General features: G+C 40.4%; 2 protein-coding genes and 1 long non-coding RNA gene across 12 annotated transcripts; 2 read left to right on the forward strand and 1 right to left on the reverse strand.

Annotated features, from left to right (window-relative positions):
* Positions 1-16,446: 16,446 nt before the first annotated feature.
* KCTD18 (potassium channel tetramerization domain containing 18) lies at positions 16,447-45,800 on the forward strand. 5 transcript variants are annotated; one of them, XM_060152365.1, is made up of 8 exons: positions 16,455-16,586; positions 17,101-17,173; positions 18,947-19,182; positions 20,748-20,959; positions 26,830-27,023; positions 28,119-28,213; positions 34,355-34,457; positions 43,330-45,800. In XM_060152365.1, the coding sequence occupies exons 3-8, from the start codon at positions 19,023-19,025 to the stop codon at positions 43,835-43,837; spliced, it is 1,272 nt and encodes a 423-aa protein (XP_060008348.1). In that variant the 5' UTR covers positions 16,455-16,586; positions 17,101-17,173; positions 18,947-19,022; the 3' UTR covers positions 43,838-45,800. The 5 variants fall into 5 exon arrangements, with proteins under 5 accessions (XP_060008349.1, XP_060008348.1, XP_060008350.1 ...); XM_060152367.1 differs by having other exon boundaries at positions 17,101-17,156; XM_060152366.1 differs by lacking the exon at positions 17,101-17,173 and having other exon boundaries at positions 16,447-16,586.
* Positions 45,801-59,628: 13,828 nt separating this feature from the next.
* On the reverse strand, positions 59,629-227,208 carry SPATS2L (spermatogenesis associated serine rich 2 like). Of its 5 annotated transcripts, XM_060152372.1 has the most exons (14): positions 226,813-226,929; positions 204,891-204,939; positions 151,957-152,014; positions 143,353-143,413; positions 118,710-118,818; positions 115,459-115,508; positions 112,504-112,750; positions 94,581-94,787; positions 93,091-93,226; positions 73,948-74,006; positions 67,577-67,686; positions 64,795-64,897; positions 61,925-62,145; positions 59,629-60,531 (listed from the first exon to the last, which is right to left on the reverse strand). In XM_060152372.1, the coding sequence occupies exons 4-14, from the start codon at positions 143,389-143,391 to the stop codon at positions 60,136-60,138; spliced, it is 1,677 nt and encodes a 558-aa protein (XP_060008355.1). In that variant the 5' UTR covers positions 143,392-143,413; positions 151,957-152,014; positions 204,891-204,939; positions 226,813-226,929; the 3' UTR covers positions 59,629-60,135. The 5 variants fall into 5 exon arrangements, with proteins under 5 accessions (XP_060008355.1, XP_060008354.1, XP_060008353.1 ...); XM_060152371.1 differs by lacking the exons at positions 151,957-152,014; positions 226,813-226,929 and adding an exon at positions 227,140-227,208; XM_060152370.1 differs by lacking the exon at positions 151,957-152,014.
* On the forward strand, positions 225,910-234,792 carry LOC132522187 (uncharacterized). 2 transcript variants are annotated; one of them, XR_009541107.1, is made up of 3 exons: positions 225,910-225,971; positions 230,767-230,876; positions 232,711-234,792. It is a non-coding gene; the product is annotated as an uncharacterized LOC132522187 (long non-coding RNA). The 2 variants fall into 2 exon arrangements; XR_009541106.1 differs by lacking the exon at positions 225,910-225,971 and adding an exon at positions 228,387-228,550.
* The last annotated feature ends 53,566 nt before the right edge of the window (positions 234,793-288,358 follow it).

Here is a 288,358-nt window from a genome sequence, read left to right on the forward strand (position 1 = left end):
CTTGAAAATGTAAGTTCTTATCATACAAAATCATAAACCTAAAAAGTGTAATTGACTGGGCTGAATTTAACCTGACCTCAGCTTGCTTTTAGGTCATTTGCCTCTTGGGTGGAGGCAAATGGATAGAGCCAGAAGCCCTGGGCTAGGAGTGTGAAGATACAGTTAGCTGTATCTTGAACACACATTACCTTTGGGTTCTTTGTTCCAAACTCCTTATCTATAAATTAAATGAGCTCACAGTTGTGTTGGGATACTCTCCTGCACAGGGCACTGATTTTGCTCCTCTCCATCTCCTTAATTTTCGTACTCATTAGTTACCTAATTTTCTCTACCTAGGAGTAGATTCCAGTCAATTAAAATTTGAATGTCCTGACCCACACCCCAAACACACACCAAAAAAGAGGAAGGAGGGCAAGGGAGAAGAGGAAAGCTTCCTGCCAAACAACAATAAGAATGAACAATCCTCTTTACCATCTCAGCACTACTAAAACAAAAATCATCGAAGAAAAACAGTCCCTGAACAGGAGCCATGTAGAAGCACACTGCAAATCAATAAGCCAATAAAACAAAGTAGAAATAGTGTACGTATATTTTATTAAACCATCTGATCTGATAATCCATATCAGTCTGGCAGGTTGAAAATTAGCCCAAGAAAAATTAACCTAATCTGACAGAAGCAGAAAAGGACACTGGGTTATTTAAAGGATTTCTGGAGAGTATAGAGTTACAGGCTTGGAAAACAGGCAGGAACAGGGGCTCTGGCAGCGGACAAGGACCCAGCCACAGTCATAGCCTGTGACGATGCTGCTGATCCTGCACAGCCAGCAGTGGCTTTGAATGCTGCTGTTGGGACCATCACTGCTGCTACCTCTGGGAAAAGTGGGCATACTGTATGTCAGTGCCCTACGCCCCTGCCACTTGGCATCACTAGCTCCTGTTGCTAGGCCTGGGTTGGGTGTGCCTGACTGGTCAAGCCTGGATCACAGGCTACAAACCCTAGCTGCAAGGGAGTCCTGAACATTCAGCCTGTACCTGGCTTTATCAGATTCTTAGTGAGAGGCCATCTCTGCCTCCCACCTAGACTCAGGAAGCGCATTTTGAGCTGGGCAACCAAAAGAATGACAAAGGTTTGTTTCAGTATTTGATGCTACCTTACTACAACCATTATTTCTATTCTCATTAATGAGAAGACTTCCTGCTATGCCCGGTGAGGGACAGGTAATAATTATAATTGCAACAGATAACATTTATCAAGTGCTTACCATTTCCTAAGCCCTGTGTCAGGCCCTTTATATAGCTTTTAAGTTGTCACAATGATCCTATGTGGTAGGTACTATTATTTCCTTTTTATGCCTGAGGAAACTGAGGCACAGAATATTTGAGTAACTTCTGCAAAGTTTAGTAAGCAGCATAGCTGGGATTTAAAACCAGGCAGTCTGGCCTGGGCCTCTTTGAAAGAGGATAAGTGACTTGTCATCTGCCACTTCGGTTTCGAGGCTTGCCAGCCTCCTCTTTTACTTCAGTATACATTTTTGGGGAGTCCCTTTTGGCATTATGCTAGAGGTGAAGATCAATGAGGCTGACAGGCAAACTATCCCTTCCCATACATTTCTATTAAGTAGAGACTGGAGGTGATTTGACACTGTTTCTTTGATTTATGCAAGGACAGGGAAGATGTAACAGGGACATCAAGCATTCTTCTCTCTGCTCTAGGTATATGTATATGTGGAAGGAGGCTTCTCTGGGGAAGGATAAAATAATCAGGGGTCTTGGTCTATCATTTGTCTGGCCGCATAACCTCTAGCAGTAGTTCTCATTGCAGCTGTTTCACCTACACGACACTAGTCCACGTGCTGGACTATATTGAGAGAGAGGGAGGGGGTGGGGGCAGTGTCTATTTCCCAACTTCTACTCTGTGCCTCCACAGGGAATTTCAAAAAGACTTAAGCATTTCTTTCCTCAAGATTTCCAGTGATAAGATTCAAACCATACAAGCTGGGAGCTTGGGGAGGGATTGCAAAGTCAGCTGCTGTGCTCACTAGCTTTACTAACGGGCTTACATTTACATGCACCATCCAACAACGCAAGGCCCTGAAGCCCACATCTCCAGAGTTCTCTCCCAGAGGACATTCCCCTGGCTGTTGGAGAGGGTCCCAAGAGGTCTCCGTCCACACCCTTCCTTATCACATATCCCATCTCCCTTCTACCCCTCACTGCAAATGCGAAGGAATAGCAGCTGTGGATAATAATGAATTCTGCTGTTTTGAAGTCCCTTTGGGATGTGTGGGAGGTAACGTCCAGCAGACACACAGGTATAAAACATGGAGCTCAAAAGAGATGTCTGGACTTGGGAGTCGGCAGTGAACAGTAACAGAAATCAGTGGAATCAATTAAGTTAAGGAGGGAGAGTGTTTAGAAGCACAGGGACAGTAGAAGGTAGAACCCTGGTAAGCATCAGTGCAGGGAGGAAAGATGAAAGGGCAGCAAGAAAGGCAGTGAGAGGGAGGAGGAGACATAGGCTTCACAGAGGCCAATAGAGGAGCTCATTTCAATGAGGAGACAGCCAACTTTGTCTTAAGCAGCTGGAGATGTGAGCACAAACAGCTCCAGGGTCAACAGTTAGGATGCAGCAGAGAGGATGCAAAGATGAGAGAGCAGACAATTCGTTGAAGATCAAAAGAGAAGTGACAATAGCTCCGGGGCATCCAGGTGGAAGGAGGGTTTGTATTCTTTGCATAGGCTGGTGGAAGGGTTGGTAGAAAAGGAGAATGGATGATACAGGATGGTGGAGCAGAGTTCCATGGATGCAGAGGTTGGAACAAGGGCTAAGCCATGGGCTGAAGGGTTGCCTCTTCCTCTGAGGCAGGAAGAAAAGATAAAAGACCAGATGTAGACATAGATGAGTTTAAAAACAAAAGTGCTTTGTAAGCTTTCAAAGTCATACGAATATAAGACTATTACCTATCATTTTATTTAGAACAGTTGCTTCCTTAAAAAGCCATCTCTACATGCTTTAATTTAGTAAAAACTAAGGTCAGGGACATTATTTAGACAAGAACCAAAACTTCCCCATCTCTGTAAACCGTTTCTCTAACAGAATGAAAGGAAATAATTAGTTTGTGCCTAAAACTCTCAGCTGCTATCATATCAATCACTATACAAGGTTAGGACTAACTGGAGATACAGTTAGTCACGGAAAGAAATATAAAAAGCACTGGGTTCAAACTCAGTTGCGTGCTGACTAAAACACTGGAATTTGAGAGGGAAAAGATAAATATGCCAGATTGCAGATTTCTCCCAAAGTAAAAATTTAGACGATGAGTATAAATAAACTCAAACAAATAGGGTCATCAAATCAAACTTTTCTCAGCCAAGGCAGGAGCTTATAAGTAGCTAAATATTTATCGTAACAGTTGGCTGTAGAAAACTTTGCTACATTCACCGTTAAAGCAAATGTGAAGTACTTTTCTCAATTAAAGGACAACTCATAATTTTTTAAACTCACAAAACATCATGTATCTTCTCTATCATCCTAATTTTATTAGGGTTGATGACATAGGTGGTTTTCTTAAGATCGTATTTGCCATTTTAATGTGTAAGTAATGCACTATATAGAGAGTGGTAGAAGTTAGAAAAAAGGATAAACAGCTAATAGGTGCTAGGTCCTATGAGGTTATAATGATGGAAAGTTTGAGCTGTCAAAGAATTTTAGAGACAACCAGATCTGACACATACGATGATAACAACACAAGGTGGTCCAGGTTCATTGCCACGACAGTAGCAAAGGAAAGAATGATTCCTATTTGGTTGTAGATCCAGGAAGCCACACAGGGGACAGTTCATGTGACCTGGGGGTTGTGGTAGGTTGAAAAAATCCCCCCCCAAAGATATATTAACTTCCTAATCCCTGGAACTTGTGAATGTTACCTTATAAGGCAAAATTATGGATGTTACCTTGTTTTGCAAAAGAGTCCTTGAAGATTTAAGGATTTTGAGATGAGGAGATTATCCTGGATTATCAGATGAGCCCTAAATCTCACCACAAGTGTCCTTATGAGAGACAGGCAGAGAGAAATTTGACACACAAACTCACATGCAGAGAAGGATGGAACAGAAAGAGCTGCAGTCACAATCAGCAACGCCAACAGTCACCAGAAGCTGGAAGAGGCAAGAAACAGATTCCCCTAGAGCCTTCAGAGGGAGTGCAGATATGCTGACCCCCTGATTTTGGATTCTTGGCTGCCAGAATTGTGAGAGAATAAATTTCTGTTGCTCTAAGCCACCCCGTTTGTGGGAATCTGTTATAGTAGCCACAGGAAACTAATACGGGGGTCTTGAAGGATGAGGAGGGTTTCACCAGATGAGAACTACAGCGTGTGGAAAGGGGCAGTTTATTTTGAGAGAAGGGTAGGATAAAGGCAATAATATGGATAAAAATGAGTAAATTTTCTAACGAATAGTTCAGCTCAGGTATGATGTAAATATAGAGGGCTAGGTAGGAAAAGAAAGATGGGGCAGTTATTTTGCAATAAGGACACAGGTACATTTTTGAGCAGAAAAAGGACATAATCAGTGCTATGCAGAAGATATACTTCTATCAGCTTGCAGAAAGGTTTCTGGACTTGTTAGAATAATTTACAGACAGTCTATATAACATGGAATTATATTTACATGTTTAACCTTTTATTTTGAAATAAACTTGTATTTTTATTATGATACTTTTTATTCTGACAATTTCACTCTATAGACTCCTTTAATCTGGAAAAGTTACAAATTCTTATTTTGTCTTTCATGACCTTGACATTTTTAAGAGTACAGGCCAACTAAATCATAATGTCATTCTATCTGGGATTGTCTGATATTTCCTCAGGATCAAATTCAGGTTCTTACTGGGCAAAAGTAGCATGGAAGTGATGTTGAGTTCTCAGTATATATCAAGAGCACATAATGTTGGTTTGCAACGTTACCTTGATCACTTGATTTAAGTACTGTCTGCCAGGTTTCTCCACTGTAGACTTGCTATTATTTATGATTAATAAGAATCTGGTAGGGAGACATGTTGAGTGTATATAACTATTCTGCTACTAATCAAAATTTTCACTCACTAGTTTTAACATCTACTGATGTATCTTGCCTGAATCAAGTATTTCTGTGATAGTTGCCAAATGGTGATTTTTCTAATTTTATTATTTCTTTTGCTGATTGGCAAGAGATTTCCTCTCCACCCCTATCTGTCTGTATACCTATCCATCCAACAATATGGGCTCATCTATCAGTATTTATCACCACCTATCAGTATTTATCAGTATGGACTCATGGATTCTTATTTTATTCAATAGATTATAATCTATTACTATCATAATTAATTTTCACAAGCCAATGGTCCCATATTTGGCCAGTAGCCCTTCAAGATGATTCCTGTGTCCCTTTGACAGCCCCCATCATTCACTGAACACTCTTACTTTCTGAAACAGCAGGATATTTCTGCCTCATTTTGTACTTTCTCAGTCCCAGCCTCAGTCAATCAACCATTTCACCAAGAAGCTCTGTTTCCTTTTACTGGAGAATGGGGCAGAATGAGTTTAGAAACCAAAATCTAGGCACTCGATATGCCCATTGCTACTGGAGTGTCATTGGTTCTAGGTTCACTCAGGGGACAGAGCTTGAAAATCTATATACATTTGTACATACATACATGCATGAATATAAACATATCCACATTTCTTTCTTCCTATTTATCTATCCACCTATCCATCATCTATTTGAAAACCCATGCATTCACACCAATACTTTCCATTCCAAATAAAAACCATAGGGTTCATTCTAGCATTTTCCTTTTTAATGTATATAACTACTTTTCTAACGGTGAGAAATATGGTTCCTATTATTTACAATATATTACTTTTTGCTCAGTCCTAGAATACATAGAAAGTAACTTCAGAGTTGCTACCCCATACCTTTGTGAAAACTTAACTAGACTTGAAAATTTATTTACTGTTCTTTTTAAAATCTTAAGTTTAAGGGTATGTCATCAAATACAGTGATCTAAAGTTACTTGGATTCATTAGTTTTCCCCCTCGCTTCAGCGTGACTACGCTATTCATTTGAATTACGGTTAGGTTTACTTAGGTCTACTTGTATATAGTTTTAGAGTTTTTCCCTATCTTTATGTGCACGTATGTTTATTTTCTTATGTTTTAGTATGCGAAACATTAACTAGTTTCAAAAGCCAGAACTTTATAAATAGATGTATTCAAAAGTGTCATTCTCTTCCTTTCTTCTTTCTGTTTCTCACTCCTAATTCCTTACCACCTGTGTTAGTTTCCTATTGCTGCTGTAACAAATTACCACAAACTTAGTAGTTTAAAACAACAGAAATTTATTCTTTGATAGTTCTGGAGGCCAGAAGTTTGAAAGGAGTCTTATGGGGCTAAAATCAAGGTGACAGCAGGAGCAAGCTCCCATGGAAGCTCTAGGGGAGAATCTGTTTCCTTCCCTTTTCCGGTGTCTAGACCTGCATTCCTTACATTCCTCAACTCCATTTTCAGAACCAACAGCATAACAGCTTCTGACTCTGCTTCCCTCTGTTTCCATCATAAGACTTTCTCATCTGCCTGTAGTCAAATCTCCCTCTGCCTGCCTCTTATAAGGATACTTGTGATTACATTTAGGACCTACCTCAATAATCCCAGATAATCTCTCCATCTCAAGATACCTTATTTATTTGTTTATTTATTTATTTTTTGGCCGTGCCACAGGGCATGCGGGACCTTAGTTCCCCTACCAGGGAATGAACCCTTGCACCCTGCAGTGGAAGTGAGGAGCCCTAACCACTGCACTGCCAGGGAATGCCCTCAAGATACCTAATTTAATGATATCTACAAAGACCCTTTTTCCATATAAGGTAACATTCACAGGTTCCAGGGTGGCCATTTTTGGTGGCCACTACTTAGCCAACTACAGGTATCTAATCTTAATAGTATCTTGTTTATGCTTCCTGTGTTTCTATTTGTACAAATGATTAGATACATGTGTGTTTTCTCATTTCCCATTCTTTCTTACACAAAAGGTGACATAGTATAAAAACGCTTGCATTTTGTCTTTTTCACTTAACAAAATATCCTGGAAATCACTCTACGTTAGTTCACAGAAAATGACCTCATTCTTTTTACACCTTCAGAGTACTCTGTTGTATGGATGTACCACAGTTTATTCACACACTCTCCTATGTATAGGGATTTAGGTTTTTTCTGATATTTTGCAATTACAAATAATACTACAGTGACTAACTTTGTGTACAGAATTTTCATACTGTTGGAGTTGTAGCATCGGGGTAGATCTAATTTGCATTTCACTTATAATGAGTGATTTTTTTTTTTTTGCGTTACGCGGGCTTCTCGCTGCTGCGGCCCCTCCCGTCGCAGGGCACAGGCTCCGGACGCGCAGGCTCAGCGGCCACGGCCCACGGGCCCAGCCGCTCTGCGGCACGTGGGATCCTCCCAGACCAGGGCACGAACCCGCGTCCCCTGCATCGGCAGGCAGACTCCCAACCACTGTGCCACCAGGGAAGCCCATAATGAGTGATTTTTGAAGATATTTTCATATTTTTGAGAAATGTGCAAATTGTCTTGTCTGCCTGTTAGTAATGTCTCTTAATATTATTTTTGTTGTTCAAAAGTTTTATTTTTAACATAGTCAAATGTATCAATTTTATTTTTTATTGCATCTGAATTTCAAGTCATAGTTAGAAAGTCTTTTCCTACATCCAGGCTATAGAGAAAATCATACATGGCTTCTTCTAGTACTTACAAGTTTTCATCTTGGACATTTATATCCCTGGTCCATTTGGAGTTTATTTTTGATTATAATGTGAGACTTGGTTCTAATTTTATCTTTCTCCAAATAGCAAACCAGTTGTCCCACCAGTATTTATTAAAATGTCCATCTTTTCCCAAGTGATTTGAGATACCATGTTTGTCACATACTAAATTTCCATATGTATTTGAATCTATTTCTGGGACTTCCTATTTTATTACACTGGTCTATTTGTCAATTTATGCACCAGTACCATGAGTAGATAGACAAACCAGATTTATAGTGTATTTTAACAACTGGTAGGGCTAGTATCCCTCATAAACTTTTCTTTTTCAGTATTTTCCTGGCTATTTTTTCATGCTTATTTTTCCACATAAACTTTAGTAACTTGTCTAACTCCATAAAAATATTATTGGTACTTGTTAAATTTATAAAATAACTTAGATAAAACTGGTATCTTTATGACATTAAGGAATGTCTTTCATTTGTTTCAAGTCTGTTTTTGTATCTTTCAGGAGTGCTTTAAAATTTTTCTCATATAAGATTTGCACATTTCTTGATAACTTAATTCTAAAACATTTTATCTTCTGTTACTACTGTATTCTCTACTTTCTGGGTCCAAAGTAAAAATACCCATAAGATCTACCTTATTAATTATGCTATTTACATCTATATTTCTTTCCCTCACTTATTTTTTGTTTACTTGGTCTGCATGTACTGAAAGTGGCATATTAAAAGTTTCCTGCTACTAACGTATTTCTCTCCATGTTTCTTTGCATGTCCTAAGATTTTTGCTTTGTAAATGTGTTGCTGAGTCATTTGGTGAATAGAATTTATAACTGTTATATATTCATTGTGAATTGGGACATTAAAACATGTCGTTCATTGTCTAATTTAATGCATTTTGGTTTAAATTCTACTTTTTTTTTTTTTTGCGGTACGCGGGCCTCTCACTGCTGTGGCCTCTCCTGTTGCGAAGCACAGGCTGCGGACATGCAGGCTCAGCGGCCACGGCTCACGGGCCCAGCCGCTCTGCGGCACATGGGATCCTCCCGGACCAGGGCACGAACCCGTGTCCCCTGCATCGGCAGGCGGACTCTCAACCACTGCGCCACCAGGGAAGCCCTAAATTCTACTTTGATATCAGGATCATAACCTCCACTTACTTATCATTTCCAGTTGCCTAGTAAACCTTTGCCCATTCTTTTAGTTTTAGACTTTCTGACATTCTGATTTAGGCATGTCTCATTTTCAGCAGCTTTCTTTGTGAATCAAATTGAAAATCTTTTTTCTTTTAATAAGTTAAACCTATCCATATTTATTAATATGGCATATATTTAGTCCCACTGTGATATTATTTTATGTTTAAATTATTTTATCTAATGTTAATGACATTAATATTGTTATAGTTGTTATATTTCTTTCTGTACATAATGCTTTTTCCTTGTTCTTTTGATTTTTAAAGTTTCTTTTTGTATTTAGGAAAGTTTGTAGTGTTATTCTAGTGGTTATCTTTGTCCTCATACCTTTTATAAAGCCCTTAGTTGTCTTTCTGACTTAACCTTTTATTATCTGATTGGTCAATTTTAATATTATCCTTTAACCCCCACCTACTGCTATATCACAATCAATGAACTTATTCTACTTTCCTCTTTCTCTCTCCCTCCTCCCATTTTTACTTGCATTATTTCTGCTATGTTAGAACTGGTTACACATTACATATAACATATTCTTTGAGCTTTGTTCTCACCTGGTTTTAGTTTTAGGTCTACATTAAATATAGTGAATGATTGCCATCACGTCTTTTGATGAAGTTTTGCTACTTGGTTGAATGGAAATCACTTTTTCAAAGATTCTTCAAGAAAGGCTCATGTATACAAAATTCCCTGAACTTTTCATGTTAAAAACTCATTTTGGGGCTCCCCTGGTGGCACAGTGGTTGAGAGTCTGCCTGCCGATGCAGGAGACACGGGTTCGTGCCCCCGTCCGGGAAGATCCCACATGCTGCGGAGCGGCTAGGCCCATGAGCCATGGCCGCGGAGCCTGCGCGTCCGGAGCCTGTGCTACGCAACGGGAAAGGCCACAACAGTGAGAGGCCCGCGTACCGCAAAAAAAACAAAAAACAAAAAACTCATTTTCTATTGCCTTGATACTTGAAGGACAGGTTGACTGAATATCCTTGATTTACACTTTTTTTTCTTCGTGTTTTTATAAAAATGCTATTCCACTGCTGCCTTTCTTGTATGTTATTTTTGAGCAGGCTGGTCCCAGTTTAATTCTCTTGTCCTTGTCATTTCTTATCTTTTTTGTTTCAAGGCTTAGGTATTTTTTCTTTATCTTTGAAGTCCAATAGCTTTACTTGCATATGTTTGCAAGCTGACAATTCTGGTTTAATTTCCCTGTGTAATTTATGGGTATATAGAATTATCAATATATCTTCTTTCACATTCTGAACATTTTTTGGATTTTAAATATAGTTCTGTTTCATCATTTTGTTTAGGCAGTTTAGGGACTGCCATTATTGGTATGTTTTTTCTTCTTTCTCTTTCATTTCAACCACTTCTCTCTGATCCTAATTACTTTTAACTTTGTATCTCATTTTCATTATCTTGGTTATTTTTCTGCCTTTTTCAATTTCCCTTATTAAATTTTCACTTGATCTTATTTTCCCCCAGAATCTTTGCAATTTATTCTTCACTTCTGTGATAATTTTTGTCTTTTACGCCTATTTTCTTTCCTGGATTCAACCTATTCCCTTCTCATTTCTTCCTGTTTCTTTTTTTGTTTGTTTGTTTCTAGTTTTGAATTTTTGAATTTCTGGTTCAAGGTGGTTTTTCATATTCCCAAAGTGGATATTTAATTCACTTTGGAGTTTGTGTTGTAGTTTTTTTTTTTTTTCTGCTTTGGGTTAGTTTTTTGGGGGGGAAGCACTTTTTATCAGCTGAAGTTGTCTTGTTTTCTGTTTTCTTCTTATAATAGCTTTGTGTATATTAACTCTGTTTTCATCTATTCATTTCAAAGATTTTTGAATGGTTTATAAGATTTCAGGTTCAAGGGTATCCTCTTCTGCAGTGAAATACTTTCTTAATGGATGATTCTTATGTGTTTACGTGTATGTATGTATGTGTGTATGTGTGTGTGTGAGTGATATGGGTTAAAGATTGCATATTTTCACAGCTTTGGATCTCGTTTTTCTTACTTGACCCTAAATTTCCTTTTACTTCTTTTCCTCTTCACCAGGTTCCAAAATGTGCCTCTCCATTCCTTTTTTTCCCTTCTATACCAGAAGCAATGGTTTTCACACGCTGTCACCTTGAATTATGTGCAGCTTTAATTTTTAAAAATACACAGTAAGTGCTTTGATCTACGAGGGTTCTTTACCAGTATGTTAGCACAAAAGCAGACTTTCTCTTTTTTGTGGTTATCTTAGATCAATCATAGGTCCACCAAGAGCCTTCTTCTTTTTTTGTGGCAGGAGAATGGGACACAGCTTGCCAAGATTTGGTTTTTATTTTTCTACTTCCAGATAATTTGAAGTTTGGGCATTCTTAGTTATGCAGATGGCATGGGTTTTGTGCAGTTTTATTTGTTATCTATTCTGTATTCAGCTTTTTGGAGAATGATTTGGGAGATTCAGATTTACGCTGTGATGTCTGCTATTATGTTGGCTACCCAGGAATTCCACCCCTAGTGTTATTTTGATGAAAAATAACACTCTGCACAAGGAATTTTTAAAAGAAAAACAATGCAGCTCATCCAGGTTTTGAGAGTAAAGGGGCAACCAGACACCTCATTCTCTTTCCAATACCTTGTTCTGGGTTGGAAGGAGGGGGCTGCTTATGGTTTGGGAATCTTTTCCTAAAGGATGAACATAAAGTTGTTTACTCCTCCTCAATCATGACAAGTCCCTATCTTTCCCATTCCAGGAAGAACCAGAAGAGGAGGGTAGTCTTGAGTCTGATCAGGTCTATGACTCAGGCTCTGATTTATCTGGTGCTTCCTATCTCCCTTCCCCTCAAGCTCCTATGCATCAGAGTTAGGATTTTCTTTTACTTCTGTGAGAGCTGGTGGAGGGAATAGTCACCCAAAGGCTTTCTTAATGCTTGGGTTCCTTATAAGACCTGTACATTCACTCAGTTTACCATAGAATTAGGAGCAGCCAGAGAGTGAGGTGACCCAATACTACTGAGCTAAATACCTGGGTTTTGGCTTCAACTTTGCACTAATAGAACATTAGGACTGTTCTCATCATGGCTTGGATCCCTGTTTACCTTAATCACCCCAATAGTTCCAAACCCTCAAGTTGTCCACTGTTATCTGGGGTCCTAGTCCCATATTGCCAGTATGTCTGCCCCTCTGAGCCAATCCCCCATTCTTCCTATTCCTCTCGAACACTTCCTCTGAGCCCTTTAAAATTCCCTTTTTTAAATGTCCCATCTTTCTTTTAATGCATGTTCTCTGCTCCTAGAGGACCTACTTACTTCCTCTGTAGCCTGTAGCCCTCTCAAGAAGTGACTGCTTTTCCTTCCACTCCCCACATACTTCAGGGCCAGGGTTGGTGTCCTCTCTTCTCCCATCACTGCTAACAAACAATTTTTCCTCCTTCCTTTTTCTAAGCCCTAGCTGATCTGAACTGTAGCCATCTGGACACAGTATCTCTCTTTGTCTCTGCAATGTAGTCTGCTAAGGTTCTTCTAATCATCCATTATTGATGACATTAGCTTCTGTTTCATCATCTTTCTCTCTACACCTGCTCCACTCTTGTGGACATTGCTATTTATGGGGAAACTCATCTAATAATAATCATTCATTAAAATTCTCACCTCCATTAACTTTTCTTCCACCCCATCTCAGCATGGAACCTTGGCATTATGGTCATTGAATGACCTCCAGAATCTTGAATTCAAGTGTGATATTCTTTGACTACTGCCTCCAATTCTTCCAGCTCACTTACTCTTGTACTCTTATTTAAATAATTCCTCAATTTCTCTGAGATCTCCAATCCATTAACTTCACTACTTTTTCACTATCCATCACCACCGTTATATAGTTATTTCCCTCCTTATCCAGCATAGAGTCCATGGTCCTCCATGGGACTCAATCACTTACAAACATCCTCAACTCTCACCCCTCTCTCCTTGTATTGCATCACTTGATTAAATCTCAACATTAGCTGAGTCCAATGATCTACTTCCTCAGCAGCACCTACACTGAAGCTGTTGAGTGTTGCTGGGTAAAAGTCACATCACTGGGATGACTAGTTTGCCATCCATATATAATGATTATAATCTTCAAACAGGCTCTAGTTCTCTCCGAGCAATCCTGTCATGTTTCTATAGAAAGTCTGCCCTTTCAATTTCTCAAGAAAACTAATTCATACATTATCCTCCTTCCTCAAACCTCTTCCACCCCTCATCAGCTTTACTCTTAGCCTCTGACCTTGCTTTAGACTTAATTGAGGAAGTAGAAGCCATTCAATCAGAATTTCCTCATTTTACCACTGTGAAATCTACCACTTTACCTGAACTGAAATCTATCTTGTCTGTTTTACCTCCTATCCCTGCTCTTGTCAAACAGAAATTCCTCCTGCTCTGGCTCCAGGACCCTTTTGCCTTCTCAAGCATTTCATTCCCTCAGTTGTCCCTCCTTCTCCCCTGCGTCACCAATCTCTACCTACCTATTGGATCATTTCCATCAGCATAGCCTGCTCTAGTGACTCTCATCCTAAAACTCCATCCCTTGACTTTGTCTCCCACCTCAACCACAGCCCTATTTCTCTCCTTCTCTTTCTTATCTACAATTATATCCAGTCTGCCATCTCACATTCACGCTTCAACCCACTTTCCTCTGGGCTTGCATCCTTATCAGCGCACTGCAACTGCTCTTGTCAAGGTCACCAAGAACTCCTATATTATCAAATCTGGTGGACTCTTGATCTCCTAGCAGCATTTCACATAAATGACACTTTACTTTCTTGGTTCCTGTAGCTTCATACTCTCCGGCTCTCTGGCTCTTTCTTCTAAGCCTGAAATCTAAGTATTGGAGTCAGTGTTCCATCCTATTTCTTCTTAATTACCTGCCCTTTACGTGGGTGATTTCATCCAGTTCCATGGCTTTAAATGCTGATGCCTTCCAAATTCACACCTTCAGCACCACCGTACTTCACTCCTGTGCTCCAGATTCATTCAATGGCTATTTGATCTCTTTACTTGTATGCCTGTTTAACATCTCAGTCTTAATAGTCTAAAATACAGCTTCTGATCTCTCCCATAATTCACCATTTCAGTAAATGGCACCATCATTCAGCTGTTCAGCCAACAATTTACACATAATCCTGCATTTCCCCTTTCCCTCATATGTGGCAGCCACGAAAACGTACCTCTCAGATGTCTGATTACAGGGAGCATTACTGACTGATGTACTCCACATACTGTGCTCTGAAATCTATCACCGTGTTCTAGGCTGCACTTCCCACTGACTGCTCCCAGCCAGTGACTGAGTATGGCAGGGATACTAAGGCAGGCCTATTCCTAGGAGACATAAGGCTCCTTTGATGAGGGACATTGGCTTGAAAACTCCTCATTGGCTTTCCTGAAACTTTCTTGAACTACATCATATCCACTTTTCCTAATTTGCATCTAGTCTAAAGGCTCTCTCAGTCCCCTTCAGACCCCTCCCTAATTTTTTCCTCACAGGTGTCTCCCCATTAAACTTTTTGCAGGTTTAATCTGATCTTGCTGTCCACTTCACAAAGAACCTGAACTAACACATCATAGCTGATCATCAGCAAATTTAATGTCATTTCTATTTCCTAAATACATTTCTTGCATTCATCCACTTCTATCACCATCACCACTTGAGTAGAAGCTATGCCATTTGTCCCCTGGATTCCTGCAACAGCTGCCTACATTCATTTTATGCCTTTTCAATCCATTCTCATCACAGTAGCCAGAGTGAGTTTTAAAAAATATTAAATTGATCATGCCATTTCACTGCTTAAAACCTTTTAATGGTTTCCCATATGCTTAGAGTAAAATTTAAACTACTTCTGACACAAGATGCTTTAAAAGCTGGTTCCTGCCTCTCTTCTCAGCTTCATCTCTTATCACCTTCCCCCTGGTCCCCAAGCTCACCAATCTCCAGACAAACTAGTGTCCTTTCCCTTCCTACAAACTGTCAAGTCCTTTCCTGCCTCAGGGCCTTTCCACTTGGTCTCCCTTTTTCCTAAAATATGCTTCCTCCATCTCTTCGGAGGATAGGCTCATTCTCATCCTTAGTGCTCAACTTAAATGTCCCCTCATCAGTGAGAACTTCTCCCAAGCCATCATCTCCATCCAACATTATCCTATTTCCTCCCAAGTGGTTATCACTGTCTGTAACTATTTTGCTTAGTGTCTGTTTCTGCCACTTGAACAGGAGTAGGCAAATTATGATCCACGGGTGGCCCACACTCTAAGAATGGTTTTTACATATTTAAGTGTTTGAAATATTTAAGAATATATCATGACACATGAAAATTATATGCAATTCAAATTTCAGTATCCATAAATAAAGTTAGAACGTAGTCACTCTCATTCGTTTATGTATTATCTATGGCTGCTTTAACACTACAACAGCAAAGCTGAGTAGTTATGTATGACCCATAATATTTAAAAATATTTTATATATAGATATATAAAAGCCTAAAATATTTACAGATAAAGTCTTCTGACTGCTGCACTAGAATGGAAATGCCATGGGACATTAGGTCAGGGACATTGATTGTCCTGTTCCGTCCTCCACTCCCAGTGTCTGGTCCATAGCTAGTGCTCAGTAATTGTAGGTTGAACAAACCTTCCTCCTCTCCTGGGTACTATCAATATCTGAGGAGTTTACCTCTCACTGGCTTATTCCCTTCTAAGACACAGTGAGAAAAATTAGGAACCAATTATTATTGAGTCTGGGAGAGTACCTTGAGAATAGGACTGTGTTTTATTCATTTTGAAATACCTAGCAAAGTCTCTTGCACAAGGTAGGCTGCAGCTGGAAACCAAAAGAACTCTTGGGGTTACTGTTAAGAGGAAATTAGTGCACGCAAAGCATTTAGCAGAATCTCAGGGGTACAGAAGTATTCAATAAAGGTTTGCTCCTGCCTCAATTTTCCTTACTGTAACAGGAATAAAAATATAGGGCTGTCACACAGACTAAATAAGACAAGAATGCTCTGTGTGAAACAGCTTTGTAAGCCACAAACACTATCCAAATGCACAAACATTCAAGTGCAATATATGAATGACTCTTGGCATTGAGCAACCCAGTTTGGAGGGAACGGCCCTCCCTCACCTAGAAGTGAAAAGACCTAACTCATCCTAACTCTTACCGCTTATTAACTGACCCTAGACGATCGCAACTTCGGTGCTGTTTTCTTCATGTGTAAGAGCCGCCTCTGAACGGACAAGACCGTCCCTCGGGGATCCAGCCTGCGTCTCTCTGCGTGTCCTTTCCTTTCCCGGCATTGTACCGAGACTGCCAGACCTCGCGCCCTCCCCAAAGCAGGCGGCGGCGGCCGGAGGTGGGGGAACCAGCCCGGGGGCGGGGCCCTGGAGGGGCGTGTCCTGGGCGTGTCCGGGGTGGGGCCTTCGTCTCCCGGCCGTCGCCGCCAGGCTGAGACGCGCTGAGGCGGCACTGGAGCCTCGCTGCTACACGAGTTGCCGAGCAGGCGGGGAGGCGCTCACTTCCGTGTCGGGCCCCGTGGCGTCCGGCGCCCTTGCCAAGGGCCGGGCGGGCCGCAGGTCAGTCGGGGAGGCCGCCTACCCCGCCCATCCCCTGCGGAGGAGCGGAGCGCCGGGTGGGCCGCGGACCCGGGAGGCGGCAGGGCGCCCTGAGGAAGGGCCCGGGCCGCGCTGTAACACGGGCGCCCGGGGCTGCAGGCTCGGGCTTCGGGCCGATTCGGGATCCCAGGACCGCGGGGAGACCCCCGCGGGGCTTTGTGGTGTCCCAGCCCCTCACCTCTCGTCCCGCGTCGTGGGAGTCCCTTGAGCGTTTCTCAAAGTAGTGTCCGCGGGGGGGACTCCCGACCCCACCTAAGACTTTCTGAACCAGAGTCTATGTCGTGGTCCGGGAATCTGCATTTTCAGCAAAGTGTCCCTGATGGTTTTGGTGCAGGTGGTCACGGAACCGCGGGCTGGGCACTGTCGACCCAGCAGGGAGTGCAAGTGGGTGCGTTTGAAGGTGGGGCCCTGTGACTGGCCTTGAAATGGTGATGGTCCTCTGCCTTAGGGGTATCTCTTGAATCCTTGCGCCTAGGGTGCTGCTGTGTTCCTATTGCCGTCCACCGGAGTCTTCAGACGGACAGACGCTTAGTGAGTGAAGTGCCCAGGTCAGGAGCCTTAGGAGTGAAACGGTGCTGAAGGAGTCGGTGTGGGGTGCAGCTGGAAGAACTTGGAGTTGGTCCTGCTGACCTGGATTGGGGCTGACTCCACCACTTATGGCAGGGCAGCCCTAGCCCTGCACACATTACTGTTTCTTTCTCCAGTGTCCTCACCTGTCAGTAGGGACAGTAACTCCTACCCAGTAGGGCTTTTGTGTGAATGAGGTAATGTCTGTCAAGTGTCTCCTACAGTGGCTGGCACATAGCGTTCAGTAAATGGGAATTGTTAGGGGTGATGCAGCTTATAGTCCCCCAAATTAGGGATTAGTCAAGTGGAACAATATGTGGACAGGGGTACAAAGTATATCTGGGACAACCGTGCAAGGATTCTAACTGGGGGTGCTTGGGAAGGTCATGTAAGCAGTGAGGTTTGCCTGCAGCTTTGAAGAATAGATAGGATTCCAGGGAGCTGGTAACAGGGACAGCGTGAACCAGTTCCATTCCAGGCCTCAGAAGTGGTTCTTTCACATGGTTCATTGTTGGGCTGCTCCTTGGATTTTTAGGCAGTGTAGAAAGTCACATTGATAAGTGGGTTCTGAAGGCTGGACTGTTGGCCCATAATAGTTTCTTGTCTACTGTGTTTCACACACATGGTGTTCCTCAGACTCTAATGGTCTCCTTCTCTTATTGGAAATTGGCTAAACTGGAGCATCTATGAAAAGATGCTCAAAGTTGATGGCAAAGTGAATGGCCATGCATGCAGTTGAGCCTATTGGTAGCCATTTTACACTTGCTATGAAATGTGAAGATACATTGGGAGGACACTTTTCCTCAGGGTATTGTTTTAGGTTCTGTAGGAATGCCACAGTCAGCTGTGGTTCATCTATCTCCAGAATGGATTAAGAAATAAAATCCTTAAAATGTCTCTAAAGGTTCAGCTATTTCAGAGGGAAGAAGCCACATGATTGAGAGATGTCATCTGTTGTTCTTCTGGACCAGTTTGGCTTTTGGTATACATGGAATTCTGATCTCAGTTGATAAATTATATATTCCTTAGTTACCTAACTTAAGAATTACAACTACTGTTGTTAATAATTTCTGCTCTTATGTTTCCTTACATCTCCAGAGCCAATATAAGGTCCTTCAGTATATACCCTCTTGTAAATTTTTATATTATTATAGATAATATTTATCATTTATTGAGTACTTACTCTGAGCCAGACACTGTTCTATATGCTTTTTATATTTTCTGTCAATTATTCCTCTGATAGTCCTTTGAGGTAGGCATCATCCTTCCCTCCAATTTAGAGATGGGGAAACAGGCAGAGGAGGATAAGTATTTGCCCAAGGTCCCAGGCTAGTAAGTGGTAGAGCCTAATAGCCTGATTCCATGCTACATGCTGTTCCCCTCTGCAAGTCTACACAGCTCCCTCAGACTTACTGTAGTTTAAAAAGATATGTGAATACTGACGATCATAAGCACGCCTCACCTTTGCTTTATATGTAACAGACAATGCATTATCTCATTTAATTCTTTAAACAGTCATTTCAACAGCTCTGATTTGGTTGGTAATACTTTATTATCATTTACAAATCCTCTGAGCCAGAGTTTTCCAGCTTCTCAGCATATCTCAAACTTCTTTTGTATTACATTAAGTCCTTCGATTCAGTATTGCCGGTGCTGAGGAATTTGTTTTAAACCACTTTAGAATGTATTTATTTTTATTACCTATTTCATGTATTGTTGGAAATGTCAATGGTGATTGTCCTTTGTTTTTACAGAGGGGTACTGTGACCACCATTGTTTTGCAGTTTCTGAAAGTGTTTCGAGGCAAAACTTCAGGCGTCGGAGAGACCAATGGAAGGTCACAAGGCAGAAGAAGAGGTGTTGGATATTCTTCGACTGAACGTGGGTGGCTGTATTTACACAGCCAGGCGGCAGTCCTTGTGCCGCTTTAAGGACTCAATGCTGGCATCCATGTTCAGTGGTCGTTTTCCTCTAAAAACAGATGAATCAGGTAAATATCTAAAGTCTGTAAGCATTATCATGAATGTTCATTAAAATAGGAGTCTAGTTTAAATTCCCTTTAATTTTTCTAATTACAACAGAATGTATTAGCTTACTCTGTTAATTACTGAGATCATTGGGACTGTATGGAGATTCATTAAGTACATGGAGAAATTAAATACCAGTTTCTAGAATCTGTGATGCTGTCGCTAAAAGTTGACAAAAAAGTGAATGTGTGTAAAGGCCAACCATCACCTAATTATGGGGATTAATCATATTTTGAAAGTTGTTCCATTCATACAACTCAATGGGTAAAGGTATTGAGCCTGATTAAATATATTAGCTTCTCTCTGTGTTCTTCAAGTTAAAAAATGTATTTCTCTGGAGAAAGGAGCTGCCCTCATAGCTGACAGGGCAGGTACTGTCAGTGTAGAATTAGTGTTAAACTCACACCTAGTCCAGCTGCAGAGCCTTGTGTGGGCAGATGTGTATGCCTAAGAAAACATCAGTTCAGTGATACCGTCAGTCACCCAGGACTGAAAATTGGTGTTTCAGAAGAAACTGTAAAATACAAGGGTTAGGGTCCTGGGGCCACTCTCTGCTTTGAGTGCTCTGGGATTCACTGAACCTACTACTGGTGGTAAAGAAACTTCAGCAGAGCAAGTAAGGCTTTTTGTACATCTTAGGCATTCTGGGGCTCGTAGAACCCACTCTTGGTCTGTGTTAGAAAAAAGGGATTGAGGAGATCAGAGCATGAGGGGCTGTTAGTAACCCTGGGTCTGGAGAGATTGCTTTGCCAGATGAATGGCAGTTGGAAGAATGGAAAACTCACTGATGTCTGGTGCCCAGGACTGGATGTCCATCTGGACAGAAAGTTTGTTGGTATAAAGGTGGTAAGCAGGGACTGAGTTGTTTCCTCTGCCCCTAAGTTTTTACCTTCTTAATCCCGTCTTAAACTAATCAAGGGAGGAAGGAAATCATTGAGTAACCTCACACAGAAGTGTTTTTTTGTTTTCTTAATTCTGCTGAATTGTCTACAAAAAGTCTTTTATCATAAAGCAGTACCAGTATAGCATTTCTTTTCTACAGTTTCATACAAAGGAACTAACCTAATAAGTCTGAACAAATGGCATGCCCATAGCTAGGAACCCAGGGTTTATTTGTTGGCAACACTGCAGGTCAACTTGTAGGGTCACTGACATACAAATGCTGGACCTCATTATACCCTCATTAGGGAGGAACTCCATACATCTTTCCTGGCCCAGCTGGGTTGAGATTAGTGGTAAGCTTCTGTTTCTACCAGCAGTCTAAGGTCTCCATGGCTTTTGCAGAGGCCATAGTGGGAATATAGTCCTTGATTTCTAATGGAACTCAAAATACGTTTTCCTTGTAGGTGAGAATACAGAGGCTCCCCAAATTTGACTAAACCTATTTGAACACTAGATATTAACTTTCTTTTGAGAAAGAAACATTTCTAATTGTGGAGGTCTTCAGTCTAATTCTAGTTTGACATGTTGAAATTTTACCGTGGTCATTTGTATCTATTCAATCATTTTTGAACTGAATATTTTCTAGGGGCTTGTGTTATTGACCGTGATGGACATCTATTTAAATACCTTTTGGATTATCTTCACGGAGAAGTTCACATTCCCACAGAGGAGCAAACCCGCATTGCTCTGCAGGAAGAGGCTGATTACTTTGGCATCCCTTATCCGTACAGCCTGTCTGACCACTTGGCCAATGAAATGGAGACATATTCTTTAAGGTCAAATATAGAACTTAAAAAGGTCTTGGCATTTTCTTAATTTTACAATATATGTATGAATGTTTATCTAATATTCATTTATTATACATTTATTATGCACAAAGCAGTGTATGTTATTTTGTATAGCCCATGTTGTAACATACCAAAATGAGACCGCTTTACTTCTTACAATATTTTTTTAACTGTATTATATACCTTTATTTGTTTTGTTTTGAATTTTTGAATTTTATTTTATTTTATTTTTTTATACAGCATGTTCTTATTTTTCATTTTATACATATTAGTGTATATATGTCAATCCCAATCTCCCAATTCATCCCACCACCACCACCACCACCCGCCACTTTCCCCCCTTGGTGTCCATACATTTGTTTTCTACATCTGTGTCTCTATTTCTGCCCTGCAGACCGGTTCATCTGTACCATTTTTCTAGGTTCCACATATATGCGTTAATATATGATATTTATTTTTCTCTTTCTGACTTACTTCACTCTGTATGACAGTCTCTAGATCCATCCACATCTCTACAGATGACTCAATTTCGTTCCTTTTTATGGCTGAGTAATATTCCATTGTATATATGTACCACTTCTTCTTTATCCATTCGTCTGTTGATGGGCATTTAGGTTGCTTCCATGTCCTGGCTATTGTAAATAGTGCTGCAATGAACATTGGGGTGCATGTGTCTTTTTGAATTATGATTCTCTCTGGGTATATGCCCAGTAGTGGGATTGCTAGGTCATATGGTAATTCTATTTTTAGTTCTTTAAGGAACCTCCATACTGTTCTCCATAGTGCCTGTATCAATTTACATTCCCACCAACAGTGCAAGAGGGTTCCCTTTTCTCCACACCCTCTTCAGCATTTGTTGTCTGTAGATTTTCTGTTGATGCCCATTCTAACTGGTGTGAGGTGATACCTCATTGTAGTTTTGATTTGCATTTCTCTAATAATTAGTGATGTTGAGCAGCTTTTCATGTGCTTCTTGGCCATCTGTATGTCTTCTCTGGAGAAATGCCTATTTAGGTCTTCTGCCATTTTTGGATTGGGTTGTTTGTTTTTTTAATATTGAGCTGCATGAGCTGTTTATATATTTTGGAGATTAATCCTTTGTCCATTGCTTTGTTTGCAAATACTCTCTCTCATTCTGAGGGTTGTCTTTTCATCTTATTTGTAGTTTCCTTTGCTGTGCAAAAGCTTTTAAGTTTCATTAGGTCCCATTTGTTTATTTTTGTTTTTATTTCCATTACTCTAGGAGGTGGATCAAAAAAGATCTTGCTGTGATTTATTTCAAAGAGTGTTCTTCCTATGTTTTCCTCTAAGAGTTTTATAGTGTCTGGTCTTACATTTAGGTCTCTCATCCATTTTCAGTTTATTTTTGTGTATGGTGTTAGGGAGTGTTCTAATTTCATTCTTTTACATGTAGCTGTCCAGTTTTCCCAGCACCACTTATTGAAGACACTGTCTTTTCTCCATTATATGTCCTTGCCTCCTTTGTCATAGATGAGTTGACCATAGGTGCGTGGGATTATCTATGGGCTTTCTATCCTGTTCCATTGATCTATATTTCTGTTTTTGTGCCAGTACCATATTGTCTTGATGACTGTAGCTTTGTAGTATAGTCTGAAGTCAGGGAGTCTGATTCCTCCACCTCCGTTTTTTTCCCTCAAGACTGCTTTGGCTATTCGGGGTCTTTTGTGTCTCCATACAAATTATAAGATTTTTTGTCCTAGTTCCGTAAAAAATGCCATTGGTAATTTGATAGGGATTGCCTTGAATCTGTAGATTGCTTTGGGTAGTATAGTCATTTCCACAATATTGATTCTTCCAATCCAAGAACATGGTATATCTCTACATCTGTTTATATCATCTTTAATTTCTTTTATCAGTGTCCCATAGTTTTCTGTATACAGGTCTTTTGTCTCCTTAGGTAGGTTTATTCCTAGGTATTTTATTCTTATTGTTTCAGTGGTAAATGGGAGTGTTTCCTTAATTTCTCATTCAGATTTTTCGTCATTAGTGTATAGGAATGCAAGAGATTTCTGTGCATTAATTTCGTGTCCTGCCACTTTACCAAATTCATTGATTAGCTCTAGTAGTTTTCTGGTGGCATCTTTAGGATTCTCTATGTATAGTATCATGTCATCTGCAAACAGTGACAGTTTTACTTCTTCTTTTCCAATTTGTATTCCTTTTATTTCTTTTTCTTCTCTGATTGCTGTGGCTAGGACTTCCAAAATTATGTTGAATGATAGTGGGGAGCGTGGACATCCTTGTCTTGTTCCTGATCTTAGAGGAGATGCTTTCAGTTTTTCACCATTGAGAATGATGTTTGCTGTGGGTTTTTCGTATATGGCCTTTATTATGTTGAGGTAGGTTCCCTCTATGCCCACTTTCTGGAGAGTTTTTATCATAAATGGGTGTTGAATTTTGTCAAAAGCTTTTTCTGTATCTATTGAGATGATCATATGGTTTTTATTCTTCAGTTTGTTAATATGGTGTATCACATTGATTGATTTACGTATATTGAAGAATCCTTGCATCCCTGGGATCAATCCCACTTGATCATGGTGTATGGTCCTTTTAATGTGTTGTTGGATTCTGTTTGCTAGTATTTTGTTGAGGATTTTTGCATCTATATTCGTCAGTGATATTGCTCTGTAGTTTTCTTTTTTTGTCATATCTTTGTCTGGTTTTGATATCAGGGTGATGGTGGCCTCATAGAAAGAGTTTGGGAGAGTTCCTTCCTCTGCAATTTTTTGGAAGAGTTTGAGAAGGATGGATGATAGCTCTTCTCTAAATGTTTGATTGAATTCAACTGTGAAGCCATCTGGTCCTGGACTTTTGTTTGTTGGAAGATTTTTTATTTATTTAATTTATTTTTTTAAATTTTAGTTTTCTTTTTTATAAATTTATTTACTTTATTTTTGGCTGCATTGGGTCTTTGTTGCTGCATGTGGGCTTTCTCTAGTTGCGGTGAGCGGGGGCTACTCTTCATTGCAGTGCACGGGCTTCTCATTGCGGTGGCTTCTCTTGTTGTGGAGCACGGGCTGTAGGTGCGCAGGCTTCAGTAGTTGCAGCATGTGAGCTCAGTAGATGTGGCACATGGGCTGTAGAGCGCAGGCTCAGTAGTTGTGGCGCACGGGCTTAGTTGCTCTGCGGCATGTGGGATCTTCCTAGACTAGCGCTCGAACCCGTGTCCCCTGCATTGGCAGGTGGATTCTTAACCACTGTGCCACCAGGGGAGTCCTGTTGGAAGATTTTTAATCACAGTTTCAATTTTATTACTTGTGATTGGTCTGTTCATATTTTCTATTTCTTCTGGGTTCAGTCTTAGAAGGTTATACCTTTCTAAGAATTTGTCCATTTCTTCCAGGTTATCCATTTTACTGGTATAAAGTTGCTTGTAGTAGTCTCTTAGGATGCTTTGTATTCCTGCAGTATCTGTTGTAACTTCTCCTTTTTCATTTCTAATTTTATTGATTTGAGTCCTCTTCCTCTTTTTCTTGATGAGTCTGGCTAAAGGTTTATCAATTTTGTTTATCTTCTCAAGGAACCAGCTTTTAGTTTTATTGATCTTTGCTATCGTTTTCTTTGTTTCTATTTCATTTATTTCTGCTCTGATCTTTATGATTTCTTTCCTTCTACTACCTTTGGGTTTTGTTTGTTCTTCTTTCTCTCATTCCTTTAGGTGCAAGTTTAGATTGTTTATTTGAGATGTTTGTTATTTCTTGAGGTAGGCTTGTATTGCTGTAAACTTCCCTCTTAGAACTGCTTTTGCTGCATCCCATAGGTTTTGGATCATCGTGTTTTCATTGTCATTTTTCTCTAGGTATTTTCTGATTTCCTCTTTGATTTCTTCAGTGATCTCTTGGTTATTTAGTAACATATTGTTACTTCTCTACAGTTTTTGAAGACATGTTTCTTAATTACCACTACTCATTTTTTAAGACCAAAATTGTATTCTAGGAAAGTGTATTACCATGCCACCCAAAAGTTTATGGAGTTTTTCTTCTTCATTGAATGTTTAACACTTTCTGATGGCTTTTTTAAATAGAACTCTTCTGCTCTTGAAGTTCTTCTTAAATTAAGAGCAGTACTGTAGTATGTGAGGGTATAGTGGGATTAATTCATTTACTGAAATGATATTTTAAAAGGATGGTCATGATAAATAAAAGATTGTATAAAATCCCTTACCTGATTTAGTGAGTGTAGCAGTTTGTTACTAAGCTAAAACATTAGTTTGATTACTTCACCTTGAGATCAGTAAATCTTTTTTTAAGATGCTTCTGTTTTAAATCACATTTGAAATGTCTTTACATGACTTGAACAGCTTCATCTGTTTTGTCTTATTGATAAGTATTATATTTACTATTAATTAGCACCTTGAACATCTAAGAAAAATATTTTTCCTAGATAATTGTTCATAGTGAAAAGTGGGTTGAATTGGTTTGAATTCTTTGAGTTGGATGTCAGTGTTTAGGAGAGCAAGCTGACAGTATGGTTATTAGGAGTGCAGCATGAAGAGAAAGTTGATTTGGTTCCAGATCCCCTTTGGGAATTTGCATGGTTGTATGGGTTCTGCTATTGGAATTATTTATAAACTGAGTTGTCGAACAGTCTTTTGATGCTGTTTGCCATATCTGCAGAGTGGGGCTGAAAAAGCCTAACTGGAAAGTTGGGACAGATTAACATTCACCTTTATAGTCTTTCATTCTTGGTTTGTATGCACAACAGACACAGCATGCAAACATTCATTCTGCCAGCCAACTCCTATTTATTTCAAATGTTTTTGACATATAGGACCCTGTTCTAGGGACTGTGTGGGACACAAAGAAATATGACATGCAGTTTTTGCCCTTGAATGGTTTATAATGTTGTTGGTGATTTTCATAGATGTGCAAGTGAAGATAAAAGCCAATACAGGAGTTAGATGACAATATTAAATGAAAATGCAACACATGTTAGGGTCCTCTTTTCCTTCACTGAGTCAGTAAATATTAAGCATCTCCTTTGTATCAGGTACTTTTCTAGGGACTTGGGATACAAAACAAAACAGAAAAGAGTGCCTGTCCTCAGAGAGCTCACAGCAATAATGCTGTTTCTCCCAGGGAAGGCCTGTACCACTCCACTGGGTGAAGCCCTCTTCCTCTGTGCCCCTTAGCACCTCGTAGGCTTACCTAGTAGCACTTCTTACACTGTGTGCTGATGGCTTATTTAATGTCTGTCTTCTGCATCAGCTGTAAACTCAAGGAGGGACCCTGTCTCCTGCTCACCATTATGTCTCCAAGGCCTTAGACAGTGCTTATTATTCACACATAGGTACTTAGTATTCAAGTGATTGAGTGAATAGGTGGATAAATGCCAAATGAGTTCAGACAGTATATATCGAGTTCATATATTCATATCTTTCAGTGTAAAAGAACAAGTTAATCTGGTAAATCCATGATTGGATTTGGAGTTAAGAATAAGTATCAACTATGGGGCAAGTCAGTAGGAGGTAAAAGGAAGATTGAGTCAAATGGAAAATCGGGGGGAAAAGAAAGGGAAAAGAAAGAATTTTAACTTTTGCTTATTATATGAAGATTTTAAAATGATGTTGGTAGTGAGTCTAAAGGAAGAGGAAGTAAAACATAATTTCCATGTGGAAAAAGATTCTCTAGCTGAGAAGGTTTTGGGTTTTTGGGTGGTAATTTGCCTCACCTCCCCCAATACCCCAAATTCAACAAATGGTTTGGTTTTTAAAGGCATAAACAGTAGGCTGAGATATATAATCTTTTTATTTCCGTTATGACCAGCTGAAATTACAGCTTTACATGAAAGTAATAGAGCAAATTCATTTTGACTTTACTCCAGAATTAAATTCAAATTTTATATATTTTTTTGCCCCAGGCTTTAACAGACTTCTGTGATTCGTATGGTTTAGTTTGCAATAAACCAACAGTTTGGGTTCTCCACTATCTTAACACATCTGGTGCAAGCTGTGAGAGTAGAATTATTGGTGTATATTCCACAAAAACTGATGGAACAGATGCAATTGATAAGCAGCTGGGAGGAAGAATTCACAGTAAATGCGTTTTTAAAAGGTATGTCTGCGTTTAAATATGAAAAGGAACAAAATAAAGTCTTGGTCTCTTCTAAGAGGTGTTATTGAATGGAATATGTGGTTGACTAGGAAAGAAGCCAGTACCTCTCAACAGACAGAGTGAATCTCATAGCTGTCGAGATAGGCCTGTTTCATGAAGAGGTTGTAATTCAGACCATTTCACATCTGTATAAGCAATAGGCCATCTACGTGGTCTAGTACAGTGGTTCTCAACTGGGAGTGGTCATCAGAATCCCCTGAGAGGCATTATAAAAAGAGAAAAGAAAGAAAGGAAAGAAAAGCCACATGCCTGGGTATCTCCCGTCCACTATAGTCCAGGGACAGAAGCCTGGCCTAGAAGTCAGCAGGCCCACTGAGGGACCCAGCACTGGCCTGTGTCTTGATGTCTTGGTTTGAGAAATGCTGAAAGACTTTTCATCTGGTCCCTCCCAACTTTAAAATTCTATGCCTTGAACATGTTAAATTCTTAAGGGTTATTCTGTTAATATTTTCCCTGTAATCTCATTTATACTAGTCAATTCACTTAGCAAAATTTTTTTTTTAATTCTCTGAGAGATTGGATTGGGTCACATGCCAGTGACTAATGCACGACCACATGAGCTTGCTGTTTAGATAATTAATATGTTATCATTTTCTGAATTCTTTACAGGCAGGGATGTTTGTATATGATATATAAGTGCCTGACATAGTGCTAGGAAAGTTTTAGTCAAAGTTGAACCTTTTCTAACTTTACTGGAGTTAGGTGATTTTTTAAGAAAACTTATTTTAAGGATTTGTTGATTTGTCTGCACAGTTTATATTGTGGAATTAACAAATACTTTACCTCAGTAAAGAGACTAAATGTAGGTTAGTACGTAAGTATAGTATATTATACTCATCTAGTATGTCGTATATAGAATATATATATATATACATATATATATATGCTTAAGGATCACAGAAGAACAACTACTCATTACCTACATATTTTTTTTCCTTAGTTAACAAGCACTTATTGAGTGTCTATTAGCTGTATATATGTATACACATTCATACCTAGGTAGTATATTTTCATTACCTTTTGTAATATTTCTAGGGAGGCAGGAAATAATGTTCAGTATATTTGGAGCTATTATTCAGTAGCAGAATTGAAGGAAATGATGGATGCCTTTGATGCCTGGGAAGGAAAAGGTACAGTACAATTCTTTCATTTCATGGCAGAAAGTAGACTTTTCCTTAATAAGACAAAGCAAGTTCAAATACAGCATTTCTTTTTTTGAGAAGATGTTTTTGGTGTGGGTCCAGGTAGTTGTCACCTTATAGTAACACTGAGGCAGTTTACTTACAAATTTTTAAACCCCATGAATTGCTAGGTATTATTAATAATCTACAATACAGTAACCTAAAATATACTTTTGTTAGTTATGCTTATTTAGTTCAATTTAAAAAGAGTTTCTGGGGCTTCCCTGGTGGTGCAGTGGTTAAGAATCCGCCTGCCAATGCAGGGGACACGGGTTCGAGCCCTGGTCCAGAAAGATCCCACATGCCACAGAGCAACTAAGCCCGTGTGCCACAACTACTGAGCCTGCGCTCTAGAGCCCACGAGCCACAACTACTGACGCCCACGCGCCTAGAGCCCGTGCTCCACAACAAGAGAAGCCACTGCAATGAGAAGCCCGCGCACCACAACGAAGAATAGCCCCCGCTTGCTGCAACTAGAGACTGCCCGCACACAGCAACGAAGACCCAACACAGCCAAAAATAAATAAATAAATTTATTACAAAAAAATAATAAAAAGAGTTTCTGTAGCACCTACTGTGTACCTAGCATTGTCCTAGGAAGTATACCTCTAAATTAAGCATAAAATGTGTAATCAAAAAAAAAATAAAGGGAGAGAGAGAAAATGAAAATCATGCTGGGAAGATATCTAAAGAGCCCTTAGAAAACAAATATTCTTTAAATGCACACTTTGAAATTTGACTGTCTTTACCAAGCTGCTTATGTGAGTTGATAATAGTAATGCTGCTTGATATTCATTGTGATATGTAGTTTACATTCAGTATCTCTTAGTCCTAAAACAAGCCTGTATGCTGGTTTACGATTTTATTGATGAGGAAAAGAAGTCTCAGAGAGACATGCCACTTGCTTAAAGATCACAGAGGGTTAACTGTTCTATGCCTAAGTTTTTTTTCTTAATTAACATGTATTGAGTCTCAATTAGGTGCAAGCACTATAATTAAGTCCTAAAATTGTCCAAAGATAAATAAGACACATCTCAGTCCTCAAATGATCTTAAAAGCTGGTAGAGACAGACATTGCAAGTCATGTAAGATTGAATAAGGAAAGGAAGAGGCTTTTTAAAACTATCAGCTGTTCCTCTTTCAGGCAGGATGCTAGTACCAATCCTTTTTTTCCTCAACTTTGCCCCACTCAGTTTTCCTCCTTTTTCTTTTCATATCATGCCCTTCAAACAGATAGGATGAAGTGTGTTGAACAAAATGCTATTCTCTTTAAGCTTATTACTTGAGATTGAATTGACTTTGAGACACTTGGGCTTAAGTTGAAGAACTACCCCCCTGGTGTTCTTGTCTCCTTTTGTGCCGCTGGACTAGCAGGCTGCCTGGGAAGCTTTGGGAGGGCCTGGCTGGGTTTCTTTCTACACTGACTCAGGAAGCTGGAGCAGAGAGCTGGGATCACTGACTTTAACAAAGCGTGTGACTGATTTTAACTTTTTAGAAAGCATGCAATAGAGTATCATTGTTATCTAACAAAGTTCTGGAAGGCCTGTGGAAAGCCATAATACAGGAAACAGAAGTAAGAGAAAGAACTATTGAAAGGAAGAAGACAGTTATTGTTATTTGTGGACAATATGTCTTTGTAGAAAACCCGAAAAGAATCGACTAAAGGTATTTCAAATGATGAGTTTAGTAGACTAAACTAGCTAGATACAATATAAATAAAGATTAGCAGTTTACTTATGGTAAATTAATTAGAAATTATAGGAGAAAATCCCATTCACAATAGCAATAAACAAAAATAACTAGGCTGCGCCACCAAGAAATGCTTGGGTCCTTTACGAAGAAAACTGCTAAAATGTATTTATCTGTCCATCCATCCATCTATCCATCTATAAAAAAAGAAGAGATGAAGATTACTGTGAGACATACCATGATCCTGAATGAGAAATCTGAATATTATAAAGATGTCAGTGTTTCTCAGATTAAATTATAGGTTTAACACAATTCCTACCAAAATATCAATGGACCTCTTTGGGAATCTTGAGGAAATGATCCTAAAATTCCTTTGAAAGAATAAACAGGTGAAATACCCCAAAACATTTTGGGAAGTAGAAGTCATTAGAGGGATGAGTTTAACTCTGTTTGATGGCCAAAATACTATATGTAGCTCTATACTAATAAAACCATGTCTTTCTGGTACAAGAATAGATGCAGAGATCAGGAGTAAAATCCATTAAATTTATAAGAATAAAATCACTATGTGATAAGAAAGCATTAAATACCAATAAAAAAGGATAGATTATTTGGGAGAAAAACAGAACTTTAACCTCACATCATTTATGAAAATAATCCCAGGTAGATTTATGAATGAAAAATGAAACTATTATAGACTATAATGAAATGTAAGCAAATAACTGATTTCTTAATAGGGAAAGAAATTATAAGCTTAAAATAAAACATAAAGACAAAGAAGTTTGATTACATAATATTTAATGTATTAACTTTAAAACATAAAACATTATAAATAAAATTTAGAAACTAATAAAAAACTTGGATAAAAGTGTTGCATTAACTGGACAAAGATTACCCTTATAATAAAGGGTTTATTTAAATTCATTAGAAAACCAGCTCAACCCTACTACAAATAAATGTATAAGGTTCATGGCCATAAAATTCCCAGAAAAGGAAATAAATGTGGCAGAGGTTCAAACTCATTATCAATGAACTATACATTAAATGAGAACTATTTTTTTATATACCAGATTAGTAAAGATCTCATGAATTCTTGGCAGGAATAAAGTTCATATTACTTTTTTTGGAAATAATTTATCAGTATGTATCAATAGCATCAAAATTGTTCATATTCTTTGAGCCAATAATTCTACTTCTAGAAATCTACCTTAAAGACAAAATCAAATGCAGACAAAGGCTTATGAACAGAGATGTTCAACTAAACATTATTCATAATAGGGAAAAAATAAAAGCAATCTAAATGTCTATAATACAGGGTTAAATACACATTGGCACATCCACAGGTTATAGATGGATATAGCTATTAAAATTATTTTGAGGGAATTCCTGGGTGGTCTTTTGGTTAGGACTCCACACATCCACTGCAGGGAATATGGGTTCGATCCCTGGTTGGGGAACTAAGATCCCGCATGCTGCGTGGCTGAAAAAATAATAATGATAAAATAAAATTATTTTGAATAACTTTTTATGTTGATGAGTGCGCATGATAAAGTAAGAAATGGTCAAAAGCAGAAAACAAAATTAAATATAATGTGTTTTCAATTATGTGCATATCATACGAATAGAAAAAAGACTGGAATGAGATACATCAAAATGTCATGAGCCACGATTCCTAGTTTTAGGATTAGAAGTGATTTTTATTTTTTTTTATATATACTTTTCTATATTTTCCAAGTTTTGTACAATGAATGTGAATTATAGGCAGGAAAAAAATGAAAGTCTTAAAAACAAATTGCAGTATATCCTTTTTTTTTTTTTTTTTTGTGGTACGCAGGCCTCTCACTGTTGTGGCCTCTCCCGTTGCAGAGCACAGGCTCCGGACACTCAGGCTCAGCGGCCATGGCTCACAGGCCCAGCCGCTCTGTGGCATGTGGGATCTTCCCGGACCGGGGCACAAACCCGTGTCCCCTGCATTGTCAGGTGGACTCCCAACCACTGCGCCACCAGGGAAGCCTGCAGTATATCCATTTAAAGGAATACTCAGAAATAAAAAGAGATGATTATTGATACATATATCAACATGGATGAATCTTCAAAGCATCATGGTAAAGAAGCCAGACACAAAAGGCTATGTGGTGTATGATTCCATTTATATGATACTTTGGAAAAGGCAAAACTAAGGAATGGAGGACAGGGCATCAACTGTGGAAGGGTAGGAGGGAACTTTTTGGGGATGATAGAAATGTTCTGTATCTTGATTGTGGCCATAGTTACATGACTGTATACATCTGTCAAAACTCAGTGTACTTAAAAAGAGTGAATTTTATTTTATGTAAATTATATCTCAATAAACCTGACTTAAAAATAAAAACTTAATGGATGAGATTTGGTGATGGCTTTGTAGCATAAGTAGGTTTGGGAGTATGATCAAGCAGTTCTAGAAAGTTGTTGTCTTAAAATGAGGTCCATAGACTTCGAGTATTTGGACATGTCTATTATATATAATAACTTATGTGCCCAGCTTGCTAAGTTGTTTGTTATTACTAGCCCTTTAATGATTAAAAAAGAAGACACCAGATTCCTTCTTGGGACTTAAAGGTTACTGTTGTTTTTAATACCAAGCAGTTTTTATTCAGCATCATTCTTTAAGCCTTTTTTAATGTGCCTATGTATAATTTTTATGGTTCTTTTTTTTAAAAATGAGGTGAAATTCACACAGCATAGAATTAATTACAGTATACATTTCAGTGACATTTGCTACATTAACAGTGTGTGTAACCAGCACCTCTATTTAGTTCCAAAACACTTCTGTCACCACAAAAGGAAACCCAGTATCCATTAAGCAGTTACTCTGCATTCCACTCTCCCCTCAGCCCCTGGCAACTACCAGTCAGCTCTCTGTCTCAGTGGATTTGTGTATTCTGGATATTTATATAAATGGAATCATACAATATATAACCTTTTGTGTCTGGCTTCTTTCACTTAGCATAAGGTTTTTAAGCTTCATAAGAATACATTTTCAGGGACTTCCCTGGTGGCGCAGTGGTTAAGCATCCGCCTGCCAATTCAGGGGACACAGGTTCGTTCCCTTGTCCGGGAAGATCCCACATGCCGCGGAGCAGCTAAGCCTGTGCACCACAACTACTGAGCCTGTGCTCTAGAGCCCGCGAGCCACAACTACTGAGCCCACGTGCCACAACTACTGAGCCCACAAGCCACAACTACTGAGCCCGCGTGCCACAGCTACTGCAGCCCGCGCGCCTAGAGCCCATGCTCCACCGCACTGAGAAGCCCGCGCAGCACAACGAAGAGCAGCCCCCGCTTGCTGCAACCACAGAAAGCCCGCGCGCAGCAACGAAGACCCAACACAGCCAAAAATAAATTAAAAAAAAAAAGGAATACATTTTCAGCTTTCAATCAGAAACATATCAAACTATTATATATAGAATGGATAAACAACAAGGTCCTATTGTATAGCACAGGGAACTGTATTCAATATCCTGTGATAAACCATAATGGAAAAGAATATGAAAAAAAAATATATATATATATACACATACACATGTGTATGTATGTATAACTGAATCACTTTGCTGTACAGCAGAAATTAACACAACATTGTAAATCAACTATACTTCAATAGAATAAATTTAAACAAAGAAACGTATCAGATTTAAAAATTAAGTGAATTTGACTGGAATCTTGGCCTGCCACATTAACACAGATCATTCTTGTTTGAAAAGATGCCTATAAGGTATTGATACCTCATATTCATATAGTGGTTGCCTCTTACAGAGTGGTTCACAAAATTTATCTGATTTGATGATTGCAGCAACCTAGTGAGGTAGACAGGGCAAGTGTTAGAACCCCTACTGTCCAATCCTTTCACATTACTACCAACACTGTGACTTATAATAAAGGCACCTAACATCTCTTGAGTGCTAAGTCTGTGCCAGGCCCTGTTCTAGGCATTTTGTTTTTATTTTCTCATTTAATTATCGCAGCAAGGTATGTACTATTATTGTCATCATTTCACAGATGAGAAAATTTTCCCAAGGTGATATGATTAGTGAATAACAGAAATGGGATCCAGACCCAGGCAGTTTTGGCTCCAGTGCCTGTGCCCTTAACCAGCATACACTCAGTTGCCCAAGGTCTGTATAACGACCTCTGGTTATCAGTGGCAGAGCTGGGGCGGCTGGTAGCCAGCTCTTTCTGGACCCGGGTCATGAGCTATGCCACTATTGCCCTGGCTCTTCTTGGGAGCACTTCCTGCTTATACTTCTCTTCATCAAATGGGAGTCATGAACCTTAAACTTTTTCTGGCCGGTCTTATACAAAAGTGTTGCTGAGCCTTTGGCAGTGGACAGTGGTTCTCTAAATTGTCTTTTTATCTTCCAGGTGTTAGCTACTGGCGGGTGCCTCATGAACTGATAGAATGTTGGACTCTGGAAGAGCGGCCTTTACATGGAAGCCTACGTCACATGGCCCCAATTCGAAAGAGGTTATCTGTTCTTTGTTGATTTTTAAAAAATTAATCTATGACCTATATTTTTACTGCCTCTACTGGGGGAGTGAATAATGGTTCTTGACCTCATTGAGCTTATTAATCACCTAGGTGAATATTCTGCCTTACCATCAAAGTATAAATCTTTATTTATTTATTTTTGGCTGCATTGGGTCTTCGTTGCTGAGTGTGGGCTTTCTCTAGTTGCAGTGAGCGGGGGCTACTCTTCGTTGTGGTGCACAGGCTTCTCTGCGGTGGCTTCTCTTGTTGCGGAGCACGGGCTCTAGGCGTGCGGGCTTCAGTAGTTGTGGCACACAGGCTCGGTAGTTGTGGCTCGCGGCCTCTAGAGCGCAGGCTCAGTAGTTGTGGTGGACGGGCCTAGTTGCTCCACGGCATGTGGGATCTTCCCGGACCAGGGCTCGAACCTGTGTCCCCTGCATTGGCAGGTGGATTCTCAACCACTGCATCACCAGGGAAGCCCCAAAATGTAAATCTTGAGGGAATACCCTGGCAGTCAGTGGTTAGGACTCTGTGCTCTCACTGCCGAGGGCCCGGGTTCAATCCCTGGTCAGGGAAATAAAATCCCACAAGCTGTGTGGCGTGGCCAAAATAAAAAAAAAAATCAAATGCAAAGTTACCAGAACTATGTAAAAAGTGGAAGTAATTCTTTAAAACTGAGTTATATGGTATGTTCTTTTTGGGAGACTATGATTTTAAAAATACTACTGGACACAGTGAGAATGCTGTGGTAAGTATTTTTCCCCACTAAAGTGAAATCCCAGATTTTACTGGCAATAGTCAAGAAATTTATTAGACTTAATATTTGAAATTTCCTGTGATTTATTCTGAATCCCTTTCTCCTTCCTGTTACCACAAATAACATTTTTATTTAGTAGTATTATCTTGTGTTCTATGAAATCATTAGCACTGAATTCACTCCACATCTGTGTCTTTCACTGTGGTTTAAGTACATTTAAAATTATATTTCATTTTCATTGTCTGGGTAGTATTCATGACTTTCAGACATTCTGATTTCTTGATCATCTATTCTAGAATTTGACTCGGCCCGTATGAAATTTCAGACTGCTTTCTTACTTTTGCCCTCTGGATCTTTCACAGAGGTGCAGAGAATTTTATTCAGTTTTTAGTAGTAAATCATACGTTAAAACAGATCTTTTTGCTTAAAGGCTCTCATTTTATTATCATTTATTTTGGTGTTCGAACTTATAGTTAGCAAATATTATTTGGGTCTAGAGCAGTAGTTCTCCATTGGGGACAGTTTTGTTCCCCAGGGGATATATTTGGTAACGTTTGGAGACACTGTCAGGTGGGGGATGTTGCTGGCATCCAGAGGGTAGAGGCCAGGGTTGCTTCTAAACATCCTAGAATGCAGGGGGCAGCCCCCCATGACAAAGAATTGTTGAATCCCAAATGGCAATAGTGCTCAGGTGGAGCAACCTTGGACTAGAGTCCAGTGGAAGATGTGTACAAAATATAAAGCAAGCAGAAATGGTTTTATGGAAACTCTCCTCTGTGTTAGTTGTCTTTTTCCTCTGGGATTTTATTAAGTATCATTTTTGATTCATGGACCAGGTAACGATGACTTGGAAGCACTTGTGAGTTCCCAAAGAACCATTTCTCACCTACAAAATTTTAGTTATGTTCAGTAGAGTTTTGAGGTTGAATATATTATATTTCAAATCACTATGCTATTATGATCCCATTTCCAAAAATCAGAGTTCAGTATCTTACATTTGCCTCTGAAAACACAACAGTGCTGAGTCAGAGGAAGAAGACTTGGAGGATTGCCATTACACATGTTCAGAAGGTGATCTTCATGAAGTGAAACTGATGGAAGCAGTGGAAGGAGCAGGCAGGCTTTTGACAGTGGTTGCTTGACAGTTTGACAGTTTTAAGGTCATTTAAAATAATGTTCCATGTGACTTTTTTCCTTCATTTTGTTGGTATAGTGTATCATATTGACTGATTTGTGGATGTTGAACCATCCTTGCATCCCTGGAGTAAATCATCATGTGTGTTCCTTTTAATGTATTGTTGAATTCAGTTTGCTAGTATTTTTTTTTGAGGATTTTTTGCATTTATGTTCATCAGGGATATTGGTGTGTAACTTTCTTATGGCATCCTTGTCTGGTTTTGGTATCAGGGTACTACTGGTCTTAATGAATTTGAGAGTTCCCTCCTCTTTTGTTTTTTGGAAGTGTTTGAGAGGGACTGGTATTAATTCTTTGAAGAATTGGTTGGTAGAATTCACCAGTGAAGCTGTCTGGTCCTGAACTTTTGTTTGTTAGGAGATTTCAATCTCCTTAGTAGTCATTGGTCTGTTCAGATTTTCTATTTCATCATGATTTAGTCTTGGTAGGTTGTATGTTTTTAGGAATTAATTCATTTCTTCTAGGTTGTCCAATTTGTTGGCATATAATTGTTCATAGTAGCCTCTTATTATCCTTTGTATGTCTATGGTATCAGTTTCAACATCTCCTCTTTCATTTCTGATTTTGAGTTCTCTCTTTTTTCTTGGTGAATCTAGCTAAAGGTTTGTCAATTTTGTTTATCTTTTCAGAAAATCAGTTGTTAGTTTTATTGATCTTTCCTATTGTCTTTTTAGTCTCTATTTCATTCATTTCTATTCTAATCTTTGTTATTTCCTTCCTTCTGCTAACTTTTGTTTGATCTTTTTCTAGTTCCTTGAGGTGTAAAGTTAGGTTGTTTATTTGAGATTTATCCTATTTCTTGAGGTAAACATTGCTATGAACTCTCTTAGGACTGCTTTCACTGCATCCCACAAATTTTGGTATGTTACATTTCCATTTTTATTTGTCTCAAGGTATTTTTTGATTTCTCTCTTGATTTCTTCTTTGACCCATTGGTTGTTCAGTAACTTGTTTAATCTCTATGTATTTGTGAATTTTCCAGTTTTCTTTGTGTAATTAATTTCTAGTTTCATACCATTGTGGTCAGAAAAGGAGCTTGATATGATTTCAGTTGTCTTAAACTTACTGAGACTCATATCGTGGCCTAACACATGATCTATCATGGAAAGTGTTCCATGTGCACCTGAGAAGATTGTGTACTATGTTATTTTTGGATGGAATGTTCTGTAAATATCTGTTAAGTCCATCTGGCCTAACATGTCATTTAAGGCCAATGTTTCCTTATTGATTTTCTATCTGTAGGATCTATCCATTGATGTAAGTGGGGTATTGAAGTTTCCCACTATTATTGTATTGCTCTCTGTTTCTTCCTTTAGTTCTGTTAATATTTGCCTTATTTTTTAGGTGCTCCTATTTTGGGTGCATTAATATTTACAAATGTTATATCCTCTTGTTGGATTGACCTTTTTAAGATTATGTAATGCCCTTTTTTGTCTCTTATTACAGTCTTTGTTTTAAAGTCTATTTTATCTTATATAAGTATAGCTACTCCAGCTTTCTTTTGATTTCTTTTGGTTTGCATGGAATATCTTTTCCCATCCCTTCACTTTCAGTGTGTGTGTGTCCTTACACTTAAGTGAGTCTTTTGTGGGCAGCATATAGATGGGTCTTATTTTTTGATCTATTCAGCCACTCTGTGAATTTAATCCATTTGCATTTAAAGTAATTATTGATAGATATGTACTTATTTCCATTTTGTTGATTGTTTTCTGATTGTTTTTATAGTTCGTCTCTGTTCCTTTCTTCTCATGCTCTCTTCCTTTATGGTTTGATGACTTTCTTTAGTGGTATGATTATATTCCTTTCTGTTTATCTTTTGTGTATTTACTATAAGTTTTTGCTTTGTGGTTACCATGAGGCTTACATATAACAACTTATATCTATAACAGTCTGTTTTAAGTTGATAACAACTTAAGTTTGATTCCATTGTAAAGCTCAACATTATACTATCCCCTGCCACGTTTTAGGTTTTGGTGTCATATTTTACATCTTTTTATATTGTGTATTCCATAACTAATTATTGTAATCATAGTTATTTTTATTACTTTTTTCTTTTAACCTTTATACTAACTTTATAGTGATTAATATACTACCTTTACTATATATTTACCTTTCCAGTGAGATTTATTCTTTCATATGTGTTGTTACTAATTAGTGCCCTTTCTTTTCAGCTTAAAGAAGTCCCTTTAACACTTCTTGTAAGGCCAGTTTAATGGTGATGAACTCCTTTAGCTTTTGTTTGTCTGGAAAACTCTTTATTATTCCTTCAATTCTGAATGGTAATTTTGCTGGGTAGAGTATTCTTGGTTGGATTTTTTTCTTTTACTACTTTGAATATATCATGCCACTCCTTTCTGGCTTGCAAAATTTCTGCTGAAAATCTCCTGATGGTCTTATGGGGGTTCCTTTTTATATAACAAGTTATTTTTCTCTTGCTGTTTTTAAGATTTTCTCCTTGTCTTTCACTTTTGACATTTTAATTATAATGTGTCTTAGTGTGGGTCTCTTTGAGTTCATCTTGTTTGGAATTCTCTGGACTTCCTGGATCTGGATGTCTCTTTCCTTTCTCAGCTATATAGTTTTCAGCTATTATTTTTTCAAATAAAATTTCTTCTCCTTTCTCTCTGTCTTCTTCTGGGAACCCTATAATGTGAATGTTAGTCCATTTGATGTTGTCCCGTAAGTCCCTTAAATTATCTTCACTTTTTTTCCATTCTTTTTCTTTATTCCTGCTTTTATTGGGTGAATTCCACTGCCCTGACTGAGTTGACTGATCCTTTCTTCTGCTTCATCTGGTCTGCTGTTGAACCCCTCTAGTGTGTTTATCAGTTCAGTTATTGTATTCTACAGCTGCATGTAAATTTCCCCTTCAGGAGACACTGGCACTTTGGAGTGTGGCAGAAGGTGGGTGCGAAGATAGCACCCACCCTATGAGGTCTCTGGGAAAGATTATAGTCAGCCCCTAGATGTGTGTTTAATTAGAAGTCTGCCTCTCAGGCTGCAGTCATGATGATCAGCTAACAGACCTCCTTCACGGAAAGACTGAGCTTCTGGATCTGTTGCCTCTTGTTGTGTGCTGGGGTGGTAGCTGTTTAAGAACTCTCTCCATTGGTTACAGTCCTGTGGGACCCACAAGCATAAGCCCTACTGGCCACCAGAGCCATGCAACGTAGAGGTGTCTCTTGGCAGCATTTGCAAAAATTGGGGTACCAGACAAGGCTATGAGCTCCTTTCTGGGTTAACACCAATTGTTACAGTCCCATGGGACCAGGAATGCAAGCTCCACTGGCCTCCAGAGCCAGGCAATCAGGAGTTGTCCCCTGGCTAAGAGCCATAAAAAGTGAGGGTTCCAGATGAGTGTAAAAGCTCTCTTCCGGGAAATACTGGTGCTCTGGAGCACAGCAAAGGGAGAGCATGAAGATGGTACCTGCTAGTCTTCATTCCCAGAGAGTGTTCCAGCAGGCTTCTAGATGTGTGTGTTAAATTAGACGCCTGCCCCTCAGGCCAGCACTTTTCTATCAGCAGGTGAGCTACTTTACTGTTTAAGTCTGAGTGCAATTGGCCGCTTTTGAACTGGGCCCTGGGGTGGGTGAATCTGAGCATGTGGACCCTTGAAGAGCTGTTTATCAGATTGCTATAGTCTTGTGGGCCTCGGGACTTGAACCCTGTTGATTTTCAAAGTTAAATGTTTTGGGGGCTCATCTCTCAAGTGCATGTCTTAAAAACTGGGGAGCCCGATATGGGGTTTGAATCTTTCCCTCCTTAGGGAGAAGATGCAGGTTTTGACTTTCTTCCTGGTTGTGGATTACTGCATTGGGGGATGGGTTTATGGCAAGATTGTGTTCCAGCTTCTCCTACCTGCTTCAATGTTGTTTTCTTCTCAGTTGCCCAATATGTAGTTGTCACTCAGCCGGCCTTTAGGTTTTATTTAAGAGGAAATTGTTCCATATATAACTGTAAACTCAGGGTGTCCATTGGAGGTGAGTTCAGTATCTTCCTATGTTGTCATCTTGAACTGGAAACAATCTATCAAATGGTTTTTATATCATATCAAAAATCATATGATCATCTCAATAGACGCAGAAAAGGTATTTGACAAAATTCAGCATCCATTTATGATAAAAATTCTCAGCACAGCAGGTATAGTGAGGATGTACCTCAACATAATAAAGCCTTATATGACAAGCCTACAGCAAACATACTCAGTGGTGAGAAGCTCAAAGCATTTCCTCTAAGATCAGGAACAAGATAAGGACCCCCACTCTCACTGTTTTTACTAAACATAGTATTGGAAGTCCCAGCCAGAGCAATTAGGCAAGAAAAGTAAATTAAAAATATCCATATTGGAAAGGAAGAAGTAAAACTGTCACTGTTTGCAGATGACATGATATTATATATAGAAAACCCTAAATACTCCACCAAAAAACTGTTAGAACTAATAAACAAAATCAATACACAAAAATCTGTTGCATTTCTATATGCTAATAATGAACTATCAGAAAGAGAAATTAAGAAAATCCAGTTTATGGTTGCATCAAGAAGAATAAAATGCCTAGGAATAAATTTAACCAAGGAGAAAATAAAAAACCTGTATGTTGAAAACTGTAAGACGTTAATGAAAGCAATTGAAGAAGACACAAATAAATGGAAAGATAGTCCCTATTCATGAATTGGAAGAATTAATATTATTAAAATGCCTGTATTCCCCAAAGCAATATACAGATTCAGTGCAATCCCTATCAAAATTCCAATGACGTTCACAGAAGTAGGATGAACAATCCTAAAATATGTATGGAACCACAAAAGACCCTAAATAGCCAAAGCAATCTTGAGAAAGAAGAACAAAGCTGAAGGCATCATGCTCCCTGATTTCAAACTATATTCCAATCTATAGTAATTTAAATGGTATGGTATTGGCATAAAAACAGACACACAGATCAGTGGAACAGAAGAGAGAGACCAGAAATAAACCCATATATATAGGCCAACTGATTTACAACAAAGGAGCCAAAAATATACAATGCGGAAAGGTATCTTCAATAAACGGTGTTGGGAAAATTGGATATCCACATGCAAAAGAATGAAACTGGACCACTATCTTACACCATACTACACAAAAATTAACTCAAAATGGATTAAAGACTTGAATGTAAACCATAAAACTCCTAGAAAAAAAAATAGGTGGTAAGCTCCTTGACATAGGTCTTAGTGATGATCTTTTAATCAGACATGAAAAGCAACAGAAGCAAAAATAAACAAGTGGGACTACATCAAACTAAAAAAGCTTCTGCACAGCAAAGGAAACCATCAACAAAATGAAAAGGCAAACTACTGGATGGTAGAAAATATTTGCAAATCATATATCTGATAAGGGGCTAATATCCAAAATATATAAAGAACTCATACAGCTCAATAGCAGAAAAACAAACAATCTGATTCAAAAATAGACAGAAGATCTGAATAAACATTTTTCCAAAGAAGACATATAGATGACCAAAGGGTAATGAAAAGATGCTCAACATCATTAATCATCAGGGAAATGCAAATCAAAACCACAATGAGATATCACCTCATGCTTGTTAGAATGGCTGTCATCAAAAAGACAGGAAATAAATGTTGGCAAGGATGTGGAAAAAAAGGAACCATTGTGCACTGTTAGTGGGAATGTAAATTGGTGCAGCCACTATGGAAAATAATGTGAAAGTTCTTCAAAAAATTCTAAGTAGGACTAACATATGATCCAGCAATTCTACTTCTGGGTGTCTATCCAAAGAAAGCAAAAACACTAACTCATAAAGATATATGTACCCCCATGTTCATTAAAGCATTATTTACAATAGCCAAGATATAAAAACAACCTAAGTGTCCATTGATGGATGATGATATAAAGAAATTGTGGTATGTGTGTATATATATATATATTTGCAACAAATGGACCTTGAGGATATTATGCTAAGTGAAATAAGTCAGACAGAGAAAGACAAATACCATATGAGCTGTCTTTTATGTGGAATCTTAAAAACAGACAAACAACAAACAAACAAACAAAATCCAAAGCAAAAAAACAGGGAAATGATTGGTAGTTGCCAGAGGTGGGGGGGGGCAGTGGGAGAAATGGGTGAACTGTTTTTTGTTTGTTTGTTTTAGTTTAAACAAAATGAATAAAAAATAAATTAAATAAGGTAAAACAGTGTTTCCACTTCAGGCTTTTTATAGTGAATGGCAGCTCAGCTGAGGAATCTTTGAAGGTTTGTCCAATACTTCTCGAATTCAAAAACCGTCTAACTATACCATGAGTTCGACTATTCTAGCAGTTCCCAAAATGTGTTCCATAGCATGATAATTTTACTGGGTGCCAAAGGGTGCATTACAGAATGATTGGGAAATATGGATTCAACAAAGCTAAACAGGTGTCTTTAGTATAGAATCTTTAATTTGTTAATATAGAGTTTAAAGCTTTAGGAGGAGAATAACATATGCAGTAGCATTTCTCAAGTTTATTTGTGAAACCCTTTTTTCCTCAGTAAATCTCTTGAAACTGCTATTCTGGGAAAAACAACTTGAGATACTCCTGGTTATCCTCTGGATCACATCAGAATTTGTGAGAACTGAGTAATGTGCTGTGTAATTCCAGTGTCACGCTCCAAATTTTAACTTGCTGGTATTAACATTATGTGTGAGTTTGAAAGAGTGTATTCCAGTTGAAACAATCTTTTGTAAACTTGTTAATTTACTTATTGACCTTGGTGGGAGATGAGAGATGAGGTAGGTTGATACCTCTTGGCTCAAATTCTTGACGAAAACCTTTTTATTCACCCTGAAGGTAGACTTTGGAGACGTTTTCATTAGTTACATAACCTGTAACTGCTGGTTTACAGGACCAGCTGTTTGACAAGAACCTGCTTCTCTATTTACAGGCGACTGATAGCGCCCAATGAAGAGGAAGAAGGAGGCGTGAACTGTAAGACTGGTCCTAAGCCAGTACGATTTTTGGGGCCTTCCACCAGCACCCAAATTAAAGTCAAGAACTCGGCTTCCGTCAGGGTGCCTCCGGCCAGTGTACCGCAGCCCTGGTCCCGGGCATCCGTGAACCCGGCTGCAGGAGGAAGGGCAGCTCAGCGCTCTGCACCGTTGAAAGCCCCGTCCCCGGTGGGCACAGGCCTGCCCGGGCATCCCCAGGCTGCCCACGAGACCGGGGGTGCTGAGAACGGGGCCATGCACCCACCTCCAGCTAAGGTTCTGCTCTGCGACAAAAAGGCCACCCCGCACCGAGTGATAAAACTGAAGCGGACTCCCTTGTGCGCTACGGGGCTTTCAACGCCCGCCTGCACCGTGGCCAGGCCGGCAGGGCCCCCAGAGCCGAACCCCGACGCCGCCAGCGCCCTGGGCGCGCGGACTGAGAACGGGCAGGGCCAGACCGATTGATGGAAACGGGGACTCAGGGTGTCCCGTTTGCCTCTCCGAGCTTACAACCTGTTTAATACAAATAAGCGGCACTCTTTCCCGATGCAGTCAGGATGAAAACTTGTTTCTTTCTATTTAGGGTGAATTGTGTGAAGTAGGAATGGAGGAGGGAGACTGTAAGTGGTTGGGCCTATTTTTACTTCTCATTTTCCCAACGTTTAAATTATTTGTCTAGGGATGGTTTTAATTTCAGGTTTTTTAATGTGTGTGGGCTTTTTTTTTTAATGTTTAATTGGTATTAAGGCAACAAAACAGTAGAGCAAAATCATCCCTAGCAAGTCCACTTTGTTGCTGAAATAATTATAGATTTTAGGCACTTATTTAATGTTACTCATTGCAGCCCAGGGATAGGAGTGAGATTTGGGCTTAGCTTTCAGTCTGGTGAAATAGAGAGGGTGATATTAGTGCTTCCCAGTGCTATGTCCCAGATGGGGGGAGATTTGAGAGGAAATGTAGATCAAGGTGAACTCCCTGCAGGGCACTCTCAGTCTCAAAAGGTAGCATGAAAAGAAATGAGGGGGAGGGGGAAAAAAAGACAATAATTTGAGATCACACTTTGACTTCCACTTAATGGAACAATTTTCTTTCCTAGATTGGCTTTTCTTACTCTTTTCCTAGCAGATTTAGTTATACCTCGCAAGAAGATTTCTTGGAATAAGAACTATATAACATGTCATGGAATGAACTGTTAAAATATTTTTTCATTTGAGTAGTGAAGTTTTGAAAGTACTTTGAAGAGAAAGTTTAACTTTTTAACTAAAGTTAATATTTTTTTTCAGAAATGACCATTAAAGAGTTATTCTGATGATACAATATGATTTTTTATCATACAGTTTCCACATAACTTGAATTTAATATTTTAAAACAGAGTATTTTGATTAATCTTCTATTTTTTCATAACTATTTAGTTGTATGTGTTTACACGTACATGTTATGTTTTATAATTGGATCACATATTTCTATCTTCAGTGAGCAGTATGCCGTCAGTGTGTTAAAAATAAGTTCATAAAGCAAGGTACTTTTTACTCAGTGCTTATCATTGTACTTTTACTGGTTTAAAAGAGTAAAGTAAATATACTCAAAACATTACTTTTTACAAAATAAAAAAACCCTTTCCGTAAAAAGTGACATTTTTCTGTGACTGTACTTATTTTTAAGCCTTGGAGCCCTTTGGTAGTTTGAAAGCTTGTTCGTTTATATAGGTTATCTATTTCTGCTCACAAAATTGCTTTCTTATCTAGTTAATGTATGAAATCGTTAAACCGATTTTGGATAGCTATCCAAATACCAGCAGCCTTTTTAAAGTAAGTGGTTTATTTGGCTAGAAAAAGTGAATATTTAAAACTAAAGATTCATGAATGATATTCCCCTGGGGAATATATAAAATATTCAGTCACCTTGCAAAATACTATTACATAGAATCCAGGTCTTCTGAAAATTAAAGACCATAGTGAGTTTTGAGAACTTCCGTTTAGGATATTATTGGTATTGTTTGATCTACAACATTTTGAATTGCTGATTCATGTAAGAAAATTTTATACTAATAGACGTGTATTTTACACATAATAAACATTTGTCTGGAAAGGAAACATGTTGAAGGTTAATCATGGTTGATTCAGTCAACAGCCTGCATTTCTTTACATCAAGTAGTTTAAGGGACGTCTATTGAGCACATTTGGCTTTTATAAGAGGAGAGTTTTTGGAATAACTATTGGGCCATGGTTCAGCTGAGGTGGATAGGGACAAACCATCCCTTATGGGTATCAGGAGTCAAAATCAACTTCAGAATGCTCCAGTAACTTGAACATTACTTTATTTGGGTGTGGTTCCCTGGGGATTAGGTTCATTTCGCATGAAGACACGTTTTTCCTAATACCAGACTCTGTAAGCATAAGAGTTGGTAACTCATCATAACCCATTGGTCTTCCTGGAAAATAAAAATTTTTTTAAAGGAAAGCATGTTTTATAAACAGTGATTCAGTGTCATTACTTTGGAAAAGTAAGTTTGTGCAGTTGTTGGATCAGAGGACGCAACAGAAATTCTGAATGGTAAGTAGAGTATTTAGGTACCGCTCATATTAAAAAAGATAATTGACTATGTCCTTCCAGGCAATCTGTGTTGAAATCTGGTTTGCCCTGATTAAAACTGGTTAACTATAAGGTGGAGAGGCTAAGGCTGGCAGTAGGAATCTACTGAAGGATTTGTTTCATTTGTATTTTTAAATAATAAGTTTTTGTTTCAATATTGCTTTATGTTAGTTTATGAAGTATTTTCATATATTTTATTTCACTGTGTTCAGTTTGCTTTTTAGTTTCAGAACAACATAATGAAGGTAGTCTTTTCCAGTCCTTTAGAGATCGAGAAAATGAGGTTCAGTAACATAAAGGCTGTACAGTAATGACCGCCCCTTCACACACACATTTTAGCCACGTAATCTAATTTCACAGAATGCCACAGCAGCACTGATCAAAGGAAAAGCCAGAGGGAGGAAGTAGATGTCAAATTGTGGATTTGTTTAATATTTAAAGCTTTTGAACAGGAAGGTATTATGGTGTTAGGATCACATGTCTGACTTCTACTAGAGAGTGACTGCCACCTCTGTACTTGCAATGCCTGGTACACCGTAGGCCTCGGGTAAATTGCTGACAGGGCAACGCCCCCTCCCACAATTATTTTATAAACTGTACCTGGTAGCGGTCTTTGGGGGCGCAGAAACTGATTTCCGACCTTGCAAAATTTATCCTGTCAGAACAAAGGAGATGCTGGCGGAAATCCCTTAATTTGGTGATTGTTGCTAATGACCACAATTACCGTTAGTAATGATGGTAACAGTTATATAACTTGTCAAGTTGTTTAAAGTAATTCAGAGACATGGCTCGTGAGACCCCAGAGAGGTCAGACAGATACTGCCTGACTTCTGAGAAAGGAAAAAAGCAGTCTGGCCCCTCTCCTCCTGCTTTACTGCCCCTGCTAGACTTGCTGATGCAATTTCTTTTTCATTCACAGACTGAATCCTATTGCTTCCTTAGCGAGTGCTAACATTGAAAAAGTTGTTGATTCACTTCCCAATCTATGGTTAAATACAGTGTAATTATTATCAACTATACTTTGATTTCTAAAGAAGGAATTAATGTACAAGCATATTTGGCTTTTCCTGAGAAATTGTTCATAGGAGAATTTTTATTTAAATAGCATTTTGAATGTGCACAAAAACTTGAGGTAGTAAATTGTTCAGTAAAGGGAAAAATGCTAACAGTTATATGAATATGAGGTACCTTATAAAGGATTGCCTTATTTATACCTGCAATCCCTTTGAACAGCTTTAATCTATGTTTGGTAGGATGTTGGTTAGAAACTAAGTAGAAAATATGAACTTAATAAAATGAAGGGAAAGAGCTTTTACTATAGCAAATGAAAAATATTTTTAAATGATTTACATATGTGTATTCCTAAGTTAACCAGGAACTTTTTAATTATGGGAAATACTGTCATTTTCCCATATGCTGAAACTCTCCCTTGGAAACTGTCAACAAGTTGCTGAATTCCTCAGCCAGTGAGGAGTGGATGAGTGATTCTTTGTTGAGGGCTGCAGTTTTCACTCAGATGAAATCAAATGCAGGATTTCAAGCATGTAGTACAGCCAGAAAAGGAAACATCATGAATAACTAACAGAAAAAAAAGATTGGTTTCCAGCTGTTTTCAGAATTTCATATCCACGGAATTTGGTTGGTAGAGCAGCCAAAGAACCGTTTTCACTTATAGTCCTGTCAGCCTCATGAGCTACACATGGTTTATATTGTTACAGAAAAGCTAATTTTTCTTTGTTCACATGTGTTGCCTCAGACAGCCCATACACATTTCATATTTGCTGGCTAGACACTTCCTGATGTAAGCTGTGGCTAAGACAAACATACTTTCAGAGTAACTGTCAATCAATATTCTGTCCTACTTGTTTATTTAACAACTTTTCATTTTATAATGTTGCTTCTCATACTTTCCTTTCTTTGACCCTAAAACCTTCATTACCTTAGTAAAATTGTGCTCAGCTACAGGAATGAATCTGAGGGTCTGAAGCTTAGAAGAGAAACTTGTTTTAAATAGCACTTTATGGAAAGAAAGAGATTGGAAAAAGTTGGAAAGGTTTGCTAAAGTTGGAAAAAGACAAATATTGCTTCCTTCTGCCAAGATTTCTTAAAAATTTGGACATTCTGCTTCAATAGCAGCTCTTTCAAGAACTTATGCCCTAATTTCTTGGTTTGGAAGATGTGGAAACCCAGCTTCTATGTAGATGACATGAATAGCCCAAGGACATCAGAAATTGTACATTTAGACTCCTGCCGTGGGCCAGACAGTCTGGATTTGATGACATAGGCTGAACCAACCAGGAACCCAGAGTAGCTGGAGGAACAAGGCACAGTGTCTCTGCTCATCCACCGTTTCAGTTTTCTTTCTCCAAAGCCCCTGGACCCTCCAGATCAGGGCTTTTCAACTGTGACACTATTGGCATTTTGGACTGGATAATTCTTTATTGAGGACAACTGTACTGTGCACTGTAGGTTATTGAGCAGCATCCCTGCCCCAGTTGTGACAATCAAAATGTCTGCAGACTTTTCCAAATGTCTCCTGGGGTTGGGGGGTTGACACAAAATCGATTACCCCCAGTTGAGAACGATTGCATTAGCTGGGTGACTTAACCTGTGCAAAATACTGGTAACTATTTCTCCTAATTGCGGGGTGTGGATGAGTAAGAGAATATTAGAGCTGTCAATCACAGGAAAGAGTGGAACCCTGGGAATTGAGGGGGAGAATGATACTGAAGGATGTCTCAAGCCTGCCAATTTAAGAATTCGATCCTGTTAGCTCTCACTTACATTTCTGGTTTTGGTATAATATTAGAAACATTTTTGTTTGCTGTTCTAACCAAGCAACTATCTAATAAAAACTAAGATGTACCCTTCTAAGCCCTTTATTTGTTAACTTATTTAATACAGCAACCCAATAATGTAGGTATATTATTATCCCCATTTTTCAGATGGAGAAACTGAAGCACAGAGGGGTTTGGTAAGCCGCCTTGCATCTAGTATGAAGCAAGGGCAGGATTCACGTGTATGTCATCTTACTCAAGTCCAGGCCTTTAAGCACTATTTTAGACCCCTTCTTATAGGAGCTTGACATTCCTCCCAGAGATGAGCTAGCCAGGACTTAGAAAATTTGTGTGCCTCATAGCTATTTATCAAATACTGTTTATTTGTTTTAGATTTAGTTATCAAATACTGTTCTAGTGCTTTCTAAGGGTATGCCAGGTATCAACTCTTTGCCTCTTGGTTCCAAATCTACTCTTCACTGCCCTGCTGTGATCCTGGAGCTGGACCCCCTAAGCACTTCCCTTTAGCCAGCTGGCTTTGTCACTGGAGGGACACTGCAGCAGGAGGGGGCTTTTTCCTGGTTCCATGAGTGTCCCTGTGTTCTTGCTCCTGCAACGGGTGCTTGGCTGGAATATGGGAACCCCAACGGGTCCAAGTTTCAGCAGCAGCAGCTTCCTGTCCCGTGGGTCTCCTGGCTGGCTCCCCAGATAATTCAACAACACTCCTGCAGGAAGCTTCCTGGCAAGTTTTGCTGGCGCCCCAGCAGGATTCCCAGTGGGTTCCGTGGCACCCCTGCAGGTGGCCCCCTGGTGAGTCGGCCAGCTCCTCCAGGGAAAGCTCCTCGGTTCTCCAGTGCCCTGGGGGGCGGGGCTTCTCCCTTGCCAGTACTTCAGGGGGCTTCTTGGCCTCTACTGGGGCCACAGGGTCACCCTCCCTCACAAGGTCAGAGTCTCAGCCTTGGGGGCAGGGGTGGGTGGGGCAGGGAGTTCTCCCAAACTTGTTCTTTCCTCTGCCTCAAGCTCTAGTAATAGCCATCCCAGTACCTGCTATTCCTGTTTTCTTTAGTAGCTAATCCCCTTACTAATAATTACTTCGTATATACATGCATTTCTCTCTATATAAAGCTTCCCCATATAAATTTATAAAGTGTCTCCAGTCACATTACTCTGTGGATGCTGTCTCCCTACAAAGTACCAGGCATTACTCCAAGTGCTTTGCAAAGATTAATTTATTCAATCCTTGTAACAATCCTTCCAGGTAGGTATGGTTATTTGTCTCAATTACCCATGGAGAAACGGAGGTATTGAGATGTTTAGAAACGTGTTTACACAGCCAGCAGGTGGTGAGGCCCAATGTGAATCCAGGCAGTCTGCACCAGGGTCAGAACTTTTGCTGCTGCTCTCTTCCCACCTTCTCTAGAATTGATGTACTGGATTATTTTGCATGAGCCACTTAGAGTCCAGAATTTTCTAGGAGTATGAGAGAAATACTAGGGGTCATTCTTTCATAGCTGCTCTCTCTTCCTTGTATTTACTGAGTACCTACTGTGTCTCAGGCATTAGCAGAGGGGTAATGACATTATTGGACAGCTTGATGACAATAATTTACAAAAAGTGTGTGTTCTCTCAAAAGGCTGGGAATAAGTAAATCTAACTCAAACTTAAGTTAAAAAAATAGAATAGTTTTCTGTTTTTGACAGGAAGTGCTTTTTTGTTTTTTGAAGCTGAAAAAGAATTTATTATTTTTATTTATATTTTTTTATTGGCAAAACAAATTCTTTTTTTTTATACAGCAGTTTCTTATTAGTTACCTATTTTATACATATTAGTGTATATATGTCAATCCCAATCTCCCAATTCATCACACCACCACCACCCTCCCCCACCACTTTCCCCCCTTGGTGTCCATATGTTTCTTCTCTACATCTGTGTCTCAATTTCTGCCCTGCAAACCGGTTCATCTGTACCATTTTTCTAGGTTCCCCATATATGCGTTAGTATATGATATTTGTTTTTCTCTTTCTGACTTACTTCACTCTGTATGACAGTCTCTAGATCCATCCACTTCTCAACAAATGACCCAATTTCATTCCTTTTTATAGCTGAGTAATATTGCATTGTATGTATGTACCACATCTTCTTTATCCATTCATCTGTCAGTGGACACTTAGGTTGCTTCCATGACGTGGCTATTGTAAATAGTGCTGCAATGAACATTGGGGTGCATGTGTCTTTTTGAATTATGGTTTTCCCTGGGTATATACTCAGTAGTGGGACTGCTGGATCATATGGTAATTCTATTTTTAGTTTTTTAAGGAACCTCCATACTGTTCTCCATAGTGCCTGTATCAATTTACATTCCCACCAACAGTGCAAGAGGGTTCCCTTTTCTCCACACCCTCTTCAGCATTTGTTGTCTGTAGATTTTCTGTTGATGCCCATTCTAACTGGTGTGAGGTGATACCTCATTGTAGTTTTGATTTGCATTTCTCTAATAATTAGTGATGTTGAGCAGCTTTTCATGTGCTTCTTGGCCATCTGTATGTCTTCTCTGGAGAAATGTCTATTTAGGTCTTCTGCCATTTTTGGATTGGGTTGTTTGCTTTTTTAATATTGAGTTGCATGAACTGTTTATATATTTTGGAGACAACGGACAATCCTTTGTCCGTTGATTCGTTTGCAAATACTTTCTCCCATTCTGACGGTTGTCTTTTCATCTTGTTTGTAGTTTCCTTTGCTGTGCAAAAGCTTTTAAGTTTCATTAGGTCCCATTTGTTTATTTTTGTTTTTATTTCCATTACTCTAGGAGGTGAATCAAAAAAGATCTTGCTGTGATTTATTTCAAAGAGAGTTCTTCCTATGTTTTCCTCTAAGAGTTTTATAGTGTCTGGTCTTACATTTAGGTCTCTCATCCATTTTGAGCTTATTTTTGTGTATGGTGTTAGGGGGTGTTCTAATTTCATTCTTTTACATGTAGCTGTCCAGTTTTCCCAGCACCACTTATTGAAGACACTGTCTTTTCTCCATTGTATGTCCTTGCCTCCTTTGTCATAGATGAGTTGACCATAGGAGTGTGGGTTTATCTATGGGCTTTCTATCCTGTTCCATTGATCTATATTTCTGTTTTTGTGCCAGTACCATATTGTCTTGATGACTGTAGCTTTGTAGTATAGTCTGAAGTCAGGGAGTCTGATTCCTCCACCTCCGTTTTTTTCCCTCAAGACTGCTTTGGCTATTCGGGGTCTTTTGTGTCTCCATACAAATTTTAAGATATTTTGTTCTAGTTCTGTAAAAAATGCCATTGGTAATTTGATAGGGATTGCCCTGAATCTGTAGATTGCTTTGGGTAGTATAGTCATTTTTACAATATTTATTCTTCCAATCCAAGAACATGGTATATGTCTCCAACTGTTGGTATCATCATTAATTTCTTTCATCAGTGTCTTATAGTTTTCTGCATACAGGTCTTTTGTCTCCCTAGGTAGGTTTATTCCTAGGTATTTTATTCTTATTGTTTTAGTAGTAAATGGGAGTGTTTCCTTAATTTCTCTTTCAGATTTTTCGTCATTAGTGTGTAGGAATGCAAGAGATTTCTGTGCATTAATTTCATATCCTGCAACTTTACCAAATTCATTGATTAGCTCTAGTAGTTTTCTGGTGACATCTTTAGGATTCTCTATGTATAGTATCATGTCATCTGCAAACAGTGACAATTTTACTTCTTCTTTTCCAATTTGTATTCCTTTTATTTCTTTTTCTTCTCTGATTGCCATGGCTAGGACTTCCAAAACTATGTTGAATAATAGTGGTGAGAGTGGACATCCTTGTCTTTTTCCCGATCTTAGAGGAGATGCTTTCAGTTTTTCACCATTGAGAATGATGTTTATTGTGGGTCTGTCATATATGGCCTTTATTATGTTGAGGTAGGTTCCCTCTATGCCCGCTTTCTGGAGAGTTTTTATCATAAATGGGTGTTGGATTTTGTCAAAAGCTTTTTCTGCATCTATTGAGATGATCATATTGTTTTTATTCTTCAGTTTGTTAATATGGTTTATCACATTGATTGATTTGCATATATTGAAGAATCCTTGCATCCCTGGGATCAATCCCACTTGATCATGGTGTATGATCCTTTTAATGTGTTGTTGGATTCTGTTTGCTAGTATTTTGTTCAGGATTTTTGCATCTATATTCATCAGTGTTATTGGTCTTTAATTTTCTTTTTTTGTCGTATCTTTGTCTGGTTTTGGTATCAGGGTGATGGTGGCCTCATAGAATGAGTTTGGGAGTGTTCCTTCCTCTGCAATTTTTTGGAAGAGTTTGAGAAGGATGGGTGTTAGCTCTTCTCTAAATGTTTGATAGAATTCACCTGTGAAGCCATCTGTTTCTGGACTTTTGTTTGTTGGAAGATTTTTAATCACAGTTTCAATTTCATTACTTGTGATTGGTGTGTTCGTATTTTCTATTTCTTCCTGGTTCAGTCTTGGAAGGTTATACCTTTCTAAGAATTTGTCCATTTCTTCCAGGTTGTCCATTTTATTGGCATAGAGTTGCTTGTAGTAGTCTCTTAGGATGCTCTGTATTTCTGCAGTGTCTGTTGTAACTTCTCCTTTTTCATTTCTAATTTTATTGATTTGAGTCCTCTCCCTCTTTTTCTTGATGAGTCTGGCTAAAGGTTTATCAATTTTGTTTATCTTCTCAAAGAACAATCTTTTAGTTTTATTGATCTTTGCTATTGTTTTCTTTGTTTCTATTTCATTTATTTCTGCTCTGATCTTTATGATTTCTTTCCTTCTACTAACTTTGGGTTTTGTTTGTTCTTCTTTCTCTAGTTCCTTTAGGTATAAGGTTAGATTGTTTATTTGAGATTTTTGTTGTTTCTTGAGGTAGGCTTGTATTGCTGTAAACTTCCCTCTTAGAACTGCTTTTGCTGCATCCCATAGGTTTTAGATCATCGTGTTTTCATTGTCATTTTTCTCTAGGTAGTTTTTGATTTCCTCTTTGATTTTTTCAGTGATCTCTTGGTTATTTAGTAACGTATTGTTTAGCCTCCATGTGTTTGTGTTTTTACATTTTTTTCCCTGTAATTGATTTCTATTCCCATAGAGTTGTGGTCAGAAAAGATGCTTGATATGATTTCAATTTTCTTAAGTTTACTGAGGCTTGATTTGTGACCCAAGATTTTATCTATCCTGGAGAATGTCCCGTAAGCACTTGAGAAGAAAGTGTAACCTGCTCTTTTTGGATGGAATGTCCTATAAATATCAATTAAATCTATCTGTCATTTAAAGCTTGTGTTTCCTTATTAATTTTCTGTCTGGACGATCTGTCCATTGGTGTAAGTGAGGTGTTAAAGTCCCCCACTATTATTGTGTTACTGTCAATTTCCTCTTTTATAGCTGTTAGCAGTTTCCTTATGTATTGAGGTGCTCTTATGTTGGGTGCATATATATTTATAATTGTTATATCTTCTTCTTGGATTGATCTCTTGATCATTATGTAGTGTCCTTCCTTGTATCTTGTAACATTCTTTATTTTAAAGTCTATTTTATCTGATATGAGTATTGCTACTCCAGCTTTCTTTTGATTTCCATTTGCATCGAATATCTTTCTCCATCCCCTCACTTTCAGTCTGTATTTGTCCCTAGGTATGAAGTGGGTCTCTTGTAGACAGCATATATATGGGTCTTGGTTTTGTATCCATTCAGTGAGCCTGTGTCTTTTGGTTGGAGCATTTAATCCATTCACGTTTAAGGTAATTATCCATATATATGTTCCTATTACCATTTTCTTAATTGTTTTGGGTTTGTTTTTGTAGGCCCTTTTCTTCTCTTGTGTTTCCCACTTAGAGAAGGTCCTTTAGCATTTGTTGTAGAGCTGGTTTGGTGGTGCTGAATTCTCTTAGCTTTTGCTTGTCTGTAAAGCTTTTGATATCTCCATAGAATCTGAATGAGATCCTTGCTGGGTAGAGTAATCTTGGTTGTAGGTTCTTCCCTTTCATCACTTTAATTATATCATTCCACTCCCTTCTGGCTTGTAGAGTTTCTGCTGAGAAATCAGCTGTTAACCTTATGGGAGTTCCCTTGTATGTTATTTGTCCTTTTCCCTGGCTGCTTTCAATAATTTTCCTTTGTCTTTAATTTTTGCCAATTTGATTACTATGTGTCTCGGCGTGTTTCTCCTTGAGTTTATCCTGTATGGGACTCTCTGCACTTCCTGGACTTGGGTGGCTACTTCCTTTCCCATGTTAGGGAAGTTTTCGACTATAGTCTCTTCAAATATTTTCTCGGGTCCTTTCTCTCTCTCTTCTCCTTCTGGGACCCCTATAATGCGAATGTTGTTGTGTTTAATGTTGTCCCAGAGGTCTCTTAGGCTGTCTTCCTTTCTTTTCATTCTTTTTTCTTTATTCTGTTCCGTGGCAGTGAATTCCACCATTCTGTCTTCCAGGTCACTTATCCGTTCTTCTGCCTCAGTTATTCTGCTATTGATTCCTTCTAGTGTAGTTTTCATTTCAGTTATTGTATTTTTCATCTCTGTTTGTTTGTTCTTTAATTCTTCTAGGTCTTTGTTAAACATTTCTTACATCTTCTCGATCTTTGCCTCCATCCTTTTTCCGAGGTCCTGGATCATCTTCACTATCATTATTCTGAATTCTTTTTCTGGAAGGTTGCCTATCTCCACTTCATTTAGTTGCTTTTCTGGGATTTTATCCTGTTCCTTCATCTGGTACATAGCCCTCTGCCTTTTCATCTTGTCTATCTTTCTGTGAATGTGGTTTTTGTTCCACAGGCTGCAGGATTGTAGTTCTTGCTTCTGCTGTTTTCCTGGCCCACGGTCCCCAGGGCTGTCGTGGCTTCGGCTGCTGAGGCCCCTCCAGAGCTCCGGGGCAGTTCAGTGACGGCAGAGGGAAGAGTCCCCAAACCAGAAATTCCAGCTCTGCGGAAATGCGGGCTCCGTTCTGGGCGCAGGGGGTGGGACCGCTCCAGGAAGTGCTTTTTTACACTTATTTTCTGTAGAGAGTCTTTGGTCCTGGTTGTAGTCATGGTTCTGAAATACTTTTTTTTTTTTTTGCCAGAATCTACATACTCTCTCAAGCAAATAAATTTGCCATTGAATTTATATATTCTCTAAAAACTGTGTGCAGTAACTTCTCCTGTGTAACTTGAACTTAGTGGTAGCACTGAAAACTCTTCTGAGCTGTAGAGTTCACAAACAAGGGGACTTCTGAAAATCAATCACCAAAAACAATTTGTGAGAAACTTGTGTGTTTCTCAGATAGCATGACTGGGTACAGATGGGAGTTCCTTTGCCTGAGGGGCTGCTGTAATGAGATTAAACTCTGGTTTGGGCTGATCTGCCTCCAAGGCTTGGGGACTTGGTTCTTGGAAACAAAGAACAGACAGAAAACTTCTTTAGGCGTTATAAAGGTTTGTTGGGAAAAGGATGAAAAAAAAATCCTTTTAACAGTTTACAATGAATAGTATTAAAATTGTGCCTCAAATCCTTGAGCTAACAAGGGAAATCCTGGGACCTAGCAACTCTTCATATTTTTTCTCACAAAATTAGATCAGTTAAGATGGCTCAGTACTTTCAGGAAAATTCGAGAGCAATGTATTAATCAGTTGAATAATTATTATTTATTATCTTTTGCTATTTTATGGTTTGTTTAGGAAATTTGGGAGTGACTGTTTCTTTCTCCTTTGCTTCATTTTTTTGGCACCTGGGGGCAATCTGGAACTCTAGCCCACCTGTGCCTGAATTCCAGGTATAGGCTCTGAAGCAAGTGTGGTTAAAAGAAAGGTGCCATTACATATTTTATGGATGCTGCCACCAGAATGTCTGCTGAGAAATGAAAATGTTCCCGTCTCCAGACACAAGAGGGCACTCTAAACGGACAGCGTAGGATACAGCATCAAAAGGGAGGGATGGAGGGAAGGAGGAAGCTTAGTCAAAGGTACTATTGAATTCAGGCATCTCCCTAGCTGTCTCCGTTGTTCCCCCTTCTCCCCGCCCCTCACCTCACCCCACCCCCACCTTGCCCTAGGAAAAGAACTGTCCAGGCCGGATTCCCTCTTCTCATGGTTAAATCGAGATTGAGGCTTTCAGAGTCAGAATTCCCAAATCTCTTACTTCAGTAAAAATCTGCATGTCGCTTTCCTCTGCTAATTTACATCATTAACCTCATTTGATGTTGCTTCCCTAAGAATGTTAAATTAAAATCTCGTTTTCTGATGCCAGCAGAATTGAACTGAGCTCTAAATTGGATATAGTATGGGCTAATTTCTTCCCCACAAACTCTTGTATAGCCTTTATTGAGGGTGAATTTTGCACCAACTTGTGTTTAACCTTCTGAGCCTTGCTGTACTCAGCACCCCTAGAATAGGGTCAACGGCACAGAGCTGGCGTATGTAGAGATTCTCAAACGAAATGTAAATTTGGAATGTAATTGGGAACCCAACAGGGAGGTTTTGCCTTTAACGGATGGAGTCTTGGTGGTACAATGTAGGTGAGTTTTGAAGTTATTCAATCTTCACAGGTATCAAAATGGTTTAATCTCTACTAGAGAAGTGTTTAAGAGAAAAGAATCTATTCTTCTGGCTACTGTGCATTAAGTAGAGAGATTAGAGTGCCCATAGCCCGTGGATTTTTTTTTTGAAGAAGTTTAAAATATCTTAAAAGAATGGCAGAATTCAACCCAGATTTCTAGGATCACACCAATGATTCCACCGGAACAGATGAAGATATGTAATATAGTATTTCAGTGGACTGACACTGGGACTAAAATATTGAAATTACCATTTCAAAGATGCACACTGGTGAATGCTTACATGCCCAGGGTCTACAAGAAAGGCAAAAATCTAGGAAAAAATCATAGACAGGTCTGAATATTTCTTAGCGTTCTTTTTTGTTTCTTTTCAGTGACCCGGAGCGTTTGCTACGTGCTTAGGAATGTGGCTGAGCTTTCTTAACCCTAAGAACAGCATGATGGGTACGTCAAGGTTGAGGGTGGAGGGTCCACCCTGACAAAGGCAGGTGTGCTCCTGACCTGGCAAACCCGTCATTTTCCTGTTGCAATAATCATTTGACTCATCTTTAAAGCTGTTTTTGAACTGACATTTTTCTGTGGTGAGCCAAATCTTGGCACACAAAATTTGTGCAAAGTCCTCCTGTCTTATAAAATATAAATCCAGGGCCTCAGATGGAATAAATGGAGATTGCAGTCCTGAACATTTATCTTTCTTATTTGAACGAACAAACCTTCCTTCCTTCCTGGAATGTGACTTAACATTTAAAATTCCTATTAAACCTAGAAAAATGGTACAGATGAACTGGTTTGCAGGGCAGAAATAGAGACACAGAAGTAGAGAACAAATGTATGGACACCAAGGGGGGAAAGCGGCGGGGGTGGTGGTGGTGTGATGAATTGGGAGCTTGGGATTGACAGATATACACTGATGTGTATAAAATAGGTAACTAATAAGAACCTGCTGTATAAAAAAAATAAAATAAATTCAAAAATAAAATAATATAAAATTCCTATTAAATCTCTGGGTACACCCAGAGACCTCAGAAGTTTCTCTCCAGAGAGAGCAAACATCCTCCCTGCACTTGGCAAAAGAAGAAACGGATGCTTGCGTGGTGTGCAGGCTCAGGTGCTCGGGGCTGCTCTGTGGAAGAGAGCCACTGAACCTGGGCTGCCAGAAAAAATGTTAACTTTGAGTTGAAAATAAGCATTTGAACTTGAAAGAGGCCAACACATCTGTAGGACACATGGAATTTCGATGCAAGCAGTGGCCAAACTGAGCTGCCTTGCCCTCCAAGACAGGGGACTTGGGGCTTCTTGGGATGTGGGCCCCCGGTATCCCCTCTCCCTTCCTCAGGTAACAGGAGCCCTGCTGCACACAGCCCCTGTGCTTCTGGGCAGCCGGCCACAACCCAGCTTGGGGGTGGGCTCTGATTAGTCTATGCTAATTAGCATGTCATTTGCTGATTGGTTGAGGGACAAGCCTACTAGTAGTCTGGGCCAATGATATGCAAGACCCTCGCTGGGACTTTTTTTTTTTTTTTTTTTTTTTTCCGGTACGCGGGCCTCTCACTGTTGTGGCCTCTCCCGTTGCTGAGCACAGGCTCCAAACGCGCAGGCTCAGCGGCCATGGCTCACGGGCCCAGCCAATCCGCAGCATGTGGGATCCTCCAGGACCGGGGCATGAACCCGTGTCCCCTGCATCAGCAGGCGGACTCTCAACCACTGCGCCACCAGGGAAGCCCCAAACGGAATAGCATTTGAATCCCCCAATTGGTACATCACACATTGTGAGATTCTTTTTTTTTTTTTTTCCGCTGGGACTTTTGAGAAAGACACTTGCTCCATGTGGACGCTACCTGGAGAGCTTCTCTTTTCTTCTGGAAAGTGTAGGGGTGGACATGACTCTTAGGAGTGAGGCAGCTATTTGCCACCATTCTGAATACAATGTCAGCCCAAGGAGGAAGGGAGAGCTGAGATAACCAGGAGAAAGGGGCTAGAGTCCTGATCCATTTGGACCCAAGGCATACTTTGATACTGGGCTTTGCAGCCACTAAACCAATACCTTTTCTTTATTGTTTCAACGAGGCTAAGGTTTATATTACTTGCAACCAAGGTTTCCAAACTACCGTGTTGTGTCTAAGATGATCGGGGTGCACATCCATCTATATGCGTGTAACGTACTGGCAGGGCCATTGTCAGGCATTGTTTTTTCCAAAAGGTTACCTGTCCCGAGAGAAACAGTATTGTTCAGAGCTCTGTGCCACAAAACTTCTAGTCTCTAAAGTTTTCTTGAAAGTACTACCTAGTACACTGGATGATAAAGTGGGCATAAATTAAAAAGAAAAAAAACAAGCCAGGTGTCAAATGCAGCATATTTTAATTTGTTTCAAATAAAGCAATATATGTATATATATATTTTTCAGAAAAACACCAGATGTTAAACTCTAGAAAAGCGCACGTGTCTTCAGCAGATCAAGTTTGTCTGATCAATAAGAATTTTGTTTTCAACATTAACTCTCTAAAGACGATCAATGGACTGACATCACTGCTACAACATAGGTTGCTACTGAGCCTCTGATCTTTAGCCACAACTTGATTTTCCTAACAAATGAGTAAATACTGCCTGGCTAAAATGCTGCAAAGTCTTGATGAGAAAAAGCGCCAACATATCAAGCAAAGCCATGAAAGTTATGAAGCAAGCTAGAGCTGATTATTAGAATTAGAAAAAATGATTAAGAGAGGATGACACAGCCGTACAGGGTTTGTATATTCGGATTGACTCTCTTTTGGCAGCGAATTGGGTCAGCACCTCGGGCAGGGAACAGAAACTGAATGAAAACGGCTTTTTTTTTTTTTTCTCTCCTAGCTCAGGCCACCAACGTCACAGCTGGGACGGAGAGAACCGCGGCATCTGTGGAAACTTCTATTCTCGTGGGGCAGAGATTGCACTGTGAAACCCTAGAGACGTTTCCCCGGAAAGGCCTGGCCTCTGAGTTGTCTGCAGCGTGCTGCCTTCGTCGGGGCTTTTCTGGATGGGCTGCAGCCTCGGGGGTCTTGGTTCCCAAAGAGGCCTCTTGGTTTTTGGTGCTGCCTTTGTTTTTGGGACGGAAGCCGTTGTGTGGTTGTCTTCTGTGTTCATGGCGGTTGTTGCCCTTCCCCATCGGATCAGCTTCGTTACCACTGCCCTGGGGCTTCGCAGAGCCATTTAGCCTGTTGTTGTGATACTGCGGATTAAATCTTCGTCTTTGGCTAGAAGACCCATTCTACCAAAAAAAAAAAAAAAAAAAAAAAATAGAGGTATTAGATGCCAACAAACGTCAGATGACATCAGTAGACATCAGGGAAACCAAATCTCTAAGTCACAGGTAAGCTTTTTTACACCCCAGAAGAATGTGACAACATGCAAATGAGGTCAAGCTGATAGAATCCTCGAGCTTAAAAGAGCAGCGGGGCTTCCCTGGTGGCGCAGTGGTTGAGAGTCCGCCTGCCGATGCAGGGGACACGGGTTCGTGCCCCAGTCCGGGAAGATCCCACATGCCGCGGAGCGGCTGGGCCCGTGAGCCATGGCTGCTGGGCGTGCGCGTCTGGAGCCTGTGCTCCGCAACGGGAGAGGCCACGGCAGTGAGAGGCCCGCATACCGCAAAAAAAAAAAAAACAATAATAAGCAAAGAAAAAAAGCTATGAAGCTGTATTTAGACAAGTGAAACAGATCTGGTTATGATCTTGAATCTATGACTGTATGAAATACTCCTTGTCCAAGTGCTATTTTAAAGTTCATGAAGATATCTGGGGCCAGAGAAATGCCTGTCACAGTCACTAATGAGAATTCTAAAAGACCAAGACCACAAAATCCAACAGGGCACTTGTTAGAAAACCAGCATTTTGGAATGCGTAAAAAAAAAAAGTCTCTTTATTCAAGCTCTCTTTCTGAGAGCTCAGGAAAAATGTCTTTATAGCATTCCCAGCTTCTGAATCATCAAAACCCATTTCTTGGTCATTCTCTAATGATAAGGAGGAAATCACTTCTCAAGGATATAGTGGAGAAGCAGAAGGAGAGAAGACTGTCCTTTTGGATACTTCTATTTTTAAGGGTCATAGTAGATAAGAATTAATAATGTCATTTTGAAATGTATTCTCTTTATTGAAAGCCCAAGAGAAGAAAGTGCAGTTTGAACTAACTTTGGCCTCTTACAGAAAAACTAGACATAAATGGGAGTTAAAGGATCATAAAAAACATGTCAGATTTCTTCTCACTAATGGTGTCAGTGGCCAGGTTCTGAATCTTGTTCCCATGTCTGTGTGAGTCCCTTCCACATGTGGGCCAGTTACGAGGACCTGGGTGGCACTCAAGGCATGAGAAGCACCGTCTCATTTAGGTGGACTCTTTGCTGATGCTGTCAAGTGTGTGAAGACCACTTCCTCCACAGGGGACAGCGCCTATGAAATGGGGACCGGATGGGACCGGGGGAGCTCTGGGAGGCCGGACTGGCAGAAGGAGGCTCTGGAGGTCGGGCTGCTGCTGGGGGTGGGCGGAGCCTGGGTGTGACTAGTGGTGGCTGTTTTCTTTGCAAACGAGTGGTTTCTTGCCCAGGCAATGCACTAGGGTCTGCGGGACTCCTGGAAGCAGGGCAAGGTGGCCTCCCTGGAGCAGTTTACCTGCTTATTAGCCGGCACAGCCTGGTGAGAGCTGTCAGCGGTGGTGGGAAGGTTGCTCGCCAGTTTGGGGTTTGCTGCTTTACCCTCGGAGGGCTTGTTGTGATTGGATGATTTTCTGGTGAAGTTACTCTGTTTCCCAGAGGTGGTCGCGTGAGCGTTGAGCAGTGGCAGCAGGGAGCTGCAGGGAGTTCTTGAGGAATAGTTGTTCTTTGGATGTGTAACTGCAACAAGAAAGCACTTGGTGTTAGGGGCTGTGCCTCGGTAACCCATTAGGAGATGGAGAAATTGGCAGGAGCTTCATAAAAACATTAAGTTTTTGTTTTTGTTTTTCTTTTGGAAAGATATCATTTGAAAAAGCACCTAGGTGCTTGGAGACCACCAAATGTCTTCTGTGAGAATCACTGAATAGCATAATCATTCAGGTTGGGAGACATTTGTAGGAAATGAGACAGATCTGAGCACCTTTAATATTATGCCTTAGGTCAAGAATCACCAAGGGAAGAGGGATAATGAAACCCCGAAGTGCCCTCTCAGCCCTGTCCACAAAGGTACTCTGCCTCTTGGGTTCCCCATTACCAAACCTGTTCTTGCCGTTCTTGTCATATCCCTAGACCCGTTGGTGTTGCAGAGATGCAGAAAAACCTAGAGGTACACGGACACTTGGCTGGTCAGAGCCACAATATTTTGAGAGCTTCAGATGGGATGATGCCAGGTGTCAGGAATTTTGTCACCCTGGGGTGGTATATATCCCCTGACCTTACGGCCATGCCTGCCGGCCCAAAAGATGCCCCAAAGCATCTTCTATATTCCATTAGAGTTACATTATCTGGCCTTTTATCAACTCCATTTTCTACAGCCCCACTGCAAATCTGCAACAATTCCAATGCTAACAACAATTCCAATGCTAAAGTCCACGCAAGCTAATCAGACAGATCCCCGGCAGGGCTCGGACAGGTCTTCCCACTGGTTTTGAAAGGGGTGGTTTTTGATGGGATGTTTCTGTGTGATTATGCTGAATCAGGGCCGGAGGGAATCAACTTAAGGACATAATCATGACTTTCCTCTCATAGTTCACCAGAATTTGACTGCCCGTCTGGACAGCAAGACCTCTGAATCTTAAAAAATTGTCACCAGTTTTTAAAAGCAATTTTCTCTGCTACCTGTGTTGGATCAGACTTAATCCTAGCATTCTTCCTGAGGATTTGGAGTGTGAATAGGGATCACAGGACATTAGAAATGGAAAGGACAGGGATGAATCTCTAGTCCCTTCATTTGACAGGTAAGGTGTGATGGCACGTCGGGTACTGTCCAAACATGACGAGGGGATTTTAGTGGTTCTTTGCTAACTAGATTCACTTTCACAGGGGTCATTACTATTTCCGGTTCAGTAGCTGTGGGCTTTCCATGTGCTCTCAACAAAGCTGAGAAGAAAAGGGCCTTTCAAGGACTCCTGTCTCCAACAAGGGAGGCTGGCTTCCAATGTGGACACCTGGGATTCGGTAAGGGATGGTTCCTCCCACTAGATGGCACTGGAGGGCTCTGGAGGAGAGCAGGTGACGCTACACCGCCCTCCCCTCCTCAGATGGTGGCAGAGTCACTTGGCATCAGGGTCTTGCCCATTATCAGCCTGGAGTGGCAACTAGGATAGGCAGTTAAATTTCCAACTGTGAATCAGAGAGTCTGGTTTTTTAGAGGTGAGGCAAAATCTGGGGATGGAGAATGGCAAGTGGGGTAGATTCATAAGGGAGGGAGTATATAGAAAAAAAATAATTTAAAAGAAATGCAGTCAAGAATTCAGATAATTGCCAAAGATATGTGAGCAAGGATGCTCACAGCAGTGTTATTTTAATGGTGAAAAACTGGAAGCAACCTAAATGTCCACAATCAAGGGACTGATTATGCCAATTATATTTAAATAAATTACGGGTTAAATACATTGACATGGAAAAATGTCAGCCATATATTGTGAAATGATAAAAGCAAATTCTCTTACTATATATGTATATTGTATAGTATAGTAAATGATGTAGTATAATTAAGTATACTGTATAATTTACACAGTAGATATACGTGCATAAAAAGTGTGATGGGGCCACAAAAGTAATGTCATGTTCTATTTTATATAGCTTGTAATTTTTAGATCAAGCTTATATTTTTTATACTCAGAAAAACATGCAATTTCCACTTTGAAAAAAAAAAGTGAAGCCAAATCTCAATTTTTCAGCTCACTACGAGGCTGTAGATATTCCATGTCCTTCACCAGTTGTTCCTTCCTCCTTGTGGCGTCCTTGAAGCCACTTTGGTGCTCATTCCCACCTCCCCTGGTGGGTGGGCTGGAGCAGGGGAAAAAGGATCAGGCAATTTTGTTGCATGTTAACTGCTCTAATTAAGGGAGAGGCTCAGTCAGGCACTGCTGAGCAGCGTGTGTGACACACACACACACACACACACACACACACACACACACACACGACAGCTGGGCCCTTCACGACAGTAGCCCATTGTTCTCAGACTCGTTAGGGAGACTCCCTCTCCCTGTAACAGGTCTCTATAGAACCAGGCAGTTTGAAATCAGAGAGGCAGTTGATCTGGCAGTGCTTAAGAAAAGTTTGCGAAAGATATAAACTAGTTGACCTGTTCTGTTCCGCTTAATAAATCCTGGGGATTTACTGATGGGGCAGTGGCATTTGAAGACTCGAAGTTCGGATCTTGACATTTTTAGCGACTTGTGTCACGACCTTAGATCATTAAATCTCTTTAGACCTCACTTTAGCCCCCTGGGGGACCGCACACCTGACATTTCTGATATCAACTCCAAATAGCACCAGGCTTATGCACACAGAATTACTTAGAAAGTATGCAAAACTCACTTTCTCCACAGAGCATGATTTGGGCCTTTAGCTGTTCAATGTCACAGGAGAACCGGGCAGCTTTCCCAAGCTCTTCATCATATTTACGCTCGCTGACAAAGTGCTGTAGGGAAGAGACAGGAGACCCATGATTGCAGAAATGACTGAGGCATGCTGCTGGTCCATTCTCGGCTCTCCCGCCACCACTGATGATGTGAAAGCATCCCCAGGTGGGGAAGCATGCCAGCTCTGTCACTGGGAGGCTCTGTTAAAGCAGGCTTGGTTTTGGCCTGCCTGGAGCACGGTCACCTTCTTCTTCTGGGAAACACGTGTGGGTCCTGTCTGTACAGGCAAAATGTGTGTCTGGACTCATCTACTTAAACCTTTTAGCACCACACGCCCTCCTTCTAGCACTTCCTGTCCTATTGTTCCTGTCCTATTGTTATAATTACGGGATTGCCTTCTGGCAGTCTTCCTAATCTGGCCAATGGCCTCCTAAGGTATCACTCCTCATGAGAAGGCATGTCATCCTTCCTAGACGTCCGTCTCCATTTTAATAGGGTACCAGGAAGTCCAAAAAGCCTTCAGTATCGATAACTAGAAACCATTATCTTGAATGGTAGAATTTCAAGTGCTGTTAAAGGAAGTGGGAAAGAGATTACTTTTCAGTTCATTTAAAATTAAGATCTATGTGTAGATGACAGAGTGAGCAATACAGAAATAACTATAAGTCAGTCCCTCTGTGATCTACCAGGGAGTTTACCACATGGCAAGAGAGACAGATACCACAAGATACAATATAACGTAGAATGTAGTAGGTGCTTTAGGAATATGAAAGAGGAAGAAATTATTTCCTACTGAGGGGAATGGGTAAAGAGTTATGTAAGAGGAAGCATTTTAGCTGGAACATTAAAAAAAATATTGAACACTTACCAGACATGGGCCAAATTCTTAACAGATAATCTCATTTTCAGCTGATCACATTATTATGAAGTCAGTACTAACTAACTGTAATTTACAAAGGGGGAATCGAGGTTCTAAGAATCTAAGAGAATATGTAATTTATCCAAGGTTGCAAGAGCAGGACTGTTGCACTCCAAAGCCTGTGCTATCAACCATTTTACGATGAGTGGGATTTTGATGGGTAGAAGTGAAACTTGGAAGATGAGTGGATTTCAGTTGACCAGGAAGCTGGCAACTTCATATTTATCAAAACAAGTGTGTGTTTGTTTGTTTGGCTTTCCAGGATGTTTTTCTGGGTATCAAGATGGGTTCTGCCAACCAGCCCCATTCCCCATTCTAATCTCCTTTGGGACTAGGGAACATCTGTGACATTAGAAGTGCATCTGTGTCCACAAGACGAAGGGTTTTGTTCTACTGAAACTAATTAGCAGTGGCCATAATAAATATATACTGGAGTCCAGTGGTGGATTTTATTTTGAAGGGAAGAGGAGACCATAGTGGGGGAGACCAGACCTGCTCTAATAACTCTGGTCTCAGGGTGAATGACCAGGCTGGAGGGAGACAGTGGATGCAGAAAGACTAGTCAGGAGGCCACTGCAATTGACTGGGTTGGAGGAAACAAAGACCAGGAGAGCAGGTGAGAAGGGAAAGACCTACAGAACTTCTCAGAACCTTCAGGGGAAATCCTCATCCCCATGGGGCTCTCTTTTATGCCTAACCAGGATGGAGGGGACCAAACTCACTTGCCACTTTCTACCATACCCAACCAGTGGTTATGCTGGGATGAGCAGACAATCCTACTTATAAAGCTAGCAACCAATATGACTTCAAAGTATGCTAGTTCCCTAGAAGTCGGTCAGAAGCTGGAGTGCGTGTGCATGTGTGTATGTTTACTGTATTGGGGAAAATGAGGATAAGGGAAAATTTATAAACTGTAACTTCCTATTTTGTTGTAGATACTTGTTTTTGCCTTTCTGCTAACAATTTCTCCTTCTGGTAACTGTACCCCAATGCAGTTTCCAAGATTCACAGCGTTGGTGGGTCTTTCAATCAAGACCTCTCTTGGCCAAATGGTGGATGTGACCCAAGTGGAGGCCAATCAGAATCTCTCTGTTTGGGATTTGAATCCAGTGGGGTGGCCCAAGGGGTGATGACATCTGGAGGTCACTCACTCTGATGGTGCCCTGAAGAGTGTCTGGTAATTACTGCTGCCAACATTTCTGCCCAGTTATAACCTGGAGTCTTCAGAGCACACTCTGCTTTGGTGAGCTACCCTCATGTCCTTTCCAATTCTACTTGTTCTTGAGGTTAGCCAGGGTCAGCTTCTGTTGCGTGCAACTGAAGAAATCCACTAAATACATATTTGTGGGTGGTATTCTTAATAAAAGGGCAAGTAAGCTAGAAAAGGGTATAGGAAAGAAGTCTCCACACATTGTTCATTCTTTAGAATCCTTACTGTTATACTAAGTTCATACTTAGTGTGTGTTCACATGTGTGTGTGTTTATATACATATGCATAAATTACATATGGTGAAAATAATGTTCCCCTTCCCAGCTATAATTTATGGTTCAATACATTTTATTTGGGTCAGTTCCACTGGCTAAAAGAATAGCTTGTACCTCTCCTCTGTAATGATATCGCCCTTCAACACATAGTCTACTTAAATATAGTGACTAGGTGTTTCTTTAACCCTTCTGTATTCTCGATTTCAACCCTGTGAAAGACAGCTGGGTGTCTGATGTTAGATCCTCAGAGAACAGCACTCTGTGGATGCAGAACAGACGTAATGGGGATCAGAACTCTGGCTCAGGGTTCAGGCTGTGATATTTTAGAACTGACCTTAATTTCTGCCCTGAGTTCGGCCAGCTGCATCTCTGCCATCTGACTGGCTAGATCAGTAAGTCTCTTTAGTTCTTCTGCTTTCTTTTGACGAGCAGTCAGGATTTCCACTGCCAGATAAGAAGGAATAATACATTAAGGCCAAAGATGTAAACATATGAAACGACCTAATTTCTTGGATCAGTTCTCTCTCCACAGACTGGCTTTGTTGGGCCATGGCTGTTTTCTGAGTTGGTCACTAAGCTGGGCTGGCCCTTGATGCTCATCACCAACCACTCATTTCCTTATGTCTTTATCCACCAAGCCCCAAACCAAACACGGTCCTTTCTGATTCACTGCACACCCACAGTCTTCTTCATTTTCCCCACTGGCATCTGATCTCACTTACTTAGTTTGGACTTTTAGATTTGTGCATTACTCAGAACAACTATCTCCAAGAAGAAAAAAAAAACCCATTACAATCCTATCTGAATGCTAATGCAAAGACAGTGAGTCCACTCAGCAAAAACCATTATTCTGTATGTGCTGTACTATCAAATTCTAACAACATCAGACCCTCTGAACTTTAACACATATTCATTTAGGGCAACTAGCTGTGTTATTGAAAGATGACATAAAAGTTTTCCTTTATTAGCTTTTTGTGAGCTAAAAAATGCCTCTGCTTTTGCTACTCTGCAGATATGTTTCCATTTTGCAACCAGAGAGAAGTTGCAGACCAGAGTTTTTGTTATAAGTGTCCACAATGGAAAAATTTCAAGGGTGAGTCAAAGCTTGCTTAAGCTGAATTCATGTGCACTCTAGCATCTGCACATGCAGCGAAGTCACAAGGGAATTCTCGGCATCACATTTCACACACCTGTCAAGATGAACTACTCAAGGTTCAAGTAGATGTAGGAGCCCACAGGTTAATTGTCTGTGTGTGTGTGTTTCCCAAAAGACCATGGAGCTCAAAGGCAATGAATACAAATACATTGGGTGAGATTTAAACCAGAAGTTTGATTTTATAATAGATAAGATTTGCAGTTCTCTCATTCCAGTCACATATGAATTGCCTTCATTTCTTTTGGACAAAGATTTTGAGTTATAACAAAAGAAAAGTCCACCTAACTAATACGATGTGCACGTGGAATTCACATTCCATTCTTGGCTGGACAAGGGTCAACTGCTTTGTTAGACCAGATTCACAGCCCAATGCCCAAACAAGGTGCCTTCTGACTTTAAGAGTTCTTAATTTATAAATGTCAAAAATAGTTGCTTCAGAAGCCCCAAAAGAAGTTCAGAGTCAATCAAGAGTTAAGATTTCCTGCAAACCATAAGCCATTCCTCAGACAGGATGAGAAATATCTTTTTATGCTGATACCAATGTTGAGATGTCAATAAAATAACTAATCTATAACTCATAAAGCCTAATCATCTGCCTAACTGCTCTAATCACGCTTTAATTATTTACCGGGACGCCCCCTGCCTCCCATGTACAATTCCAGGTAGCTAGGCAGACTGAATTGTGCCTGCTAGCATTTCAGAGTGCAGAGAAGCTAGTGAAAAACTTGTCCTGATGATGGGAGCGAAAGGAATTTTCATCTGAACGTAGAAAATGTATTACTGAGTGATGTCCCAGGTTACCCAGTCAGACCAGAGGTCACAAAAAGGTAGCCAGCTATCACTTTCAGTGACAGGGTACATATATTTTGTTTGGTCCACACATTACTTTTACAAATAAATCAGCCACACTTGAAAGTTAAGTGATTCCATTCAAAAGCTGGATTTCTGGTTGCTCTTAAAATATTGTTACTTCTGGCTACAGCAGGCATCTCTAGTCCTGGCAAAAACTGCACATTTAGTTCTTTGTGTCTGGGATACCTAGGGCCTGGTACACAGTGAGTGCCCAATATGTTTGCTGAATGAACGATTCCAACAAATGGATAAATGCATTACTTAAAAGGAATATTCAAAGAATGAATCAATGCATTACTTAAAAGGAATGTGCAAAGAAAGGCAGAAGTTCCTTTTCTACAGGGACCACTTGAGAATATCTAGGACTCATACCTTTGACTGATTATTTATTTCCCAATATAATTCAACATATGGATGGGACTAAAGCCTGGAGAATGAGAAAATGATTCTTGAGTAGGAAGATGAAATGAGGTACTTTCCTGTTGCAAAGTAAGATAAATAAGAATGCTGAGGGCTCAGCTTTGATGAGCAGCTAGTAAAGGGGTCAACGGACCCTGAGAGACTACATGGATAAACAGATCTGACTTTTCTTAACAGATCATTTGTGGGACTGGTGACAATTAGGGGTAATTGTTCTTTTTGATTAAGTAGAATTTGAGCATTCATACCAAACAAAAGATTTTGTAGAAATAGATATAAATGGGCCCTAAAATAGAAATGCAGGTGCAAGATCACCAATAAATTCTGAGTTTACACTCATGCAAATGTGCATGGGAATGAACACTTTGCATCAGCAAGTGTTGGGATGAGTTTTACATATAGTCTCATTAACATTTCAAAGACTTTCATTATGAAAAAGTCCTAAAACTTGAGATCAAAAGCCAATATTCTCTGGGGGGAAGCCAACATTTTCACCTCAAAAACATCAATCACAGAAACAGAAAGCAAAACCGAAACAGATCAGTTCCTAAAATTCATTGATCCTATAATTTCAAATAGAATAGTAAGTATGTTTTGAAAGCACCATCCTTTTGGAAATTTGTAGAGGGAGACAGTCCCATATGGCTTTAGATTTTCACTGCATTCAACACTCGATTAGTATTATTTATGTAGTATCTGGTATGCTGAAATCCATTCGCTCTGTAGGATTTATAATTTCCTTCAAGTTTCTGGAACACATTAGAAGCTTGCTCTTATTACTTGAACCATGGAAAATTTTAGGGCTTCTTGAATAATATGTCTTAGCAGAGGGTATACTTGAAATCCTGGGGGATGGGGGGCCAGAATCTGGGGCCCAAGTAGCTCTTCAAGCACAAAGGTTCTTTGAAATCCTTTTAATTCCTTAAAAATTCTTGTGAATTTTGCATTTTACTTCATAATAGATCTATGTTCCTGTTAATATAAAGTAATGTTTTCTTCCCATCTCTAGTAAATTTGACACTCTGAGAACACACCTGTCTAGGCCTCCAATTCCCTGGGCAGGCAAAGTTTGAGATCATAGCACGACAGCATCCTTACTTTCTTCATCTGTAAAATGTAATAATCATATACCCCTCACAGGGTTATTGTGGAACTGAATGAAATAACCTATGTGAATTGTTTAGAATAGTACCCTAAAAAACCCTAACTACAAATACTATTATTCTTTTTAATTTAAAAAAATAAATTTATATATTTTATTTATTTTATTTTTGGCTGCACTGGGTCTTCGTTGCTGCACGCGGGCCTTCTCTAATTGCGACGAGCGGGGGCTACTCTTCCTTGCAGTGCGCAGGCTTCTCATCGTGGTGGCTTCTCTCGTTGAGGAGCACGGGCTCTAGGTGCGTGGGTTTCAGTAGTTGTGACACGTGGGCTCAGTAGTTGTGGTGCATGGGCTCTAGAGCACCGGGTCAGTAGTTGTGGCACACAGGCTCAGTAGTTGTGGCTCCCAGGCTCTAGAGCGCAGGCTCAGTAGTTATGGCACACAGACTTAGTTGCTCCGTGGCATGTGGGATCTTCCCAGACCAGGGCTCAAACTCATGTCCCCCTGCATTGGCAGGTGGATTCTTAACCACTGCACCACCAGGGAAGCCCACAAATACTATTATTAAAGTGAGATACATTTATCTAGAATATACCTCCCTCTTGTTGCAATTACGTTCACGTTCACTAATATTGGATCCCACAGCCTGTAGATACTGAATTAATTACAATAATTCTTTTAAGAAATACAATGAAGTACCCACAGTCTTCTCAGCTTTGTGTTAGGTGCCATGAGGGATATAGGAGCTTATGTTATAATTGGGGAAATATGGTTTATATCATGTGCAGGAAATGGAAAACGTGGAAAATACTCTTGAGACCATAGATAAGGAAGCTCAAAATGGTGGTTGCAAAGACAGTTCAGCACTTTGTGGGGAGAAATTCAATGGTTCTTTCTATCGATGGAGAAGACTTATGGTTGACATAGGTGTGTCACCTGAGAGAGGCTGCATAACCCCCCTGACCTCTGTTTTCTGCGGGGTTGGACTAACCTCTCTACTAAGATGAGCTTTTCTCTTTTTATACACACCGTGTCAGGCACTGTGCTAATAACTATTTGATATAGACACTCTTCTTATGCCCTATTTTCTGATTAGGAGCCTGACTTTAGAAATTCACAAAATAGTTCAATGTCACACAGCCAGTAACTAGATGGAACCTGGATTTGATTTCATTTCTGTTCACCTCCAAGGTAAGCAAATTGGTTTCCCCAGGGCGCTGGGCAGTTCTAAACCAGGACCGATTCCTGAAGTTAGGGGAACCCTGTCAATCAAGCTAGCCGTTTCAGCTAGCCTGAAAGCTCCATGAGTGCAGGTCCCAGATTCATCTGTTTGCTCGTTTGTCCCTCTCTCTGCCAGTGCTTAGCACACAAGGAAGCACACAGTCAATGTTTACTGATTGAATGAGTTTTAAAATGGGGATGCTCTCCAGAGATGCCCAAATTCCACAGGTCTTGGGACTGAATACTACTGTCCCAAGAAGGAAGAATGAGCGCTTGAAATCTGAGGCCCTCTGTTAAACTCTGAGAAAGTGATGTGCTGGTAACTTTCTATTTGGTGCTAGAGAAACATTTGTGTTTGTGTTGGCTGTTACATTTTTATCATTAGGATATGAAACTGAAAAGGGAAAATAAGCTGTACCTGAGAAACAGGGAAGATCCCAAGTCATGGGGTAATCTACTGCTACTGAAGAAATCAACAAATGTCAATAAAATAAAATAATTTCACAGTCAAAGGAATTGTGTAACTATCTATATATTCCACAGCTTAACCCTGGATCACATTTAGTTTTATTTAATAAAACCTGCTGTATTTTAGATTCTAAAATGTTGTTTAAAATTATCTGGAAAAATTGTCTAACAAAAATAATGATAGCTATTTTCCATAAAATAACTACTGAATTTATGGCCAAGGGCCAGGCAAGAAAAATATTAAAAGAATGAAGGATCTGGTCTGATCCTTCACTGTTAAAAGGAAAGCACTGAAGTCAAAAGTAGAGGAATTTAGCTGAAACCTGGCTGGGGGTGCAGACTGCCATTTATCCAATTTACAAGATAATATTTGGGTAAGGATGAAGAATTTAAAATGCCTAGGAGATACGGATTGTAAAACTAAATCCCAGCCGAAAAATATGGTCTTAGGGGAAAAAAAAGAAAAAAAAAATGGTCTTAGGGCTCCCATTAACATAGCAAATGAATTTAAAAATAAAAGAGGGGTCAGCATGTACACTTGCGTTGAATCTGACTGAGCAATCTTGTCTCAGTTGAAATTTCCAACCCATGAACCTCAGCCTATCTGAGATGGCAAATCCACCCTAATGGCTGTTGGGTTAACTTTACAGCAGTGGAAAGGTTTAGAAATAGGTATAAAAATAGTAAGATAAATCAAACCCAGAGTACTAATATATTGTGTTAAATTCAGAAAAAGTTTTGCAATGATCAAGATTGTCTGCGTGTGTTCATTATTTAAATATAGAGTATTCTGTATATTACGCAATCTCGCTTGTGATTTCAAACACGTAACTGATTTTCTTCTGAGGTGTTAAGTTGGCAGGTGTTAGCGAATTTGGCTGAGTTTCTAAACAGAATTGGAGCGTTTTAAGAGAACTTCATTTAGTACATCTCTAAGTTTGAATTATTAATCTTATAAGAGTTGCTTAAGAGCTTGGAATACTTTGCTGGTTAGGTTTGTGAGTTCGCCTTGTCAGGTATCCGAAGTGTTTGAAAAAAATAAGATATATTAAATTTACAAATGTAATTCAAAATGTTAAGGGGAATTGAAGTAACTTTCAAATAGAACACAATTTTTAGGGGAACTTAACTTGGTAAACTTGAGTTAGTTGAAAGAACAAGTGAAAAGGATTGCATAAGTAGTATAGCAAGATTTGTAGGGTGCGAAGGCATAAAAAATTATGTTTTAAGATTTAATACTACATTCAATGTCATTTTAAACCCAATTAACTATAAGTAGTCCTCTGTAGGCACAAAAGTCTCCCTGGACTTTAAATAAACTCAACTGGCACCTATTCTTTGCTGCATGCCTATTCTGTCCTCCGCTCAGTGGGTGCTACTACTCCATCCTTTTGGACCCCACTCAGAATCTGTATCATTGGCAATCTGACCTATGGACTACTTCTGATTGGGAGGCTCCTAATCAAACAACCATGTGTCTACTTACTGGCTTCTTCTTTAACTTTATCCATTTCTGCCATTAATGAAACTTCTTTGTCAATGATGCTGGGGGAAAAAAACAAAAACAAAAGCAAAGAATGCTTAATCAAAGATAAACTTTTAATAAGCACTGGAAGTAAAAGGAAAATTATTTTCATTAAACAAAATACAAGATTACCATAAATATTTCTATGTTACATTGCCAGCAGCAGACTCTGCCTTTCCAAAAATGAGGCAACATGGAAGGGATGCTCCCAGTGTTACATAGTGACATCTGCTGATTAAATCATTGTCAGCAAATCTAAAAAAAAAAGCCTTTTCAGACTTTCAGAATTGCACTGCTTTGAATTTCAATTTGGGAGTATTTTTGCCCTATGAATTTTTGAAGTTCCAAAACAATATAATAAGTATTTAAAAGGTGGCACTCAGGTTATCAAGGCCTATAATTCTCAAATGTCTCTGCTTCACTCTCCCAGATTTGGGCTGGGAGGGAGAGAGGTGGGCCCAATGCTGATGCAGAGGGTCCTAGGACCCACTTTGAGAAATATGGTTCTGGGTCAATCCATCCACATGCTCTATAATGAGTCTATGCCTTCTCATTCCCCCAGATAAGCCTTTCAAGGTTAAATTAACTTTTTTCCATTATATTTAATATATTTTTGGTTAGTCCTTTGAAAAGGTATTACCTGCAAAAGTAATAATTTTCTGTCCAAAAGTTCATTTCTCTCCCATCCTGACTCTTCGCTCCCCTTGCAGTATCAACACATCATCACAAATCCCTTATGTATCCTTTCATAGATTTTTATGTGTAAATAAGCACAGATGCCAGATTTTAAAAATTTTCACTTCAACCATAATATTTCAAGGTATCTCAAAGATAAGGACTTTTGGGGAATATAACCATAGTATTACTATAATACCTAAAAACATGAACAATAATTTAATGTTATCAGATATCTACTCAATATTCAAAATTTCCTAATTGCCCCATACATTTTTTTTAAACAGTTTGTTTGAACCCGGATCTAAATAAGGTCTGTTCGTGACAATTTGTTGACTGTCTCTTAAATCTGTTTTAATCTATACATTCCCTCCCATCTCTCTTTCTTCTTTTTCCTCCCTTTGTAGAGTTGTCCAAGGTCTGAATTTTGCTGACTCCACGGCCATGGTATTATGTAACCCATTCCTTTATATTTTCTATAAATTCGTTATGAGATACGGAAATTTGATTAAATTCAGATTTGTTTTTTATTTCAGGAGAAATTATGTTATGCACTTCCATCAGCAGACACATGACAGGACACACTTATAAATACTGCTCCTGAAAAAAAATTAAACCTGAAGGTACTCAACTTTATACATCTCAAAATAAATGTACAGGAAATACAAAGAACATCTCTATTTTTTATGATATTAGCAGCTATTGGTGATCACTGCCTAGATCAAGAGGATTTGAGAAATGAGGATATTCAAATTCTCTCACTCCTTGGTTTATTTACTGAAAACTTCCATAAAGAGAAATTTTCCTTGATCAACTATTTGGTTATCATGAAGTACAGTTTGCATAGGCAGGGTAAATGCTTGGTTCTCTCTTTTTATTTATCAGTTTTCAAAACGATAGTTGGTTCCTCCAAAAGTAACCAATGAGATTTTTTTTGCTTGTTTGTATAGTTTAATTGTGAACTCATATTTAATGTGCTTCAATACACTGCAATTATTATCCTTAAAACATCCTTATTTATTACTACTCAGATTGTTCCAACAGATGTACATTTTTTTCTCCATCAGATGTATTCTTAAAATTTAAAGTGTGTTGAAAATCTATTTCCCCTTAAGAGGAAATATTTTGTAGTATTTGTCAAGGTACAAAGCGGCTCCTGGGATGTATCTCTAGGAGTTTGGGTCTCCTCATCCAAATGATGTAACCTAAACACGTGGACAGTAAGGACTGTGTGTTGAAGAGCTTGGCTCTTTCCAACCAGGAAATCCTAATGGAAAGAGCTGACGTGGACAAGGAACGGCAAACTCTCCAGAACTGGGCTCGAAGCCTAATCCATCAGGCATAGACATCAGCTCTCCCCATGACGCATGTGGTTTTAGGTCACTGGCTATAACCACTTTGGTGTAACTAGCGTATCAAGAGAATTGTACCTTATTTATTGACATTAAACACATATGATGTCAGTGTGTTTTAAACACAGGAAATACACGATACAGAAAGGTGTACGGCGAGAAGGAAGTCTTTATCCAAACTCTGTCCCAGTTTACTCAGTCCCCCTCCCTGGAGGTCTCCACTGTCACCAGCTTCTTGTGTTTCTTTCCAGAGATCATCTAGTCATAAACCAGCATATATTCGTTAATTGTACGAAATGCTGAGTTAAGTCAATAGGCTTGTGCTCCTGTGATTATGAGGTATACTTAGCTTTCCTGTCAAGTTCACAAATGTAGCCACAAGCGATTGGAGAGGGCAGTTCTATGTTAGTTTAGAAAAACAAGGCTAATGGATAAGCTGGTAGGGAGATAAGGTGGAGAACCTAGAGATTTGGAGTCAGGAGCCCAAATTATAACAACATGGCTAAGCTATTCTACCTGAGAAAATGTTTTGAATGTTTATTCCCTAAAGAAAAGGAGGTGAAAAGAGAGAGAGTCAGCGAGAACGCTGGGAGCTGTGTAGGGTGAAGAGGCTGGGAGAAATCACCAGTAGTGGGGTGAGCAAAGGAGCTTGCAGAAGCGGGAGGATCACATACGCTACTGTGCGATATCCACTGTAAGGCGTGTGATGTGAGCCTTGCTTGGGATGTCCAGACCTTCACCACGCTTGGTGTGAATGGTCTGAATATGTGTGGGTGCGCGCACACACGCGCACGCGCACGCACACACACACACACACGCGCACACACACACACACACACAGGAAGTGGCTGGGTTTCACGTCTGGGTCAGTGCAGGGCTGAGAAATGGGAAGAGCAACAGCCTGAAGGTAGAGTGAGCATTAAGAATGTTGGGCCTCACCCGCATCCCTGAACCGGCACAAATCTTAGAGAGGTCTTTTGACTTCTGGCGGACATGAAACGGGAGTCCAAGGGGCTGGGACTCCACTGACTTATGGGCTACGGGTAAGGTGAGACTTGCTCCATTCTCTTAATCAATGGAGTGAAGCCGGCTTGCACACGTGTGGGGTGACGGTACAGAATATGTCACAAAGAGCACTAGAAGACTCCAGTCTCTGGAGAGACTGACAAAACATTCATCCACTGGACAAATATTGGTTGAGTGCCTGCCACGTGCCAGGCGAGGGTGGAGCTGGGAATACAGCTGTGGATTAAAAAAAAAAAAAAGATTCCTGCCATCCTTGTGGAGCCTCCATTCTTTGGGGTGAGCTGAGAGGAAGAGGGTGAAAGGACCTGCCGAACTTGCTGGGGAAATGGCGCAAAACAGGTGGAGAGGGAAGAAAATGATGATGGCAGGAGGAGGAAGTTAGGATATCCCCCCCCTCCAACAACCAGAAGGCTGTAATTAGTCTCCAGGATTTGAGAGCATGCAAGGTGCACAACCAAAGCAAATACATGCACGTGATACAAGATGGGGTACCTTTAGACTTCAGGGGGCAGGAGGGGGTAGACCGCAGTGAGAGTGCCAAGACAGCCTCATGTAGTCCCCACGCCCTCACTCCCCAAACAGGGCCACGGACCCTGCAGCCTCTGTGTGTGTTGGATGAGAAGGATGGTGTAGGAAGGGGCCTTTGCTCATTTCTTTACCAGCTATAAGATTATAGTGCATTTTTGTTGATTAAACTTGTTGATATAATTATGTGCCCAGAGAGTTTACAAGATGGACATTTGGGGTGCAATCCGTACCCCCAGGTCTAACACATTAAACATTGTGGATATTCACACAATGGTTAGTTTAGGCCTCCTGGGCTAGCAACAGGAGGGATGAAGGCTCTACACAATCAACTGTTAATCTGCTTAATGCCCCCTGGAGGATGTGAAAAGCCTCTGAAGCTGGCATCAAACCATGCTTCCATTCCTCTGGGTATTTCGGCAAAAGACTGTCCTCAAGCATCTTAGTAATTCAAGCACTGCTATGTGTGATTGCTTTCAAAACTCACGCATAAAAGCAATCCAAGGGATCTCTGCTGAGTCAGGACCCTGCTCAGGACCCATGAACTGGATGCAAACCAGCATCAAGGTGCTAGCTCGAGGCAGTGCCCCAGGACCTCCCATGAGAGTCTCAATAAGGTGCACCTCAGAGTTTCACTGGATTTTTTTTTTTCCTTTCAAGGCAGCAGGCTTGTGGGAGGGAATACTAAGGGAAGAGGATGTGGAAGATGAAGAGGATGAAGTAGCGGAGGCCAGCCGGTCCTCTGGCAGGCTGTCAGACAGTGAGGACCCAGCATCACAGCAAGCTGAGAGCCAGACCAAAGGAAGGTCCAAGAGGAAAGGCCGCGCCTAACACCTTTTTGGGCCGCACCGCGGGGCTTGCGAGATCTAGTTCCCTGACCAAGGATCGAACCTGTGTCCTCAGCAGCGAGAGTGCAGAGTCCTAACCACTGGACCGCCAGGGAATTCCCTGTGTCTCACACCTTCTAAATGCCCGCAGTGCTGGGGGCCACACCCAGCTTCCTGAGTAACTTCATCAGTGCCATTTACAAGTCCCACTGAATCTTCTTAGAGACCCCAGGACAGAGATACGCACTGAAGTGCTGCCTGATACAGAACAACTCTGCAGGCTGGATAAAAGAGGAGGGTGCTGGGCAGAACCCAGTAGGGAGTTAGCAGATATGGAGGGCAGGAGGGAGGAATGGCACAGAGGGAGGAGACGACTCACAGAAAAATCACCGGCAGTGTCACTGTCCCCATTCCTACTGGAGAAGCAGAAAGGTCACATGCAGGCTTTCGAGATACCACTGTGTAGACAGCCTCAAAATGAGAGCTGCTCGTAACGAACACCTGAGTGCTTACTGTGCGAGGCCATCAGGGAGAGCACCGGTACCTCACTGGAATGATCTCACTGAAGTTTCCCAACACCCCAGGAGGTATGAGCTCTAATTCTCCCTCACCACAGGGCCTTGGCACGTGCTCTTCCCACTGCTAGAGGACAGCTCTCCTCCCCAGCCCTGCCTTTCTTCATCTCCTTCACTTTGAGGCTTCCTTCAGGTCTCTGCTTAATCATCCCTTCTTCAGAGAAGCTCAGACGGAGTTTTAGAAAACTTCTGTTCAACGTTATGCTCTTCGACTACGGTGGGCTGCTCGGCAAAAACGGCTTGACAGTGATGAACGGAAGGGAAGATAGCATATTTATTTTTCTATGGCATAACAATAATGAAACCCCTTAATTGGTAAACTGTAGTGCTTGCATATAAATCATCTTTATGCAAAAATTTATATAACTTTTGTCACTGACAGAATCTAATCATTTGAGACATAAGCTTATGAATAAAAGTACAACGATATTCACTAAACCACACAGGGTTTGGCTCAGAATCAAGACACGTAGTTAATGATTCTGTTTGTAAATTGGGATGGTAATAAATTACTGAAGTTTGTACTTTCCCCCACGAATCATCTGCAATTCAGGTTTGGGGCATTTTTGCTTTTCAACGGTGATCCTCCGTACTTGATAGAAACACAGAACTCTTTAATCGGCTTTTTGCTGACCACTGAAAAGTTCTCTAAATGGCTGGATAAAGTCCTCAGGAGGGCACCAGACTGAAGACACATCAGACATGTTCTACATAAACTGAGCTCACATAAAACCCAGGCTGACCTCACATGTTTCAGATGTGCCCTTTATCCTTCCAAAAACACATCTTCTCATTTTATCTAAACTGCCTGCATAGTAAAATTTTATTCTCTTGCCATAAAAAAGCTTTTACCATTAAAGCAATAAGGTGTCAGGAGAGGCAGATGACCATGGCAGAGCCTTTATGGTTTATGATATTGTTAATCACAGAGATAAAGTGTCATTTTATAAAAATGTTTCCACTGTCTTGATGCCTTTCTACAGAGGCCTAATCATAACAATAGTAAAAAGAACCAGAAAGGCACTTGAGCAGGAATAGATTGATCATTTTCTGCTCTGTGAAAGACTCTCCTTTAAATGTGGAGACAAGACACTGAGAGACAAAACGGCTTCATGTGGCAGCTCGAAGGAGCCACGTCAAGTCTGGTGCGCTTCATAAATAAAGATGCCGTGATGGGCAGCGGCCACAGGACTGTCAGTGGGTGAGAAGCTGGAGAGCTGACGCTTCTGGCGGATACTGAGGAATGAAAGTAGGATTTCAGTAGGAGTTGAACGAGATCAACCTGCCACAGCAGCCAGAGTCAGACGTTAGAGAGTTAAAACTGGGCTGCATTTCATCTTCCTGGGCTGGCCTCAGGGAGGCCATCGTGAGAGAAACGGCCTGCGACTATCTGATCCCAGACAATTTTGCTCAGGACCTTCTGGTGGACGAAGGGCTTCGGTGCGGAGCTCCCTTAACTCCTCGCTTGACAAGCAGAACAAAGCAGATGGAGAGCCTCAGGAAGCAGACAGAGCCCCGCGCTGGCCGGCAGGGTGATCGTGGCGCAGAGCCTCCAGACCGCCGGCCCGTTAGAGAGGAAGACAATGTGGAGGTTGCCGGGGAGGAAGGATCCTACCGAACGCTAAGGGGATGTTTCAGCCCTCCTGGCCCGTAACAAACAGTTTATAAAGCATGCGACTGAGTGATAAGCCGTAAAGCCAGACTTCCTGTTTCAAGAATTTCTGTTTCTTTCACTAAAGAGAGAGGGTAATGTACAAACATTTCCCCCCACTGCGGGCTCTGCTCCTTACCTGCTGCACCAGGAGTAAGAACTGTGCCCATGGGAGGAATGCCAACTGAGCGCCTGGCAGCCTAGTAGCACCCAGGGGCCGCTCTGTGGATCCTGAGCTGGGAGCTGGCACTGATGGAAGAGGCCACCCATACTGCCCAGGAGTTTAGGCCTCTACGTCCCTTGCCCTGGCTGAGAGGACTGTGCCCACCAGGCGGAGGGCAGAAAAACTCCCTTTATATACTTGGGGTGTACTCTGCTGTTACCATGGGTACCATTTCTAGTCCAATGGGGTTTCGGCCCACCCATTTCTCAACTATTGTTGCTGTCAACAAAGGTGTCCCTGGCATGACAGGCACAAAGACATCAAGACTGTGTATGGTTCTCTATTCTTAGGGTCAGAAGGACAGGCAGCCCTAACACGACAGGTGCCTACAAATGGTGCCCCTGCTCTTGCATGGCTGTCAATTCCCCGTTCCTCCTTTCTCTGTTCTGCTCCCTGAGGACTAGCAGAATATGCCACCCCAAATATGGCTCATTGTGAGCTGTGGGCATGTGAAAAACAGCAACTGCAGGGACAGGCTTTCTCCAAACTCCCCTTTTCTGCTTAAAGACAAATCGTCCAAAAGGAACTCAGTTGTCATAAATTCCCTCCCCGGGAGTTTCACCAGCCAGGGAGGATGTTGACTTTCATCACAGGAGGGGAGACTAGAGAATGGACACCACACTCAGCAGACTTTGTCACAAGCTACCATACCTCCACCTGTTCTTCTAAGGACCCATTCATCTTTCCTAAAAGTCATTCACTCTCCCCTCTGAGGCCTACACCCCTCTCCCCTTTTCCCTATGAAGATGGCATTTAATGCTGAATTCCAGGCCACCTTGGGGAGTTCTTCATATTTCCCTGGGTCTCTCCCATGTGTACATGAGGCGTACATGTTAATAAACTTCTGTTTGCTTCTCTCTGGTTAACCTGTCTTTTATTACAGGGTCTCAGCCAAGAACCCGGAAGGGCAGAGGGAAAATATTCTTCCTCCCCTGCACGTCCATCCTGTCCCCACTCCTACACCTGTCTGCTGGTTGCTGCTCTTACCACTCACCAGTTTTCACGACTCCCCTTCCTTCACTTCCCACGTGATCAAGTCCTCCCAAGTCTACCCCAGAAATATCTCTCCTACCCAACTCCACTTGCCAATTTACCTCAGGCTCATTATCAAGTAGCTGGCTATGCTCATTTATTTATGTTTTTTATTGGGATTCCTGGGTCCGTTACCTTCTACTCTGTACACTTTTGCATTTCGGTTTCACAACAACCTGCATTCTTCTTATAATTGGAATTCTTTTTCTGAATGCAGCAGTGATTGACAAATTGATCTAAAGATTTCTTGAATTCCATAGCATTATGTGATAAACATATACAACCCAATATACATGTCTACTACAGCCTGTCAGCTGGGGTTGGGACACAACTCTTTGAAGCTGCCTAGTAATCATGACTCTCAGGGTCAAAGAGTGTCTCTAAGCATGAGTCACTGTTAACATATACAGCAGAGTTACACCCCTCTGCCAGTGAATGTGGCAAGTGCACTCAATTGGCCAATCAGGTTGAGCCCATTTTCTATTTCTTTAATCAGAGGTAATATAACTTGTTAACGTTAATATCTCTTAGTCTGCATATTTTATATTGGAATTCAACAATGATTTAAATTACAGTTAATGAATATGTCATCACACTGTCCGAGGTGTGTTTCTGGAATGAGACACGAACAAATGTAGCATAAGGACTAACTCCCAACACTTGTAAAATCCTGGAGTTCCTCACAGATGACACAGTTAATTGAAAAAACAAACACACACAGACAGGGATTCCTTTTTCTTCTTGGAATTTAAAAAATGACATCAGAGTTACAAAATCCTGCAAATTCTACAAATCCCACAACATCACATGTTCACCTGAAAAATCTGTATTCCTTGTATACCTCTAATTTCTTATCCTTGCTGATTACTTTTCCGTTTTGTTTCTCTCCATGGAGATCACTCTTCAGGGAAAGTAACTTACCTGTATTTCAGTTTCTATAGCTATAAAAGTGATATGACTTACCACCATCTCCTTTTTAAAAAAATAAAAAACAACCAAACTACATATGCGGAAAAGAAAGCAAACTTCCATCTGTGGGTGTTGACTGTCCTATAGCACAAGGGTCCCAATGAAGGAAGTAACATTCTTCTCCATTTACTTCATTTTACATGCTCATTAAAAAAAAACTGGGAAATGTAGAAAGCAGGATAAAATAAAACAAATTTCAAAATAAAACAAGGCAAAATCTCTCTTTGTTTCATACCCAACATAGAGCCAACCACTCTGAACACTGTCGCCTTTCCCTCCAATTCTGGGTGACGTGGGGCATCTATGCAGAAGCCAACATGGTGACTGAACCTGAAGAACTCAGGAACAGAAACTAGAGGAGACTGATGTGGCACAAAAAAGTCATAGAAATGCCAGCCCACTTGCAACCCAAGGCAGCCAGGCTGAGCCTCCACTGCTCTGGCCTCCTGGGGTCTCCTGAATTCCTTAGCTCTCCCGTGAAGAGGGGAGGGGAGAGAATGTGGACTTCCTGGTTTGGGCCGAAAGGCTCTCGTCAGCCAGCATCTCTAGGCTCACTTGCTACCCCTCCTCTTTAGGACCTGACCTAGCCAGTGGCTTCCCAAATGGAGGCAACAAAGATAACAGTAAACTGTATGTACTTACTTATTTTTTCTTTTGGCTGCACCATGCGGCATGGGGGATCTTAGTTCCCCGACCAGGGATCGAACCTGTGCCCCCTGCATCGGGAGTGTGGAGTCTTAATCACTGGACCACCAGGGAAGTCTCATGTACTTACTTTTTATTCTAAAAAGTAGACTTTCCTAATCTTTAGTATACAGATTAACCACAGCACACATATATGATTTATAAATAAATTTTCTGGTTTGAGAGGGATGTGCTCAAAATTTATTTATTGATGGAGTGAGACCCAGGGAACGCACTCCTCCTAAAGCATGCTGTGGTTTTTTATTTCTGGTTCCTTGTGTTGTTTCTTCTGCATGGAATCCTTTCTCCTGTCTCAGGCTGACAAATTCCTAGTCTCCCTTCAAAGACCAGCTCAAATGTCACCTCTGCGGTGGACCCTTCCCTAACCAGCCAGCCAGTGTTGATTTCCCCTCCTCCCCTCCCAGCTCCATTGCAGTATTTGCCATCGTGCATTACACACTTGTTTCTGTCTTCACCCACTAGCCCCTGGGCTCTATTGGGTGGATGAATGGAGAGAGGGGAAAGGAAGGTAGAGAGAAGGCGTGGCAAGACGGGAAAGGGGAAAGAGGGCTGATGTGGTGACAACTGTGGCCATTCAGAATCAGGGGTCCCTTTGCCTTACTTCTCTCTTCACCAGGCAGTAAACAGTAAAAAGCTGTGAAGAAATACCCATATCTTACAGCTGGCATCTACTGCATAACTAAATAAACAGAAAGGTGGAACAGATTAACTTCCTCCCAGTGTCTTGGTAGAGAGGGAAAGACATTTACTAAATGCTTATCTGGAAGAGAAGAGAACCAGCCTAGATTGAACTTCTATCATGGGCCAGGCAAGAGATTTTCTAGAATAATCTGAGAAGTGCATATCTTGTCCGTGAATCTTCACAAAAGCCCTAGAGAGTGACAGTAGTACACCTGTTTTGTAGCTGAGTAGAAGTTAAGAAGCTCAACCATATTCAGAGCTGGAATACGTGGAGATGAGATTTAAACCCTATTCTGTCTAAATCTACACCCCACGCCTCCTAATTATGTTGCCAATAAACCTTGGAAAATGTCACTTTTGTTCGAATATGGCCTACTAAGAATCAAAGGTCGTGGTCACTGGAAGGATTATGTAACATACATATATGGAATTGGCTATTCTATTATACTGGCTTCAGGTGCAGTTTTTTGTATGATTTGTTGCTGTCCTAGCTGACAAATGGTCCAAAATTTCTTCTTGGTCTCACTCTAAGAGACTACAGAATCTCACTCTGTCCTAGTCTAATAGATAGAGATAAGCTCCAAGATCCATTCTGAAACTGTGATCTAGGATATTCCACTTTTCAAATTATAGTGTGTTTATATTTCTACTAATATATAGGAACAAATCTGTCTTATTTTCTCAGTGAAAATGGATTATACTGTAAATTCAAAACACACACACAAATGATACATACTTTCCTTCTGGGATTGTGTAGCTAGAACAATTTGGTTAATTCTTTTTATATTTCTGTTCTATGATGAAAACTAACAATTCCTATTCAGGAGCATGTCACAAGGCTGGTTTGACGGGTCGCCTTCATTTGCTGAAAAGATTCAGGAATCTTTTCCGATTTCAAGCTGAAATCAGAATCAACTTCTCAACCTCCAGCTCTTCTTGTGGGTTTATTACTCTGCAAGAAGGCTACAGTGAAGGAAAGCCGTCTCCCAACGCTAAGTGTACCGCTGACATGACGTATAGAGGTAATCACACATGGAGCTCAGAAAACCTATTAATACAAGGCACTATTTATACAAGTTTCCTGAGGACTACACCAAACTGAAAAGGCCAGTTCTGTACTTTCTGTATTTATCAGCCTGCTCTTCCTTCATGTTGACTGATTCACTAGGTCCTTGCAGTGGCCCTGGGGAAACATCTAATACAGAGAAAAACTTAGGGGAGGAAAGAGAATAGGAAAAGAGAAGCTTTCACCTCCAAAGAGCGAGCTACCCCTATTTAGAATGACACACAGTCACAAACAAGGCAAGATTTGAAAGGCCCTGTACCATGGGGACTTGCCATAGACCCAAAGTCACAGGGACCTTGAGTTCCTCCCTGGCATAAGGTATTTACCCTTTTCATGATTTCAGAATGGCTCCTGGAGCTGATTTCTGTTTATTGGACTGGTGCAGAGTAAGGAAAAAGAGCCATTTGGGGCAGTTTGTCGGCTGGGACAGGGACAAAAATCCATACATATGGCTCTCTTGAGGCATACATATATTTACTGGCCTCTTCTATTATTGTCTCTTGATATCCTTTGCAGGTGTATGTTCATCTCAGTAATGTGTGTTTTTTAATATGCTGGCATAATCTCCAATATTGGGTGTTGGGAGAAGGAATGGGTTTGGGTTTGTTTAATTTCTACTATACAGTACAAGTCACTAGCAGGTGGGCACTTAGAAAAACCATCTGTTGAGAAGAAAAGAGATTAGTCAGAAAGTTTTGTTTGCAATAGGTTTTGATCAATGGGAAGTATGTATTCCTTTCCAGAGCAGAAGGACGTAGAGACCTTGTATTAAATTTCTTTTAAAAACCATAAAAAAGTGTAATGTTAAACTCTTGATTTTGCTTGTGTCTCGTGTATAGGCTAAGGCGCTGGCAGAATCTCGCAATCCTTTAACACGTTGTTGTTACTGTAATAGGGAACCGACGTTCTGGTGAAGTTATCACATGACAATACTAAGGGGCTGCAAAGGTTCCTAACGTCAGCTCTCCTACTGGTGGTAACATCCCTTGCTGAATGGCACAGAGAAGAGCATCACTTTATTACTGGCCAACACACTGCTCCAGACACTCGATGCTCGTGGGCATGCTCAGAATGCTTACTGTTTCAGCCATGTTGTTTTACAAAGGAGGCTCAACTCATCACTCATGCTTACACCCACACCCTACACGTGACTGAGCTCAAAAACCCCGTTTGCTTGTTTTCACAGCACCTATTCTGCGACACAGATCTGATTCTAGGACCTGTTTCACCTAATGCATATTTTCCCGGTACTTACCTATCAGAGTAGACAGACTGTTATAATTTCAATATTCTCCTAATTTTGAGAGGGTAATTCAATGGTCAACAAGTATTTGCCCAACCACTACTGCACCATAAGATTGCAAAAAGACCTTCTGTTGGGAATTCCCTGGCGGTCCAGTGGTTAGGACTCCACACTTCCACTGCAGGGGGCCCGGGTTCTATCTCTGGTCGGGGAACTAAGATCCTGCAAGTGGCACAGTACAGCCAAAACAAAAACAAACTAAAACCTTCTGTCGTCATTCAATTTAAATAGCACAAGGGCAGGTGCACCTGAAGATGTCACTGGTATCAGAGTAGGTGGATATATACCATGTATATCCAGGAACACCAAGTAATATTGCTGCTTGACTAAAGCCCGAGGAAAATAATAACCCCCCAAAGAGACACTTAATGGAACAATTCCCTACTGTATTTATCTTCACATGCCTCAGATCTTCATCCTAATCCCAGTCTCCACTGTGATATTTGGTTTTATTGCAAAGCGAGAAAAAAGACTCAGGTAGAGACAGAATGGTGAATGGAAGTGATGGCCTATCACCAGCCAGAGCCTTCAGTTCTTAATTTTTCCATCTTCTCCTAAGGACTGACTTGAATTCCATAATGAAAAATAGACAAAGCAGCAAAGACCTCAATTTTCTACACTCCAGTGTAATTGTTTTTGCTTGTCTTAAGGAAACAAAAATGTAATTTGACCTTTAAAATGTGTAGCTAGAAGGTTTATGTTTCAGGAAGTATGGGAAAAATATCTCGCGACTGCACTGATGTGAAAAGAGAAGACACTATGGCTGTGTTCTGGGGTATGTACCTGATCTGGGCAGGTAAAGGAAATCTCCCCCCTCGGGTCTGCAGTGGTGGGTAGGAGGGCGGCTGGGGGAGGGGCAGAGAGGCACTCAGGTGTGTTGCAAAGGGAGGACTCTCCATCCTTCGCTCACGAGCTACAGCAGACCACGCAGAAGGGCTGTGCAGTCTTCCTCTCCCTTTCCTCTCACCCAGGCTTTCTCAGCCTTACCGATGCCTTGGACCAGATCATTCTTTGTTGGGGTGGGTGGGGGAACGGGGGATGCTGTCCCGTGCATACAAGGATAAGGAGCGCCATCCTGGCCTCTGCCTACTATATGCCAGTAGTACTACCTCTCCACAGCTGTGATAACTCAAAATATGTCCAGACGTGCCAATTGTCTCCTGGGGGGCAAATTCATCTGGTTGCAAACACTGCTCTAGCCCCAGACATATCACCTCCTCTGCAGGATTCTCAGTCCATGGTTTTCAACCGCAGATGCACAAGAGAATCACCTGGGGTTCTTTAAAAACAAAAGAACCCCCTCTTTCTGGGTTCACTTATGCCCAGTGAAATCAGCATCTCTCCGGGTGGTACCGAGGCAAAGGATGACCACAGAGCTCTGAGCGTGTGTAATTACAGTGCAGACACATACACTTTGGTATGGAGAGAAGTACATATTAATTTACAGACATCATCTTTCAGTCAATGTTCAGTTACTCATAAAGAGAACAAACAAAAAACCCAAAGAGCACAGAAAAACCAGGCTTTTAGCATTGTATGGAAAGCCAGGTATTAAAAAAAAAAGCAGCTAAAAGTTTAGGGAATTTTGGGGGGAGGGAGGAAACAACCAACAAAGAAAGAATCCTGCTATGTGATAAATCTGCAAAAGTGAAGAAAAATGCTCTTATTTGGACTCAAACTGAAGTAGTTCGAAGGCTGCATGCTCCTAGAATTTGATATTATTTGGGTACCCGAGGAGCAGTAAAGTGGGAATATGGGACAGACTGCTGCTTCGCTTGTTCTGAAATGCAAGAACCCCACTGGCAATTTCTTCTCCGGGAGGCCTTCTCGAGTTGATATTCCAGAAAAAGACACAATATTTAAAATGTCACAGCAATGATATCTGGTGGTCTGTGTGTGATTCTGCTTGGATACCAACAGGGCTTTAGTAGCAGATAAAGAGCCCTCCTCTGGAGTGGGATTTGAGGGATGCAGAAGAAGATATACTTATCTCAAAATTGCTATTTCTTCAGCCTGCATTTCTCACTTTTAGAGTAATTCTTTTGGCTGGTGGAGAGTCTCAACAGACTGTCAACTTTGGTTAACATGCAAATCTGTCACTTTGGGACGGCTGACACATGGTCATCAAAAGGATGAGGTTACCAGTTACACGAAAATGAGTTTCAGTCGTTAAAAGGAAGGAAAGGAAAAGGATACAGGGAGTCCGCTACAAGGTCCTATGGAGTAGTGAGTGGGGTCATGGTGAGGAGCCCCTAGCCTGTAGGGGGCAGTAGGAGGCTCACCTGCCTTTGCTGGAAGGGAGGAAACTCCAAGATGGAGGGTGAGTCGGCAGAGAAAGGGGAGGTGGGGGAGGGCTTCGGGTCGGGGAGCTGGGAGACTCCTGACCCACTTCCAATTTCCTGGCACTGCTTCAAGAGAAAATAAACACCGACCGGGTCCGGAAAGACTTCTGGCCCCTTTTTTACAGAAGGCATGCTTTGACCGATGTCCCTTTCCTTTTTGAAAGCAAAGCAGCCTAAAAATATTATCCCCTCCAGCCCCCATTACCCCAGCACACACCGTAACCCTGTGGCTTGTTACCATCTTCTGTTTTCCTTAGGAGTGCTTTTAATTAGATGTTAAATTGACAATAGCACCTAACAATTTTTACAGCTCTATTCTGGAATCCTTTCTCCGCCAGCATATGGAAAAACTATCAAGTATTACTCTCCTTCCTCAATGTTTTTTGAATTTAATGTTTTATTGCTCATTTAAAGCCGTCAACATCAACTTGGCCATGCACACACACAGATTTGTGGTGAGAAGCTAGACTAGTTTGCACACAAAGCAATTAAACCTGGCAGCTATGATTCGAAAGGATGAATATTTTCCAGTTGTGGTAGGGGCCAATCATATAGGAAAGAAACCAGCTGTTTCATGTTAGTTCCTGATGTTGACTTTTCACATAGACGCTCATGTTGCAAAATTTATTTTCTGTGAAGACATACTGTGAGGGCATTGTGTCATCTTTGTTCCCCTCTTAAATCCCCAGTTCTTTCTGGAAAAATGAGAAGGAGTCATGTAATGGTCATTTGGCCCTGTGTAACTGTGTCTTGGTTAAGTGCCAACTCTGATATTATAATTTAGCTACTTAATGGTTTTCTTCAGTAACATATTGAGCAAAATATTCTTCACAGCCAGATTGGGAAGGACAAGAATTTCCTTCATTTCACTCAGATATCCGCTCACTCAGTACTGAGCATATGCAAACAAGGGCTTTCTCCCAACCTCACACAATCATCATTCCCGTGAATTCCAGTGGGATCTGGGGGGAATTTAGTCACGCAGGATTCACCTCCTGAAGTTGGTGCTTTGGTAGCAAAGTGAATGTGGAGAATTTTTTTACCAAGGGTGTCTATATTTCTAAACTACACGCACTGCCTATTGAGTGCTTAGGTGAGAGAATGGGGTGGCCCCGAGGAAAGGGGACAGAACCTGCAGGGGGATGTATGCCACCTCCCTGTCGCCTGTGCACCAGATGAGTCAACATCTGCCTCAGAACAGCACTCTTTCTGGAAATCTCCAGAGGACTCCACATCCTCCAAATCTGGATATACTTTACGATGTTACCCCGAGGTTTCCATTCTATTAAATGAATAGGGCTGTATTCAAAATTCTCTCTAGTGCCTAGAGTTTGTGATTTCACCACCACTAGGAAAGCTTCATTTTTTAAGCATTTAAGCTGCCTCCTTCGATTCCATGACCCCTATTTCTCAAGAGCAGCACAATCCCTAAAATCCATCCTTTGCTCCTCAGAAAATCAGAGAGAGGCTTCATTCAAGCACATCACGCTGTTGCCTGGACTGCAGGCTTAATTGGAACAGAGGCAAAGTTTTTCCCTCTGGCATAAATGCATGTAAATGGTTGATAAAAAATAGTTTTATTTTTAAGTTAGCATTTATGTAATTATTTTGGGATCATTTTAATGAAGGGTTAGGTCAGAAAACAAGTGGTGGTGTTTTCTCATTTTGCAGCAATAGAAAATAGTTGATCTAAATTTTTTCTTCTTCAGTTTGGAGGAAAAGTTCCATTCTGTCAGGTAGGTGACTTTTAAACAGCCATATTGCTTGGCAGGGCTCAGTCAGAAGTGATCCTTCCCATCAGTTTAAAACACAAAACGAATTACAAGCAGAGACAAGATACACAGCTTCCCTGGGTGCTGACCTTCCTGGCCTCACACTTCCAGCTCTTGAGGAGTAAAGCACTCAAAGAATCTGTTCTAAATCTCAAGATGTCTCGTGAGCCATGTGATGTTCATTTTACTAAGGAAATAAAATAAAATAAAAAATAAAAGTCTTCAGAGCAGCTGGAGGAGAGAGGTAATTTGAGGTCATTGCTACACTTTGTCAATTAGTGCGTGAGTCACTCAGTTGGAAGGTATCATAGAGAGGCCTCAGAGGAAGAGTTTATTCTAAAACGCCACACAAAAGGACAAGACAGAGTGGTCTTCTGCGAGCAGCTCACTAATGCCTCCAGACAGAGGCTGGCAAACTACGACCCCCACGAGCCAGAGACGGCCCACGGCCTCTCCGCGTGGCCTCTGGCTGCTTCCACGCCACCACAGCAGGCCTGAGTAGGGGCACTCAGCCCTCACCACCCGTAAAGCTCAAGATTTTCACTAGCTGGCCCTTTAAGGTGAAGTGGGCTGACTCTGGCTCTCGAGAACAGGCCTGGATGTCGAGTGTGCTTTTATAGATTAGGGTAGCTTAAGGATAAATTGTAAAAGTCATATAACTGTAAAATTTGAAAACCAATGATGATGATGATGATAATAACACCTTTTATCTGTATAGCATCTTTACCTTCTCCGAGTACTTTCAAACGTATTCTCGGAGTTTGCTTTGAACAATTAGTGAGGTTATAATCTGATCAAACAGAGAAGTGTTCCACGAAGGTTGAGATGGTGTGACGGGGTGGAGGGTAAATGATTCCTCACTGAATAACTGAAGGACAGGCTTTCTTTCAAGTCCCTGGTGTCTATGCACTCTTGGAATCTCACATTATATGTAGCAGGTGGTTTAAAGTTCAAGAATTTTAGATTAGGTTAGCGCTCGGCGTAATCCTTAGTTTTATGCAACTCTACAATTAGCAAAAAAGCACATCAGTGTCAAGGAAAGGACTTAGAATGGGAAGAATATGTGGAAGATGTGATCAAATTCTAGAATCACAGGACGCCAATATAGGGAACATGTTATGTGAGCCTGGGCATTGTGGAACATGTTATGTGAGCCTGGGCATTGTGGACACGTGTGTTTTCTTTGTTCTATATTTTCTTCTTTAACACCATGTTTCCTCCCGGGAACCATGGCTCTTCAAGTCTCAGTTCATGGAGTTCAGGTGGGGCTCCCCCCACCACTAACTCTGTGGTAGGCACATGACTCCGGCCTGGCTAGTGGGAAAACTCTGTCCCTCTAGCCACAGGGACCGGTTTATTGACAGATACATGACCCAACCCAGCCAATGGGAATTAGGCCTTTTGGACTTTTTGTTGGAACTACTGGAAACGAAGGCCTCTCTCAGATCACAGGGGCTAAAGATTATGTAAGCTTGGAGCTGCCAGCGTGTCATCTTGGCTGCTACATGGAGACAGTACCTAAGAATGAAGCCAAGAATAAGCAGAACCAGGAGATTGTGGGAGACACTGAAAGAGGAAAGGAGGCAGAGACAGAAAAATTGAATCCTGATAACATATTGGGCTTAGAACCAAATTTGCCTAAAGGAATCTCCTGGAATTTTCATGTACATCAGTCAATAAGTCCTCTTTTCTCATTAACTAGTGTGATTTGAGTTTCTGTCACTTGAAAGTGAAAGCGTCCTGATGGATACACTGGTAACATTTTTCTGCTGATAATAACTTAACCTTTTGACTAAGAGGTATTTCATTCTAGTTGTGGACATGAGCAAAAGCACAGGGCTGAAAGAAATGTCTTCCATCAAAATCTGTTGCAGAGCAGGACAGGGCAGGACCCAAACCACACTGGTGTACCATTTCTTAATTCCAGTCTTAAAGATACCCAAGAATGGGGTTCTATCACTAAGCTTACGTAAGACGTTTCTCAGTTTTGTTAAGGGAGTTTTTCTTATGATGATATCAGGCTGGAAAGTATTTTCTTCTGAGTAGCATTCATGATGTTAAACCTTCCAGAGATTTGTCAAAAATATCATTTTTGATGTTTTGTTCTTTGTTGAGGTTGTGTTCTACATCATTCACATACTTTTGGGCCAGCTTCAAAACTCCAATGAATTATGTCTATCAGGTTTCTCTTATTCCAATATTTTCTCTTCTTTTTTATTCCCAAGATACAGGCATCTGTCTGCAGGGCTTAAGAAAATCTGCTGAAGTGTTGTTCTGTGATGTTTATGGATTAAATAAACAACATTTTCCATCTGATGTCTTTACCTATAGGAATAGCTGAAGTACCATAAATTTATAGTTTCTAAGTCAAATTACTCACCAGTTGTGTAACTCAGCAAAGGCAGCTTTGATCTTCTTCACTGAACTATCCACTTCCTCCTTGATCATGACGCGATATCTAGTTAGAGACACGGTGCAGCGTTGCAAATCCTTCACCGATTTTTCAATATTTGGGCCTAAAATTAATGTCGAGAGAAAGCATGTTAAAGTGAGCACTTTCTTTTTTTATTTTGGAGCTAAACAACAACAACAAAAGCAACGAACTCACCCCCTTCCAATAAAAAGAGAGAGATTTGTCTTTTGTTTTTCAATGGAAAAAAAAGTTCCTTTAAGAGGATGTTTACAACCCAGACTGGGTGGTTGTGTGGCCCCTGGGACAGCTGGGATCTCACCAGTGGGCTCTCTGGATGGGCCATTTGGGGCACGTGTGTCTCCTCTGCCCTTTGGAAAGAGGCTCTAATCATTATGTTCTATTGCAAACTGTAGTTTCTTAGAATCTGATACGTCTAAAGACCATTTGTGCTGCTGGCTCTCTCGATAGACACCACTCTGCGTAGTTTAAAGCCAGCAGGGCTTTTGGAAGAGGAAAATGACAGAGAGGTTGGGAGAGGTACAAATGGGCTAGAGAGAGGACAGAGCATCGCTGCCAGGTACCCTGGCTCTGGCCCCATCAGTCCTGAGCCAGGCCTGTAATTATAGCAGCAGCACTTAAAGCAGCTCTGTGGGTGCCAATCTTGCCTGATTTCCTGAAACTGTCACTAGGGTTTACAGACAGCGCAGAGCAAACAGGCAAATTGTACTTATCCCAACAAGGGCATGTTTCTTAGAAGAAAGAAATCTCTCTCAAGAAAAGTGAGAAGGTATAATCAAACCCAAGCCAAGGAAATCAGATGCAACTGAGGCTGAATGAGAAGAGTATTATTTAATCTTCTGGCAATCAGAAAGGAAGTGATTTAGCCCCTTTCATTTTTAATACCAGTTATGTGTAAAGTATAGCAAAGCTCAAAAAGTGATAAAAATATAATGTGTCAAATAGAAAACTCTCTTCCAGTGTATATCGTCTGCAAGTCCTAACACAGAACTGAATTTACGTGAGGAAGGTCATATCAGAAGAAGACACAGCAGCCTCTAATCTCATCTTCATTCAGTGCAAGTTCAGCACTTACAAACTCACATATTGGGGAAACATTCAGCCTTCACATTGCTAAAAGAGCTCCTGCATTAACATTTGCTTTATAGGATGTAAGGGGAGAAAGTATTTGTGGTGCAAATTTATCCATGCCTACAAAGAGAAGAACGGCCACAGAGGGGCAGAAAAAGGGGATATAATTCCACTTAAACATTCCAGATCTTTAATTAACAATGAAGGAATCACATCTGGCTTTCAACCTATGTGGCTCACAGAAAGAAATGCAATTTCATGTGTATCTCTCTTCACTAAGCAGCATCTTTTGGAAAGTTCTGTCATTCGGGTACTCCTCTGTGTGTACAAAATATGTTGAATCATTTGTGCAAAAGAAATCACTTTACCTCTTTTCTTTGCCAACTCATCTGGCTTTATTTCAAGATGAGCTGCAGGGGCATTGGACTTAACAGGAGAAGTTTTTGCCTTAGGCTTGCTTGGGTTACAAGGCTGCTCAGCTGACCAGTGTAGGCCATCTGACCCCTCTGGTGTTCCATGTATAGGTTTGGGGTTCCCATCTAAGGATAGTTTCTGTTGCAGTGGTCTGTTGCCTTCTGTAAGAAAACACCAAATAATGACTGTGAAGTGATAAACTAAAAACACTGATGATAAAGTGACGGGGGATGCCGCGATATTTGTTTTTGTTTACATGTTGGCAATAGTGCCTTTCACTGCAAACAGTCAAGAAACTGTTTTAATAAATGCCCCGGGAGATGAAAGGGTATACTGGAAAGAACCTTGTACTTGGAGTTACAAGACCTGGGTGGGTGTTTTGGCTCCAGTAATTACTTGCAGAGTGACCCCAGGCGAGCCACTTATCTCTGAGCCTTAGTTTCCTCACCCATAACCACCCAGGAAGGCCATTAGGAGCCTTACATGAGGTGAACAGTTTGTTTTCCCCCATTCAGTAAAGGCTTAGGCGTCTTTAAGTATGATTTCGTATTGAGGCTATAAAAACATAGCCCTCCCACCTCCAAGTGCTCCATCAATGTCTTGCGGTATTTTATTCAGAATTAATGAAGGCAGAAGAGTGACTGGAGATAGGGCAAGAATGTAGTGACAACAGGTTCTATGATCATTTCATCTAATTTATAGAAGGATTAAATCAGGAAACATCATCACAGTAACTCAACTATATTTAAAATCTGGGGAGTCAGATTCTCTCTGGAGCTTTAACAGATGTGGCAGTAAATTAAGCAGCGCATTGCTTTCAGCGTCTTTTAAAGGTAGGTCCCTATTTAGTTATTGCTGGAGTGAATTAAATGGCACCTTAGTGGCCTGAAAAGGAAATGTATCACCATTAACATCTTACTCACAACCAGAGAGAGCTTTGGGTGTGAGAAAAGGGGAAGCCGGCATGCTTTTGCAGGTCAGGTTCTTAGAGAAAGCTGGGTGTAGTGGAAAGAGTGCAGGTTTGGCACATTCTGATCTTCCCGATGTCTGGATGACCCTGTAGGAATGACTGCACTTCTCTGGCCAACTGCAGCTTATACCCAAACAGAGCACAACATCCTCTCTGTGACACCCAGCCCCCTTTCAAATAGTCACCCTGCCTCACTTCTCTCTACTCCGTGGTGCCTTGTAAAAACTTAGTGCATTATACTCTAACACAAGGTTTCCATGTCTGTCCCTTCCTTGCAGAGGCTATGACGCACTTGAAGGCAGGTGCTAAAATCATATTCCTTTTTGAAGCTCCGGTACTTGTGTCTAGGTCAATGGCTATCTGTAGAATTGTGACTGAATTAAAGTACTCTTAAAATGATTTCATAGGAAAAAAACAAGATACAAAGAATACCTTTCCTGACACTGTCACAAACATTACAGAGACTACACTTGGAAAGTACAAAAGAATACGATCTGGTCCTCGTCAATTTGATTTTAGACATTTGCCCATTTTTGATGGGTAAATTTGACTTTAGTTGAATCCATCATTTACTACCTATATATTAAAAAGGCACAGGATACGTTTTTATGGGCTGAATACTGAGTGCCCGTTAAAAGTTACTTAAAGGGAAATTACAGCATCCAATGAAATGTTCAGCCCAGGTGGTGAACAAAGTAAATAAGTACTGAAAACATCATTTCCTCCAGTAATAAAACAGATTTAAATGGTAGTATACAATTTTATCTTTAGTTATAATAAAGTTTGGAACCTCCCTGTAGAGCAGTAGTTGTCAAACTTTAGTGTGCATGAGTTTTTCCCCTAGTACTTACTGCAAATGCAAATTCCCCAGCACCACCTCCAGAGATTTCGATTCAGAAGTAGATCCAGGATTCAACTTCCTAGGTATTTCTGTTGGGGTGGAGATGGGTGGTACCTAGGTAGTACCACCCACCAGAAGAAACTCTACTGTGAAAGATGAAAAACTAATTTTTTTGGGGGGGGAGGGGCTGTGCCCCATGGCATGTGGGATCTTAGTTCCCTGACCAGGGGTTGAAGCCGCGCCCCCCCTGCAGTGGAAGTGTGCAGTCTTAACCACTGGACCATCAGGGAAGTCTCGAAAAACTAATTTTTTGATGAATCTATAAATGTTTTGTTAAAAGTAATTAAGTATAGGCTGGTTCCACCTCACTCCCTCTCTAAATCATAGCTGAGATTCAGGCCTGATGAAATTTTATAAATTGAGAATCTAAAATACAGCTCATTGTACATAGTATAGTAAATTACTGTTATTCTTGAAAATAAGGGGATTTCTATTATAGCCTAGTGGAAATAAAGACCTTAGAACAGAGGAAAATATTATTCTGTTGAATGCAAAAGCATTTTAAAGGAGGACAAGCATGCAAATGAGCTTGGGCTCATTAACCTAGAGCTGAAAACTTTTGTTTGTGTATCACAGAACTGATATGTGGGCTATTGGCTCATCATCCAACCAAAAACTATTTATTGGGAAATTTGAGTAGTAGTATCTTTTTAGGTCCTGAAAAGCTGTCTCATTAGTGAGGTCATTGAATGCTGGAAAGATCTGAATTCTCAAAGACTACTTGGATATATTTGCACACTGGCTGTACAGATCTGTCTCCAAATAAGTAAAACTCTAGGACTCTTTCAGATGAAAACTGGTGGAGAGTTATAGAACCATAATAGAAGTAGGTTCATCTTGACCACAAATCCAGATATTTCTAGCAACAGAATAACAAGAGTTCTTTCCTGGATACAGTGATTTTCCTCTAACATTATGGGCTAGAAGTACCATCAGTTTTCTACCTTTCTGGAATCCACTTGTAAACTCCAATAGACTATAGTTGACTTGGAGTTGTTTCATATCACTGTCCATTAAGGTAGCCATTAGCCACATGTGGCTATTGAACACTCGAAATATGGCTCGTCTGAATCAAGTTGGCTGTAAGTGTAAATTACACACTGAAATTTGAGGACTCAATACAAGAAAGAAGAGTTAAAAATATTCCTTTGGGGCTTCCCTGCTGGCGCAGTGGTTGAGAATCTGCCTGCTAATGCAGCGGACACGGGTTCGAGCCCTGGTCTGGGAGGATCCCACATGCCACGGAGCAACTAGGCCCGTGAGCCGCAATTACTGAGCCTGCGCATCTGGAGCCTGTGCTCTGCAACAAGAGAGGCCGTGATAGTGAGAGGCCCGCGCACCGCGATGAAGAGTGGCCCCCGCTTGCCACAACTAGAGAAAGCCCTCACACAGAAACGAAAACCCAACACAGCAAAAATAAATAAATTAATTAATAAACTCCTACCCCCAACATCTTCTTTAAAAAATATATATATATGTATATATATATATATATATATTCCTTTGATAATTAAAAAAATATTTATCACATGTCAAAATGATTTTGGGTATGTTGTTAGATAAGATATATTACTCAATTTGATTCACCAGCTTCTTTTTACTTTTTTAATGTGTCTACTAGAAAATTTTAAATTACATATATAGCTCACATTACATTTCTATTGAAAAGCACTAATATACACCAAAAGAAGCACAAGATTGTTGGTCTCTCTAGACTAAGAGGGTATTGATTTTAGTGCAACCTTAAAATATCCTCTGCAATTTCTACATGAGAAAAGTAGAGACAGTGATGTATTATCTTGTTCATCATTGCATGCTTGGTGCCTTGTGAGTACATTATGAATACTGAATGGATGCATGAATGATTGAATCAGCATTACTTTGGTACTGTGCATGCCTGGGGCCTTTCCAATTACAGGGAGCCTAGTTTGATGTGAGTCTCTGGTTGTGTCTTTATCCTACAGTCATCAAATACTTGAACCAAAGTAGCTACATCTTGGAAAGAAAAGTTCTCTCTGGAAACACCCAATCTGCCCAGATTTCAATAAAAATTATATACATTTTAATTTAATCCTTGTCCATGTATTTAAAAAATTGCTCCTAGAAGCTTATGTGTTTCTGAATCTATTACCTAAGCCTTCCTTTTATTAAAAATACTTATCAGATCCCAATATTTACATAACTTCTTGAGTATGGTTCTGGTTTCTGATTCAATTTAACTCCACAGACCTGTGCCCACTCACTATGTGCTTGCCTTGGCTAATTCACAGGAGTTAAATGGGACATAGTCTCTCTGCCCTTAACGACTAGTATATAAAATTGAAAAAGTAATATAAGACTCCAGCATGATAAATCTGAGTTGACCTTTCCCCACTGTACTGTCCTGGCACCTTTGTTGAAGATCAATTGACTGTATACATGGTATTCTATTTCTGAACTCTATTCTATTCCACTGATCTAACTGTTTCTCCTCACCCCGATACCACACTACCTTATTTACTAATTACTATATAATGAGTCTTAATATCAGGTAATGCATGTCCTCCAACTTTGCTCTTCTTTTTCAAGACTGTTTCAAGATCTTAGGCCCTTTGCATTTCAATATGTATATTTCTACAAAAAAAGTCTGATGAGATTTTGACTGGTTTGCATTGAATCTATAAATCAATTTAGAGATAACTGGTTTCTTAACAATCTTGCATCTTTTGATCACTGAACATGATATATCTTCCCTTTTTTTTAGGTTTTCTTTAATTTGTCTCAGCATTGTTTTATAGTTTTTAGTGTCTTGTGCATCTTTAGTTAAATTTATTCCTAGGTATTTTAGATGACATGCAAAATGTCACTGTATATAATTTTTTTTAAATTTCATTTCCCAACAGCTGGTTGCTAGAATACAAAAACACAAATTAACTTTTTATATATTTAAGCTTGTACCTAAAACACCTTGCTACTTTCCTTATTAGTTTTTTGTTTTGTTTTGTTTTGTAGCTTTCTTAAAATTTTCTACGTGGGCAATAATGACATCTGTAAATGAAGTTTAATTTCTTCCTTTCCAATGTTTCCTTGTCTTATTGGACTGGTTAGGAATCCTAGTACAATGTAGAATAATCATCCTTGCATTGTTCTTGATCTTAGGAAAACTACATTCAGTATTTTATTATCAAGTATTATATTAGCTGTATAGTATATTTTTCATATGTTTATCGGTAAATTCTCTTATATTCTGGGAGTTTTTATTTTGTCAAGTGATTTGAGATGATCATGCTGTTGTTTTCTTTGATTTTGTTAATGCAGTAAATTACACTGATTGGTTTTTAAATGCTAAATTAATGTTGCATTCCTGGAAAAAAGTACCCTGGTCATGGTGTATTATCTTGGGTTTAAATATTGCTTACTTCAGTTTGCTAATATTTTGTTGAGGATTTTGCTCTTTTACTCATGAGCAATATGGTTCCTAAATTTTTCTTGTAATGATTTTTGTCAGGTTTTGATAAGGTTATGCTGGTCTCATTAAAAGAGTTGAAAAGTGCTCCCTTCCTTCTATTTCTAAACTATTTCAGAAAATAAAAATATGTTTAAGATTGCTATTATTTCTTTCTAAAATGTTTTTAAGAGTTCACTGGTGAAGCAATCTGGGCCTGGAATTTTAATTACCAATTGCTTTGACAGGTTTCGGGCTATTCAAATGTTCTATTTCTTACGTATATTTTAGTAATTCGTATTTTTTAAGAAATTTGTCCATTTCACCTTTTGGCATAAAGTTGCTTATAATATCCTGTTTGTTGTTAGTCTTTAAATGAACGAGGGGTCAGGGTCAATTTCATTACCGATATTGGTAATTGGGTTATTGTATTTTCATTATGATGTAGTTCAAAATATTTTCTAGTATCTCTTGTGAATTTTTTCTTTGACCAATGGATTATTTATTTATTTTTATTTATTTATTTTGGCCGCACCATGTAGCTTGCGGGATCTTAGTTCCCTGACCAGGGATTGAACCTGGGCCCTCAGCAATGAAAGCGGGAGTCCTAAGCAATGGACTGCCAGGGAATTCCTGACCAATGAATTATTTAGAAGGCTGATTAACTTCTGAATTTTTGGAAATTTTCTAGATATCTTATTGCTATTAATTGTTAATTTACTTCTATTTTTGGTCAAAGAGCATACTCTGAAGATTTCAAAACTTAACTTTTGTTTTGAAACTTATTTTATGGTACAGTGATTGGTCTATTTTGGTGAAAATGCCATGTGCTCTTGAAGTTGTTGGGTGTAGTGTACTACAAATGTCAATTAGGTCAAGTTGGTTGATAATATTGTTCAAATCTTTTACACTGTTACTGATTTTTAATATACTTGCTCTATCAGTTGCTAAGAAAATGGTGATAAAACCCATAACTATTGTGGATTTGTCTCTTTCTTTAGTTCTATCAATTGCTGCTTCATGGGTCTGGAAGCTTTGTTGTTAGGTGCATGTAAAGTTAGGGTTGTTATGTCTTCTTAAGGAATTGATCAATTTATTATTATGAAAAGATCCTAATTATCTCTGGTAATATTCCTTGTATTGAAATCTTCTTTGGTGTTAATATAGCCTCACCAAGTTTATTATGCTTACCTTTTGGATAGTATATCTTTTCCTTTCTCCTTTAACTTTAGGCCTGTCTCTCTTTCTATGTAAAGTGCATCTCTTGTAATCAGCATATAGTTGGGTCTTGCTATTTTATCCAGGCTGTCAATCTCTGCTTTTTAATTCGAATTTTTAGTCCATCTCCATTTAATGTAATTTTTGATATTATTGGGTTATGTTTACCATTTTGAGTTGTGTCTACTCTTTATCTCTTTGATATTTTTCCTTACTTCTTTTAGGTGAATTTGTTTTCAAGTAATAGTTTTATCTTTTTTTGTGATACTTCTTCATTCTTTGTCTTTAGAGACTGTTCCAAGGATTACAGTATATATCATTAATTTATTACAGTGTCCTTTGAATCACTATTATACTGCCTCATGTATAAGGTAACAACCATACAATAGTATAATTCCACTTACCCACTCCTGTCAATTGTATATTTATAGTCATATATTTTACCTCTAAATTTGTTGTAAACCTCACAATACATTGTTATTGTTTTTGCTTTACACAGTCAATTGTTTTTTTAAAAAAAATAAGAGAAAAAAAACCTTTTCTTTTTATCCATATATTTACCATTTTCAGTATTTTTCATTTCTTCCAGCAGATTCAAATTTCAATCTGGTATCATTTACTTTCAGCCTAAAGAATATCTTTCAGCTTGTTTTGTAGTGCAAGTCTGCTGGTGATGAATTCTTTCAGCTTTTGTTTATCTGAAATTATCTTAGCTTTACCGTCCTTTTTGAAGGATATTTTCACTAGATATAAAATTCCGTATTGGCAGTTATTCCCATTACATTACAGATTTCATTCTAGAGCTTTCTGGCCCATATTGTTTCTGATGAGAAGTCAACCTTTATTCTTTTTGTTGTTTCCTGTTTGCAATGTGTGTTTTTTTCCCCTGGCTGCTTTTAAGATTTTTGTCTTCACTTTTGACTTTCAGCAGTTTGACTATGATATGCTTTGGTGTGATTTTCTATCATTTACTCTGCTTGGATTTTGCTGAGCTTTTTGGATATGTGGGTGGTTGTTTTATGCTGAGTTTGTAAAAACTGTGGCCATTGTTTCTTCATAAGCGCCCTCCCTCCATTCTCTTCTTTTTCTCTTCTGAGATTCCTATTGCATATCTGTGAGACTGCTTGATACTGCCCCTTAAGTCACCGAGGCTCTGCTTTTTGTTGCTGTTTTGTTTTTTCTTTTAATATTTTTCTCTGTTCTTCAGTTTGTTTATTTTTGTTTTTAATTAATTAATCTTAGTTCCCCGGCCAGGGATCGAACCCATGCCCCATGCAGTGGAAGTGTGGAGTCTTAACCACTGGTCCCTGTTCTTCAGTTTGGATGATTTCTTCTGACCTGTCTTCAAGTTCACTGATCCTTTAGTCTTTATTGTCCAAACTGCTGCCAAAGGCATCTGATGACTTTCAAAAAAATTCAGTTATTGTACTTTTTAGTTCTAGGATTTCCATTTTATTCTTTTTATCTCTCCTAAAATTCTCCTCTCTTCACCTTTTTTTGGTAAAATTTTAAAATCCTTATTTATAATCCTTATCTGCTGATTCCAACATCTGGGTTGTCTATGGGTCTGCTTCTAATGACTAATCTTTTCCTTTACTATAGGTCACATTTTCTTCTTCCCATGTCTAGTAATTTTTTAAACTGGATACTGAATACTGTGAATGACACACTGAGAAACACTGGATTTTGTTATTTTCCTCTAAAGAGTTTTGTATTTTGTTCTAATAAGTCATTAAAATACCAGCATATCACTCTCTGCTCCCTCCACCCTGCCTTTTGCCTTGAAGGCAAATGTTAGGCATCTTATAAAACAAGCTGGACTGGAAGTAGGTAAGGGGATAGTAGACTGTTCTTTAAAATACCTTTATTTAATTACCCTGTTTTATATTTCTTTTCTTAAGTTTGCCCCCCATCCTATCTGCTGACTCCAAATGCAGAGTTTCCCAATTTTCTGACAGGCAGTCAGCCTCCTCCCTCCCAAAGCTCTCTCCCTCTGAATTCTATGCTGCAGTTTCCCATACTCTGCTTCATCAGTCAATCCTCTTCCACCTACTTTCCTTCCTCTAGAAATTGAGGCCCTCTTTTCCCTTTTCTTCATTATTGTGGATTTCTATATTTAAAAATCCTTTACTATAATTCAGTGGGGTTTATGATGAAGAAGATATAAATTTATGCCTTTCTTTTTCTTAAAAAATTCTTGATATGCTTTGCCAAATTATTTTCCAGTCACTTGGACCCACTGACATTCAGCTGTAATGCATGCAATTGTTCTCACACTTAACTCTTGCCAATACTGAGAACTATCAATTTTCCAGTTACTAAATCTCTGTATCAACTTACATATTGGACTTGTCCTTGACTTAATTTATTTTACAGAGCAAAACATGAACTGTGGTGGTTGTTTTTTGTTAACAGCACCAGAGAAAACAAATCTTCCTTTTGGGAGAAATATGTGAACTTAGATTCAAAGATTTTCATAATATATGTACAGCCATGTATGTGTTCAGATTTGAAAGTTTCTGAAAACTCCTTTTTCTCTTTAGCTTTTACTTTTTAGTGAAAGCCTCATGTACTTAAAAGTAGACTGAAGGAAGTATACGCAGAATTCAAATCTAAATTTAAAGGATGTCTTAAATACAGAGTAGTTCTAAAACAATTATTTTAACCCATTGAGTTTAGATGATTTCATAGTCTCCTATACAAATGTAATTTCAGTAAATCACATCATTTGATGACAATTAACTTAGTATTGTAAAGTAGTTCTATCTAGAAAAAACCGATAAACAAAAAATAATTTTGTTGTTATAAAATAATGCCTAAAATTGCTAATATCTGTGTTACTTAAAGCATTACCATTCTCTTAAAAGTATCAATACTTAAGTGAATTCAATAGTGTTTTATAATAACCAATAATAAAGTAATTGGTAGTTCTTTAATCATTGATCTTAGTGTTCTTAAGTACTCACAAAAGAAAAAATGTAAATGGAAATTAAACGTCTCAAAAATGTTCCATCTTTCTACTAATCGGTTTTACAAATAAAAACAATGAGATTAGTGCAATCTTTCTGGACAGCAATATATTAAGCACTTAAAAAATATCCATACCCTTTGAGTCCAATAATTCCACTTCTAAGAAAATATGCCAAGGAAATAATCATGATTGTTCATAAAGATTTATATACAAGAAATGTTTGCTATAGCATTGCTTATAATAGCAAACAAATGGAAACAATGCACATGGACAACAGTTTGGGAATAATTAAAATAAACATGGCAAATTGCAGCCATTAAGGTCATGTTTTTAAAGAACATACAATGATGAGGTAATGTTTGTAATGTCATGTTAAGTAAAAAGCAGAATATAAAAGTTCACCCGCTACGTAATATTGGTAAAAACAACCCCTATACATCTGTGCATTTAAAACATTCTGAAATAAAATTTTACGGTGTTTTTTTCTGAAAGGTAGGATATTTTTCCCCTTAAACCTTACTGCATTTTTCATATCTCTCCAATTAATATAAATGCCTTTTAAAAACCAGAAATACAAAATCCATAATTATCTTTAAAAAGCAGCACAGAAACTTAAACTTTTTAATTAACCTACACTTATCCACATATTTTATCATTAATAATTCAAAACAACCAGGAAAAAGGCTTGTTTGAGTTTCTATCATGTGCAGTTATTGTTCTAGACGCCAAAAACACAACAGTGGTAAAAGACATTTGTGGTTCCCATCTTTATAGAACTTGCAGTCTCATAGGAAGACATAAATCAAACCACCACACAAACAAATGTAGAATTACAGCTGTGTTAAGTGTTATGAAAGAAAAGTAGACAGTATATGAAATCCTCAGTTGGAGTATTTGACTTAGGGATATCAAGAATGAATTCTCCATGGAAGTAACAACTAAGCTCACCTGAAATTACATGAAAAACTAATCAGATGAGGAGGGCATTCCAGGCAAAGACAGTATTTGAGGCAGTTATCAAGTTATTGTCTCTCAACTCCAAATCCACTCTTCTTTGCCCTATTTTGTGATACTGGAGCTGGACACTGTAAACAATTCTGTTTTGCCAACTGGCAGAACGTTAGCTTTGTCGGTAGAGGGCAACAAAGGGGTCGCACAAGGCGATGAAGACAGAAATACACTTCCCGTCTAGGTTCTGGTCCTTCATTATTATTATTATTCACCACAGGAGCCAGCAGCCCTGCAGAGGAGCTCCAGCTGCACTCTCATGCCATGTTCTCTGGCTCCCCAGCCCTGATAGTGGCTTTGAGCAGTTCCAGTCTATCTACACCCTATGGCAATGGTGGGCTTCTTCTACAGAACAGCTTGGGCCAGGCCCTATGCCAAGATTTCTTGCCACCACGAGGCGGCATGCATGTTCCTCTGGGTAGCCACACACCTTGTTTGATGAGGCCAGTCTCAGTTTTAGACTGGGGGACTCTCCCAGTCCTAGTTCCTTTATTGTCCAGTCTTCCTGGAGATAGTAACTGCTCTCTTGACACGTCTAGACCCCTGAGACTCCTTACTTACCCCTTTTAGTAGTTAGCCACCTCCTACAGTTTTAGTTAGCAGTTCTTCCTATTACATTCCTCCCATCCAAATAACTGGTGTGGCTTCTGTCTCCTGACTTGAACCTGACTGTTATACACGGCCACTACGTGGGACTAAGAGGACACCAGTACGGCTGAAGCAGAGAACAAGAATGGACATGCTGTGCATTGAGGCAGGAACGGGACACAGGGGCCAGAATATGCTGGGCTTGCAGGCGAGGGTAAGACTTTTGGCCTTTATCTTAAGAGTTCAAATGTGTGTCATCTGAAAAGATTACAGGATAGAGAATGATTTAGAGGGGAACAGAGTGAATGCCATGAGATGAATGAGTGGACATTTAGAGCAGCAGAGGCAAGAAAGGATGGTTTTGATGGGAAGGTAGAGGTAGAGACAGTGAGAAATGGATGGATTCCAGGAATATTTGAAAAGGAGAATCAACAGAACTTGGTGATGAGGAAGATGTCATGACTGATGCCTGGATTTCTGGCTTGCAGAATGGATGGACAGTACACTAAGATCAGGAACAATAAAAGAAAGCTAAGGCCGGGAAGGGAGATCAGGAGTTTGTTATGAGCATGTTGTTAAAGTGCTTTGAAATCTCAAAGTGAAAATGTCAAGTAAGAGTCTGAGTTCAGAGAGTAGCCTCGACTGGGATGATGAGTTTGTGAGCCAGTGTACATAATTAAGGCTAGGGTATGGCTGAAATGATCTACAAAAAGAGTATAGCTCTATATGAGAAAGGATTTGGAACTAACCCAGCCTTGATGAGACTCAACAATTAACAGCCAGTAAGAGAAGACTTAGAGGTAAACTTGGTGGGAGCAATTTCCTTGGACTAATGGGGCTGTAAGCCATAGGATAGGTTGATAAGTGAGAGAGAGGTAAAGGAATGGAGACCGTGAGTAAAGACAACTCTTTTAAGATGTCACAGAATAACGGTCCAGTGATGAAGCCCCAGGAAAAGTCTTCACATTACAATTATTGTGCACCTTAATTTGCATTTTTCATCATTCTTCTATCTCTACATGAGAGGCTAATTAACAGAAATTCAGAGGAACCAATAACTTTGGAACAGAGACCAAAACAGGTTTATTCAGAAGACATAATGTCAGTCAGTTCTGCCTTTTCGTAACTTCTTTATCGAATACAGATAGACTTTATTATTTCATTCATGTTCTATAAGACTTGATCAGCTCAGAGGGCATAAAAGCTGGAAACTTTCTAATTGGAAGCCAATCTTTTAGTTTAATTTACATTGTCTTTACAAGGTCTCATACGTCATTAATACTTTTACAGGTTTATTTACATTAAAAGATAATAGATAACAAAGTCGCTGGATTAATAAGCTGTCAATGACACAAGGTAGGCATGTTAACTTGATTTGTTTTGCAGACTTATTTCTCTGAAAAACTGGCTTAATTCTCATAGCATTTTGATAGAACCATTTAGATCTTTGTTCAAAATTAAGAAAAAAAAGGGAAGGCCTTTTATTCTTCGCAAGGAGTGCATTCCATTTAATTAAGTCTATTTTTAACTGAAAACTGCCGTAACAAGGTCTGAGTGGGAAGTTACGAAGGTATCAGCTATTCAGAGATGAGTAGGTTTGTGGTTTTGCTGTAAGGATGTAGCAAAAGTAGTTTTCAAATGAGAAAGAGAAGGGAGAGGGCTCTGGATTTCGCTGTACCCAGGTAACAGAAAAACACCCGAGGGGTTTTCATATCCTGTGTCCTCACGTCGATACATCCTATGTCTGTCTCCATCTCTTTCTGCTTTATCACACACACAGAAAGGAAGCAGAGGCCTAAGCCACTGAAAACACAATGTAAGGCCACCCCTAATACTACCTGAACAGTTCAGACACAGTGCTGCTGGAAGCAGATGTTGAGACTGAACAACGCACAACTACAAACAAGAGTTAACACCAAGGATCTGATGCCAAAATAATAGAGTGAGAATAATGATAAATGTGCTCTAAAATATAAGCTTTAAAACGCCTGTTCACATGACAGTACTTAATGTCAGCTATATATACGAATAAAGTACTATATCTTTAATTAAAAACCAATGGTTATAACTCTACAAGGGCTTCACCTAAAATAATCCTTAATTAAAGTTTAAATAAAACATTGGCTGTTCAGACCAAGATAGCTTGATGTGACAGAATGTGAACAGGGGCATCCTCAGCCTCAATGTCTCAGCATCCACATCTCCTCTTCATCCACTCATGTCACGTATGGCCTTATCCGCGGTTGCTACCCACACTTCCCTTCCTGCCCCAGTCTCTCTCCTACTTGCTGGCTTCACAACATTTACTATAATCTATAATCATTCAGCTGTATTCTGCTTTACTGTGCATCTCTCCAAGAGGGCAAAACCTTTTAAATTTTGTTTACTTCTTCTAGAAGAATTCCTGGCGCATGTTAGATGCTTAAAACATTTCCTGGATAGATAAAGAAATGATTTGAGGGTTTACTTTGTGCCAGATGCTGTGCTGATCCCTTCATGTACCTCATTTACCGCTCACCACAATCTTGTAAAGTAGAATATTTTGCAAGTGAAGATAAAAACACAGAGCGGTTAGCTTGTCCAGGGTCACACACCTAGTAAGTGACAAGGCCAATATTTGAATCCAAACATGTTTAATGCTAAAGCCCTGGTTCTTAGCTATGATACTATGTTGCTTCCATCTGAGAGTTGGCACGGCTGAGATCCTGGAATATACACGTTTGGCTTTTCTATTAAAGTTCTCGGCAAGCGGCTTTCTTCTTGTTGATCTTTTCTAATCCTCTGGTCCAATATAGGGTTTAGAAAAGCAGGGGAAATAATCTTGTAGCTAGGGCCAACAACAGCATTAAAAAATCTGCCTGGAAATCCTATAGGGAAGCTCACACCATAAAAGTATTGTACAACAGTCTGTTGTTGTTGTTGCTTTTTAATAAGAAGCGCAAATGAAGGACAAGCAGCCAACATTCTAAAACAACAGGACCCTTTCTCTCACACTTGGTTCAGTTCACCTAGAGAATGAGAAAGCGGTTCTGTACCAGAGGCATGCCAAGCACAGAATCTGCACTGCAAAGGTAAAACATGGAGCTGCTCCTGTCCTCCAACACAGGGCAGACCGCGAAGTCTGGTTTGTGGAGGTCAGTGAACACTGCATGGGGCCTTCTGTTCGAGACAAGCAACAGGTAACAGAAGAGCTGACTTCCCAGGATGCTTGACAAGATGAGAGGATATAAAGGAAGCCTGCTGGGAAGAGAAGCTGAAGACAAGGAAAGCCCCGCCCCCAAGTTTATCTCAATGGAGCCAGTTGGTGGCCCATAATCCTGCTCCTTTCCTATTGGATGGGAATTGTGTCCAGAGGGAGAAAGACAACACAGGAATCTGAATTCCTGCTCTGGCCCCTACGGCGATAAGCGCCTATACATTTCAGCAATCTGAGCCCTAAGAAAAGTAGTGCAGGAGCAACATTTAAGATAACTGAACCCTAAGGGTATAATGTGCTTTAGTCATTTAGATGGAGCCTTAGAAATAAAAGTGATCCTTGGCATTACATTTGGTAAAACTAAATCTTGATCTACTCCTTGTCTGAGTTTGTACTTGGACGCAGATGATCTTGATCGGATTATGTAAAAGATCTAATTTGAGCTGTTATTAAAAATTCTGAAATACAGAAAAAACTACTCCAAGGCTTAAAAAAGTAATTTTGTACTAAGTTTAAATCAAACTCCCCAACTTCAAAGCTATATGCTGACATGCAGTGTTGTCCCACTCGACAGTACTATATTTACAGCCTGAAATGATGATGCTTTGGGCGGTTATGCTTCATGTGGGAAGTCACACTAACACCCTGGAACCACCTGCATATATCTTAAAGTTAACTTTTCTCCTACCAGAAAATGATCCTTTTAAAACTTTTAAAAAGAGAGATCTTGAATGTCAAGGTGTTATAAAAAGATAAAACATGCATTCCACATGTTCACAGCCTGCTGCCCAGCTGGGCATTCAGAACAGGCTTTCCTGAGGCAGTTTCATTATTGGAAAGCTTGATAAATGCTCCACCACTAGCAGACTGGAGATTTCTTTTACGCTCATACTTCGAACTCACTCAAGTACAGAATACCATTATCTAGCTTTGTTATGATTACTTTTTCCTAATTTTTCAATTATACATCTTTTAGGAGTAAGGGAGCCTGTGGTTTTAGCAATAACTCTCTAACATGTGCATAAAATTGCATCGATTTGAGTCAGGCTTTTGCTAACCAAAGAGAGTTACCCCCGGGTGTGGGTCTTCTCAGTTTCTCGACCCAAGGGCCTTGGTTTCCTCAGCTATAAAGTGAGGGGAGTAAGGAATCGTTCCCATCCTTTTCAGTTCCAAAGGTCTACTCAAAATGGGGTGTGGAATGCCCAAGACCCAACCCTCATCTGTGAACTATCTAGCAGAGGTCTCAGGATTTCTGATAGACTGAATAAGCATTTCAGAGTCAGTTGACAGTTTTGGCATCAACTTCCCGATGAACTTTCATTATCTTTGGGAAGGAAAACTTAACTAGTTATAAACTCATTTTAAAATTTATGATCACAATAAGTGAGCTGCTGATGAATGGTCAACCAGGAGGATTCCCTTCCTTTTGCAAAAACATCTAATAACCTTCCATTATCATCATTTTATTCTTTAACAGAAAAATTCACATGAGTGATAGATTTGTATTATTAATTACTAACAAATAATACTGACATACCTCAATGCCTTCATGCTAAGCTTATAAAACCAAAGGGATATTGGGATGGCTCTTCGTGCAATAAAGTATTCTTCGCCAAAAGTTTCATGATAGGGTTCACAAAAGCCCCCTGGTACAGAGAACTCGTCGGATGGGTACTTAACTTTCAAGGTAGCTATCCACCGTGAAGTGAAGCGATTCAATACTGCATTTGCTCTAATGTCATATACTTGATAGAGTTACTGAAATTGCTTTAGGAAGAAGGTATAAATTATAAGTAAATGAACAACTATATGTGCTGCGCTTTTAGTGTATGATTGATATCACAACAGCAACTTGAGTAATTAGCTTTTGAAATAATTGGTGTGAAGGCAAATCACAAGCAAAGTTGGGAATGTGCCACTCGATTATTTAATTTCTTTCTTCTGCCCTGACTATAAATCAAAACATTCTCAAAATTGTAGGCAGAGGAAAAGCTGAATGAAAAGATTACTGGAAAATCCAGATTCTAAATAGAAGTAGGTGATTTTCGTTGTTTGTTTTTAAGAAATCCTTGTGTAGTAAGGATTATCTGAATTATAGCACTATTAATAGTGTTGTTAGGTAATGTGTTTATGGAAGAAAATTAGAGCTTTGTGAACAATTAAAAAACTTCCTAGTGTGTTATTTAATGCTTCCTCATGGTATCCCTGATTCAATACTGGTTACTATGTGATTTTCTGTTTGCACTTGTCTTTTCTGCTAGACTAAACTCTTCTCAGGTAGGGCCCCTGTCTTATTCATCCTTGGTTTATCTTAGGAGGCATTTTGAAAAACAGGGCACTTTTAAAATTTATCTAAATGATTGCGTATGGGTGGGTGTTGGGGGCAGGATGCTAAATGACTCACAATCACAGGAATCCCACACAGCGAAGAACTGCCCTGTAACCTGAACTTTCTCACATCCTCCTAGACACATGACATGTAAACCCAAGTATTTTTTGTACAGTTTTCCTATGGACTTCCAAGGTTTACTTGGATTTCTAGGGTTCAACTACTGTGGAAATTAAGAGAAAATTGTACTCTTTGGTGTTCAGAACTTTACCAAGAGCTTTTCACCATTTGGAAAATCCCGTGGCCAATCACATGGGCAGTCACATTATTTGAGTTGACAATCAGCACTTGTCAGTCTGTATTTGTAGCAGCTGCATTCACAGTGATCCCATGTCTACATAAAAATATACTTATTCAGTTCTTACTTCACATATCACATATAAATAAACAGTGTTCACGTTACCCAGTTGAGTACTGTCTCCCTTCTTTTAAGTGCAAAGTGGTTCATTATAATTGGGTGTGAACATCTGGCCATTTTATTAGGCCTTCTATTTTAGTTGTTCTTGAACTTTTTATGTTTTTATATTATTGACATTTTGTTTCTAGGTAGAGTATATTATCTATGAATTTTATTTTAGTATTTGATATAAAAATGGAGCATCGGGTCAGACGGTATTGAAGACCACTGATCCAGTAGATTCCTGTACAGCTGCCTTATGTTGCAGAAAAGAAATGGGACACTAGAGATGAAATGATGCCCCCAAGGTCGTACAGTTGATTAAGTAGCCTTTTGTCGAGTAATGAATGTATAGCTATAGCACAAGTAATTAACATTCCAGATTCTAACACCCTGGGATATATATTCTATCACATAATACAAAATACCAGGAGTTAAAATAACTTGGCCTACCCTTTAATAACATTTCCTTTGGTCACCAATTATCCCTCCCTTATCCCAGCAAAAGTGAAAAATTTCTTTAAACTGGAATTTCCTTTTTCCTGATGATCCCAATACAGACTAGAACTATATTTTTTAGTTAAAAAAACCCTCTGACTTAGTGCAGGGCTAGATTGCACACTTCTTCTCTAGCCTTGTCACCTTCCTCCCCGCCTCCACCATCCTGCGAGAAGACCGCTTGAATCTGTGGACACCATAAAAGAACAATCTTTCCCTTCCAACAACTTCAACAGTAGCAGTGACTGTCCCAGTGGGTCCCTTGGCATCCTTTTCTTCTATGTCTGCCTAAGCAACTTTACTTAAGGATAACTGACCTGTGACCCCACGGAGTGCCTTTGAAGGTTCCTCGAGTATTGAGATCTTTTTCTCACGGGGGGCAAGGGCTGGTTTTTCACTGGCAGAATCAGTGGATGAGCTGTCCTTCTCACAGCCGTTGACGTGGCCATTCTGTATCTCTGGCGGCGGTGGCTGCACAGACCCTGCTTCGGGCCTCTCTGCCTTGTCTTTAGCATCTTTGTTGCCTTGATGCTGCTTGGACTTGCTTCTTTTTCTCTTATTGTTCTAGAATGAGAAACAAATGAGAAGCTCACATCCTTGAAATAGAAGGTGAACCCCAGAGACCAAAATAAGATATGTTACCCTTTTTTTGTTTTCTGGCTCTTCTAATAGAATGGGTGAAAACGCCTATGTCTTTATTAACCACCCAAGTTAATGTAAATATCTTCTTTCCTACAATGAGCTGTAAAACTTTTACCTCGTAAGCATAGTAAACAAAAAGTTTTCTTTAAAAGGAAAAAAGCAGCAGGAAATGGCTTCAATAGCTGACACATTATTTGAGCACATTGAGTTGCTACATATCTGAATGGCCATACAGTAGAGTCTTGTGATAACTGCCCTGGAAGAACCTGAATTCAGTTATTGTGGTATTGGAGAAGAGGTCTCATTTCTTAAAGAGATGATGGACGGGGGGGTGGGGGGTGGGGGGTGGGGGGTGGGCCGGGGGGGATCAGGGAGGACACTAAGGTTCTGATCCTCTGGGGGGGAGGAGAGGCAGGGGGAGGCCTGGTACAAAAGAGGCAGGGAAGTCCCTCTGAAAGGAGGAAATAGAGTCAGATCCCCAAAGTCCAGGTTGGATCTAGGAAAAGGCACCAGCCAACCAGGAGATCCCTGGATTGCTGTCACTGTCCGGGAATCATCCCCATGAATACTTAAGCTGGAGTGGACAACTGCTACAAAGGAAGGCCGAACCCACGTGGGTCCACCTGGATTCGCACTGTGCACCTGTATCTGGATCTCTCGGCTGCTACCTGAACGGCATTACAAGACTTCAGTTACATTTAGTTCAAAATAACGCAACACTGCATTCTAGATAATTGAAAACTTTTAGACCTTGGTGCAAGCCTCAGCCAATGAGAACAGACATGGGGCCCATCAGGGCAGACCCTGTCCCGCCTGTTCCATCAGTGTCCCACCAGCTGAACATCAGCCCGGCTTTGTTCTTCAACACATTTGGGAAAAAAAATAAAAAGAAGGGCTTCCCTGGTGGCACAGTGGTTGAGAGTCCGCCTGCCGATGCAGGGGACACGGGTTCGTGCCCCAGTCCGGGAAGATCCCACGTGCCACGGAGTGGCTGGGCCCGTGAGCCATGGCCACTGAGCCTGCGCGTCCGGAGCCTGTGCTCCACAACGGGAGAGCCCACAACAGTGAGAGGCCCGTGTACCGCAAAAAAAATAATAAATAAATTAATTAATTAAATAAAAAGAAACAGTTTTCTCTTGATTCTCCACCCCACTCTCCTTCGTTTCCTTTGAAACCACAATCATGCCCCTGAGTAAGGCCTCCTCCAGGGGAGAGAAATGCACTGACTGGGTGAAGGAAGGCCCAGGGGCACTTATTCCCACACAAGCCCTGCGTCTCCTGGGCTGGGGAGACAGTTTTCCCACTGAACCTCTAAGAGGGAGGCTTAGTAATGAGTTGGGTCTGCAGCTGCTGTCTGCTCTGTTTTTCACATCAGAGAAATTTCATACCCAAACCACACATCTGAAATTCCTCCAGGTAAGTATAAATACTGCCTTTCAATCACCTGCAAATTGTCTTCATCTCACATAGAAGCCTGGGAAGCTATGATTAAAGATAAGCAGAGATTGTCAAAGACGGTGGCATACAAAGATTTAAAAAATTTTTCATAATTCTTCCTATTCTCCATGAAGCTAGGAGGAGAAAAAGGAGGAACGGATCATTCTAGTAATTTCAGTAATCTCGGGATTTTATGAAAGCAATACTGCTTTCTTGTGTTTGTTTAAAACCTGTGCCACAGGCCTGCGATCTTCCCTCAGTGGGAAGGGTATATCCTGGGATTCCCAAAACACAAGGCTTCTCTGGGAATAGTGGGAATGGGTGGGGAAGTTACTTTGAAAAGAGAAGTAGACTTTTTGTGAAAGTCATGAAACAGGTTACAGGCCAAGAACAAGAAGGAAGCTGCGGGCTTCCCTGGTGGCGCAGTGGTTGAGAGTCCGCCTGCCGATGCAGGGGACACGGGTTCGTGCCCCGGTCCGGGAAGATCCCACATGCCGCGGAGCGGCTGGGCCCGTGAGCCATGGCCGCTGAGCCTGTGCGTCTGGAGCCTGTGCTCCGCGGCGGGAGAGGCCACAGCAGTGAGAGGCCCGCGTACTGCAAAAATAAAAAATAAAAAAATAAAGAAGGAAGCTGCACCTCACTGGAGCTAGTGAGGGCTCCAGTGCTCCATGGTCACTCACAAGACCAGAAAGGCACGTTCTGCAGACAGAGGCCAGTGTGTGCGCTGCACACCGCACGTGTGCCCGTAAGTCGAGACTGTGTGACTAGACAAGAAAGCAAAATAACGTGAGAGGGGCAGAGTAAAATCTCCCCTCTGTTCTGTGAAAATATATTTAGGGCTTTTCAAGTATCTTTAAAACACTCCTTAATTTTTTCCTTTGTGCTACAGGATACGTTCAGGCAAGTTAACGTCTAGAATCCTTTGAATTCTCCGGTTGGGCTCGCCTGAATACTTAAAAAGAAAACTCTGGGATTTCAAAAGCACACCTGGTGGTTAAAAACACTTGAACAGAAAACAAGGGCATTAGTAGGGAGGGTGGCCGGTAATTTAAGAGAGTCGTGAATCTGGAAGCTTCCTGGGTGTACATATTAACATATATGAAAGAAGCACAAAATTGGCAGCCTTGTTAAAATGATAACAACCATGAAGATTCTGATGGAAGCTGCTAATTTACAATCAATATCAATCTTACCTTCTTTTTTCCTGTCATATTCCATTCTTTTAGAACTTGAATTGCACTGCCTAGACAAAGACAAAGAATCTTCAACATGCATTCACATAATAAAGCACCACACAAAATTCATCTCTGTCTTTCCATCTTGGTAGCGATTTTTTTTCCGGCTTTTTCATTTGTTTTGATACATCCTACCTTAATAAAAATGCCAGTTTCATTTTTTATTTCCAGATTTTCATTAAATTCACTGCATGATCTTGGTTTTATCAAAGTATTAAGCCCCACTACATGAAGCTTACTTTGTTTTATCATTATGTTGTCTTAGAGAAAATGAAATAGATCGAGAATTTTCTGATAGCTTCATTGCCATAGGTAGAATTAAAATTATTCTGTTTGATATATGAATCAAAATACCTCTAATCTTCCGGGCTAAACATGAGATTTTGAATATTATTAACCATATGAATCCTAACTTTTTGTTTGGCTATTCCTGCTCATTTTCTGCCTCTACTCATTATGTTCACAACCTGCAGGGTGATAAGGACAGACGATCTGATGTTAGCTTTGCTCTCATCACTGTGAATAGGGATGGAATGCAGTCTTTGCAAGGTTCCGCTTTGAAACAAAAGAAGCTCATCAAATAAGTTGAGTCCTAGGTTCTGTCAATGCCATTCACATGCATACGTGGCATTGCTCAGATGCAGAGGAAAAGCCTAACTTGATTAAATTAGAAAACATTTTAAAAGAAATGCTTAACCACTGGTCAGCTACACTATCTTCATGTAGTCTTAGTAAGTTCTTCACTCATTCCAACTGTGCTGGGGGTAATTTCAACAATAAGTTATTGGTAATGAGTAGATCAGTTGTTCTCATTTAAATAGGTGCTTCCAAAAGAGTAGCTCTTACATGTATCCTTTTAACAATTTTAAGCATTCTCATACAGTCTCATTATACTAATAGTTCTCTACAATGAGTGTGTTGGCTAAACAAAGATAAACTTCAGGCGGGTGGTTATAACAAATTTCAAATTAGTACGGTCCCAATTATTGAGTCTACTGTTACTGTTTGATAACCAGAAGGCCATAGTGTTTGGACTAATGTTCAGAAAGCCTAATTATTCCTATCCATTCACAGTTTCCAATTCAATGCCCCTCTTAGGCCTTTTGCGTTACATGTACTTGAAATAATAAGACTGCACTTAAAAGTAAGCTATAATTCAGTCTTTTTATTAACCGGGCTGGTCTTTTTCTAATTTGCCCAGAGAATTAATGTTTCACAGTATTTTCCTTTTGAAGAACTTTAGGAAGTCACTTTCACTAGGTTACTTCGTAAGTCGCACCAGTGGCTAATAATCATTAGGGTAGTTCTTACTTATAGCTCAACTTCAGTTTTCCAGATAAAATTAAATTTTAAAAAATGTTAAATATTGTTCTTTGTAATCAGAGGGAGGAGGTGAGTTGCTTACTGCTTTCAACTGCAATATTCAATTATACATCTAATTTGCATATTTTGACATAAATTCTATTTGCAATTTGGACAACAAGCTTTTAGAGGGTAATTCTGAAGAAGAAATAACTATGTTTACAGACAATTTTGAAATTGTTGTCATTAAACTTTAATTATACTGAAACTGCTTGGAGTTCTTTAAGCCGCTCAGAAAGAGTGCTTTTAGTGTGCCTCGTAAATGATTCTTAACAATCATTTCTGATTTTCAGTGATTTTTAAACAAGTTTTCTGACTGCTCCCCATCCAAAATGATATGAGGTTTCTCAGCAATCGATGAGTCTTTAAAAATGAGACCTCAATACCGACAAGGTGAAAATGTCAAGAAGGACAAGCATGGTGCTCTATTTAAATATGATCGGATTTGATGACAGTCCATCAGTTACTGAGTATCTGTGCATCTCATCAGGGGTCATTCTGTAATAAAAACTTTCATGATGGAGAACGTCGGGGCCTCAATCCAACTGAGGCTGGGGAGGTATGCGGATAATAACCTTTTTCCTTTCCTAAAGCTTTTTTCCATGTGAGTGATGTTGGCAAGTGAAACCTGAAAAGAGTTTATCTGAGCCAGGATACGCATGTTTCCCCCAATTTTTTCTTGAGATGAATTGCACTAAATGCTGCAAAGGTGGAGTAATAATTACATACTCTGTATTTGTATCTGGTGAGTAAAGATTCTTGTACACGAAGCAGGAAAAACAGAAAAGTTATGCACCATGGGTCTGCTTGCAGGTCTATTTTGAATGATAATCATTTTTAATTCAATTAGGACCCTAAACCCTGACTGCAGATATCAGAATGTGAGTGTGTTGCCTGGTTCCAAGACCTTGCCTGAAATGCAATTGTACTATATGTAGAAACTTAGGAAGATTATTCTACTCCTAGGAAAGTAAGTAAATCAAACTGTCCTTAACAAATAAAGTGTAACTAGGATAAACCCGAGGAATGTGCTGATAGGTCTTCCCTGACCTTTCGGTCAGATTATGTTTAGTTAGTCCGTACTGACAAAACAGAAACTAATGCTGGGACAGAAGACATATGATAACTAAGGACAGGTATGAGATCTCTGTTCATAAATGGAACTTTAATTTGAGTAGGAGAGAAGACTTTCCCATAATTTATAGGAAATCTAAAGCAGTAGGTTATCCATTTCTAGAATAAATACATTCCTGAGACTTTAGATTCTATACCGTCACTGGCAATGGGCTGTCCAAAAAAACAATTTTTTTTTAGACAGCAAAAAGTTCTAGAGGTAGATAAGATGAACTGATATTCTGACTAAGTAGGTAATCTCAAAATCATAAACTAAGGATATTAAAGACTAAACTAGTCCTCTCAGGCTACATAAGCATCAAGTTCAAGGATTCCAGTCGTAAGGCCAAGTAGAACTATGCTGGCTGAAGAGTTGAGAAGGCTTCCCAGATCAGGAGTAAAGTACCTTATCCTCCATTAACAAAGGCGCCATCAGATAAAGGACGTGTTTAGTAACAAATTGGACAGACTGGTTGACAACGGAATTAGTAGCATTACAATATGTATCCTTTGCAAACTATCTACAGTCTGTCTTTTTTTTTTCCCCAATGAGGAAAAAAGAACTTCCAAATTCTGCTCTTAATATGTAGATGTGTCTTTAAAACCTAGCATATTTTAATGAAAATTAAAGTATTAGTGAATAATTGGTATTCAATGCATTCAAGGAAAAAAATACAGAATATATGGAATATCTAGTTCTAACGTCTTCGGGTTCAGGGGACGTGTATACTCACCATCCACGAAGGCCTGCACTGCTTTATCTACATTAAAATCAAACTGCTGTAGCACCAGAACTATTTCATTATTGCTTTTGTTGGGAACAACTGATCGAACCGCATAGATCTGCAAAGGAGAGGAAAAGAAAAAGAAAGGTAAACGTTTTGAATATTTTTCAACCATATTAGTCTCTCACTGGATAGAATGATATCTGTTAGAAAGGCCTTGAAAAGCCAACTAATCTACCTTCTTGCCATCAAGCATACTCAAGGCACTTCAGACCACTAAAAATTAATCCTGGTGACCACCTTGATAGCCTCTTTACCTGAATACACATTTCTACAGAGACGTCCTTGTTAGGACTGGAGTAGCACGTGGGAAAAGCCAACTCTGGTTTTGCAACCTACTCCCCCCACCAACCCAGCCCCAAGACTCCAAGGTGTACTTTCAGTGAGTACTTTTCAGTGAGTACACAGATAGTTTTCTGTCTCAGGCTCTCTTCTCCGTGGGCTCAGGGCAGCTCTTTGGAAAATTTACAGAAATAGCCTCATGCCTCAGCTTCTCTGATCTGCACAGTGGAGACAGTCATAGTGAGGTTCACAGAAGCGTGGTGTGAAACTCCATTAATTTTTATAGAGATATAGAATGTGGGGCATTGTATTTTTGAAATAGCAATCTTAGCCATAATACGGAAAACGTTCCCCAACACACTTCTGAAAATCAAACATTTAAAACAGTAAAAGTAAATACATGTATGAGAGCTAAGGACTTCAACAGGTTAAGCTGATATTCAATTTTTAATGACCTATAGGTATTTCTTAATCACATTTTGCACATGTTCTTTCTTTTTGCCTAATAGAATTAATGGACCTTTATCTCACAGAACTTGCAATTACTACAGGACGCTCTATCCACTTCAGCAAACCCTGGCTCCCCCAGCTTTCTATCAAGGGGATTACTGCAGCCACTACTGACAAGTATGAGAGTACTACCTGGTGCCAAGGTGCGTAGCATCCACAATGATGGCCACAAAAGCACTGCACAATCCTTACCTGGTTAGATTGAGTTTTAGAGTTACATGCAGTTTACTGTAATCAGATTCATGGACTGTGGATTATATGTGTATGATAACGTGTAATGTGATTCTGTTGCCCAGAACACTCAATTAAGCAGCATAGCCTATTTCCTAATTATGTTAGAAAATAGACAGCCTACTCCATTTCGATGTACATGTAAGAGTATTTAGATTATAATGAGAAAACAGCACAAGATATGGGTTTATAACTTGGAGAGGTTCTGACATTATAGAAAGCTGGCTTTGAATCTTGACATTCAGAAATGCTACATATGTAGGGATTTTCAAGGACTCTAATTACACACACACACACACACACACACACACACACAGAGTTGTATATATGTGACAAGAGTCCTTTGATTTTTTTTCTCTACTTTACGGTTCTTAGTTTTTCTAGCTTCTATTTTAAAAAATATTATTAACTTCTTCAAACCTAAGTTCTTTCTCACTTTTTCGCTTGCTCTCTTTAAAAATCCTTTCAGTGAATAATTTTTGAATGTCTATTGTGTGACAAGGCACCAAACTTCCTGTAACTTATAGACTAGAGGGGGATGCACATATTGTTCAAATGATCACACAAATACATACTTATACATTGTGATAAAGGCTATAAATCATAGGGCAGGGAGACGACTTTATATAGGTATGCTGAAATCTGAAGGACAGGGGAGAAGAGATGGGTGGGAGGTTAAGAGGAAAGGCATCTTAGGCAGAGGGAACAGCATGAATGAGGAGGAAGGCACAGGTGAGGGAGTATAGAGGGAGGCAGAGGCTGAGGCTTCCAAAATACAAAGATGAGGCCAGAGGCGGGCAGGGACCAGATCATGCAGCCTACAAGGCTCTGCAAAAGACTTAGGTCTTGTGAGCATCCCATAACCATCCTTTTGTGTTGTCCTTTCTTATTCATTCATCATGTTAGAAAGATAGCTCTCTCTCTTTTCTCTCTCTCTCTCTCTCTAATTTATCCTTGTCATATACACATTTTATATGTAGATAAATGTATATTTATATATCATTATATTTAAGTTATGTGTAAGTTAAGGTGTACAGTATGTTGATTTGATACAGTTATGTACTGCAAAATGATTACCACCATAGCATTAGCTAATACCTCCATCCCATTAGATAATTACCACTTCTTTTTTGTGGTGAGAACATTTAAGATCTACTCTCAAGTATATGATTCAGTATACAATCACCATACTGTGAATTAGATCCCCAGAACTTATTAATCTTGTAACTGAAAGTTTATACCCTTTGACCCAAATCTCCCCATTTATCTCTTTTTTTAAAGAGAAGCCAAGATGGGGAGAAAAACAAGAACAAAAACACCTGCATTGACCCGGGAGAATCATTAACAGTGCATGTCCAAAATTAAATACAATTGGCCTAGCAGGCACCAGTGCACTGGAGTTATGTATAAACATTACGTGTTGTCCTTCTAATGTAGTTCTTTTAAATAAAATTCTAGCATTTCAAGCCACTATAATTGGTTAGTATTATATAAAATTTCTTGATAATAATTACCATCATTATTACCACATCAGTCATGCCCTTCTAAATAATAATTTGTAGCAACATGGATGAACCTAGAGCATATTATGCTTAGTGAAACAAGTCAGACAGAGAATACATATGATATCACTTATATGTGAAATCTAAAAAAATAAAACAAATGAATGTATATAGCAAAACAGAAATGGACTCACAGATATAGAAAACAAAATAGTGGTTACTGGTGGAGAGAGGGAAGCAGGGAGGGGCAAGACTGGGGCATGGAATTAAGAGATACAAACTACTATGAAAAAAATAGATAAGCAACAAGGACATATTGAACAGCACAGGGAATTATAGCCATTATCTTGTAATAACATTGAATGGAGTATAATACGTAAAAATACTGAACACTATGCTGTATACCTGAAACTAATATAATGTTGTAAATCAACTATATGTCAATTAAAAAAAACACAAAGTTTTCGATCCACCTACATAGTTGTGTGATCAGTAAAGACCTAGAAGTATGGAATAAACATAAAATAGTTGTTTGCCCTGTTTCCAGTCTCTCCTCTGCAAAACATAATTTATTTTATTATGTTAAGGCAAAATATAATATAAACCTGAGCTTATAGAGATACTTCTTCTTTAGATGTTTATACTACTTTTGCATGTCCCTCTTTAAAAGAAAAAAAAAAAAATCAACCACGGTAGGATACAGAAAACATCTATCCTTGTCACTTTATATATCCTAGCACTGAACATATCCTTAGAATATTGTCAGTAACTGAGTTCTGATATCAAATATAACTATGAATATTGCATACAACTCCTGGAGGAAGACACAATTAAAACAGGAATGTCGAGTTTTAAAGAAAAGAGAAAAAAAAGGAAAAAAATAATTTCTGCCTATTCTTAGATATTCCATAGTAATGTTGAATTCTAGTGGATTTCTGGGCCAAGTTTCTGCTTTAATCACAGTACTTGCCTAATGTGAAGAGAGTAGTATTGTTTCTCCACCTTCTTATTTATAAATTCACTACATTTATTTTTCTATGAAAATGTGTTTGAGAAAGATGGAGAAATCCAGGCACTCATATGCACGCATAAAAATACAGGAACCTGGGCTTCCCTGGTGGCGCAGTGGTTGAGAGGCTGCCTGCCGATGCAGGGGACACAGGTTTGTGCCCCGGTCCGGGAAGATCCCACATGCCGCGGAGCGGGTGGGCCCGTGAGCCATGAGCCTGTGCGTCCGGAGCCTGTGCTCCGCAACGGGAGAGGCCACAACAGTGAGAGGTCCATGTACCGCAAAAAAAAAAAAAAAAAAATACATGAACCTCACAGTGTCACTATCCAAGATGCAGCAGTCATAAGGGGTCTAAGCATTTAAATCTAAAAAAAACCTCCTTATGAAGGAGGTTTAAAATATAAGGAGTGGATGACAAAGGCAGTGTTATAGTGAGGTTGTGCTGAAAAGCTGCCTTTGCATTTGGAAATGAAGCTCCTGGAGCAATGGATCAATCAATGCGTGACTAATGGTAGTTTGCATGTGGAGAACTCATAAAATTCACGCCTGCAGTGGCTGTCTTTGGCGGCGATGCTTCAGACACATGGCCTTTACTTCACTGCCACAGCCCAAGCTGGTGAGTCTGTTGCTGCAGCTTCACCCCGAAGGTCACCGTTTGCAGCTGCACGTGAGTGCATCCCTCAAGGGTTCTCATGCCATAAATAGTGCGTTCCAGGGGGGTCAACCAGGCAGCGGCGCAGGATGTCAGGTGACAGTATGGCCCACTAGTTAGTGGTTCATTTAGCAACTGCTTTACCTTTCCCAAATCACATTCCTCTGTTTTGCTTTTACTAATTTAAATCTAGTTTGGCAAATTCAATTTGCTATTGAGAAATCTTCCTTTTGCACATCAAAAGTTGTTTTGATTTTAAAAGCTTTTGCACAGCAAAGGAAACCATTGATAAAATGAAGACAACCTACTGAATGGGAGAAAATATTTGCAAATGATATGACCAATAAGGGTTAATATTCAACATATATAAACAGCTTACACAACCCCAGAGAAAAACAAACAACCTGATTAAAAAATGGTCAGAAGAACTGAATAGACATTTTTCCAAAGAGGAAATGCAGATGGCCAACAGGCACATGAAGAGATGCTTAACAACCCTAATCATCAGGGAAATGCAAGTCAAAACCACAATGAGCTATCACCTCACACCTGTCAGAATGGCTATCATCAAAAAGAACACAAATAACAAATGTTGGCAAGGATGTGGAGAAAGGGGAACACTCGTACACTGTTGATGAGAATGTATATTAGTGCAGCCACTATGGAAAACAGTATGGAGGTTTCTCAAAAAACTAAAAACAGAACTATAATATGACCCAGTAATTCCACTCATGGGTATATATCCGAAAAAAACAAAAACACTAATTCGAAAAGATAACATGTGCCCCAATGTTCATAGCAGCATTTACAATTGCCAAGATATGGATATAACCTAAGTGTCCATCAGCAGATGAATGGATAAAGAAGATGTGATATATATATATATATATATATATATATATATATATACACATACACATATATATAATGGGATACTACTGAGTCATAAAAAAGAATGTGATTTTGCCATTTGTAGCAACATCCATGGACTTGGAGGGTACAATGCCAAGTGAAATACGTCAGACAGAGAAAGACAAATACTATATGATGTCACTTATATGTGGAATCTAAAAAATACAACAAATTAGTGAATATAACAAAAAAGAAGTGGACACAGATATAGAGAACAAACTAGTGGTTACCAGTGGGAAGAGGCAAGAGGGGAAGGGCAAGATAAGAGTAGGGGATTAAGAGGTACAAGCCATTACGTATAAAATACGCTACAAGGATATACTGTACAACGTGGGGAATACAGCCAATATTTTTCAGTAATTCGAAATGCAGTATAACCTTTAAAAACTGTGACTCACTGTATTTTATACCTGTAACTTATACTGTACATCAACTACATGTCAATAAAAAATAAACATTTAAAAAATTGTTTTGATTTAACGTCAGCATTCTAATCTCCCTTTCTCTCCTCTCTCTGGGGCTTTCTATCTGGCTTGGCAGGTTTTGCCCCATTCTGCCTCAGGCCCGCCCTGCTGTCATTTTGACTGCAGTAAGCAGCAAGGCAGTGTGGCTTTCACCGTTTGATTTCAGCTTCCCACATTAACCTACCTCCCCTGGACCTGACTTGTCTGGTTTAAGAGCTGTTAGATTTCCTCATTCACACTGCACATTTCTTGAGCCTGTCTACGATGACTCCTTAGAAATTCTTCTTGGCTTACTGATGAGTCACTTAGACTATGTGTGAGTTTCAAAAAAATGGTTCTGACAGAAGTTTTCAATCCACCTACACAGCTGTGTGATCAGTAAAGACCCAGTATTATCAAATAAACAGAAAATAACAGCTCCCTCTGCTTCTGGTCTCTCCCCGGCAAATTCACCCCAAGGCTGTTGCCAGACTACTCTTCTTCGAGTATAATCATGACTATTTCCCCACCTTCCTTAAGAGTAAAGTTAAATGTCTACAATCTGGATTCAAGGCCATCAACAACTGGGCACCCACTTGCTTTTCCAAGTGCCCCTCTTGCTCTGCCCTTTATAGATAAGCACAAGCCCAGTGTTGGCCCCCTACCTCTGTGTGAACTTTGCCCTTGACCTGAGATGTGTGCCCTTGCCCAAATCTTACACTCCAGCTGAGATGCCATGTGTTCCGTGAAGTCCATCTCAACCATCCCTGCTGTAAGTCATCTCTGTCTCTTTTCGGTTCTCACAGACCTTATCAGTGGGTGCCTCCTAACCTTAGCATCTTCTACGTCACAGCCTAAGTGTCTGGGTAAGGTGTGTCTTCTAAACGGTAAGCAACATGTGGGCAAAACCTTCCTCCCAGTCATCTTTGCCTTGTCACCAAGCGCACCCCGAGTGACTAACAATGTGCACATAGTAGGTATTTAATAACTATTTGTTGAATGAGGGAATGCCAATTTGCACCTATACCAGGCTGCTCTGTTTTTTTTGACATGTCATGCTAATATTTTTATTACTTTTCCATTAATTCATATGTGAAATTGTGCTCCAGTGGGGTTTTGCTAATTGTATATAAATATGCTATAAAGCTCTCCTTCATTCTCTACCCTCTAAAACCATTTTCTTTTCACTGGAGTATAGTTGAGTTGATAACGTTGTGTTAGTTTCAGGTGTACAGCAAAGTGAATCAGTTATACATATATCCACTCTTTTTTAGATTCTTTCCCCATATATGCCATTACAGAGTATTGAGTAGAGTTCCCTGTGCTATACAGTAGGTCCTTATTCAGGCTGCTCTTTTGAGTCAAAGGAATATTCTGCCAGTGTTTGGACCATCCCATCACTCTGTATTTACCATCCACAATAACAGGCAGGTGAGTCTCTGTAGACTGTGATATGACCTAAACATTATATGGTTATGGAGAATAGACATATGTTCTTTAACTTTCAATAACAGAGATGGGAAGAATATTTATGAGACTTCTGTATAATAAGATACTCGTGGTATTTGTGGAGTTTTAAAAATACAAAATAGCATAGTAACTGCCTATCCTTCCAAAGCTCAGCCCAGCAGACAGGTATTGGTTGAGCCTCCACAAGGTAACAGGTACTGAGGACACAAAAGGGAGCCAGCTACAGTCCCTGCCCTAAGACGGACAGTGTAGCAGTGGTTCCAGAGCTGTCCGTACCTGAAAGCACGTAAAACGCTGTGCTGCCTCTATGGAAAAGGCTGTAGTATCACAGAGAAGGGAGCAGTGAAGTTTGCCCAAGGAGGGGAGAATATAGAGGAAACAGCCAAACGTCACAGAAGCAGCTTTGGAATTAAACAGACCTATTTTCTACTCTTGGCTCTGCTATATGCTAGTTCTATGACCTTGGATGAGCTGCTTAAATTGCTGAAACTTGGTTCTGTAGCTGTAAAATGAGGATATGACCTGCTAGAGTCTCAGTAAAACTGAAAAGAGATGATGCATGTAAAGTGTCTGATATAGAATTTGGCATATATTAGCTGCTCAATAAATTTTTAAAAGGAAAGGGTGGGAGCATTTACATTGGGCCATGAAGAAGGGTCTCTCTAGGTATAAAGGTTGGTGTGTCTTTGAAATGGAAAGAATGTGTGTCTAGAGTGTTGGCCAAGACTTATTTGGGGGAGATTCCCCCATATACTTCCCTTCTTTAGAACCTTCCCCTTCAGCCTTGCTGAGTAGTCAGTGGACCCAAGGCTCTTCTCAATCTCTTTCTCTCCTGCAAGTTGAGTGGCACCACAAGGAAGCCCGTCACTAGGGTGGTTAACAGCACGTACTTCCAGACTCCCCCCACCCCACCCCTACCTCCTGCCCAAGTCTCATTCTTTCATTTATTTATTTACTAAATGCCTACTATGGTCAGGCACTGCACTAGTGGCCGGAGACAGCAGTAATAAAACAGACACAGTCACTACCAAACCTAGAGAGGAAAACAGATGTGAAATACACAAATTAAAAAAATATACAACTGCAACTCGTGCTAAGTGAGCGATATGAAGGAAGCAGAGTATAGTGACAATGATCGCAGCAGTCAGGTCTGAAAAGACAAAGTGGGCCAATCAGATTCTCTGCCTTGGCATCTGGACTATTCCACACAAAGGGAGAGAAGTCAGAATGGAGATGAAGAGGGGCCATTTGGAGCTGCCTTACTTCCTGCTTTCCTGCTTCTTTAACTTGTCCTGCAGTCCCATGAGTCCCTACCAGATCTTTAGAGTAACCTCTTTTTCACTTGCACTAGTCGGAGAGGTTTCATTTTCTAGAACAAGTAGCGAGTGCCTAGAGGCAACATTAGTAACTAGGGCTGAAAATAAAAGTAATAAAGCCAGATTACTAATCCAACTGGCAAAGGGGAGAAATGGGCGATTTTAAAGATAAATCTGGATAGAATGGGAATGACATTTCAGAGAAGAGAGGCCCATGAGCCTTGTTCACAGACCTCATCTAGCACTCATGTTGCCCTAATTATTTACTTATATGACTATTTGCTCCACTGGAACGTGAGCTTGTAAACGGCAGGGATCATAGCTGTATATCCAGAGGGCCTAGAACAATGGGTGGCATTGAGTAGATGATTCATAAATGTTCAGATAGATGAATGAACAAAAGGAAGTAGGGAGTCTAGTAAGATGATCATTGAAATATTACTTTTATTTATCCAGTTTTTTTTCCCGGTGCATCTCTGTAATTCAGCTTAATATATTATTTGGTAGTAAAAAGTATTCAAGTCCAAAAATGTATGAAGCGCCTCCTAGGTCCCAGGCACTGCTGGTCCCAGCCTTGAGGACCTTGTAATCTTGGAGGGGAGCTTAATCTTATCCCCTACAAGAAGGACAGCAGTCAAACAGCCTGCAACCTCCTTTTTGCACCAGTGAGAAGCAGAGTTATTTATGGGTTGCCGTTCCTGCAGCTCTGAAAGGAATTTTATAATCAGCTTTGGTCACATTTCTCAAATGCTGAGCAGTTCAGAGATGCCTTAAAAACAGCTCATCTGTGTACGTTTCGCTTCACTTGCTGGGCCACTAATATTATCTACACTCTAATGAAGGCAGTTCGCCTATGAATCTTCTTGGGGAAGAAAATATTCTTTGCAGACCAGTACCTTTGCATCATGGATAATTCTATAATTTAATTGCCTTTTCTAACATCTACTTTCTACCAGTAAAAAATATGCAAGAAGTGTTGTCATGTTCTACTTGGCTGGCTTCTGGGGAATTAACACCAGGCATATAAATCAAAATTAACTTTTTTTTTTGGCAGGAAACCAGGATTAGAAGGAATAATGAAGATTTGAAGGTGGAAAAAAGTGCAGTTTTCACAGAATTGTGGGAAGTTTAAAGTTGAGAGAATCTTACAGATAGTCAAGTAGTGGCTCCACAAACTTTAAAGTATATTCGCCTGGGGATCTGATTTGAATGCAGATTCTGATTCAGAGGCTTGGGGTGGAGCCCGAGAGTGCATTTCTAATCAGTTACCAGGTGATGGAGATGCTGACTGTCCAAGGATGTGGTGACAGAATAATAGCCCCCAAAGGCAACCACCCCCTAATCCCCAGGAACCTGTGAATATGTTAGGCTACTGGCAAATTAAGGCTGCAGATAGAATTAAGGTTGTTAATCAAATCACCTTGAGAAGGGGAGATTATCTGGATTATCTCAGTGGACCCAATATAATCATGAGGGTCCTTATAAGTAGAAGGAGGAAGAAGAGAATGTCCGACTGACTCACTGTGAGAAAGACCTGACCAGCCATTGCTGGGTTTGAAGATGAAAGGGGGCCACGAGCCAAGAAATGCAGGCAGCTTCTAGAAGCTGGAAAAGACAAGAAAACGAATTCTCCCCTAGAGCCTCCAGAAAGGAATGCAGCCCTGCTGACACCTTGGTTTTAGCCCAATGAGACCCATTCAGACTTCTGATCTCCATAGCTGTAAGATAGTAAATTTGTGGTCTTTTAAGCCACTACGTTTGTGGCAATTTGTAATAGCAAACCCCATTTGTTACAGCAATGGGAAAATACTACAACAGACCACACATTGAGGAACAAAGTCTACTTTTTTCTTCCTCCTAATATGGAGCCATCTTTCCCTGTCTCAACAACTAACCTCTTTTTAAAAAAATATATCTTCCAGAGTGCGGCTCTCCCTCTCCCGCACTCCCCCTGACACACACATTTTGAGGGAATTCTAACCATTCATTCCAAGCCAGATTTCATGAGAGAAAGTGAGATGAATCTGTGAGATGAATCTGACACAGTATTTGCCCCCAAGGAGCTGACAAAACCATAGGAAAATAAGGCAACGTCATAAATAACAACTAACTCAAGGTCATTCTGACAACAAAAATCCTCTCTGAGTCTCACCTGTTCTCTATTTTTTCTTTCACTACCCTGGACAGGTTTCCTTTGCCTTTCGCCTGGACTCTGGAAAAAGCCTTCTAATTGGACTCTCTGGCTTGGTTTCTCCTCTCTCCAATCCATCTTAAAACAATCACCACACAATTCATCTCCACAGAGTGCCTGAGTGTGTTGAGTGACGGGAAAATGGAGCCGGCAGTGAGACAGAATTTGAAGAGAGGAAAGACGGGAGATAAATTATGAAACAAAGTCCCAGAGGAAATGAAAGAAAATGGTATCAAAATCCATGTGGAAAAGCAAGCTTTGGAAGGGAAGGCGGATTCTTTCTCTTCCTCAGAATTCTGAGGAAGGAAGAAAGGAGAGAAAGGAAGAGTGAAGATAGAGAAGAGATTTGAGATCCTTAGGAGGACAACTGAAGGAAGGTATTTCCTCTGAGTGAGAGTTTTAGAGTTTGCCTTAGGGCTAAAATGTGGAGAAAGGTTTAGAGCTGCCTTATGGGAATGTGATAGGAAACGGCCTGGATGAATGAAAGAGGGCCGAGCTGGACTGAAGGGCCACTGATGCCGGATGATCGCACGGATTTGTCATGGAGCCAACTGGTGTGGCTTTCCTCAACAGGCCAGAGGTAGAAGCAGACAAAAGGAAGGACCCAAGGTTATGAACTCTAAGAAACCTAGTGGTAGATCCTAGGACTCGGGGATACGGCGGCTGAGAATCATAAGGTAGATGATCAAGGCATCTGTGGGCAATGAAGGGGGATGACGAATTGGGAGACTAGGGAGAGACCAAGGGACGAGAGATCCTGTTGAGAACACAGAGCAGATGCTCAACAGAACGAGAGGATAAGAGGGGTCAATGATAAGAATGTGGCCAGAGAGGGGATGTTAGATGTTGCCAGTCCTTGGTCCTGGTTCTGCCTTCTGGTGTAATCTTTTTCCTAAAGACCAGCCCTTCATTTTTTTTTTTTCAAGGAACGAATGTGTTCCTCAGAATTCCATCTCCTACGGAGCGGTTATGCTCTTCTGTTTTTCGTAAGCTGTGCTTCCCAACCTTTCACCACCCTGGTTGAGCTCCTCTGAGTGCATCCTGGTGAAATGTGGTCCTATAAATGAAGGACCTTGTTCCAGAGGTGGCTGGATCAGAGCAGAGGATTGTGGGACCGGCACCTGTCTTGGTGGGGCCCTACTTACCCATTAAAGGAATCTAAGGTGGCATTAGCACGTTCGAGGCCCTCATCAATTACGGGTTCAAACAGAGCTTACTATGTTAATAACACACCCTGGATTGTTTCTGTGACAAGCGTTCCCATCCTATACTTGTATAGTGACTAGAACGCAACGGGTAGGATATTGCATTCACCTTTATTAAATTTCAGTCTATAAGTTCTGACCCATCACTCCAGTCAGCTGTTAGCTTTTAGAACCTTGCTTTCTGCCATCAAAACCAGGGAATGCATTAGCCATTCCTTCCAATTTTATATCATTTAAAACATTAGTTGCCATCATCTGTATCTTATCCGAATTGTTGATCTGAATTTAGATGGGCCAGAGCCAAGTACAGAGGCCACAGTATCACCACAAGAACTTCCCTCAGAGTTGATACTGCTCTTAATCCACATTCACTTGTTTATTCATTCATTCAGTCAGTCACAATGACCAGACTATGCTAGACGCTGGAGTGTAGCAGTGACAGATACATTCCCTGACCTGCTTTGGAGCTTATAGTCTAAGAAGGCAGATGTTTGATAAGTGTTACAGAAGGGGAGGTAAAGGTGAGTTGGGCACCTGTAACAGGGGGACCTATCCACCCAGAGAATCAGGGAAGCTCCATCTGAAGTTTGTTTACACTGAGAATGAAGGGTAATAAGACCGAGCCAGGAGAGGGAAAGGGGAGAGGAGATGAATTATTCCAGGAAGAGTACACAGCATCTGCTCAAGGACAGGACCGAGTGACTGGAAGCACGTTCAAAGGAATGAAGACCCAGGATTGCTGGAGCATTAAATGTTAGAAGGAAGGGATTTCAGATGAAGCTCGATCAAAGAGGCATGAGGCAAAGTGTGCAAGGCTCTGCGAGCCATCTTATGATTCTGTGCCTTATCCTAAAGGTAGCCACTGGAGGGACCTACTCAGAGGAGGAGTGTGATGTTTGCGTATTTAAGAAGGTCACTGTGGTTTCTATGTGCATGAGTTGGAGGAGAGCAAATGGATGCCAGTTAGGATTCTAATACAGTATCGAGGGGAGAGAAAGTAGACCAAGATGGAGCAGTGGAGAGAAGGACTCACAAATTACTTGGGGGGAAGTGACTGATTTGTGTCGCGAGGAATGAGGAAGACAGAAGGTGAAGGAATCTGGATGACTCCTGGGTGTCTGGCTTGAGCACTTTTGTCGATAGTGCTGTCATTTCCTGAGAAAAGAAGTAGTGGTGAAAATGGAACCTTCTGCTTGAGGGGGCTGGGAGGCATCCACGTCCAGACATCTAGAGAACAGTCGAATCTATGAATCTGCAGCTCCAAGGAAGAACTGAGCCAGGGATACAGATTTGGGCACCGTCAGCATCTAACAGTGGTTCTCAGCCCTGGCTGCAAACTGGAAATCACCTGGTGAGTTTTAAAATGTACCTACATCCGGGTCCCACCTCAAACAATTAAATATGGGCCTGGACATTCACTATTTTTTAAAGTTTTCCTAGTGGTTCTTATGTCCACTCTGAATTGAAAACCGCGAGTGAGAGATATAAGGGGAGGCTTGGAAGCTAAGGGATAGTGTGGAAAGAAGAGAAAAGAAGGTGGCTACTAGGACAGACCTCTTTTCAGGTATAACTGCTCACCTATTTACTAATTTACCTGCATGCAAACATCCACGCCTCTGTACTATTTAGGCAACATCGTCATTTTAAAAATATCAGTTCTAGTTTGAACAGTTTTAATTTTTGAGAGGGTATTCCAGTTATTTAGTGCTGCATAACAAGTCACCCCAAAACTCTGTGGCTTAAAACAACAATCAATTGTAATTTTTCAATGTTTCCGTGGGTCAGAAGTTCAAGAGGAGTTCGGCTGAGTGGGTCTACCTTGGGGTCTTTCATGCAGGCAGAGAGAGCAGCTGGTATAGTGGGGGAGGTGCAGCTGAGGTCCGGCTGGCCATCTCTCTCTTCATGTACTATTCTCAGGTCTTCTCCACGTGGTCCTTATGGGCTAAGTCTGGGCTTCCTCAAAGCATGGTGGCCTGAGAAGTCAGATTGTTTACATGGCTGCCCAGAGTTCCAACACAAGTGTCCCAACTAGTGAGGAAGAAGCTCAATCACCCACTGTGAAAGCCACAGAGAGTCACTTCCTTCCACTATCCTGGTCAACCAGTTCCAAAAGCCTACCCAATGTTAAGGGGAGGGGCTCAGACCCCACCTCTTAATGGGGGAGATATTTTATAGCCATTGAAGAATACAATCTGGCTCAAAGGGTTAAAGCAACAACAACCCAGACTTCTTTCCATCAATTCACAGTCCATACTTCCTCAAGTCACTGAGCATTTGAGGGCAGAAAAAAAAGCAAATTAAGGTAACAGTTACAATACTAAATGAAAACTGATAGCTTAAAGAAGTTATATAACTTCTCTAATTCCTAGAAATAAGCCTGATAAATTGACTTGTTGAGTATCTGATACTTAAATGAATGCTTCTCCTATGTCAAGAAATAGTAAAATTAAAATCAGATAAAGTGTCTTAAATGTTTTAATTTAGTCCATGACACATTTTTCATATCAGAATTCTCATCTTTAATCTGGCACATGTAGGTTTAATGTTTATCTCAAATGGTTGCTATTAGTAGCAGCTGCCCTTCTAATCTATATTAAGACAAGCAATGGACTTAATACACATTTCAGTCACTTAGCTACTAGCATGTATTCAGTGTATACCTGCACGTTCTCCATAACTGTGCTTTATTCTTCTTCATATTTTCCCAGAACTACCAGTTAGACCTGCACATAATTTAGGTAGGGTGAGCCTCTGAGTCCATTGGAAGTCTATTTTCAGCCAGCCTTTTATACCCACACAGTATTAGGACTTAGGTAAATGTTCTGTTGAGCTATTTTCTCTGATGAAATCCATATTTGGATTTATTAGTGAAGACAAAAAGAAAAAGGGAATTTTATTTTTACAAGGCATTTTGGTTTTGGTATTTTAATCAGAATAGTAAGATATTTTTAGTTTATCTTCTGCTTCTAACTTAGAATATTCAGTAAAAATATTTCCTCACTTACTTTGGAACTTGAGGGGGGAAGCTAATTATTGACATCTACTCTCCCTGTGGGTTTTTTCCCCCTGCTCAGTCACAGAACTCTTCAGATAAAGAGTACCATGAAAGTACAAGTCACTATTACCCTTTAATCAATACCAAATAAGGGAGTTAGTTACCTCTTAGTCAATACCTGAACAAAGGAGTTTGGTTAATCTCTAAATTATACCAATCTTGGGTATTTCTTCACTGTGGCATGAAGGAAGGAGGCCATCTCACCACCATGGAAACCAGGAACATGCTCTCTCCTTAGGGCAAGTGTTGTTGTTCACCCACATATCATTTCTTTATTTTAACAGGTCTGACCAATTTAAAAAAGCATGGTGACTTTACATCAGTAAACATTATGATCTGTTTGACCAGATCTTGTTTTCCCAATGATTTTATGAGCTTGTTTGCTTTTTCTCTAAAGGCAGTAAAAAGGGTTAAAACTAGTTTGTGGATTCAGCCTTAGTTGAATAGCTACAATTACAATTTGACCCAATAAAAACATCAACCAAGCATGAACAAATGTCCATGGATGAGTAGGTAAAGAAAATGTGGTATATACACACAATGGAATACTATTCAGCCTTAAAAAGAAGGAAATTCTCTCACATGCAACAACACAGATAAACCTTGAGGACATTATGCTAAGTGAGATAAGCCAGACACAGGACAAATACTGCATGATTCCACTTATATGAGGTATCTAACATAGTCAAACTCACAGAAGCAGAGAGTAAGAACAGTGATTGTCAGGGGCTGGGGGAAAAGGAAATGGGGAGTTTTTGTTCCATGGTATAAAGTTTCAGTTATGCAGTTTAATTAAGTTCTAGACATCTGCTGGGCAATACTGTGCTAGAGTTAACAACACCACAGTGAACACTTAAAGAGAATAATCTCCTGTTAAACACTCTTACCACAATTTAAAAAAGAAAAAGGTTAACTTTAAAGTATATCATTGCTCCTCAATCATCATTTCAGTACAGTTTTGTTGATAGTTATCTTCAAGAACTGAGCAGCAGAGTTCTGAAGGGTCTGTAGACAGGGAGGCATCAGAAATGACATACCAGTGAGCCATAAATGTACCTTATAAATAGTTTAATCAAATTTTTTTTTTTTTTTTTTTTGCGGTACGCGGGCCTCTCACTGTTGTGGCCTCTCCCGTTGCGGAGCACAGGCTCCGGACGCCCAGGCCCAGTGGCCATGGCTCATGGGCCCAGCCGGTCCGCGGCATGTGGGATCTTCCCGGACCAGGGCACGAACCCGTGTCCCCTGCATTGACAGGTGGACTCTCAACCACTGCGCCACCAGGGAAGACGCTTTTTTTTTTTTATTAAACGAGGAACCTCAGTTCCTGGACAGGTTGTGTACCACATTCAAATTGAGGCAGCGATTTGTATCAGGACTAAGGCTGCCCCCAGGTTCTCTGATCCATGATACAGTTCCCGTTTTCAGTCTTTTATGGGGCCTGTGAGGTGGAAAAGACCATGGATTCATCCAATATTAGAGTTGGAAAGGATTCTGGAGATCCTCTACATAAAGGAGACCCCGCATTTGGCGGATAAGGAAACTGAAGCCCCGTGAGGTTCCACAATGTACCAAAGGACACACAGTTTTTCAGTAAAATTAATGTCCCTTTGTTTCCTTAAATGTGGTTAGAGAGTATACTTCTGATAGAAAATAAGACTCCTAAATTATCCTTTGCCCTAGAAGTTAAGACGACTCCCTATACTAGTGGCAGTATGGCTCACCTTGCTAAGGGAAGGGAAATTCTAGAGTTTGTATTTTAATTTACTAATTAACAGAGGTTCTTGAAATTTTTATTAAAAAATTTTAAAATCTCATGCTTTCTCTTATATGATTGAATTCCAAAATAGATATTTCAATTTCCTTTTTAAACATAAAATTTTGTTATACTCTCAAATATTGTGGTGGCACAGAAATCTCTCTCTGTGGGAAACAGCGTTGACTGGACAGCCTAGCTACCGTCCCTCTGGGTCCACCCAAGCCTCACTCCACCGAGGATGCACCCAGTCAATGGTTCAGGTAGGGGGTGCTAGTGAAAGCTCATTTCTGAGGGATATGGGAGCTCCCCAGCCGGGGAATGAAGGCTCCCCATCGACCTGCACAAACCTTCTTAGAACTGCACTGCCCAGGGAGACTCTTCTCACCCAATTTTTTTTCCCTTCTCCTTCTTTCAGCTACGGCAGACCTGCATGCTTGGCAGTCTGCAGACTCTCCCTGCCCGCACATCCTTCCTCCCCTTTCTCTTTTACAAGCACCTGCCTCCACCCCCAAGGCACCTCTTTTTTTTTTTCCAAGGCACCTCTTAATCATCTAATCCCACCTTGGCCTCTGCTCTTGGAGACTCAAAAGAACACAAATATGCTTTTTCTAATTACTCCCATCTTTTCCCTACTGACATTCTAATGCTCGTCCCAACACAGGGAGGCATGCTCCACTTTCTTCTCCTTTCTTCCTCCTGGCTGAGAATCACCATTATAGAATCTTGGCTCAGTTATTTGACTAAATATTGATTAACAAGTATTTTGGGGGCATAAATTCTATGATATTACTATTATAGGAGCTATTGAGTACACAAATAAATTGAAAACCCATTTGTGCTTATAAGGAGCTTGTAATCAAGTTGTGGATAAATCACAGAGAAAAAGTTGTTTTAACATAATAATAATAATACAAGCAGTATACTGTTAAGTGGTGACTCAATCAATCTACCTAACTACCTATCTAATCCATCTGGATAGATTTTTTTTTTTTTTGCTGTACGTGGGCCTCTCACTGTTGTGGCCTCTCCCGTTGCGGAGCACAGGCTCCAGACACGCAGGCCCAGCCAGCTTTGCGGCATGTGGGATCTTCCCGGACCGGGGCACGAACCCGTATCCCCTGCATCGGCAGGCAGACTCTCAACCACTGTGCCACCAGGGAAGCCCCATCTGGATAGATTTTTAATGCTCAAGGTCAGAAGAGAAGAAACCATTGCAGCTTTATCATTTTTTTAAAAAAATTGTAAAAATTGGATAATTTAATATGAAGGATCATTGTGAAAAATAACTAGAATATTGGTAAAGTACACATAAATTCCAAGGGATTGCCAACAGAGGTAACTTTTTTCCTGTCACCAGAGGTTTTAATTTTGACATGCTCTTGTATTGTTTAGCATTAACCCTCTACCTCGTATGTAACTCTCAGCCAGAGTGCAAAAGGGTCTATGATGAAAGGCTGGAAGCAGCGGGGGCGGGAGGGCAGGAGAAGCAGAACAGAAACACTGTGAATTCCAATTGTGTAGCTTGAGGAAAAAAAACAATGTGATGCTAATCCTACAATAGTAAATTTCTTCTTATCTGCAGAAACTGATGCTGACATTTCCATTTATTCATTCAGTTCCTTTAGACTCCTTGTCAGATCTCTTCTAGTTGCCAAGCAACAATAACAGCAGTTCTGTACATAAGCGTTAGGCAATAACTATTGTCAATGTTTCTCCGTTCTTTGAAAGGGAAATTTAATGACCCTTTCCTATGAGAAAATGATGACAAGAACCTATTCATGGTGAAACCTAAAAGCTGTGTGTGTGGTTTGTGTTTTTGCTGTTGGAATCCAAGGACTGGGCTAAACTGACCTAAACACTCGTACAAAATCATGAAATTAAGATTCGCTCCAAAGCTTGCATGGTTTGGTCTTTAAAAACAACTGCATATCATTAAAACTTGTCCCACAGCCCATAAAATGAGTTCACTATTAAATGGAGTTAATATTTTAAAGATGCTTGATGATGGGTTTCTTTTGTACTTTCTCTGATCCTGGTAAAAATCTCTTTAATCAAACTCTTGGGTTTTTCTGACAATACTCCCCCACATAAAGACTTGAACCATATTTCAGTACTTTATAAGACATAAATCAAGACAGTTACAGGAAAAAATAAAATAAAATGGGACATCTGTCCACCTGTTGAGGACAGACTCCAGGACACAGAGTCTATGTCAGTCACCTGCACAAATGTTGAGATGGCCCCTCCCTGTTCCCACGGTGGACGAAAGGTTCCTCTCCCCTTGTCTAGTCTTCCTCCTCCATTTTAATGAGTCTATATGAATATTGTTTACAACCCAAGTTACCTCCATAACTTTAACAGCTCAAAAAGCTATTCATAGGGCTTCCCTGGTGGCGCAGTGGTTGAGAGTCCGCCTGCCGATGCAGGGGACGCGGGTTCGTGCCCCGGTCCGGGAAGATCCCACATGCCGCGGAGCGGCTGGGCCCGTGAGCCATGGTCGCTGAGCCTGCGCGTCCAGAGCCTGTGCTCCGCAACGGGAGAGGCCACAACAGTGAGAGGCCCGCGTACCGCAAAAAAAAAAAAAAAAGCTATTCATAATAAGTGGCACATTGCAGGGAGGATATTATAGACTAAGTGATTCCCCATTTCCATATCATCATATTTTCTAATCTCACTTATTTATGTGAGGCTCAGCAATAGCTATAAAAGTTTTAAAAAGTCAAGTCCAGTTTTATGTTCTCTTTCTCTTGCGGGTTTTTAATTGTGTTTTCTTTCTAATCTCAGTTCTATGTGAATTTATATTTTTAGTTACTAAAAAAAATTAACTAAGGCTCCTTTTCCATTTTTCAATTGTAAAATACACAGATGAGCTCCCCCAGATCCTTTATAGTTTATAGGATTAAGAGCTCATAAAGCAGCTCTACTTTTATTACTGTATTTGATGATTTTGTCAGGTAGGTTTTGTTTTCATGTCCAATCTACAGATTAGAAAACTGAGGCCCAGATAAGTTAAGTGACTTGCTCTAGGCTGCTCACTTAGTAATCAGGGAGCTACTTATCTCTGCTACTGTCACCAAACTCCAATCTCCTTCCATGACTTTACCTTGCTGGAGATCACTTCCCAAGCATACTTGGTGTCCTACAGTGGCTTAAGGATCACTTTTTGTTGGAATTAATTATCAGACCATAACTAGACATTCAGCAAATATTATTTTGTAACTCCATTTGTAATCCCGTTTTACAAACAAGGATCCCCTTGGCTTTCCGTCACCAAATTGTACTGCTGAATTGTATTCTATTTAAACTGATTTATAATAATGCATGAAAACATCTGACTGAAAATGTTATTTCGTGCATGACAGTTCCAATAATCCTTTCTTACTCAGTTGAGAATTACATCTAAAACTTTATAAATCAATTTAGGTTGGTACCCTAGTGCTTCACATGAGAATAATGTAATAGTCACTACTGAGCCCTATCCTCAAATCATCTACGAGGTTCTAGTGTTAAATCTCTTTAAAAAAAATACGTTACTTAGAAAAGAGCTGTAGAAATTGAATTGGCCCTAAATATAGGATCCCTGATTAGCCTGAAGATTTTGTTCTGGTATCTTTCCTTAATAAAATGAGATATGGAGATTTTTTTCTTTTTTTTTTTGGAGGGGGTACAGTGGGATATGACTGGTTACTCACCAAAGGACCTCATCTGTTATTGGCAAAACCTACCTGAGACCACCAGTATTTGATAACCATCTCATAAAGACGCTGCTTTTCTGCAGAACCACAGGTAGTCAACCCAAGTAACCTAAGCTTGTTTTTAGAAGCAATTTAAAACTTGCTTTATTTAATAGCAAAGAGAGTACTAAAATGAGATGACACTTCCATTAACCTACATTTCAGTTTTCAAGAAGGCTTGAGGTTTTGCAAAATATCGTGAATGGGAAATCTGTCCCTAAAGAATGTAACGATTCAAGCAGGCGTGTTCATTCATTCGTTATCCATTCATTTATCTAACTCGACCTGGGGTCAACTATGTGTCAAACCCAAGAGTACGAAGATGAGAAAGGCCCAGTGCCTGCCCCCAAGGAGCACACAATCTCCCTTGGGGAGACAGACCACTAACCATCATGGTATGGAGGCAGAAGGCAAAGAGCCTCACTGAAGCACAAAGCAGAACAGAGGAAGGGCCAATAATTCAGGAGGGGCAGGAGGGCAGAGAAAGGAGCCATCTGAAAGGCTTCCTCAAAGGGAGGTGAGTGAGGGTTGGGTCCCCGCGGAGGATGTCCCAGAGAGAGGAAACTACCTTTGCAAAGGCCTGGAGGCAGCAACATTCATGGTCAGGATGGCTGTGTTGAAGGGCGAGTAGAGAAGTGGCTACTGATAAAGGTGGAAATGTAAACAGGGTCAGCTCACACAGAGGATGGATGTCACACTCCTAAGGAGATCAAACTTTGACTTCAAGGATATTTCCAATTTAAATCCTTTCAGTTATAGTCCAATAATATAGAGATACTTTAAAAGAGTCACAAAGAGTGTCAACTGTAAATTTCAGTTGTCTTGGATATGAGAGACCTTAAGTTAAGCTGCATGAGGACAGAAATGATTCTCTCACCCAAGCACCTCTTCCTTTCCAATTCATCCAACGGTGGACCCACTAGAGATAACTGATGAACTCATTTCACTGCAAGACTTTTACTGAGTATTTAATTTCCCACAGTGCTTGACTAGCTAGTGTATAAAAACACCATACGGATCTGTTCTCACATCTCTAAAAGTTTATAATTTATAACTTAAGACATAACAGTTATTATTCTTAATTTTCAGAACTAAAATGTCATTGCTGTGTGACAGATTGGGAAACAAACTAATCATAAAAAGGCCATAAAAGCTAATCACTAAAGGAAATAAAAGTACGAAAATAAATCAATGTAAAATTACAAATGATCAGAATTTTCCGTTGTTTATTATGATTTATTTTATTGAGCTGAGAAATCTATTAACCTTTTGATACGGGAAGATGGAATTTACTAACTGAGTTAGAGGAGCTTTACTTCCATTGTCATGCAGATGGATAATATTTACAACTTAAACATCACCCTCTTTCAAAACGATGCCAACATTTTGATAAGTTACTGAAGTGCAATGGCAAAAACACCATCTCCTGTTACTCTTCGTACGTGTACGTGACACTGGTCATGACAAGTGGATGAATGTGGCGCCTGAGCCCATGCACGGAGCATTCACACTGAACCTCTGTGGTCTGTGAGATCATGGATCAGCCTCCTTCCCCATTTTGGCTCGAGGCCACCTCTGTTTTGAATAAGACACTCTATCTGCTTGAGCCTACCATATTGGTCTGTCCACTGGCCATGTTTTGCAGGGAATCAATTACTATGACTGATTCTTTAAAGTGCTTTTCCTTCCCATAACCCAACTTTAGGAGCTGTTCAACCCATCCATCAACAGATATTTGGAAAGGGGCCAATATTTGGTCAGCACTGTGGTGCCGGACCCAGCTTCTCAAACTGGGAACACACAGTCTCACCCGAGTGTATGACTGTGAGTCACAGAGAACACGAAGCCACAATGTAAAAGGGCCCAGACTTCTGCCACTGTTTGCTCAATGGTCGATAAGTGAAAACAGTTCTGTATTAACATAATATATGGAATATATTACGGAATACAATGGATAAAAAAATTGCATCCATTTTTAAGATCACACAGAAGACTCCAAAGAAATTATATGTGGAAGTTGGTTTTGACCATGTCCCAAAGTAGCAAGTTTGTTCTTCTGTGCCCTGGGGTTATTTTAGTGGAAAACTCTGGGAAGCAGTAATACAGTGGAAAGAGCATGAGCTTTAGAACCAGACAGAGCTGAGTTTGAATCCTTGCTCTTTCATATTCCCTGAGACTCTGACTTTGACCAAACCACTTTATCTCAAGCTTCTGTGTCCTCATCAAACAGAAAAGTTATTTAATATGAAGATCTATAAAATAAGTAGTACAGCAGCTGGCAAAGCTGGGGGAGGTTTTAAAAATATACCATAAGTCATGTTCCTGCTTAATTCCTTTCAACGGCTACTTTTGCCCTTTGAATAAAACCCTACATGTTTCTGTCTCAGCTTCTAAACCTTCTGGGGCACAGACCCCCTTTGGCAGTCTGGTGAAGCCTCGGGGGTCCCTCTCAGAATAATGTTTAAATAAAACATACACGATTACAGAGGAAACCACTCATATTGAAATAACATTAAAATATTAATAAAAAATTTTATGCTACAGTAATGTACGTGCTTCTCTGTCAATATCAAATAACACAACATAGCGGCAGGTTCTGTAATTACAGTAATTTTGAAGTAGTGATGAACAAACAGCTCTTCAGGATATCTGCAACAAATGTAATTTGATATGAAGACACCTGTGATTTCTAGTTGTGAAAGTCACAGGTACTCCTGCTACTCCTGTGGGTTGTTTTTCTCCCTTGCCTAGATTCATGATTGAAGGAAATGCTAAATTTCATTTAGATACGAGTAAAGATGAAAATTCATGTTTGTTTTCATCCAAGTTTGTGAAACCCTGGCTTCCACCCCTGGATGCTGTGGAGGTTGAGGAGACAGGTGAAGAGTCAGTATTCTACCAATTCCAGTTCCCGGCGTACTCTCTGCCCTCATCTCCCATCACCATCCCTCTGCCTACCACACTCTGGCCACACTGGCCACTCAACCACTAGCTCTTCAAACACAATGAACTTCAGTCTTCCTCAGGCACCTGCTTTTGCTTATCTACCTGGAATGCTCTGTCCTTGGATCACTGCATGGTGTTTCTTTCCTGTTTTCTCTATCTCAGCTCAAATATCACCTCCTCTGAGAGGGCTGCCCCAATCAACCCCATCTAAAGTAGCCACCTGCCCGTGCCGCCCTGCTGTATTTTCCTCATCGTAGACATCACTATATGAAATGATCGTGTTCATTTATATGTTCTTGTGTTTACTTTCTGTTTCCCTGCCTTAGAAAACAAGCTCCATGGGAGCAGGAACCTCATCTACATGTTCAGTGCCACATCGTCAGCATCCAGACAGTGTTTGGGACAAAACAGGAGTCTGATACATCTTGGCTAAAGGAAAGAAAAATTACTGAGGATTCCAGTAATGTTACTTCTCTCATCCTTCACTCAGGGTTTTAGGCACTGTGGGGATACAAAGAGATGAAAGACAACCTATGGCCCCCAAGTAGTTAGCCTAACGGAGGTGGGAGGTGGCCCTGTGGAAGGCTGGAGTGAGTTCCAGGTGAGGCTCTCTCACTTTGCTGTGTGACCATGGACGAACCCCTTCCAGGGCCTCAGCTCCCCTGGTGTCAGATGAATGGCTTGGACAAATTTAACTCCCTGGTCTCATGGGATCAACAGTGTATGAACATTTAAGAGCTAACAGTGCAAGGGAGCATATATGGCAAGGGAGGGGTTGTGACCCTAAGTGGAGAAAATTCACAGAGGAGGACAAGACTTGGAACGGCTCTGAAATACACTCAGCCTCCAACGAATAACGAGGAGGGGGGATTTTCAGCGCCATGAGCCCTCAGTGTTGAAAGAAACTGTAAAGGCTACCCAGCACGACCACTAGGGAATGCTTTGGATATCTCTACGAGGCTGTTTCTGGAGATGTAGCATAATACCCCCGCTCTTAGATGGAACCCAGCATGGTGGTTAAGAGTATGAACTGTAGAATAGCACTGCTGGGTTCAGATCCCAGCTCTGTTGCTTCCTAGCTATGTGACCTCAGGCAAAGTACTTACCTTCTCTGTGTCTCAATTCCATCCTCTGTAAAATGAAATTAACTACATGGCATTAGAGTCAAGACTAAATGAGAAAATGAATATAATATGCATAACACCCATTTAGTAAATGCTACTTATGATTCTGTGGAATGGTTTTCTAGTGTGTCAAGCTTACTATGTATTCTCCCAAACCATTTTTCCCTTCTTCCATTATAATTGAGTTTTTACTAGCTAGAGACTACATTATCCGGTTTGGAGTATCTGCAAGCCAATATTTAACTATATCTTACCTTTTCCTTGACATTCACATGAGTATTGAGTTCAGCCATCTTGCTTCTAGTGGAATAAGCCCTACCAAGAAGGGGAAAAAAAAATGATTAACTTTAAAGTTTTAAAATTGATTTCTCAATGTGTTATTTTTATGCTCTCTTCCAATATAGTAAACAATTTCATTCAGCCATAATCATAAATACCAATTTAGAATATAAAAATACTTTCAAGCTAAGCACTTGTCTTAGATACGCTCTAAAAGCATGTTATGATAACTCCAGACGACAATGTAAAATATTTTATTCATACTGTACCAACATGGAAAATGACAAACACAGATGGGTATGCACCTAAACTGTGTTTCTTATTATGTAAAAGAAAGGTGGTCAAAAACGGTGAGAGGAGGAAAAGTGTACCTATTTTAACTAAGCATTGTCATCACAATCTTTACTGTTCCAATGTTTTTTTTAGTCTCTAGTCAATATAGCAAACACTGATTGAGAATTTCCTGCACATATGTAACTACACCAAAACACTCCAGGAAGAAACAAGAGAAAGATTCCAGATTAAAACATAAGAAACACATAATAGTTTTTAAACTTGCGTTTTCACTTATCAATATATGAACATTCTTCCAGATCAACACATATATACCTGTATCATGTTTTTAATGACCATAAATTCATGATCTGTAGTCTCAAATGTACTCTTAAAACTGCCCATAACCCTTCTGTTTTCCTAAATTCTTTAGGTTTTCGGCCTTTGGTGTCCAATCTTCTTTGAAAAGTTGCCCACTATGAGAAGATCTGTATTCTTAATATCAAGCTGTGGTGTTTTTCTTCTTCTCATACGGTCTAAATCTTTTACCATTATTATAGAAGCTACATCTTAAGTCTTTAATAGTTTCAATCTCTTTTTGAAATAGGGCATAACTGACTTACAATGGGCAAACAGATTGGTTCAGAAGTTAGCAGCTAGACAGGCCGAGATATCAATATATTACCTATTTGCATGTGTAATGCTTTTTGTCAATCAGGAATCACTGAAACTCTTTCTTATATCCTTTTTGACTTTGGCTACAAAGAGTGTATCTAGAATTGATAACATTTCAGGGATAACTTGCAAAAATTCTCTGATTTCTCCCCACCAAAACTTCTTTTAAGCCTAGGTCTTAAATAAAGCATAAATTCAGATCCATTACCTTTTGTTGATTTAGGATGAAAGCTTGGCAATATGTAATCTTAACTCTATTACCACTCAAATAGGAATCCATATACTATTATCTACTATATTATTAAATATTAGAAACAGTAAAATTTTATTTTTACAAGTTTCCAAATGACATTGCCACTGATACATGCATTTGGGCATGGTGGCAGGGGAGACCCTGCATACTCAATCCCCAGTAAGACAGCTCCTTCCCATATACTCTGCAAAGAGTGCCCATCCCACTGGATACACCTTGCATTTAAATAACGCTTCCCAATGGTAAATGCTATATCCTCTGCCTTGGCATAAGGGAGAAAGTATATAATGCTAGCTGGCAAATAATGTCTGAATTTCATTCTCACTATTCTTGCCCCTGAGAGTCACTAGTAAAAGACATTAGGATTATTTTCTGATTATCCATAACAGTGAATAGAGATGGTATGTGAAGTATAAGCACAAATAATCAGGTGTTTTTGTTTACAAGCCATAGATGTGAAACCTTTGACCAGTCATCACAATGCCTGCAAGATAGTCTATAAGCATGATATCTGAAGACATTTGAATGGTTGATTTTCTTATTCAAATGGAAGTTCTGGCATTATGTAAACATACACTGCGTATACATAGATTTTTCTATATGTGATAGTGTATGTATGTATGTGAGAGAATGAGGATGGGGAAGACAGAGAAAAGAGACACAGCCTCCAGCTATGGAGTGAGGAAGGCTCAAAGGAGACAGCAGCACTTGGGGCAATTTGTTAAGATGGATCTGAACCACAATTCCTCTCATTAGACTGGATTAGCTATATCTTCCAGACACATCTACTCCTGCCATTATACATGTGTGAAATCTGACAGAAAAAGCGTTTTGTTTTTGTTTTGCTTTGATGTCTAGGATTTGGGTGTGCAGCATTTTCTAAAGCTGGAGTGTTATAATCTATAGAGAAATCAGGGAGGAATTCCACAGAGGACAGAAAATTTCTGAGATCCAAGTAAGTGGCAGTACTGAATGGTGAGCTAGATTCATAGGAATATATATATTTCCTTGGCAATTCCCTTTCTCATTGCTTCGGCGTCTAAGTCAAGGAAGACTCTTCTTTGGTTGTGATGCCAGTAAGATTGATTACAATATTATTTTTATTGTGGAAGGAAAAGGCTGGCTGTGAGAGTAGAATGGGGCTATTACAGGTTCCTCAGATGGGAAGATAAGATAAAAATAATTTGTAGGGAGCTCTTCTTTGTCCATTTTACTCTTTATTTTCCCCCCTGTGTGCTATCTCTACAGGCAATTCCTTCCAGCTGGATTCCTATGGCCTTTGCACAGCAAGGCTTTCCACTGGCTAGTATATAACAGAGAGATTGGGAAATCAGCTACAGCTCCAGTTATGGAAACTAAATGAAAGATTTCAATATAAATAGAAAATATATCTGATTTGCCTTAAGAATTAAGAATTTAAGTGGCTAGATGTTACATTGGGTTCTATTGATAAGGACAAACAACGGGGACAAGGTTGACCTTCAGTGTCAAAGGCCCTTCCTGAGTGTCCACACCTCAGACTGGCACTAGCCCTTCCAGAATATTCAGAAGCACACCTCGCTCTGGCATGGCATCACATGCCCATTACCTTTCCTCTGGCTCCCTCGCCCCTAGGAAAATGAAACTGTGCTGTGCCCCTATTCTTCTGGGATTCTGTTCTCTGCTATGAACTATATCGGGACAGCCAGATCCACTTAATCTGAATCTCAACTGTTTAACTTAAATAGTTAAGGAACTAAAAAAAAAAAAAATAGTTAAGGAACTTTTCCTTTAAGAAACAATATATTGTCACCTCCTCCTAAATGACAGGCCCAGAGTTCAGCAACTTGAAACTCCATCCCTCAAAGCTGCAGACCCCCTGGGTTAACCCGAGAAGCCTTTGATGCTGTGAGTAAGTTGACATGTTTGGGGCCAACGGACCTCCTATTTCCTTCTCATCACGCTTGGTCACCATGCTTGATGGTCTATCTCTAACATAGCTTGATCTCGAGAGCTTTTAAGTCCATAAGAAAGGTACAACGATCTCTGACTTCTTGGGGGAGAACCTGTTTCTAATTCCTATTATCACTACAATTGTTCTTAGAACAGACCAATTACTGGGGCCTAACTATTCAAATCCACACATACATGTCCCATGCATATAAATAATCAATAGAAAATGAAGACAGACAGAAATACAAGTCCTGATATTGGTGCAACATTTTAATAGCTTAGGTATTGTTTGAAATGTTTTCCCTATAATTACATCTCAGCTTTCAGTAATAACATTACAAATATACATATACATCATCTAAGTTTTACATATATCCTAGAGAAAAATAAAGATCAAGGAAACTGTTGACTGAAATTTTATTTAGGAAATCTCAGATTGATCTCTCACCCCAGTTTAGATATATGTTCCATAGTCAGAAACTTATTAGGAAAGATGTCAATCCCAAAGAAAAGCATTTCACCATTTATCTATCACCAATATATCATCTATACACATCTCCAGTGTAAAATTAATAATCCACAACTATAGTTACCATCAAACTGAACTTACTTATGCAAAGATCTTAATATGTATTAATGCTAGTCAGAAAATCTATTAGTTTGTAAAAAAGAAATATTCTTTATGAAAAATACACCTGAATAGTGCATATTCCAGCACATACATTTGTTTCAGTCTTTCTAATTAATACAATTCAGAGAAGTTTAATATATACCACAATCTGATCAACTACCAAACTAGGAGTTTAAAAAAGATATGTATATGTTTATATTTCTCATGCAATCATAAAAACTATAAAAAGTTAAAACAGTATATTGAAATGCCAATTGCTTTCTGACTTACCAATCTCCGTTTTCGCTCCTGTTTCACTATGTAGACAGTAATAAAGTTTCACTTTTGTTTCTCTGAAACCTATTACTGCTCTTAGACTGACTTTCCTGTTCTCAGATGTCATATCGCTTTTCTTGAATGGAATTTAGAGAGCCAGAGGAAATACATAAGAAAAAATTTAAAATAATGATTTTCACAATTTTTTTCAAGGTCATTTATGCAAAGTTTTCCCATGATTTATAAAAAAACATAAAAATAGAGAATGCCAGTTGGTATGGGGGGGAGGTGGAGGCCAGAAAAAAGAAACTTCTTCGGGTCATTTTCTTGCAAAGTCAGATTTGAATGCGGCTGGTCTGAACCAGAATGTCCTGGGAGCGTAAAATACATCCTGGATTTCAAAGGCTTGCTACAGAAAAGGAATGTAAACTGTCTCAGTAGATTTTTATGTCAGTGGTGTGTTGAAATGATAATATTTGACATGTTGAGTTAAATAAAATATAACATTAAAATTAACTTCACCCATTTCTTTTTACTTTTTTAATGTTACTACTAGAAAATTTTAAATGGCCTATGTTGCTTACATCGTACTCCTACTGGAAACTGCTGTCCTAGAGCAGTGGCTCTTAAAGTGGGATTCCCAGAGAAGCAGCAACAGCAGCATCTGGGAACTTGTTAGAAATGTAAATTCTCTGCCCCTCTCCAGAAGGAGTGGATCAGGAAGCTCTGGGAGGGGGGCACAGCAGTCAGTGCTCTAACCCGCCCTCCAGGGCATTCAGACACACGCAAACCAAACTGTGAGAACCACTGCTTTATAGTCTCTGGCCTGGGAATATTAAGAATGGGCCACTTCCTTGATCCCAATCACCACACACAACAAACAGATTCTCCAGATGCCTAGATAGATAAATGGGTGGGGAGCTAGTTTCGTTAGGGAATGGTCTTTTCACCAACATATTAATAATAATAATAATATGGAGCACTTAGATTGTGCCAGGCACTCTGCTAAGTGCTTGACACATATTTATCCATTTAACCCTCATACCCCCCATAAAGTAGGAACTGTGATTATCTTCATTTCATACACGTGAAAGCTGAGGCACAGAGGTTCAGTAACCAACCCGGGTCCCACGGTAAGTGGCAGGGCCAGGACTCAACCCCAGGCAGTCTGAAGCTCTGGAGCCCAGAGCCATTGGGCTGATAGCACCTCAAAAGCATCATGAACAAGTCACGGGGCTCATTGTATATGAATTGCAGTAAGAACTCTGCAAGGAGAATAAAACCGGTCCCGGGTGCTGCCTTCTCCAGCCGGTCAGGCATGTGATGTATGCTCTGTACATTCGCAGGGCACACAGACTGCAGAGCAAAGCACTAAACTCTCACAGGAATGGGAGGGAATGTACCTGTTATAAAGAGATGGCTGTTTTCCTGCGGCTTCTACCTCAGATGAGAATGTTAGAAGCTTCATTTAGTGGGCCCTTGACCAACAAGCTGCTTTCCTGGTTCTACAACGTTGCCCAGAGGCTCCAGGACATTTCAGGGTCTAATGTTTAACTACTCCATCTTTCTAAGTTAAAGTAATTAAAGTGTCTGTGTATTTGATTTTGGTACAGCCTAGGCAGTGCTGTGATCACATAGATCCTGAGACATTTTCTCATGGCTGCCTCAGAGAGGAAGAATCGGGACTGATCTTGTGGGGAGGAAGTCAGTTATGCGATGTGATTGGAGAAGCAGCAAAAAGTCTCTCCGTCAAAACAGAGCGTTCCACAGTCTCCCAGAGAGCCAACACCTAACCTGGGGAAACTTCTTAAGAGATGTCTACATTTTTACTCAGCTTATGGATTACCACCACCTCTGGAAGAAGGTGCAATTTCACACATTAATTTATTTCATTCTCTACTGCCATCATTTGGCCCTTAGCAGAGAGAGGTGCTCTGAGAGAATGGGAAACAGGACAGGGAAATTTTGACAGAGAGCTTGGGGAAGCCTGCACATCTGTTTATGTGGGCCACCATTTGCCCTGACGGAACATCGGAGTAAAGGTTCTAGATTGTCAGAGTATAGCACGAGGGCCTCAGGTATTCAGTTGCAGAAAAAGAGATTGGAGTTGTAGGGGAAGAAAAATAAGTTTCCCTCTACCCTTTGAGTTCTTAGCTGGGACCCCTGTAATAAAAGATGAATACGTGAAAAACAAACAAATGTCTATTAACATGTATATCTCACATACACATGGGAGATACTCAGGGAAAAATGAAGAACTCCCCCGAGGTGGCCTAGAATTCAGGATTAAATACCATCTTAACAGGAAAAGCAGAGGGGAGGGTAAATGACTTTTAGGAAAGATGAATGAGCCCTTAGAAGAACAGGTGGAGGTATGGTAGCTTGTGACAAAGTCTGCTGAGTGTGGTGTCCATTCTCTAGCCTCCCCTCCTGTGATGAAAGTCAACATCCTCCCTGGCTGGTGAAACTCCCGGGGAGGGAATTTATGACAACTGAGCTCCTTTTGGACGATCTGTCTTTAAGCAGAAAAGGGGAGTTCAGAGAAAGCCTCTTCCTGCATTTGCTGTTTTTCAAGTGCCCACACCTCACAATAATCAATACGCCAAAGCGGCATACTTGGGGTACCATGTCCTGAACCACCACTGCCGTATTTTGGGGTGGCATCTTCTCTAGCCTTCAGAGCACAGCTCTCAGGTATTCAAGTCTGTAAGGGCCCTGGAGGTGATGCAAGCACTTAGTAGCCAGGGTAGCTGAAAGCTGAAAATTCACCTTAATAAAAAAATAAAATAAAATAAAAGATGTGGGTGCTGTCTCCCATGTACTAGGCTATTTCTCTGTAAAGATCACCTTTAAACTGGTCAAGGACTAACTGTCCAGTCCCCTAAGCACAGTCAAGGGCACTTACATGCCAGCTGGAGAGGAAAACAGTGCTCCCTCTATAAAACTGGGACTTTGCCTAAATGTATCAATAACATCATATAGGTTTTCTGTTGCTTAACTCTTCCATTGCCTAATCTTCTCTCTCTTCCATTTTGTGTCCTCTTCCCTTTCACTCCTACCTTAGCTGTTCCTTACCTGGTCTTGTAATTACTGAGGTCTCTCATAATCTAAGTACTTTAGCTCTTTTTTCTGTGGTTTAATCCCCACAGTTTAATAAAGGTTCTTGTGCAGTGCCTCGCTCCTCGGAGGAAAGTTGCCTTAATTATTGGGAATGAAGACACATAAACAATGAAACAGAGAATAGTGACTGAAATATGAATTTCATATAAAGACTCTTACCTAAACCTTTTTGTTTAATTTGAAGGGGGGAAAAAAATCTCAAGGTTGCATTTTTATTCAAAGACACTTCAGTGTTCTAAACCCACTGTTAGAACAACTTCACTGAAAAGCATTTTAAGGGCAAATGTCAGGAAAAAAAAATTTCACATTTAAAAGCCCTGTCTCTGCTCTTTTTGAAAAGCAGGGTTAGCCTTTGGTTTAGAAATGTCACTGCCTACTAAGTTCTTTGTGGGGGGAAGAAAGAAAATTGAATGTTTTCTTTAAACAGGTCATTAACAGTCAATACTGACTCGAAAAATCCTGCTTCCAGAGGCAGATAAAAGCTTCCAATCACTTAGGATATCACTTGAGCACATCTAGGGCAAGATGTGCTGATGCAAGCTTCAGACCTTTCTGAGAGAATATCTTGACTCAACAGCCCCGAGTGCTTGCGTAGGAAGCAGAGTCATCGGGACTGTGCGCCCTTGGACATGCTGCACACACGGAGTCGCCGGGAAGAGCACAACGCACACTCTACGGCAGGCCCGGCTTTGCATTTTCCATTTTAGTACCGGCACAGGCGTATGAATGAAGATTAACCATTTTTGCATAAAGTGCCAAACCACCTCCCCAAGGCAGCAGAATGCAAACGGGCGGAAAAGAGCAAAGGACAGCTAAAATAAACGTGCAGATCTCAGGCACCGCGAGCACAGTGGGGGGGGGGGGCACAGGGGGAGGGCGCACGGCAGGCTCTATTAAGGCATTCATCTGCGGCCTGATTTCTCTATTTAATTTGAAATTATTTCATTGCATAGGTCTCTGACAGCTCGAGAATATAAATAAATGCCTTTTTCTAAAAGTGACCCGATGCTGGCTCCTGAAAGGCTCTGCTTCTGATTGCTGGGCTTTCAAGCAAACATGTGTTTCCATAGAGATGTGGGTGACCCGGGCCCGATGCAAGTACCCACTTGTATCAGCAATTCAATTATGCTCAGTTCTTTTAAGATGCGATGATGTCAGCTCAAGTCTTTAAAACAGGCCTATCCTCAGAGATGCCTCGGGAAAGGTGAAGTGGGCAGTGTTACAAGGTTCGGAAGAATAAATTCCACTCTCTCCAAGCACGCCATAATAGGCTCTCTCCCCACAGATCACACCGCCTTGCCCACCATCCCCTACTGCCGCCCGCAGAACAAATCCCAAACTCCAGAGGGGTTTAGACAAAAGACTAAGCACAGTTCTCCTTTACACCCCTGAGCACCAAACTACCTCACACCAACTCCCCAAATGTTGAAAAGGAAATACCATGCCTTCTCTTTCTTTTTTTCCTTTCCCCCAGCTCTTCAACCAGCGATGGCAATTCCTACACACAGGGCAATGTTTTTTATTAGTATGTGACAAACATTTACTAAACACCTACAATGTGCTGGGCTCTATGGGGAATGCTGGCAATGGTTACAAAATACCACTTATGCAACTCTTGCTGTATGCCTGGCACCTTCCATGTATGAACTCATTTAATTCTCATAAAGACCCTATGGAGTATGTCAGCCCTCATTTTATAGAAAAAGAAATGCCAGCATAGAGTCACACTGCCAGTAAGTGCCTGAGCTGAGATCTGAACTTGGACCTCCTGACTGCAGCGCTCCTGCCCCCAAAGGAGCTTAAACCCTCTGATGAAGACAGATATACAAGCAAAAACACAGAAAAGAGGAGGTGGGGAAGGAAATCAGCGTGTGGACTCTGGAAATTAGACTAGGAATTGACCTGGTTCAAGGCTCTGGGCAGAGCAATGCTGGTGCTGTGATCTGCCCAGCTGGCCAGTCTCACCCCAGAGACCGGGCTCCCCAAAGGGTTAGAGGTGGGCTTGCCATTAGAGGGGGTGGGCTGGAAGTGGAGGCTGTATACTTTTTTAAAAGATTTTACAGCAAATTTTGAAGGAAAACACTGATATTCATCTCCAAAGAAAACATGCACTGTGGTTCTGCACTATAGCTCTGGCCTGGCAAAGAGAAATCCTGACAAAACCTGGCAAACAAAAGCTCTACGTTCACAGCCAACTCTGGGCAAGCGCGCTCATCTGTCATGGAATAAACACCTGGTAAAGGAAGCCATGGTCTCTCCTGAGGATATTCTGGTTTCAAAAACCTCTGTTCTAAGGAACTCACAATATTCCTTGTTCATTAAGTCAGAACCCTCCTAGTAAACATTTAATGGTTTTCTCAAAGTAGCAGAGAAAGTCAGGTCCCTCCTACTTCCTTGAAACGTCCGTCACCGGCACTGGCTGAATCAAAACGGTCTGTGATGTTCTAACTTACGGGCACTGGCGTTTGCTGGGAGAGCAGTGCTAGGGAACTGAGGCAGAAGAGAACTACAGGCAGCCAGCCCCTCTCACGCCTCCTCCCCCCACCCAGTAGTACTGCTCCTAAGCCTTTCCAACAAAATCCACCGCGACTCACTTGGTAAGGTGCCCTGGTGTTCCAAATCAGGGTTTCCAGTGCATGGCCTGACTGCCTTTTCTCGACAGACAGAAAAGCCCTGTCCCTGAACTGGCCACCTTTATCAACTTGCTTAAGTCATCTCAACAGCGAGGCAGGTGGAGTCAGAGACTGGGGTAGGTAGCAGGATCCTGGGGGTGGCTGAGGCCACCTGAGGCTCGGAGAGACTCACCTACTTCGAAAATACTTGTTTCCTTTTTGCAAAACTGTCCTGTGCTTTTGCCTTCGGGCCTCTGGTAGCGAATGCCCAGCTCTTCATTCTTCTCCTCTTGGGGAACGCATAGCTGTAAGACTGAACTTGCGAACTTTACACAGACTGCCCGGAGGCTAAGAGACAGTATGGGCTGGGACCGCATCATCGTTCCAAAGGTCAGTTCCTGAGAATGGGCGTCAGCTAAGGGCTTCTAATCTTCCAATGACAGCAGTACAGGCAGATCAATCAATTAGCAAACATTCCTAGCACTGCACCCTGAGCCTTTCTCTCTCCCCTCCCCATTCTAAAACCTGTTCCTGGTTCTAGACTTAACCAGAGGCATCTGCTGGCCAATTTTATGCTAAATGAATAAGGTACTACTGTGTCCAGGGGTATATTAAGTTTATTAGGGGTCATGCCCTCACCCAAAGGAATGAAGTTTTCATGGTGAATTTCACCAGGGAAAAAGCTAGTGTGAGGAGCATGGGAGTGGGGATAACCACTGGGCAGCAGAATGGAGAAGGCCTGTCAGGCCTGCGCCACCTACAGGCACCTTAGCCCTATCTATGTTTGTTTGCTGGTTTGATACTTTAAAAAAATTAACTTGTGGGCTTCCCTGGTGGCGCAGCGGGTGAGAGTCCGCCTGCCGATGCAGGGGACATGGGTTCGTGCCCCGGTCCAGGAAGATCCCATGTGCCGCGTAGCCTGGGCCTGTGAGCCATGGCCGCTGAGCCTGCACGTCCGGAGCCTGTGCTTCGCAACGGGAGGGGCCGCAACAGTGAGAGACCCACGTAATTAACTCGTAAATTCAACATGTTCTTAGAAAGGCACTATTTCTCTTTAGGGTCAGGCCTCTCACCCACCATCTTGCTCAACAGCCACAGGCAGTCACCCCGGGAGCTCCTATAGCCAGCCCTGTGGCAGAGACATCTGCATTAATTACTGTGCCTCTGTCACCACCACACAGGATCTTGGGCCCCCAAATGATCACAAACAGGAAACACTGCCCATTTCTGCTATTCAGATTCTTCCTTATCCCCTTATGATAGAAAATAAGTAATTACCATTTACGAAGTTTGAATCTCAACTCTGCCTCTTACTGGTTTGGGGATTTGAGCAAGTTATTCAACCTTTCTACATCTTCATTTCCTCACAGGTAAACTGAGAATGATTATAGTAACTACCTCATGGGATAGTAATTTGGATGAAATGAGTTCATATTTGTAAAGCAATTAATGTGTGCTATGAAATAAATAAAAATAAATAATCTCATTCGATTCCTCCATAGCTTATGTGGTTGCTTTCCCCTCCATCCTCATTTTGCAGGTGAGAAACTAAGGTGGAAGAAGTTATGGTCATGCATCTAGCCAGTGATGGAACTGGCCCTTGAAACACAACCTTCTGACCACAAGTTGCCCTCATCTGGATACACCTTTCCCTCACCATGGACACTGCCACCTTAAGGGAAGCCTAGGGCAATTCTAGAGAGGTGTGGGTAGCAGTCCAAGGCTGAGGCCTGACTGCAGCACTGCTGAGAGGGATAGAGACTTCCAGGGCTCAGTGTCCACAGGGTCATTTGTTTATCATGTTCTTAAAGTTTCAGCACAGGCAAAAGTGAATCCAAGACTATAATACCTCTTCCTTGTAGAATGGCTCAGAAACCCATGCCAGGTCACGGTTTCCTGTCTTGTGGCTACCAGATGTGGTCAGTGCTCTAGTGACCAAGTTCACAGCTAAGGTACTTGTCTTTAGAAGACAATAAGCAGTTATAACATGGAAAGAACAAAGTTCAAATAAAGTCTTAGAGCTAATAACAGAACAGCCTAAAAATTACAAAATCTCCTTTCATATGTGCTGATCTCAGGTAATTGTATCAAGATGGATAAAAGAGAGAATTAACATGATTTTAATGCCCCTGAATTTATTCTAATGCAATCACAGATAATAAAACTCATTTTGACCATTTTATGATATGGTCAAAATTCTAGAGGTCATATTTACTGCCTTAGTGAATTTTATTTCAACTTCTAACTATAATAAAAAAATAGAAATGTGTCACCTGAAATATATGCTGTTTTGGGGAAATTAATAACTGTTTTTAAAGTGCTTCAAATATATGAGATATTAATAGATTTAATGAATCACAAAAAGAATTTCTTCCTTTTAAAAAGCCTGTCTCTGATCAATTCCATTTCTCCTTTCCCTTTTCCAAAGTACCTAGGAGAGTGCCTTTGACCTTTTAAATGTTCAATAAAGACATGTGGGAAAAGAGGAGTGAATGTCCTCTCATTTTATTTTTCCTTTCTTGGTTTCAGTGAGTCTTCTATATATATATTTTTTTTTTTTTTTCAGTGCACGGGCCTCTCACTGTCGTGGCCTCTATGGCCTCTCCCGTTGCGGAGCACAGGCTCCGGACGCGCAGGCTCAGCGGCCATGGCTCACGGGCCCAGCCGCTCCGCGGCGTGTGGGATCTTCTCGGACCAGGGCACGAACCCGTGTCTCCTGCATCGGCAGGCGGACTCCCAACCACTGCGCCACCAGGGAAGCCCGAGTCTTCAATAATTTATTCCCCAGGTTTCAACATCTAGTACTGGAGTATCACTTTAAATGCCAGCATTAAAACCAGCATTGTCAAATGCTGCTCTAGCCACATCGCTTTACACACCCTCCAATCCACTCCTTCTCCTCCCCCCATATCTCCAACCCAGTAGTTTTTCAGTCATTCTCAGAGTCAAGGTCGAATCATGAGTGCTGAAGCCCTCTACATCTTCCTGTATTGGACCCCCCGTAGCCCATGTCTTTAACCAGGTAACATCCCCAACATCTCCTACTTACTTTATTTCTTAACTCAGAGCCTCATATTCGGGATAATCAGGTCACTAGGCTAGCCCTCTAGTTCCCCTGCACCAAAGCCTATGCTCTGTCTAAAAGAGATAGGCCGAAAATTTATCTTTTCTGTGGAATATGAGGGGAAAAAAGTGGTTTCCAACCCAATGCTAAACACATTTAACCACTAACCTCACCAATATATACCCTGTAACTCCACCTATAGATAGGGATTTTTATTGCTGTTGACACACTTATGCACTCTATGGGTTCTTTGTAAACCTTCTCACGACCTGTCTGCTTATCCCTTTAGTTTACAGCAATCAAAGGCCTGCCTTAAAGCATACACCTTGCTCTGAGTCCCAGCCTGACCTACGGCTCAACTCACATTGGGGGAAGTTTGGAAGGTACCAAAGGCTTATGATGGTCTATAAGCCATAGCAATATATAGTTTAATCTCTTCCAAATCATTTTTCTAAAGATTGAATGAATCGAAACTAGTTTTTGTACAGTAGTTCAAATATTGTACAGGTCTCTCAATTAAATATAATGCCATATATTATTTCCCTTTGGAAGACTTTCTGTTAGTCATCCAATCTCCTTTAGAGCAATTCTGAGGTGTAAATGTATTAGGTTTTGATCACTTGTCTGATGAAAAAGATCCATCTCTCACAGCCTTGATTCCATTTATACCCATTCTTGGCAGACCGACAGAGACAAGCAATCAGAATTGTCTGGTTTCTTACACTAATGTTAAAAATTTCATTACCTAGCTATAGAACACGTCCTTTGAGTGTGCTTTCCATAGGTGGACACTGCATGTGCAGGGTTGTCCCTGTGGGAAATAAGACTCAATGCCTATTCTTGATGCATGTATATTGTGGGGCATGGGGGATGTCAGAGCCAAGAGAAATAAGAATCTTAAATCATTCTGAAATGACTACAGCCATGTTTATAAAAGGGGCTTCTCGATGGGTGAGATGGCTTTAATTCAGGTGGGTTAATCAGAGAAGGCTTCTAGGAGGAGGTGTTCTTTTGCACTGCATTGAGGCAGTATTGCCAATGATGAGAATGGCATTTCAGGTAAGAGAAAGAGCAAAACTGAAACCTCTCTGGTGGAAACAAGTAAGTCATGCATGAGATCAGAAAGAAAACCCACCTGCATAAGTGTACAGAAGTCATTCAACAAATATTTACTGGGAGTCCACTATGTGCCTTGACTAGGTGCAATGTGTTTAGCTAACTGCAACGCAGTGTAATTTTAAGATCGGCTCCTGAGGGAGATAAGATTAGCAGGCAGTAAGTAATTAGATGACATCAGAAGGCAGTATGTGAAAAGGTATTAATGGTTTGGTTTCAATTATACACGTCCTGTTCATAATACAGCAAAGAGTTAACATCCTTCTTTCATTTTCCTTTTAGAGAATGCGAGAGTTTCTGCCGAACCCCACACCAACTCCCCATCCCACCACACTGTCATTTTTGGTTACAGGGTTCTGAAACCAGACCCTATTTTCTCTGTTATTCTTGACATGCAGAATCAAACACTGGAGATATTTTTTTTGTTTTTTTAGCTATTTTAACATAATTCTTTGTCCTTATAGTTTTATAAAAACATAAGCTTTAATCTGACTAATATTAAAGGCCCCAAAACAAATAAAAGCTATGAAGCTGAGTTTCACTTAGCTCTAGGAGAGAAACTCATAAATTACATTAAAGACTTCATTTGGTTTTATTTTTTACCCAGAAGATGACCAACAGCTAATACTATGTAATTTACCAAACTCAGTCTTGAAAAAGAGATAACCAGACACTGAAAAGATGTTCCTATTGTTTTACTAAATGCTTCTTTAAAAACAAGGAAGTCTTAAAGAGGAAAAATGTCTTTGAAAATTAATCTACTTTAAAAAAAAAATCTATTTCTGAATGGCTACCAGCCAGACTTAACTTGGTTTCATTTTTCATTTCAAGCTTTCAAACAATATCTGACTAGGCAGAATGAGACCTCTCTAGATACCTCATGGAAGAATGGTGTAAGGACTGAAGAAACACTACAAAGACGACCTAATGGTCACAGTTTTACTTTAGCTTTCAAAAAATCCTGAAGCTACGCTGCATGATGGGAAAAAGTAAATTTTGCTATGGCAAAGCATTCCCCTTCTTCAAACCTGTGAATAATCAGTCTCTTGCTTTACAAAGACTTCTCACATCTGAAAACACTGCCATGACTTTAGTAAGAACTATCCTCTACTGAACACATTCATTCACTCATCCATTCATTCATTCATTCAGTATTCACTTAGCAAACACCTCTGAGCACCTCCTCTGTGCCAGGTACTGGCCTACATGATGGGGCTACAACGGTGAACCAAATGAAACCCCCTCGGGCACCACGCTGGATGATTTTATCTCTTTATGTCTATTTCCCTGAGTCCTCAGGATGCTCCTGCAAGGTAGGCATTATTATCGCCATTTTCTAGATGAGGGAACTAGGCGTACAGAAGTTAAGGCCAAGATCCCAGAGCCAGTCAACAGCAAGGAGGGGACTCAACCTCTGGGACTGACTCCCAAGCTTGTGCTTATTCCACTAGTCTGCTGCCATTATTTTGGTTCAATGAAAATAAAGGGAATCGTCTGAAAATTATTTAGTGGGTTCATTCCAAATTAGAAACCTTAGTATTCCCTAGAATTAGAATAAAAAATGTAAAGCTGACTTGGTTAAAAAAGAAAGTCAAATGGGGTGGACAATTATGAATGGGAAGAAGAACAATGTTTTTAAATTTTGCTCTAAGATTGCATTTTGTTGATAATCACACTGTACATCGGTCATAATGAGCCTATATTAAATGAAACTCCCAAGACTTCCTCATTTGATCTATTAGTAAGTCCCATCTCCCCAGTCTTTACTTTTGCAGTTGAGTTATTTGGAACTTAAGTGTATGAGTTTATATTTGACTCAAATTAATTTTATCTTTATTCATTTGGCTAATTTTTCCAGTCTATTAGAGTTTTTTTTTCTTTTTTTGGATACCAAATCTATAACTTTACAATTTTAGCTATACATATCACTTTGGTCATCCACAATTTAATGGATATCATTTATGTAACTTATGCCACTAATTAAACAGTCTGGGCTTGAATGGCAGCTCTGCCACCTAAGAACGGTGTGACCTTGAGGAAGTTACTTCAACTCTCTGTGTTACTCATTTATAAAGTCGAGATAAATATAGCAACTGCATAGGGATTGTTGTAAGGATTAGGTCCCATTTGTTTATTTTTGTTTTTATTTCCATTACTTTAGGAGGTGGATCAGAAAAGACCTTGCTGTGATTTATGTCAAAGAGTGTTCTTCCTATGTTTTCCTCTTAAGAGTTTTATAGTGTCCGGTCTTACATTTAGGTCTTTAATCCATTTTGAGTTTATTTTTGTGTGTGGTGTTAGGGAGTGTTCTAATTGCATTCTTTTACATGTAGCTGTCCAGTTTTCCCAGCACCACTTATTGAAGACACTGTCTTTTCTCCATTATATATCCTTGCCTCCTTTGTTATAGATTAGTTGACCATAGGTGCGTGGGTTTATCTCTGGGCTTTCAATCCTGTTCCATTGATCTATATTTCTGTTTTTGTGCCAGTACCATATTGTCTTGATGACTGTAGCTTTATAGTATAGTCTGAAATCAGGAAGTCTGATTCCTCGAGCTCTGTTTTTTTCCCTCAAGATTGCTTTGGCTATTCGGGGTCTTTTGTGTCGCCATACAAATTTTAAGATTTTTTTGTTCTAGTTCTGTAAAAAATGCCATTGGCAATTTGATAGAGATTGACTGAATCTGTAGATTACTTTGGGTAGTATAGTCATTTTCACAATATTGATTCTTCCAATCCAAGAATGGTGGATGGTGTATCTCTGCATCTGCTTGTGTCATCTTTGATTTCTTTCATCAGTGTGTTATAGTTTTCTGTATAGAGGTGTGTCTCCCTAGGTAGGTTTATTCCTAGGTATTTTATTCTTTTTGTTGCAATGGTGAATGGGATTGTTTCCTTAATTTCTCTTTCTGATCTTTCGTTGTTAGTGTACAGGAATGCAAGAGATTTCTGTGCATTGATTTTGTATCCTGCAACTTTACCAAATTCATTAATTAGCCCTAGTAGTTTTCTGGTGGCATATTTAGGATTCTCTATGCAGAGTATCATGTCATTTGCAAACAGTGACAGTTTTACTTCTTCTTTTCCAATTTGTATTCCTTTTATTTCTTTTTCTTCTCTGATTGCCGTGGCTAGGACTTCCAAAACTATGTTGAATAATAGTGGCGAGAGTGCACATCCTTGTCCTGTTCCTGATCTTAGAGGAAATGCTTTCAGTTTTTCACCATTGAGAACGATGTTCCCTGTGTGTCTGTCGTATATGGGCTTTATTATGTTGAGGTAGGTTCCCTCTATGCCCACTTTCTGGAGAGTTTTTACCATAAATGAGTGTTGAATTTTGTCAGAAGCTTTTTCTGCATCTATTGAGATGATCATATGATTTTTCTCCTTCAATTTGTTGATATGGTGTATCACATTGATTGATTTGCGTATATTGAAGAATCCTTGCATCCCTGGGATCAATCCCACTTGATCATGGTGTATGATCCTTTTAATGTGTTGTTGGATTCTGTTTGCTAGTATTTTGTTGAGGATTTTTGCATCTATATTCGTCAGTGATACTGGTCTGTAATTTTCTTTTTTTGTCATATCTTTGTCTGGTTTTGATATTAGGGTGATGGTGGCCTCATACAATGAGTTTGGGAGAGTTCCTTCCTCTGCAATTTTTTGGAAGAGTTTGAGAAGGATGCGTGTTAGCTCATCTCTAAATGTTTGATAGAATTCACCTGTGAAGCCATCTGGTCCTGGACTTTTGTTTGTTGGAAGATTTTTAATCACAGTTTCAATTTCATTACTTGTGATTGGTGTGTTCATATTTTCTATTTCTTCCTGGTTCAGTCTTGGAAGGTTATACCTTTCTAAGAATTTGTCCATTTCTTCCAGGTTGTCCATTTTATTGGCATAGAGTTGCTTGTAGTAGTCTCTTAGGATGCTCTGTATTTCTGCAGTGTCTGTTGTAACTTCTCCTTTTTCATTTGTAATATTATTGATTTGATTCCTCCCCCTCTTTTTCTTGATGAGTCTAGCTAAAGGTTTATCAATTTTGTTTATCTTCTCAAAGATCCACCTTTTAGTTTTTTTTTTTTTCCTATTTTATTTTTTTATATCTTTATTGGAGTATAATTGCTTTACAATGGTGTGTTAGTTTCTGCTTTATAACAAAGTGAATCAGTTATACATATACATATGTTCCCATATCTCCTCCCTCTTGCGTCTCCCTCCCTCCCACCCACCTTTTAGTTTTATAGATCTTTGCTACTGTTTGTTTCTATTTCATTTATTTCTGCTCTGATCTTTATGATTTCTTTCCTTCTAGTAACTTTGGGTTTTGTTTTTTCTCCTTTCTCTAGTTCCTTGAGGTGTAAGGTTAGATTGTTTATTTTAGATTTTTCTTGTTTCTTGGGGTAGGCATGTATTGCTATAAACTTTCCTCTTAGAACTGCTTTTGCTTCATCCCATAGGTTTTGGATCATCCTGTTTTTGTTGTCATTTGTCTCTAGGTATTTTTTGATTTCCTCTTTGATTTCTTCAGTGATCTCTTGGTTATTTACTAATGTATTGTTTAGTCTCCATGTGTTTGTGTTTTTTACGTTTTTTTCCCTGTAATTGATTTCTAATCTCAGAGCGTTGTGGTCAGCAAAGATGCCTCATATGATTTCAATTTTCTTAAATTTACCGAGGCTTGATTTGTGACCCAAGATGTGATCTATCATGGAGAATGTTCCGTGTGCACTTGAGAAGAAAGTATAGGCTGCTGTTTTTGGATGGAAATGTCCCATAAATATCAATTAAATCTATCTGGTCTATTGTGTCATTTAAATCTTGTGTTTCCTTATAATTTTCTGTCTGGATGATCTGTCCATTGGTGTTAGTGAGGTGTTAAAGTCCCCAATATTATTGTGTTACTGTCAATTTCCTCTTTTATAGCTGTTAGCAGTTGCCTTATGTATTAAGGTGCTCCTATGTTGGTTGCATATATATTTATAATTGTTATTAGTTCTTCTTGGATTGATCCCTTGATCATTATGTAGTGTCTTTCCTTGTCTCTTATAATATTCTTTATTTTAAAGTCCATTTTATCTGATATGAGTATTGCTACTCTGGCTTTCTTTTGACTTCCATTTGCATGGAATATCTTTTTCCATCCCCTCACTTTCAGTCTGTATGTGTCCCTAGGTCTGAAGTGGGTCTCCTATAGACAGCATATATATGGGTCTTGTTTTTGTATCCATTCAGTGAGCCTGTGTCTTTTGGTTGGAGCATTTAATCCATTCACGTTTAAGGTAATTATCCATATGTATGTTCCTATTACCATTTTCTTAATTGTTTTGGGTTTGTTTTTGTAGGCCCTTTTCTTCTCTTGTGTTTCCCACTTAGAGAAGTTCCTTTAGCATTTGTTGTAGAGCTGGTTTGGTGGTGCTGAATTCTCTTAGCTTTTGCTTGTCTGTAAAGCTTTTGATTTCTCCATCGAATCTGAATGAGATCCTTGCTGGGTAGAGTAATCTTGGTCATAGGTTCTTCCCTTTCATCACTTTAAATATGTCGTGCCACTCCCTTCTGGCTTGTAGAGTTTCTGCTGAGAAATCAGCTGTTAACCTTATGGGAGTTCCCTTGCATATTATTTGTCATATTTCCCTTGTTGCTTTCAATAATTTTTCTTTGTCTTTAATTTTTGCCAATTTGATTACTATGTGTCTCGGCATGTTTCTCCTTGGGTTTATCCTGCCTGGGACTCTCTGTGCTTCCTTGACTTGGGTGGCTATTTCCTTTCCCATGTTAGGGAAGTTTTCAACTATAATCTCTTCAAATATTTTCTTGGGTCCTTTCTCTTTCTCTTCTCCTTCTGGGACCCCTATAACGCGAATGTTGTTGCATTTAATGTTGTCCCAGAGGTCTCTTAGGCTGTCTTCATTTCTTTTCATTCTTTTTTCTTTATTCTGTTCTGTGGCAGTGAATTCCACCATTCTGTCTTCCAGGTCACTTATCCGTTCTTCTGCCTCAGTTATTCTGCTATTGTTTCCTTCTAGTGTATTTTTCATTTCAGTTATTGTTCATCTCTGTTTGTTTGTTCTTTAATTCTTCTAGGTGTTTGTTCTTTAATTCTTCTAGGTCTTTGTTAAACATTTCTTGCATCTTCTTGATCTTTGCCTCCATTCTTTTTCCGAGGTCCTGGATCATCTTCACTATCATTATTCTAAATTCTTTTTCTGGAAGGTTGCCTTTATCCACTTCATTTTGTTGTTTTTCTGGGGTTTTATCTTGTTCCTTCATCTGGTACAAAGTCTCTGCCTTTTCAGTTTGTCTATCTTTCTGTGACTGTGGTTTTCCTTCCACAGGCTGCAGACCTGTCGTTCTTCTTGCTGGTGGATGAGGCTATCTAAGAGGCTGTGCAGCTTCCTTGTTGTAAGGATTAAATAAACAAATACACATAGAGTAATAGAAAAGTGTTTGACACTTAAGAGTTCAAAAGATGACAATTACTTGTATTATCTCCATCAGATTAATCATCATTCACATCGCTGATACAGAGAGATCTAGAGAAAAACAGAAGTAGATGTCTATACATCACCCCTGCGATCACATGGACCCATTCTTTAGCACTCCTTGGGTTTGGTTATGCAAACCTAGCTGTGAATCCACTTGACTATTCTGTCATTCAGTTCATATTTCTCCATTAAATTCTAATAGGATCATAAGATATTGTGAAAACTGCCTTGATGAAATTCATACATACTGAATCTACCACATTTCCTTCATCCTGCATTCTAGTTACTCTACTGAAGAGGAAAATCATTTAGTCCTGCTTGACTTCCTTTTAGTGCCTAATGATTACCTCTTTCTCTTTTGAGTGTTCTCAAAAAGTTTCAGAATAAATTTTAGAATTTTGCTGGGATTTTATATTTTCTCTTTTTGTCAATCTCCAGGCTTTGGGGGACTTTTCCATTCACTGAAATGCCTCCAATTGTGGCTAGCTGGAGTGGGACAGTCACAGGCATGAGTGTTCTCAGGCCTGTGGATACAGTCTGGGCCAGGAGACCCCAATCCATGCCGAACAGCTAAGGATCTAGTGTTATGCTGCTGTGGGCCTCAATTCCCTCTTGTTCACATTTTGTTCTACCCTACCAGGTAGGAAATCATGATCCTCAATTAAAAGGCAAAAATAAGAAGAGATGAATAGGCTTTGTTTTTCTCATCAGAGGTCCTATCCCTTTGTTGTTCTTTTTTCTACAAAAGTAAAACAAAAAGTCTACAATAAAAATAGTATTCTGGTCTTGACAGAAATTATAACTATGTCATTAGCAAAAATGCGCACAATACTGAACATCACAAGCATTCCAGTTTTCTATGTCTGGCTTGTTTTGCCACCGTCATTTTCTGTAGAATTTTTCCTTACCAGCTTTTTAAGTCTCTTTTGTTGTTTTTAGAATTTTTTACATACTTCAGCTCACTCTGGACTTTAGGCTTCCTGACACTATTCTAATGGGATTATCTCTCTCTTTGGTATTCTCAGTTATTTGCCTCTCCTTGCATTCTTCTTGAAATGGTCTTTTATATTTTGAGTTAATTTGAGCATTCCCTTTGCAGCCACAGCCATTTCTTTTCCTCATTATTTAGAACTTTCAAACCTTTAATTCGAATTGTTCAAAAAATTGTGAATTGTTAGACTTGGAACGTGTGTGTGGGTGTATACATTATCTTTGATAATTTGGAAAAATATTCATGATTATATTATCAGAATTTCATCACTATTTATTGCTTAATTCATTATATATATAATGAATTGTGGGTGTGTATGTATACATAATTTATTGGGCATATATAAGGTATGTGTCAGGGACTGTCCTATTTGTTGGGATACAAAGATAAACATGATAGATGCAGCCCCGCTGTCTTGAAGCTTAAAGCTTCAGAGTAAATAGAGATGAGCACAGGGGAATTATGACTGAGCATGGTACTGGATTTGAGAAGAGAGTTTTGAGGAGTCTCAGGAACACATAGAAAGGGCCCTAATCTGAACTTAAGGATTGGGTTTCTCATCTCCTTTGTCATCTCCTCTTTTAGGGTCTCAGACTATGGAATCACATCTACTTCTTTGACTATTTGAAATTTCCCTCCTGAAGTCTGCTGTATGTACAGAACCCGCTCCTTGGTTATCACAAAAGCTAAGATGACATCACGGCTACAGTCTTCCAAGTGCTTGGCCCATAGCAGACGTCCAGTAAATATTTGTTGAAAAAATGGATACACATTCCTTCCACTTCTATTTCACCAAGCAATCTCTTCTTGGTTAAAATTTGATCCCTAAATAGAAGTTTCCTTCATTTTCTTTACCTTTCTAAAAACGAAAATGTCAGTTAGGTAAATTGGTATCTGAGATTTGTCTTCATTTAAACATGAACAAGACTTCTGGCAATGCCCAAAGAGCTTAAGTCTCTCCTCACTCCTACTAACTACCTTTGTGTCACTTTTGTATGCTATATCAGAAGTAAATTCGATCAATGCTTCATATGGTTGGGTGGTGTAAGTTCATTTATTCACTCAAAACTACTTATTGAGTGCTTACTATGTACAAAGGACTCTTCTGGGCACTGTATTCCTTCTTTCTTCCTTTTAACTTCTCCAAATGTGTGTCCTTTCTTGGGTCTTTAGATATGTACCTTCTGCCTCCCCAAGAATGTCTGGATTTCTGCTCAATGAGAACAACTCATTTTCCTTCTGTTTCTTGCCTGTCAAAAATTATGCCATGGACCAACCTTTTCTTAACTGCACATTAGTTAAAATGGGTTTCTCAATCTTTTGATAATGAAAACCTTTCTTATTTTCCTATAATGCTATTGGAAATACCAAATTAAGGATAGTAATTTAAAAAATCAGAGCTACGAGAGAAAGTACTACATTGTTTATAAAATAGACCCTTACCACCCACCATTAAGAATCACTGACCTTAATCATGGAAATAATGAACATTTAAAAAGAATATGGCCAAATTTACAATATTCAGTTGATTATCAACATAATGAGTAACTTTCAGGATTTGAACTTTAAGTTACTTATCCATATACCCCATGTTTAGCATAAAAATTGGAATTCACTTCCAATAATAGCACATGTAAATATGAGCATTACTTTCTTAATTTCTTTAACCTACTTTTTGCAAAGTAATTTAAGTAGTCTATAATAAAATGCAAAAACTGTCCCAAATAAACCACCACAATTTATCTTCCATATGAAATAAAGATATACTTTTATTTTCTTGAAAAGTATAGATTTTCATCAAGGTTTCTGTACCAAATATTTGAGTCTTTAAATCATTTTTACCAGTTATGATTTGAGCTCAGAGTTAACTTGTCAGTAGAGAAACAACAAATCCATTTGTCTTTGGTATTTTCTTGATGTTCTGCTAACAGACCATGCTCTGTCCACACAAGGTCATGGCCACCTGACCTGGAAGCAGGCTTTGCTGAGTCAGGAGATCAAAGATCATCATGGATTGCTAAATAAGCAACAAACATAAAAGTAATGGAGGGCTTCCCTGGTGGCATAGTGGTTGAGAGTCCGCCTGCCGATGCAGGGTACACGGGTTCGTGCCCCGGTCCGGGAGGATCCCACGTGCTGCGGAGCGGCTGGGCCCGTGAGCCATGGCCGCTGAGCCTGCGTGTCCGGAGACTGTGCTCTGCAATGGGAGAGGCCACAGCAGTGAGAGGCCCGCGTACCGCAAAAAAAAAAAAAAAGTAATGGAGAGAGAGGAAAAGAACCCTAATGGTAATTAGCCTATAACCTAAGCCAAATACAGTTTTGTCCAAAGATAAAAGAAATTCTGCATTGGGCAAGATAGCTTTCAGTTAAAAACAGAAAATAAAATCCATTTGTAGTGAGTTTACTTAGAATACTGATGATACTGCTGTTTTAACCCATCAGGTATATCATTCCAATAATATTGAATTGTGCAAGACTTCGTAGTAAGGCTAAGAAGTAATTTTTGAAAAAAAATCAGTCTACTTTTAAGTCTTGAATTAGTCATAATTACCAGGAAACAGAGCAAATTTTAGGAAAAATTTATTGCATCTACAGAAACTCTTAGTAAATTACTACTTCACATTATTACATGTACTATATTAACGAAATATCCAAGCATGTTTAATTTAGTAGCAAGAAGTACTTGAGACATGGTAAGATTCTGATACGTATGATAATAAACGTTAGGAATGTAGAAGGAAGCAACCTCCAAAATCTGTAATCTCAGATGCAATCTTGTAGTTTGGTGTGGATTCCCTCTTCAGGGATAACCTAGCAGACATCATGTGTGAGCTATTATAATGATTTATATTTCACATTCGTACTCTTACTGCTGGCATGTTCTCTCTTTTCCTTTTATTTTCATATTAAATATTCCACACTGTTAATATATGGTATTATGTCCATTACGAACTCACATTCACGAATAATCAGCAAAATTTGCAGTTTTTTTCTTATTTGATACCGCTGCTCCCATATAATGGTTTATTTAATTACCTTCAATTGAAATTATTAGTACAGCAGAAGATTTCATTAAGTCCCTCTCTAGGTAAAAACAGATGGACATAAGAACAAAAAAGTAGACAGAAACAAAATTTATCATTTTCTCAGGCTTAAAAGGCTCCTTTGGGATGTGCTTATCGGCATAAATGAAGAGTATCCAGCAGAAAATAAACCCTTGAGTTAAGGACGTAAATATCAACACAAGTACAGGTATGAATCTATTGACCATTAATGTATATAAGTAGATGAAGTGAAATAATCAATCCATGTTAAAGAAATGAATTCCATGGCAATGCTCCCAACTTATCATTTGCAAGATATGACTGACTGTCGATTTGTGTTTTCTGGATGGCTAATGAGTTGCATTAGAATCCCAATATGTTCATGTTTGGAAAGAACTTCATATCATCTCAATGAAATTTCTCTTTTTAAAAATGAGGCAACTGAGGCCCCAAGCATGTAAAGAACTTGTCAAAGGACGCACACTAGAAAGTGGCAAGGCCAAGACTTCAACATAGGCCTTCCATTCTCTATTCATTCAAGAAAATTTTATTCAGCACTTCCTGTATACATAGGCTTGTGCCAAGTAGTAGGTAGAAGAGTAATAGTGAATGAAATATGGACCCTGGCCTCAGAGAACTGAGTAGATGTGGTCACTCAGATTCTGGTGAGGGTTACCAGACAAATAAACAGGACACAAGTCAACACAAGCTATTATAGAGGAAGTACAAGGTTTTATTAGATCACTTTAACTTGGGGGTAGAGGGTGGGAGCAAATTACCGAGATTAGGAGGATCAAGGGAAGCTTCCAGTTGGATGTTAGAGCTAAGCTGACCCCTGAATTAGCCAGATGAATGGGGTACAGTGAAGAGGGAAAAAAGGGGAAGGACATGATCTCAGCAGAGGGACCAAAATACACCAAAGTCCAGGTGCAAAAAAGATTCAGGGCTGACGGGGGTGTTCAGTATCCTTAACACTGAGTGAAGGGAGGAAAGATGAATCCAAAGAGAGAGAGGCCTGTGACTTAAGTAATGGAGCCTCAACTTTATCCTGAGGGGAGCAAGGAGTCCCTGAAGGGTTACAGCAAGGGAGTGAAATGGCCGGATGCATATTTCAGAAAGAACTCGGGGGCACTGAGGGGATCAGATTGGCATTAAGGGCAAGAGAAGTCTGTGAGCTCTTGATTTTGGAAAGAGGATGTCCTGGTCCTTAGAAAGAACAAATGCCCTAATAATAAAGACATAAGCTTTCTGGTTGATCCATCGTCCATAGAAAAACTGGGTTAGCCTGAGTATATCACTATAGAGTCTGAGCATCTCTGAGCTCACAGAAAAAAGTCCAATGTATGGACCTCCAAGACTAAAAGCTGGGCTTTGAAACAAGGCCTCAGTGGAAAGGTCCCGCCTAGGCAATCAGCTCGCAGCAGCCCCACACAGCAGTCACATCGCTGTCCCAGCCAAACCAGTACAGCTGTCATCCTCCCTGAGCCCCTGGGGCCCCAGCTGGAATTGGGGGTCATGATATCTATTTATCTATTTCATAGTGATATTGTGAGGATACCCGCCCTTCCTCAGCGGGAAGTGAGAGTAATAATATCTATTTCACAGTGATGCTATGAGGATTCAAAGACAACATATGTAAACACACACAGTTTTAGCACTTTAAGTAGTAGGAATACCGTTCCATTGGTTTCTCTTCCTGTGATAACGCAAAAGCTGTTCTCTGTGAAAATAACTGACTCAACCAAGAGAGAAAAACCTGTGGCCTTCACTTCATTTACACCAGGCTCAACGCAACTGACTTAATGAAGCAAGTCAGTGAATGCTACATTGTGAAGACTCTCATTTTCAGCAGAATTTTCTGTCATTAAAAAAAACAAGAATGAACACACACACACACACACACACACACTGTCCTTAAGTTAAAAAAAGAAAACAGGGGCTTCCCTGGTGGCGCGGTGGTTGAGAATCCGCCTGCCAATGCAGGGTACACGGGTTCGAGCCCTGGTCTGGGAGGATCCCACGTACCGCGGAGCAACTAAGCCCGTGACCGAGCCTGTGGTCTAGAGCCCGCGAGCCACAACTACTGAGCCTGTGCGCCTAGAGCCCGTGTTCTGCAACAAGAGAAGCCACCGCAATGAGAAACCTGCTCACCGCAACCAAGAGTAGCACCCCCCCTCGCTGCAACTAGAGAAAGCCTGCATGCAGCAACGAAGACCCAATGCAGCCAAAAATAAATAAATAAAAATTTAAAAAAAAAAAAAAAAGAAAGAAAAAAAGAAAACAATGCATCCGAGTTCATTCTTCTCAGCCCAGGCAGGGTCTAACTTGGACTGCCTCTCTGGAATGGCAGCCCACTTGGGGCTCCCCCTCCCTCACTGGAGTGCTTGGCAGCTGGCCCTTTTCTCCTCTCTGCTATTGCTGGAAATTTCCTTCTCCATACACTCCACCAAGGTTTCAGACAGAGCAGAAGAGGGGAAGAGAATGGGGGGAGAATTGCTTAGGGGAAGGATCTAAGAGTTGGTGGTACCTGGAAGGCACTGAAAGAAACATCCCACAGTTGAAATATAAAAGAAATACATGATGGTTTTCTTAGGTCAGTCTCCCAGGGCAATAGAAATAAAAGCAAAAATAAACAAATGGGACCTAATCAAACTTACAAGCTTCTGTACAGCAAAGGAAGTCATAAACAAAACAAAAAAATAACCTGTGGACTGGGAGAAAATATTTGAAAATTATGAGGCTGACAAGGGCTTAATTTCCAAAATACACAAACAGCTCATACAACTCAATAACAAAAAAACAAACAACCCAATCGAAAAATGGGCAGAAGACCTAAATAGACATTTCTCCAAAGAAGACATACAGATGGCCAATAGGCACATAGAAGGATGCTCATCACTGCTAATTACTAGAGAAATGCAAATCAAAACTGCAACGAGATACCATTTCACACCGGTCAGAATGGCCATCATTAAAAAGTCTACAAATAGGGCTTCCCTGGTGGCGCAGTGGTTGAGAGTCCGCCTGCCGATGCAGGGGACACGGGTTCGTGGCCCGGTCCGGGAAGATCCCACATGCCGCGGAGCGGCTAGGCCCGTGAGCTGTGGCCACTGAGCCTGCGCGTCCGGAGGCTGTGCTCCGCAACGGGAGAGGCCACAGCAGTGAGAGGCCCGCGTACCGCAAAAAAAAAAAAAAAAAAAAACCTCTACAAATAATAAATGTTGGAGAGGGTGTGGAGAAAAGGGAACCCTCTGACACTGTTGGTGGGAATGTAAATTGGTGCAGCCATTATGGAAAACAATATGGAGATTCCTCAGAAACCGAAAATTGAGTTGTCATATGCTCCAGCAATCCCACTCCTGGGCATATACACAGACAAAACTATAATTTGAAAAGATAACACACCCCTATGTTCACAGCAGCACTGTTTTCAAGAGCAAAGACTTGGGAACAACCTAAATGTCCACTGACAGATGAATGGATAAAGAAGATGCTGTACATATATACAACGGAATATTACTCAGCCATGAAAAAGAATGAAATAATGCCATTTGCAGCAACACGGATAGAACTAGAGGTTATCCTACTAAGTGAAGTAAGTCAGAAAGAGAAAGACAAATACCATATGATATCACTTATATGTGGACTCTAAAATACGACACAAATGAACCTATCTACGAAACAGAAACAGACTCACAGACATAGAGTACAGAATTACAGTTGCTGAGGGGAAGGGGGGTGAAGGAAGGAAGGTTTGGGAGTTCGGGATTAGCAGATGCAAACTAGTGTATATAGGATGGTAAACAACAAGGTCCTACTGTATAGCACAGGGAACTATATTCAACATCCTGTGATAAACCAAAATGGAAAGGAATATGAAAAAGAATATATATTGGGCTGGCCAAAAAGTTTGTTCGGTTTTCCCGTAAGATTGTACATAAAACCCGAACGAACTTTTTGGCCAACCAAATATATATATAAAAAACTGAGTTACTTTGCTGTACAGCAGAAATCACCACAACATTGTAAATCAACGATACTTGAATAAAAGTTAAAAACATAAAATAAAATCAATACATGATGAATCTCAGAAATCTACAAAATCTCCTTAAAATAACAGGGCCTGTTTGAGGCTTGACTGTTGTCACTGAAATAATCAGAGAAAGAAGTCTCTCAGCAGCCCCAACATGGGAAAGTACACTGAGGGTGCAAACCTTGCCTGTCTGAGTACTGTCAAAGCCAGCATATATCACTAGGTTCCCTATGCTAAGTACCACTCACAAATTATTTTATTTAGTGCTTACAACAAACTGTGACATAGATCATTCTATTCTTCTCAGTGAACAGGAGAGGAAACTGAGTGTATTCGTTTTCTACTGCAGCTGGAACAAATTAGCACAAACTCAGTGGCTTCAAACAACACACATTTATTATCTTACAGTTCTGTAGCTGCAGAGGAGGATCTGTTTCCCTGCCTTTTCCAGATTCTGTAGTTTCTCCACATTCCAGAGCTCATGTCCCCTCCCTCCATCTTCAAAGCCAGCATGGTAGCATCTCTCTGACTATCCCATAGTCACATCTCCCTCACACTCCGACTTCAAGCCATAATATCTGATTTTTTTTTAAGCCCCAAGAAGCAATTTTCACCCTCATGAGGGAAATACAGCCCCTGTTGAGAATGCACAATCTATACAAACAGGAATAATAATACTGAAGTAGAACCTATTGTTTATCTTCCACCCAAAGCTCCCCAGTACCCCTTCCTCTGCTGTGTAGCAGCCATGCAGTTTGGGTGGGACCGATTCAAGGCTTAAGCTTTGACCACAGAAATTGGCACAGGGAAGATACACACTAAACGCTCAACAAATGAGAGTTTTTATTATTACTATATTATTATTTCTACAATAAGCGACGAAAATGTTAAGATTTGTATACCGAATACATGATCAGCTGAGAAACACATTTTAAATGCAATTTTTAACATCCCCTGTATACTTAAATTAATCCAATACTTAGGTAGAGCCATATATTTCTTTTTTTGTTCCTGGTTAAAATAATGGATGTCCCTGATCTAATTCAGCCTCAGTTTTTATTACTTTTCTTAATAACAAAAGCCAGGGACAAAATCAGATTTTGCTTCTAGCAGTTTAAATAGATAAAAATCCGTGTGACTGTCAAAATCCAGGTTGGTCTTGTCAGGTTGAGATGAAAACCAGGGTTACATTCGAAAAAGATGAACGTGGACACTAACAGGAAAAAGCGCCTGGCTAATCAAGTAAGCAAATATGACATGCGAGTCCCAGATGGAATATGTATAGCACTGTAATCAGCAAAGTGTCTTTTCACCATTATTTTCCTAGAACATTCTTAAAATAATGCAGATCTTACAATGGGGTGGTAGCAGTAGTACAATTTTTTAAACTTAAAATTTGCATTTACTAGGATTTTAACAAGTTTTATTTTTACCATGACAGGGCTCAAATATATGTTACTGCTCCTTTCAGAGAAGTGTAGCACTATCTTAGACTAATAGGATGATTTGGATCGAGGGGTGATAGGGCAGCATGGCTTTTGGAGCCTGAAATCACAGTAATGAAGCAATGTGTGATCTGGGTTTTATATTGAACCTATTTAGTCTGGAAACTTCACCTAGATAATCTATTTTAATTCAGTTATACAGTAGTAAAAGACATTTCTGGAATTTAGCTTCAATTTCTTTCCTAGTAGCAGGAGAGGTGCCTTATTGTTAACCCCAGGCCTGATATCCCCAAGGTTGCAACACCAGGCTTATCCAAGAGTTTGGGCTTCTACTGCAGAGCAAGATTCTCTCCTTCTTTATATCCTTAGGTATCTTCTACATTGCTTACAAGTTCCCTAGTTGACATCATGGTCAAAACACGTTTTTCTAGGCTAGCTCTACCAAACCAGAGGCAGAGCTAACTGTTGTCTCCCACATCCATTCTCTCGTTCTTCCTCTAGTAATAGAACTTCTAAGTCCTACTTAGGAACATGACCAACCAGCTCAAGGAGACAACTTCCAGCCTCCCTTGCAGCTCAGTGTGTTCATGTAGCTACGTTCTGGCCAACGGGATGTGAATGGAAGGGACACACAGAACTTCTGGGCTGTACTCTTAAAAAGAAGGGCTGTGCTTTCCACTTCCTCTTGTCCCCTTCTTGCTGGCTAAAGTGTACAAGATCTTGAAATGGAAGCCATAAAGACAGGAGGACAGCATAACAATATAGTAAGACTCCCCATCACTGTGGAGCCTCCACATCGGCCTGTACACTTAGATTGTTCATAAAGCAGAAATCAACTTTCAAGTTTTTTAAGTCACTGTCATTTGGTGTTTATCGCAGCAGCCAAGTCGGAACCCTAACTAATATTTAGTCAAAAGATTTCCTGGGGCTTCCCTGGTGGCGCAGTGGTTGAGAGTCCGCCTGCGGATGCAGGGAACACGGGTTCGTGCCCCGGTCTGCGAAGATCCCACATGCCGCGGAGCAGCTGGGCCCGTGAGCCATGGCCGCTGAGCCTGCGCGTCTGGAGCCTGTGCTCCACAACAGGAGAGGCCACAGCAGTGAGAGGCCCGCGTACAGCAAAAAAAAAAAAAAAAAAAAAAAAAAAAAAAAATTTCCTGAACTGACCTTCCTGAAATTTCCAGCATTCATATTTTTGGATTAAAAAGGTTTCCATAGCCTAAAGACTTAGGTATAAATGTCCTAATACCACAAAGAAATCCAAATGGACAGGTAAAGAGCTGGTTCTGAATTAGCATTGTGTTTTTAAAGCTGAAGACTTGGGAGAAACACATGGAAGCACACAGAAACCATCATACCATCCTTGTATTTAGTTTCCACAACTAAAGTGAAATACAGAAAACTGGAAAGGATACCGAGAGGTACCACATAGATGAATCAAGGTAAACAAAAGTAGGTCTATGATTGGCTTATTCAGTCATAAACCTAGTGGTCAGCTGAATATCACTGAATCAGACAGAGGATGGTGATAAACTGTCCCTTCCACTATGAAAAGGAAACCATTTTAAATTGAAGCAAGAAAGCCTTGAAGTTTTGAGGAAGGTGTTCTTTGAGCCTACGGTTAATCATCTCAATTAGTTTTTGAGGGCAGTTGTGAAATCTTTCTCTGTAGATGTTTAAAAACTGGACAGATTTTAATCTTCTAGAATGTCATGTTAGAGTTCTGCCCTATGAGGGCAGGCAAGAAGGAGTGCAGATGGACTCAATGACCTCAACGAAGTCCCTCTGCCAGGGACCAGATATGCTTCCAATGCATCCCTCTCTCTCTCGAGAATGACACAAAATTGTTTTCTGCTTATGAGCAATGAGAAGCAACAAGCTTTTGTTTCTCTTTGCTTTGTTTCTCATGACCGCATGCCTTGACCTATGTCTTCCCTTCCACAATGTGCCACAGACTGCCAAATTTAATACTAGGGACAGCTTGGGTCGGGGCAGCATGCCGTGCATGGTGGGGAATGGGCGAGTGGAGCTCGGAAAGGAGTTACATGATGTATCTAGATGAGATTGACAGCCAGACCATCCTTTTCAAAGAAACACACACACACAGCACTCTTTTCTGTGTAATGAACTCTGGGGCAGGGCCACATAATGGCATATCTTAGGCCTTCCAGTACACAATTCAAAATCTGGTCAACAGGTTTATGTGTTTTGCTTGTTCTTTTGGTAAAAGAGAGGAGTGCTCTTTTGTAGGCAGATACATTTGAAAGAACAGGAAATCTTACTTAGTAGGAGATGATAAAAGCTGAAGCAACAGTGGCATATTTATGAGGAGAGACCTCTCTTCACCTGCTACCTCCTTTCCTTCCCCCAAGAAGGAGTGGCCTATCTCATAGGCATATTTGAAAGAATAACCTGAGCCTGCCCCACTCCATCCCTCCCCCTCTCCTGTTAGGAGCCTCTGGCCTGCTCACCTGCTCTTGGTCACGAAGGAAGCTTTAGGTGCAGCCCCTGGCTGGGGAGGAGGGAGGTAGAAAAGGAGCTGTAATTGCCCACCCACTTTACCTGTGACTTGTCTGCTAACCCCAGCGGTGAAATATTAGCAAACAATCCTGGCCCTGATCTAAAGCCACATTTGCCAGTGAGCTTTTTTCAGAAATAAAACTGACATTTTGATCTTGCCTCATTTCTCCTCCAACTGCCTGGCACGCTGTAGGGGAAGAGTAAACAATTTTTGAATGAGAGAATGAATGGACCTGGGTGGGCCAGTTTGCTGACCTCCTAAAACCCCGATGAAATTGTCCCGAATTTGAGGCTTTATATATTTTTTGATCATTCACTCTATTAGTAAAATGGACCCCGACATATGTATATTATTTATTTGTAAATGTTACACATGTATCTTTGTACTAAATATACTTTATAAAAATACTCTAAAATAGGCATTCTTAGAGATATGAAAAAATGTAAATATAAGTTCCAAGAGATTCTTCCTGCACCATGGAGTTATTTTGAGCACTGCACTCCGTTGCCTTCTGGTCTAGACTTTAAGTACTTAGAAGTTCAGAAAAGAAGGATGTGGAGGTCTGGAGCAGTCCAGTGTGACCCTGTTTCACACAGCCTTGTACTCCTCACCATGTACTCACTGTAAAGTGAGTTTCAATTTTTTTTTTTTTTTTTCCGGTACGCGGGCCTCTCACTGCCGTGGCCCCTCCCGTTGCGGAGCACAGGCTCTGGACGCGCAGGCTCAGCGGCCATGGCTCAGGGGCCCAGCCGCTCCGCGGCATGTGGGATCTTCCCGGACTGGGGCACGAACTCTTGTCCCCTGCATTGGCAGGCGGACTCTCAACCACTGCGCCACCAGGGAAGCCCGTGATTTTCAATTTGATGGCAGGTGCTCAGTCAGTATGTGTTAAAATGAATGGGGAGGAGATAGTGAGTGGGTGTTTATCAAGCTAGAAGGAGAAAAGGAGGGGTATCCCAAGTGAGACTTATCTTGGAATACCTTATTCCAAGAAGAGACATCACAGAAATGGTATAGAGTACCAGTACCAGCACCAGTACATTGTAGAGTAGCAGGAAATAAAGTCAGTTATTAGATGAGAGAGAGAAGACAGAAGGTAGCAGGTTATCCTGAACCATGAAATCTAGGCAGAGATAATCTGGATCTAAGTGCTGTAGAACAAAATAGGATACTATTGAATGATTTTGAACATCATTATGGTTTCAATGTGTTATGAAGATTACACTGGAATTAGGATGCTATTCGATGGAACAAAATTTGGATTTGGTCTGAGTAGCTCTGAAGAGTCTAGAATGAGAGACCGTGAGAGTCTGACTAGAGGAACGAAGGTAATAATGGAAAAAAAGTATGAAACTAAAAGTCCATTAGAAGGAATAGGAATCAAGCATTGGTAACCAATGAGATACAGAGGAAGAAAGAGAAGAAACCAAATATGCCTAGAGATGATCCCACCATTTGGAAAATGAACGACCTTAAGTGATTTCTTGAAATGTTTCTCTAACCTGAATTGTTATGGTCTAAATAATCCCAGTGTGAGTTGATGGTTTTTTGCTCCTATTTAAAAGCTTGGGGCTCACCCTACAACCTCAAAGTAAAATTCTTAAACACAGAACATGAACTAAATCTTCATGAGTCCAAGGTACCTAGTTTGCTGGAAGATGCAATTTAGAAATGGCACTCTGCCTCAAAAAGAAAGGAAACATCATGTTTGAGTGTATGCAGTTGAGAACTGCTGGTTTTCTGCACTTGGGTGAACAATCTAGTCAAAGACAACACTAGTAATAAGTCCATGACCTTTTCAGCCCCATTTTTCCTTTATGTGAACTCCACAGTATTGTAAGCTACGGAGTTTAGCTCTGGGGTAATTTAGCCTGCTGAATAGTAAAAAAGATAGGATAGAGGAGTAGGTCATAACAATGCTGGAAGAGAAAGAAATCCAAGCATTTTCACCAAATAGCTTTAATTCTGTGGACAGGTTATATGACATGCCTATGTCTGTGCAGCTCATTTTTTCGAAACCTGTGTGCTTTATCCCTCAATGACTCATTCTGAAAGTGGTCTCCTAAGATGGTAAGAAATGACCAAAAATTACATAAAGCTCACTTTCCAAATAGAGTTCTGCAGAAAATACAGCTGCCATCTGGCCTTCTGGCTAACTTCACTTCTTTCCTTTCAGGCAGATATTATTTAATCCAGACCACATAGTTTGTGCGTCTAGTTGGTTCCTGAACATTTCAGAACATGAATCTTTAGCAGGAATGTCTGGCAAGTGACAGAACATTAGCTGCTTGACACGAGGGCAGTTTCCTTGTCTCAGTGGTTAAGCAAGTCTCTCCCAGGCTCTGTGTGCTCAGGTGCCTTCAGCTATGAAGCCAAACTGATTATCCTTGTCATTTCTCAAAGATGATGTCTGCAGTGCACTTTGAGACAGGTACTGCTGCTGTACATATATTGATGCCTTCAAATTAACTACGAAGACTTTAAAACCCAGTGCTAGCTCACGGTTAACGTGATGATGGTCTACTTGAAGGTAAACGGATCTAAACCAAGTCACCGTACTTGTCATTTCACGCGAAATAGGAATAAAGTTTCCCTCTTCTTATTATATAAAATACAACCTGTGCTTTAAAATTTATCCAGGGTGTATTAAAGTATGGAAAAAGTAATTTGGTCTGGGTTGGCTTTTCAAATCCTGTTTAAATGAAGAAAAGAGGCATTTAATAAAATAACTCACATCAGTTACATAGTTGCTTTTTCTCCTTGCCAGGTTTTTAGGCAGAAACTGCTGGTGTCTGTAACTGCCTCCCTGCCTCCAAAGAAAGTAAGAGGGTAAGGGAGTCACAGCCTGCAAACTCCTGCCCTGTTCAGATAGGGAGAGTCTTTTCAACACACTCTAGGCCTGGCTTCATTTTTCAGTGGTCTCACTTAAGTAGCAGCGCTAAAGACTGCGGCAGAGCCCAAAGCATAATTCTATAGATTCTGCCAATGAAATCGTCATCAGGAATGGTAGTAACCCATCCCAGTGAGGCAGATTACAAGGGTCAACATAGGTCAAAAAAAACAAAAACCTGGCCATACAATAAAAGTGAATGGAAAAACTTACAACATCTGTTAAGAATGTTAGAAGGTGATATACTATAGTTTTCAAGAAATATTCAGGTAGAACTTTACACAATTCTAATCAAGAACAAGATTCTAGCAAATAATAATTCCATGATCCTTAAGGTTTTATTAGATATTTACCGAGTTTGTTTTCAGATTTTCATTTCCTATTAAATCTAATTGGTAAGTTTATCTTTCATTTGTATAATTCCATTTCCTTCACCGTTTCTTATTCAGAGCATGACATCATGGAGTCAGAGAAGGGAAACTGTTTCTATACTTTGGGAGGAAAAATAGCAATGTTTGTGATAAACCAATTTTTTTTCCCTCCTTCTAAGCTAAACTCTTAGAATTCTTAACACACGCTTTTTTCTTGGAATCATTTTTACTTCTGGCTTTATGTAAAATGTGAGAATTTTCTATCTCAGGAAGTGACATTAGTTCATCTCTTATGACGCTCCCATTGTATGTTCACTGCTAGTGAGATAATTTGTTTAGAGCCACCATTATTATTACTATAAATTGACCTGTATAGCGTACTTTTACGCATGTCTATTATTTTCAGTCTCAGAATTGTGTTACTTAGGCCCTGATCAGAAAGGTTATCACATGAAAATATCTAATGAACCTGGCTCTAGGGTATGGAATTCAAATATACTTTGTAGCTACAAATAATACCCATTTACTAAGAGTGGACTGACTTACTATAAGTAATTCAAAACCACAGATGTAAATATACTATCAGGGTTGGAATTAGGCCTGTAAACAGAGATATAACTCATGAGTCTTATTATTTAATCAACCATTACATAGATAGTTCTAAGTCAAGTTGTAAAATCTTAACACTCAGCTTTAAGTGTGTTTTATAGGTACACGCAGTACTTTCAATCTCTAATGCTTATGAAATGAAACCCCGTCATCTAATTTTCACCCTTCAGGTATAAGGATCTTATAAAATAGCAGAATATCGAGGTAAGAGATGGTTTGAGCTTCTCTGAATTGTTTGCTGATCACCTGCAAATGTGTCTGCTTCACTATTTAAAAAGGCAGAGATGTGATCATGCGTGTGTACATACAAAACCCAGACATGTATAGAAATACACACACAATGGGATATGGAAGGCAAGGAGAACTCAATTCTGAATTTAAATTTGCAGCTTCTAAAGTCCTGCTTGCAGCACCTCAAATATTTCAAGCTCTCTAAGTCCCTGTCTCACCATTTGCAAAGCAGCTGTGAAGAAGAGATGCGTGTGGGGAAACCCTTTGTAAACAGTGAGATACAAAGCACTAAGCATACGTGAGAGCTGTGTGTTTGTGTGTGTGGCCACTGTAGCTTGACCCAGTTCACACAAACATACAAATGAACAAAGGTTGTTTTCTTCGTTTCTCTCACAGACATCTGGACATTTTTTTTTTAAAAGAAAGATACTTGTAAGTCCAAATGAATAAAAGTAAATGGTATTTAAAAGACTCCTACCACATTAGAAAAAATATTGGGGTGTCTACCTGGTCCTGCCCAGGAGTTGTCTCTGGGGTCAAGCCCAACTGTGCCCCTTGTGTTCAGCTGCTTCTTCCACGTTAGAAACGACAGTTTTTCCAGAGTAGCCAAGCTTTTCCACGGGCAGTTTCCATGGCAGTGCTGAAATGGCTCTGGCACTGAGGGGACGGGAGGGAGGAAGTGGAAAGGCAAAGAGGAGAAATGAAAGGGATCCTGAGAGGGGAGAGGTGGAGGAGGGGCAGCCTTTTATGTCTCCTGGAAACTTGTTTGTCAAGTTCTTGTAAATCAGGGGTTGTACGTATATCCAACCATACTTTACTACAGTTTTTTAAAAAGCCATTCAAGGCTGACATTTCCTAAATGTCATGTTTAGCTACAAAACACAACCCTGGCAAGACGTCAAAGGTGCTGCCTTTGTTGCTGAAATCTGGTTTCTTCAGTCACAGTAAATAACTAACAAACTTATGGCTATTTTCTCTTAAACACAAAAGCATCTTCTTGTGTACACCAGAAAGTGCATTAAAATACATGTACAGACAGTTAAAAGCTATTTGTATTTTCTACAAACTACCCCCCAAGATGGGAAGAAAGGACATTAACAAGAATCCTTGGCACTACAATGTTCATTGCAGCACTATTTACAATAGCCAGGACGTGGAAGCAACCTAAGTGTCCACTGACAGGTGAATGGATAAAGAAGATGTGGCACATATATACAATGGAATATTACTCAGCCATAAAAAGGAACGAAATTGGGTCATTTGTAGTGAAGTGGATGGACCTAGAGACTGTCATACAGAGTGAAGTAAGTCAGAAAGAGAAAAACAAATACCGTATGCTAACACATATATATGGAATCCAAAAAAAAATAAAATAAAAGGGTTCTGAAGAACCTAGGGGCAGGACAGGAATAAAGACACAGACTAGAGAATGGACTTGAGGACGTGGTGAGGGGGAAGGGTAAGCTGGGACGAAGTGAGAGAGTGGCATGGACATATATACACTACCAAATGTAAAATAGATAGCTAGTGGGAAGCAGCCGCATAGCACAGGGAGATCAGCTCGGTGCTTTGTGACCACCTAGAGGGGTGGGATAGGGAGGGTGGGAGGGAGACGCAAGAGGGAGGAGATATGGGGATATACGTATATATATAGCTGATTCACTTTGTTATACAGCAACAACTAACACAACAATGTAAAGCAATTATACTCCAACAAAGATGTTAAAAAAAAAAAAAAGAATCCTTGACACTAAATAGCCTCCCACTTTGGTGAGGATCTCAGAGGCACGACGGTGAAGCAGGTAAGAGATGGCCACATGCAACTCAACTGGGGCTGGTTAACTGCACCAGCCCTACAGCTCCACTGCCAGCGTCTCGAGCTAAAGCTGAAGTCATCTCATTGCACGAAGGTGAGGGCCATCAATATCCGTTTCTACTGAGAACAAAGAGCCTTCACTAAAATGCACGGTGTTGGCCAATGCATCTTCTCCTCTTCGGAATAAAAGAGGGGGTCTGGGCTAATGATTCACAGTGTTTATAAAATGACAGACGTAGGCAAACACTTATTCACGGTCAGCTAAGCTTCGGTCTGCTCCAACATGCCTTGCTGAAGTGACTCCGCTCAAAAACAAACTCACTTGGCAAATGTTTAACTTCATTAAGTCTGAATGACATCAAGAGGGTATATTTCCAACGGATTCAGACATGCAAAATGTGGATCGGGCGTCTTTACCAAAGGCCCATTTTGATATTTGTGGAATGTTCTCAAATGGAGACAAAACCAGAGCGTGGCCAAGAAAAGGTAAAAGCTGTCGTTTCCTACAATAGTGTGGTACATTTCTGTTTTAGACTCTGGCATGGTACTTGTAAAAGTCACTGCTTCCATAAGAGCTGATTACCTGTTTATTTCTCAAGAACAATGTGTCTGAGTGGCAAACACCTTCGGAATTATTTTTTTAGGGATAAGCTAAAGTAAGGCAGATTTCTTTGTGAAAGAAGGGATGCAGGAAGACAAAGCGTGTTGAGATTTAAAGTCTGAAAATTTAGGGTCTGACAGCTATTGGGGGTGGGGGATGGTGAAGGCCTCTTGGAAGAGGATAAGAAGATCCAGGGACCACAGCCATGGGCTCTGGTTTTCCTCTTTAGGGGCAGTGACTTCTTTTGAAAACTGAGAGGTTTATTTTCCTAACAGGCAGGGAGGAAAAGCTAGGCAGATGTGTGTGGGCTGGTTCTGGCCCTTGATGAGCAGACAGAAATGATGCTGCCTTTATGTCTCACCAAATATATCCATCCAAACACATATGAATAGGGGCCTCCACTTGAGTTGCACACTCAAGATCCTAAATTTCAATGCAGTGCTGGTGCTGTTTTAGGAAAGTTTACGTGGCCAAATTTCCATTAGCAGAACCGTTCTCAGATGTGGTTAGCAAATTACATGGACATTTCCTCCCCCTCCCCCCCACACCGCCCCCGCCCCCGCTCCTCTAGGTTGAAAAGTCTGAAATCAAGGTATTTTGAGAATGTTTCTGTGATTTGATCAAGGAGGTAGTTGATAGGGGGCCAGACGTAATTCTTAGGGCAAAGTGAAGACTACGACCAAACAATCCCCTTCCTTTGAACAAGAATGCTCCCAGCCTTTTAAAGACTGTCCCTGTCATGTACAACATGTAGATGCTCTTGTCAGTGTAGCTCAGGGTTTTGACAGCTAAAAGTGGAATGCGGCTTTGAGCATTCACTAAAAAGCTCCCTGTGCAGCTATGTTTGTGTGTCAATGTGGGTGTTCCCCCCCAACCCCCGCTTTCTCCGTGTTTTTTTTTTTTCCTCCTAGAATAGGGGTTTTTGTGCTGTTAATCCTCTTGGAATGTAGCTCTTATCACCACCTAGATGAATTCATTACCCTTTTGCCCTCAATGCTCCCCAGGCCCAGGAGACTTGGGAACAAGAGAGCAATTGTCTCGGGAGCTGCCCCCTGAATTCAGGTGTGCTGGCGCTGAGTTACCCTGCACCCGATTTTTCCTATAATCAAAAGGGAAGGGGAGAAATTAATCATGCTTCCCTCTCCAAGGGAGTGGGAGGAAAAGAGCCTTCAGGAACAGAGGCTGAGGCCCCCTGCCATTAAATCCAGCTATTCTAAAGCTAAAGGTTTTAAAAAAAAAGGCAGCAGGTTCACAAGAGCGTTCTGTAGCTGTATCTGCACAAGGCCAGAGCAACTGATCAATATAGTGGGGAAAATACTAGTTAAACCTGTTATCTGGGAGGATGTTTAAGAGAGAGAGAGGGAAACATTGCTTGTTTGTCTTTATTTCTCTTAAACTTCTGCTGGTTATACAGTGGCATCAAAACCAAAATGTTCTGTACTTTATACAGAGCTTGCAAAACTTATTTTACGTCTTTAAATGTATGTCCTTCTCTATCATCTTTAAATCATGAGTTTTTGCTCACACAAGAAAACAAACTGAGAATACAGATGCAGCGTGCACCTCTTAGGGTTGTAGACCATAAGGCATTGTAATGTCATCTAGGCAAGAGGTGCAGACACAGGAGTGCATCCGTCGCTGGTTCTTCCTTCAAGCGCATAAACATGAAGCTGAGATGTACACTGAAACGGGCAATGACCCAAACCAAAAAGGTGGCCAGATAGACTGGAGAAGAGACATGAACATTCTTAATCCGTTAAAAGGCAATAGAAAGCAACCATTAATTGAACAATACTGAGCTAGATCCCCCCTCTTAAAGAACTCTGTCAAAGGGCAGGGATTTCTAACCAAACTCCTCAGATACTTCTAGAATCCAGTACTCCCTGAATAAAGTCCACAGGACCACTTTACACTAAGGTCTACATTCTTTTTCTTTTTTTTGAATTCTTACAGCCGTTTATTGCTTTTTTTTTTTTTACATCTTTATTGGAGTATAAGTGCTTCACAATGTTGTGTTAGTTTCTGCTATACAACAAAGTGAATCAGCTATACGTATACATATATCCCCAGATCCCCTCCCTCTTGTGTCTCCCTCCCACCCTCTCTATCCCACCCCTCTAGGTGGTCACAAAGCACCGAGCTGATCTCCCTGTGCTATGCAGCTGCTTCCCACTAGCTATCTATTTTACATTTGGTAGTGTATATATGTCCATGCCACTCTCTCATTTCGTCCCAGCTTCCCCTTCCCCCTCCCCGCGTCAAGCCCATTCTATACATCTGCATCTTTATCCATGTCCTGCTCCTAGGTTCTTCAGAACCTTTTTTTTTTTTATTTTAGATTCCATATATATGTGTTAGCATACGGTATTTGTTTTTCTCTTTCTGACTTAACTTCACTCTGTATGACAGTCTCTAGGTCCATCCACCTCACTACAAATAACTCAATTTCGTTTCTTTTATGGCTGAGTAATATTCCATTGTATATATGTGCCACATCTTCTTTATCCATTCATCTGTCGATGGACACTTAGGTTGCTTCCATGACCTGGCTATTGTAAACAGTGCTGCAATGAACATTGGGGTGCATGTGTCTTTTTGACTTATGGTTTTCTCAGGGTATATGCCCAGTAGTGGGATTGCTGGGTCATATGGTAGTTCTATTTTTAGATTTTTAAGGAACCTCCATACTGTTCTCCATAGTGGCTGTATCAATTCACATTCCCACCAACAGTGCAAGAGGGTTCCCTTTTCTCCACACCCCGTCCAGCATTTATTGTTTGTAGATTTTTTGATGACGGCCATTCTGAAGGTCTACATTCTTGTTAGCTATGTTTTCACAAGGCTGAAATGTCTTGTATCAAAATAAAACTCAATTTATAATCCCTCACTACAGGGATGGTGTGGGGAGGAGTGAATACAAAACTTTTCATGCCTCCTCCTTCAGTTTAAGGCTATGCAAATCCCTCATGGATTCTGAATACAATATTAGAGAATCCCTTTGGTAACAATTATGCATGTCAGAACACCAGGAATAATGGAATACTAACTAAAATACATCAGGTGTTGGATAAAGGTTACTGACAGGCTAATATATTTATTTTTTAATGGAAAATTTTAGTCCCTGATAAAATAAAATACGTGCCATTCATTTAATTTTCTCAGGATCTTGAAAAGCGTCTTGCCTTCACTGTTTTTATTGCAAACACGTTGCTGTAGTCACAAAATCGTCTACCATACATTACGTTTATTCACTTAACAAACACTTCTTCCTCTGCATTGCAGGTATGTACACAGTCGGAGGAAAGCTTCCCATTGCTGGTTGGTGCATCTAAAAACACAAACACCGAGAGATGTTGTGCGCTTCCTCCCAGCAAGTGTTCAGCTACAGAAGAAATATACAAACACGTCTCTCCCTCAGCAGTTCTCATTGACTTGCAGCCATTGACTTCATAGTGGCGCATTTCATTTTCAAAACACTTTCATAAACGTGATTGGGAACCATGCTGGGAGATTAACTTTTGGTGATAACACAAAACCTGATAAGACTTGTTTTTCGGAAGGTTCTCGGCAGTGAAGGAACATATGGTGCACTCTTTGCTGAGCATAACTCCTTACACCCAAGAACTGAGATTTCCTTAACTCATTCTCTGTATTGCTGAAGGCCAAGGTCCTCAACACTCCAAAAAAAAAAATTAACTGCTCTCAGTCCTGGTCAGTCACTATCCACTCGGCTTTGGGTCCACATTAAAACCTTGTATTAAGAGAGAAAGAGGAGGGTGGGAGGGAGGGAGACGCAAGAGGGAAGAGATATGGGAACATATGTATCACTGATTCACTTTGTTATGAAGCAGAAACTAACACACCATTGTAAAGCAATTATACTCCAATAAAGATGTAAAAAAAAAAAGAATATATCCTCTGATCAAAATTTAAAAAAAAAGAGAAAGAAATAAACAAGGTATAAGCCCCAAAGGACAACAAATGGGAGAGGAGACAAAAACGGCTGAGACACAATTCTGAAAGATAGAAAGCAAACAGAGGGATGGTACCTGACTCAGCAGAGGCAGGTGAGAAGAATACAAAGGAGAAGCCAGCTAGTTGGGCCCCAAAGAACCCCCAGGAAGGCTAAGAGGGTGGAGACCAGACGTTACAGAGGACAGTGTGAGGCACCGGGCTGAAAACAAGGGGCTGAGGAGGAAGCCTGGATAGTAACCATGACGCCTCCAGCCCTGCTCCCATTCAAAGCTGAGGATGGGGGCTACTCTTAGACCCCTAGGCAGGAGTTGTGGGTTCCATTAGTGGCAGATTAAGTGGCCACAACAGGAAGATCATTTGGGGAGGGAGTAAGGTGGCTTCTAACAAACTGAACTGGCTGAAAGAAATGAATTCCTGTCCTTCAGTGGTTGGATGAGACTAGCAATTAGCAGAAGACCAGAAGGAGAGGTTTTGAGGATACCCAGGAAAGTCTAGGGACTACTGTCATCATTTCCTTGACCTGGACATCAGGAACCTTGGGTTTAAGATCCTGCCTGTGTCCCTGACTCTTCATGTAGCCTTTGACTTACTTTTCCTTTCCAGGCTGCAGTTCCCTCATTGTAAAATGAAGGGTTAACAGTCCTAGGGTCCTGTTATTCTGAGATGCTCACTCTTCCCAGCAGATCCAAAATGACAGAGTCTCAGGGGCCTCTGACATGGTGCCGTGCAGCCCGAGGCTTCACTGACTTCTCGGGGTCCTTGCAGCTCCCACAGCAGGTGGTTGCCATTCCTGGATGTGATGCAATGACGTCATCCTTCCAAAAAGGCTGTTTTCAACAAACTTGCATCAAAAGTACAGGACAGGACTCTAAGGCACTTACGATATGCCCGTATCCACTCTCCATTTTTCCATATAACAAAGTAAAAGCATTGTCAGGTGCAGCTAACCCAAACTCAACTGCTTTACTCTCACACTTTTCTTTTTTTCTTAGTGAAACTCAGGAGAAAAGAAAAGAGTGAAAAACTCAACACTCATCCCTCTTTTCAAGGGGCAACTCTGAAAACAGAAAAATAGTTAACATTTATTGAACACTTAGGACAGGTCTGAGGTACTGGGCTAGAAGCTTTACATGTCTTTTCTCACTAGACTCTCAAATACCCCCATTTTACAGATGAGGAAATCGAGGCTCCAAGAGCTTAAGTCATCTACTGGTACACGTGGAGGGGCCAGTGTCAAACCGAGGTCTCTAAACTACGGGGGCCATACTCTTGTTCCTACTATCTTCGGCCCAGGTAGCCAGTCCCCTGGACACCGCAAGAGAGCATTCTGCAATCCAGCCTCCAGTGATGTTTCCAGTAGCTTCAAAGGATTGACATGATTGGCCCTTCTGCTGAAAAGCTAGGAGGCATTCTGAAAAATCAATACTGGCTCCTGCAAGAAGCAGCCTTGCCCAAAGCTAATTGAAAGCCATCTCAACATTTTCAGAACTGTGGCCATAGTCATCTGTCTTGTGGCATACCATGTCCCATCATGCAGTAAATCACTTCCAAATCACATCTACATGTTCACTCATACAAAACAGCAGACCACGATATTTTTTGTCATTGCCCAGTAACTCCTCCACCTAAACTGAGAGCACTGGTGTTGTGGTTTACACAATAGGCAGCTTGCTGACTTTACTATTTTAAAGTACCACTTTTTCAGGGTTTGTCACAAGTCATTTTAAATTTCATTTAGCTCTAACTTGTTATATAACTTTATGTTTAGAGACAATGTCCTCTGCTGCATCAACAAGCTATGTTGGAAAATACAATTATTTGGGGTCTAAACATTTTTTTGGCAAACTTTTTTTAGAAGGCCATTAAGTAGGGTGGTAATGAAAAAGGGAAGTTATATGGCTTATTGCAAGACGTTAATCTGGAAAACTAAAAGATATATATTTTGATATTTAATCTGGATTTATGGTATGGCCTTGAGACTTCAATTTCACTTACCATAAGTGAACCCAAAGACCAAATCATTACTCAGTGTAACTTTGCAAACCAAATGATCATCTACCTCGTTACTAGAGACTAGAACTCAGAGAAGAAACTGGCAGATTTGGTGGGGTGGATATTTGTGGTTTGGTCATCATCCAGTATCTACTCACTCCCACTTCTCCTGGCCACGAAAGCTCCATTTTGCTACCTCCAGAAAGGGTGGGGAGTGAGGTATATGACCCAGGATGAACCCATCAGCACATCATTCCATATGTCTCAGTTATGGGTTCGACAAAACCCCAAATGGTCACTCGGGCCAAAGAGAAGCCAATCCAGGGCTTTGCTTAAGGCTATTAGGAAATTGGACTTTCTTTCTGCTAGGCTTGAATGGAAGAGGATGATGGAACTAAAGCTGCCTCAGCCATCCTGTGAACATGCGCTCAGAGAGGAGAGTACACAAAAGAACACAGAGGAAGCAGGAGTCAAGAATCACAGCCCGGTCAACCCCTGCCAAAGAGGTTTCCTGAAAGTCCCATCTAACGATCTCTCCGCTGGCTACCCCTAGCTGCAAGGGAGGCGAGGAAATGCAGTCTTTTGGCTGGGCACGCTATGCCCTTGAATAAAACCAGGGTGTGCTACTAAGGAAGAAGGAAAGACAGGGTGTCGGAGGGGCAACTGGTAGTCTCCTCTGCGGCCTGTTTCGGTTGGGTTTTCTGTGCTCACTATAGAAAACAGAGATCCTATATATGTAAAGGAGTCTACAAATTAGAGATAAAGTAAAAACACACAAGTGTTTGATTTATAAAATCTTTCATTAGGGTAACCTGATTCTCCTTTTATAGTAGATTCATTTGAAATCATTACTCAATCTTAAAATATGGTATCTACAATTAAAAGTGCAGGATCAGCAGGCATGTGCAGCGGCCCAATTTTGCATATTCAGTGTAGTTACTGAAAAAAAAATGTTGCTAAAAATGTTAAATATCCTAATTTCTTCTTAAATTATAGGGATAAATCATACTACATATTTATGAGTTCACTGTCTCAAGGCAGGAATTTTTCTGTTTCAAATTTTGCCTTAGAATTCTATAGGTTAGGTTAGAAATGATAACAAGTATGGGAATCTTTGAATTGACATTTAGTTCTCAGGCGATAGCTTTAAAAACTAGAGAAGCAGCTGCTATTAAGAATTTTTTTTCACTAGTCACAAAGACACATCATACATTAGAGGATATACGGCATGCCAAAATGAGATGCTCTCTGAAATGATTTAGTGTGGCACAAGAAAAGCAAGATAAACAAGAAAACAGCATTTATTGCACCAAGGGAGATAAGAGACTGAGGACTCACAAGGCTGGATTGTTAACAGACACCCTGCCTTTGGTCTAGAGTCATGCAGGCAACAATAAATGGCCTCTGTAAATCATTTTCATATAATTTCAGAACTGGAAGGAAGCTTGAAAATCACTGAATTCAACCCTCTCACTCTACAGAGGAGAAAAACTTGGACCTAAAAACACTCTAAGGTTCTACTAATTCATGGAAGACCCAGGATCAAAATACAGTTTGCTTTCCTAACTCGTGGCACAATATTCTTTCCACCAACTTCCATTCAGAAGTTACAGAATTAAGAAGTCAACCCGCCAGATGTGCACTGTAATTTACCTCTATGTTGACTGTGAACTCATTCTGAAATTGTATTTTTACAGGTAGGAGGAACTGATTGTAATACCATGACATCTGCCAAGAGTGCTTAATGAGAAAAATATATGACATCTCGCCTCACTGAGCTAAACCTGGCCCAGGGTGTATGGACATAGAGGCCTTCCTTGATACCAAAGGAAGAGGCTGAGGGGCTGTAAGGGTTAACAGCTGGCGGGACTTTTATTTTCTAGTGGAGGTTAATTCTCTGTCACTCTTTCCTTCAACTGCTTCCCACCTACTGCTGAAGTTCCCCTGAAACACATTCCCCTGCAATGTGACCCTTACCTTAAGCTCTTCCCAAACATTCAAAACTAGGGTAATCAACAAGCGATGGAAAAACTAGATCATGTGAAGGTCTCTCTCCAAAGCATCAGAAGACAGAATCACGAAAAACCTTTCAGAGTGGGTTGGTTTGAATGTACTACAAATAATAAGATGAATCCTTCTTATTAATACACTTTCATCATACGGCAGCTTGTAATTATGAGAAATGCAGTAAGTCCCCCACTCAGCAGTTTCTCAGACCTAGCATTTGGGAGTAGGAAGAAACCCCAGAGATGGTCTAATAGGTTGAGTTCCTTCGCTATGCAGAGAGTAGGAAGAAAGCTAATAATCTCTGCTAAATCAGGTGTAGGAAAGAGCAGTTACTGTTCTCAAATCATGGCATATTCAGCTGAAGTACGTTTACAAATATATTCTCCTGAAGAGCATCACATGAGGTGTCTAGAACCCATCATTTTCATACGGTTTGACTCATATTTTCCTCTTTTCAATTAAAAATAAACTTTGTTGGTTCTTTCTTATTAGAAAAAGCAGTATATGTTTAGAGTAGGAAATTAAAGACACACAAAAATGAAGAACATTTGAAATGCTCATGGATCCTACTACCCAGAGAACCACTTTAAAAACACTTAAATAGGGTAAGCTGTGACAAAGTGAGAGAGTGGCATGGACATATATACACTACCAAACGTAAGGCAGATAGCTAGTTGGAAGCAGCCGCATAGCACAGGGAGATCAGCTCGGTGCTTTGTGACTGCCTGGAGGGGTGGGAGGGAGGGAGACGCAAGAGGGAGGGGATATGGGGACATATGTATATGTATAACTGATTCACTTTGTTATACAGCAGAAACTAACACACCATTGTAAAGCAATTATACTCCAATAAAGATGTAAAAAAAAAATCCTTAAATATATTTCCAGGTCATTTTCTAAGAATATATCCATGTATTACCAAAATGTGATCATTCTGTGCATACTTGTTTTTTTAAATAATGGGATCTTATCACTTAACAATATATGATGAACATCTTTTCATTATCAATATTTAACTATATCATCTATAGTAGCTGAACAGTATTTCACTATTTGTAACATAATATATTTAACTAATCTGTTATTGTTGTACATGTAAGTAATTTCCTATTTACCCTATTATGAGCAATGGTGTGATTAACACCTTCGTGGCCAAAACCTTTGCACATATCTTTAATTATTTCCTTAGCATAAATTCCTAGAAATAAAACTCCTGTGACAAAACAGTGAACACATTTTTAAAGGTTTTTTTTAGAAATACATATTGCCTCCACCAATTGAGTCAATAGTTTAATTTACTTGAGTTACATGCAAATCAAGTGCTCTGATCAGTTCAGCACTTCATGAAGAGAAACCATATAGGCTTGGGTTGGTGAAGTGTAATAGATGTGCTATTATCTATAATTCTGATGAGTGTTAACTGCAAACACCTTAATCAATTAGATAATTGTTTTTACTAGAAGCTCTCTCTTTATCTACTTCCAGTCACGGCTGACTTATACACTCCATTTTGACTCTTTCTTTGGAATTTGATGTTTTTTTCCCCCTCTTGTGTAAGTACTCTTTTTACACACTCACCAATATTTTTAAAGAGATTCTAGATGTTTAGTCCCTGGCAACATTCTTGTAGTGCACTGATTACATGCATCAGCTAGAAAATCTATCATCCAACTTATGCTCCCCATTAGATGGCAGAACCAGTTTGCAGTTTGACATTTTAAGGAAATGATAAAAACAACACCTGAAGTTCAGGCAAAATTGACAAGTACCTACAAGACGAAAGAGAGGAAGTAGAATGTGTTGTCAGACTGCACATTGCACTTTAAATTTTTTATTTATTCATTTTTATTCTACCTGGTTCCAAAAAGGACTTAAAGCAGCTTTTCTTTTTAAAAGTATCTTCTAAATTGGACATTTTCACATCAGTGAGGCTGCCAACTTCTTTCCTAACATAAGGATATCCTTCTACCGTGACTGCTTGCTATATTTGAAAACTGAATGGCAAGGATATTGTTCTTATCCAGAAAAGAGGAAAAAATAACTCATTATGATCATGACTCCTGCCTGGAAGACCCTCCAAACAGCACGCCCTAGGTATGAAATGCAAGTCTCGTAAGAAACCAGGAAGAACTCCATTTCTAGGATGTATGAGAGCTCCATTAAATCACAAAAGTTCAGGCCTTTGGGGATTCACTTCTCCCAAGGGACTGTAAATACACAGAGCTCCAGCATCTTGACTTGTGAGAACACTGTGAGACCCAAAAACACACAGGGGGGCCTGAGAGCAGGGAAAGCCAGGCCGGGCATCACCGGGAGGAGGGAAGCTTCCATCTCCCCTGGACCAGCTGCAGGAAACACCCATCTCCCGCTCGGCTTGTCCTTCTGAGTCTCCTCTTTCTGCTTCTTCCCAAGTCCTCCCTCTATTCCAGCACCACCCATCAGACCTCTCGGGGGTCTGGCTCTGGTGTCCTGTCCCACATTTTGAAACATGGGGTTTTTCAGCCCGTGGTCTTTCTATTTTTTTTTTAATAAGGAAATGGAGATCCATTTTTTAAAAATAAATTTATTTATTTATTTATTTTTGGCTGTGTTGGGTCTTCATTGCTGCCTGTGGGCTTTCTCTAGTTGTGGTGAGCGGGGGCTACTCTTTGTTGTGGTGCGCGGGCTTCTCATTGCGGTGGCTTCTCTTGTTGCAGAGTATGGCCTCTAGGCACGCAGGCTTTAGTAGTTGTGGCATGCAGGCTCAGTAGTTGTGGCTCGCAGGCTCTAGAGCACAGGCTCAGTAGTGGTGGCGCACGGGCTTCGTTGCTCCGTTGCATGTGGGATCTTCCTGGACCAGGGCTCAAACCCGTGTCCCCTGCATTGGCAGGCGGATTCTTAACCACTGTGCCACCAGGGAAGCCCCAGCCTGTGGTCTTTCTAAATTTAGACTCCATTTCCATCTCTCTTCCATTGGCCTAAATCTTGCCTGATATCTCCTATTTCAGGGCTGGGTGTTGAAAAGCATGGTCCCAGACCCCATGTTATACACTGAAGGACCCTTCATGACAAGTACTCAGTATGTAGTAAACAGAAGACTTGGAAGAAAATAAATTTTGCGTGATTTAGAAAAAAAGGGAGGGGTGTTAAGTGCTACATTAATGTTAAAGGGGTTAAAGGGAACGAATGTCATTGAACTTACTTGGCATGTTAAAAGTGTTACACTGAGTTTTGCCTATGCTCTAAATACTCCCAGATGCTACCATTTAGGAATAAAAGGATCATTTTCATTGTGAAACCTGGGGTTTTCTGAAATTTCAAAAAAACCCTCAAGACAAACACACAGTGTTTCATCTGAACCAGCAGTATATCCAAGGAGCAAGGGCCAGATTCAACAATAAGACCCACCTAATAGAAAATATCTTATCGACAGTTAGCCCAAAATTAACCCTGATGTTTTAGCATTTCACAATCTACACTGGGCCCTTTCAAATAATCATTTCATTTGATCCTCCCCACAATTTAGTAAGGTAGGTGTTACTAGTACCACCTCAGAGATGACGAATCAGGCTCCCAGGGGTTACGTGATGCACTCAAGGCACTTAGGCAGCTAGTTCAGTAGTTGAGAACGTGGGCACTGAGGCAGACCCCCGAGGTTCAAGTCCAGGCCCTGCCCATGCTAACTGTGTGAACTTGGGCAACTAACTTGTTTTCACTATGCCTCAGTGTCTACATCCTAAAACACAGACAAATAACAATACTACCCGCCTCACAAGGCCGCTGTGAGGATTAGTTGAATTAGTACATTAACGCGGTTACAGAACTAGTCAGTCTGTCTGCGGGTGCCTGCCACACAGTCGGCACTTAAGAAATGTTCGCAAGACTCAATTCCCAGAGCTAAGTGTTTTAAGGCCAGATGAGGTATCCTTATCTTTAAGTGGCTTCTATGATTCATAATTTTATCAGTACAGAAATTAGCAATTTCTCACCAAAGAAAAAGACATGCTAAAAGGAAACCTTGAACTGGATACAATGACTCAAAAAGGAAGGAAAGGGCAAGAGTTCAAGTGTGGCTTCTTAAAAGAACCCCATTTATTTTTGTTTCCGGAAACATACTGCATACCATTTAAGTATTTTCAGTCATTTTAGAGCACAATGAAAGGTCAAGCTAAATGGAAGTAATATTTGTATAGCCCATGGTGACTGTCCGGGAGTCTGTTTCCCATGGCCTGGTCCTGGGTGCGGACAAATGAGGCACTTCTAGAGCCGCGGAGAAAGGGGCTGTGCCCCCCCGCCAGTCCTCCCCCCACCCCTGCGCCCACTCCACGCGAGCTCTCAGGCGAGAGGGGAACAAAGATGCAGCTGGCAACGCTGGAGTGCTGGAGAAAAGAGCAATTTCACCCAGGGAAGAGAGAGGGCAGTGGGAAATGGGCAGAGGAATACTACCAGGACACATTTTCTTGTTTCTAGTTTCCTGCAGCCATGGGGGCAAAAAAGCAGGCTGAAGCGCAGAGAAGGTGGTGTTGGGAGGACAGAGAGAAACAGAGCGACCGACCAAGACACGGTGATGGCAGGAAAAAAACGCAGGCGGCTGGAATGACTACCAAAAAAGGACCAGTCTGCAGAAGATACCAAAGCAGCAGAGTGTCATGGCAGAGAAGTTCTGGAAAAGTAGGCATGTCAGAGGCCCATAAAGGGGGGCCACATAAGGCCAGGAATGAGTGATTTCTCAGTCCTATTCCAGTACGCAGGAGGGACTGGGAGATGACCACGGTGGGGCTCTTAGCCGTCATCTATAGATTGCAGTTGGGATGCAGGCTGAGGTTCCTTCCTAGAAATCATACCACCTTCTAAAGCAACATGTGAAGTGTGCTTCTCCTGGCACAAGCATGGTCTGGAGGGTTCAAAAGTCAAGTACAGTGTGAAGGAACCCAATTAAGGAACTCAGGGAGTCTCTGACACAAGGGTTACATGTGAAGAAGGAAATCTCACTTGAAACAGGAACATATTCAGCATTAAAACACAAAGTTATGGACTGTCATTCAGCCCAGAAGTTCTGCATGTCACAAGTGTAAAAATAATGATTACATTTGTACAGCACTTTAAAGTTTACAAAGAAGTTTTATAAAAGTCTGTCCCACGTGGATGCTTTTCATGCCCCAACATGACATGTTCTTTGTATTATTATGAGTCCCTAAGAATTGGCTTTATGCTACTGCAAACACTTTTTTTAATCTATAAATAGTCCTCATAGAATTTTATCTGAAGTACTATACATAATAGGCAAACAGTGGGTTCTAGGTACTGAATCTATTCTAAAATACCTACTACTTTCCCAGAATGACTAATTAAATATAATTTACATGACCTGAACTAGGTGTAAATATTGCAATACTCTGCACAGACCATTAAGCATATTTCATTAAGAGAAGTTTCTATATTTCCAAACCCTCAGATATTCTAAAGGGGTACTATAGGTGAAAGACCCCTCAAGGGTCTTTAAAAACAGCTCTTCATAGCATAAACAGGAAGCCTGCTATAAGGTAATGAAGAATGATGGAATAACAATGATTGTGGCCTATTTCCACAAAGAAGCATGGAAAAAAGATAACAAGCTAATATTACTCCCAGTTTGCTGAGTTAAAATGAACTGTTTTGTCATTAGGCAAGTGTCTTATTTACTCTTTGCCCTATATACAATAATAACGTGTTGTTGAGAGTCAAGAGTTCACGTTAGTATTTTTTAATTTAGGAAAAAGGGGAAATTATAAACACTAAAGAAATTTTTCTGGTTGACACAGTTGGGCATGCCTGGAGGGTGATGTGTACTTTGTACCCAAATCTATATTAAATGTTCTATCCTTGAGGGACTTCCATGGTGGTGCAGTGGTTAAGACTCCGCCTGCCAATGCAGGGGACATGGGTTTGAGCCCTGGTCCAGGAAGATCCCACATGCCATGAAACAAGTAAGCCCGTGTGCTACAACTACTGAGCCTGCGCTCTAGAGCCTGCGAGCCACAACTACTGAGCCCACATGCCACGACTATTGAAGCCCGTGTGCCTAGAGCCCGTGTTCCGCAACAAGAGAAGCCACCACAATGAAGAGTATCCCCGCTCGCTGCAGCTAGAGAAAGCCCGCGCGCAGCAAAGACCCAACACAGCCAAGAAAACAAAAACGTCCTGTCCTTGAGATACAGAGATAACATTTCTGACCCACAGTTAGCAGAGCATTCATTTTGAGGTTCTTTCTCTCAGCTCTGACGATAAATTTGTGCTGATTTACCCTCTTTGGGTCATCTGGCTTCCTACATTACTGACAGCATACATTTGGGAGACAGCTGCCTGGCGTTGTGAGAGAAGTTGCAGCTCGGAGGAAGGAAGTGAAGCAGCGAGCTAACCCTTGGTCTTGGCACTGGGTGCGTGCCAACTGATGTATTAAAAGCAAAATTCTATAAAGTTGAAACTGATACTGTCAGTATGGTAAGAACTCTGCAAACCTATCTACATTAAGAAAAACTGTGATAAGCTAAAACTTTTCACTGGATATGCTAACTTCTGGAGTAAATTAAGCCTCCTGGAAGGTTGTATCAGTTCCTTTAATATTGCTGAGTATTCAGGTTGTTCCAAGTTTGGGTTTCTCCAAGCCCTTATTCTCCATCATACTGGAAGGTCCCAGTCTACTAAATTTGGATACTGATTCCTTGATCAGAAGTAATGTGGCCCAGAGTATATCTGGCCCAATATATAAATCACCAATATACAGATCACAGAAAGACCTACCTGAATATATTCCTTCATTCAACAAATACTAATGGAACATTTCTAATGTATCAAGCAGTAGTCACAGCACTGGAAATACTAGTGAACAGAACTTACAGTCAGCCGGTGGTCTACCATGGGGCTAGCTGAATAGATCACGCACCATTTTGCTAAATCTTTGAGCAGACCATAGAGAAAGAAGAAGAAAAGAGAACATCAACTCATTAGCAGAGAGCAAACTTAGAGGACAAAGCCACATCTCTCCTACTTGTTGAGTTCCTCTCCCTAACTCTTTGTCACTCTAGGTGAGCAACTGCATGCCTCTTAACTGGCTGCCAGAGCCCTCTTCAAGCTCTCTTTTCAGAAAGCTTTGCAGAAGTCTTATAAACAATTCTGCTATTCCAGAAAATGTTAATGCACAAGGTACTCCTTTGAAAAAAAAGGAAAATTCCTGTGAGATTTTTGTCTCAGTAACTAGGAATGCAGTTAGGCCTATGCTCGGCACTTCGTTAGTTCCCAGAGCCAAGAGATCTCAGGGTTAGGAGAACAAAGCTACCAAGATGCTTTAGCTGTTGCCTATGGCTGGCCCAAAATTCACGAGTTAAAGCCTGAGAATGTTTTACCCCTTTACTTTAATTTCCCGTTTAAGTAACTTCCAAATACCAAAGCTTAGAGGACCTAGAAGGCAAAATCCTTTCCACTGCTTTATCGAAAAATTATGTACGCTGTGATTTATTGCTAATGCTGGTCTTTCAAAGCATTAGTCAGGACACCTGCAAACCTTTGGACAGCAGCTGTCAATACAAGTTTAACATTTCATGGGTCAGCACGTATAATCTGACAAATAATAAATCATCCTCATAACCTAACCAGTGTGAGGCACTGGGTTGGTAATCTATTGAGAGTTGGTTTAAAAAGTATAAACCACAGATTACATTACAACTCAGCACTTGGGAAAATGGAGACCAGGTAAAATAATGATTGTTGTTACCACTTCTCTTTCTTCGGTGGTAGAAAGAACTTTTCTTTTTACATAAAGATACTTCACTGTCTGTTAACAACATAAAATTTGGGTCTTACATTATGTGTATGTGCTTTAAAAACAAAGAATTTCTGCACTCTGTATAGCTATATAGTGAATGTTCCAAAGGGGACAATACTCTATTTAGGACTTGCCAGGGCAATATTTGATAGCAATATTTAACTTGTTTGGGAAGATATGCATCGATTTTTCAGGGATATAAACATTTTCATCATTTCCGTTATTAAAATATTATAAGTAACTGCTTGAGCCCTGGTAGAACAAATGCTACGTATCAAATACCCACTGGTGTGAGGAACAGCTGGATACGTCTGTCTAGAAATGGCTGTGATATATTCCAATATACTTTAATAGGTTCACAAGAGAAAAAAATTAAGGTCCTTTAGTGGTATGATGACTTGCTTGTGGTACACAGTCTCTGTGTACCTCTCTTACCTTCTTTCCACATTGGCATAAAATTTTAGGTCAAGTCAGGCTGTCAGTGAAGACTGCATCAGCATTAGGAATCCTAAAATTCATTTAATGCCTTCTTTCTGACCAGAGGTAAAGCACTAGCTAAAGGTAGAAGTGGAGTCAAACCTTAGAGAAGCAGCCTGGGCAGAAGGACCCCTTGGGACCTACAGAGAATTTTCAACATCTAATGAAAGTGATTTCAACTTCAGTGTTCACCTCAAGAAAAATAGGAGAAGCCCAGACTCAGTTAGGTGCATTGACATGGATTGAAGAAAATGCTCATATATACTTCCGTATTTAAATTTCTTTGATTCCTTTTATTCAAACCCCTTAAAGAGAGTTGAATCATTAGCAACTATAGAAACATTAATACCAGTGGTAGGCAGAAGCTCACAGGGATGCCTGATTTCCTGAGATGGCCCAGACATGCAGGGCTAGAGCTCCCAGGAACCTTGTCTATCCTATGTGACCTTTTCCCCTCACCTGAGGCTGACTGGTCAAAAGGCGGTCATCGACCTAAGTTGGATAAATTAGGTTCCCTCTTCTTGGAGCCTCAGACTTTGAACTATGAACCCCAGCACGTAGACGTCATCAGCACTCCATCACACTGACAGCAATGCCTTAGAGAAGAGACCACAAAGCCCTATGTCGAGTCTGCAAGGCCTTCCCTGGTGGTGGCCCTTCATGCAGTTTGAAGGTTCTACCATCCCTTCAATGCGATAGATGCCCCAGGATCCTGCCAATAAAACAATTCAAAAATAATTCTGTTTTGGTTTAAGCTAGCCAGTCAGTTTCTGTAGCTTCCAATCAAAAGAGCCCTGTAGGTTAAGGACATTAGTACTTTAATAAGAAGCTACGTTTTGTTAAAGGTGAAGTAGAAGGGACAGGACCATAATTCCTTCTGTTTGTAGGAAACTCCATTTTACAGATGCTCTCACATGTGATCACTCTCAGGGCCAGGGAAGGTTTGTTATTATCCCCTCAGGAGAGAGAAAAGGCAAGGACAGCTCAGAGAGGGTACTGCCTCTGTGCTGTGGCCTGATTGCTGGCAAGTGGCAGAACTAGGCTTAGAACCAGGTCTCCTGAATGCTGGTCAAGCACCCTTCCCACTACACCTCGGTGTGTGTGTATATATGTAACCATAAAGGAATCTTACAGGGAATATAAGCAAAACAGAAAAACAGAGCTATTCTGAGTATATACATCTTTTCATTTTTTCCTACCCAACTCCAAACCAAGGGCTTGGGGAAAGTCTTAATAAAGTAAAAAATATAAACTATTGCCTTATGATGATATTTGTCAATAAAAACATTAAGACCAAGAAGTGCCTCTTTTTGACACGGATAGTAAGTTTATCTTCTCCTACACATTTTAACTATTAGCAGGGAGTAGCCTTTGAACTACAGAGCAGTGGCGTCCAAGGTATTTTCATCTTACATGTTTGAACAAAAAAAGGTTTGGCTGTTTGTTTACGATTCATATATATGTATTATTGTACTAACTATATATAATCGTTTGTTACAATTCATATACATGTATTACTGTATATACATTATAAAACATAAAAAAATAGAATAGAATGACAGAATTGATGTACTATTTTGCTAACCATGATGTCTCAAGTCAAATACACCCAGGACGAGATTCATGACTAATTAACCACAGTGGATATAAATCTGTACGTCTTCCAGATAATTTAGAATTTTGGTGGCCAGCTTCTTGCAAGATCGGATTAGATGAACACTGTCATTACCTCATAACAGGGCCGACAGAGTTCATGTTAAACTTTGACATTTTCTTGTTGCTTGCAATATTAAAATTATCTTCAATTTATGGGAATTCTTTGTAGAATCTTTTTAAGACTCTGTGAGGGTTTGTTAAAACTAAAACACAGAATTTGTAAATACAGTTGACCAGGCATGATATATTCCGCAAAATAACCAAAGCAGATGAGCCAGAGGGGAAGCCACTGTGAAGAGGAGGCCTCACCTCCCTCCCTCCAGGTGATACTCGACCATTTGACACGTGGACCCAGGAATGATGCCAGTGCCAATATAGTCACCATCTGTTATCATAATGCTTCATGATAATAAAATGAATGTAAATGAAAATTCTAATCACTGTCTTTCTCAACCAAATGAATCTTCTCAAGAGCTCCCTGTGGGTACATATCCTATCTTGGAGGCCACTTTGCCAGGCAGTGAGGCAGTAGTTTACTTCTAGAGTCACTTATAATCACAGGAATCTCTTGGCCTAAAACTATGCAGGACAAGGATAAACCAACCTGGGTTGGAAAGAGTTTATTTTGCCTTTTTAAAAACTTTTAAAATTATGAACTCTAAGCCACAACCAGAAAAGCACATGAAACATTAATGTTTGATGTATATACTGTGTATTACCCATGCAACTGCCAGCCCCTGTCAAAAACCAGAACATTGTCAGCACTTGCAGGAGCCCCGCAACTCCTCTCTCTCCCCCAGCATGCCTTTCAGAGGGAACCACTATCCTGATTCTTTCAGTAATAAATTCCTGGCCACTTATGTCTGTAACCCTTAGCAACAGAGTTTAGTTTTGTCTGTTTTCATACTTTACATAAATGAAATAAAATTGCTATGTATACTTAGTATCTTCTTTCTTTTAACATTACGTCTTAAGATGTATCCCTCTTCTTGTGTGTAGCACTAATTTATTCTTTTTTCATTGCTGCATAATATTCCGCTATATAGTTATAGGCATCATAATTCCTTACGATTCCACCACCGTTTATTCATCCATTCTACTATTGATGGATATTCTGTGTTTCTAATTTGAGATGAATACAAATAATGCTGCTAAGAACAATTTACACATCTCTGGATGTACGCAAGTGTACATTTCTCTAGAATACACAGACAAGTGCACACCTGTGCATGCATGAGAGTGGAATTGCTGGATGGGACCTTAGTTTCTAAAACAAAACAAAACAAAAACCTAAGAAAGGTTAATTCCAGTGAATCACTTAGAAATCAATTTTAATATAAACTAACTCTTATGTAGCCATGAGGAAAGTTCATTAAATTACTAGATTTATCTTTCCCTAGACTTTCACTTCTGCACACTGACTAAATTTGAACCAAGACATTAAATGCATTTAACTCTGTTAAAAAATAGTCTGAAAATTTCCAATAATTTACTGAAGCCAATACCCCCAAATCTCCTCTCCCCACCACATATATATTTTTTACATACTGTAATTGCATTTTTCCTTTTAATGAGGGCCAATATTGTGTCTACTGAGAGAACAAAATGTTCATTCAAATTTTAAAGCAATTTTGCACCAAAAGGTTTCAAGTTAGCACTCATTGATCAAGCATGGAAGGTCAAAAATGTTAATCCTGAGCTAAACTGAGGAGTACAAATACAAACAATAGAGATTAATTCCAACCTCAGAGTCTCCAATGTTTCATGACCATCATGAGTGATCTCCAAATGGACTACAGAAATGGGACATACTTGGATGACAACACTGTGGCACCAGCAAATCTGCTCCTCCGTCTCCCACTGTCTTATTGACAAAAAACATAATAACTAGCATCTATGATAATGCCAGGCACTGACTGCCTATTAGTCCTTACATGCAATGCCTTTTTTATTCTGTTTTTTTTGTGTGTGTGGTACGTGGGCCTCTCACTGTTGCGGCCTCTCCCGTTGCAGAGCACAGGCTCCGGGCGTGCAGGCTCAGGGGCCATGGCTCACGGGCCCAGCCGCTCCACAGCATGTGGGATCTTCCCGGACCGGGGCACGAACCCATGTCCCCTGCATCGGCAGGCGGACTCTCAACCACTGCGCCACCAGGGAAGCCCGCAATGCCTTTTTAATCCTTAAAACAACCCTATGAGCTATGTACTATTATCCTTCCCATTTTATAAAAGGAAACTGAAGCCCAGAGAGGGAAAGTAACTTGACCCAGGTCCCATGGCTGTAAGTAGTTGAGTTGGGAATCAAACCGGTTCCTGGTGCCTCAGTTCACACTCTACTGCCTGGCAACATGTTAGTTTTGTTGTTGTCATTGTTGTTATAATTTTGATTACCAAGAAGAATAGTTCTTTAAGACCAGGGCAAATGTGTGAACCAAAGGGGGAAAAAATCTATGTACGTTTGTTTTTATTGGAAATTTTTGTGGAAATGATTGTAACCAAGCAACTCTAATTCTAGGAGAACTAATTAAGAAATGAATTAAGGGATTCAATGGATACCCAAATTAGTCGTTAGAGCTTGAAGATCTGGAGTTCTGGTCTAAATCCAGCTTTGGCACTTGCATCCCAAATAAACATGGCCAGATAAGTACCACAGCTCACAATTAAAATGCATTTAGATGGCTTATGCGTCCGCATGGGAGAGGTCGCTTCCTAATTGAATTCGGACACCTCTTCAGTTACTGTGGGTTTCATTTGCCATCTCCCTGTTCTTTTGTGACTGCCAGCAATAGGATTATGCTGAGGGAGAAATCATTTCAATCAGTGATGTCTGCAGAATGAGCGTAAAAAGATAAAAGTAAAGACTTTGAACTATAATTAGAAAATTCCTTAAGTGTGCTCATGTGACATGGGTTTGAGACTACGACCGACTGGCAAGATGAGTTACAGAATGGACGTCCAATGTCACTGTTCGGGGATGAGCAGCCAGTAAAACTGGTGTTCCAGCGTGAGACAACCGTAATCTTTCGCAGGCCAAAACATTCCTGCTTTCTACCTCTAATATAATGAGTGACAGACAGCTGGAGGCATCTCATTCTCCTGACAAAAATATGATCAGAATTGTTTTCAGTTGGTACGTCTTTCCATCAAGCTGTTTGTTGCCTTCCATCAGAATAATCAGAGCTTCTGATTATCTGGTACGTTCCAAGAAAACAGGAATTGATTGTGCCCTTGCTTGTCTGATGGGGAGAAGGCTGCCAGAATTTACATAGTAACTCTTCAGTTGCCTAATGGAAAGAAAAACTAAGCTGTGTGTGTGTGTGTGTGTGTGTGTGTGTGTGTGTGTGTGTGTGTGTGTGTGAAAGAAAAACTAAGGGGTGTGTGTGTGTGTGTGTGTGTGAGAGAGAGAGAGAGAGAGAGACAGAGACGACAGAGAGGAAGAATCAACCAGTAGTTTCCATAATAATTCTCTTTGAACAACAATAAAGAAAATGTTTTCGTGGTGATTCAGATTTCAGATATGAGGAAGTAAAGTATTCTATTCCATTCATGGAAAACAACCAACGTTAATGGCTCTTTTCAAAAAGTTACAGTCATCTTACTACTGAAGTTTCAGGGTTATGTAAAAAGAATCAAGTTTAAACATTCATGGAAACATCCAGGTACAATAAGACCTCATTATTTTGGACTAATTCAATTTGGAATTTACAATCATTTGACAGGATCTAGACCAGAGGTGATCTTTTCACAGTGAAAAATGGCTTGCTAAGCAAATTACTTTAAACAAGCAAGACTGCTGGGGGGAAAAAAATAAAAATATTTTTGTAAAGTATGAGGAACGAAAAATAACAACATGCTTCCCCTCCAACAAATACTTGTGATGAACCCAGTCAAATACCAATAACTGATAACAATAATAATTACCATTTAACTGAAGGTCAATCTTATATAGTCCACTTTACATACGTGAGCTAGAAATATCCCAACAACTCTGCAAGATGGGTATAATCATCCCCATATTAAAGAGAAGGAAACTGAGGCTCAGAGAGGCAGGTGACATGCAGAGACCGTACAGTTACTAGGCAGCAGAAGCAAGATTCAAAGCCAGGCTGTCTGGCTCAAAAGTCTGTGTCCTTCCACTCCCCACTCAACGCTGAGTGAGCACTGACGACTGCAAGCCAGACTTCCAGATTCACTGGACCAAGTTCTTCGACAACAGCAAAAATGGTCATCCCTTCAAGGAGGGAAAGCCAAGTAGTCTGGCCCCAGAGCCCACCACTCTTAACCATAATTCCTTTCTACAACACAACGATCTCTATAAACAAAGACTTTTCTCCCCTGGTACTTTGAGGTATTTCGCATGCATGAAACTACAGAAATCCATAGAAACATCGATGTAGGTGATGTAGGTGGAGAGGGCACAGGTGGGTGGGGGAGGACCGCTTCCAGTCCTCTGCTCCTTGCCTCCAACCCCCATCCCCCACCCCATCATGAGCGACTTGTCTCTTCGGTCTGTACACCTAGACAGGAGCACTGTGGTGCTAAAATCCTGAAAGGCTGACAGACTGTGACAAGAGCTGTGGCAGTCAGCTGCAGGTGCAGGGGCAGCCAGCCATGTGGGCAGCAGGAGGATACAGAGAAGGGAGGGATCAGCTCTACTTACCTGGGAATCCACGGAGATATTCCTGACAGTGGTCAGAGTCTGCAATGCTCTAGGAGAAAAAGAAATTTGGGAAGTCAGATCTCACATTTCAAAGCCACACCACTCATCTCCCTCACACCCACACCCAAGCACAGGCTCTGGAGTCAGGCAGACAAGGAATTGGGTCTTACCTGTGACTTAAAGCCTCAGTTTACTCAACTGTAAAATGGGGGACAATATCAATAATAGTAGCTTCCTCACAGAGATGTTGGGAAGACTGGATAGTATATAATTTGTGCAATGAATTTGGCACACATAGTAGTGATATTTTAATAACAACAGCTAACATTTATTACTTTCTTACAAGGTGCTTGGCGTTGTTCTAGGGCCTCAATGGGTTAACTCTGCGATACTCTGAGGTAGGCACTATTACCACTGGCATTTTGCAGATACAGAAAATGAGGCGCCAAAAGGTGAAAGCACCTGTCTCATAAAAATATACAAGGGGCTTCCCTGGTGGCGCAGTGGTTGAGAATCTGCCTGCTAATGCAGGGGACACAGGTTCGAGCCCTGGTCTGGGAGGATCCCACATGCCGCGGAGCAACTAGGCCCGTGAGCCACAACTACTGAGCCTGCGCGTCTGGAGCCTGTGCTCCGCAATAAGAAAGGCCGCGATAGTGACAGGCCCGCGCACGGCGATGAAGAGCGGCCCCCGCTTGCTACAACTAGAGAAAGCCCTCGCACAGAAACGAAGACCCAACACAGCAAAAGTAAATAAATTAATTAATAAACTCCTACCCCCAATATCTAAAAAATATACATATATATATATATATATATATACACAGCAAGTGATGGAGCTGGGATTCTGTGACCATCTGACCACAGGGCCTAGACTTTAAACCACAGGGATATCCTGCCTAATTTACCACAAATAAATGTTAGTTACTGTTATTATCATTATTGTTTCTGTAATGATCTCCTTTCCAAAACATAGCCTGTAATATCCACACAAGCCCAGGGAACTCACCATTCAGCTAGTAACCACTTAGGCACAGAGACAGGTGCTGGGCTCCTAAGTCAACCAGGCAATCACTCACTAAGTCAACAATCTCTTCAAGCGTTCCCTGAGAACCCCTCTGCATCCGTTGCTCTGTTAAGCACTGCGTGGGGCTTCAAATGCTCTGGTCACTGATCCTGCAAAGTCAGCTCAACCTCCATGAAACAACCGGGGAACGAGGACAGGAGGGAGCACTGGGAAGGACGGGACAGGACCTCAGGATGCTGGATGCTGTGCCTGGCTTGGCGCCATCTCTCTAGGTGACCTTTTCCAAGTCAGCTGACCTCTCCGGTTTTCATCTTTAAGCGAGAGGACTGACCTAGAGTCCCTTAAGCCCTGAGATTCGAATCCACCATTCTATTCTGACTCTCTTGTAATCAGACTCCCTTTCCTCCGAACAGTCCATTTCTGCGAGAATATATTGTAACCCTTCGTTTCTCTAACACACTGACTGAGCACAATGCCAGGCACTGTGAATAGCGCCCAGGATTAAAACACAAGACAAAGCCTACACTTTGTAATGAGCTCTGAGAGCACGATGAAGTCTCACCACGGGAAATCTCGGCAATCGGAAGACCAGGGAAGAGGGCAGCCCTTAGGACACCTGCGCGTGCCCGGTGGGCCCCCATCGGGGCTCTGGGTGTGGCCCCGAAGGACTCTGCACCAATCTTAGGACCCAGGGTCCCGGTGTCCCAGGTGCCCAGCAATCTGGGAAGGGGGTGGCATGCTAATCTTATGGGGCAGATAAGAATGTCTGTGAAAAATAAGGCACAAGCCAGACAACCAGGGAGATGCTTGAGCTGAGGGTTAGGTTTGTTTTCTGAAAGTAATAGTGTTGTGTGCAATAAACCAAAGAGATGAGAACTCAGCCGGCACTTAATTACTTGACTTTCTTCACTTTAATAAAGTATACCAACAGTCATTTTGATAGCGATCTTTTATGTATGTGTGTGTGAGTGCGCACGCGTGCCTGCTTCTTTGCGAAACACTTCGACAAAAGATGCTACCGACTTTATTTAAAGATCAGTTCATCACACTTAAGATGTATTTGCTTTTACAGAAGCTCCTTGGAGGGAAATAATTCAGTGAGTATAACACTTCCATTAAAAAGAAATTGATTTTAAAATGTGCTTTTCCAACTCTGACAAAAACAATTCTTTGATTTTCTTTATGTACCACAAAAGGCAAACACTGTTGTGTGGACAATGTAACAAATAACATGAGTTGTCAAATGAGACATTAAACATTTATTGATTTAATTTTTAATAAAGACTTTTAAACATAACCCAAAATGTCCATCAATCTTTGACATGGGAGGAAGTAGCATTTTGGTAAATTCCATCTCCTACCACAATTGAAGTCGCAGAAGATGTTTATGGTTCTTAGAGAGGGCAATGACGGTATTCTTTACAGGATGGTCAAATATTTGCAGCATATAACATTAGAAGGCACAAAAAGGTAGAACATAAAAATGTATTATTTTGACAGGTATTTAGGTAATGGATACACCCTCTTTGCTATGTCTCTACCGAAGTACCCAGTGCATGGGAGTCTACAGAGAATTTAGTTCCTAAATTGGCTCCAAAAATGTTTTAAGCAATGGCAACATTGTTAGAGAACATGAATAAACTTCAAGGATGATGGCTCTGAGGAACAATACCCTCTTGGATATATAAATTATAGCTTTCTTAAGCCTAGAAAGAAAAATAAAAAATAAAATAAAATTTTAGTAGTGATCATCCCCAGGGTGAAGAATTTGAGTGATTTTTTTCTTCTTTATAATTTTGTCTGCTTTCCAAACTTCCTATAATGAGCACGTGTAACTTTAACAATTTGAAAACAAAATCTTTTTACACTCTCAAGATTCCTGATGTAAAAAGTGAAAAGGATTTGGAACCAGACAAACTTGGGTTCAAATCCCTGCTTATACCCTTTCTAGCTTGGTGCCCTCAGTTAAGTTACTCAGCAGCCGAAGTTGAACATGAAATGGAAATAATAATACGTGCTTAAAGCATCATTTTGACTGTTAGAGGTGAGATATTGTAAATGCTTAGCACAGAGTAGGAGCCCAATAAATGACAGTCACTCTTCCATTTACAGTACACAGGCAAGAGAAGTTAGGCTCTTCTAATAACAGTAAATAAATTTGTTGGTGTTTATAAATTGATGCTTCAGGCCGTTTGTTTATGGAAACACTGAGTTTTTACTACATAATTTTCAGAAAATTTCTAACAATTAAAAGTTCAGAAAAAGAGTAAGTAAGAGGCTTCCATCTCACTCTCCCTTTCATCACATTGATTAGATTCCTACAGTCTGAGGCTCTTGGGTTTACTGGTATTTGCCACTTTGCGGCTGTGTTCAGAAATCCTCTGGTTGGGATGGGAGTTGGGAGAATGGGTCACAGTGAACCCTTGAGAGAAAAGAGAAAGAAACCACAGCTACCACGATCAAGATCTTTTCCATATTGTCATTCCTTATGATGAAAGTGAGCAAAATAAACTATGGGATTGCTTAAATGAAGGGCGAGGGACTAGATCAGAGATTCTCTGGCTTTTCTTTTTTTTCAATGGTAGTTATGTTGATATTTTCATCCTATTCATGTGAAAGTAGTTCAGTCAAGTAGGTTTAGGATAAAATACATGTACCTAACAGAATACGGCTGGTGGGGGTATGTTGCCCTTGGTTATATGTTGCTGTACCTGACTACAGCAAGAAATATTGATTTAACTGGCTTTAGTATCAAGTCAAGTATTTGTTGACACATGGAAATGAAAAATATCAAGGAAAAGCTTGATATATAGGTCAAATCCCATTTCAACTCACTCCAAGGGACGGTCCAAAGTCTTCTGCTGCCCTAAAATTGTGTTCTAAATGATGCTTGTCCCAATCATAGATAACAGGACTTCTCACTACAAGGGGATTTGCTACATAAATGAATACTGGTATAGATTTTTAGGCAGTACAATTTATTGTAGAAAGTACAGCTCAAAAAAAAAAAAAAAATCATGACATACTTAACCTCTCCCTCTCTCTCAACCCTGGAGGCATGTTTTGCTTTCTACCTGAGGTGTGAACTGTTCTCTCCTTTTCAACGTTTGGTTGCTTTTTGTTCCTCTCACTTTGCCTAGTACAGAGCAGACGCTCAAAACATAGCTGATGAAGAAATGAGCTGAATGAAATGCGGTACCAAAGCAAATAAGGGAAATTCAGAATAGTTTCCTGCATAGAAGGAGAAACAAAATTTAGAAATTGATTCAAGATGAGTATAGCAAGCAGGGTTAGCATTCCCAGCTAGCGGGCTCAAGGAGTCCGGGGCTCCGTGGGCCCTCTGTTGGCTCCCTACTGCTAAGTGTTCATGGGGGTCTGTAGAAAACATCCAGCACTTGGTTGACCCACACCCCGCCGATCTCCGAGGAATGCCACGGAGACATTTCAGTCATTAAGTACCTGAAGCACCTTCATAAGGGTCCTACAGTGAGCCCAGGCTGGGGTGACCAATGAACAAATCCTGTCCTTTTAAAGGACAGAGAGAAAGGGCCACCACGACCACCTGGGAGGCAAGGAAGTGAAGGCAGGTTAGCCGGCAGCAGCCCCAGGGGAAAGGGAATGAGCGCAGCCCCTGGAGTGGGATTGACTCCCTAGCAGCCTGACTCAAAGGCAGTTTCTGAGCCCTTGCCTACGTTACCAGGGGCTGGGGGGAAACCACAGGAGACTTCAGGAAAGTATGCGTGATGTCCAGTGTCAAAATTCCTAACTTCTCTTTCATTCTCCCCTCTGGCAAAATGATTGCTTTAATAATCAAAGAGTTTCCTATCATTGTTTATAATGCAACCCTGTTGGAATATGCTTTTCTATCTGATAGTCTTTTATTGTGAGCCTTTTTTTAGTTGAAAGCTAAAATAATGCATCAAATATACAAGTTTTGCTTCTATCTTGGAACAACATAATAGACCTAAATGGCTATTTTTATAAAGGTCTGTTCTGTGTTCAAAGGAACCACCTACTGATGCCAAGGGCTTCCTTCCCTCATCGAGGGATGTGCCACGGGAGTGAGTAGTTAAGCTCTGAGAGATGCCAAGCTCGCTGGGCACTGGGGGCTTCCTGGGCAGAGAAAGGGCCTGTCCCTTTATTATTGGATAGAGTATAAGCAAAGAGTTAGGAGGGTCTGGAGAGGTTAGCCCCAGGAGTGGTGTATTTTTACATATATTTTACAAATATTACATATATTACATATAATATATTACATATATTATATTTACATATATTTTACAAATATTACAAATATATATTTTACAAATATTCCCATTATTCATTTGAAAATATTTTAAATGGTAAATCGGCTTCTCCTTGGGAGGCACGACCTGTGGCCATTAATTAATAACTTGGGAGCTAACCATGAAAGCACTTTTGAGTTCACCCACTGGTTTGCTCAATGCATTTAATCCTCCCTATGACCTTTGTGCAGGAGTCATTATCTCTGCGTGAGAGCAGAGGGAGCTGAGTCTCAGAGACAGCAAAGCACCTTGCCTAGTGTTAGACAGCTACGGAGCACGCGCTGCATGGAGTCACATCTCGGATCCCATCCACAGATTCACACCCACCGTCTTGTGCACAGTTCTACCTACTCACTAGCTATGCAGCAAGCCCAAACTGAACTCGCTGGGCCCTTCCCACCTGCAAACCACGATGGGGCACAGACTCTCCACAGGCCAAGCTGGTGGGCGTGCTGTGTCGATACAAACCTTCTTAGTCATTGGGCTACGACGGACACTGTTCCTCCCTTTTAAGAACTAAAATGACCGAAGGAACGCTGGGACACTTCTGAGGCAAATGTGTAAGCTCAAGGGCTATGAAAATTCAAGAACTCAAAAACCACAGATAACTTTCTTGACTAGACAAGAGTTGGGTATGAGCTCTGCAACAAAGTAGCTCTTGGATATGAAATATTACTACTAGGGGTTTTTTTTCTTTCATTTTTACTAAGAACTGAAACCTACAAAATGACAAACCAGGATTACCCTATTAAAAGACCACTTCAATTGCTCCTTTGTTCTAAGAAACTGTGTGTTGGGTACTGACTGGCAATACCTTATACCTTGATTTTCATATTAATTATGCGTTTTTCCTTCAAAAATTGACTGCCACACTACACGCTGTGAGTCAGATTTGAGAGCTGCCAAGATAAATGTTCCGAATGGCTGACTTTTTAAAGACAACCTGTCAGTTCACCAAATAATTCTTTGGGGGTTTGTCCCAGTAAATGTTATGTCTCCCCTATACCTATACTTATACCTACAGCAATTGTTACAGCTCTTTCCTGATGTAGCATCTTACAACTAAGGCTAAAGATTTTTCCTTTCAACCCCTAATATACAAGTAATGAAACTTATAACCCCTTTTGACAGCATCAATTTACTTTGGCTGTTACTGTTTAATTCCTATACTGATTTGTGTGAAATACTCTGATTCCTAGCGAGATAAGTAATTCTGGCCTAGTCCATCCAACTAAAACAAAGATGACTTTTGTGCTTTTGACTAAATAAATGTTTTCTTCCCTGAGGTTTGCTTTCATCAAATCATCATACCAATGTTTGATTTCCTTTAGTTAGCACCTTATTTTAATGAGGCTTGATTCCAAAACATATAAGAACATACGCACACAAGAGGTACTATATTGAGTAAGCCCAGAGTTCCAGCCAAGTGTCCTATCTTTTATGTGGCACCAAGTGACATTTTGTGAAAAGCACAATGGTAACTATTCATGCCGCCAGCCTTAAAAAGATAGGCATGAACTGCCTGCCAGAATGGAAACGCTTAAGCTTTGAAATCAGACAGCTGGCTTCAAATACCATCTCTACCACCACTATCTCTGTGACCTTGGGCAAACTACTTGTCTCCCCTCAGAGCTTTTTCATCCAAAAATAGGGGTAACAGATGTACCTCAACGGGGTCGTGGAAGAGTTCAATGAGAATTCTGAGATTAAAAAACCAAGCATATAACCTGGCATATTAAGGAGATACTAAAGAATTGATCATTTTTTTCTGCCTCTCTGTAAAATGCCATTAGTAATTCATTTTGTTGTCTATGCACACAAAAAATGTAAAGCATATTAACTGTGCTGCTCTTTATGACAGCAAAGAACTGGAAATGGTCTAAGCATAGGGAAATGATTACATTAAGGTACATTCACATATTGAAATGTATGCAGTCATTCCAAATATTTCTCAAATAACATTTTTTGACAAGAGAAATTACTACCCTAGAATTTAAGTGAGGAAAACAGACAAGAAAACCTGTATAATAACAATAATAGCTCACATTTACTGAGCATTTACTATAAGGCATGCACCATGCTATGTACTTTACGTTCATTATTTTATTAATTCTTACAATAAACCTACTAGATACATGCTATTATTATCCCTATTTTATAGAAGTAGAAATTGAAGTTTTGATAGTTTAAGCAATTTACAGTCACTACATGAGTAGCATAGCCAGGACTGAAATCTCCAAGTGTCTGATTCCAAAGCACTTTTAACTACTATGTCACACTGATTGCTCAGTACAAACTGCCTAGGTCCACCATGAAGCTAGTTTAAACACACACACACACGTATGCACGTACTCACAACTACACATACATCCACGTCTGGAAGGAAAACACACCAGATACTAACAATGACAATCTCTGGGTGGTGAAATTTTAGCTGACTTTTAATTCTCTTTTATCCATTTCAGTACTTTTTCCAAATTCAACGAGTATGCAATTATTTTTACAGTCAGCAAAAACGTTTTTCAAAAAAAAACTTGTGAGAGTATTTTGGAAAATCTAAAGCACTACCAAAGAGTAGTATTTTTAAGAAGCAAGAGTTTATTCCTTGACTTATTACAGATTTAAGTTCCTCGTGCTACTATTCTTTCAAATTATTTTTTCTTTCCATCCAGTCCAAGGTAAAAAGTGTGTAAAAGACTATTTTGTACACAAGTAAAACAAAACATAGTACACAAACACCATATGTATAAGTGACAGACATTTGATATTAATATAAAAGTCAAAGAGTTTGTGTGAGAAGGAAAAAAAAAACCCTCTTTGAATAATACAGGATTTTCCATTTAGAGAAAACACATCCATTAGTGACATGATGCCATCAGTGCATCCTCTGTCATGGTCACAGTTAGTGAAACTGTCATGGATCCATTTACATAGACTCCAGCATGCTATTTGGACATGATTCAGCCTGATTACTGTCTGTCCCAGGAGATGTGAGTATAATGATGTGCTGGAGTGACACCTAAGGAGTGATTTCCTGTCCCACCACCAATTAGTTTCCAAAGCAATGATTCCATAAAGAGAACTGAATGATATACAAAAAAGCAATTCCTTTGAACCAAACAAGTTCACGTGAATTGAAATTATAGGTGAAGTATGAATTTACTTTACAAAATTATTTTTTAATAAATTAAAAATATTTACATATGTTTTTTAGTAAACTTTTCTAAGGAAAAATGAATGCAATCTAAAAGTTACTCCAATTCATCTCGTTTCATTTTGTAATATAGTTCTATGATTGGCAATAAGTGGATCAATAACGATAGTGCCACTGAGGCATCTGACTAAGTCTTTCCTAACTGTATCCTCTTAGAGAGCTTGGGGGCAAGAAAGTAAACACGAGTGCGAGATGATCAAACTAGTTCAAACAAAGAAACAAAAAACAGCTAATACAATTCATGTATGGATGTCAAGAAGTTTCTTGCAGAAAGATACAGGGCTCTCTCTGTCTTGGTCCACATTTTATCAATGACAGAGGAAGTACCTTTCTCAAAAAGTGTAATTGACAAATAAGTGAAAAATGGACCACTGAGAGATTGAACTTTTAGAAATTAGTATTCAAAAATGTCTTGATGGAGAGGAAAAATGATCTGCCGAGATGGGACAAAATGTAACAAGAATAAAGGTAAAGTCCTCTACGTGTGTTCCCAAGGTTAACTGCACAGATACAGAATACGGGAGAGCTGGCTTTGTAGGGGCTATCTAGAAAGAGACTGGGAAGTTTTACTTGACTTTGAATATAAACTAACAACGTGCTGCCCCTCATTTAAAATGGAGGCCAACACAGGATCTGACCAGATCAGCAAAAGAAGGTGCCTTGGACGGGGAGTTAGTGGCAGCCGTGTGTCCTCCGCCACTCAGAGAACTCAGGAGCAGGGTGTTGAGTTCAAGATGCCTCGCTTTTAAAATGGCACAGGCAGAGTGGTGGGCGACCAGAGTGTTAACAGGATGGCGAATCTCAGCCAAAACACTGGAACCACGTGAGCCTGAAAAGAGAAGACTTCGAACAGGAGATACAATAGCGATGGTCAAATATTTGAAGACCTACCACACTCAGGTGCATGACTATTCTGTGGCACTCCAAAGGGCGATAGGAGATGAACAGGGAAGCTACAGGGAGGCAGATTTCAGTAACTGATGTGCGTGATAACGAGTATTGGTCCAACCACAAATGAGACAAGGTCCAAATCTAAAGGGACTCAAGATCTAGGAGCACTGCAGGCTACCGTGGGCAGCAGTCCTCAGTGTCACAAAACTGTGACCACCTCATTCTTGGCAGGGTTCGAACGGCAGCTGGCTGACTGGGATACTGTGGAAGGGATTCCTTCTTCTGGGGGGACCGTTAGGCCACAGCATCCACTATCTCTTTCCAGTGCCCACCTTCTATGCTTCTAATTTCACAACAGTAAAATTCACGAAGATACTCAGTGCATTTATGTAAGCAATAGCTAAATATGCCTCGCCTTAATAAATGAGAAATAACTATAAACTTAAAGACAATCCAGGAGATTCAGAAGGTGAAACCCTACCAAAGTTTGGAAATGATAAATTAATGTTGTCATGACAACCTTAGATGATATCACCCATTGCAACTGCAACAGTTCTTGCTCTGGGGCTACCAGAACAATAAATGAGTTTATATATCCAGTGCCACAAACCAGCACTAAATACTATTTTTAATGCTTTTATTTTTAATTTTAGAGGTAGTAGGTTTATACTCTCTCCTTGAGTATTCTCAGGTTGAATATGACACTATACTGAGGCTGTGGTATTGCAGTGGGGCGATCAAGATTACATCAAGAGCCCAGGAAGTCACTGGCAGCCCCCTGCATGTACTGAATCCAGCCCACCATTCAGACTTCACAGGAGAAATGAATGAGAAAGGACAAAGACCTTCTAGATCAGGACATTAGCAGTCACAGTAGCCAGCATAACATCTTCCACTTTCCCCTTTAAAAATTATAGGGCTGCCCACGTTCCTGTAATAAAAACAGGTCGATCATAAGTGGCGGTATGTCAGATCAGACTATCTTACTGCCGCTTATGGGTTTTCTCGGTTATATATTAGCAAACACTACAATATAGGAAAGTGAGCCCTCACTGAGAACAACACTGCCTCCAATCAAAACCATTCTCTCCTGAGTATACTAAAGCTTTTTCCCCCTTCTTGTAAGCAACAAAGGCTACAATAAAAGAACTTCCCAAACACCCACAGTTAAGGAAAGAATGGCTCCTACAAAGTAAGTGTGAAATCTGTCCCTGGTATCTAATTTGTATATGAATCTTCCTTTTCAGGGTATTTTAGTGGCTTCCTTTATCTATAATTTATCAGCAAAGAATAGAAATAAAAATTTATTTTGATGGCAGTGCACCTGACTATTCAGAGACTCGAAAACTTGCTTTGTCTATTCTTATATTACCCTGGCAGAGGATGTAAACATGCCTTTTTTTTTCCATGGCTTCATGTTGCATTCATAATCCCAGACGAATATTTTCACAAATGCAAACCATTAGGCAGGACAGGCCTTAAGCAGAATGTGAAGGCAACCTGCTTCTTGTCCTTTTTCACCCAGGGATGGCTGAATTCTGACCCTCCTGGCCCAGGTTTCTTACCTCCTTCTTATCAGTCTCAGGGAAGGGTCTATAAAATCATTCAGTCTAGGGAGCACATGTCTGACCAGTTTAAGTTACCACTTTCATAGCGTTGCATTTTAGGCCCTGGTGCTGGGCATCTTATACCTTGTTTTATTTAGTCGTAAAAAATCATAACAAAGCAAGTAGGTATTATTAATTTCACTCCATAAATGAGAAAACTGAGGTTCAGGAAGATTAAATAACTGGCTCAAGTTCATTACAGCCAGCCAATTACATGCGCCAAAACCAGGCTTCTCAACCATCAAATCAAATCTGTTTTCCTTCTCTTCTAAACCATACTGGTCTTAGGAAAGAGAATAGAGTTTTTATCACGCAGGCTTTTGCATATTAGAGAGCAGGAAAGAGAAGGTGTTGATATTTGAAAAGCCCTTTTGAGCAGAATGAATTCTGAAATCACACCATAAAGGCAGCCACTTTTCTTGCCCACACTTAAGACCAGCCTTCTCACAGGGAACAAAGAAGTGGATGTACCATAATTTAGGAAAATCAGCCCTATACTCGCCTTCCCCTTCCCCTCCCAAGTTGCACATGTGGTACAAATGGGACCCAGAAACCAGTGGGGCAGCCAAACAGTGTTTGGTGTCAGGGGTCTGGAATCAGGGAAGAGCCAGTATCAGGCAAGCTCTTCAATTCCACAAATACCTATTAAACTAGCTGAGTTTCCTGCCCATTGCTGGCCGGTGTTATAGAAGCTTGAAAGGGGGCAGCAGGCACTCACTCTAGGGCTTGTATCTCAGAGGCAAGACTACTGGCTTAAGAAGGCTTGGAGATATGTGATGGGATCCTTACCCAAGGCAATCTGAGATTCCTACACAAGACCTCAAATCAGGACTTGGAAATGTGAGAGAGAACCTGGGGCACAAAGTGAAAATGTGGTACCCAAGAATGAGACAGTTCTGGCTTCCCAGGTAAGGCCAGACAGACTGCATAGTTAACCCAATGGAGAGTCACTCGGGTACAGGTGGAAAGGAGTTGTAGCTCCTGCCAAGCGCCCAAACTGGTCCCAGATCCTGCAACTGGGGGAGCAATCACCACACCAGGGTGGTCACCACTTTCTCAGACCAGTCTCTGTACAGGTATGACTTTCAAACTTTTATTTTTAGCCTAAGAACCTTTCCTCCTACCAGAATCTTATACTAATGTCTAACATGTAAAAGCAAATCAAAGTAACTGCCCAGGGGCATTCTTCTCAGAACCAAAGGGCTCAACAGAACACAGCACACAAACCACCAGGAGAGAGGCGCTGAGTCCCACAGCCTATCAGACTCACCCGCACCTGATTCCTGAATTTCTCCCGCGATAGTCATGGTTTCTTCCCCTCACCTCCAGGTTTCTCCCTCATGCTCCATCCTGGTAAGCTCTGGTCTCCCATCACTGGTTGGCTTTTCCACTTGAAAACAAAGCTCTGCAGATCTCTAAGGACATATTATCTTCTGGGTCCTTGTGACAAGGTCCTTGGGACCCTGAGGAAGGTCTGTATACCTTCCTCAAGCCTTCTGGGCCAAATGACCCACAGACTGCTGCCCTCGGTATCTTAAGGCATAACTGAGGAGTACTAGTTGTTGGGCACGTCATTTTGTTTGATGCACAATGGCTTTATCATGTACATATTATTGAGGCTCAAGACAGTGGAGGACCTGGGACTTCTCCCCCTGGGAAAGGGTCCATGGCAGGATGGGGGAATCTCAGAGACCTAGGTGTGGCTCTCGGTGTTTTGTCTGTACCTCACAAGCAAGGGGCTTCCCGGGACTCCACTTGCCCTGCCCTAGCTCCTCCTGTCTACCTCAAATCCTCCCTCTAGCACACAGTATCCCCGTTTCCCTCTCCTGATGGTGACTGGGTGGGCCTGGCGAGACAGATGTGTCAGACTCGTGATTTTAGCCCCGTGCACACTGCGTGAAGGACTCCTGGCTGTAGTTTTCACAAACTGTCTCTCTGATTCTGAATCTTATCTAAAGCACTTTAATATCTGTGGACTTAAGAAACTGAGCAACTGCTGCTTCTCTATACCTGTAGGGCTGACTTAATCATTCCAAAAGCTCCTGGGCTTGGCTCATAACAGGATGCATCTCCTGGGAACAAGGAGATGTTCTATAACGATGCTGTCCAATATGACTATTATGCGAGCCACACAGGTAGTTTAAAATTTCCTAGTAGCCATGTTAAAAAAAAATAACATAAAGAGAAACATGAAGTTAATTGCAATAATATATTTTATTTAACCCATTATATCCAAAATGTTACTGTTTCAACATGTAGTCAATAAAATCTGTTCATGAGCTATTTTACATTCCTTTTTGCGTACCAAGTCTGAACCCGTGGTGTATTTCACACTCATAGCACATCTCAGTTTGGACCGGGTGCATTTCAAGTGCTCGGCAGCCACAGGCAGCTAGTGGCCACGGTACTGGACAGCATAGTTCTTCAATCTCTTGTCTGTTCCCATCCCTCCTCTCCTTCCTCTCCTGTAACAACTCATTTCCTTTAGTAGGGATGCTGTGGGGAGGGGTAGTCAGTGGGGACCTGGATCATTAGAGAAGACTTTGATACACACCCGAAGGGAGAGCCCAGATCACAAAGGAGCTTTTGTGCCAGGCTAGGGATCTTAGATTTTATCCTGGAGAAACAGTGACTCTGCTGAAGGATTTTAAGCAGCAGAGAGTCCATGATCAAATTTGCCTTTTAGAAAGGCGGCAGTGTGGGGAAGGGATTGGAAGCAGGCCAGGCAGAAGGCAGGGAGACCAGTTACAAGGCTACTGCAGTAACCCTCAAGAGAGTGATGAGGGCCCGAACCTAGGCAGTCGTGGTGGTAATGGCCTAGAGAGGTGAGCACAGACTCAAGGGTTTGAGAAGACAGTTTTTACACAGCTTAGTCATCAATGAAAAGTACGGGTTGAGGAAGAGTGAGGATCCTAGAACAGCTCCCGGATTTTAAACTTGGTCAAGTGGGTTTCATTAATTGAGGTAGAGAACACAGAAGGAACATGCTGGCTGCAGAAGTAAGGGTTCTGAACTCCCTGAGTTTAAGACACCTGGAGCAGATGTCAGAAGAGTTCGGAGTTGCAGATTTAGGAATCGATGGCATACAGGTGGTAGCAGAAGGAAAGAGTAGGTGAGCAGAGGGTTGAAGGGGGAACCCTAGAGGGTACCGAGGTCTGAGAGGAGGAGAGGAACCAGCAGAGAAGTCTAATACAGAGCAGTTGGGCAACAGGAAAGACACCAGGAAAGGAATGACTCAGAAAACGGGTGGGCAAGGTTTCAAGGAGTAGTGATCAGTAACACCAGAGACTCCTGCACAATGAAGCTGGCGGTCTGCAGGACAGAGGTGGCCATTATGACAGGACAGGGCTGTAGAGGGTTGGGGAGGTGTGGGTGTTGTGTGAGGAACTGTTCTTCAAGGAGCTGCCTTCTAAGCCCAGGAGGGAGATGCAACGTGACCAGACCAACAGGGAAGGGGCCGCAGGGATTTTGTTTTTGACTTCTCTTGTTATTAAAGAACGGAAAGGCTTATGAATGCTTATGTGACGAGAGAGAAGGCTGGTTGAGACCCTGAAGGAAAGCGAGATAATGGAGCAAGATCCCTGTCCAGACAGGTGAGCCTCTGACTGGAGGAAAGTAAAAGGTAGAAAAGGAATGAGGCAGAAGGGCCTGCCATTTATAAGGAAGATACAACGTGACCATTGCAAAACGACTTTTCTTTATTTAGAAATATATGTGAAATATAATTACAGGTGAAGGCTTTTTTTCTTTAATAGTACTACACATCATGTATAAAATCAGATAAAAGTCACTAGTTTTCTGGAGCTCCAGATGTGTGGCCTTGGTGTATTACCAAATCTTTCACATCCCTTTGGACTTGGCCTCCACATCACCTCAGGGGACGTTCATCACTGGGAAGGGCCACAGCGTGGTATATAGCTGGTGGCCTCTCTGATTGGTCGGTGTCTGTGCCGAACTGATAGGTAAATATTTCCCGTATCACCACGAATTACCTTAAAGGGTGGTGTAAGAAAAAAGCCACTGATCAACTCTGCAGATTGATCAAGCTATGTAACTTCCTAGAGCCCCCTCCTTAAAAGGATACATAATCTCTACCTTACAAGATAGCTGTTAGGTTTAAATGAGATGATCACTAAGTGGTGGCCATCAGGATGATGACGATGATTGTATTCACTTTGTTCTGAATTTCTAGGAATTGCGTGCTGCTGTTAATGAATTAGTGCTTGGCAACAATTAGCATCTTGATCCCCCAAGGAGAATTAAAGACTCAATCCTAGTGTTAGGAAGGGCCCCTAAAATTCCTAACGGCCATCTGACGTTTGCATCCTTTCTTCATCCAGTACATATTCAGTCGCTGCCTTCAAACTGCCTGGGCTGACACCTGCTCTACAATGTACTCACTACTCAACCTTCCTAGGCTTCAGTATTGCCTGTCAGTAAAATGGCGGGGCGGGGGGGCGGGCAGTAGCACTGCTTTGAGGAAGAACAGAGATGATGCGTGTATTGAGACATTGCCTGGTATATGGTATAGCTCATGCTTAAATACATTTAATCATGGGGTCTTACCACCTCATGAACTAGCACAGTCCATAACAGGACCACCATCTTCCTTATACGGACCCCAAATCTGTCTCCCTGAAACTCACACCCATCGGTCCTAGTTTTACAGTCCATGGAGTAGTTATACAGAATCAGAATCTGGGAACTATAACAGTATGTTTACTCATTTACTGAGCTCTGCTAGGATCACTGGGCAGGGTCCCACAGATGGCTGGCTACTCGGGACCACAATCAGTGCTGACCTCTTCCTATTTACATTACTATGAAAGTGTCCATCTTCAGTGGTGTTTCCATACCGCAGGAGACCTCTTCAAGCATTCTGAGCCAGTTGGATGCTACCCAGAAACGCACCAGTTATACGGCTTACAAGACTTATTTTGCACTTTATGTCATGGTCAGTTCAGCACTTGGCACCAAAGTACCTATTTCAGGTCTCCGTATCTCCTTTAAGTTTCATTACGGAACACTGCAGACCACCAGTACCCAGGAGAGTCCTAGTGGCATTTCAGCTTTTGAAGCAGTGGTAGTATATTAGAGGACTGATGTTAGAGTCAAAACACCCTGGAATGCCTGGCCTGTGTTCCTCCCAACCCTGCTGCCCTTCCCTCATCTCTATATTCCCAATAATAGCTATTGAAATCTGACCCAAAGCCTTTCAATAATCAGCTCAAATAACTGTCACTCTAGGAAGGTCCCCACTGCCCTCCAATCTGAAGGAAATTTTCCCTTCTGAGCTCTCTTAGACCTTTGTTTCTGAGATACATGTGTTATTTCTCCTGCTGGACTATAAACTCCTTCCCGGCAGAAACAGTGCCTTGTACAAAGTGAGTCTTATTAAAAGTTGAAAGAACTGCATTTTGTCCTGAATACTATATGATGGGTGTGGCAATTTTTCCCTACCTCACTTTTCATCCCTAGATGGATCCCCAGATGCTTTATTTTTTTAATGTACAAGAAGCTTTTAAATGAAAAAGTTGGGTGGCTCTGCAATACAGTCTTGGATTTTGGAGCCGATTAGCTGAATGTTTATAAAACTGATAACTCTAATTGTTTTATGTATAAAATACTGGCATAAGGCCTCAATCCTTTCATTTTTGCTAACTAATGGGACTCATCACTCCACCTTAAAATAATGACAGCCTCCTTAATTCTAACTCACATTGCCAGCCTCCATCAGTACCTCGACTCTGGAAAATGCCAAGGCCTCAGAATCCTCACAGCTGATGAATGGAGAGGCTCATTAGAACCACTGAAGAAAAATGGGGAAAAAACTCCTTGACAGATGCCTCCTTCAAACGCTTGTCCCTTTTATCCAATGTCAACATTAATTTCTCTGTTAACAAATATTTATTGAGGTCATGACTAGGTGTCAAGCTGCAAGCTAGGCTCTGAGGACATGCTGATGAGCAGTACACAGGCAATATCAAAGCCCATCTTTAAAAAAAAAAAATTCACCTTTCTAGTTTATTGATTCTATAGGTCTACTTATCAAGGGCTTGCTATGCCCAAAGCTTGTAGATGGTTCAAAGATAGCATACAAGGTACATCAGTGCCCTCCAGGGACTTGCAATCTCATTGGGAAAGCAAGAATTGTGAACACAATAGTATAAGAGAGTATCTACTGGTCTAAAGAATGATGTGGACAAAAGGGCAGAAGAGGAAGAATCCAATGAGAGTAACATGATTAGGGCGAGCAGACTTAACTTGGAGATTGTGCTTAGGTCAGAGGAAAAAGGAAAAGACATTCTAAAAGGGAGAGCATGAACAAAAGGGTACAAAGTCATCTTAGAAGGACAGTGAGATCCAATTAGTAGGAATAGAAGGTTCATGTTAGAAAAGTAGAAAATAAGGTTAGTAAGTAAAATTTGGGCAAGAGTGAGGTATATCCAAACCAGGTTGAGGGGTTTCCCCAGTGGCGCAGTGGTTAAGAATCCGCCTGCCAGTGCAGGGGACACAGGTTTGAGCCCTGGCCCAGGAAGATCCCACATGCCGCAGAGCAACTAAGCCCGTGCACCACAACTACTGAGCCTGTGCTCTAGAGGCCGCGAGCCACAACTACTGAGCTCACGTGCCACAACTACTGAAGCCTGCGCACCTAGAGCCCGTGCTCTGCAACAAGAGAAGCCACGACAATGAGAAGCCTGCACGCCGCAGTGAAGAGTAGCCCCCGCTCACTGCAACTAGAGAAAGCCCATGCGCAGCAAAGAAGACCCAACACAACCAAAAATAAATAAATTAATTTAAAAAAATAATAAAACCAGGTTGAGACCTTGGACCAAAGGTGGGGGGAGGGGGAGGGGGAGGGGAAGGGGGAGGGGAGGGGGGAGGGGAGGGGGAGGGGAGGGGAGGGGGAGGGGAGGGGGAGGGGAGGGGGAGGGGAGGGGAGGGGAGGGGAGGGGGAGGGGAGGGGAGGGGAGGGGAGGGGGAGGGGAGGGGAGGGGAGGGGGAGGGGCATAAAAAGAATTTGAACTAGTGAAAAGAGCACTAGCTTTGGAATCAGACAAATCTGAGTTCAACTCAGACTTCCTGTGAGACAATCCTTGGATAAGAATTCTAAGGAGAAGAGGCTTTAGGAAGGTTGATATGATGAAGTGCGAAGCATGGGGAGAACTCAATTACAGAGAGACGGTATGTAGCAGATTACAATCATCCTAGAATAGGGATGGCCGGGGGCCTGGGCTATCGGGGTGTGGGGAGTGAGGAATGCCAAGGAAATGTGGGAGCTGGCTCGGAAAAGCTCTTACAAAGGAAGAGATAACAGGACTTGGTGCCCGATTTTACTACTGGAATGAACGAGAGAGAGAAGAGTCAGGGATGGTTCCTAGGTCTCCAGTCTGGGTGATGAAGAGAACGCTAACAGTATGAAGAAAAGAAAAGTCTTTACAGTGTGAAAGGAAGAGGTTTAGCAGAGGATATAAAAAGTTGATAGGCATGCAGCCGTTGGCCTAACAACAGGACATCAACCATGAAAACTATTAAACAGGTGCATAAATGAGAATAGAGTTTGTGTCAGGACTAGAGAGAAAGATTTGTATGTATAAGGGTAAATAACACCATCACATTTAAGAATATTTTTATTAGAAAATAAGAACTCTAGCTGTTAAACAAAAATAATGGGAAGGATATAAATAGTAGAGAGAAATGCATCCTCACAGACTATTTTTCTTAGCTATGGTACTTAGGGGATCCTATCCATTATCACAACACTGAACGCATAAACTTCTATAGAAATTCAACATATGGCCTATTTACATAACAAGCATCACAACTCCAAATTAGCCATTTTGATGTGTCAAGGAAATAACACCTTCATAGCAGACTACTTCAAGAAAATGGAAGAAAAAAGAAAGGTTTGTTTTTCTTCTAGAATTATGTGTACTGGGTTTTTAACTGTTTGTATCGTGAAAATCACATTTCAATTGTGTGATTACACTCTAAGACAGAACAGTGATGGAATGAATTGATTGGCTGAATTATGCACGATCATTCAAAGATCAATAAACAGACTCCATCACTTAAATCTGCCCATATTATGTATCTGCCCTCATGTCCTATGTCATGCTTGTGAAAGCAACTGTTCTGTGTACAAAAACTCTAACAGCCATCTGATTCAATTATCACAGTCAAATAACAGTAAAGGGTCTACAGAAGATGCCTGGGAAAGAAGCACAAGGGAGCAGTGAGTAAGCAGTATCTGTCTAATCCAAAACCCACTCCACTCTAATCATATGGCGAGACAGGTGTAGCAGCTTAGATCTTACCGTGAGCAACCTCGACTTCTTCCATTTATCAAACTGTAACCAAAAGTTCTTGTCCTGCCTCATGAGACACTGATTGAAGCTGTGTAAAGGTAAACAGGATGAAGACCACCTAGGTGCCTTCAACACAAAAGCCATAAATGAATGTTCACTGATGACAACAGCACAACTCTATGATCAGAGCCTGAGAAACTGATAAAACTTAGAACCAAAAATGAAACGTTTCTGAAGCTTAACTTCTGATGGAAAGTATTTCCATTTGCACGGCAAAGCAGGTCTTTGAGACGCTTCCTATTGGCAGCGCATCAAAGACTGAAATGGTGTGGCCTAAGCATTTTCTTTTCCTGATCATTACAGCGGTTGGCCAAGCAGCCTCACAAGCCCACAGACACCTATCCCCACAAAGGCCACTTGAAAATCAGTGCAAGCACAGAAACAGTCAATTGAAGGCTTTCATTATGGGGCTCCCTAAAACAAAACGAATACAAAAGGAGTCTTGATCATTTTGCCTAAGTACTTTAAACTAAGTTGATTCCTAGAAAAACTATTTAATATTTTCAGAGGCAAGGATTAAAGAAAGAAAGAAAATTTCCAATTAATATACTCCTTCCCCAGATGTTGAGGTTTTTTTACTATCCTCTGAAATATTCCCTGCATTCAAGTGATTGTATTTTTATGCAAATTATCCTTTGGAGCTAGTCGTGTGTGTGTGTGTGTGTGTGTGTGTGTGTGTGTGTGTGTGTGTGTGTTTAAAGCCACACAAAGAATCGGACATATTTTTTGTTCTGCTGCCCCATAAAATAGATTTTAACAAAGCTTGAGTTTAATCCAAAACTCTAATTAGAGACTGCAGCAGTATTTGCCTTGTCCAAATAGAAAATCATTCCCAAAGTTGATTTTTCCCCACTTAGAGCTCCAACAAATATTTTCATACACAGATTTTTAAAAAAACACTATAATTAAAAAAAAACCACTACAATTACTTGATAAAAACTGCCCCCACCCATACAACACACTGCTTTCTGGTTGATACAATTTGATAAGGCCAATCAAATACTTTATCCAGAAGGCAACTGTAGACTTCACTTTCAGAGTATCTTTCAAAGTCATTGTACTTGTTACTTGAATATTCTTTTCTTTCTTTTCCAGAATGAAGCAATTTCTGACTTCCTGTCCCTTCTTTTCCCTGCCATATTGCACATCTGCTTTATCTCTAGAAAACAAAATCAATCATAATGGCAATGAATCGCCTTGAAGACAAACTAAACCGGTCATAAAGGTTACACGACCTTACTCTTTTAAATACTGGCATAAAGCTTCTTCCTCTGCATAGGTTCTAAAATTTCAGAGTCGTTTTTTTTTCTTACTTGCAAGACGATTGGTAAAAGTTTTCAATATAATATTTCTTTAAATGTAAATAAGTGAAAAATATTACACATAATATTTTATGTAAAGAAAGAGACTGTGTTTGAAGTTCAAGGTTTTTCACTAGCTCTCAACCTACAGATTCTGTAATACACTCAAAGGAAAATGCTGCACAGAAAGAATCTTTACATGTCAGGTCTCCAAAACCTTGGCATCTGCTAAAACCTGGACTGCTGGGAATTGAAGGCTCAGGAAGTTCACAAACACACACACCAAACCCCCAAAAAGTGGAAACCTCCAGTTGAGAAGATGGGAGGTTTCAGTCGCATCCCCGTCCAGGTAAAGTCTCAGCCCTTCACCTCCTACGTCTGCAGTAAGTATTAACCGCCGAACAGAGTGGGAGAGAGCGGGGCCGATCTTCCAAGACTCGGAAAAGTCGAGCATGTAGAGAGAGCGGGAAGACCCTCTCGCATCTCCGGAGCCACCGCTGTCTTGGGCTTGGGCCGCTGTCGGCCGACTCCGGGTCCGCCCGCTCAGACGCGGCAGCGCGACCGCTTCGTCCCGCGGCCGGGTCGCTCGGCATCTACTCCTGTCACGCCGCGGGCAACTGCGGCGACTTTGCCGGCACCGGGGGTCGCCGCATCCTACTCCCGCCTGGCGCCCAAGGGGCGCGGGTTTCCCCGGACCCGCGGCCCCCGGGCCGGGCGGCGATCAAGGGCGAGACGCTGCCGGCGGAGGCGGCTCGGAGCGGGAAGGGGTGGGTCTCCGTCCGCCGGGCGGGTGGAAGGGGACTCTCGCGCGGGGGAGGGCAGGCGAGGGACCGCGGCCGATTCAGATCCGGGGCGGGCGGTCCACGTCGGAGCGCGGCGGCCACACGCTCGCCCCGGGCGCGCGAATTGCGCCGCACCCGGCGCCTCCTCCCGCCAGCCGGCTAGCTCGCCCGTGCCGGCCCGAGAAAGGAAGGACGACGACCTCCGCGTCCGGTCCGCTCGGCCAGCCCGCTTCGGCGCCGAGCGGGGGGCCACACCCAGCGCCCCGGGAGGCGGCTGGGGCTGGGCGGCCCAGGCTGCGGATGGCGCGGCCCAGGCTCAGTCACCGTCCCGGCCGCGCAGGCCCTGCCGCGTCCGCCCGAGCCCCGCGTCCCGGCCCGGGCCCGGCGGGCTGGCGGGGAGGGGGTCCCGGGCGGCGGCGGCGGCCGGGGATCCCGGGCTTACCTCTGTGCCAAGCGCCGTCCGCTCCGTCCCGGGCCGGGGAACAGGGATCGGGGGCGCGGTCGCCGGTGGAGGCGCGGCGGCGGTGGCGGCCCCTGCGGCGCGGAGGGCGGGCGGAGCAGGAGCCGCTGCCTGGGCCGCGCGCCGTCCGGAGCTCGCCCCGCGCAGCCGGCGCTCGCGGCGGAGGGCGCAGCCGGTTCGGCCCCCGGGCTAGATTCCTTCACTGACACAACTCCAGGTCGGCCCGCTCCACGCAGGGACACTCCCGCCCCTCGTAGGCTGCCCCCGCCCGCCGGCCCGCCGGCCAGCCCGCCCCTCGGTGTCACTCACCCAGGCGCACACACCCCGAGCCGGCGCCCCTCGCTCCCGCTCGCACACACAGCGCTGCTCACGCCTCTCTCGGGTTTTGTATCCGCTCACACGCACGTTCTGACACAGATCCCTTCCCTCCACACGCCCTCCCTAGCTCCTTTCCCACCCCACTTTCTAGAAGAATCCCCGTACAGCTTCCGCGCTTTGCCTGCCCCACACCAACCTCCTCGCCTTTCCCCAAACCCCCGCCTCACTTAAACTGCCACTGTTATTCAAAGGTTTTGCCACACCCCGCACGTGTTGCAGGAGAGACATCCTCCGGTACCCAGGAGAATGAACTTTGCTCCCCCCAGCACCGTCTACAAATGCAAGATGCTTTTATTTTTAGAAAGCACTGATGCTTTCTGGTGCTGAGCCAAGCTCAAAATGTAAACAAAGGTAGCCGATTCCGAAATGACCTGAAGAACCAAACGCGGTACTGGGTTTGGTTGGGTTTGACCTTAGAAACGCGGCTAACCGGGAGTATCCCGGCTCCTCCCTTTCGCTGCCTTTCAGGCTGGAGGACTGGTTGCTCTAAACGTGCGTGATAACGAAGTTCCAGATAGACACCGTGGGCACCAGCCCATGGATTTCTGCCTGGGAGTACAGTAGTCGGGAGAGTAAAGGCAGTTTCTCAATCATTATTCATGATGGAAGCACTTTAGATAACACACCTCTTCCAGAGGCAGTAGAGTGAAATGCAGGCATCTCTCCAGTTTTGTTTTGTTTTGTTTTTTCAGGGTGACTTAACCTCCCTTTTTCTCAATACCAATAACCGATTCTCAGCGGCTCCTTGGATGTCAAAGCCCCTTGCAAATACGCAGGCCGGAGTTACTTAACGCCTCTCGCGCTCCAAACTCTAAGGGGCCCCTGAGTGTACAGCAGAATGGTATATGATCCGATGTTTAGGAATTCATAATTTGAAATTAGATACAAACACCTTTCTGGTAAAGTTCAAATGTTCTAACATAGTGTGCCCCTGTGGACAAAGCACAGCCCTAATAAGGGATAAAGGAGCCGAAAGCCAAGGAACCTATTTTCTTTTGTGACTTGTGGTGGCGGTTCTTGTTGCACTGGATGGGTGTATGGATCATATAATTTATTTAAAAATATTTGTAAGTGCTTTATAAGTATTAACTTGTTTTTTTTTTTTTTTTTTTGTGGTACACGGGCCTCTCACCGCTGTGGCCTCTCCCGTTGCGGAGCACAGGCTCCGAACGCGCAGGCTCAGCGGCCATGGCTCACGGGCCCAGCCGCTCCGCGGCATGTGGGATCTTCCCGGACCGGGGCATGAACCCGTGTTCCCTGCATCGGCAGGCGGACTCCCAACCACTGCGCCACCAGGGAAGTCCAGTATTAACTTGTTTAATCCTTCAAACAGTTCAATCAGGTAGGTAGTATTGTTGAACTTTTTTTATAAAGAAACTGAGGCATGGAGAGGAGAAATGTTAGAGGGAGGGTTTGAACCTACACAATCTGACCCCCCTATGCTACAGAAAGGAAAACCTGCTTCTAGAAGCCATATTACATGTAAATATAAAGGATAAACATCATATTGCTTATTGAATTAAGACGGAAAGGTAACTTGTAACAATTTGACTTGGAATTTGATGCACTTTTTAGATCCTCTGGCAAAATAATTCACTTAAGTTTTGGGGAGTTTCTCTTCATAATTAGAATTCCACAATGAGTAATAAATTATTGTTTTCCTAGGAAGGGCTTTGGAAAGAACATTGAACTCAGTCTTCATTCCTTTCTTCTACTACTTCATTACTTCCTAGGACTCCAAATCTAATTTGTTTAGTAAAGTCTGAAAGAAGAAAGCCTTCAAGACCTGAATATGACCAGAGGGAAGAAAGGGTTTTCAGAAGCCCATATATGGCCTTTTACCTTTAAGGGCTATTTCCCAGTAAGTAGGTAGTAACCACAAGAATAACTGGTGTGTATATGGAGAGTGAAAATATTAAAGCATTGAATTTGATGAAAAATAAATAAATGGAGAATGGGTGTATAGTAGTAGCCACTGTACCACAAACTAGACTAAAACTAATTTTCTACTGGGAATGGAGTGGACGCCTAGTCCATGAAAAGACAATTATAAAGTAACTAAAGAAAATAATTACAACTTTCAAGGGTTATTAAGGGACCTAGCAAAAGAAATCAGACTTTTAAAAGTTTATACACAGCGAGTTTCAAATAAAACTTAAACCTTTTGCTGTTCAAATTAATCTACTCTCAGGAAAAAAAAAGTGAAAACTTTCTCAGAGAGAGGGTTTATTCAATAAGCATTTGAAAATTTCTTGGACATCAAATAACTAACAAAGCAGTATTTTGATGAGTCAAGCATAAGTGATTTTTAAAATATATGAATTACATTCCTATAATTACGTGGAGATATAAAAATCCAAAGAAATAAAATGTGAAAAAGATATGTATTGGTGCTGACACCAGATATTGAGAATTTATTTGAAAAATTACGTTATTTGAAATTTTGATCAGAAGGTTATCTGTATAATGCTAACATGACTCTTTTTCAAAATGATTCTCTATGATTATAATCTGTGAATCTCATTTTACTATTTTCTAAGCTAAATGGAAAAGTGAAAGTCTTTTCTTCAGCAAACAAACAAGAATCGTTAAGAGTAGACATTTTCTGGGCTTCCCTGGTGGCACAGTGGTTGGGAGTCTGCCTGCCGATGCAGGGGACACGGGTTTGTGCCCCGGTCCCGGAGGATCCCACATGTCGCGGAGCGGTTGGGCCCGTGAGCCACGGCCACTGAGCCTGCGCGTCCGGAGCCTGTGCTCCGCAACAGGAGAGGCCACAACAGTGAGAGGCCCGCGTACCGCAAAAAAAAAAAAAAAAAAAAAAAAAAGAGTAGACATTTTCTGAGAGATGAACAGAGTATGTTAGTTTGTATATTATAATATTTCCATATAGGTATTTTTAATCTGTGTCTGCGGCTTTCCTCCATATTGTCACTTACACCCCTTATCTGATGTGCTTAATTGTAAGCGTGGGGGAAAAATGTATGTCCTGCAATGAGGCTGACCTTTTCCTTGAAAGATTTCAGCAAAATGCCATATTTCCTATTTTCCATCTCCTAGATTGTCCTGATTCTCTAGCCATGGCCTTTCAGAGCAGGGTTCACATTCATGGAAGCAGCTCAGATCCCAGAAGCCAGTTTTAGGCCATGGTCAATTGTCTTTATCAGAATTTTGGCATCCGAATAAGTATGGAGACAGAGAGTGATTTTTAGTTGCTAGGCTCCAGACCACTGACCGCTGGGCTCCAGGCCGCTATCCAGACCTACTGGAAGGCCTTTCATCTAGAGATCCTTGACTTTGACTAGGTGCAGGGACTGGGTACAATCTGAGGGATCTCCCTTTGGGAGGAGTTGAATGTGTTCTGTGTGTGTGAGTGTGGTGTTCATTAGAGCTGTTTACAAATATTCCAGCTCTGCTTTCTTCAAAGCATATGGTAGGATTGTGTGTCCCCAGCATACTGAAGTACAGGGTAGCTCTGCAACTTGCTGCAGCCAATGAAATCAGCTCTGGGCAGAAGTTAACAGCTAGTGTGTGTGTCACCACGTTCTGTTTTCCCTGTAGCACTACAATCAGCAAGGTGCCTGGAGGTAGCTGCTCCACTGGACTGCAGTGCATGATGGTAATGAGCAATGCCACCCCTGCTGACCTTCCCTTCCCGGACAGGAGTATGAGTGAGAAATAAACCTTGTTGTTTTAAACCACTGAGATTTAGGGGTTGTTTGTTTCTGCAGTATAATCTAGCCTATTCTGATTACAAGTAGGGAGGGAAAAAGAAACAAATAATTGCAGGGCATACTGTGGCAGAGAATGGCTAATAATTCCACAACTCTGTTTCTCTTTTCTCCCTGGTGCACAACTAATTCACATTTCTCAACCTCCTGTGTAGTGAGGTGAGGCCATGTGACTGAACTGCGCCCAGTGTAATGTAGATGAAAGTTTTGTGCTCCACCTCCAGCCCCAACCGTGGAAAACCTCCTGCATGATCTCTCAGTCTCCATCTGCCATATGGAAACGAAGGGTTCTGAGACTCCAGAGTAGGAGTCAGCAAACTTTTTCTATAAAGGGCCATATGGTGAATATTTTAGGTTTTGTGGATCATGAGGTCTCTGTCGTAACTATCTGCTGTTTTAAAGTAGTCATAAGCACTTTGTAAACAAATGGACATGGTTGTGTTCCAATAACGCTTTATTTACAAAAACAGGCAGTGGGTCTACGTGTCCTGGGGGTGGTAATTTGCTGACTCCTTACCTAGAGGAGGGTAGAAACACAGGATGGAGGGAGCCCGAATCTCTGAGTCACTCTATGGTATTTACTTGCTGAACACACACATTGAAATGTTATCTGAGTGAAAAAAGCAGCCTTCTGATGAGTTAAGCATAACTAATATGCTATCTTATTCCAGATTCCAGAAAAAATTCCAGATGGATTAATAATCTAAACAAAGAGAACTATAAAATACTAAAAGAAAATGTAGGAAACTCTTTTACAGTACTGGTTATCTTAATAAAACTAGTTAGAAATATCATGATAAAACCCCCAGAAACTATAACAGAAAAGATTAAACAGATTTGACTACAAAACAAATAAACTACCCAAACATTTCTATACAGTGACAGGTACCATAAACAATATTAACTAATGGGAGAAACTATATGCAACATATATACACAATAGGAAAGAGTTAATATGCAAAATAACAAATAGCTTCTAGAAATCAATACAAAAAAGAGAACCAGCAAAATAAGAAAACGAACACAGGATATGAAGAGGTAATTTTTCAAAAGAAGGAATATGTGCCAATAAGCATATAGAAACATATTCAACCTCATCAATGATCAGAGTGTAAATAAGAACAAGACAGCATTTTTTACTTATGAGATTGGCAAAGAAGTGTTTTAATATAAGGTGTTTGTGAGTGTGTATAAAAACATAACAACTTTCATACTCAACTGACTATAGTATGAATTGATAAACATTTCTGGAAAGCAATTTGTAGTATCTGTAAATATTAAAAATGCATATATATTTTGACCATGCATTTCCACTACAAGTAGTCTCTCCTACAGAAATACTAAGTGTGCAGAAATATATTTACATGTATGTCTATATACATGTAAATACTATAATACAAATATTATAGTATTATTTGCAGGAGGAAAAAAAGTTAGACTCCACCTCAACATTTATGAATAGAGGAGCTGTTAAAAAAATGGAGTGTATGTACACTGTGGAATAGTAAATAACTGTTGAAAACCAGGGAGCTATGCATGTGTTGACATGGAATAGTGTTCATGATATATTTTTGCGTGATGAGAGCAAGTCAGAACAATATGTACAGTACGTGCTCTAAAAAGAGGACAAGGAGGGTGGAAATCTACGTATCTTAAAGGATAGGCACACTGTTGACATTGGTAGCCGCTGGGGTAGGGCTTTTCCATTTTTAACTTTGTACACTTCTCTTTTTCCCTTTGTATATAATTTTTATAATTACAATTTCTTTAAAAGGTACAAGGACAGAAGTCAAGAGAGACTGAAAGAAAAGCCCATTGTGGACCCTGGCCAACGCCGAGAGGTTGAGAGATGGATGGGCAGAGGAACAAAGACTTGTTGAAGACCTGCTGAGGCAAATCCAAAGGCATGAGTCACTCCCGTGGCGTTCCAATGGCAGCAGATTGAGTGGTTATGATCTGGAACCAGGGGTTCTGCTTGGAAATTTTCCAGGAAAGAGGAAAACTTGGGGTGAGAAGAGAAAGGATAACCTTGCCGGCCTGAGGGCAAAACATGTTGGAAACACAAAAACCAAATGATGTCCCTTGGCTGAACTTTCTTAGTCTCTACAGGTGCTAAATATTAGGTTATCTTTTCACTTCTTCAGATTTGTTTTTAAAACCTTCTCTTCTCAGGAGCTGAAATGAATATATACCTAATAGAAGGGGTTCTGTTTTTTTTTTTTTTTTTTGGTTTTAAAGGTTACATGTCACCGTGTATTCTAGGAAGATAATTTGAGGTTCATTCAACCTTAGTTGTACCAGCAGGAAGACAAAGGGCCCCAGTGTGTGTTATAGGTGTACACAGTGTCACTAATTCAGGATGCCTTCATTCATTCGTTCTCTGATGTGTGTTAGCATTTTCTGTTGACCAAGAGTAGTTTTGTCACAAGTCTGATTAGTAGTGAGATGGAACATCTTGTACGTTTATTAACCATTTATTTGAAGTAATGCCTTGTTGATGTGTCACTTAAAAGAAAGTTTTATTTTATCTCTTGGATATAGCTTGTACACTAAAATTCCCCACATTATTGTATATTACTTACCTTATAAACAAAAGCCCACCGGTGCCGCTTTTGGATACCACACCAGAGAGGACAAAGGAAACTTGTTGTAAACCCAAACCCACTATTTAAAGACATCTCGCGATTCCTCTGGGTCACAGCATAGGAATGAGCCAAAGGCACATTCAGGCATTTTTCTTGTTGGTTGTACTCTGAGCACTTTTGCCCAGATCTTCACACATGTGGGACTGGCCTTGCCTGGCGTGGAACCTGAGACATGGGGGTATGCTGGTAACAAGGAAATGGTGCATTAGTTTGCTAGGACTGCCATAACAAAGTACCACAGACGAGGTGGGTGGCTTACAACAGGAATTTATTGTCTCACACTCCAGAGGCTAAGAGTCCAAAATCATGGTGTCAGCCGCGTTGATTCCTCTGAGGGCTGTGAGGGAAGGATCTGTTCCAGGCCTTTCTCCTTGGCTTATAGATGGCTGACTTCTCCCTGTGTCTCTTCACATTGGCTTCCCTCCATATGCATCTGTCTTTATGTCCAAATTTCCCCTTTTTATAAGGACACCAACCATATTGGATTAGGGCTTACCCTACTGACCTCATATTAAAAACCCTATCTCCAAATGAGATCACATTCTGAGCTACTGGGGCTTAGGACCCCAACATATCTTTTTTCTTTCTTTTTTTTATTTTTTCAGGGCAGGGCAGCAAGGACAATTCAACAACAACTGATGGCATAATAATGAAGTTAATAGTAAAAGTGGGGTCAGAGCCTGGCTCTCTGACTAGTTACCCAGGATTTTTTTATCAGACCCCACACCTCTGCATTCCATGCTGTCTTCCTGCCCTTTTCCCTGGGTTCCTGTTGATTCCTGTGCATTTCTCTAATGTAATAATTAGGTAATTGGGCATTTATCTCCCTGATGAGACTTCAGCACTAGCTGTGAGCAGGGACTGTGTCTTTTGTTCCTGTGTCTAGCACCGTGCCTGACCCAGACAAGGTGATTGAATGGATAACAACATCTATCTTGTAAAGAGTGCCGGTCCACACTGCCATTCGTCTTCCTGATTGCACAACTAAATATAAGTGAATCTAGACTCAGCCCTGTGAAACAAAGTGACATGAAAACTTGAAACATTTAAAAATCCTTATTAAGTATATTGTGGCACATTGTGGATAGAAGCTTCTAGATGGGATGGTGGAATAAGGAAGTCCAAAATGGAGGAGTCCTTACATGCAGCTACTTCATGAGTGAAGCAAGTTCAGCCAAAGGATACTGTGCCCTACTTACATTAATAATGAACTTCAGGGCTTCCCTGGTGGCGCAGTGGTTGAGAGTCCGCCTGCCGATGCAGGGGGCACGGGTTCGTGCCCCGGTCCGGGAAGATCCCACATGCTGTGGAGCAGCTGTGCCCGTGAGCCACGGCCGCTGAGCCTGCGCGTCCGGAGCCTGTGCTCCGCAACAGGAGAAAATAAACATAACATTGTAAATCAACTATTCTTCAATAAAATAAATTTAAAATAAAATAAAATAAAATAATGAACTTCAGATTTAAAGTCTAAGTTAAAAATTACAGTTAGAGAAAATGGAAATACTTCTGTGGAGATTATTCTATGGTTAATAAATAGAGTTCATGAGGAAGGCCTATGGGAGTTGTGTGTTTTTAAAATCAAGAGAACACAGAACCAAGTCAGAAGGGCAACTTAGTAACAGTCTTCAAGTGGAAACACAGGGATGTTGATGAACGTTCCTGTCTCTGCTGAAGACAGAACCAGCATAGTTTATGCCACAGCATGCAAGGGTTTGGTTGACTATGAAGGAAGCGTTTCCCAATAGAATACTAAATATCCGGGTGGCTTGGATTCCAATACAAGCTGTGGTTTTACATCTTTCTATCATTTAAATGAAAACTCCTAAAATACATCAAGCCAAGCTCTTTCACTTACTGGCCATGAGACCTTGGAAAAGTTACATCATTTCGTTGAGAGTCTGTTTCCTTACTCATAAAATGGGTTTAATTTTTACCTCAGAGGGTTATAGGAGATTGAATATGAAGCATGTAGTACAGCTCCTGGCACATTGTAAGCGCTCCAGAAATAGCATAAATAATGAACACGGAGCAAATATTAATTAATTAATTGTAATTAATTAATTAATTACATGTCAGACACCATTCTAAGCACCTTATGTGCTATTTCATTTTGGTTTCACAACGATCATGTGAGGTAGGTGCTTTTTTTTCCATTTTACGGGTGAGAAACTTGAGGCACAAAGATATTAAGTAACTTGCCCCACATCATATAGTAAGTGACAAAGCCCCAATACAAATCCAGGCAGTCTGTCTCCAGAGCCTGTGTGTCTAGTCACTAAACTAGCAACCTCTCTGTGCTTATAGTAACTAAATATTAGCTTTTTTAAAATAAAAAATTGGCATGCTCTTTAAAACTTCATAGTCTAATGGTCCCCAGCCTTTCAACATCCTTTTTGTTATTATTTTCCTTCCGTGTTTTGAATGGTTTTATTTACTACAATACTGCAATGATAAGTAATAATTTATTTTTCATTGCTATTAATGGAAGAAATATGTAACAGAACTCCAGATCAATATGAAGTAACAGCATGATCTTAGAAGAATCTTGTCAAAGGCAAACAACTTGATATTTTGGTTGGCTCATGCAGTTTTATCACCGCACAGTCTGTACCAGCCTTTCTGAAATAACTATAACAATTAACTGGTCCTCTTTCTTCCACTCTGAAGTTCACAGACGTTAATATTCTGTGATGAGTCATCTATGATACTGACACATGAATTCCCTACACTGACACATCAGAGTAGGTAGGTTCCCCCCCACGAACGACTGCTTCATGTGATTAAATCTATTCTGAAGACACAGATGTACTCCATTAGCATTCTCAAATAGTGTGGTCAGTAGTTTTGGATACGTCTAGTTAAAGTCCCGAAGGTATTTTCAAAATATATATTCCATTATTAAATGTTAAAAGTGAATGTTTTAAAGTAGGAAACAAAATGTCAAATCCCTGGATGTAGGTGGGTATGAAAGGGTTCTCTGCAGCTGGAGGCTAAGGTAGACTGAAATCTGGCGGATCTGGAATTGGAGCTGTCCACTGCGTGCGCAATTCTGCAGGGGCAATTATGGGGAGAAACAAGCACTGGTGTGCTAGTAAACCACCTTTAAGAAGGGGAAAAGGCCCCAGTTGTAGCATTTGCCGATTTCCATATTACAAATACTCCTACCATGGCCAATTTCAAGGTACCAACAGTTTGACAACATTATATATTTATGTTTATTTTATCTTACTATATATTTATATTTTACAGCTGGCTCTATCAAGCCAGCATAAGCTTGCTCCATCGGATCCCTGGGGATAAACTAACTTGTTTATGAGTAGTCTCAGAATGGAGCCGGGAGATGCTACTAATGAGAATGAGTGTCTGACAGGGCAGGTGAAGGAGAAAGTCAAGAAATCAGATTTTCTAAGATGAAGTCCAAGACTGAAGACTTATAGCCAGAACTGATTTTGAGCCAAGGAGGCCACAAAGAGGAGAGATTCTGGAAGGTAGCAATCTAGTTACCAAACTGGGGATGAAAGGCTTGGACGCAGGGGCATATCCCAGAGATGATGACTGATTGGACAAGGAGGAGAAGGGGGGAAGATGCTGCAGTATAAGTAGGGTGAGGATCCGCTCACCTCAGACCAGATGTGTTTCCGTACCGATTGAAATTCTTGTCTGATACAGCCAGCTAATAAGCCAGCTACTAAGGAATAGGAAGCAGAGTGGGGATTTTGTTCCAAAAATTCTAGTATAAGGTGAGGAAGAAGGAGGAAGTACAGTTACTGAGACTAGGACATAAGATAAAACCTAAAATAACAAGCCTACTCAAAGTCAACTTCTCTGAAAGAGAGCTACTTAAATCCAAATCTGAAAGGCTTCCACCAAGGATCCCCTTTAGCCAGTAAGCCACAAGCAGAACAGATGGTCTACAGATAGCGATCAAGTACTTGCAGCTGTTAGCAGAAAAGGGCCATCTCAGGGCAAGGGAACAGGTAGGTCATTATACTAAAGAGTAAAGAGCATTGGTTGTGAAGAGCTCAGACATTTCAGTATAGTTCTCGGCTGGAAAATCAAACCACACTTAGCTTCTCACAGCTTGGCGACCAAACTCTCCAGGCTACCCCTGATCTGACAGTACAACCCTTTCCCTGCCCACCCCCCCAACATATCAGGACCAAATTTCTGGATGCCTGAAGATGGTGACGAGCAGAGGGAGTGTGAGGAAGTGGAAACGATGGACATGGACCACTGTTTCTAGCAGCATGAAGTGGAGAGATGGAGCTAGAAAGAAGTAAGTGACCTAGGGGTTTGCGTGAAGGGGAAAAACAATAATGAAGTGACGACTGCCATGAATTCTGATCAAAATTAGGAGTATGACTGTGTTTATCTGGGGAAAAGAAAAAGCAGAGAAATAAAAGCTAGAAGTCTAGACACACAGACGTCATCTTTTCAGTGCTCCAGTGTGCTGTAACATCCTGAGAAGGGACGATTCAAATGTCCAACTGCTTCTTTTCTGCCTCCTTTATAATAACCAAACTGCAAGGTGAGAATATTAGAGCACTGGTGTCTGGCTTCTTCTCTGCAATGACACACGAAGCGTCTCTCTCCACCAAGGTCACTAGAGACTTCCTATGTGTCAGAATCAGTTGACAGTGTCTACCCCTTATCTCCCTGGCCTCCTCGAGTGATCTGACACTGTCCTCCTTGTGAAAACACTCTACTCCCCTGTGTTATCACTCTGAGCTCATTCAAGCTCTGGGATGGTCTCTTTCCGGTCTCACACTAGGGCATCTTCCTTCTCCTGCCTCTTAAATGTTGGTACTCCCAGTGTTCTGTCCTCAGTATTTTCACTCCTGAGTCTCTACTCTATTTCTAGATGACCTCCTCCATACAAGTAATTTCATTTGCTCTGTACGAATGATAACTCCAGTATCTTTATCTTCAGCTCACAGCTCTGTCCTTGGCTCTAGACTTCTAGATCCTAAATCTATGTAATTATGTCCCACAAACAACTCCATTCCACAAGTCCAAAATTAGAACTCTCCAACAACTTCCAAAGCCTTTAGAGTATAGGAGTTACAACTCATGCCTATTTTTATAGCCTCAGTGCATGGAGGGTTCAGCAAATATTGTCAAATGACAATATGGCTGGATATTTTCAACAAATGTATATTTAAATTTCATTTATTTATTTAATATATTACTGAGGTACAATTGATATACAGTAAATTGCACATATTTAAAGTGTACAGTTTGATGTTTTAACATGTGTATACCTTTCACCACAGTCAAGATGCAGAACAAAGGCATAACCCCCAAAATTTTCTTCTTTGTGCCCCTCTGTGAACCCTCCTTCTGTCCTCCCTACCCCTTCCCACTGCCAGACAACCAGTGATCCAATTTCTGTCACTATACTAGTTTCCGTTTTCTATAATTTTATGTAAATTATCTCATACGTTATATGCTCTTTTTTTGGCCTGGCTTACTTTGCTCAGCATAATTGTTTTAATTGTACTTATGCCTCATGTATCAAGAGTTCCTCCCTTTTTATTGCTAAATAGTATTCTGTTATGTTGGTATATCACCATTTGTTTATTTATTACCTGTGGATGGACCTTTGTGTTGTTTCTATTTTTAGCTATTACAAATAAAGCTGCTATGAATCATTTGTGGGAAAGTCTTCGTGTGGCATATCCTTTCATTTCCTTTGGGTAAATAAATAAGAATGGAATAACTATGTTATATAGTAGGTATACGTTTGACTTTATAAGAAACTCCCAAACTTTTCCTAATGTTTTGTACTATTTTACTTTCCCACTAGCAGTCTGTGATGTTCTAATTCTTCCACATCCTCAGTAACATTTGGTATGGTCAGTGGCTTTAATTTTAGCCATTCTGATAAATATGAAGTGGTATCTCACCGTGGTCTTAATTTGCATTTTCCTATTGACTAATGATGTTGAGTATCTTTTCATGAGCTTATTTGCCATCCGTATATCTTCTTTGGTAAAGTGTTCACTTCTTTTGCCCATTTGAAAAATGTGTTATTGTGAGTTCTTTATACATTGTGAATATAAGTTCTTTATCATATATATATGGTTTGCAAATATTTTCTCCCAGTCCGTGGTTTGTCTGTTTATTCCTTTAACTGTGTCTTTTGAAGAGCAGAAATTTTTAATTTTGGTGAAGTTCATTTTGTTCTTTTATGGAGTGTGCTTTTGGTATCACGTTCAAGAAATCTTTACCTAAACAATAGTCACAAAAATATCCTGTATTTTCTTCCAGAAATTTTAGATTTTATAATTAGGTCTATGATCCATCTTGAGTTAATTTTTGTATATGGTGGGAGCTATGAATTGAAGTTCATTGTTTTCCATGTGGATATTTAATTTGTTGAAACATACACATTTAAACAAACTATAAGGGTGTCTGTCTTTATTGTAAATCAGTGGAAACCTATACTTTAAAATTTTTAAATCAAAAATAGTGTGCCAGGGACTCCCCTGGTGTTGCAGTGGTTAGGAAATCTGCCTTCCAGTGCGAGAGACGGGAGTTTGATCCCTGGCCAGGGAACTAGATCCCACATGCATGCCAAGACTAGGAGTTTGCATGCCACGACTAAGGATCCCACGAGCCACAACTAAGGAGCCCTCAAGCTGCAACTAAGACCTGATGCAACCAAAAGATAAAAAAATAAATAATAATAATGTGCCAACAGCCCAAACTGTTTGCCTAGTTTTTAAAAACATACTCTTTACTTATTCTATTTTCAAGGTATCTCAACTTTTAAATTTTTAAAAATTTATTTTATTGAAGTATAGTTGATTTACAATGTGGTGCTAATTTCTACTGTACAGCAAAGTGATTCAGAGATATATATATATATATATATATATATATATACACACTCTTCTTCATATTCTTTTCCATTATGTTTTATCACAGGATATTGAATAGAGTTCCCTGTGCTATACAGTAGGACCAACTTTTAAATTTTTATAGTAAAGGAATAAGTCGACATTTATGTCTTGTGTCCTATTGGCTTATCAGCTTATCAAGTTTGAGTTCTATTAGCTTGCTTTGATCCAGATTGTTCCTAGGCCTTTCAGGGTGGGAGAAGAGTAATGGGAAGCAGGGTAGGCATGAACTAGGGATAAATGTGCCTTATTGATGCCTCATTAAAATGCTCATAACTCTGAACTGGCACATAGGGGGCCTCCAGGATTATTGCATGAAGCATCTTTTCTGTACGGATTTTGACCCAGGAGAGAATGGAATACTTTTAACAGTATGTGTATGTCTGTGTATTTTATTAGGAGGCAGGAAGAAGATGGCTGATTACAGATCTCGTTTATTTCAGTTGAGTAGAGAGAAAAGTCCTGGGACAAACCCATCTTCCTTCTTTGGAATGGCCCACCAGAGTTTAATAAAAAATGACTCAAGTATCTAGAGTGGTCTGTGAATTCCTAAAGCCGTTCTCAGACTGGAGATGACACTACCTGCTCAGTGCAGCTGCGAGGAACCTTATTGTGGGTACTGGGAAATAATTTTGACCATTAAAAAAGTATCCACTTTTAAAAATGAGACACAATTTGTCATTAGCATCCTAAGTCTCTTCTTCACTTCTCCTTCTGGTAGTTTCTTCTCCTTTTCAGGTATTGAAGCCTCTCATGCTTTTGAGTGCTCTCTCCCTTTCACAAATCTAAACCTGCCCATGATTGGTGATTATGTCTGAATGTATTATGTAACAGGGATACTTGCACATTAGCAGAGGACCAAGCCTTAACCAAAGGACTTTCTAAGGTTGGAATACTAGGGCTCAATAAGCCAATAGAAGAGGTATATATTTGGGTAGCCATTTAGGCTAGGTAGTGGACATACGTAGATACTGTGTTACTTCCAAGCATTCATTTTCCACTATCCCATTCTTCATAGCCCCCAGTATCTTTGGGAAGTCGTGAAGTTCCATAAAAGCTGAGCCCACCTCTAACTTCAGCTGTGGAACATTGACCAATTAGCTCTTTCAATGCTCCTGGCCCTTGAGATTGGTTCACAGATGGGACTATTTCACGAGTTGGTTCAGTGAGAGTGAATCTCAAGACATGTGTGGAAACTACCAGAAGTTTCTTCCCTATTCCTCCAAGCACTGGATTGTAAAATTGTAAGGGCTGAAATTGCTGCCACCAGGAGAGGAAAACTTCTATCTCAAACTTGGAAATGAAGCCAACACTGTAGATGGCCGAAGGGATATTCAATAAGAAAAGTTCTTGGTGATATAATTGAGCTGCTGGACCAAATTTCACTTGATTACTTCAAGATTGTTCCACTGTGTGAGGCAATACGTCTCCTTTTTCTTTTATGGCTGTCACTTAACTGAAAGAAAGATACAATGGCGTAGCTTAAGGCTGCAAGGAACTGAGATCTGCTCAGGTTTCCTCAGGGTTATGAGGATAAAGCACAACACCTCAGCAGGTCTCCTGAAAAACTAAAAATTGGTTCAAGAAACAGATGAGCTTGAGCAAATCTAAATTTTTTTTTTTTTTTTTTTTCGGTATGCGGGCCCCTCACTGTTGTGGCCTCTCCCGTTGCCGAGCACAGGCTCTGGACACGCAGGCTCAGCGGCCATGGCTCACGGGCCCAGCCGCTCCGCGGCATGTGGGATCTTCCCGGACCGGGGCACGAACCCGTGTACCCTGCATCGGCAGGAGGACTCTCAACCACTGCGCCACCAGGGAAGCCCAAATCTAATTTTTTTAAATCTCCTCAGAAATTAGTATCTAACCTTATTCTGATGCTCTACTATGTTGGTGATTTAGCTGCTTTCCGGTCCAAATACTACCAGTTACCTGATTCTCTTCTACTCTATTTCACATTCATATTTGAGTTCAGTCAGTTGGTTACAATTCCAGAACCCCTCTCAAACATCACTGGCAAACATAGATATCTGCTTGGCCCACTCCACCCTGGTGGATAATCAGGTGCAGGGTTAAAAAGCAGGGTGAGGAGGGGTAAGGAAATCTTCAGCTGTAGGCTGTGGGTGTGGAAGTCACTCCAAGCTTTCTCAGGAGGGAGTCTTGTTAGGCACCGTGCGTGGGCTGTGCCAAACAGTGTGCTTTCTGGAATCCCTACACTTGTGATGGGTACTGTGAGAGAGCTGAAGGAGCCAGGGAGCTGAGAGTTGCCAGGGATCTGACTGTGTGTGTAGGAACTTCTGGAATGGTCTTGTTGGCAATTCCTATGTAATCATATGATAAAAATGATGAAATATGATTTTGACAAAAATCACATGGGAATGTAGATGCCAAGGTGATGTGGGCAGGGTCCTGACAGTGTCTCCTATGATTCTATCAACCAGCTTTCCTGTCCTTGTCTCCTGATTGGGTTCAGTCAAGAAGGAGCCATCGTGAAAGGTGGGAGAGAATGGAGGAGAGTAATATTAGGCTATTTATGCCCCTGGCTCCCATCCTATGGGATTGCCTTAGGCTGGCTGTGTCCCTCGACCAAAGGCCACTGCTCTGCAGTCTGAAGATCACAGCTCCTCTCAAGGCGACCTTTTCTATATGAGTCTCTTTTTGTGGTTTCTGGTAACTGTCCCCTGCCCTCTGTTGTTACCAGCTCTGGTCTGGCACTATCTCTCTTGGTTCCTCTATATCCTTATTACACCCTTAAAAATAGTCCTCTGCTAAATAAATCTCAGTTTTGTCCTAGTTTGTGGCTTATCTATTCTTTTTCTTAACAGTGTCTTCTAATGAGCAGAAGTCTTTGTTTTTGGTGAAGTCTAATTTATCATCTTTCCAAAGCAGTGATTGCTTTTGCATCCTAAGAAAATGTTGCCTCTCCCCAAATCATGGATCCAGTTTCCTGGATTGTCTTCTAAAGCATTATGATTTTAGCTTATATATTTTCATCTCTGATCCACTGCAAATTAATAATTGTGTACAGTGTGAGCTAGGGGTCAATTTTTTCCACATATGGATAATGCAGATTCCAGTGTCTTTTATTGAAAAGACTCCTTTCTCCATTGAATTGATATAGTTGGATTTATGCTACCACTTTGTTATTCATTTTATGTTTGTTCTTGTGGCTGATTTGTTCCTCCATTTCTCCTTTTATGCCTTCTTTTGGATGAATCACGTATATTTTAGAATTCCATTTTAATCTATCTATTGGCTGTTTGGCTATACTTCTTTGCATTAAATGTCTTAACTAATTTCTCTAGCAATTACAATATCATTCTTAACTTTTTATGACCCTCTTAGGTTATTCTTTATTATTTTATGTAAAATGAGGAAAACTTGCAATCATAGAGGTTGCATTTACCCCCTTTTTCCTTATGCTATAATGGCCCTATTTATTGCATCTCCATATAGTATAAGTCCCACAAGACAGTGTTATAACTTTTGCTCTAAACTGTATGAATTCTTAAAGGTTGAAGAAAAAAGAGGCTTTTATAATTACCCAGCTCTGTGCTATTTCCAATGCTCTTTATTCCTTCCTGTGGATCCAAGTTTCCATCTAGTATCATTTCCTTCAGCCTGAAGAACGTCCTTTGTATTTCTTGTAGTACAGGACTTCTGACGATGAATCGTTTTAGCTTCCTTTTCTTAAATCTGAAAATGTCTTGATTTCATCTTTATTCTTGAAGGATATTTCCACTGGATATACATTTTTTTTCAGCACCTTAAACATGTCACTCCACTGTATTCTGTCCTGCATTGTTTCAGATACAAAGTTAGCAATAACCTAGATGAAATGTGGTGATTATCTCAGGCTGCTTTCGAGACTTTTATTTTCTTCTTTTTCGCAGTTTGATTATCATGTGCTGGGTGTGGGTTTTCTCATCTGGGTATGGTTTTCCTTATATTTATTTTGCTTGACCTGGCTGAGCTTCTTCAATCTGTAACTAGTTTAATCGCTGCTTTAAAACTCTTGTCTCCTAATTCTAATTTCTGAATCATTTTGGGTTTGGTCTGTATTGATTGTTGTTTCTCTTGAGGCTGAGTCACAGTTTCCTGGTTTTTATATGTTGGGTGTATTTGGCTGTATCCTAGACATTGTATTACATTGTAGAGACTAGATTGTAATAAATTCTTCTGAAGAGTGTCGACTTTTTCACTTTTTCTCATCTGGGTTTGGTTTATCAGGCAATTGACTTGGCCAGACTCAAAGTTCAAACTCCATTCCTTAGGTGGCAGTTCAAATCTCAGTTCAGTTCTTTGATTGTTATCTAGACTTGAGGGGTCTGGCAGAGATGTGTGTAGACTATTAACTCCATCTATCTAAACACTTTCTGGGATAATTCTCTTATTTTCTTGCAGCTGTATTTCTCTACACTCTGTCTTCTGGTTCTTTAGGGCAGAATAACTGAGTTTCCTATCAGAGTTCTAGCTGCTCTGCCTGGTGCCAACTGCAGCCTATCCCTGGGCTGAAAGCCATAACAATGGAAAATTCACCGTATGCCATTCTCTTCTTCCAAGCATCTTCTCCCTTCCAAAATCTATCTTCTTTTATTCACTCTCTAACCTTCAGATTGTTATTTATTATATTTTTCCTGGAGTTTATAATTATCATCTATGGTCTCATAGGAGCTTACTCACCTATTTCTAGAAGCAGAATGTCTTACTTCTTGAATTTTTGGAATGTGTTCTCTCATAAAACAGGCAGTTTCTGGATTCATGCTACGATGATAACTGGATCACTGTGAAATTCACGTACCTAACAATGTTTTGTATATTCTATGTTGATTTTTCACACATTTTCTCTCCAAGTTGTCCAAGTTTTCTGTTACCACTTGGTAGAGCCATTTCATTCTCCAAGGGGTACTTCCCAGTTTGCACTTTTATGGGCATCCTATTTATAGCTTTAAGGGAATGCTGTTCGGTACTTCTTGCATCTGAATTCTCTCAAGGAATGCCATTCTAGTTTGCTCCCTGAAATCTTGAGTCTTCCTCTTTCACATTTCTTCTGGGCCCCATCAGCCTCTCAAGGGCTAGCCATGACTAAAACATCACCCTGTTTTATACTCCTATATTTATAACAGGTTAGACTTTCCATACTTTATAGATTGTCTGGCCTCTAGTATATTATTTTTCTCTTCATATCTTTCTAGCCTGATTACTAAGATCCCATTTTTCCCAAGGAAATTTCTTTCCTCCTCCAGCTTAATCAGCCTATATTTCTTTATTTTTCTTTTACTCCCCTGCTGCTCCATTCAGAAAGTAAATCAAAAGCATGTTTTAATATTATCTTTTATCTTCATAAAAGAGATACATGTACATGTATCAAATAGTCAAATAATATTACAGAGTTTTAACAGACACCAGCTGTTTCTTACCCACCTGTTTCCCAAGCCTTTTCCCAAAACCCCTCCCCAGAGCAATCACTTTGAATTGTTTCACTTCTTTCTTCTGGTGCTGTCCTCTATGTTTCTAAATAATATGCTTAGACTCCCATAGTCAATTATTTATTGATTCTTTTCACCCTGTATGTACTACTGGTATAGTTTGGGTGCACCCAGAGCAGACCTGAATCAAAGACTTGAGTAAAATAGTTTATTGGGGAGGTAATCCTTAGAAGTACAGGTAGGACAATGGGGAAATGAGACAAGGAAGGGCAAGGAGCCTAATAAAGAGTGTACTATCAAGCATATTGCCAACGTGGACACCTAGGACTCAATCCTACTGGGGAACTCTGGAAGATAGTGTAGAAGATGGCTTGGAATTATTCCTGAGGAGCAAGGGGCTGAGATAGTTGTCCTTCAACTCCTTTCAGTCATTGACTGAGGGGTTCAAGCAGAACCCACTCGCTGTCTGCACTTTCAGCGACTCAGTATGCAAGTCAAGTAGATTCTATTGATCTGAGAAATCCATCAGACAAAGAGTTGCAATTGCTTGCAGTTAGATGCCATTGAGTAGCACACATTGAAATGGGCGGCGCCAAAATGGCAAGATAATGTGAGTGGGACTCCCCTAGCATATTTGTATCCGTGGGAATTCTCTAAAGAGACAAAACCAAGAGATGGGGGTGGGGCTGGGATTTATTATAAGGTATGGGCTCATGTGATTATGGAGCCTGAGAAATCCCGCAATCTGCTGTCTGCAAAGCTGGAGAACCAGGAAAGCCAGCGGTGTCGTTTTAAGGCCTGAGAGGCTGGAGAACCAATGTTGTAGATTCCAGTCTGGCTCTGAAGGTCTGAGAACCAGGAATACCAAGGGCAAGAGAAGACCAATGTTCAGCTCATGCAGAGAGCAAATTCAACATTTTGTCTTCTTGTTCTCTTCAGCCCCTCAACAGATTGGAGGATGGCCACCCACGTTGGGGAGCTCTGGGCTGGCGCGATCCCTTGCACTTTTCCTACACTCTGCTCCCATCTTTGTACGTTGTCCTTTTGTAAATATACCTTCTTCAAATTATCCTCATTTGAGTGCACCATCTGTTTTTTTGTTTGGGGACCCCAGTGGGAGAATGTGGTTTGCAACAGCAGCTAAACGGTTTTGAACTAGACTACCTACTCAGCTCCCCAACGCAAGTATAAGATTCTCCCCCATGGAAGGCAAGCCCCTTCCTGGCAGAAGAGGATAATTTGTTTTTCCTGCTGACTCACCATACCAAAAGCAGAAAGAACTAAGCTAAGAACAGTTCTGTTCCTTTCCCCAAATTCATCAGTTAGATACATCACTCCTCCTTCCTTGAGGTGAAATGAAGACAGACACTCTCTTCCCATTACCTTCAAAGCAGTGGACTTTATGGGCCAAGGAATGAAAGCTTGGAGGAGGAAGAGAGGATGGTTTCGACAAGTCAGTGAGTTTGAGTTCAGCAAAACCTGCTCATCTGATGCTTTCATACTCAGAGTTGTGGGTTTGTATCAGGTGTCAAACCTGGTAGCAAACTGAAGTGGTAGTTGTTCAGCTCACACTCACACCAAATGGCCCTGTTAGCATTAAAGCCATTATTGCTGACCTGTTGGATATCTCCTTATGGCTCTAGCAATCTATTCCTTTATTAGGCACTACGTTAAATAAAACGAGTAGCATATAACAGTATAACTCAAAGAGTGGACCATGGGAAAAAGGAACCCTCCTGCACTGTTGGTGAGAACATAAATTGGTACAGCCTCTATGAAAAACAGTATGGCCATTCCTTCAAAAACTAAGAGTAGAGTTGCCATATGATCCAGCAATCCCATTTCTGGGCATATATCTGGAGAAAACTATAATTCAAAAAGATACATGCACCACAATGTTCATAGCAGCACTATTTACAATAGCCAAGATAAGGAAGCAACCTAAATGTCCATCAGTAGATGAATGAATAAAGAAGATGTGGTACATATATACAATGGAATACTATTCAGTCATAAAAAAGAACGAAATAATGCCATTTGCAGCAACATGGCTGGACCTAAAGATTGTCATACTAAGTGAAGTAAGTCAGAAAGAGAAAGACAAATACAGTGATATCACTTACATGTGGAATCTAAAGTATGACACAAATTAACTTATTTACGAAACAGAAACAGACTCACAGACATAGAAAATAAACTTATGGTTACCAAAGGGGAAAGGGAGTCAGGGGGGATAAATTAGGAGTTTGGGATTAGTAGATACAAACTACTATATATAAAATAGATAAACAACAAGGTCCTACTGTATAGCACAGGGAACTATATTCAATATCCTATAATAAACCATAATGGAAAAGAATAAGAAAAAGTATATATATATATATATATATATATATATATATATATATATATATATAACTGAATCACTTTGCTGTACACCAGAAACTAACACAACATTGTAAATCAACTATACTTCAAAAAAAAATAAAAATAGTGGACCATGGACTGACAGCAAGAGCATCACCTGAGAACCTGTTAAAATGTAGGTTCTCAGGTCTCACCTAGACCTACTGAATCAGAATCCTTAGGGTTTGGGCCTGAGAATCTGTGTTTTAGCAAGCTTTCTAGGTGATTTTTACATGGGTTAAAGTTTGAGAAGCACTTGCCTATAATCCACAAAATTTCTCGAGTTTGGTTAAGCTAACAGGAGTTGAATGTAGGTGAGATATAACAAAAGTAAATAATCGTGTCCATCTGATGCCCCCAATTAAACCTCTTGGAAAATGGGGCCAACAGGGAGTTTAAAATCAGTTACCAGCCACTCTTATCTTGGCCTGCCTCTAACATCAGTATCAACTGTAAAAAGGGAATGGTGATGATGGTAGAGAACTTACTGGGCTCTTGCGAAATCAAATGAGAAACTAATGTGATGGTTCTTTCCTCCCAAATGTCAATAACAGTTATTAATAACATAAATCTTTTGAGTCACTTGAATCCCATTTATTAAATTTCCACTTTAGTAAACTAAATGGTATGCATCAATTTCTCATAATGCCAACTTTCAATCAATAAAAAAGCCACTGACATTGCTATTGTAAATTTTAATATTTGAAAATATTTATTCATCTTTTATCCATGTTTTTCTATTTATGGATAATTAAAGAATTCCTTCTTATACTATACCTTCCACAAATTGCTCCTAGAAGGGGTAGGGTTTGTTTTGTTTTTTCCTTACAAGGAAGGATTTTTAAAAGTCTTTTATCTTGGTAACTATTCATTGCCAATCAGGATAAAATAGCTTTTACCCCACTAATAATTTCTATTTTATGGTCACATGCTTGGTCAATTTCAGTACAATTTTAAGGTACAAATGGATCTACTTAAGTGCTATTACTTTTTTTTTTTACAGTAAGAGAACATTTTATTAATAAAACAAAAGTATTCTCTATGTATCTAATCATAGAAAAAAGATATTTGCCAAGAGGTTAACAGATGATTTTTGCTTTCTCCTCCTGGCTTATCTGTGTTTTCTATTTTTTTTTAGGAACATCAGTTACACAGATTATTTTATTTTATTTTATTTTTTTGAGTTTCAAATTCTGATGATCAATTTTTTTTTATTGGAGTATAATTGCTTTACAATGTTGTGTTAGTTTCTGCTGTACAATGAAGTGAATCAGCTATATGTATACCTATATCTCCTCCCTCTTGGACCCCCCTCCTACCCTCCCATCCCACGCATCTAGGTAATCACAGAGCACAGAGCTGAGCTCCCTGTACTACACAACAGGTTCTCACTAGATATCTATTTTACACATGGTAGTATATTTATGTCAAACCTAATCTCCCAATTCGTCCCATTCTCCCCTTCCCCCCCATGCTGTGTGCACATGTCCATTCTCTGCATCTATGTTTCTATTCCTGCCCTGCAAATAGGTTCATCTGTACCATTTTTCTAGATTCCACATATATGCATTAATATATGATATTTGTTTTTCTCTTTCTGGCTTACTTCATTTTGTATGACAGACTCTAGGTCCATCCACATCTCTACAAATGACCCAATTTCGTTGCTTTTTATGGCTGAGTAACATTCCATTGTATATATGTGCCACCTCTTCTTTATCCATTCATCTGTCGACAGACACTTAGGTTGCTTCCGTGTCCTGGCTATTGTAAATAGAGCTGCAATGAACATTTTCGTACATGACTCTTTTTGAATTTCGGTTTTTGCAGGGTATATGCCCAGTAGTGGGATAGCTGGGTCATATGGTAGTTCTATTTTTAGTTTTTTTAAGGAACCTCCATAGTGTTCTCCATAGTGGCTGTATCAATTTACATTCCCACCAACAGTGCAAGAGGGTTCCCTTTTCTCCACACCCTCTCCAGCATTTATTGTTTGTAGATTTTTTGATAATGGCCATTATGACCAGTGTGAGGTGATACCTCATTGTAGTTTTGATTTATATTTCTCTAAAAATGTCTTACTTTATGTCAATGGAGTCTATTAGATATCAATGAAATGAAATCCACTTTTGCAACACTCAAAGAACATATCACACCTAATGTAAATCTGTTCTCAGATTTCCTAGAAAATAAGCTGAACAAAGGGAGGACTAAATAAAATGTAATTTTAATATTGAATTAACATGACAGAATAGGAGAAATAGAGTCAAAATGCTGAACACATTTTTAGTTATCCAGGGTAGCCGAGGAGGTTTTATTTTAATTATACACTAGAGGTAATGTTTTTAGGGAGTTCAAATAAATACTCATCATTCAACTTGACCTTTATGTAGGCATTGAAAACCTTCTGCAAGGGGAAGGAAACCATCCAACAAAATGAAAAGGTAGCCTACTGAATGGGAAAAGATATTTGCAAATTATATATTCCATACAGGGTTAAAATGTAAAATATGTGAGGAACTCATAGAACTCAATAGAATCAAAAAACCAAACAATTCCAATTAGAAAGTGGGTAGACGACCTGAATAGATTTTTTCCAAAGAAGACATAAAGATAGCTAACAGACACTTGAGAAGATGCTCAACTTCACTAATCATCAAGGAAATGCAAATCAAAACCACAATGAGATATCACCTAACACCTGTCAGAATTGCTATTATCAAAAAGACAACGGGGCTTCCCTTGTGGCACAGTGGTTAAGAATCTGCCTGCCAATGCAGGGGACACGAGTTCGAGCCCTGGTCCGCGAAGATCCCACATGCTGCAGAGCAACTAAGCCCATGCACCACAACTACTAAGCCTGTGCTCTAGAGCCTGCAAGCCACAAGTACTGAGCCCACGTGCCACAACTACTGAAGTCCGCGTGCCTAGAGCCCGTGCTCCGCAACAAGGGAAGCCACCACAATGAGAAACCTGCACACTGCAACAAAGATCCAACACAGACAAAAATAAATTAATTAATTAATTTTTTTAAAAAGACAACAAATAACAAGTGTTGGCAAGGATGTGGAGAAAAGGAACCTTGTGCACTGTTGGTGGGAATGTAAATTGGTGCAGCCACTGTGGAAAGTAGTATGGAGATTCCTCAAAAAATTAAAAGTAGAACCACCATACAGTCTAGCAATTCCACTTCTGGGTATTACTCAAAGAAAACAAAAACACTAATTTGAAAAGATTTATGCATTCCTATGTTCATTGAAATATTGTTTATCATAACCAAGATATGGAAGCAACGTGTCTATTGACAGATGAACAGATAAAGAAGATCTGATATATATAATATATATAGTATATATATATATATATAGTGTGTGTGTGTGTATATATATATAGTGTGTATACACACACACAATGGAATATTACTCAGTCATAAAAAGGAATGAAATCTTGTCATTTGCAAAAACATGGATGGATCTACAGTGTATTATGTTAAGTGAAAAGAGTCAGAAAAAGACAAATACCATATGATTTCCCTTATATGTGGTACCTAAAAAACAAAACAAATGCACAAACAAAACAAAACAGAAACAGACTTATAGGTAAAGAGAGTAATTTGGTGTTTGCCAGAGAGAACTTGAGAGGGGAGAAATAGATGAGAAAGATTAAGAGGTGCAAACTTCCAGTTACAAAATGAATGGGTCACAGGGATGTAGTATAGAGCATGAGGAATACAGTCGATAATACTGTAATAACTTTGTATGGTGACCAATGGCTACTAGACTTATGGTGATCATTTTGTAATATGTTTAAGTGTCAAATCATTATGTTATACACCTGAAACTAACATAATATTGTACAACTATACTTTAATTATAAATAAATAAGTGAATAAGGCATTAAAAAAATCTTCATGAATTCATGAAGAATCATCAGACTTCTGTTATATCCTCAAAGTTCATTACTTTTCCTTTGTTTTACTCTAAGCTTTTTATCTATAATTAAAAGAGAGAAAATGTATGAAAGTACCTAGCATAAAAGTTAGCATATATACACATAATAAATGTTTGTTTCCTTTCTTTCCCTGTTGTATAACAAACTTAAAGAAACTTATTAAATTTCTGGTCACATATTTATCTTGGCTTTCTCTAGCCATTTTTAAAAGAGCAAGTAAATATGCTTGGAAAACAGAATTAAAACTCAAGGGAAAATTAGAGCTATATGAAGACAAAACCTTTTAAGTGCTATTAAGTGCTTAAAATATTACATAATCACATGCATTAATGGTAGGCATTTTAACTTGAACATAGTTGTGTGTATGTTGTTGATACTCACATTTTTAACTACTACTATTTTCAGGCATTGCAAATCCATGCACAGAATTCAATTCAGAGGGAAGCTAGGAGTCTCAGATGACAGATGATTAAGTCAAAAGGAATTCATATTTAAAATAAAAGTAAAAGAACTTCTTTAACTATTTTTAGATCATTGGCAGAAATTCTAACCAAAAGAATATTATTAAAATGATTAATCTTGCAGTCTTGGAATTATGAATATTTGTTTCTTCCAATTAAAAATGTTAGACTCATACAAAATGGTATAAAGTTTCAATTGCATAAACCTACAAGTTAAAAAAAAATCGGTTATTATTACGCAGAACAGCTGTTACATATTAATGAAATTGGACTTTATGGGTGTTTGTGTGTGAACATGTTTATGACACAAATGGATCATAGAATGTTCAGCTTTTCTAAGTTCAGAAATGTTGGGCCAGTTTTACTCCCTTCCAAAGTGAAATTAGGGCTCTCAAAGATTCCAGACTTGAATACAGGAAATGAAAGTTCCTGAAATGCCCACAGAATAGGTACCAGATGGAGATCAGGGTTACCAAGTATTTGGGGCAAGGCAACGCAGAAGATTATATCCAAGTAAGTGACAAAATGAAAGTAAGTGAACCATTCAGTAAATGCTGTGGTTCATTATGCAGTCTAACGTACCAGTACTGTCTCGTCATCTTCTCTCTTTAATCATTTAGGTTGGAGTCTTCACTAGGGCCATAAGGGATTTTAGATCAATCTAGTTTGATCTCTTTATTATACAAATGAGGCTCAGAAAGATTAAGTGACTAGTTCAAATCACAAAGGCAATAATAGGAAACATAGGGTCTTGAACTCTGCTCTCTCTGTTCTCAGCCCAGAGCTTTGCCCATTCTTTCCCAAGGCCTTTTTCCAATATTATCTGCATCACAAGTGCTGCCTGAGGGCTGAAGTCAAAGCTTGGCTCTCCCTTTGGTGTTGCAAACAGGGAGGGATTCCAGTCCTGCCCATACCCACCTGGAGGTTGAGACTGGTACAAGTGAGAAGTCCTAAGGAATCCTTGGAACGTGGAAAATAATGTCTTTGAGGGTGAGTGTGTGGTATGTGAAGACACACCTGAAAAGAAGGCTGGAACCACACTGTAGGGCCCTCAACTGCCAGGCTACTGAACTTGAAATTTATTTGACCTGTCAAGGAGCACCTCTCCTGGTGTCTAGCACAGTGTAGGTATTAATGTACATTTGTTATATGAATGAATGAGTCGTTAGTAATCTGTGAGCTGATCTGGGACTTGTTCTTATCAGAGATGCACTTCAGGCTGTGTTAGAGCTTCAGTGAGATTTGACTGAGTTTCAAGGAGGCTGGCAGTTGGGAGAGTAGATTCAATCACAAAGATGAGAAAGAGACTACAGCAAGTTATACGATATGTATATATATAATTTTAATAGCCTTGTTGGTATATAGTTAGGTTTTTTAAAAAAGATTGCTCATGGGTGAATTAGCATATATAATGTTAAGTGAAAGAAGACAGACACAAAAACGTGTCCGTTCAGGTCCTCTAGGAAGCAGATGCCAAAATGGAATCAAAGTCCAAGAGATACAATGTGTGAAATAAAGGGAAGAGGGGGTGGAAATATAGGCAGGGTGAGCTGTCATGGTACAATGACACCTGTGACACCTGTGAAAGGAGAGGAGAAGGAAGGAGTATTGGTAAGAAGAGACTCAGACTGTAGGACTGCCAGGCCGATAGGGCTCCCTAGAGCACAGCTTACCATGAGAGGGTCCTGCTTTGAGCAGAAATAGCTTGGCTCTGGTACTCCCACCCTGCTAAGTCATTGGCTGGGTGCAGCCTAGGGAAAGCATGGTCTTGGTGTAAATTCAGCTTACTGCACTCCTCCCTGCAGGTTCTCTCCTAAAGGGAGATCTGAGTGGCACATATCCATGGCCATTATAATATTATTTGAGTCTGTTTACATATAATTTAAAAAACAGACAAGCCAAGATAGTGGTTACTTTTAGGGAGAGGTAGAGTCTGGAACGGGATACAAGGGGGACTTCTTCTGGGGTGCTGATAATGTTTTATCTTTTAATCTGGGTGCTGGCTACACACCAGATATGTTCACTTTTTGAAAATTCACTGAGCTAACAATTATGATTGGGTATTTTTCTGTGTTGTGTCATATTAACATCAAAGGATGAAATAAAAAGGTTGCTCGCTAAGCTGGAAAGGAAAATAATATTGAAGATTTTAATACAGTAGAAAAAAGCAAAGAATTTGCTGGAAAATCAACTATTTACTTCAAATATAATAAAACAGTTGGCCTAGCTTCTTGTCAGGGCTTGAAATTGAATTAAAATGGAACATTGTGGACTAGCACAGGGAACAAGCCGGCAGAATCTGGCAAATCTGTAAAGCTTCTCAGTTGGGGGTGGAGGCAGGGTGGGTGGGAAGAGGGACCTATAAATGGAGACCAGTGGTGGTGGGTGAGGGCAAAGGTCACCACGAAGAATGACCAGGCAAGGTGTGGGATCCCAGAGGACAGAAAGGCATCAGCACCCAGAGAGCCAAGTTGGGCAGGAGAACTAAGATGTATTTTGTGGTCTACTCATGACATGCAAGCGTTTAACACATACTTTGTCAACTATGGGACAGAAAAATGTCAATATGTAGATTTGAGGCATCAGCTCCATTGTTTGAATTATGAGCTTGGATTTCAGGTCCAAGGCTTGTTATCAGGTAAATGGATGAAACTGCTGACCCATTAATTATACTAATCCTCTGCTCATCACTGATTATGTTATGTCTCTGGTAAAAGGAGCAAACATATAACAAACACAGCAATTGTTTCCACGCATAAGGAAAAAGTGACTGCCTTATAAAAGATATTAAGCTTGAAGTTGAAAAAGTGGTTTACTTGTGGTGTGAAAATATTAGGAGGTTCTATGTGACCCTGATCAAAAAAAAAAAAAATACGAAGCTATAAAGGCATTTCCATTTTCCTGATTTTAGGAATATGAGAATGTCTCAGGTCATCTCCCTCCGACATTGTTTTAGACAGGGATCTTGTCTTCATCATCTTTGGATGCTCAGTGTGTGGCATATGATGGGTTTTCTATAAAGCCTTGTTGGAGGAATAGGTTTTTTTAAAAAATGAATGAACAAAGAGGTCACTGTGTCATCAGTCTGGTCTTAGTGAGTAAAGTGTACATGAAATCAGAGGTCATGTGGCAAACTTCTGTGTACCCTGGTAAAGCGAGTGGGGACCTGTTAGAGACAAGTTAGGACCACCCTCCCACTAAGAACTGGGTTAATGACACAGGGAGAACAACCTTGACATTCACCTCAAAACAGCACCACTTTTTATGAGACACTTGAGGCCACACTTGGGTCAGACTTGTCTGAGCCCACTGGTGGAGACCTGATCCAAGGTTAGAAATTCATGCAAGGGCTGTTTGCAGAAGAAATTTCTGGTGCTCATCTTTAAGTAAATTGCTGATTTACTATAAATTCTTGAGTTCAAGGTGTACTGAAAAAAATCCTGTGTTTGTTCAGTGCTTTATTTATTTCAAATCTCTTTTGTACATATTATTTCTTTAGCTCATCATAGCACCATGATGTCTGTAGAATGGATTCAATTTTTTCCATAATGGAAAATGAAAAAAAAAGAGCGTTGTATTAGTCAGTATTCTCCAGAGAAACAGAACCAATAAACTTAAAAAGAGAGAGAGAGAGAGAGAGGATGAGAGAGAGAGAGAGAGGACGAGAGAGAGAGAGAGAGATTAAGGACATGAGTATAGAGGCTGGCAAGTCCCAGCAGACTGGAGACCCAGATATGAGCTGATGCTGCATTTCAAGTCTAAAGGCTGTCTGTCTGCTGCAGAGCTCTTTTTTGCTCCAGGGAGTAAGTCTTTTTGTTCTATTCAGGCCTTCAACTGATTGGATGAGGCCCACCTACACTACAGAGGGCAATCTGCTTTATACAAAGTCCACAAGTCCACAAGTACAAAGTCCACAAGTACAAAGTGCAAAAGCACTTTCACAGAAGCATCCAGAGTAACATTTGACCACCTATCTGGACATTGTGGCCCAGCCAAGTTGATACATAAAATTAACCATCACAAGAGTCCTCGACTCCAGGACTTGCTCAAGCCTATGGATTTAATTAGTCAGGATTGTTTCTGAAATTCTGGGCTTCTGACATTTAGTCCCCATGAGAGACTTACTGAACACTAGAATTAGGTGATGGTTTTTCATTAATTCTGATGTGGGAAGCAAGAATGGGAAGGAGCTAGCTGGTAGTCAGAAATGTTAGTTATTCAGTAACTGCTGAAAGAAAGAATCAGACCTCAGGTCGTCAGGAACCATGAAAAACCTCAGTCTTCCTTAAATAATGTTATGTGTAACAGTATAAATTCACAGAATCATAAACAAACTCAAAGCAAGAGAAAAGAAACTAAACCATCTGCTAAATTTAGAAAGACACCCATAGAGACACAAGTCTAGGTCTGGAGTGAGGATTTCACTATGATGATGTGTAGTACAGATGGGAATAACCACGGCCTAGGGCAGGGGTGGGCTGGCAAGGAACTTGGCTCAACTGGGAGGCTAGTCTATTCTAGGAAGGCTGATCTACATTGAGGGTCAAGTTTAGGCTTCCAGACTACCAGACAAGTGAAGAAAGCAGGATATCAAGTAGCACACAGTCCTTTCCCTTCCACATATGACTCCCCAGACCTCCTCATGTTGGCAGGGGTCTTTGTGTCTCACACAGCTCAGCCAGAGGAACTCCCCATCACGATGAGTGTGTGACCTGTGGCAAAAATTCATATTCAAACCCCATACATCTATGAATTGATGATTCTGGAGGTTTTCCTGTCACAACGCTGGGCAGTAAATTCTTATGCACTGCACATTCTCTCCTATGACCTGTGATAATGAAGAATACAATTTGTATGAATATTTGAAGACCTCAGATAATCCCTAAACCTAATTTTAAGTTAAAAGCTTTTTAAGTTTTCAACTTCCTATTTCAAGAAACGGCTGTTCTTTTGGTCAGTTCTTCCTTCTAGCCCTTCCTTCACAAATCCAAAATGAAGCAAAATGGCCCACACAAATGTGTGCCCTGTTTCTTACGTCCTCAAAGTATCACTGAAAAGTTGTATATGAACTGTGCATTTTAAATGCACCCCGAAAGAGGCAACTTTCAGTTTAAAATCATCCTGCAGTAAAGAGTCCTTTGCTTTTACAGTATTCGTGTCCTAATTTAGCAGCCTATGAGGTTCTGATTTTCACAAATCGTATTTACATAAAGTAGACAGTATTAACGGAAAACTGGGGGGAAAAATACAAATTATTAAGCACACACTAAGTGTCAGGTAATATGCTGGACATGGCACACTCAGTGAGAATGAGATGTGTTGATGACTCTGCTTCCAAGAAGTATTTTGCAGCCTGACACCAATGCTGAGGATGGACATGTTTCTAATGAAAGGCAAACTACAATATTTAGCGCGGTTATGGAAGAGTAAACGTGCGACTGCTTAAGACAGAACAATGAATCACGTTTCATTTCCCTGCCTGAACAAGAGAAGCAACTCTTTGTCCTGCCTTTCCTTCAACCTCAGCAGATGCTGGCTCCCCCCAAAGATAAAGCTTTCTTTGTGTGCTGTGCCCTCAGCATCCCTGGGTATTGGATGGCAGCTTCTGTATGCAGATGCTGAAAAATCTTTCTGGGAGTGTTGACATAGTATTTGTCTCTTGAGCACATGTTTATTTTTAGCGGTAAATTATCAGAGCTTGTGAGGCTGAAACCTCAGCTACTTTTTGCATGTGTTTTCAGTAGCTGAATTCCAGACCAGGGCACCACAGACTGCCTATCAGCCATGACGATGATTTCCAGACCTCATCCTCCCATCTTGCCAGGTAACTGAAATTGATTAATGACTTACCAATTTAACAATGGTCAGTGAGGGCCTGTAAAATGCTGATTTTCAGATTATTCATAGTTGGAAGTCTATTTATTCAACACAGAGAGGAATGAGAAAATATTTCTTTTTGTGGAGGTAGAAACCTTAGATCAGTGATCTCAATTCATTGCTCAGCATCTGCAGGGAGTCAGAGCAAAGAAAAATGGTCAAGTCCCAAGACCTGAGGGCAAACCGTTCAAATTGCTAATAGGGAGGTGAAGGCTGCCTTGGTTGCTTAGGATTCCAAGATGCTGCTTTCAGTAACATCCTAGATACTGAAGGATAGTGGCAGGGATTGCTCCACGTCTTTTTGGAAGAGACCTGGGAAACACAGTGAACTCATACCCAAGAGAGGTGTTCTTCTGGGCACAGCAAATGAAGAGCAGGGCATATGCACCAGGCCCTCTCTTTTGCATCTCGTTACCCTCAGAGATTTAAGGCTGCAGCGCCACTAACTGCAGGGTTTAAGGATATTATAGATTTTTTTTCTTTTTAAAGTCAGGACTCTTGGATCCAAGGAACAGATAAACCTTAGGTTGCTGCTACTTTCATTAAACCTAATTCCTCTGTTACGATAGCATGTCATCCAGTGATGTCTTTTTTTTTTGCAGTACGCGGACCTCTCACTGCTGTGGCTTCTCCCGTTTCAGAGCACAGGCTCCGAACGCGCAGACTCAGCGGCCATGGCTCATGGGCCCAGCCGCTCCGTGGCATGTGGGATCTTCCCGGACCGGGGCACAAACCCGTGTCCCCTGCATCGGCTGGCGGACTCTCAACCACTGCGCCACCAGGGAAGCCCTCCAGTGATGTTTGATAGACCGAGATGGACAGAAATATGAGTTTCTTGGGAGATAGAACTTGGTTTCATTTTATCTTTGTTTCTCCTATAACAATGAGCACCGTGTCTAGCACATAGAGGCCTCAGATCACTGTTTGTTGAATTGAATCAAGTAGGCAGACATGTTGTCTGGGGGTTTAATAGATCCAATAGCTAAAGAACCTACATCCTCTGAGAACTTCTAGTTCCCCCAAACTCTTCCATATCAAAAATTTGATTTTTTTCAGAAAGATTCCCTTTAGCTAAAGACCTTTGAAGAGCCTAAGCAGATAACATATGAGGTCAGCATATTGCAATAGCTGAATTTTTAGAGTTAGACCTGGTTTTAAAATTTCCAGTGTCTTGGAGTATAGAGGTTTCTCAAAACATTATAAATAGAACTATCCTATGACTCAGAATTACACTTCTGGATATTTATTTGAAGAAAACAAAATTTGAAATTTTGTTTGAAGAGATATATGCACCCACCCCCCATGTTCATTGCAGCATTATTTCCAATAACCAACACATGGAAACAACCTAAATGTCCATAGATGGATGAATGGATAAAGAAAATGTGGTATGTACACACAATGGAATATATTCAGCTGTAAAAAGAATGAAATCCTGTCATTTGTGACAACATGGATGGACCTTGAGGGCATTATACTAAGTGAAATAAGTCAGACAGAGAGAGAGACAAATAGTGTATGATTGCACTTATATGTGGAATCTAAAACAAAATAAAAAATATAAAAGGCACTGAGCTCATAGATATATTCTGAGAACAGGCTGGTTGTTGTTAGACGTAGGGAGTGGGGAGGTGGGCAAAAAGGATAAAGGGGGTCAAAACGTACAAATTTCCAGTTATAAAGTAAAATAAATCCTGAGAATGTAATGTACAGCATGGAGACTATAGTTAATAATGCTGTACTACATATTTGAAGTTGCTGAGAGAATAGATCTTAAAAGTTTTCATCACAAGAAAAAATTTTTCTAAGTATGTATGGTGATGGATGTTAATTAGATTTATTATGGTGATCATTTTGCAATATATACAAATATCAAATCAAATTATGTTATATACCTGAAACTGATATAATATGTCAATTATACCTCAATAAAAAATTTCCAATTTTAATAAAATTTCCAGTAAGTTGGACTACCTTGGGCAAGTTATTTAATCTCTTGGATCCTCAGTTTCCCCTCATTATTATCCTCAGTGAAAGGGTAACAACCATACCTACCTCACAGATTGATATGTGGAATAATGGAAATAATATTTCAGAAATCTGGTACCTAACAAATGGACAGATATTGTGGTTGCTGTTGAGGGAACAGAGACAGGTACTGATAGATGGGCCAGGAGATGGAAGAAGTACTTAGGGTGGTAAAAGGTTGGATGAGAAAGTTGAAGGTCCAGAAAAAAAATTCATTCACTTAAGACTTGCCCACAAAAATTCATTCACTTAAGACTTGCCCACAACAATGTGTTGTGGTGACTACAAAAGCTAAAATCACTGGTGGAGAGGATGTGTCCCTTAATCAACTAATTTCCTGCCCATCTTGCATCCTTGGGGTGCAGCCCCTACCTTTGGTCACAATATTATTTTTATCGCCATCTGGTGGTATCATAACAAAATTGCAAGGATAGCTATCAAAGTGAAACACCATCACCTGAGAGTAGATGACGAAAAAACTAACCCCAGAGGTGAGAACAGCTCTGAGTAGGCAACACCATTCAGTGACATTTTTATTAAACCCAAAGACACATTTAAAACTTTACTAGAATATGAAAATTTCAGAGAAATAGCTTAGTATTAAACTTTTTTTTTAAATGTGTTATTGGAATATAAAAAGTCTCTCCAGAGAAACCTCCCACCACTAATGACTTGTGTTGAATTAAGTACTGTTACACTTGAGAAAGTTTTACCTTTCTCCCAATGCAAATCTATTTAAAGGTAAACTAATCTATTTAAAGGTAAACTAAGCCCAGTGTAGGCCTGCTGCTAATGCTTTATACATTCCATTTATAAAAGGACTGGTTGGTATGATGTTGTATATTGATAACTGGTAGGCCTGTTGTTATATGTTGATTATTTCTGTATCGGCCCAACTGGAAATTATGGGTTGTGAGGTTTTCAGTACATAATCATTTGTTTTTAGTAGGAGCTATGTGATAAAAACTTATAAAAATTTGGGATTTTCATAATTTTGAAAGTGTTTTGTACTATGATTTTAAGAAGAATAAAGTCTAAAATAGTATGGAAAAAATTCAGTCCCATATTAGACCTCCATAGACCTGCACATGGTACTAGGATTGGCCTAGGGCTGCTTCTAGCTCAGGCTATCTGTATGGCTGTCTATTCTTCCTTCCTACAGGTCTAAGAGATCTGTCTGGTTTCCTCTAGGGAAATAAGAAAGGCATAACTCAGGTAATGGCAGAGAAAAGTTTTTAAAAGGGTTAAAAAAATCTTACATTCCTTTGGCAAATGTCCTTGCTTGATAATTCCTGTTGGCTCTTCCTCTATGCCTGATAGAGTTCTCACAATCAATATGGCTAAAACTCAAGTTAATCTTTTCCTTGCCAAACCTATCAATTCATCATTGATTACCAAACTGTGCTGATGGCACTATTTCCACCCAGTCCACCTGACTAGAAGCTTGAGTCACCTTTGACTAGTCCTGTCCCTTATCTCTATATCAAATTGATCACCAAGTACTTCCCCAGGATATATCCAAATGGTTTCTTGGTTCCATTATCACTGTCACTGTCTGATTTAGACACAACTCTTTTTCACTTTGAATTTGGTAAGAGTTCACCATGGCTTCTCTCCTTCCTTCCCTACACTGTTCTTTCCCATTTATTATCCATGGAACAGAAATGTTATTTTTACAAACATAGATATAATCATTTACCCCCTTGCCTAAAAACCAAAAGATAGTCATCCAAGATTTTTGTTGATAACTTTGGTCCATGCAAAATCTTTTCAATATTTAAGAAAAAATTGAGAATCATTACATTAATATTGCAACAAAGTTTATAGATAGGTGAAACTTAGTGAAGCAAGATCAGCACAATTTATTACAACTTAGCCTAGGAAACTATCCTTTATTACATAGAGAGTTATATCAGAATCCTGTTAAGATCATGACTTCTTATAGAGATATATCAATCTCTATCTGTACCTCAAAATGGAGACTTAAAACATTAATAAGTTAAAAGCTAAGCAGACTATATTATTAAAAGTTGAGTCATTTTTCTATTCAAATTAATTACCAAAATTACGTTAAAAAGTGACAAAGATAATGAACTATCACTATTCTTAGTTAATTCCAACAGACCGTATATACTTTGAACAACAACAGAATAACACATATACTGTTTTAAAGTGTTTGGAAGCCTAAAAGAAAAATTTTAAATACAGTAATGTTTTTTCATAATTTTCTAATTATGGTAGCATGACCTGTTATGCAATATAAACAATTAATAAACAATGTATTTTTTGCCTTCTTACCATTAAAAAATGTTGTTAGATATACCCAAAAGGTTGTATGTAAATATATGTAAATTACCAGATAATACAATAAACAACAGAAATCTGCCACCCACCCAAGAACAGGAACACTAGCTATAATTTCCATATATCTGTTTGCTCCTTTCCTATATAGCCCCCATTTCTCCTGCAAAGGTAACCCAATCTGAGACAGCTGTGGTACCAGGAGTGGTTGGAGAAAATGGGTGATAAGATGAGATTTGGAAGCTGGATCATACCCTACTTACTGGCAATGAGGTCCCCATCACTGAGGTAGGAGGAATAAATACAGTACCTGGCCCAAGGTGGCGAGCCATGGTTAACATTCTCACCAGAGGTGAATTGGGATGCTGTATTGGTGGGTGTAGAACATTAGCTGGTGTGACATAACAGGCAGCCGAGAAGTATGTGGGGAAATGGTAACTTTAAGGGCAATGAGGTTGGATGGCTATTGCTACTGTTGATGCCCTAGAAAAAAATGATGAAACGCTGTAAGTGATGAACAAGTAATTTGAAAAGCTGGTATGAAAACAGAAGGGCTTCCCTGGTAGCTGACGAAGGGCTCTCATAAAAAAAAGCCAGGTGGACACAATTATTGTAATGACTGGCTAGATTGGAGGGACAGCCAAAGGAGACTACCCTACAAAGACTTACAGAGAAGGGTAATAGAACATGGCATTCTTAGACACGAAATAGATGGGCAGCTGACAAGGGTACTACTCAGTTTTTACTGTCAGAAAAAAAACAAAGATAAAGGAACAAAAGACTAAGGGTAGTAGCCCCAGTAAAAAGTCATAATCTTTTGCTTAATTTCTGTACATGCACCAGTTTTCAAACTTAGAACCTAGAAAGTGAAGAGAAGACCAGGTCCCCAGGAGGAAGAACTAAGTATGCCATGGCGAATGTACGTGGTAATGACTAGCCCAGAGCTTCCCCACAGGGACCTATGGCCATTTACTCTGGTAACTGTATATTTGGGAAAGGGCAGTACCTAAATATTCCTAGGACTATTGGATAGGTGTCATCGTGGCCTATTAGCGTGGAGAACAGTAAGGCCAGGTAATGAATGAAGCCCTAGCCAAAGTCAACTTACAGCGGGTCCCCTGGGTTCATGGACTCACCTGTTCCATAGTCATTTCTTTCGTCTCGGAACGTATAGTTAGAATTCCTATGCATGGCAATTACAATACTTCCCATATTGGATCTTTTGCCTGTGGGGAAGGCAAAGTGAAGTCCTCTGAAACTGCTTCTCTGGGAGTGGTAGTAGAGATTGATGTCACTTTTAAGGATCTAAAGCAGCTTGGGAAACTTTCTCTTGAAGGGCCAGATGACAAATGTTTAAGGTTTTGTGGGCTTAATGGTCTCTGTTGTAACTATTGAAAGTTGCTCTTGCAGCAAAAAGTAGCCACAGGCAATATATAAACAAATGGGCATGGCCGTGTCTCCCCAGATATGGTTCGCTTCTGCTGGTGGCCTCGGGCTCTGTGCAGGGGACCACTTCAGCCTCCCTGGGGGTCTTGGCTAGCACAAGGAGTCTCAAGTTCCTTTTACTCTTGCCACAGTGGGCCATGCTATTGTCCAACCAGCCTCGGTAACCCTGTCCCTTCCAGCTGCCCCAGCTCCTGCTACTTCTACTCTCAGGTGATATGGGGGGTAAAGATCTCTGAACATATCCCCTGTCTCTTGTGAAGCCAGTCATGTCTCAGTGTGCCTTCAAGAGGATTTAGCAGCAAGAGAGTCCCTCAGAGCATCTAGTTAGCCATAGTGATGGAAGTGATGACCTTTGTTTTAAAAATACAATAGACAAGGATTTATTAGGCCAAATGTGCGAGACCCTGTTCTTTTACTCTATACATGTTTACACACATGTAATCGAGCATGACTCTGATAAGAGATTTTTGAAGCTAACTGTGTGCTTTAGATAAATATTTTTTGGAAAATATCTTATCTTTTAAGTACGGAAAATTTGAAATGTCTACAAGAGGAGAGATCATGGTAGAATAAGACTTTATGTACTTTTTCATCCAACTTCAACAATTTTCAATTCATGGCCAGGCTAATTTCATCTATCCTCTCCTCCTTCCTCTTGATTATTCTGAAGCAAATCCAAGACAGCCTATAATTTATCCATAAATATTTGAATAAGTATCTCTAAACAATAAAGACTATTTTTCAAAAACATAACCACCTAGAGATTTGACAATGATTCCTTTATGTCATCAAATGTAGTAGGGATATTAACCCTTTGTGATATCAAATTTTTTTCCAACTTTGTCATTTGTCTTCATACTTTGCTTATAGTGTATTTTTGCCATTTAAAAGTTATTTTTGCTTTATATAGTCAAATACATCAATCTTTCCCCTACTGCTCTGGGTATTTGAGTTCTAGTTGAGAAAGTTTTCCCCATTCCCAGATTTTAAATTCACTCATGTTGTTTTCTTCTAGTTATTATACGGATTTACTTTTTTAAAAAAAATTTACCATTTTAAAAAATTGATTTATTTTGGCTGTGTGGCACGGCTTGCAGGGATCTTAGTTCCTCGACTAGGGACTGAACCTGGGCCATGGCAGTGAAAATGCCGAGTCCTAACCACTGGACTGTCAGGGAACTCTCTTTACTTTTCTACATTTAAGTCTCCTATCCATCTGAAATTTATCCTGGTCTTTGGTATGAGGAATGGATCCAATCTTACATTATTCCTTGTAATTCTCCAATTATTCCTAACCATTGACTAAAACATACATTTTCCCCTCACTGATTTAAGATGTCAAGTTTATCATACATTATAATCTCATATGCAATTGAGTCCAGTTCTGCATTTTCTATTCCTTTCCATGTGTCTTTCCCTCTTTTCATATGCCAATACCACACAATTTTAATTATAGAGGCCTGGTAACATATTTTAATAACTGATTCAACTACAGCTCCCCTACAATTGATCCTTTTTAAAAGATTTCTCCCTGCTATTCTAGCTTGTTTTTTTACATATGAACTTTAAAATCAGCTTAAAGCCCTCATACTTAATATGTTTTTTACTAAAACAGAAGTATTTTGCTAGTTAACTTATATTTACTATCTTACTTGCCTATACATAAATCAATATTTCTCAATACACTGCAGTGATATTTATAAAAACCATGTATTACATAATATTGTATCCTTTATTTTGAACAATTTCTAGTATTTGTCTTTGCACTAAGCTGGAGAAGATACTAACAGAAGCTGAAGGTAGCTCACTAATGGCCTCTATGCAAAATATCTGGTTGCCCCAGGTATAAGTAACTCTCATTTCTCTAACGTTTAAATAAATCCCTCCTTGTTGGAGATCATATCCTTTCAGAGGGATAGCACAGTGCTGGTTACTTAGTAGCTGCTTAGTAAGTGTTAGTTGGCTTTTGCATGGCAAATACACATTCTCATTATATTGTTTATATTTATAAAGAACTTAACAGAAGCAAAGTAGGGTGCTGAGCACTGTGCAAAGCATAAAGATGAGATGAGATTGAAGAGTTTACCTTCAGTAATTATCCCACAAGGCCCATAACCCAGAAGAGATGTGTAGACGAATACTACAGAAAAAGAAAAGAAATTAGTTCCAGCTGGAGGGCTGAGCAACAAGTTAGTATGCCAGAGTCTTGTTTGTTATGAGAATTAACCAACTAAGAACTCTTACCTATTGGGGGATCAGGGTAGAACTATCAGTTTGTCTAATTGGTTTGCATGAAGAGAAATTAATGCACGTTTCCATGTAAAGCAGTTAATTTTTTCCTTCCATATTTACTTACTGTCCTGTAGATATACCCCAGAGAAGTGCATATTTTTGGCTGGTGAGAAGGTAATGAGTTACTTGTAAGTCATTATTATAAAGAAGCTATTACTCCAGAATCATATTCAGGAAGGATTCCTCACCTGGATGCAAGGCACACCATTGCCTGATTAAGCCTTGGGAAGAGTCGGTGCACTCTGATGTAAGAGGGAGGGTGCGGCTCGGGTATGGCTTTAGACTGCGATGTATTTCTGACTGCAAAACAAAATGAAATGAGCTGTGAAGGACCAAGCAAAGCAGAGAAATCGGCTCTCTAGGGCTGACCCGTGAGCCCAGCCATGAGCTCCCTTTTGCTTTGTCTTTGAACAACCTCATTGTTCCCTTAGCTGTGTGTCCAACAAAGGTTGTCCAGCTCTTGAACCTCTGGTGTGGAGGTGTGAGGTCTGGGACATTTCATGCGGGAAGAAGTGGTCTCTGTGGACGTGCTCTAGTGAGGCACCCAGGTAGAAGCCTCTTCGGACATCCCACTGAGCCCCTAGAGGCTCTTACCGTGCCCCCTACCCACCCTGCTCTCAGCCTGCTGCTGATTCTGCATTTGCCATCCATTCACTTCAACTGGTGGGAAGGTGGGCCCTTCAGAAGAGATGCCGAAAGAAGGAAAACAGCTGTGAGGCGAATCCCTCAACGTTGGGCATGTCCTTGCGCCAGAACATGAATTCCTGGTTGGTTGTCAGGCAAACAGGCAGAGACACGTCTCATACTACACTCTTTCGAATAAAAATATCGTTTTATTTAAAATTTTATAAACCCAGCTGTGGTCATCTTGACTGGGCCATGGGGTGCCTAGAACCCTGACTAACGTACCAGCCTTGTGATAGTATTGCTCCTTTTGTTGAAATGTTCAGTATGACACAAATGGTACAGACACAAAGGATAATCTGATTTGTTCTCTTACTACATCTTTGGGAGTGTTATAAAGAGTCAGAGAGGATGACTTCGCCAAAGCAAAAAAAATCTGTGGTTGTAACTGGAAATAGATGGTAAGGCACATGACTCATGTTAATTTCTACTAAACCATGTTGCATCCTGAGAAACACTCACTTTCACGTAAAACAGAATCTTTTGCTTTCTGTATCTTTGTGGAGATCTGAAAGAGTTTCTAGTTGTCATTTCGAGAATTTTTGAGGCCCGTGAGGTAGGTCTCATTACTAAAATCTCACTAGATTTCTCATTTGAGTTTTGTCAGTGATATGTTATCATTCAGACAATATATATGCCATCAAAAGATACTATGGGGCGTCCCTCGTGGCGCAGTGGTTGAGAATCCACCTGCCAATGCAGGGAACACAGGTTCGAGCCCTGGTCCGGGAAGATCCCACATGCCGCGTAGCAACTAAGCTCCGGGCGCCACAACTACTGAAGCCCGCGCGCCTAGAGCCCGTGCTCCGCAAAAAGAGAAGCCACCGCAATGAGAAGCCCACGCACCGCAGTGAAGAGTGGCCCCACCCACCTCACCGCAACGAGAGAAAGCCTGCGCACAGCAACGAAGACCCAACGCTGGCAAAAATAAATTAAAAAAAAAATACTATGGCCAGAGTGACTTAATAAAAACTACAGCATCCCGTGGCCCAATGTTACTTAGTGTATTACTACAGCATCCCGTGGCCCAATGTTACTTAGTGTATTATCCAAAAAACCCCACAGCCTAGCATCCAAAGGTAATTAAAGAGCCATTCACATCTTTAATTGTGTTTTTCAAAGAACTTTTATCATCCAGTTATTTAATGGTTTTACTTTATGATCTAGTTCACAACCTTTAGAAACCTTCCTGAGAGTCTTTCTTCCTCTCCAGTTTTCTCAAACACCAAGAAATGAGGAGATTCTCATTCTTTTAACTTACCCCTCACCTTCTCACCAGCTCTCCTCTCTGTCTGTGTCTCAGCCCCCATGGCCCTGGTCTCCTCCCCACTTCCTCGTACATTTCTGGTCCTATTTTTCTCCTGTTCATTTACCCCATTCTGACTCTTAGAACCTGGAACCTGGGCTGGCCAAGAAAGAAGACTATTTGTAAAGTAGGGGAGAAGAAGAAGTTGAGAGGACAAAAATGTAAGTCTTTTTCAAGATGAAATCTTAAAATACTGATCTTTATTTTCTCATTGTCACACTTAGAGGTAGCACTTCACGTTAGCCAGGGACAAGAGCCATATTAGCTGTCGCTTCAAGATCCTGGGTATGTTTCTTTTTTTCTTTTTCTTCTTTAATTGAAGTATAGTTGACTTACAATGTTATATTAGTTTCAGGTGTACCACATAGTGATTCAATATTTTGATAGATTATACTCCATTTAAAGTTATTACAAAATAATGGCTACATTTCCCTGTTATACAATATATCCTTGTTGCTTATCTATTTTGTACATAGTAGTTTGTATCTGCTAATCCCCTACCACTATCTTACGCCTCCCCCTTCCCTCTCCCCACTGGTAACCACTAGTTTGTTCTCTGTATTTGTGAGTTTGTTTCTGTTTTGCTATATTCACTCATTTGTTTTACTTTTTGGATTTCACATGTAAATAATAACAAAGTATTTGTGTTTCTCTGTCTGACTTATTTCACTAAGTACAATAACCCTCCATGGTACATGTTGCTGCAAATGGCAGAATTTCATTCTTTTTTATGGCTGAGTAATAGTCCACTGTGTGTGTGTGTGTGTGTGTGTGTGTGTGTGTGTGTGTGTCCCCACATCCTCTTCATCCGCTCATCTTTTGATGGACACTTAGGTTGCTTCTATATCTTGGCTATTATAAATAATGCTGCTCTGAACATTGAGGTGTGAGGTATGCTTCTTTTACCCACAGTGGCCTGCACAGTAGCCCTGGATTGCCCATCAGAAGAAAGCTAGCACATCTCTGAGACTTTGCCAAGCTCCATCCAAACTCTCTTGTGTGTTTGCTCATCCTTTTCAATGATCCAAGACACTTGGACCCCTCCTCCTATATACAGATGGTGTCAGGCATTGACAACCAGAAGCTGTGTGATAGAATGGAAAAAAAGCCTTTGTGCTGGTGCAGGGTTGGACCCCTGTTGTACATACTACTGGCTCATTTTATCTCCCAGGACAGCCCTGTGGGATGGGCAGGGGCAAGTATGAATATTACTATTCTCATTTAATAGCCCACCAGGCTTGGCATTTCTGTTACATGTTGGTGAGTGCTTCAAAGCAGTAGGGAGAGTTGTTCAGAGTAACTGTAATTTTATTAACTCACATTAAGCATCCTGGATAGTTTTTCCATTTCTATACTAACAAAAGTCTATATTCAGGTATAAAGTAAACATCTCTTTTTTTCCACTAGAAATCACACACTGCATCTTTTACAAAGAAAAATATTGAATTTATAAGCACACTTATACTGTAATCATTTCCTGTGATTACTTTTCATTTTTATGCTAACATAACTAGAATTTATGTAGTGCATTATTTTTCCGTAGTGCGTGTATTCTGATAGATACAGAAAAAGAAAAAGCACCCAAAAACATATTCTGAGAAGAGCCATAAATATACATTTTTATCATCCTTATTAGCAAAACATTCTTTATTCTCTCTTCTCTCTCTCGCCTCATTAGAAACAATCCGTAATATTTATATACATTACATAGATTTATAAATAGATTTATTTATAGAAATAAAGTAGACATGGACCTTAGTACACTAAAGAACAAGTCATTCATAGATTTCTGTGACTCTCCTAAATCTGCAGCCTGTTCAGATACATGACCTGACGTTTCCTTGGTCTGTGAGGTTTTGGGGGACCATTATGCAGATTAAGAACTCACCTCTTGGTCAACTGATTGCTCTGACTGACACAAATTATCTTTGGGCAACAATACGTGTATATAGGGGGTGCTTAAAGGCATGACCCTTGACAGCCCAAGGAATATACCCGAGATGAAAAAGGAAGAGACCTGGCCATAACAGCTCAGATGTCCATACTATGAACATTGGCCAAACAAGGTTTCTAGAGACATCCCGTGTCTTATGAGATGGTGGCGGGGTGGGGGTAGGGGAAGGACAAACTAAATGGTAGGGGAAGGACTGCGTCATACTGAGGAGGTGGGATTTAACACCCAGTTGCTTGGCATTGTTTTCTCCACTTAAAGTTTTAATTTAATAATCAGGTCTGAGTTTCTTTTTCAGACCAGGAAAAACAAATCAAGCTTGAAATCTGTGGAAGTGTTTGCTTTCCTCATGACAGAAGCCCAGCAACCTTCCTGTTCTACATATGTTTATGAAGAGCAGCCACCTCAGGGAGCTGAGTTTGTCTCCATTTTTTTTTTTTTTTTTTTTTTTTTTTTTGTGGTACGCGGGCCTCTCACTGTTGTGGCCTCTCCCGTTGCGGAGCACAGGCTCCAGACGCGCAGGCTCAGAGGCCATGGCTCACAGGCCCAGCCGCTCCGCGGCACGTGGGATCCTCCTGGACCGGGGCACGAACCCGTGTCCCCTGCATCGGCAGGCGGACTCTCAACCACTTCGCCACCAAGGAAGCCCTGTCTCCATTTTTTAAGGGACTGAATAAAGATAGATATGACAGAGAAAAGTCCAAGACTGATAACGATTTCTGAAAAGAGAACTCAGATTGTGCTGTGTTTAAGACACCAGCAGGGTCACCCCTGCCAGTGTTCCAGTCATGGGTGTTGGCCTTCCCTGGACTCTTCTGATCTCATGGGCCTGTGTCCATCCTGAAGCCCCCCAGGACAGAAGCCCATGCTGCATGGCTGCTGCCTAATTGCTTGCTTTTTTGCATTGTTCCCTAAAGCTCACGCCAGTTTCCTTTCTTGAGGGGTCCATCCCCCTGCATCTCCCGGTCTTTGCACAGTGTTGATTCATGGCAAAGTGCTTCGGCATCTGGAATGCGGATCATATTTGAAAGTATTAAGCAACGTGCATGTCATTTTTCTCCCTCGTAAATTGTGTCCTCTGACAGCCATGGTAAGCTCCAGGGAAGGGATGGGTAATGCCTTCAGAAAAGATGTTTCTGACCAGAGCTGCTGATAGCACTTACAGTGCTTTTGTGAAAAGTAGAAAAAGGACCTTCTTGCTCTAGATACAGCCCAGTGCCAGGGCTCCTGCTGGGTGAGCAGAGGACAGCCTGGATTTCGAATCCCACTCGTTGTCTCATTCTTGCACAGGCCATATTCTGTGTGACTGCCCATGGTGGCCCCTGATGGAACATAGGGCTAAACTCTGCTAAACTGGAAGAAGGAAAAAAATAGCTCATCCTTCTGGTCCTTAGGGGGTTGTGGGGAGGAGAAAGACAGAAGTAAAAGAAGCATCAACCATGAGTCCTGATCATTCCTTTTCAGAGAGAAATCCCAGAGCGTGAGGCATTTTGGATAAGTTCAGGGAAAGCTCAAAGAAGGGGATATTTACCCCTGTTCCTATTTGGGACTCTAGGAGGATACCCCCTTGCAGCACATACCTTGTACTCACTGTAAAGTGATGGCACAGTGTGGCTGGGCAGAGAGGAAGACTGTACTAGCATTGCTCTGCCTTTGAGCAGCGTTGCAGAGACCTGAATGGTCTGTATGGTCTGTCAGAGCACCTGGGGACTGAGAGTTTGGCTGGGAAACCTGCCAGAGGGTGTCACCACAGCAGGGACATGGTGACCTATACAGAGCGCCATCCAGGGTGGCCATCAAATGGAAGTCACAGCCAAACTTCAGGATGTCTTAATGCCAGGGAGATACTTGGGGTGTGTAGACAGCAGAGGAGTGGGTTATCCCCTGATTGAGCCAAGGCAGCCACCGCCCATTCCTGAGTTCTAGATCAACACCCAATGCCAGCCGGGTGCTCCGCAGCCAGTGGACAAGGGCTAAGAGACCAGGCAGCAGGCAGACAGGTCTGAGCCCTTGATGCCCAGCTCTGAGGTCCTCCTTTCTACTGCCACTCGGCGGTAACACACCCGCCTTCTGTTCTCCCGGACCAGGAGTAGGACATCTGAAAGAATAGCAGTTGCCTAATAAAGATTGATTTATCTAAAGAGTCTAAATATTTAAATGATTGGATGAGACAGTGTTGACTAGGCTGGAATTTCATGTTGTCCTCCTTATACAGTGGGACAGGGCCTTATAAGAGAGACTGAATCAGCTCTAGGAGATAAAAAAAACATTTTTTCCTTACTTGCGTTTGTGGAATTGGTCCCACTTCACTCTCATTCCATATCCTCCCTCTAGCCATCATGTAGCACGAGTGGAAACTGGAAAAGCTGAGGGTTGGGGGACTTGGCCGAGAGCAAGCATCTGGTTGGTGGTGAAGCTTGGACTTGAACCCAGTTCCTCTCATCCAAGTCTAGTCTCTGGAGGTTCCCTCAAAGGCCATGAACATGCTGACGCTGATCTGGGAAGAAATGTTTACCCAAGTGTCAAGTTCCTCAGAAGCTACCCTGAGGGTTTACATGCAAGTGAAATTTTAAGGAATGGCTCCCAGGAGAAAGCGGGAAAGGAGCAGGGGAAGCAGGATGGGATGGGAGGGAAGCCAAGCAGGACCATGGCTTCAGAGGCAAGCCCAGCCTCAGCCTGATCATATGTAAATTACCCCTCAGATGTTGTCCACCTCTCAGGAAGGGATCTAGGCTTTCACACTCAAGCAGCAGTCAGGCATGCCCAGGCACTTCTGGTTTTCTGTACATGAACCCAAAGAAACTCCAGAAGCCCAAGGGCAGTCCTCTGAAGAAGGCTGCTGATAGATGTGGTCAGAAGCCAAGCACAGAAGGGGTGGTGTTGGTAAAGAACAAATAAGAGGGGGCTGAGGAGATCTGGGATGACCATGGGAGTCCCTGACAGTGTTCTCTCTTTCTCTCTCTCTCTCTCTCTCTCTCTGTTGTTTAAGGCTACCAGCCATCCTTTCTTAGGAAGAATAGTCCTTTATTCCAAGGTTACATTCTTCCTGCTTTTTGGTTATTAGTGTTGCTCCTTTTAGGAAAACCTAGTGATTGTGGATAATAAGACACTGTATTATTGTTTTAATGTCTTACTTGGGCAATAAAAGTTGGCCACTGTCTCTTGGTTTCCCAACTTTATTTTTGACATATTACTGGTCCATGAAACCCCAGAGTCTGGGAACCACTGCAATAGTGCATGTCACTTTTCTTTTTCAGCTGCTTTCCAAAGTACTTCCTAATCATCTCTGTGTGATTTAAAACAGGCAACTAAAACAATAAAGAGTTTGGAATCCAGCTCAGTAATAATTGTGTAAACACTGCTTTTCCTCCCAGGAGGGCCTCTGCAATCACCAGCAATATGCGCTTTCCCATGTAACTTGAAGGCAGGGGGGTGAGGGGAAAACTGACCCAGAAGGAGTGTCACAAAAGCTATCTTTGCCTCACCTCTCCATGAATCCTAGGCTGAACAGGTCTGGCTGAGGTCACAGGTGGGAGAGAATCCTGCAATCTCATCAAGAAATCCCTCGAAAATCCCCAGATGTGAGCGTGTGTGTGGGTAGCTCTGCGCTGTAGGAGACCCGGGAGAAGGGTGAGGAAGGATAATCGTGATCAGAGTGAAGTTAAATGTGAAAATTAGGAGTCCGTCGGTCTGTGCCTCTTCCTGCTCAAAGAAATAAGTTGCATCACCTAATATTCTTCCCAGTGACAAATTCTAAGAGCTGAAAGGTTTTTTTTTTTTCTTTCCCTCTACTTTACCAAGAATGACTGAGTTTTCCATTTGGATAAAGCTTCATGCGTTTCTCATCTGCCAGCTGAAAATTGCAAACAAGAAAATTCTGTTCTCTGGAGCAGTTCCTGGAGCAGAGGAATAGTTTCAGTTGATCAAAAGAATTTATAGTGTCTGATGCTTTTTACTTTGAACTTTAAGAATCAAAGATTTATTTTTGTAAAAGAGTTTGGCTGATTTTTCATTTCAATTATATACTACTGACTCTTGAAAAATGCGTGACATTCAATAAAGGTATTCCAATGGTCTTATTTTAATGAGTAATAATCAGTATTTCTATTTTGATTCCATATGACCTTATAAAAACTTTATTTTAAAACTATGGTTTGGGATATAATTATATGTCTAAGATTGATTTAATGAATTATTATTATATTCAACTAATATTTATTTGTACCAAGTATGTGCTGGGCACAGTTCTAGGTGCTGGGATGCAGCAGTGAACAAAACCGTTAAAGCCGTAGTGGAGTCATTGCCAAAGAGTTAAGCTGGCATTTCCTGTGAAATTGCCTTTGAAATAAAAGTATTTTCATGGGGCCAATCCAATGCTATATAATGCAGGAATTGAAAGTTACCAACAAATATAGGATCGCTATTATTTTGTCCTTAGAGTAAAAAAGAAAGTTCCCCCCAAGGCAGAAAAGATCACATTTTAATACAGGTGAAATCTTCTCTCAAAATAAGTAATGCATTTAAATAGAAAATAATTTTTGAAGTTCAGAAATTCCCACGTCTTTAAGATTTAAATAGCTTAGGAGTCAGGAAAAAACCTGGATTTCATCAGCCGGATGACGACAGGGAAATCATGTCGAGAAAAGCCCTGATTTCCTTCCGGGAGACCAAGGTGACTTGTGGATTATCTAGATAATTGTCTTAATTCTCAACCTTGAAAGATGACCTGAGAGATAAGCTAGATCACGTGAAACTTCTTTAGTGTCATTTAGTTCTCTGGATTTGCTAACAATGTAAGGAGATTTACCGTTAACTGCATCAAATCACCAAACTAGGGGTTGTGAATTTGTTGAAGTATGTCGTGCTGAAATCTACAAAATCCCCAAAGAATTCCTTGTCAAGGATTCTGGGTGGACAAGTGATCAAGAGAGAACAGGCAGGCTCCTTTCAATGAATGACAGTCTGGAATATGATCTATAGCTTGCTACAGCACACTGATGATGCCTCTTTTTCCTCTCTAAATATCTATTAATCTGTTGTATTATTTTGCCACATGATGCCAGTAAAGGGTCTTTCCATTAAATTTTGGAGAGGGCCAAATTCAGTCTATAGAGGCCTTTCTAAATAAATACGGAGTTTTATAAGAATAATAATGCTTCTCTAACCAAAAGGGATCTGCTCATGAGTGATTTTAAAAAAAGCCTCACAGTTATTTGTTAAATTCCTTCTTGGGTCCTAAAATTTAACTTAACAATAGTATTCGCTGTACATTTTCCATATACCAGACATTTCCTCAAGTACTTTACATGCATTATCTCATTTAATCTCCATAAAATCCTATAACGTAGGTACTCCTGGTTTACAGAATTAATGGAGGATTCGGAGAGGTTAAACAAATTGCCCAAAGTCACCTAGATAGTAAGGAGAAGAGTCAGGACTGGAACACGCCCACTTGATACCACACTGATGCTACCAGAAAATGATGTCAAAGTCCAGGATCATAAGCCAATTCCTGGTAACTTGGAGAAAGTGATGGGAATCTCTTCTCCTAGAGTCCTTTCGTTTCCCCCTTCCATCCCACCCATGTAGCATTACGATGCTATTGTGCCTACAGTGTGAATTTCTCAGTTGAGTAAACACTCACCTAGCCAGCTGGATCCCACACCTAGCAGCTTCCTCATACGAATAAACACTCGCTATTTATAACATTAATTACCCTGTGCAGTACAATTCTTTGAGGAAAATGTATGATGTGTGCTCAGAAAAGCATTTTTTCCCCACACAATCTTGTTAATCAAAAGAGTTGGCAAGAGATCATAAGAACATCATAAGCCTTGCACAGAATGTAAGAAAAATAAAAATACAACAGAATTTAAAGAGGGTGTGTTCATTTCAGAGATTGTTTTTGCTTCTTAATGATCATTCTTCCTTCAAGATCAAGAGGCTGTGTGTTTGATGAGGATAGTCCTAATCTGTCTCCAAAGGTTACTCTTTAGTTCAACTTTCCAAGTGACCCTATAATTAGAAAATAACATTGTGAAACAAGAAAGAAGCACACATATCATTTTAAAGTTTTGCATACCTGTGTGTTTAGAAAGTTTTTTTTTTTCTTTTAAGAGTGGAGATTCAGAAGTAAACTTAGAATTTCTGAGGCAAGACGTTTTTAGAATTTAAATATTTTTGAGAGAAAATTGAGTTCAGTATTAAGACAGATGCATAAAAGAGAAAGCAAAATTGAATCCTTGTTTTTCAACTCACTCAAGATTCAAAATACCTAAATATTTATAAACTACAGCTGATATTTCTATAGGCAGTCATCTTCAAATTTTAAAAATATGTAGATTTAGAGAATAATATATTATTCAATACAATTATTCAATAATAACTTTGAATAATATATTATTCAAAATTCAATAATATATTGAATAATATATTAGTCAATAATAACAATAAGTAGATAAGGTAAGCACTTGTCTACTTCAAATACATTCAAATTTTCCAGCAAAGATACTCGTATCTAAAATTTAAACGAGTAAATGTATACTGTTTTAAAAAAATAATCCCTGGGCTAATGACTAGTGCTCACAAGTGTGAGCACAAAGTGGCTGCCAACTACCTGTGACCTCCACTATATCACTTAACTCCTCAGAACTTCATGTGTGTCATTTCTAAAGTGATGAGCTAGATCTAGTGGGTCACAATCCACTATTAGGCTGAGAAATCAAGTTATGTGTCAAAAGTAGTGATAAAAAAACATTAAAATCAAAGAGTAGAAAGTATCTGCATAATGCATAGGAGGAAAAAGTATTATTTTATGTAACTTTTGTTTCAGATACACACACACGTGTGGTGTACTGGGTTATGATGTAAAATTTATTTTATTCTGCATGTCACCGTCAAAAAAGTTTGAGAGGGCTTCCCTGGTGGCACAGTGGTTGAGAGTCCGCCTGCCAATGCAGGGGACGCGGGTTCGTGCCCCGGTCCGGGAAGATCCCACGTGCCGTGGAGCGGCTGGGCCCGTGAGCCATGGCCGCTGAGCCTGCGCGTCCGGAGCCTGTGCTCCGCAACGGGAGAGGCCACAACAGTGAGAGGCCCGCGAACCGCAAAAAAAAAAAAAAAAAAAAAAAGTTTGAGAAATGCTGAGGGAGATAACTTCCAGGGTGCCCTCTAGTTCTGACATTCTTGATATCCTTTAGGCTTGTTGTGTAAGTGATAGGGTGGCAGGGATTGCAAACAAATTGTCAACCCTAATTAATGCTCCCTTCCATACCACAAAGTCATGGCTGTGCACCCAGGGACTATAATTCCTAGCTCCTGTTCCAACCAGGTGAGACCGCACGACTTGTTCTTGCCAGTGAAGTGTAAACAGAATGATACATCACTTCCAGGTTGAAGGTGAAGGAGCCTGCGAGTTTTCTCACGCTTTTCTTCCCTGTCTGCTTTGGCTCAACACAAACATATCAACCTTGGGAACGCTGTGTTGAATGAAGATTGTGGAGCCAGAAGATGGAAGGAGCCTGGTGCTTCAGACACTGCTTGGAGAACAGCCCTTACCTTTCAGGGACACCTGTTTCAGTCTTCACATGAGCAAGGAATAAAATTCTATTGATTTGAGGGCCGTTATACATGTTGAGCGTCTGCTTGTCAGGAGAATGTTACTCTCACTAATCCAGAGACATCCAGCGGCTGGAAGTACTGAATTACTGGCATATCTTCCTTATGCTGCATGTCAAAGGCCTAATAGAATATGTGTTCAGTCATTTTGTGTTTTCATAACCCTTTTGACCAAAACTTTCTGGACACAGATTTGTTTCCTCTGTCTAGCCATCAGAAAGTTAGAGGATAGACAGAATAGCCTTCTTCTGCTGAGACAGCCTCTTAATAGCAATTAGAAAAATAATTAGGAAAATAAAAGATAATATATTCCATCATCTAAAGAAAATCATAGTAGGTTTAGTTGAAAACATTTCATTTGTCTTTTTTTAAAGTAATGTTTTCTGTTTCTTTGATCCTTCATAGTTTACAAAGCACTTGTATGTATAAGATACATCACTTGATTCTGTCAACGATCCTGGTAGTAGGAAAGCAAGAATGAATTGCCCCATTTTACAGATGAGAAAATAAAGACTTTGTGAAATTAAGTAATTTAAGGTTTGTACCAAGAGTAGCGGAGCCAGCACCTCAATGCCACAACTTTAAAGTCCAAATCCTTTTCTTCTCTGAGGTCATAAAGGGCTGGGTCTTGTTTGTTTCCAGCGCCAGCCTGGAACGTTATAAAGATCTCATACTGCTTCCCCTGGTTTGGTCTCAAATACCTCCTGTCTTTGCAGTAGGAAGAAGCCTCTTTTTTTTTTTTTTTAACATCCAACAAGGGGCATTGACAGCAGACCTGAGAGCTGAGTCAATTAAAGTCGTGTTAGAAAGCAAAAAGTGGAGTGGTGCACATTTTGCTGATTAAAAAGAGTAGTTTTTGGATTTAATGACATTTAAACAATTTTGCACGGTTTTCCAGGGAATTCAAAACTCCTTTGGAATTACAGAATTTGTTTTAAGCCACATAATGACAATATACGCAGCATTGTTAAGCATTAAATGAAATTAAAAAATCCACAACTATTTTTGCATGTTTAAATACAGGATGGTGTAAAACAGAACAAAATGCGCCCGGATTTTCTGGGGAAGAAAAGTTCTTATCAATGAAGCGCCAAGTCGTAAGCAGACGAATGGCTCTGTTTTACTTGCTTTCTGTAGCCTTGTTTACACTTACTGAGGTAGCTGTTGAGGAAAAACAGAAGAGCTTTTGATTTTACCAGTTGAAAGAACTTTTCCAGAAATCCCCAAAATATTCAATACTCAGCCCCACATAACTATTTCAGAAATGGTATTTTTGTAACTATGTATAAATAAAACCATTTCCAAAGCAGAGGTCTCTGTAGGAAATTTCAGACCAGTGTTTCCATTATTAAATATGTCTATGAGCTGAAAAGTTTCCTAGATCCAAACCTGGCCTGTCTAGTTATTTTTGGACACAGTGGAGTCTCAAGCTTGCAGGGAAACGTCTGCAGTGTTCTGCTGTGTCACAGGGTGACTGTAGCACAACCCAGAGACCATCTTCTGAGGAGTGGGGAGCAGCACAACCTGGCTTCCACGTGGGGCACATCTTGCTGGGGAAGAACCAAAAGAGTCAGTGGATCCATTCTTGAGAGTGTGATCCGAAGTTCACCTGAAAAGTTAACAGCTAGAGTTGGAGGTAACTCAGCCCACTGCCACAGGAGAGTCTGAGGCATCTGAAAATGGTGGCTGGGAGCTTGGCGCTTACTGCAAATGTTTTATAACTGGGACATCTCTCAAACTGGTTCATAAGGAAATGTGCCTTTCATTCTAGAGCAATCTAGTTTGGTGATCAGTGCAATACATGTAAAAGCCAAATGTTCTGCTCTGTTTTTAGATTAGCTCAACTGATAAAGCATTCTAAAAATCGGTTATTTTGTGTGTGTGTCTGCATGTCTGTGCACGTTAATAGTTTCTTCCAAAGATCAGGGTGGGAGAGGCACATTCTTTGATTTAATGCCTTGATGTCTACAACGTTTCCATTTTGGAGACTGAGTTCACGTGGGCTGGGCATCCTCTAAGAGACTCCTTCTTGAATCCCGAATTAAAAGAAATTACCAATCCAATAAACATATGTTAATTACCTTCACATTCAATAATTAAGGAGATGGAAAATACCACTACTCTGAAACCACCCTATACGTGCCGATAAAGCGTCCTGGTCATAGCACATGCAAAATACAGCTCCCAGCATGGTGCACAGTTTAATGAACACCTCGGCTGGAGCTGACTACATCAGGAAAGGCTCACATCAGACAGCAGTGTTTACCAGAGTACATTACATGTTCATTGCAATGATTAGAGGAAAATGGTTTTCTAGACATGCATTTGCTACAGGAAGAAATAAAACCCAACATTAGCTTCTCCCTCTGTACCAGCTTTATATTTTCCTATTAACGTGAGCAGGGAAAAAAAAGTCTTATCAGTAATTTTGAGGGGAGAAGGAAAAACATATTCTATTCAGCAAGGATTCTGAACTTAAGAGAACCATGATGGATGTAGTATGCAGACAGGTTGATTGTTCACTAAAATCAATTGTGGAATGCGTCCCAGGCCAAAGGCAACATGAGAGGGGCTAAAGAGATCTAAACATAAATTTCTAAATTCCTGCCCTTCAAGAATTTACAATTTAGAAAATGAAACAGAAGAGACCACGAACATCTCTAAAATCAGGCCTGATGTGAGATGCTTTGTGTTATAGGAGCAAAAAAAGAGGGAGGAATAATTCTGGGGATGGGGGAGATTTTAAGACGGTTGCAGCAGCTGAGCTGGGCTTGGAAGGATGAGTGGGATTTCAGCTGGAGAATTACAGGGAGGGCAGAAAGACGTTCTGTCTACAGAGGAAGAAAGGAACAAAAGCACTGTAGGGGAGGAGGTGGGGTGTTCTGGGGACCAGTGGGTAACATCATGAATGGAATCTGTGCCTGGGGAGGTGCAGTGGGAGACAGGCGTGGCAGGGAACAGGAACAATGATAAAATTCTTTTAAAAGTACTTTATAGAGTCAGGGTGTTGCCACTGCCTCCAGGGAAATTACATTCTGCACCTTACACACCAGCCGAATTGAGGACATAATTGGTTGTTTTAAGTCCAATTATATTTAACTCAGTTGAAGGTAAGGATTATGGATTTTGATATTACTTATGATGGGGTGTGCATAATAAGGCCTTTGATAGAGGCTAAAACAATGATGTAAAGCACAGTGTTCTGCCCCTCGGCTAGGCAACAAGAAAGAGATGACAAAAAATGAGAAATGAGCCAATTAAATTACGCAAAAACATCATGCTTGCAAAGAAACAGAAAAAATAAAATCAGTCTTTGGGGTTGTACTTCAAAGTCTAATTTTCCTTCCCCTTTAACTTCCTCTTACTTCATTAGGATTTTTTTTTCTAAACCATTTAGTAATTGGATTATGCTCAGAAAAAAAAAAAAGGGAAAAATGAATCCAATGACTAATCTTAGGAAGGAATTGGAGTGACAGATTTGATTCAGTATTTGTTATTTCTAATATCAGTTTCTTTGCTGGGGGAGGGTGATTCTCGTGTCCCTCCCTCTCAGAAGATAATTCTAAAGATTACATTCTGTTCCTGATAAATAAAGATAACAAACACAGATCTAAGCATATGCAGCCCAACTTAAAGAAGAGAGGGGTAAATTATCTGATATTCTTAAGAGGTGTAAACAAATGTCTTAGAAGATTCAGTTTCAAGTGATACTTTTTTTTTAAAGCCAGGGTATTTTAACAAAGGAAGCAACCCCACACTCATTGAGTCAAACCAGTACACAAGAGTCAATCCTGTAAAAAGTACTTTCCCAATTTTTCTTATGTGATACCTCATTGAATACTATGTTGAAGGTGGTGGATACATGTTTGTTAAATAAATGAACGGATTTCACTTAAAGAAATGGCATATAATTTGGATAAGTTATCTAAAGTTTAATTGGGTTTGACTTATGACCTAAAAATTGGAGCTCTTAGAGAGATCTTAGAAGGGAAAGAAGTACCAAATGAAAAGAAAAGGGTGGTGGCGGTATTTTACCTGTCTTTTTCAGTCACTCTTATTTTACAAAAGAGCCTTATTATTTATTTTCCTCATTATTTAAGTATGCATGCTCAATGCAGCCCTTCAATAAAGTTCATTCCATTCTAGAAGCATTTCACTCACCCTGCATTGCAAGAGCATCTTTTTCCACTTTGCAGGAGGCTTCTTAATGACACACCACCACCCATATAACGGAAATTTCGGTCCTTCGCTGGGACTCAGTAAATTCACTGATGATTAATTTTAGCCCAGAGAGAGCTAATTTTTCATTGAAACAAAATTTCAAATCAATATATTAAATTTCTTTCTTAAGAACCACATGGATTAAAAATTAAAGGGCAAATTAATGATCTTTTTTGACCCACCTCCTAGAGTAACAGAAATAAAAACAAAAATAAACAAATGGAACTTAATTAAACTTAAAAGCTTTTGCACAGCAAAGGAAACCATAAATGAGACAAAAAGACAACACTGAGAATGGGAGAAAATATTTGCAAATGAAACAACAGACAAAGGATTAATCTCCAAAATATACAAGCAGTTCATGGAGCTCAATATCAAAAAAACAAACAATCCAATTAAAAAATGTGTAGAAGACCTAAATAGACATTCACCAAGGAAGACATACAGATGGCCAGGAGGCACATGAAAAGATGCTCAACATCACTAATTATTAGAGAAAAGCAAATCAAAACTATAATCCCACTACTGGACATATACCCTGAGAAAACCATAATTCAAAAGGAGCAAGAAATCGTTCAAATGCTGGAAGAAAGATGGCAAAGGCAGAGCTACTGCAGAGTCTGTTGGTTTTAGAAATGAGGGTGAGTGTCTCTACAGGGTGAGGTTGTAGGAGTGTCTGCGTAAAGGCTGGAGCCTCAGGAAATCCAAGTCACATTTCTTTCTCCTGCTCTTTTTAATCCCTTCCTGACCCTTCCTAGACAAACGTCCGTGATGTGAACATTTTCTCGTGACCATTATTTCACCCACATTTTGAGTGCTCTCCACTAAGAATTAGCTTCCCTCTCTGCTAGGGAACAATGGAAGCCAATGAACTGTGGTCATATCCTTGTAAAGCTCTGAAAAGATGCTGATGCCTGATGTGCAAAGAACTCTCATGTATAACATGTTCTTTTCTTCCTCTAGCAATCATATGAAACAATTAGGGTAGGAATTCTTTTTCCTTGGTAATTGCTTTGTCAGTAAATGTTGGAGCTGAGACCCAAACCCAGGTCTTCTGATTACAAGCTCATTGTTATAATAACAGGGATCTCTGCTGCTCATGCCTCCCTCCACCCTAGTGCCTACTATCATGTCAGGCACATCAGTAAACTTGTTCATTTATTTCAAGTTAGTTCTTTAAAGGAAATTATCTTGTTTCTTCTCTTGAATAATAGTAAGAGATCTTGAGGACAGGTACTATTTTATTTAGATTCCCAGAAAGAACAAGAAGGTCCACTCAAGAGGCTTAAGGATAGATTTTAACAAAATTCTCTTTACAGAGATGTGGGCAGGGTAAAAAAACTCCAACAGGAGATGGTGAGGCACCCAGGAATTAGCAGGAATCCACATCCTCCCTAAGCCTGAAGGGGAAATGGCGTGCTATTACTGGAACAGAGTGCAAACCGAGTCCTTGAGAAGGAACCATCTAAGAGAAGCTGAGGACATAAAGTAAGGAGCCTGGAGGAACCTAGGGGAATGCAACCACTGCCTACACCCTTGGACTGGCAGAGGCTTGGGAGTGTGGGGCAGGAAATAAATACTCCAGCATCTGTCTCCTCCTGCCCATTGACCTACTATTATTGCCTCTAATTGGATGAATCTACCAAGACCAGGGGCCAAGTGAAACTGTTCAAGAAGTCAGCCTCCTGGGACTCAGAACGGGGAAGAGCTAGTAGACAGTAGATCTGGAGACGCAAACAAAGAGTCCTAGCACAGGAAGATAAATAAATACTTGGCGACTGGAATGTTTTCTTTATTCCCTTCACTTTTATACCATAATTTACCATACACCTCCTTCCTCCTTCTTTTCCTTACAATCAAGATGCCCGTTACTTACTTTTGTGTTTTTCTGTAGGAAACACAACTCCGCACAAGGTATATATGTACACGTACACGTGCGTGCACGCACACACAATTAAAAGGCATAAAGCATAGTTTTCTCTTTCGCTCAGTAGAGCCAATTTAATGAATGAGTAGGGTCTGTGGAATGGCCTTGTGAAACAGCTTGATTTTCTTACACCACAATATTCTAAAACTGCTCTACTTGCTCTCCTTTTTCCATCACTGAAAGATACATAAGGCAGACACCGTCATTTTTTCCAGTCACTTCCACATGTTAATAAACAGTGCTATTCTCAGGTATTAAAAAGTCCAGCTTCATCTAGATCAAAATCTCTCATGTCTCATGCAATCTAAAGCTTTGCCTCTGCTGCCAATACCTTCACCTGATCCATGGTTGAATCCTTGCAGAGGAATGGAGGACACAGGGGTCCTCTTTTCTCTTTTCGGTCTGAGTTATCTGGCTCTGTGTGGCAGAGGTCTAAGTGATGTTTTTCTGTCTTGGGGTTCTTTGGTGACCTTCCTCTCTCAGAGCCTTCCACCATACCCTTCCTGGTTGCCCATGGCTTACCCTCCAGAACCACCGTATCTTACATGGAGGGGCGCAGTGCAGTGACTCACAGTTTCCGCTTCTGGCAGTACACTTCTCACAGGTTCGGGGATGAGGTCATTCCAGGACAGACCATACTGGGCTACCTGTTGTGATGGCCACTCTTCTCCATGTGAAGCACCAGGAATATCTGCCTTGACACACTCTGGATGTGTAGACTACTACTGTAGCCCTCTGTGCTCAGAGTCCCTCACTGCAGACTGAAATTTAAGTGAAAAGGGGGTGTGGGTCTATGCCCTTCAAACCTCATGGACCCACATCAAGCCCCCTGAGAGGTATCCTTAAATCCCCTTCTCCTTTGAAGGTGGCTGGGGAAAGCACAGCCCTCTGACAAATCTCTCCTAAAATACTTCTTCACTAACCTTCTCCTCACTCTTACCTTTGAGACGGAGGCAGAACAGCCTAGAAGTCATACACACATGGTTTGGAACCTTCATGAGGATATGTGAGCACTTAACAGCTATTGCTCTCAGCCTCAATTTATACACTAGAAAAGCTGAATTTAGATTCCTGTTACAATCTTAGTATTGTGTAAATAGGAGAAAGTAAATTCCATAATTTCGCCCCTACAGGGACATTATCATCTTAAGTATTCTATTCCTACTCTTTTTCCTACTCCAGGCCTATTTTATGTAGTTGTAAACTCAGTATTGTGACCTTTTCCCTAGGTTTTAGTACCTTTTGGGTTACAAGCACTTTTCATATACCTATATGGCTCATCTAATAATTTAACAATCCTTAATTGAGCACCAATCATGTAAAGACACTGTGCAGCCTCCAAGAATATGGTAGGGGAGAAAACAGACATTATAGGTTGGTTACATTCTATAAGGGCAGTTAGGCATTAAAGAGAGAATCACAAAAAAGTATGATGAGTTGTATGATCATTTAACATGTATAACTAATATTTTATCAAGTGGATAGGCCATATTTTACTTAATTATTTCCCTATTGTTTCATTTTCTGAGCAATGTCATAATAATGTAAATAGTATTTTCCATATTCTGAATCACTGTATTAGGCTAAATTCCAACAAAGATTAGGCACAGTGTATTTTTTACTTAGCCTGAATTGAAATGCTTGTGTTTTAAGGCTCCTCAAGCAATTTGACGACATCCATATAAAGCACTTAGAACAACGTTGGGCGTATGGTAATCACCCAATACACACTAGATACTATTGCTATCATTACTATCCTTTGAGATAATTAGAATTATCTTGAGACGTTGTGACTCTTTTTATGAAGAAAATATATCTCATGGTTCCTTTAAATATAGCATAGGATATATATGCACATATCCCATGAAAACAAAGCAAAAATTGCAGGAAATAGAAGTAAAATCAGACATTTCATTTAAATCTCTTTGGTATCCTTAGACTTCTAGGCTAGTGCTTTTCCCCCTGACTACTCTAATTTCTCTTTGCTCCAGAGCTAAGCTGATGGCATTCTAGAGTTAAAGATAAGGGTCAGAAAATTAAGTTCCTCAGTTCATGATCCCATCATCATCTGAATTTCTACCAGTTCCTTCTAGGTTATCTACCACTTCTTTATGAAGTTTATGAGAGAATATTTGTAAAGCACAAAATATAAAAACATGCCTGCCACTGGAAACAATATCCATGTTTTTGCACTTAACTCATTCATGCTTGCATCATTTATTATTGAGTGTATACTCTGCATATGAATGATCTGAAAATGTGAGCTATAAAATATATCTCTCTCTTATCTCAGCTTCTCCACTAAAGCCACAGTGCTCTTTTAAAAATACAAATTTGACCATTTCAATCCCATGATTAAAACTCTTCAATGACACACTTCAGGTGAAATTCAAATGCAGTCCAAGATTTAATGTGCTAAGTTGTCTGATAAAAACCTAGGAACTGGGAATAGGAGGGCATAAGAGGGAAGTAAAAATATTCTAAAAGTCATATTCTACTGAAGCAGAAGAGAAACAGAAGGGAAAGAGAATTTATCAATGAGGAAACAGTGTATCATGTTGGTGAAAAGCGTATTGTGTTTTCAAATAATAAAAGAATTAGGTGAGTAATGATGAGAAAAGGATAAAAGAAGTAGGAGTTAAATGGTGTAGAAAAATATTGTGAACTCACCAGGGAAAAAATGTAATGAAAAGCAATTTGATCAAATCAGAAATACAGGAGAAAAAGGAAAAGAGATAATATAAAACAAATATAAGATAGAAGGAATAAAATCAATTACATTAGTGATGACAGTACATGGGCAATAAACCTAATTCTCCCATAAAAGACAGAGACTATTAAATTAGGGCTAAAACAAAACTCAGTGATGTACTAATTACAAGAGAATCACTTACAATGAAGGATAAAAATAAAGGACTAGGGGAAGAAATACCAGGCAATTGCAAAAGAAAAGAAAAGAAAAGAAAAAAAAACAGAAAAGATAAAAAGGAAAGCAAGAAAGTACAAGTATAATATTAATATCAGACAAGCTGAAATTTAAGGTTAAAAGTGCTAAATAGGGGCTCCCCTGGTGGCGCAGTGGTTGAGAGTCCGCCTGCCGATGCAGGGGACACGGGCTCGTGCCCCGGTCCGGGAAGATCCCACGTGCCGCGGAGCGGCTGGGCCCGTGAGCCATGGCCGCTGAGCCTGCGCGTCCGGAGCCTGTGCTCCGCAACGGGAGAGGCCACAACAGTAAGAGGCCGGCGTACCGCAAAAAAAAAAAAAAAAAAAAAAAAGTGCTAAATAGGACAAAGATGCAAATTATACAATGATAAAAGTCACCATCTATGAAGAATTTAAAATACTTATAAACTCATATGCACCAAACAACCTAAAAAAATAGATAAAGGAAAATCCATTGGGAATTCGATGAAAACAAAAAAAATTATAATAGGAGATTTTAATACATTTCTTTCAAAATTGAATGTATCTCGGACAAAGCCCTCAGATTTTGCGCATATTTCTTCTTCTGTCCAGAATGTCTTTGTCCTAACTCATCACTGGGGGATTGAGGCTCACCTTTTAAATTTTATTTTGGAATCATATTTTCCATGAAACTTTTCAATTACTCCTCTCTCCTGATAGACTTTACCATTCTCCTTTGGATTCCAATGAGTTCCTTACATACATGTACCTAATACAGTTCTCTGAGACAACTCACTGGGGTATTGTTTTGATTTACTAATAAAGGGGTTTCCACCCCCACCATGGACTTCACTGAATTTCTTCTTCTGAACACTGATCTTCCTCTGGCCAAGTCACCAAACATGGCCCCACCACACCCAAGGGGTGGGAAAGAGCAATTGGGAAAAATAATCCAATTTACCACAGTGTAGTACCAATAAAGTAGAAATGTTCATCATAGTATGTGCTCACTGAGAGGCTTAAGACTGCCTCCAAAGGCATAAGAGAGCTTCTGAAAGTTCTTCTGCTCCAGGAGGATCA

Source organism: Lagenorhynchus albirostris, chromosome 6, assembly GCF_949774975.1.
Source record: "Lagenorhynchus albirostris chromosome 6, mLagAlb1.1, whole genome shotgun sequence".
NCBI classification, from domain to species: domain Eukaryota; kingdom Metazoa; phylum Chordata; class Mammalia; order Artiodactyla; family Delphinidae; genus Lagenorhynchus; species Lagenorhynchus albirostris.

Coding starts and splice junctions, on each gene's coding strand:
- KCTD18 (XM_060152366.1), top strand. CDS start 19,023: ATGGAAGGTCACAAGGCAGAAGAAGAGGTGTTGGATATTCTTCGACTG. Junction 27,024..28,118: donor AGTAAATGCGTTTTTAAAAG/GTATGTCTGCGT, acceptor TAATATTTCTAG/GGAGGCAGGAAATAATGTTC. Junction 28,214..34,354: donor TGATGCCTGGGAAGGAAAAG/GTACAGTACAAT, acceptor TTTATCTTCCAG/GTGTTAGCTACTGGCGGGTG.
- SPATS2L (XM_060152371.1), bottom strand. CDS start 143,391: ATGGCTGAACTCAATACTCATGTGAATGTCAAGGAAAAG. Junction 112,751..115,458: donor ATATGACAGGAAAAAAGAAG/GTAAGATTGATA, acceptor TTCTCATTCTAG/AACAATAAGAGAAAAAGAAG. Junction 62,146..64,794: donor AATCATGCTCTGTGGAGAAA/GTGAGTTTTGCA, acceptor TTCTTGTTGCAG/TTACACATCCAAAGAACAAC.